This window comes from Aedes albopictus, chromosome 2 (assembly GCF_035046485.1).
Source record: "Aedes albopictus strain Foshan chromosome 2, AalbF5, whole genome shotgun sequence".
Classification (NCBI taxonomy): Eukaryota; Metazoa; Arthropoda; class Insecta; order Diptera; family Culicidae; genus Aedes; species Aedes albopictus.
In genome coordinates this window covers 286,357,599-286,601,951 of record NC_085137.1, presented here as the reverse complement: position 1 = coordinate 286,601,951, position 244,353 = coordinate 286,357,599, and the positions used below count along the sequence as shown (strand labels likewise).

The window sequence follows — 244,353 nt, the reverse complement described above, 5'->3', positions numbered from 1 at the left end:
ATATGTGTAATATTTTTTTGAAATTACAATATTAGTTTATAGGTTAAATTATTTGTGACGCTGAACTGTTTCCACTACATCACACTTTGACACAATCGGTAAATATGTATGTCCAAGCAAAGAAAAAAAAAAGAAATACAAATTTCGAACAACAAAAAGAAACAATAATTACTGATAGGTGAAACCGAATGCTAAGTAACTAGTTACGCAGAAACAACAAAAAGTAGCACGAAGACAGCAAATACAACGGGAAACATATATTTTTATACGAGTCAAAAAAGGTGAATTCTTGTGTTTTCGAATTAAGGACATAGCGTATATATACCGAATAAAAAAAACTATAACATTATGTAATGTTTAATTTAACTCTATACACCATAATAATGTCATCAACATATATCGCTGTAATCCGCAAAACTATGGAATAAAAATGAATAACCGTAAATGAGATTCTGTAGACTCAATGCATCCGAAAATCAGGCCATGACCAGTTTATTACTATTTTGAAAATCGCAGTAACAGGTGTGCCTGTTGAAGCGTAGTATCTAAGGGCTGAAGTAAGCGAGACGCATCTGGAACCATCGGAGAAACTGAAGCGGCTTGGATACGAACCATCCTAGGCAGATCCTTGTCTCTACATCCGGAACGTCGATGGAGTGATGTCGTTTATTTTGCTGTACGTCGACGATATGCTCATGACAAGTCCGGACCGGACAACGATGAGTATGAGCGGGTGTACCGCTACCGTAAAACGGGGTCAATAGAAACACCTTCCAGCATACTTAGGCAAGTATTTCTGGAACCGTGCGTAATAAAGCCAGTTGCAAGGGTCTCAACTTTGGGTCCCACCTCCCTCTTTAATTGCTGTAATTAGGATTCAAAACTAACTTTTAATTCGTTAACTTATTTGAAAAAAGGTTGCTTGTTTCTATTCGCCCCGCAATGGGGCGAATAGAAACAGCTTTAAACAATTTTCGATATTTTTTCAATTTCAAGACAGAAATAACTTTTAATTTAAATAAAACTCTAAGACTAGATTATAATAATTCACCTAATGAAGAAAAAATTGTCGAATGTCGAAAAATACTTTAGTCTGTGGATACATACCAAATCGATAAAACACAATTTTAATGGCGGAAGATTTTTTGCCTCTAAATCGATACTTTGCTTTTAGAAATTTTCACAAAAAAAATAACGGAATTATCATTTCAAAAAAGGTTTATTGAAGCACTGGTACCATCCGACTAGCTAATAAAATTAAGTTTTGATTAAATTTAAAACATAATTACCATATTTTTTAGAATAAGTTATTTGTTTCTATTCGCCCCATTGTTTCTATTCACCCCGTTTTACGGTACCTGTCGAAACACTTCAAGCTTACGAACCTGGGGGACATCTCCAATTACCTGGGCATTCAAGTGGAGAGGACTAATTTCGGCAGTTTCCTTCTGAATCTATCGGCATATATTCGGAAGCTTACCGAGAGGTTCGGCGTAGACAAGGCGAAGCCATCAAAAATTCCCATGGACCTTGGATATCCGAACGCACAGCAAAAGGAGGAGAAAGCAATGCCAAACGACGAGCGCTACCAAAGCCTGGTTGGCGCTTTACTGTACGTTGCGGTAAGCACCAGACCCGATATTGCGATGAGGGAACTGATGATGTCAACCGATGTCATGGAAGTTCGATATTGTCCAACGGATTCGATGATCGCGAACATCCTGACGAAACCATTGGCGCGAGTTAACCCTTTCCTTCCCACGACTTCGAATGACTATTTCTATGGCAAGGAAACGTTTCCGAAAAAAGTGCTTGAACAAAAGTTATTGCAAATTGGCCAAATTTTTCGAAATCAACGAAAAAAAAAAGTTGTAAATGAATAGTATTTTGATTGTTTATCAATAGTTCCACTATTGAAACAAGTAGTTGGGAGTTGGGTTTAACTAATGAGATTGAAATCATATTCCAAAAACTATTGCATCATATTTATTCATCATCTTCATCTTCTTGGCGTAACGTCCTCACTGGGACAAAGCCTGCTTCTCAGCTTAGTGTTCTATGAGCACTTCCACAGTTATTAACTGAGAGCTTCCTCTGCCAATGACCATTTTGCATGTGTATATCGTGTGGCAGGCACGAAGATACTCTATGCCCAAGGAAGTCAAGGAAATTTCCTTTACGAAAAGATCCTGGACCGACCGGGAATCGAACCCGTCACCCTCAGCATGGTCATGCTGAATACCCGTGCGTTTACCGCCTCGGCTATATGGGCCCTAACAGTATTTATTCATCTGATTCCGTTTGTCTCGAGTTCGTCGAAAATCGATGGTGCTCTAGAGCAACCATGGGAAGTAGAGGATTAAACTGGAACGACTCCGCGCCCAGATCGGTCTGAAGTTCTTCGACGTTGAGAAGTGAAGCGATGGCGATGCTTAGCAACATCAAGAACTGAAGCACCTTGAGATAACTTAGTTATTTATTTATTTATTTGTATAACGAATATTTGCTAAGTAAGGTACAACCTTTTAAATTTTAGCAATCGGAATTCAACATTATTCATAAATCATTATTTTTAACTTAACCCTTTATAAGGCAGTGGCAACTATATTGCCACCTACTGTTTTTATTTTTTTCTGTTTTATAACAATCTATTTCGAACTTTTTTTTTGGTTTACTCAAAATTAGGATTACTAACAACGCCTGGTATTTTTTTGGTACTAAACAAAGCTTAAAAAATAATTTGGGAGCCATTTGTAGTCTCAAAAATGGCAAAATTTGACCGCGTGAAGAAAATTAGCTCAAACTTATTGTAAAACTATAGATTTGTTAAATATTTTAAGATATAATCAAATTATGGGTTGATATGAGCTGAACTACACTGTTTAAATTATGCGTTAAGTCCTAATCCACTCTAAGATCTCTTTTCCGGCTTTTTGTCGAAGTCAAAAGAAGAAAGGTACCCTAAACGGGCAGTGGCAAGAATATTGCCACCAGCGCTGGTGGCCTAAACGGGCAGCGGCAACTATATTGCCACCTCAAAAGCTCGTTTTTGGGGTAAACGGGCAGTGGCAACTATATCGCCACCTAGATTTTTGAGAGTTTCTTTCAAACAAAAATTGTTTTGTACAGGTAATCATGAGTATAATCATGTCCATAATAGTGTGCGTTGATTACTCATCTAGTTTTCTCGGCCTTATAAAGGGTTAACTAAACAAACTAATTCCTTCTACTGAAATGGTGTGTGCACTGCCTGCGGAACTCTTTAATACTGGTACAAGATTTCACGTCAGGTGGAAGTTGTTTCCAACTTACAATACTCCGAACGAAGAATGACGCCCCATAATGCGATGTGCTGTATTGCGGAATAACAATAGAAATACACTAGAACTTCAATGGCGCTGTAGTCACTTTTCTTATTTTATTATTTTAATAACTTTAATTGCAATAATATACTATTTTGAAGTGTCCATCTTGTAGAGGGCCTTTTGTTATTGTAAACAAAATTAACTTGACACTTCTAGTACCGCTGCTGACGCTGTAAGGGCGCGGCAAACTAGATGTTAGTCACACGAACAGTCGCGACATTGGACTTCTGTGGCTAGTTATTCTACTGGAATAACGAAGTTTTGTACGCGAGAACTTTGGAATGCTTGTAGTTTGTCAAAAAGAAAACGAGGTGCCTTTGTGGTTATTTTTTTGTATAACCACAGACAAACAGACGTAACACTCTGATAATTCCCATTGTTGCGACGCGGTCGAATCATTCGGACAAGAAATCGTAGTAGAGGAAACCACTTAATTGTGAGTAGTATTAAGATAAGTTATGTAAGAAAAATATTTAATTATTGCGTTTAATAAATTACAGTTTAAGCATCGCTGTAAATAAAACGGCTGCTTTAAAAACCGGTTTCCCTCTCGGGAACACCCATCGTACACCGATTTAACGGTCTTTTTCAAAATTTGATAGTTGGCCAACTGCCCAACCGTGGCGCTCGCATAGTTTTTGTTCGGGTTTGACGTTTGCTCACTACCGCCACCTAGTGGGTGGTCGGCCAAACAGAGTCCTTTTAGCATTGGGCGAATGTGTTTCCGTGACTATGATTTGAATCGAAAAATGTTCGAAGTGTTACGTCTGTTTGTCTGTGGTATAACGTTGTACATGATCGCACATTAAGGATATCATAAAAACCGCATCCAAGCAGTTCAGATTGGAGGTGAGTAACGCTTGAAAATTATGTTAAATCATAGATCCAACGCACACAGCAATTTAAAACCACCCTAAGGGCCGATTACTTCACCTCGGTTTAACTGGTAAACCAGGCTTACCCATACAGTTCAACCAGGCTTAACGCTTAAGCCAGGGTGAAGAAATCGCCCCTAAGTATATCAAGAGATCGTGCAGAAGCATTTAGAAATAATTCTAAACCATAAGTAAAATGAGGTAATAATAAGGCTTTGAACAAACAAAATTTCACTTGAATAGTCAGCATGCTCCCAGTTTGGCCACCAAAAATTTTACCACATACAGCATCTATATAAGTATCCCACTCTAAATCACTCTGAAAGATGATACCAAGGTTCGAAACCCTATTTACGTATTCAATTTTTTGGTTATTTAAAATAATGTCAGGAAGAATACTAGACGTGTTACGGGATCGTAAAATAAACATTATTTTTGTTTTGGATGAATTAATTGGAAGAAGGTTGTTGTTTGACCATGATAAAACACGTGACAAGTCAGCATTAACAAGTTGAGCTAGCTGCGATTTAGAGTGATTTGTAGAGCAAATATAAATTTGCACATCATCAGCAAACATGTGTATACTACAGTGCCTCAGTATTGACGGCATATCATAGTTAGCCATGATTTTGTTGCACAATCAATGTTCATTAGTTGTTAATCGCTCAAACTGACTGGACGCGTTTTACCGTTTTACTCTGTTCCATACCTCCCAATACTTAGCGCTACTCGTAGCTCCCAAATGCCATTGGTATTTATGTTGTAAGGAGGATCCTGCAAAGGGTCCTAAAATCCTTGGCTTTTGCGCTAGACGACGAAGTCGTCTGCCAAGAACTCAGATTTACTGTGTCCAGCTAGCTTTGCGTTTTGCCCAACCACAGGATCCTTCTTCGCTCTCTTCCCAATCTACCAAAAAACTGACCAAAGTCCAATTCCATCAAATCCCAAAATTCGTTAAGTAACTATTCCTGATATTCTGCTATAGGGTATTGGTTCCCTTCTTAAGCATGTGGCTCCCATTTTTATCCTACGATAAACAATGGATTGAAGCGCTCTTTGTTTTGTTTCTTATTTTTGTATTTTTTGTTAGAAGTGAGCACCCATGAAAACAAAAAGAACGGAATCAATCGGTGCCGTAATCGCTTGTTTTCGAATAGGATGAATATGTGAACATGAGATTAATGATGGCACACATACCCTATCACTAATTCATCCAAGAAGGACAGAAAAAAATATTAAATAAGTAGAATTGAGAAAAACCTATTTATTGAGGAAAACAACCAAGAGAAAGAAAATCGTTCAATGTTTAAAATTCCGGTTTCGTAATATTTTGATAAAATGAAAACAGACTAACAATCCCCTCATCTATCTCCTAGAAGAGCCAGCTGCTCACTGATTGATCATCGCGAGTTCTCCCGGAGCAATCCGCTAGCCTACGGTACCGAAATTCACGATGGTCACTCAGTCCCTGCTCGTGACGTCACTCCCCTGCGTATGATCTTCGTGAGTCTTCCTATCCCCTAACACTTGTCTTTTCCCCTACTATTTATAAATGTCGTTCCCTACTGGTGTCTGGTGTAAAGGTGTGTGTCAGCGGTTCTCTACTTACGGTTGGATGACGAGTCGACTCCTAGCCACCCCCCCCCCCCCCCCTTCGAGATGGTTTCGTCACTGTGGTGGCGGCCGATGACGAACGGGTTTGTCGAGCGTAGTGGCGCCGGAGGGCGCCTGAAGGTACTTACAATCGTGACCTGGATGCGATCACCACGATGATCGTTTCGGGAGATGTGGAGCGAGCGAGTTGAGCGAAGGCGCCACCGAGAGACGCGAGTGGACGATCGCGTTACCGTCGCCGTGGGGCGAGTTGATGACGATCGTGATCGTTCCACGAAGGCAGCGTCTTGTAGAAGGGTTGCGGTATTGCACCAGAACGAGGCGAGTATCGGTGATGTCGTAGGACGCAATCGATCGGTTGCTGCTGGTCGATGATATTCTCGTCGTATGGCGTCGCTAGGTGGTATTTCGGAGGGCCTCCGATTTCCGGACGTGAGGCGGGCGGATCCCGCTGGCGTTGGGAAAACTTTCCCCCTATGGACTTCTCCACGATTTTGCAGTCAAGTGTAGCGTGTGACGCACGTGGGTCGAGCTCTCTTCACCGATGACCAACGCTCTCTAAGTGTGCCTATAGTGGCATGCGACCACGAGGCGATAGGCACACCTAGGGTGATTCCGCCAATACCACCAGCTTGTCAATCGTAGGTTCACGCTCTGGAATCGATCGCACTCGCACTTTTGCCTCGGACACTCGAGTTCGGGGCGCTGAACCCAACGTAGATTCGCCACTAGGGGGTGGCTAACCGGGCGGCTAAACACATGACTACACATTTACCTGTGGTTCACTGCTTCTTATTCTCAGGACTTGTTTTTTTTTCTCTAACGACTTACGATCTCTCAATCTCAAAGATTCTACAAAAATTTAATAATTAATTCACTATAGATTTTTTTTCTCAGTATGCTTACTTTCGGATACATTTTTATGTTTCGCGACTCACTATTTTGATTTAATTTCAACTTTCAATTGATTCTGTAAATATTTTAAAACATTAAAACTTTTTTCTCTTCTCATTTGGTTTAACACACTTTTAAAATTCAAGGATTTTGTCACTGCACTTATTTGGTTAAAAATTCAACTTTTCGGCTCGGTGGTCCAAAAGGGAAAGATCTTCTCAATCTCCCAGGTCCACCAAGTAACTTCTTCAATTCATTTCTTTATTTATTTTCTTATATTTCAGGGTTTCCTGTTCTGGCTTGAATCTGATTTCTACAGTAAAAATTTTCTGTCAATCATCATCAGCTGTTCTAGGTTTCCTGTTGATCGTAGTTTCTCCTCCCACATTTATTTCTGCCAATTACCCACACTACTATAGCAAATTGATTCGAGCACTTTTTACTTTTTGCCTATTCCACAGGCGAAACTGAAACTAACGCTTCTTTTGAAACGACGGATTCTACACCGATCCGTTCGTTTCAATGTGAGTTTTTTTTTGTCTATGGTCGAAGGATCATCAAGGCCACCGTAATTTTTCTTTTCAATCTGCCGTGCCGTTAAGTCACTGACTTCGCGTTTCTTTGCCATTTTTCACATTGAGATCACATAATTCGCCCATATCTTCTTTTTGGTGGCAGCGATAGCCTTCGTAATCCATACTCACCTTGGACGATTAGTGGGACACCTGCGGAAATAGTTGCCCTTGCTTGTTTCGGTCTAAGGCCGTTTACGATCCACCTGTTTTTCTCGGTCACCCTAGGTTATGATTTCTTCTATCCTTTCCAAAATGTTCTTTTAAGTTCTGAAGTAAAAAAATGCCTTTTTACTATCTTTATGATCAAGAAATTTACTACCGAATAAATAGTAAAAGCTTTGCCAAGAACAGCTAAGATTCTAAAACAAATATTAATTCAAAAAAGCTATAGCATTCAGTACACGATTGCAAATATTTGGCTACGCGTGAATCACCATACAGACAAATATTCACACAACTGGCAAATCGTGTTCTGAATACTTATGTTTCGTTAATTCTTTGTACAAATTTAAGAGGGATTCCCGTTTCCAGCAGATTACTCTTCGATCTATTAACAATGGCCGGGTTGTAGTGTAGCAAAGCCTCCCAGCAAATTTCACTGAGCTTCGGAATTGTCATCCACGACTTGAACACGGTGTTTGTCCGTACGTTGTTGTCGTAGGTGAACTTGATTCCCCCGAAGATGTACATGCACCCGGCGGAATTGGCCGCCGCATCGTGGAAAAATATCGGATAGGGAAGGTTCGTCTTCTGCATGAGGCGCCATTCGAACGTGGAAAGATTCAACTTCCAGGTGTCCTTGTAGAACAATCGTCCGTCGTTTCCGCCCGCTACGACAACTTCCACTCCATGGTCAGTCCGATATTGAACACAAGAATGGCATTTTCTTGCTGGCGGAACACCCGGACGTGGCAGGTTGGGATCCGGTTTCGTTTTCGTATAAGTCCATTCATTCTTTCGTATATGGTATGTGGGAATCGATGATAAACTAAAAGCTCTGTCATTCGTTCCTCCGCCAATAACGTAAATTCGTTCGCCGTCAAATGCTAGTTCATGCCGGTACCGTCCAGGGGGATCGTCGCGAATGTCCTGTCGACATGCATAGGCACATTCCCATGTCTTTGAGGCAACGTTTAACCTGCAAGGAAATAATTTAATCAGTATGAAGATAAATTTACAGTGTCAAGAACGTTAGGCATTCAAACTCATGTGAATAATTATTTTTATTTATAGGGTGCGGGCACCGGTTTTGGCCAGTCTAAGGGAAATCATTTTTATAAAAATAACCAATAATCCTATGAAAACAACCAATGCGTCAAAAGAAAGGTTTCAATCTATATTTTGAAGGAAAAATGTAGAAATCATGCCAATACTTGATTTTTGTATTAAAAGTGGCACTGGCCAAAATAGAAGCTCTGCCGCAGTTTTGGCCATATTCTTAAGTTTGGTTTCTATTTTGGCCAATCACGTGTATTTTTTATGGGAGTGGCCAAATTAGAAGCACCCTGGCCAAAATAGATATATGGGAGCAGATTTTTTAAAGAAATAATTTTTTTTTCTTCCATTTTTAATCAAAATGTGTGGTTTTCACAGCTGTAATCATCATATTGTATTAGGATCTACTAGTAAAAAATAAATTTACGCCGATTTAGATAGCAACAGGCTCAATACCGCACTATGGCCAAAACTCCGGACTGGCCAAAACTGAAGCTTCTACCCTATAGTGTGACAAAGGGTATTATCGGCAGGTTTGTTCTCTTCGTCATGTTTTTTTTTTTGTGGGCCGAATTGCCTGTAATTTGGGCATACAGGTCGGACTCGATTATCCGGGGGTTCAATTAACCGGGGGCCCGATTATCCGGGGCTCGATTATCCGGGGAAACGTTTGTTTATTCTTTGTTTACAAAATTTAAGATTATAATATGTCAAAAAATGTAATACACATCAAATACAACACCTGAAAATTGGATTTAACCTATTTGAAAATTGTTTTTATTTTTTCACATTTTTCAGCTAAAATTTTATTTTCAAAAACATGGTTATAATAATACCTGACGTTAAGTTTAGGCACTACAACGTCATGTATGTTAGCTTCTATGTTTAACGAACAGTTTTTGATTGAAGAATATCAAAAATAAAAGAAAAGAAGCATGGCTCGATTATCCGGGTGATTCGATTATCCGGGGTGAAATAATTTTGGAGTCATCCGGATAATCGAGTCCGACCTGTATAACTCAGCTTTGAAATCAACAGGTTTCAAAAAAACCCCCCATGACGAAGAGAACAAAGCTGCCGAAATTCCCCTAAGTAATATAGGAAATATTCCATAAATTATATAATATTTTGATTCATAAATGTTGGGAAATGATAGTTGGGAAATGTAGTAATGGATAATGACTTTCGGCAGTTTATGCTCTGGGCTGTCAAGAACAAGAGACCCATATTTGAATCATTTATATCAGACATATTATTGTACAGTTTCTTCTGTATAAGTATTTCAAGCCAGTGTTGCCACATTTAAATCTGTATTTTGCCTTCCAAAATCTTTATAATCTGTATCACCATGTTTTGCCAAAAATCTGTATGAAATCTGTAAGATTTCGTGGAAAATCTGTTTGAAATTCTGTAAGACTTGTAAGAGAATGAATAAAAGAACGTCTAGTTCGGTAAGAGCTTGAACAAGTAATGAAAATTTATTCTAACTGATTACTCCTGCTAAACAATCAGGTTGCTAGGGTTGCTTTGGGTAGTGAACTACATACAAAGGGTAACTACGTTTCTCAACACTCCTCCTTAGTTTACTATCCCTAAATATCTTCGAAATGCTTCATGCTTCTGCTTCGGTAGAACCTTGGTGAAGCCATCCGCGGGTTGCTGCTGCGTTGGGATGTAGTGCAACGCAACATCTGCTCTCTCCAGACTATCCTTCACGAAATGGTATCGTATCGAAACGTGCTTGGTCTTCGGGTTGAATCCTTCGTTTTGTGCTATACATATCGCGGATTGGTTGTCACAGAAAATGGGAATCGTTCGTTGACCTTCTATCTCCTGCAACAGCTGCTTCCACCATAGTGCCTCTTGCGTTGTCCGGGAAAGTGCCACAAATTCCGCCTCGCACGACGACAATGCTACGGACGGCTGCCGCTTGACATTCCAGGACACGGCTCCTCCCATCGTGCTGAAGATGTAGCCCGTTGTCGACTTCCTATTTGTCGGATCTCCTCCCCAATCCGCGTCTGTGTATCCGGTGAACTGAGGATCGCCGGCTCTGTTGTACTCCAAACGATTATCGATAGTGCCCTTCAAATACCGCATAATTCGTTTTGTTGCTTCCAAGGTTGCTTCCCAATGGCGACGACCGGGGTTTCCGCTAAACTGGCTGACTTGTTCACCGCCAAAAGTATGTCCGGTCGTGTTCCTTGAGCCAAGTAGGTCAGGCATCCAACTGCTTCCTTATAGGGAACGTTCCGCATCGCTTGAATCTCCTCTTCAGTACGTGCAGACATTGATTCATCCAGTTGTTCTCCGGGATCTGCAGGGGTTGCTACAGATCTACAATTCTCCATATTGAACCGTTTCAGAACTTCTTCGATGTATTGCTGCTGGTCGAGATGTAGTGTGCCTCCTTTCCGGTCCCGAGTGACTCGCAGTCCCAAGCATAACTTTGCCGCTCCAAGGTCCTTCATTTGAAAACGACTGTTCAGAAACTCTTTCAGCTTCTTCTTCAAGTCCGGGTTGTTGGTGAAGATCAACAGGTCATCAACATAGATTGTCACGAAGATCATTTCTTTCTTGCTAACCTTGAAGTACGAACACGAGTCCACTCTGGAACGAGTAAGTCCAAACTGCCGCATCGCTTCATCCAGTTGTCTATTCCACACCCTGCTTGACTGCTTTAATCCATACAGCGCCTTCCTTAGCTTGCAAACCTTGGTGGCATCGTTCACGTACCCTTCCGGCTGCTCCATGAAGATGGTTTCTTCCTTCAGGTCGGACTGGAGAAACGCCGTAACAGCGTCCATTTGCTCAACGTCTAGGTCATGCTGCACTGCGAGAGCCATCAGATAACGTATCGTCGAGTATCTTACCACCGGTGAGTACACCTCCGCATAATCAATACCCGGCCGCTGTGAACAGCCTTTTACCACCAGCCTGGCCTTGTACCGGGAAATTTCTCCATCCGCTCCACGTTTTGTCTTGAAGATCCATTTGTTTCGTATGGCCTTCCTTCCTTTGGGCAAGTCGGTCAATTCCCACGTGTTGTTGCTTTCCAGCGCCTTCAACTCCTCGTCCATTGCAGCAATCCAGCGCTCTCGGTCTGGCCGGTTGACTGCTTCGTCGTAGGTTAATGGATCACCCATCACGTTTGAAGACTGGGAATGGGGGGAATCATCTGGGACAGAAGAACTATAACAAACATAATCGCGGTACTTGCCTGGAAACCTGCGCTCCCGACCGCTGTGCGTCGACCCTTGCTGCTCATCAGCTGGTCTTGTGGATTGCGGCGGGAGCGCATCCTGAAGCTCAGCATCGACGAACTCATCATCACTGGAATCAGCTTCCGGACGCAACGAGAACATTTGAACGTCATCAGTTGAAGCGCTTGGATTTTCTCCACGTGGCCCGCTGGATACCCCTTCGGTTGGTTCAGCACACTCGATCCACGATTGAAGTTCCATGAAACTGACCTCTTCCGTATGCTGTTCGCCAATCGCCGAAGACTTCCCTTCATTGATGATTCGTACGTCTCGGCTTGTCACAATGCTGCTATCGCTTGGATTGAAAATTCGGTAACCTTTCGACTTCTCCGCATACCCGACAAAGATTCCTTCAACGGCTTTCGGGTCGAACTTCCGTCGCTTCTGCTTGGGCACGTGTATCATCGCCAAGGAACCGAAAATCTTGAGATACTGCAACGTTGGTTTTCTGCCACTCCACACCTCTTCTGGTGTTTTTGCTTCTAACGATCTTGTAGGACTCCTATTTACCAGATATGCTGCGGTTGAAACTGCTTCTGCCCAGAACTTCTTTGGTAGCTTGGAATCATTCAGCATGCACCTTGCCTTTTCTACGAGCGTCCGATTCATGCGCTCGGCCACACTGTTCTGCTGAGGAGTGTGCGGACAGGTCGTTTGATGGATTATTCCGTCTCTCCGCATGTATGCTTCCATCGCCGCATTAACGAACTCGGTGCCATTGTCAGACCTCAAAATCTTCAACTTTCTTCCGGTCTGCCGTTCTGCCATGGATTTGAAATTCTCGAACACATCTTTGACACCGCTCTTCGACATCAGGAAGTATGCGAAGACCTTCCAACTGGCATCGTCCACGAATGTTAAAATGTAACGGCTACCGCCAATCGAAGGTTCCTCTATCGGTCCACAGAGATCCGTGTGCACCAAATCCAACAGTCCGTCTGCTTTCGTTGTGCTGGATTGAAAAGGGTCACGAGCTTGCTTCCCTGTAGCACAGGTCACACAGTCGAATGCCGTTTCCTAACCAAGATCCAAATCGTCCACTATGGTTGCGAGTTTCGTCATGCCTTGCTGATTCAAGTGTCCTAGCCGCCTGTGCCAGATTTCCGCTTCTGCTGTCAACAAGGATGTTTCCGGTTTCTTGCAGTTGAGTCGATACAAACCATCCATCTCGGTTCCTGAGGCAATCACTTCTCCATCTTCATCGTAGACTTCACAGGAATCTGCCTTGAACGTCACCGTCAATCCTTTTCGGCAAATCTTGCTTACTGATAGGAGGTTGGCCGCCAAATCCGGGACATGCAGTACCTCCTGCACTTCGATGGGTCCTTCTTGCAATTCGAGCTTCACTAAACCTTTCGCTGTAGACATGATGCATTGGTTGTTCGCCGTGTCGATCGGATGGGCGAAAACTTCCTGCTTCGTGAAATTCTCCTCGCTTCTCGTCATGTGGGAGCTTGCCGCCGAGTCGAAATACCATTCGTCTGCGCTGCCCTTGCCAACGGCCAACATCGCGCACAAAGCCTTGTTCTTCGGTTTCGGATGAGCACTTGATTTCTGTTTCTGAGGGCACTCAGCTGCAAAGTGTCCGAGCTTGCTGCAGTTGTAGCACGTCTTGTCCTTCTTGTCCGCTACTGCTTTGGTTCTCCTGTGCTTGTGCTTCGTGTATAGTGCACCTTCACTTCCGGAGCTTGAAATCGGCCATTTGACGTCCTGCAGTATTTTCGCTTTGACCGTGTCTGCAGTCAACGCCAAGCCGGACGCCTGAAGTCCCATGACCATCGGATGATAATACTCTGGGAGCCCCTTCATTAACAACGACGCCAGCCACTGGTCATTCACCTCAAACCCTATCTCGCTGAGATCGTTGGCCGTGGTCACCAGGATGTCCACGTAATCCTCCACGGTACTGTGGTTCTCCAGCTTCACCGAAGTCAACCGGTCCAGCAATCCAAATCTTCGTATCAGCCCGTCGTCTTGAAATGCCTTCCGGAGTTTCTCCCATGCGTCTTGAGCACTGGTCGCAGTTTGGACGAGACTGAAGTTGTTCTTCTCAAACGTTAAACAAATCGTTGCCAGCGCACGATCACTGGCTTCCGGATCAACTTGCTGGCCCTCCGCGGGCTGGACAGCTCTCCACGTTCTTTCTCTGATGAGAATCATCTTCATTGAAAACGCCCACGAGGAGTAGTTTTGACGGCCCTTGAGTTTTTCGATCGCCGGAAGATTAACTGCATTCCCGTAGGCACGAACTACACCACCGGTTCGCACACCGTCTCCTGATCCAGCCGCCAAGTCGCCTCCGGATCCGGTTGCACCGCTTCTAGTCGTATTCGTCCTACTGCTGCCTGGACCGCTTCCGCTCGAACTCTGTCTTTCTACGTCCCTCGGAATCATGGCTTCTTTCTTCAACGAACAAACTTGTCTTGATGAACAGGAACAACGATTACTTCAAGCTATGGCCACGTCTCTGGGCCCATAACCACTTGTGAGACAATGAATAAAAGAACGTCTAGTTCGGTAAGAGCTTGAACAAGTAATGAAAATTTATTCTAACTGATTACTCCTGCTAAACAATCAGGTTGCTAGGGTTGCTTAGGGTAGTGAACTACATACAAAGGGTAACTACGTTTCTCAACAGTAAGTTTCAGAAAAATCTGTATAAGGGCTTGTTCACAAATGTCATAACGCTGGAGGGGGTGGGTGGGTGTCCTCCATGGTGTTACAGCCCGAACAAATAAAAATTTTCCCCATATAAATAGTGTTACGAAGGGGTGGGTGGGTGTCAGGAAAGGCCAATTTTGGCGTTATGAAATTTGTGAATGAACCCTAATCTGTATGATTTCCAAAAATCTGTAATTATTGGTATACAGAATTCTGTATGAAAAGCTGCGAGAAAATCTGCATGGTTACAGAAAAATCTGTATATGTGGCATCCCTGCTTCAAGCTAAACTCTTTATACAATACCAAAAGTGTGAACAAAATCGAGATTTCTATATTCAATTATGCATTTTGCTAAGGGCTACTTGTAAGCACCTACCAACCAAACCATGATTCGTAAAAAACATCATGATGTTAAATTGTGTTTTAAAAGCTCAATTCAAGAGATTTGCAAAATATCGATTGTATTCCGAAAATTAAGATTTTCTATGAATTTGAATTGCACTTACCTATAAACGTCACATGTATAGTCATATCCCTGCGTTCCGCCAATGGTGTAAAGGTACCCATCATGATACAAAATAGTTTGACCGTACTGCGGCGGAGGCAGATCTCCCTTTACAACAATCTCCGTCATTTCATTGGGTTTACTTCCGGGCTTGCACACATATAGTCGATTTGAACACTTCACTCCAAACGGAAAACCAGTTCCACCATAAAGCTGAAAAGAATTAAATATGATTACACTTCTGTCGGAATGTTATATCCAAGTGATTCTTACAATAAGCACATCTTCATGTAAAGTCATCGCATTAGAAGCCAGTTCCTGCGGCAGGTCGTTGCTGGGATCCATTAAAATCGTCCACTCGTTCCTAATGAAATCGTACTTCCACAACTCTTGGAACAGCGAAGAAGCATCGCCATCGTCATTATTCACCACTGCCATATTCGGATTAAATCCTCCGAAGCAGTACAGTGCCGAGTCATTGCACACAACCCGGTGACCGCTCCGTGCGTATGGCTTTGATTTATTCGGTCCTACCAGTCTCTTATGCTTGATTCGGCGCAGCTCAAATGGCCGGAAGCGGTATCCGTCACGAGCAGACGAATCTCCGTTTTCTCCGCTCATGATCTCTTCGGCACTCACGTCTATGACCTCGCGGAGGTGTCGCAGTCTGGGCACGTTGAAAAACTTGTTCAGGACGTCCAATGCACGAGCGAAAACTTTGTACACCAGTAAAATGAATATTTTCATTACTTCTCCACCGATAGCGCGTTAGGATGGCATTTCTTTAGAATAATTTTGATTAAAATGTGCCAAAAATGAAAAATTAATATTGCAATTTTTATCTAGGAAAAATAAATATACGTGTTTACAGAATTTGACGTCTTGATGCGAGTGCGATGTTGTTGCAAAGCTATAAAATTTATCAGGGCTGGGGCCCGTTAGGGTGATCCAGTGGTTGGAAATTTATTAAGGTGCTAGTGCGCTTGGTTGACATATTGCGAATCTTTTCTGAAATCCGCATACCGATCACCCGAATAAACCGGTATCATACAGTGCTGATTAAGGTTATCATTTTTTAATTATACATCTTATCGTACAACGGATTGTAAACCTATGATAGCATAAATCATATGGATTATAGCAGATATAATTTTCGGACTTTTTATGATAGACCGAATGGGTTGTTAAGGGAACGTTCAAAAATTACGTCCAATATTTGGGGGAGGGGGGGGGGTTCTAGAAAAGTGTGACAGTACGTGTATTGGGTATAGGGAAATTGCGTGACAGAGGGGGGAGGGGGGGTCTAGAAATCCCGAAAAACGATGGACGTAATTTTTGAATCTTCCCTAAGAATCGTTACCATTCAGAAACGCATTTTTTCACGAACAAAAATTTTGTGATATCGTTCATGCTATAATCACTCTATAATTTAATATATGATACAGGGAATAATTAAAGCAAAACTGAATTATTTCACCAAATCTACATTATCGACAAAAAAAAGTCCACCCCTGCGCATTTGACGCTGGCGGCTGCTTCTGTCACATTTGACTACCACCGAATCGCTTGTGTTTACCAAAGTGTTTTTTCGGTGGTTGGTTGGTGTTCGAACTGTGAATCCCGGGGTTGCTCCGTCGATCGTCGCGCGGTGTTTACTGATTACGCCAAATACAATAAGTGCTCGCGGGTTATTCAAAGACGATAACGTTCTGAAGTTTTTTCGGGGAAGCATTTTCAAAAAGAAATGCCAGGAGGAAGATTACCGGACGACCATCAGGACATGGCCACACTATGTGGCAAGCGAGGAAGTCCGATGTTGAAACTGTTGTTGTTGGAAGGGACCACGGCAGCTAATCTGCACCTGAAAATCCATTCTTTCCGGCAAAACAATTATCCCTGAACCTAGTGAGAGTCGATACCCAAGAACGGTGCGACGACGTTGCAATATACACACGCTAATGCACCGCCTGCAACCTGTGATGCCAACAAATTCCCGGCAAGAACGCACCAGCGATAAAATGTTGAAATTTGGAAGTCGATTTTCAGAGGTAATTTCCCGCATAGAAAAATACCGCTTGACATAAAGTCCAAACAGTTAATTTGCCCTAGCTGACACAGTTAGTTTTTCTCAAAAACTTACTTTATTGTTGAACAGTCTAAAAGCAGAAGCTGTTGCCTATAAACAACAGTTGGGTCAAACCATGCCTAACAGTTACACTATCTAGTAGTTTGCACATATTGTTGAACAATATGGCGATACAAACTTGTTTAATATTGTGGCAATGTGTGTTCACCTCATATGAAACTGTTGGCCTTTATAATTACACATCGCACTAACACCAGTGCAATATACTATAGTTCACTTATGTTCGACACTTTGGCAAACAGTTACATGCTTTTGTGTTTGTAAACGACAGGAATTGATGAAAAAATAAACGCTTCTCAAGGCACAAGCTGCAAAATCAACAACACCGTTTGGAGCTGGTCGGTTTCGCTCCCGGGGAGATTTTTTTTTCACTGCGGCCGCAGTGAAACCCGGGAATAAACAACAGTCGAGCCAGGCAGGAATAAACGGAATCATCAACTAGCTCGAAGGTAAGTTTTTCATGTCTGAATTACGGATTTTTAACAATGTGTCCTTAACCTATTTTACTCCCATGGATTTTTGTTTACAGGCCGGATGTGCATTATTTTATTGGCTGTTGGATGAGTATTGACTACTATTGGACCGTAGGCGGGACATCAGCATCGAATGGAAACGATTCGGAGGCAAAATGATGAAACGAGTGAAACGATGAACGCCGGGAATCAAGCAGCGATCGATCAGCCCAGCTCCAGAGCTCGGAAGCGTTTCATTAACGCTGCTCGGATGGCTGATATACGACGTGGTAGCGGCGGCAGAAAAAAATGGATTAGAAACGGATCCTTCAGCAAGATTCGGCGCAGTATGGATATGTAAATTAGAACAATTTCTGCGGCCGTCTCTAAAACCAAATATTGTGTTTATTTAGATTTTCAATATTTCTTTATCAAGAGTTATTAAAAATGAAGTTTCCCAATGGTTTTTAAAATTAATATTCCTAGTTATAAGAAAACAGTTAATTCTGGAAAAGAAAAGTTCTAATTGCGAAAATATATCTACACAGTATAGCATGCTGTTAATAATACCATATTACACAATAAACAAACAGTTTCATTGATGGTTACATATTTCCCTTTAATTTATTGTTAAACTATTATGTAACAGTTTGGTTCTCTGTTATCACTCTGAAAAATGGATTGTAAGTCCACAGTTTGGTATACTGTTTTACGAAAATTTTGTTCGAGAAAAATGCCAAATTTTTATTGTAACATAACTTAACCGCCTATTCCCCATATTGTAATTTGGTCGATAACCATCTACCACACTGTTGAAAACGTTCATGGTACTGTTGGTTTATTGTTACCTTGGATGTTATACCACACTATTGTGATACTGTAGTTAACAGTAGCGAACAGTATGGCAAACAGTAGTAGTATGGTTCATGATTATGCGGGTTCTGCTCAGCGGTGCCAAATCGGGCAACTAATGCAAGGTAGATATACACATGATACCATAATTACGTTATGATTACCTAAGATATTACCTGCTAACCATAATAAATTAATTATAGTCAGGGAATTAGCCAAAACTAAATTATTGAAAATTATTCATAAATCATAAAGTGAATCGTAATCATTCATACTATGGCATTTGAAAAGTCTTGTATGATCACATTTTAATTACTTTCATCATTCAATCATCAAATTATTATTACGTCTATCGTTATTATTCCACGAATAAAAATCTTATGATATGAATTATACCGTAAACCATAATTTTCTATGCGGGCAACAACTTGTGCACCGACAGCCTATGCGCCGGGTTGTGCGCCATACAAAATGTAAATAAACAAGTGTCAAAATGGTTCGCGCCAAGAGCTTTATCTCTCTTAGGGTCTGTGTCAATTGGCGAATTAAAATTAATTTTACTTAAATTTGACAGTTCAACACTTAAACTTGACAGTTTTCCTAAGGAAATAATTATCGAACTGTCAAGTTTAAGTGAAAATTAATTTTAATTCGCCAATTGACACAGACCCTTAGGGTTCGGTTCCATTGTTTTTCTATTGTTATTTTAACATTGAATTCTATTGTGAGAGCATGGTTTTCACAAGGAATTGGCATCCCTATCCCACCAATGCAATGTTTTCGTAGCCAGCATAACAGCGGCTCAAGCGTAGGGTTCAAGCTGACAACCAATCTTTCAACACAGCAGCATAATTTTAATGCGGGGTAAGAAAACAAGAAGACCATAACAGTCCCCTGGGTTTTCAATGGTACTGTTACATTAGAATCCTATGTTTTTCTATTGTATTTTTATTCGGGTACCCATATTATACGAGATTCTATTGTGACCAGTGCGTAACCTCGATATTATTTGCTGGTCTCGTAGTGATTTTAGATCATTAGTCGCGGTATTTGGTGTTGAGGAGCTCAAGAACAGCTTGGTGAAATTTGGCTGAGCTTTCTCCCGCTCTGAAATTGTCCTTGATCGAGTTTTCGATGTTGAGGTTTGGGGTTTGTCAACCTCTGTCTCCATACCAGTGGCCACTAGGGAGCTCCGCGTTGGCGGCACTATGGAAGACTCTTTTCCCCTTCTCGAGCAGAAAGAGCCTTGCGATTTCTAGTAGTTTTTTTTTCAGTGTGCGATTGCATCAAATCCAGTTGATGTCTTCGGCGTATATTTAATTTGTCGTTTTCGTTTTTGCGATGGTGCGACACCGGTGTAGCACCTTAGACCAATTTCAAGACCTCGATGTACCAGAGAAAACCACCAAATTTTGTGTGTCCAGTCAGGTACCCAAATAATATTCATAACCGTGTTTTTTTTTCGTGTTAATTGCCTTTTGTGTAAATGAGCCATTTTACGAGACGTTTCGGATCAGCTGATCGCTCATTTCATGAATGAAAATTTGACAGGCGGTTGCGCCCAAGCCCGTGAGTGTTAATATCAATATCAACACTGTTGTCGTTTCGTAAAATAGACTATAGTCTATAGACTATATATTAACACTCACGGGCTTGGGCGCAACCTTCTGTCAAATTTTCATTCATAAAATGAGCGATCAGCTGATCCGAAACGTCTCGTAAAATGGCTCATTATATTTAGCGTGTTACACCGATCTGACAGCTCTGACAGTAAAGGGCTAAACATAAATTACGTAAGTGGATACCGAGGATTGCCCGCATAAATCCAAACCACAATAAAACATCACGCAATATGGTGTACATTCCCATTCCAACCATATCTAAAATGGTACATTCGACCATAGTCGCACCATTCCTAGATAAAGTTTCGAAAGTAGTGGCTAATGTTTTCAGAGATCCGACCATACCAGGAACGGGTCGTTAAGAATGTTTACCGTTCCAAAACCGATTTTTCCCCATATAAAATTTGCAAGACAAACATAACGGAACCATATCCATTGCGGTTGAAAAAATCGTTGCTGAATAACACCGAATGGTACAGGTATAGTTGTACCTTACCATAGTACAGTAGAGGGTATGGTTTCAGTTCAAATTTTTCTTGGGTTTCCATAATTTTCAATTAAATAATAAAATATATTCCTTTTTACTTATTAGTTTTGTTTATTGATAGTATCCGGGATAGTACTTATATAAAATATCAAATATTTATCTCATTTGTTACAAAATGTTTCTGAAAATGGAAAAGACAGCCACTGCATATTCATTATTTTCACCAACGTCTTCGGAGCTCTCAAGAGCGTGCTTGGAGCGGATTCGCGGGAAGGTGGTGTTACATCTAAATGTCATGTACACCTCAACGAGCTGGCTCCAATCGGATGATTCTTTTCGGAGCAGTTCCGAAACCGGCTGCGGCTATCAGAATCTAAAAAGAAAAAACAAATTTAGCTGCAACTCTTGGTCAATAACAATATTTTCACCTACCATCCGTAACTGCGTGAGAGTACCGAAACGGTGTCTATCTGTTGGAGCATTTCGTTATCAGCCGGTTGAAGAATCCACATGCCCAATCTTCCGGTAGGCATTACAAACATTGATGTAAGAATATGGACATCCAGCTGGCCGCTGCGGATACTTTTCTGGGATGCTGCTTCGCACTGCTGAAAAGTACAAATTTCTCTGTTTATTTGAAAGCATTAAGTAAGAACAAGTGAAAAAACTTACCCTCGTCGAGTCCCTGGTCGACTCCATCTAACGAATTATACGAATATCAAGAAGTTTTGACCCGGAAAACACTTTTCATACAGGGAAACTTAGCCACACTTACTTCATCCGCCATGTTTACTTTTTCGCAGCCAGCCAAATTGAGGTACAACAACTTTTATGGTTGGGCAATGTTTGCTTGTGGTAACATAGACGGCGAATGGTAGAAACTGTTTGTAGACCATAATAATTATAGTCACCATATTAACTAATAACCCTGTTACTGTTTTACCGCTTGTATTGGAATGTAATGCGAACTTAGCGATAATAGGTAACAATAGTAGCTATAATAGTATAATGGTGTGTACAGCATCAAGTACGGTTAATATTTATGCGGGTGTTCACAATCTGCGAACTTGACTGCGGAAAAAAATCGCGACCATGACGCCGACATAGCACTTGTGCACCGAAAATGTTCGTTTTTGATTTTCGTGCTACAGCGGTGCAGCACTTTTTCTGCACCGCGCATGATAGCGTAGCACTCAAAAAATCGGGACTGTAGCGGGTTCACACCGTGTCCATCGTGGTGTCCACCAATCAGCGTTTGCAAAGTTGTCAATATTTTGGTGTATATTCAAGCACACCAATGCAACTGCACCGAAAATATTCGTTTATCCAGCGAAAAGTGTAGCATATGAAGCGGTGTAGCACCGCCGCAAAAACGAAAACGACATTTGATTATTAATGCTGAATAAGTGCTCTGAACACACCGAGTTGATTCGTTGCAATCACGCACTTTTATTTACGTTTTCGCACTCTGGAAAACTCGTGCGATAGTCCAGTAGTGAACTAAATGCGCTATAGCGATGTTTCGATGAATTTCGTCAGTTTTTCCGCTGAATAGCTGTGCTGTACTCAGTAAAATTTATTTAGATGCACCGCGAGGCAAACGAACTGAAAACGCCTGTTGTGGTCTTCCGTGAAGGTTCGTTCAAATATTACGTAACGCTAAGGGGGGAGGGAGGGGGTCCAGCGCTGCGTTACGCTTCATACATTTTTTCTGCATGGGTCTGGTTTTTGCTATATCTCAGTCAATTTTCAACCGATTCTTATCAAATTTTGTACACTGATAGTACTAATCGTGCCTACATGTGTACAAAATTTTATGAGAATCGGTTGTGAATTGACTGAGTTATAGCAAAAACCAGACCCGTGCAAAAAAAATCGGGTGTACAAAAGTTGTTATATTGTTCGTGCAGTTGAAAATCGGAATTTTTGACACGCGAAAATCGATGTTTCTCCTAAACCGTGTGTCGGACGTATGTCGGGCACAGTGCGCTGGATAGAAGGCCAGGTCCGCTGCCCAGCGCACTACGTCCGACGTTAGGTTTCACGTATGCATTTTCAGGAAATTCGATTGTCGGGTGTGGGGAAACTTCGGGTTTCAACCGCGACGACAATAACGTATACGTAAGTGGAAGGAGGGGGAAAATTGTCAAATTTTGCGTTACGTAATATTTGAATGAACCCTGATCGTGATCACCCCTGATGCCGAAACATCACGCCGTGCTATAAAAATTTCAAAACCGTCCTGTTTACGTCAAACGTCATCCTCCATTTTTCAAATTTGCATCGGAGACTGGGCGTGTGCCGTACAGAATGTTGTGTGACCGAGTATAATTTTTAAAGTTTTCCGTGATATTTTTCGACTTTTGAAACAGAATTAAGTTTCACATGATGCAGCGTGTGTTACTTGGTGTGCTGCTGTTATTATTTAATGGATTGTGTTACGGTAAGTTAGAGAATTTAGGCGCAATATTTTTGGCCATTGTAGGGGCTAATTACCGACGGAAGTTTTTGGTGCTCCCTTTTACGATTGAATTCCTTTGCCTGTAATCTTGCATTCATTGTTTTTATTTCTTAAATTGGTTCCGATTTGTTAATATTTCCTCAGTTTAAAGGATTTCTCCTAATATTATATTAGCGACACCTGTTTGAATCATTAATGTTTTTTAGAAGCCATGGAAATTAGTCAGACTGTTGCATACGCTTGTAGTAGTGTTGTTTTTGTTCAACACAACCGCAGCTTCATATTTGTTTGTAAACAAAAGCAATCCGGAGCGATTTGCGATAAGGGCTCAATTGACAAGAATATCCATATACATTGAATAGGGTAATTCTGGCGTTCGAATTGAATAGGTCGTAAGTTTACTGGGATTCCTATGCAGATACGACCTATACAAATCGAGCGCCAGAATTCATGTATTTTGGACAGGCTGAGGACAACGTTGCAAAATTCTCGCGTTACATTTGAAAAGGGCCTATCTCTAGAACGTAAACATTGAGAAAAAATGATGCAAACTCTTTCCATCACATTTCCTAATCGTATTTCACAGTTTGAGAATTTTTCAACATGCTTTCCGTTCTAATGACACAAGATTGAAATTTTCGGTTGTCGGCCCTTTAAACGAGAGGACCAACAAATGAAAACAAAATTTTACCGTTACGGGCCCATTTGGAGCACGGGCTTATGAATGATTGGGAAAAAAGCAATGATCGGCCGTTTTGAATGTGGGGTTTATTTTGATAAGATTAACGGTTAGGCGGGTTATGTTTGCACAGTATGTTACTGTTGGGGGGTGCTATGGAAAGGTATCAAAATCGATTTGTTTACATTTTAGGGATAGGCCCTTTTCAAATGTAACGCGAGAATTGCCCCTTAACCCTTTGGAGACGGCATTTTCATCTATCTGGATGCAACCTCGCTGGTCTAGAACACGTTTGTTATGGTCGATTTTCTCGACTGGGCACATATGACCCATCCGTCCCCAAAGGGTTAAGGTAAAGATATGATGAAGCCAACGAATTTTCAAGAGCACAAAGCTAAAGTACCGAATGTCAGTTTGCGCTGAAAAGTTGATCGACTGGTCATTTGGGGGGTGACCAAACGATCAACTTTTCAGCGCGGTTTGACATTTGATTCTTCAGATTTGTGCTCTTGAAAATTCGAGGTATCGTTATATTTCGCTAAGTTACTAATACGCTTATAATATGACTACTTTGCGTTCCAGGTGACAAAAACCTTAACGAAAGTATTTTAAGCTGAGAAAATCACAATTACCAATCGCCTGTTAGAATTATAGGTTGTTTAGTGAATAAAATATTGCTATTTTCTATAGCCTAATCGAAAGAGCTCATTTTTCTGAGTATAACGTGATTTTATTGGATTCCCATACCTTCGTTGTGATGGTTAAATTAACAAAACAGTTTTCATTTTTGTGGATAGAATGACAGTTCAATCGATAAAGTGACAGTTCGGCCCGAACAAAAAAATTTCCCCATACAAACTTTAAATGCATTTTAAAAATAGTTGCCGAACTCCGAAAATTATGAAATTTTGGATTTCGACTGATTAAAGGGCGGAGAATCCGATTTTGAAATAATCGGGATGCCCCTAAAGAACCCAATTGCATTTTTAACACTGAATACATGTTTTGGACACCCTGAGGTATATATAATTTGGACAGGGCCTATTATCTCAATGTTTAGCATGAATACCCGAGCAGGGAATGAGAACTAATTGAAAACAAATTGAGTTATTTAGATATCACGAATTTTGATAGCAAAGTGAGTTTTCATTTTGTATGACTTAAGTGTTAACGTAACAAAATATGAAAACAAAATAATGTACTGGAATATCTAATTGAAAACAGAATGAGTTCTCATTGATAACAAATTGATATCTCGATTTGTTATCCACATTTTACGACTTGATATCATACGCAGTTTTCAGGGAGTTATCATATCTATAGGGTAATAACTAAAAAATAACAAATTTAGTATTCATTTTGATATATTATTGGGCATTAATTTACATAAATAAGTAAAAATATAAATGAGATTTTATTTTAAATTCAGAAGAATTTCGTGATTAAAAACTTGTTTTGCTTGGCTACGATATCATCAGAATATGGCCCCTAATAATGGCATGTAATGCAATGTAATGTAATGTAAAGAAACTTTCTGAAACAGTCATTTCTAACTTGGAGCCTACACGAAGAAAAATTGTATGGAAATCGGATATGATATCCTCATAGATATGCAGCGTAGCTATACCATGATTCAACTGATCTGCCGTGAATCGCAAGTCAGTCCCATCTGCATTTTGGGCAAAAATGAGTTAATGGCCGTTTTCGGTCTTTCTTCGGATGATCTTTCAGCTGCAAGAATAAAAATGAAAAACAACATCAAGTCAGATTGTCCCTTGGATTGTCCCATAATGAAATGTAATCGCAAGTCAGTCCCATTACGATCTAGTGTACCCTCCAGTACAAAACCTAACAATGTTTTAGCCAGTTTTATATTCTTCACTGTTATGTTTTCGTGTTTGAAGCAATGTGTGAAAGTTTCATGATGATCGCAGAAGTTTTCAGTTCATGGCGATTTTTTAGAGTTTCACATAGAAATCGAATTTGAAAACTTCAGAGGCCATTTTCTCAATGCCTACTTTTTACATATGGGACTGACTTGCGATTCACGGCAGTGATGGACATTGAAGTGACAAAGAAAAGTAAATTTGGAGTCAAAGGACAACTGCACGTAATATTTTTGTATAATTATATTTCAGCTTTTCCTTCTGATTATATGTACTGCAGTAAAACAAATGTGGGAGATGTTCACGACATCTCAGAGCCACAGACATCGGGGCTCAAATTGAATGACATCGAGCAACGAATTGAGTCGCATTCGGCTTCTCAGCTCCTTCCCTCGTTACCCGCGAAAAAATGATGAGATTTAAAATTGCACCTGATTGGAAATAGTAGTTTACGCAACAAGGTGCAGAATGAAGATTTTTACAGCACGAGTCGTACACTTATCCAACGAGGCTTGCCGAGTTGGATAATTACGACGAGTGCTGTAAAAATCGAGTTCTGCACCGAGTTGCATACAACGTTTTTTGCAATTTCGTAAACTACCAATTGAAGATAGTTTTTAACTAAACTTCTTCATCAAACTGCACACTGATGTTTAAGCCATGTTTAAGAAAGTCTGATCATAGCAGGTTATACAGCGCAGTTGTCACAATTTTTCAAACCTGCGTCCAGAAAGCATCAAGAAGTTAATCAAATCTGAAAACAGTGCTGTAATGGTTCATTACGCAACGCAAATCAGTGCTGTAATGAACCATTACAGCACTGTTTATTTGGTGTGGGAAAGTAGGCCTTTTCCTGTCAGATTTGCGTGAAGTAAAACAGCCTTTTTCGATGAGAAAATGCAAAAAATATTTTACTACATTATTTCTAACGGGTTTGGCATAATGTCGTTTGGCATAGTCTTTTGGCATAATGGTCAAATGGCATAAGCTGGTATAATAGTCGTTTGGCATAACAGTAAGTGAAATGTCATTCATCATTTTCAGGTATGATAAATATCAGTGTAATTTTCAAAATTGTATCAAACTTCACGGGATTCATCATTTTGGTACGGAGGTACAACACTCAGCGAAAAAAAAACTTACGAAATTCATGTTTTTTGCTATAAGTAAAACTTATGGATGCCATAAGAATACCTTATGAAAATTGATCGTGCTTGCTATGACAAACTTCATAAGATAGACTTGAAAAGAACAAAAAAAGTCTTAAAATGATGCAGACTGGATTCGATCCATTAACGTCGGGATCACTGAGCCCGTTATTTATCCACACGGCTACCGACGCTTGAGAATACCATGTTGCTAAACATGAATAAAAGCCAAGCTTTGAGACGATTCTACGTCATAGAGCGACTTTATGAAATTCATCCGAATCATTATGAATTATTTAAAAGTCGTTTCATAAGCTGGGCCTTATGGAAATCTTTAGGTTATTTGGCTGAGTGAATGAATTCTCCCTTCGCGGGAAAACTTTATAAAGGTAAAATTTGTGAATTACTTCGGTTGGCCATATCCAATTTCATTTCTCTTTAATTTAGAATTATGCCAAATAAACATTATGCCAAACGACTGTTATGTCAAACGACTATTATGCCAAATGACTTTATACCAAATGACCTAAAATGAGAGAAAATTTATAGTACTGTGGAACTCTCGTTATTACCTTACGAAAGTGCGAATAGTTCCAATTTCAAAATATTTGGCAATATGTTTAAATTGAAACTGTTTTGATTAACTTATAGGGGAACTTTTGTATTCTGGGCAGTTTTGTTCTTTTCGTCATGGAAGGCTTTTTGAAAACTGTTGAATTCAACGTTGATCTCAAATCTTTCCCAACCAAGATGAGCTATACGACCAAGTTTCAGGTAATTTGGCCGATGAAAAACCACTCAACGAAGAGAACAACCCTGCCAATAATAACCAGTCACCCTAAAAAGACTTATTAAAGTTCAAGCCAATTTAAATCAATAGCTTATTGACCATTACCCAGAATCAGACATTATAAATTCTCTGTCAACATGTAAGTACAATACTCAGGTAGATTAAACAAGCATTTTGTGAATATAATTAATGTTAATAAAGCATATCATACCTATTTTGGATTTTTGAAATCAAATTATGTTATCATTGAGTTTTTGAAATGATAACAAAATGATATCTCAATTTGATATTAAATAAAAACAATTCGGAACGAAAACTTGTTTTGATTTCATTTTGTTATCAATAACAAAATGAGTTATCAATTTGTTATAGGTTTGTTCCCATTCCCTGCTCGGGACAAAAGACAATGATCGTTCTCATCTATTCCAACAGGTCAGCACAATTTCAACAATGTGGAGCTGGGAACGGAGCTGGTCTGGTGCGCCAGCAGCGAAGTGGAGATGTACAAGTGTCGCAACCTAACGGTGGCACTCGAGCGCGATCACGGCCTGTTCGATAACTACTTCCTGAATGTGTCCTGCTACTTTGGCTTCGATCAGGATGAGTGTATGCGGCTTATCGACGAAGGAAAAGCTCATGCTATGATGCTCGATGCGGGCGAGGTATATACCGCTGGCCGTCACCATTCGCTAGTTCCGATCATGCAGGAGGGATACGACGGCGGTTTTACGCAGTACCATGCTGTTGCGGTTATCAAAAAAGATAGTCTGAGAGATGTTACCAACTTGAGACATTTGAAGGGAAAGAAAGCATGTTTTGCGTGGGTTGGCAGCTACGCAGGGTGGATTGTGCCAATCTATACAGTAAGTAAACAGAATCGGAACTTTTTCATCAAGTGTACTACTTATACTTAAATTTCAGTTGCAACGCGAAGGTGGGATGGATATCACAGATTGCAACAACCATGTTAAGACTGCAACGGATTATTTTGGACCATCTTGCGCCGTTAACGCTCTAGTCGACAAATACAACCCTATAGGAGATAATTCGGACAAGTAAGTCAATTGCGCATTCTATAGTATGAACACGTAGTATTGGCAGTTGAGAGCTCGATTCCTGAAGGATTGTTTTTTATGGAATTTGATGTTGGGGATAGTAGATGTTTTTGGAAGCGATGAAATCAATGAGACATATGCCGTTTTCGTTCACCTTTACTGCTATAATTTAGACGTATTTTTGGCATATTTTTTGTACAGACCTATCTGGAACCTATTAATGTTTCTTTCTTTCTTTTCCAGATTGTGTTCACTCTGTACCGGCAAGGTACCGGGTGGAAAGTGTACACCGTCCGATCCCTATGCAGGATTTGAAGGTGCCTTCCGATGTCTATTGGAAGCAGGTGACGTGGCGTTCCTAAAGCATACGACGGTGAACGAAATGGTCGAGAGCGGTCTAGTACATGGCGTCACGATCGATCAATTCGAACTGCTGTGCAAGGATGGCACAAGGCAGCCCGTGTCGGAATACCGGCAATGCCACTGGGGTATGGCACAGTCTCATGCCTTGGTTGTATCCTCCGCCAGGAGTACGGCCGAGCGACGTCGGTACAAAAAGTTCTTCACCCAAGTAGTGAACCTTTATTCGTCGAAGTCTAAGCGGTCGAACAGCACGTTGAGTAACCTGGATGATCGGTACCGCAACCAAAACGATCGCTTCAACCCTAATAGCAGATTCGATGGCGGTCGCGCAGATGATCGGTTCAATCGCTTCACTACGAGCACTACGACTGAGCGTTACAACTACGGCGGGTACAACGACGATCGCGGTTTCAACGAACAGAATGAAACGCAGTTCTACGAAAAGTTTGAACTGTTCGAATCGAGGAGATACGGAAAACAGCTGAATCTCATGTTCCAAGATACGGCACGGTATCTGGCGCCGATTGAAGAGAATAACCAGAACTTCCAGAACTATTTGGGCAGTGGGTTGGATTACATCTACGGAGTGCGATCGTGTCCGGTGAGTCGGATGACGTTATGCGTAACTTCTGAACCAGAGATGGAAAAATGCATCAAGATGCGGGTAAGTAATTAATTTTAAAGTTGGCTTAAGTTTGTGAGTTCAACTCTGTATTGGTATATCTAACTCACATATTTTGCCATACACATTGAGGTATAGCACAAAAGTACCTATTACGTGCTGGGAAAGTCTGAGCCCAGATTCAGCGAGATAGACTAAAAGTTAATTTTTGTCTTTTTCTAATTCAACCACCAACTCTGTTTACGTACATTTCAGACGGCATTGAAAGCCCAACTCATCAAACCGGAAATGCAATGCTTCAAGGCCCATTCGCACGTGGATTGCATGCGCCATGTAAACTCGGGCCAAGCCGACGTCGTCGTGTTGGATGCCAGTGACGTCTACACGGGAGGACTAAAGTATGACCTGCTGCCCTTCATGTCGGAGGTGTACGACCTCGGTCAGCCGGAATATTACGTCGTGGCCGTAGCGAAGGAAGATGATCCGGACACCGAGCTGACGTATTTGAAGAACAAGTACACGTGTCACTCGGGAATCAACACTGCCGCCGGATGGATCTACCCCATGGCATACCTGATCTCAAACGGATGGATTCGTCCGTACGGTTGTGACAGCATTCGTGCGGCAGCTGAATACTTCACAAAATCATGCGTTCCCGGAGCGATCAGCAATGAGTACAATTCTGGAGTGCCTTATGATAATCTGTGTGATTTGTGCCATGGAAGTAGCTTCCGCTATTGTCGGCGGGATGCCTCCGAGGATTATTACGGTAACACCGGAGCGTTCCGGTGTTTAGTGGAAGGAGGAGGACACGTTGCATTCGTACGGCATACAACCGTTGTAGAGAATACCGGGGGAAAGAAACGAGAATGGTGGGCAAGAAATACACTTCCCGATGATTTTGAACTGCTGTGCCCGGATGGAACCCGAGCGGAGGTCAATGAGTACAAAAAGTGTAATTTGGGAAAAGTTAAGGCCAACGCCATCGTGACAAGAGGAGGACATAGTTATAATGCGACTCAGTTGAATGCCTTCATCAATCTTTTCACCTATGCCCAACAGTTCTATGGTCGAAGAGATGCTAATGAGTTTAGGTAAGTTGGAAAAAAAATATTACTTATTGAAACATGGCTGCCATTAACACACAATTTTTTGATTATGAATGTTTTATGATCAATCCACAACATAGCGGTCGATAATTTGTTTTATATAAATGCTTTAGGCTAAGAAATCATCAACATTTATTTTTTATTCAGTTTCAGCCTGTTCTACTCGAATCCACCGTATCACGATTTGATTTTCTCGGATGCCACGAGAGAACTGCGTCTCATTCCGGGCGATAGGCGTTGGTTCGATGCCTATCTCGGCGCGGATTTCATGAGAGCCAGGCGTATCACCGATTGTCATGCAGGTGCGAGCTCTTTGAAACTGAATACAATAAATGTGGCCTTGCTAATAATAGCACTAGTTTACAAAATAATAGTGTAGATAGTTTAATATATACACCAGATAAGTATTGAGTGACATTCCGTCCTTAGGATTAATACTGTACAAACGCGAATAACACCATCCGTCCTAGATTTTTGTCCATAACAACATTGACTTACTAAACTTTTTTTTTCTCCATTGCGCATGTTGCATTTTTAATAGTTAGCTGTGAAACAAACTGACGCATTTTATCTAAATTGTTATCTACAGCGAAAAACTGAATCTCCCGGAAGTTAGAGATCCAATGACAAACATACTCGAAGCCAGAGTAAGAAAAAAAAAATTTAAACATAGGTTCAACGAAATTTAAGAATTCTCGCTATTAATAAATTGAATGATATTTTTAATTCGAATGTTTTATCTTTTAAATGATGACAAGCTTTGGCAAAGAAACATATCCGAATCAAGTCTTGTACCTACGTGAGATGTACGTAAAAGATGTTTGGTATACAACATTGAATCGCTGGGCAATGCGTCTGCCTGGAGACTTGTATCGGCCCAATGCTAAACCAATTAGCGTAGCAAGTCCTTTCCACCGATGGATGAGAAGGCTCAAATATCCCGCCCGTTTCTATAGCTCATTAGCCTTATAATACAAAGGATCCTATAGGGTAGAAGCTTCAGTTTTGACCAGCCCGGAGTTTTGGCCATAGGGTGGTATTCAGCCTGTAACGATCTAAATTGGCATAAATTAATTTTTTACTAAGTAGATTCTAATATAATAATATGATTGCAGCTGTTAAAACCATACATTTTGATTAAAAACTGGAAGAAAAAAATAATTTTCCTTAAAAAATCAGCTCACATATATCTATTTTGGCAAGGGTGCTTCTAATTTGGTCACTCCCATAAGAAATACACGTGATTGGCCAAAATAGAAACCAAAGTTGAAAATATGGCCAATACTGCGGCAATGCTTCTATTTTGGCCAGTGCCAGTTTTAATAGGGTAGAAGCTTCAGTTTTGGCCAGCCCGGAGTTTTGGCCATAGTGCGATATTCAGCCTGTTACGATCTAAATCGGCATAAATTTATTTTTTACTAGTAGATTCTAATGTAATATGATGATTACAGCTGTGAAAACCATACATTTTGATTAAAGAATGGAAGAAAAAAATATGTTTTCTTAAAAAATCAGCTCCCATACATCTATTTTGGCCAGGGTGCTTCTAATTTGGCCACTCCCATAAGAAATACACGCGATTGGCCAAAATAGAAACCAAAGCTGAGAATATGGCCAAAACTGCGGCAATGCTTCTATTTTGGCCAGCGCCACTTTTAATACGAAAATCATGTATTAGCTTGATTTCTGCATTTTTCTAATAAAGTATAGATTGAAACCTTTCATTTAACACATTGGTAGTTTTCATTGGATTATTGGTTATTTTTATAAAAATGATTTCCCTTAGACTGGCCAAAACCAAAAATCAAGTATTAGCTTGATTTCTGCATTTTTCTTATAAAGTATAGATCGAAACCTTTCATTTAACACATTGGTAGTTTTCATTGGATTTTTGGTTATTTGTATAAAAATGATTTCCCTTACACAGTTCGACCGCTGCTGTCGTCAAGAACAGACGGAGATAAACGTGCGCTCTGCAGTGCGGGATCGCTTTGTTCGAAGCGCGTGCTTTATAGAATTTTTCTATTGTCGGTGGGTCACACTTGTCTCGGGCCGGTGGTGCTTTTTGTGCGTTGGAAGCCAATTATCATCGGTATGGGCGAAGTGATGATAGAAAATACCGTTCAATTTCGGTTCCCTGCGACAAGCCCACGGCCGTCGTGGGTTGAGATTGCTGGCTTTATTTCATTTTTCATTTTCATTTTGCAGCATTTGGTGGGGCAATGAGAGCGCAAGTCAGTCCAAAGCCGATGATAAGGAGGGGTAATGGCTGAATAGTCTTTGCTGACCACATAAACGCCATGGGATAGGAAAAGGGTATTTTGGTGTGGGATTAGGGTGTTGGTGCAGACTTGACGATATCAATGCTATTCAGATGCAAAATAATTTTAAGGCTCAATAGTGAATCGCATACCTTCCAAAACCAAAAAACAATAATCCACAAAATACCAAGCAAGTCATAGAAAGAAAAAGCGCCCGATTGTTTATTTTGTCAATTATAACAAACGGAAACTTCTACCCTCTCCGACTCGCCAGTCACCCCGGAAAAAATGTCCCTTCAGTTCTGGAAAATATATTATCCCCAATTAAGCCTTTAATCGAATTGTCCGCGTGGTCTTGTAGTACCCCTGCTAGGTAAGAATCAGTCATTGCCATGCATATTAAATGCTAGACATGACCCCATGGATAGCATTTGCATATGTAAAAGCTTTGTTGATGTGACTTTCCTATTAGGCAATTCTCTCATCTCATGTTTGTCTTCAAAACCTTATCAAGCTTAGAAAATTGAAGTTGATAAACAACACATTACAAGGTTCGAATTCCCATAGAATGAGATCATTCATTCGCACTACAACACCATAGGAGATAATACCACATTGGCTGATTACAGTACAAATGTGAAAAATCTCCCTTTTCCCCCTATCCGCAACCCGGGGATGCGCCCTGTTGGATTTCGAAAGCCTCGGAGAATATTACAAACCTTCAATGGCATTCCCATAAACTAACCCACATTGCCCATTCAGGGGTCTGACTGGGCCTATTACCCTCCCTCAGTTTGTAATATTCTCTCCAACGTGGAATTATATTTTCCCGGCACATAAATGACTTCGACAAATGTTCGATATACACAGCAAAAATTATTGTAATCTGCCTCGATGTAATGCGCCCGATGTATTAAAAAACCTATGTAATCGCTTTTTCCAGATACACAATTACACTGGTTTTGCGCAGAATCACATCTGTCTGAACTTTACACAAAAAACAAATAACTATTCTCATTTCCGTTGTATCTGTGTAATATTCTCATCGAGAAAATGTGAATATTACACAGAAACAGATGCAACCAACTGGTTACAACAAACGATGTATACGATTACACAAAATCGATGTCATATCGCATCCGCTGTGATACGATAATCAGTCTCGCAACACTGTACCGCTTTTGTTGTGATAGAAATCTCGTTCGCCATCAAGCTGCCATATTGTTTTTATCCATCGCATCGCAGCTGTTGTTTCGGTTGTTTCTCTACTTTTGGTAAGTTTTGAAGTAATTTGGTACTAGGATAACTAATATTTATATTGAATTATCTCTTTTAAAACATTTGCAGGCGAATTACGGTACCACCGAGTCTGGGTGCTGCGTCCCAGACCGAGCGGAGGAGTGGTTAAAAATTTGAGGCGGAATGGAGGGAAAGTTATTGATGAGGGCATCGGGTCCCGTTTCACCAGCAAATCCGTCGAGTCCGACGAACGATATCCCGGTGCGAGGGAGAAGTCACTTGTGGTTGATTCTACCAGCCGCAACAGTGTCGACCGCCGTAATTATTTGAGCAACCTGAACAAATGTAGGCAGCGCGACGCCAACATGTCCGGATCCTCCTTCACCGACACCGCAGCAACTGCAACAGAACCAGAAGTGCTGAGTCTCCAACGCCGTATATCCACTATAGAAGATGTTCGAATAATGTTGCAAATCGAGAAAGCCCTGGCTGCAGGGCCGGCCAGGCTACCCGTTCCGGGATGCACCGAACTCTGATCAGCATTACTTTTGACAAAACAGCAAAAAGGTAAGAAAATAGGTATAAGTACCCATAGTCTAGTAGTTTGTGATTCGATCCATAGTTCTCTAGATTAGTGGTTTTCAACCCATTCCCTTCCTAGAATGGCAGGCTTGCTACCTCCGTACACGGCCAGCGAGGTTGTATTTCCCCCGGTGAGGAGTTCCCCACTGGTTGAAAATCACTGCAACCATGGGAAGCAGGGTGATGGTGTCCAATAGATGATTCGTAATTGTGGAATCCAGGATCTCGGACCTTGTTTGAGGGCAATTTCTTTTCCGCCTCCCATATAGTTGTACCTGGATGTCGGTTCTGAGAGGTGCAATGAGTTCCGATTACTCTATTAATAAATTCAGGAAGTACGTTATAAAGTACTTCTGAAATTCCGCCAGGACCTGGGATTTATACAGGAATTTTTCGAAATTGCTTTAACCGAGGCCTTAGCCATTCTTCCGATTTTTTCCTGAAATTCTTTCTAAATGTACGTAATTCTTGCAGAAGATCCATGAGGGTTCCCTCCAGGCTTTCTTCCGCAATTCCTGAAGGAAATCCTTGCGGAATTCTTTTTCGAATTCCCTTCCGGATGGTTTTAAGCCATCCGGGAAGCCTCCAGGAAGTCCTTCCGAGATTTCACAAGAAATCACTTCCAAGATTCTTATAGCAATTCCATCCATGATTTCTCTAAGAATTTTCTCCGGTACGGAAATCCCTTTGGGCCCGTTTATACAGTATGTAGTCTCTGAGGGAAGGGGGGATTCTGGCCAAAGTCTACGCTCCATACAAATTTTCAAAATTAGTATGGACAGAAGTTGACGAGGGAAGAGGAGGCCGGGGCTGTCCTGAAATGTCCAAAAATTGCTTAATCAATTCTAGGAGTTCCTTCCGGATTGATACATGAATTTGCGGGTCCTTCTAGCTGTATGTCAAAAAACACGGCAGGCAGTATGTTCGCCGGGACAATTAGTAAATAAATTCCTCCAGGAGCTCCTTCGGGAATTTTCCTATAAATCCGAGAAGATCTTTCTAGAATTCCTAAGCAGATCCTTTGGTAATTCCTCGAGGAAATCCTTCGGAAATACTTCAAGGAATACCTTTATAATTGCTCAAGAAGTTCCTTCGGGAATTGATCGTGAAATTCATTAGGGAATTCCACCGATGATTGTTTTTAAATTTTTGTTTTTTATTTTTATTCTTTTGAAAATTCCCCCAAGCGTGCCATTTAGAAATCTAACAGAAGCTTCGAGAATTCCTCGAAGCTACTTCGGAACTTTCTCTAGGAGTTTCTTTGGAAACTCATCCGGAGTTTTTTCGTGAGTTCTTCCAGGAATTTCTTCATGAATTATCCCTGGAGTTCCTTCGGAAATTCTTGAATTCCTGCAGAAGTTCTTTTAGGAATTTTACAGGAGTTCCTTTGGGAACTCCGCCAAGAGTTATTTCGGAAACTTCTTGAGGAGTTCCTTTGGGAGTTTGTTCCAGGAGTTGTTTCGGAAAATTCAGCATGAGTTCCTTAGGGGATTCTTTCGGGAATTGTTCCTTGAGATGCTTACGGAATTGCTCCAAGAGTTCCTTACGGAATTTTTTCAGAAATTTCTTCAGCAGTTCCTTGAGGAATTCTTAACGAGTTCTTTCGGGAATTCTTCCAGGCGTTTCTTTGGAAATTCCTCCAGCAGCTCCTTCGGGGATTTGCCTAAGGATCGTGTGTAGATTCTTCGGGAAAGTTCCTTCGGAATTTGATCTGGAAATTCATTAAGAAATTCCACTGTTAGTTCCTTTGGAAATTTCCGCAGGTGTTATTTTGAGAATTTCAGCAGAAGCTTCGAGAATTCCCCGAAGTTGCTTCGGGACTTTCTCTAAAAGTTGCTTCGGAACATTCTCTAGGTGTTTCTTCGGAAACTTGTCCAGGAGTTTCTTTGCGAGTTCTTCCAGGTATTCCGTCATGAGTTCCCACGATAGTACCTTCGGAAATTCTTTGAAGTGTTCCTTCGAGAATTCCTTCAGGATTTCCTTCAAAAGTTCTTTCAGGAATTCCTCCAGGGATTCCATCGGGAATTCTTCCAGGAGTTCCTTCGGGAAGTACTCCAGGAGTTTGTTTGGAAATTCATCCAGGAGTTCCTTCACAATTCTTCCAGGATTTCCTTCGGGAATTCCTCCAGAAGTTGCTTCGGGGATTGCAGAATTTCTGCTGAACATTCCTTGGGAATTCCTTAGGTGTTCCTTCAGGAATTCCTGCAGGAGCTCGATCTTTCGGGAATTCCTCTAGGAATACCTTTATAATTTCTCAAGAAGTTCCTTCTGATATTGATCGTGAAATTCATTAGGAAATTTCACCAATAATTATTGTGTAAATTGCCCCAGGCGTTCCTTAGGGAATTTCAACAGAAACTTCGAGAATTCCCTGAAATTGCTTCGGAACATTCGCTAGAAGATTCTTCGCGAGTTCTTCGAGGAATTCTCTAATGAATTCCCTTGGAGTTCCTTCGGAAATTCTTTCAGAAGTTCCTTCGGGAATTTCTCCAGGAATCATAATTTATTTTTATTATCGAGATTTTCAGCCCTCGGCTGGTTCATCTCGTCCAAGAGTACCTTCGAAATCTCCTCCGAAAATTCTTCAAAAAGATCCTTCGGGCATTTTTGCAGAAGTTCCTTCGAGTATTCCTCGAGGAGTTTTTTCGGAAATTGCTCCATTTAGCTCCATGCGTGTTCAAAATAAACTTTTGAAAAATCTTCCAGCAGTTCCTTCGGAGATTTCAGAATTTCTCCTGAAAGTCCTTCGAAAATACCTTCACATGTTTCTTCGGAAATTCCTCCAGGAGTTCTTTCGGGAAATTCTGCATGAGTTCCTTCAGGAATTCTTTGAATTTCTCTTTGAGACCCTTACGAATCTGCCCAGAAGTTCTTTACGGAATTCTTTCGAAAATTCCCTTGAGAATTCTTTCGGGAATTTCTCCTGCAGTTCCTAGGGGGATTCTTCCAAAGTTCTTTCGAGAATTCCTCTCGGAGTTCCTTCGGCAATTCCTCCAGTAGCTCCTTCAGGAATTCCTCCAGGAGCTTCTTCGGGAATTCTCCCAAGTATCCAACAAGTCCTTCGAGAATTCCTGTGCAGATTCTTCGGGAATTCCTCAAGGAAATCATTCGATAATTCCTCCAAGGGTTCTTTCGGGAATTCCTCTAGAAATACCTCAAGAAGTTCCTGCAGGATTTGATCGGGGAATTCATTAAAAATTCCTCCGATAATTCTTTTGGAAATTCCCCCAGGAGTTCATTTGAGGAAACAGAAGTTTCGAGAATTTCGCGAAGTTGCTCCGGAACTTTCCTTAGGAGTTTCTTCGCGTGTTCATTCAGGAATTCCCTCCGGAGTTCCTTGGTTGATTAATTGATTTGTCTTTATTAAAGAGACTTTCAGCCCTAGGCTGGTTCGTCTCTGTAACGGAGTTCCTTGGGAAATTATTCCAAAGGTTCCAAAGGGAATTCCTCCAAGATTATCTTCAGGAATTCCTCCAGGAGTTCTTTCGGGATTTTCTCCAGGAATTGTTTCGGAAATTCCTCCTGGAGTTCCTTCGGGAATTTTCCAGGAGCTCCTTCGGGAATTCCTCCAAGAGTTCATTTGAAAACTCCTAGAGGAGTTTCTTCGAGAATCCCTCCAGAAGTTCCTTCGGGAATTCAAAGAGTTCTTTTGGGAATTGATCTATCCGTATTTTCGGAAATTTCTCCAAAAGTTCCTTCGGAGATTCCAGAGTTTCTCCTGAAAAATCCTCGGGAATTCCTCCAGGGGTTCCTTTGGGAATTGCTCAAAGAGTTCCTTGCAAAATTGCTTCAGGAGCTCCCTATTCAATTCTCTCGGAAACACCTTCGAAAATGCTTTCAGGAATTCCTCCTTCAGCTCATTCGGGTATTTCTCGAGGAGTTTTTTCGGGAATTCCTCCAGGTGGTCATTCAGGAATTTTTGCAAGAGTTGCTTCGGGAATTCCTCGAAATGTTCAGTGTTCCTTCGGAACTCCATCTAGGTTATTCTGGAGGAATTCCTCAAGGAGTTCATTCGGGAATTCCTCCAGGAGTTCATTCGGGAATTTCTCCTAGAGTTCATTTGGAGATGCCTTCAGGTGTGCATTGAATTTTGCAAGGTGACGTCACGAATGAACGTTTGGTTCATTCTCGTTCGTCCCTTCCTTTTCCATATCACGTGAATTTTGACGTTTTCCGGTGGTTTATTTTATGCAAAATTCTATTGCGGATTTTTTTCAGGAGTTCTTACAAGAATTCCTAAATCCTAATTTGGAAATTCATCCAGAAGCTACTTTGGGATTTTTTTAAGAAGTTCATTCGGGAATTTTTCTAGGAGTTCTGTTAGGATTTTCACCAGGAGCTCTAACGAAATCCCTCCAGGAGTTGCTTCGAGAATTTCTCCGGAAATTTCTCCAGTAGTTCCTTCGAGGATTCCTGAAGCAATCCCTCCAGGAGATCCTTCTTCCGATACTTTAGAATATCCTTCAAAACTTCTCCAAGAGTTTCAACGGAAATTTCTTGACGAATTTCTTCAGGAATTCCTGACAAAATTTCTTTTGAGAATTCCTCTCAGAATTCTTTTGAAAATTGAATTCCTTCAGGAGGTCCTTGAGAAATTCCTTCAGAAGATCCTTTGAGAATTCCTAAGCAGATCCTTTCGGAATTCAGATAGTTCATCTTTTTTTAAGTAGTTTAAGTTTCGTGAAACACCTGGAGTTCCCGCGATTTTTTCTCCAGGAGTTCTGAAATTCCTCCAGGTGTTCCTCGGAAATTCCTCTAGGAGTTCATCGGGAATTCTTCCATGAGTTCCTCGAGAATCCCTCCAAGAGTTCCTCGAGAATTCCTCCAGGAGTTCCCCAGAAATATCTGCAGCAGTTTTGTGGTTATATCTCCAGAAGTTCCTCGGTTACTCCAGGTAATCCTTGGAAATTTCTCCGAAAGTTCATCAAGAATTTCCTCGAGGATTCATCCAGGAGTTTCTCGGAAATTCTTCCAAGAGTTTCCAGAAGATCCTCGGGAATTTCTCCATGAGTTCCTTGAACATTTTTCCGGGAGTTCCTCAAGAATTTTTCAAGAATTTCCTCGAGAATTTCTCCTGAAGTTCCTCGACAATTGCTGCAGGAGTTCCCCGAGAATTTCTTCAGGAGTGTCCCAGAAATATCTGCAGGAGTTCAGGAGTTTTTCGGGAATATCTCCAGAAGTTCCTCGGGAATTCCACCAGGAGTTCCTTGGAAATTTCCCCGGAAGTTCATCAAAAATTTCCTCGAGGATTCATCCAGGAGTTCCACGAGAAATCCTACTGGTGTTCTTCTGAATTTCTACTGGTGTTCCTCTGAATTCCTCTAAAAGTTCCTCGGAAATTCCTCCAAGAGTTCCTCGGCAGTTACTCCAGGAGTTCCTCTGGAATTGCTCCTGAAGTTCCTTGGAAATATCTCCAGGAGTTCCTCGGATATTCCTGTACTAGTTCCAAGGGAATTCCTCCCAGGAGTTCCTCGCGAATTCTTCCAGGAATTCCTTTGGAACTCCTCTTAGACTTCCCCAGGTATTCATCCACGTGTTCCTTCCTTTGTGAATATCTTGTGAATATCTTAAGAAATTCCTATAAAATTCCTCCGGAAATACCTGTAGGAGTTCTTCGGAAATATTAGCTGAAGTTCCTAGGGAATTTCTTCTGGAGTGCCTTGGGAATTCCTCCAGGAGTTCCTTGGACATTTCTCCGGGAATTGTTCTTCAGGGGTTCCTCGTAAATTCCTTCAGGAGTTCCTAGAGAATTCCTCTACGAGTCCATCGTGAATTATTCCTGGAGTTCCTCGGAAATTGCAGCAAGATTTCCCCGAGAATTTCTTTAGGAGTTCCCCAGAAATATCTGCAGGAGTTTTTCGATTATATCTTCAGAAGTTCCTCGAGAACTCCTCCAGGAGTTCCTTGGAAATTTCTCCGGAAGATCCTCAAAAATTTCCTCTAGAGTTTATCCACGAGTTTCTCGGAAATTTCTTCAAGAAATTTCTATGAAATTCCTCCAGAAGATCCTCGAGAATTTCTCCAGGAGTTCTCCAGAAATATCTGCAGGATCTTTCGGGAATATCTCCAGAAGTTCCTCGGGAATTTCTTGGAAATTTCTCGGTGAATTTCTCCGAGGATTCTTCCAAGAGTTCCTCGGTTATATTATCGTCGCACCACCAAATCGAAGTCGTCGCTAGAAGCACATGCAAAGTTGCAGCTGCGAAGTAAATTTGAATCTATTTTTTTCTGTTGCGCATCATTAAGCTGATTAAGAGCAACAATATTCACTAATCCAAATTGAGTTGCGATATTTCTAAGTAGGTTAAAAATCAATTTTCGCACGTTCGGTCACTTTGTATTTCGACCAAAAGCATAATATCTTCAGGAGTTCCTCGAGAATTCCTCCAGGAGTTCCTCAGGATTTCTTCCAGGAGTTCCTCGGGAATTGCTGTAGGAGTTCAGGAGTTCCTCGGGAATTTCTTCAGAAGTTCCTCTGAAATTTCTGTAGGAGTTGCTCTCAAATTCTCCTCGGGAATTCCTCAAAGAGTTCGTAGGGAATTCTTCCTGGAGTTCCTCGGAAATTCCTCCATCAGTTCCTCGAGAATTGCTCCAGGAGGTCCCCAAAAATATTTGCAACAGTTCTTTGGGAATATCTCCAGAAGTTCCTCGAGAATTCCTCCAGGAGTTCCAGGAGTTTCTTCGAAAGCTCCTCAGGAATTTCTCAAGAATTTACTCGAGGATTCATTTAGGAGTTCCTAGGAATTTTTCACCAAGAGTTCTTCGGGAATTCTTCTTGGAGTTCCGCGGGAATTCCTTCTTAAGATCCTCGGGAATTCCTTCAGGAGTTCCTCGGAAATTCCTCCAGCAGTTCCCCGAAAATTCGACCAGGAGTTCCTCAGAAATTCCTCCAGCAGTTCCTCAGGAATATCTCCAGAGGTTCCCCGGGAATTGCTTCAGAAGTCCCTCGGAAATTTCTCCTGGAGTTCCTTGGGAATTGCTGCAGGAGTTTCTCGTAAATTGCTCCAGCAGCGCCTCAGGAATTCCTCCAGGAATTTCTTGATAATTCCTTCTGGAGTTCTTCGGGTATTTCTTCAGAAGTTCCTCGTGCCTCCAGGAGTTCCTTGAAAATTTTTTCGGGAGCTTCTCAGGAATTTCCCACAAATTTCCTCGAAGATTCATCCAGGAGTTCCTAGGAATTTTTTTTCAAAAGTTTCTCTGAAATTACTCCTCGAGGATTCAACCAGGGGTTTCTCTTTTTTGTGAATTTCAACTGCAGGAGTTGCAAATTCCTCCAGTAGTTCCGTCTGGAGTTCCTAGGGAATTGCAGCAGGAGTTCCTCGGAAATTGCTCCGTTAGCTCCTTGGGGATTCCTCCAAGAATTCCAAGGACATTCCTCCAAGATTTTTTTTGAGAATTTCTTTATTTCTTCAGAAGTTCCTCGAAAATTCTTCTAGGAGCTCTCATCATCAGGAGTTCCTTGGGAATTTTTCCAAGTGTTCCTCGAAATCCATACAGGGTTTCCTCGAAAATTCCTCTAGAAATTCCTCGGTAATTGCTCCAGGAGTTCCTCTGATATTACTTCAGGATATCCTCAAGGATTGCCCCAGGAGTTCCTCTGGTATTACTCTAAGAAATCCTCGAGAATTGTTCCAGGATTTCTTCGGGAATTGCTTCAGGAGTTCCTATTCCTAGGTAATTGCTCCAGAAGTTTCTTGGGAATCTCCTGGACGAATTTCTGTGGAACTCCTGGAGGAATTCCAGAAGAACTCTTGGAGCAACTCCCAAAAAATCCCTAATCAATTCTGGACGAATTCCCGAGGGACTTTTGGAAAAGCAACTCCTGGAGAAATTCCTGAGGAATTCCCGAGGAACTATTTGAAGATTTCCCGAAGAACACCTGGAGGAATTTCCGAGCAACTTCTGGACTTCTGGAGCAGTTGAAGGAATTGTGGTAGACCTGCGGGAGGAAATCCCGAGGAACTCCTGGAGAAATTCCTGGGGAACTCCTGAAGGAAAATCCTTGAAACTTCTGGATGAATTACCGGGGAAATCCTGGGAATACTGCCGTGGAATTCTGGAAAACTGGACGCATTTCCGAGGAGCACATAGAGGAATTTTCGAGGAACTCAAAAGCAACTTGTGGAGGAACTCCTGGAGATATTCTCGAGGAATTCTTGAAAGAATTGGCTAAAAGTAACTCCCGAGAAATTTTTGAGCAACTTCTGAAGGAATTCCTTAAAAACTCCTTCAGGAATTTCCGAAGAACTGCTGGAGGAATTCTCGAGGAGCTCCTGAAGAAATTCCCGAGGTATTCCTGGAGGAATTCCCGAGAAACTGTTGGAAGAACTCCCGAGGCACTCCTGGAAAAAATCTTGAGGAAATCCTGCTATAATTTACACACAGACTGTGATTCACAAGAAACTTCTGTAGGAATCCCCGAGGAACTTCTGCAGTAATTGCCAAGGAAGTATTGCAGGAATTCCCGAAGAACTCCTGGAGGATTGGGGAAGTCGTCCTGCAGGAATTCCTTGATAAACTCCTGCAGATATTCCCGGGAAGGGAATAACTTAAGAACTCCAGAATTAATCCCCGAGTAACTCCTGGACGTATTCCAGAGAAGATTTTGGAGGAATTCCCGGGAACATCAATCAGATTTGAACTATATTGAGAATTAAAAAAAACAATATGTATTCAAAAGTGTCAGAAGTAGCCCCGCACGATGGTATTATGATTCCTTGCCTAATTTAATGCTGAAGCATATTGAGTAACTGATTGATTTCCAGGCAAAACAGGCACCGAGATTACACTAGGAAAACATCTTAAGGTACACCGGGGCAAGTTGAAACGGGTGGGGCAAGATGAAACAGCGGGTTAACATTATGTTATCCAATGATGGAAAACAGCTTGAATGCCATAACACAATGTTTTTGATACAAGCAATCTTTTGACGAAAGAAAAATTTCCAAAATGTATTAAAATCTTTTTTTTTTTTTTTTTTTTTTTTTTTTTTTTGAAGAGTGACCAGGTGGAGCTGCAGGACAGCTGATAGCAAAGCCTGGACCCTTTCCCAACTTTCCCCCTACTAGGACCAATACTCACGATGGACTAGACGATGTCGTCAACTTGAGCAAAGTGTGTAGTAATTAGTATTGGGTCGTAGTAGTTTTTAAAAAAAGCTCTGTTTTAACTATTCCCATCGCACTAGTGTTTTGCCCGAATGGAAGCTCCAAAGATGAATTGATAATTGAACAATAATTCAATAATCGAAAATCTCCGTGGTCACTGGACAACATTCAGAGAGAAAAAAGGCTGTCTATGTTAACGCTTCAAAGTACTATTTCTAGGAAATATTACAAAGAAGAGCAAAAAAATATATGTCATAGCTAATTTTTAAAGATTTGATATTTCTGAAAATTATTCGGAGACAGCTACCAGAGCTAGCGTTTTTGCCGATATGGGCAACTAGTTTTTCTGACAGCTTCTCCAAACAACAATCAAATAATATCCTAAGTTATTTTATAATATATTCTGAAAATTATTTCAAGCTGATTACCAATAGTGTCAATAACCGATGTTGGTCATTGACAGCATCAGCATAATCCCCAAATAACTTTCATATTAGTGTTAGATAACACTTTTTGAGCTTCCATTCGATGTTGCAAATCAGTCAAATTGTGTTCTTGATTTCGCTAGTCGTCTTCTGCATATCTGTGATCATCTCAGTCCGAAGTATTCTTATATCCACCATAACCCTTTACATTGTCAACCGTCCTAAGTCCTAAAGAAACATGTAACTAAATTCCTGCTTTCTTTTTGGTCAGTGTTATAATACCGTCTAGGATATAAAAACAAAAAGGTTCAGTCAGCTGATCTTTGTGTCAAAAATTAAAATGATAAAGATTGTTTGTCTACTTTTATATATTCATCCCTACAAAACCTATAAAAATAAGAAATACAAATATAAACTCATTTCTAAAATCAACAGTTTAGTCTATACCTAATCAGTCCATAATTTTCTAATGGTAATGTATTTAATTGTTCACATAACCTAATCTGTAAGGCTGTAAGTCAACTTATCCTAGCGTCCCCTGTCCTCGGTACTTTCGAATTCAAGTGATGAATGAAGAGTGTAACGCAGAGACCTCCCCTACCCACTCTTGCGTTACATAAAATTTAATTGTTAAATTTCAAGAATTCAAAGAATGCAAAGAGTAGGTCTATGCAAGCTGAATTATAACTTGTGATAAATGCACAACGGATACTCCTTTGGTTCCCATTAGCACTTACGGCCGATTCCTTCACTTGCGCTAACTCGTAAACCAGATATATCTAGCTCAAAGTCCAAGTGAATAAACTGGCGCTAAAGTGCTAATGGGTTAAGCCCTCCCATCGCGTCAAGATCGAATATCCAGGGGGAGGGTAAAAATTTCCAAAATGTATTAAAATCTATTTCAAAACTTCGTGTTTCATCTTGCCCCACCCGTTTCAACTTGCCCCGGTGTACCTTACTCTTGCTTTGACTAATTTCTACAAAATTAGCTATTTAATCCGAATTTTGCTATTTATTAATGCTAATGATTATTAATGAATATTTGTATATTTCAGAATGACGGTGCCGCTGTCTTCAAGCGGTACTTTATTCACCGCTGCCGTCAGAATGGTCGCCCAGCAACTTTGTGCCCGCAGAACCAACTTTAATTATTATATAATAATCATTCTTATAAGTAAATTAAATTTTATAAAAAAAATCTACAATACAAATAAAATTTCCCTTTAGAATATACTTTTTCTGATTTTCCTCCTGAATAGCTGATTAATTTGTATTTCATCTTATTTCGACTTAAATTTTGTGTATCTTCAAAACCCTAGTGGTTTTCAGCTACACATTTTTTTTTTCGTCGAAAAAAGATGAAATTCAATTTAATCATCCATTCAGGAGAATTGGCAAGCGTTTACATCGTTTCCTTAGGTACATTGCAAGGATTACATCGTACCGTGTACGTCGAATAAATTACATCGCAATAATTACATCGGATCTGTTTATTACATCAACAGCCGTCGAGTACATCGGGCTGTGTAATATTCATCAATCGATGTAACGACCTGGTTGCAGCGATTTCGATGTAATATTCAACAACTTTTTTTGCTGTGTACTATGCAGCGTCATGATCAGTATAACAATATCAGATGACTTGGAGATCTGATTCTTACAGACTTGTTTGCCATTGATTATACATTCAGCTATTCTAATCATTACTGCAAAGGTCATCGACCACATGCCTGAAATCAAAGCTTCCTGGAAGATATAATCCAAGCCCAGGGTTGAGATTGCTGGCTTTATTAAGCAATTAAACACGGATGTGGCGCATATGGAGACAGTCTACATAACAGCAAACGAACGATCGCTGTTCATCAAGTTTTCATCCCATGATGCCATGATGGACTCGCTCAGCAAAAATGCGGAACCGCGATCTTTTGTCTACAACAGTGGAAGATCAGTTGAGGTGTGCATGACTGTGGCGGGCACGAATATGCAGTACGTTCGCATATTCGACTTGCCGCCGGAACTGTCGGACGGCGTTCTGTTATCAGTGCTCGGAGAATACGGGAAGATAGACAGAATAGCACGGGAGAAATTTCCAGTGAATTTGGGCCTCGACCATGTGTGTACTGGAGTGCGTGGAGTGTTTATGGATGTGGAACATGATATCCCCCCATCAATCGATGTGGCGGGTCGAAAAGCCAATGTGTTTTATGATGGCTTGAAAGACACTTGTTTTTCATGTCACAAAACAGGTAATCGAAGAGACAGCTGCCAACAGCGGAAACCGCAGAATAGGAAACAAAACGAGGAATCGCATGTGTCATCGGTAGTATCGTACCCAGTCAACCAGTGATCGTATAAGATGTTGAAAAAGATGTTAAAGTGGAGGCGATATGCGTACATTTTACATGCGCCTAAATGGAGGCATGTACGCATATAGCCTCCACTTTATCATTTTATGCAACATCCTATGCTACAGTGGTCTCCGGAATCCAAAGAGCATCGGAAGAAGAGTGTTCAGATTAACGGTCGATTTGAAAACCAACGATTTGAATTGCTAAGTTGGTAACCCTATCTTTTTTTTTGTTCGCATTGTTTTTACTGTGGGTAGTTAGTTAGTGGACCGTCGCGAGAATAATAAAACACGTTTTTTTCTAACCGTTTAATTACAGTCCATTTTATTTGCGGAAAACAGACGGAAAATCCGAACATTTTGGTCCATTCGACCGCGGATGTGCTGGTCTGGTTCTCGCGCGCGGTTAAATGCCGGTGACCACAAGGAAAGGGTCGAAAACTCCTGCTTTTCTATCGATCGCACAACAGAGGGCTGCAAAGGCTGAACGTGAACACAAAAAGAAGATGGCGGAGGCGCTAGCAGCTCTTCAGCGGCAACGGGAGTTCATAACCTCAAAAGTTACCCGCATCAAATCGAGTCTCCAGAAGGCAGACGACGAACAGGTTCCACTTGACGAATTCGTCTTGGAAACATACATACGGACGATTGATGCGGCTTATCAAGAAATGAACGAGTGTCAAACAAAGATGTGCGCAACCAATCCAACGAAGCAGGAAGAGGAGGAAGAAATCTACGTCGAATTCGAGAACCTGTTCACGGAGGTGAGAGCAGTAGTGAGCAGACTGTTGAATCAGAAGAGGGATGCACAGACTTCTAACGCACTGCAACGGCAAGTTGCGGTCGGTGTTCCTCAACCGATCCGAGTGCAACAATCGATCCTTCCACACACACCCCTTCCGTCGTTTGACGGGAAGCCTGAGCATTGGTTCAGGTTCAAATCAATGTTCACGGACATTATGAACAAGTGTGCCAACGAGGATGCTGCAACAAAACTGTATCATTTGGATAAGTGCCTTGTTGGAGAAGCGGCCGGTGTCATCAATCAACAATTCATCAATGAAAACAACTACGATGCAGCATGGAATTTCCTAGTCCAGCGGTATGAAGACAAGCGCAAGATTGTGGACATTCACGCGAATAAGTTGCTGCATTTGAAACCAATGACGCAGGAGAGCGGAAGGCAACTGAGGGATTTGATCGAGGAGTGCAAACGGCACGTCGATTCGCTCAGATACCACGGGTACGATGTACTAGGCCTCTCAGACATCGTGCTGGTGAATGTTCTCGCATCAAAGCTAGACTTCGAGACCAAGAAGCTGTGGGAAGCCAACAATGAACACGGTGTCATTCCTACCTACGACGACACAATCGAGTTTCTGGAAAAACACGCATTGGTGCTCGAACGAGTGGAAGCCTCTTCAAGTATTCAACAGAAGACTAAGTCGAAGGCCAATGTACCTGCTACGTCGCAGAAGGCGTCACAGTTGAAATCTTCTTCTTTCACTGTGACGGCGGCGGAAACAAAATGCGTGTTTTGCGATAAAGAACATTTCAACCACCAGTGCGACGAGTTTCTCAAGCTTTCACCTTGTGAAAGGAATGCCAGGGCCAAGAAAGCTGGCGTTTGTTATAACTGAGAAAAGGGCACCTCACGGTCAAATGTACTTCGAAACATTCATGTCGAGAATGTAACAAGCGGCACCATACGGTTCTCCATCTGGATTCGCCAAAACCGAATGACGATGCCAGCAAGACCGACTCTGTGAAACCTGTCGATAGTGACAACAGTTCGTCATTGATGAGCAACGTGGTAACCCTCAGTTGCGCCACTGGTTCGAGTGGATATAAGGATGTGCTGCTTTCTACTGCGGTTGCGAATATTCTGGACGTGCACGGTAACGTGAGGCTGTGTCGTATTCTCCTGGACTCAGGGTCGCAACTTCACCTAATCACGGAAGCAATGACAACACTCCTTGGCATCCAGCGTGAAAAGTGTGCAACGAGTGTCGTTGGAATCAACGGGAAGGAAACCCACATCAAACACCAAGTAATGGTTATGTTACAATCCAGAACGACAAGCTACAGTGAGAACATCGAATGCCTGGTGGTGCCGAGAATCACTGGCATACTACCAGCTCAAGAGCTCAACATTGCAGAGATAGCTATCCCGAACGACGTTCGTCTTGCCGATCCAGAATTCAACAGGCCTCAACGAATCGACCTTCTGATCGGAGCCGAACTGTTCTACAGTATCCTGAAAAGTAATCGCATCGATCTCGGGCCTGGACGACCGATTATACAGGAAACGTTTTTGGGATGGGTCGTCGCAGGGCCAACCCACAATCGTTCGTCGAATATACAACCACAACAATGCAACACTGTTTCTTCTGAAACCAATCATTTGGATGAGTTGGTTCAACGGTTTTATATGGTCGAGGATGTTCCGATGGCATCGAGGCTTTCAGAGGAGGAGGCATTGTGCGAGCAGCATTACGTTCAAACAACGACAAGGGACTCGTCCGGAAGGTACGTGGTCAGGCTCCCGTTTCGTGACAACGTGGATAAGCTTGGTGAAACGAAGCAGCATGCACTACAGCGATTCCAGCAGCTAGAAAGGCGTTTGAATAGCAACGAGCAGTTGAAGCGTGAATATGATTGTTTCATCGAGGAATACATTCGTCTGAACCATTGCCGAGAAGTTTTTGAACCAGAAGCAAGTAGCAAGCCCAACTGTTTCCTGCCTCATCACGCAGTACTAAAACCATCATCATCTTCAACCAAGCTACGAACAGTGTTTGATGCTTCAGCGAAATCGACTTTGGGCCTATCGCTAAACGATGTGTTGATGACTGGGCCTAGCGTACAGGATTCTCTTCTAGACATCACGATGCGATTCCGCGTACACCAGTACGTTTTTACTTGCGATGTGCCTAAGATGTACAGGCAAGTCGCAATGGCAGCGGAAGACACAAAATTTCTACGGGTGTTTTATCGGAAGCAATCATCCGATCCGATTCGCACATTCGAGCTGACTACCGTTACATACGGCACGGCGTCGGCACCCTTTTCGGCAACACGCACCTTAGTGCAACTGGTACATGACGAGGGTGCACAGTTTCCCATAGCTGCGGAAATTGTACTGCACGATGTCTACATCGATGATGCATTGACTGGCGGAGATTCTATCGAGTTCATCAAGGAGGCAGCAGAACAGCTCGTGCATCTTCTAGAGCGAGGAGGCTTCCAGCTGCATAAATGGTGCTCCAATTCCACAGAGTTTTTGGAGACCATTCCGGAAGAACTGAAAGAGAAGCGAACGGCATTAGAATTTAGCGGAGCAAACGATGTGATTAAAACGTTGGGTTTATTATGGAATCCCTCAACGGACGAGCTGTGTTTCCGGATGAATCCTGTTCAAGACCAGGCTGTGATCACGAAGCGTCATATCCTTTCCGAGGTTTCGAAAACCTTTGACCCGCTGGGACTATTTGCGCCATCGGTCGTGCTGTGCAAATTATTGATACGAGATCTGTGGAAGCTGGAGGTTGGTTGGGACGAAGAAGTGCCACCGGATCAGATGAACTCCTGGATGCGGTACATAGCCAGCTTGAAACAGGCTGAAGGAATGAAGATTAATCGATGTGTGCTGTCACCCAATCGGATTGGTCTTGAACTTCATGCCTTTTCGGATGCATCATTCTCGGCGTATGGAACATGTGTATACATACGGTCTGTTCTTCCCGACGGCACTGCGGAGCTTCACCTTCTGACAAGCAAATCCAGAGTTGCCCCCAACCAAACTATTCCACGACTGGAGCTATGCGGATTTGTTCTAATGGCTAGATTGGTTGGCGTTGTTATGGCGGCAATTAAACAACGATTCAACAAGGTGGTGTTATGGACGGATTCAACTATCGTGTTATGCTGGTTGAATAAGCCACCTCATCAGCTCAACACCTTTGTGTCAAATCGTGTTACGGAGATCAATAGAACCACTAAGGAATACGAACGTAAATACGTGGAGTCCAAATCAAACCCAGCCGATATGCTGTCGCGTGGTGTCTACCCTGCGGATTTGAAAATCAATGACGTTTGGTGGCACGGGCCTACTTTTCTACGAACGGCATCATTTGCAGATTTCAAAGAAGAAGAAGTTGTCGACATTCCGGACGTGAAGAAAGTTACTTGTACAGCACAGGAATGTGAAGGTCCCTACGAACTTCTGTAGGAAGGATAATGGCCAGCGAAGGGATTTTCTCCCGCAGTGGAATAAAAACTAGCGTGGGAAACGTGGAAAAATACTTTCAACAAAAACACGTCTTTATTCGAGATATGAAAAACAACTTGTGAATGACAGTACAGAAAAATCAATGTTTTTTATTCTTCCGGTTTCTCCCCGGTGACTGAAGTTATTAGGCACAGTGTATCAGCGCCCTTCGACTGAACACACCGACAACTTCCAGTTCTCACCAGGTTCAGTTCGTTTAGGCGTCTGCAACGAGTCATGGCTTATGTGGCTCGATTTATCAGAAAGGCAAGAAAGATTCGTACGGATAACGATCATCAACTGTACCCAACCGTGGATGAGTACCCAAGTAACCACGAAGCCGTATATAAGTGCATCAATTTTGCTATATATTGATAATTAAAATTATGTATATAATGCTGCATTACTTTATACACCTCATTGAAGCAATAATAAAGTCGAAAAGGGCCCCACTAAAATCAAATTAGTGCCACATATTGCAGCACGCTGACAGCCATTGCTAAAGTAATATAAATGCATGTGCTGTACATTAGCATTCCGCATGCTTGATACGTGCAACACGAAAAACCAAAACAAAAATCTATTTTTAGCACCGTTTCGTTATCGACGGTACTGATGCCCCCACACATGATTGTTTTAACCATTATTTTTTTGACGTCGGGTCGGGAGTCGAACCAGAAGTGTTGAAGACCGCTAGATGAGTTCCATACGCGCTGGCGCCTTGGACCGTTTCTGCTGCAATGATAACAACAGATATTTGATTCACTAAAAGGAACCTGTTCTTCTGTCCAAATCATTGTAGTAGAAGGTAAAACGACTATGTCATATGTAATAGAATACAGTAAATTATCTCATTCCGATAAATTACTGATAAATACATAATACATTTTAGAAGATATTTAGTCAACATAAGAAAATTAAAACCTCGATTAAAACACCCTTCGCACACTGCTCATGCTTATTGTGATTTCCATCGTTATTGGCATGTGATAGCAGCCTACAGAAAAGAGAAAAGTTCATCTCTAAATAGGTTTTGCTGTCGTCGATCGGTGGCTCAAACGGGGAATCAGTTGGTCGGTAGTCGAACCAGACATGTTGAAGACCGCTAGAGTTGACCGTAAAGTTGTTCAATCTTCTTGATTTCATTTGTTTACCATTAGAGTCAAGCTTTTATAATTGTATTGTTAGAGCAAACTTTGCTAGTTTGTACATTGCATTTATTCAGTTTTTGCAGTGTTGAATTATTGAATTATCTTATATCACCTTTTAATAAACCCGAATGTAAAGAAAAATGCAATGCATCGTCACACTGATAATGCCAATCTAAAGGATTATTGCATGACAAGTGTGGAATTACTGCATTTCGCATTGCAAAGGTTGATATTCAGTCTAATTCGTGCAATGTTATAATGCTTGTGGTTACTTGGGTACAAGGCTATCCATATGGAAATGGCAGTTGATCTCTCTAGTCAAGCATTCATCAACGTTCTGAAACGGTTCGTGTCACGGAGAGGAGTACCTACTCTAATACTGTCCGATAATGCAACAAATTTTATCGGAGCAAATTCGGAACTACATCAGCTATACCAACTGTTCCAGACAGAATCTACAACGATGGCCATCAACGAGTATTGTTTGCCGTTGGAGATCAAATGGCAATTCATTCCGGCTCGTTCCCCTGAATTTGGAGGTGTATGGGAAGCTGGAGTTAAGTCGGCAAAACGTCACATCAAGCGAGTAGTTGGCGAGTCGAAATACACATATGACCAGTGGAGCACGCTCATCACCCAGATCGAGGCTATTTTAAATTCAAGGCCACTCGTACCGATGTCATCTGATCCCAGTGATCTCAAGGCTATCAGTCCAGCACATTTGATAGTCGGCAGAGAGCTGACTGCGATTCCAGAACCATCGTTGGAAAACCTGAAATTGAGTACACTGTCTAAGTATCAAGAAATGCAGAAAATGAGGGACGCTTTTTGGATTCGGTGGTCTTCCGACTACCTGCAAGAGCTCCAGCGCCGTCCGAGACATAATCGTCAGCATAAGGAGTTGAAGATTGGCGATATGGTGTATTGCGAGAGGACAACGTACCCCCCCTTCAGTGGAGATTGGGTAGGGTAGTGCAGACACACACTGGATCCGATGGAGTTACCAGAGTGGTATCCGTGCGGACGTCCGGGGGCATCTTCAAGAGAACAACAGCTAAGCTGTCACTGCTACCTAACGAGGATTGAGTTTCTGCTGAAACTGCAAGGCCGGGGAGAATGTTCAGATTAACGGTCGATTTGAAAACCAACGATTTGAATTGCTAAGTTGGTAACCCTATCTTTTTTTTTGTTCGCATTGTTTTTACTGTGGGTAGTTAGTTAGTGGACCGTCGCGAGAATAATAAAACACGTTTTTTTCTAACCGTTTAATTACAGTCCATTTTATTTGCGGAAAACAGACGGAAAATCCGAACAAAGAGCATTTGGCGGAGGTATCGGCTGACGAAGTAATCGAAGTCCTAGACGAAGAATTGCTGGAAACCCGGTTTTCACTTGCAGAGAAAGGGGAGGATGTACCGGAAGAAATCACCATGCAATGCATAATCATGTTCTTGGGGATGGTGAAAGACCACTATAGAGAAACAAAAGACAGTGGATCCTAAAGATGGCTTCCGATAGGCATCCAGGGACTTGTCATCGCGAAATTCAAAAACAAGTTTCTAGCAGTTCAGTGTTTATGGATCCATGATATCAAACGCAAATATAGTACTTGTTCTGAGAAAAAGGTTCAATATTTTAATATAAAATACATTCAAAACAGAGTTGATGGTTGCTCCTACTTGCTTTTGTTTTTGTTTTCCAGAATAAAGCGTATGTTTTCCGTGATTGAAAAATCGAGATAATTTAGCCAATTTTTTTGAAATTTTGTTTCAATTCTTTTTAATTGTTGATTTTTTTTTTTACAAAGGACTTAAAATATTTGAAGACAGTATATTTAGATGTTAAAAGTACATTTGATGAAAATGAAATCTAAAAACTTTACATTTATCTGGACTAGTATAACAATACACGATGATTTGATTGCAAAAATACAGTTGTTTGTTGGCTAAATTATACTCTTCATCTATTCTGCTTAAAGCTTGTTTATTCCCTGCTGCTAACACTTTTTAGTGAATGTATATTTAAGTAACTTTCTTAAGTAAACAGATTTCATCGCTTGTTTCCTTTATTTAAGTATTGTTACGCATGATCAGACGGTAGAGCCATGCTCAATGCCTGGTCTATTGCAATTTTCCATGCAGATTATTAAAAATGGACATTGCTGTTAAGTATGTTGTTGTTTTGCCTGTTACAAAACTGCAAAAAATGTTTATACACCATGTTATTTAACACGTTCCTCTGCGGGGCAATACGTTTTGAGCAAATAGAGAAAATACAAAAAAGTTTCCAAATTGAAGTTTTTTTTTAACAAAGATATAAAATGTTTAAAACCACTTGTTACGAAAAAACAAAATTATGAAAATATCGCTCGTTTAAAAGAGGCATTCATAGAGATGCAAATAGAACTAAAATTCAGATAATCATGTTACAAAATGTGACTCGAACCAGAGAATACTATTTAAATACACGATTAAAAAACTTTAATTTAGGTTAGAAAATAATAATACACCGAATGATTAATTAAGCTTTGCCATTAATCATTTTTTGCGAGTGTCCATTTGCTCTAAACTCACCTTCATCTTGATCTAGAATGTCGAAAATAAAAAAAGAAAAGAAACAGAATTTTATGCTAATATAAATGGGCCAATTGGGTAAATTATTCGATTGAACGCAAGCAATTTTGGAACTACTGAACTAAAACAAGCAAGAATATCAAACTACGATAACGCCAATGAAAATGAAAGTATGATTAGGCAAGGACTATGGTTTGGACATCGATCTTGCAATACGCTTCAAACTGAACCGGACTGTTCGAAACGATTTCTGAGTACGCAGACATTAGTTTGGTAAAAGTGCAATATGCAGTCAAACAAGATACAACTAAAGTATTAATGACTGCTCATAACTTGCAGTTTTTAGTTGGAAATCAGTATCAAGCTGTTATAAATACAAATATCATTCAGAGAGGGAAAATGGAGCTGTTCTCAAATCACGTAAACTCAGCGGTGGGCATTGATTGATAGTAACAAAATTAGTCTTTTAAGAAAACAGAGTTTAATAATTTGCAGAAATAGAATGAGAATAGGCAAGTGTACGTGGTTTACGAACTACTCCATTGACTGTTGAGTGAAAGCCTTTAGGAAGAAAAATGCAAACTGTTGGTTGAATATATGTATATGATTAATGCTTAGTAGAACAAAACGTCACAACATCATAAGTAAAATATGCAGAAGTGCAAAAATGTATCTTCATATTTTTATGAAGAAACTATTTTTCGGCATTCTGTTCTTTTGACCGTTTGTTATTGCGACTTTTTGTTCCTAAGCTATGTCAGTTGATTAATGTTTTAAACGTATTAAATAAGTAGTACGATGCATCCTAAACACTGGGTACACACAATAGTTGTTTGGGGAGATAATAGAAGTTACAATGCAGAGTGAGCATGAAACAATGTCTACATTCATAAAAAAACACATCGCATTATTTGTCACTGTCGCTGGGGCCAGTGTTGGTGGCACTGTGACAGCAAACAGTTTTCTTACCATGAAGCGAGTAGCAGAATTTTTTCGTATTACTCCAATCCTCCTTCAGCGACAGATTGAACATCGAGTAATCGGGCTGGCCGGTAACCTCCTTCACAATGTTGAGGAATTTTGGTAAAATACCTTTCAGCTTGTCGCCGCTCAGCGAGGTGTACGTCTCTAGCAGAATTAACCCCTTGCACCTGTTAATATAAATGAAACGATTGCATGTAGAGCCGGGTCAACAGTCATTGTTACAATTAGCTTTTTGGGTTTCATCGCCATTTCCTAAATGTTTTCATGACAATCTTAAGTAGGTATCTTCTGGAACTAACACTTCCAATAGATATTTCGTATTCAAATAGGAATATCGGAGTATAATATGGCTGACCCTACCTACTAAGTTTTAGTGAACAGTATTTCCCCTAACAACTCACCTTGGATGTCCAGGTTCTTTGTAAATATCCATTTGGAAATATTGGTTATTCACAAGGAAGCAACGACGCTTCTTGTAGATGGTAAAATGTGCATCGTCACGCTGCGTCAGCATGTTCAAGTAGTCTCGGTGTGTAAGTTGGGTCTTGACTTCGATCGATTGACCGTGGAGATGTGGACGACGAATCGTATGGATGTAGCTAAAGTGGCCATTTTGACCCCGTTTCCGCAGTCTGGCTTGCACCCTTGGTCCCGCTGATTGTAGATAGTGATGGACGACGTCAAAGTCCTGGAACGCCGGGAAGGCGGAGTTCGCTGGTAGTTCTGACACTGGAAACGATAATGGTAAAACTGTATTATGTATTTGTCAAACCAATGAATGACTCGAAGCTTACCCAGAAATTTGACTTTCTTCGAAGTGGTCAACAGACGATCGCCAGTGTCGATACCAAGCTTCTGGCAAACACACTCGATCATCCTATTGACCTTACTTTCGAAATCACTCGAATTATCAATCACATCAAAGTACGGGTGCCCAATCCAGGCAGCGGCCGATTTGTAGTCCAACTCTCGTGCCAAATCGACTCCCTCCGATCGGCAAGCATGATCTTCGGTGGAATAGAAAGCTTCTGCACCGTTGGCCGCCGACACCATGTGGACAATATGATTGTACCGGTTATCACGCAGCTCTACCGAGTTCCAGTTGTTGGTTCTCATCATACGGTCCCATTTCTCCTTGGAAACAACTGTAACGTAATTGTGATAAATGTTAGAGAAGCTAGTGGAAGTTTATCGACAGTCATTGGAAGCTTACATGCGCTGGCATCCATAACCCCTCGATCGCAGATAATCAGGCAGTTTCGCGTACATGACTTTCCAAGCTCAAAGAAGGTGTTTTCCATCTGAATCATAGTACGGAGCAAGTTCTCCTGGAATTTGTAGGCTGTTCGAAAAAAAAAGAATACATTTATTGATCTTGCTCATCTGCATAGAAGAGGAAACCAGAAACCATTTAAAGTATTTACATAAACATAGCATGGCATGGCAATAACAAAAAAAAATGAACAAAACGATAGTTAGTAAAACTGAAGATGAAGAACGTTTAATCATTAATGAATGCAAGCAATAGAAATCCGTAACCATATTATTACTAACATAATAAATATTCAATGCAAATGCAAAGCAAAAACTTATAGAACAACTTTTTGTGTATATGTCTAGGAAAGAGTACAATTTTTGCTTTGAAAATGGTAATGGAATTTGATTGCCCTGTATTTTCTTTTGATTTTTCCAGATAACCACAGCTTTAAATGCGCGAGTATTCAGCACGAACATTTTGAGATTGACGGGTTAGATTCCCGGTAGGCCAGAGTAGGTATCTTGGAGACTGCTACATGATATACACACATAGGGGCCGTTCATAAACCACGTAGACTTTTTGGGGGGAGGGGGGGGTCTGGCCAAAGTCTACGATCCATACAAATTTTAAAATTTTTGTATGGACAAAAGTCTACGAGGGGGGAGGGGGGGTCTGAGATGGCCAAATTTTGGTCTACGTGGTTTATGAACAGCCCCATACCAGTGGCGTCTCGTAACCTCACTTTTTACCTGTTCAAGGACCCTAAAACATGCATTTGCGGAGAATTTATGAACAGAATCAAATTGAAAATGGACGAAAACGACTATGTCCATCATTTTCTACAAATTACAAGCTAATTTGATGAGAAAATTCAAGAATTTAAGTTCGTTGAGCAGGTAGATTTGAGGTTAGGGAATCGCCACTGACACATACACAAAGGTCATTGGTAGATGGACCTCTCAGTTTATAACTGTGCAAGAGCTCATAGAGAACTTAACTGATAAAGCAGAATTTATTTTAGTAAAGACGTTATATTAAATAAGACAGTTCGAAAAAGTTAGACTAACAATCAACCACACGACGGTAATTCTATGCTTTTATATTGCACAAACAAACAATTGTCTTTACGGTAATCATCAACCTTATCATGAAATCATGAGTTCATTATCATGTTGTCATGAGATCAAATTGATAGAAATTTTTGCAGCTAAGAAAAAAAAACCTTTTTTTAGATTTACGATGTACTACTACGATCTTTCAACAAAAAATACGATAAAAACAATGATCTTGTTTTCCCACTAACCGGTACATTGTTTTGTATAAAACACCAAAGGTGTTAGATTTTGGCGACTTTTCTGACACAACTTAAGTTTTTTTCTTCTTCCCAAAACTTGTATGTTTCTTTCAGCCGCAAGATGAACGAATGCAAAAACGGTAGCTTTGGCGAATAGAAGTCTTTCATTAACACTAAGATGAGAAACATACACAGTTGAGAAGTTATGCCACGAAGATTCTGACATAGAGATGTCAGATGTCACTCTACTCTGTTCACATCATTCACCCTTTTATCGGTTAGTTCAAATACTTTGTATCGCAAATCGCTTGCTTCCGCCGCTGGCAATAACCAATCCAAATGCATCCAAATCGACGTATGATACAATCGATCGAGAACAGCTATGGTAGATTATGCACGGCGACGATTCTTACCCGAAGGTGGAAAAATCTGATGAATAGCATATTCAGTTATGATTGATTGAATTACTGAAGAGCAAAAACTGATATTGGTTTGATTGATATAAGAAGTAAAAGAACAGAAATAATAGCAAAATTTAATATGGTGAACTACTCAATAATGGCTCGTTAAGATATTACAAGATCAAAACAATAGCAGACAAGATTTGCCACTTTTTTCGAGAAAAAAAATAAATAAAAAAATGTCAATATCCAAGCATCAAACCTACGACCTTAGGATTTACAGGCGGTGATGCTTACCACTCAACTGTGGCTCGCTGTTGTAAATAACATGGGAATAAGAGCATGCGGTTCTTCGTTTCCACAGCTCAAAAAGGTGCACATGGCATTTCACTAACATTGAGCCATCTCTATGGGTATATGTGTTCCATTTCGCGCAGAAGAGCTAAACTTGTTCTTATGTAGAAATTGTCAGCTATTTCAAAAATAACAAAAACTGATATCATATCACTTTGAGCTATTCGTGCGATATTCATTAGATTTTTGAATAACTTATCAAAATCACATCGAGCTATGACAACAAAAAATGTTCGATTTGAGATATTATTTAGATATTCTCGTCTACCCGGGTTCTTTGGACTCCGCAGAACTCTACGATCGAATAAAGTTCGCCATAACAGGAAGTTAACTATCTACAAAACGCTGATTAGACCGGTAGTCCTCTATGGGCACGAAACATGGACCCTACGTGCAGAGGACCAACGCGCCCTTGGAATTTTCGAACGGAAGGTGTTGCTTACCATCTACGGCGGAGTGCAGATGGAAGACGGGACTTGGAGAAGGCGAATGAACCACGAACTGTATCAACTGCTGAGAGAACCAAGCTTCGTCCATACCGCGAAAATCGGGAGGCTACGGTGGGCGGGTCACGTCATCAGGAAGTCGGATAGCAACCCGACTAAAACGGTTCTCGTGAGTCATACGACTGGTACAAGAAGACGTGGTGCGCAGCGAGCTAGGTGGGTCGACCAAGTGGAGACAAACAGCCATAGGCCGAGTGTATAATGGAGATGGCTACTATGTACAGCAGAGGCCACCCAGGCCTTAGCCTGATCGGTAAGGTAAGTAAGCATGCGTGGTAGTGATTTGTTTTCCAATTCTCTTTGTTGGCGGGAATTTGTGAGAAATGTCAACATCTGTTGTTCTAACGAATATGGATGGATACGTTCTGTACGGCTTTGACGGAAGAACCCAAAAGATGTTTACAAAGTTATTACACATTCTCAACACGGGAAACCTCACATGCATTTGGATTGATCAATAATTTTTGGTCCTATTCGACCTTTGCTCACTATCGCCAACTACTTAGCGTTAGCCGGTTTGCGAAACACTGTTTGATTAGGATTGGGAATGATTATTTATATTTCATGACGATGTTTTAATCGTATTATATTCCAATTCCAGGTGGTACGTCTTGTTGTTTGTGCTTACGCTGTTTTTTTTTAACAAGGATAAACGAAACACACAGCGCTTAGCAGCGTTAGTAAATCCCATTTCTAAGCTTGGCTCCCTATGCTCCCATACGAGCAAAACGTTATTAGGTAGGTCAGATTGTAATAATAGACCCAATGCCATAGCCAACGCTATGTGGGAGGCTGCGTTAATCAGTGGGAAGCAAAATTCATACAATACATGATGCAGTAGCTTCATACACAAACGAATACTTTCAATCAATTATTGCTAGTAAGAACCTTAACACATTTAATCTTAGAATAAGTTCTAAGATCTCAGCAAACGGTTTCTAGATTAAAGAACAAGTCTTATGTTTCAGTCTTGCAATACACAGTAAAGAACTACCTAATAATAAGACGATCAGGTGCAGTGCCTAATCAATTTCACTAAACAGTTACATCATTGATATTTGCTCTACTTTTTCAATAGCTACTTAAATACAATCGGTATTTACATGAAGTAGGAAATGGGAATTCCTATTTTAATACGTTGGTAAACATGTTACATTGTTGATGACAAACATGCTTACTTTTACGTCTATTTCGGTAACATTACATCAAAGTAGCTTTTTTATAGAAGTACATATGTGTAAAATCACAATGTCATCTAGGGTACCAAACCGAATCACTTGGGCAGTGGCTGGTATTTTGGGCAGTTTTTCGCTGTAACTCAGTCAATTTAAAACCAATACACTTGAAATTTTGTACACGGCTAGGTACTATACTGCCTATGATCGCGTAATTATCCCATATGCAATGGAAACCCTGCAAAGATGGGATTGATATGCGATCATGGGCAGTATATTAGATCCTATACTATGCGTTTAAAAAAATGTCAATTGATCAAATTTGACTGAGTTGTAGCAGAAACATGCTCAAAACAGAAGCCTTGGTTCCATTTCCCTAGTACGAAGAGAACTACACAAGAATTATCAAAACTTTTCTTTTTTATGACATTCCCCGAGGCTGTGTCGTCTTTTTTACTTGGACTATAAATGTTGAAAAAAGCTATCCTTAATTTTGCTGTATACATATAAACTTTGAGATAATTTATTACATTTCGAAAATTTATACTTAATTCATATGTCATTTTTAAAAGTCGATTTCTCAACCAACTGATCGAACAGAAATTATGAGTAACCTTGGGATTCCACAGGCAAATATCTGTGGCAGTCAAATTCGAAGAAACCGAGAGAATACGTCACCAGGGGGATAAAGCACAACATTGCGCTCGGTCACATGTGGCGAAAACCGCATTTGAGGAAATGTAAATAACTCTCGAGTGTCCGAGATAACCACTATCATTATCGGGTGACGTTCTATTTGTTTGCTATTTCGTTTCGTTGAAGATGTGCACACCTTTTCGCGCTGCCAGTCAGTCCATTCTAAATCACAGCTGGTGATAGAGAGTCAGTTGATTCGCAATCGCGCCAATAACAACCATCATCCCCAAAACAAATTCTATCAAGTGAAATTTTATAAATAAAACTGATACTGGCCACTGTCTACCAGCCAGGCAACCCGGTGCCATAGTATACAGATGGCAATCCAACTGCAGAGATAAACATTGCAATTCACTTTTCAAACAGATTTTCATCGTCTCTCTAGGTGGGAAAGCGACACTGCTATAGAGGCAAAGGCAAATGTCGTGACGCACGTTGTTATTTTACGAAATCGTCTAATCACGGCGACAGTGTGAGACTACATATACGAAATCCGTCACAAGATCACGTTTATCTATCTGACGGAGATAATGCGTATATCGTCGTAAAATCTGTCAGGAGCGAGTGGTATCGTAGTATTGAGTCGCGGAAGATTCGCGACTTTTTCAACGCCAATAGCCGATCGAAAGTCAAACAAACCACATTAGCAGAATTCGACTAAATTCAGCTAAAAGTATGAATGAATTTTGTTTCTATTTATAACATATAGAGTGCTTTCCGCGCACATTCGGTTTGTGAAAATCGTGGTATGATCTTGCTCATAGAGGTAGACAAGCACGAGATTACAGATTCCGAAGGCTTGGCTTTACTATTTTTTTCCATTCGATTACTTTCTTAGTAGTGACTTCGCTTCAAAACTGTATCAAATGAGGTCGTGAGTAACCTAGGTTCTGAAGATTAGGGATCTGAGAAATGGATTCGTTGATGAAAGCTAGGGAACCTAGACACCTAGATAATGAATTATTTATTGACAATTTGGAGGAGGTTTACCACTGGAAGGAAATGTTAAACCACGTTAAACTGTTGTGGCTTTCTCAGTCTAACCGAATTGAAACGGCTAGTTTGGCATAGCCCGACGTTTCGATCCCGTGTATTGGACCTTTTTCAAGGGATAAACGATTGACAATTTGTAATAAAGCCTGTTTGAAATTTGTTTGCTGTTTTCTATTTCTTTTGCTGGTTCAAACATTAGTGACAGCGTTTATCGCCACTTGCGGGTGCATAGAGCATATTTAACAGTATTCAGTTATCATAATGAACGAATACGATTTACAAATATGTAGAAGACATAAGCATTTTTGTCCTGCTAAATAAAGCTCTGAGTTCATTGAACAAAAACTATAGTTTTCGTCACACCCCACCGCATCCCGTAGAAGATGTTAGCGAGACACAATAAAAAAATCACCATATTTGAAGCATACAGTACTGGACACTTTCCACCTGAACACTACTTCATTTTTACCGACAGTCTAAGCTCTCTGTTCGGTCAATGAAACCGATGAAGCACTCAGCGTACTTCCTGAAAGGAATACCGTGCACCAAACTTTGCGCAGTTAAGAAAAATCAAATTTCTATTCGTTATAAAACATACAAACAAACAAAATATATAATGAACAACATGCCCATACGATAGACTTATGATCCTCCTTTGAGTCTGCAATAGAGAAAAAATCATAATATTAACCAAAAAATACTTAAAATAGAAAAACTATTTCATAGCCTTGTTCCTAACTTTGCGCACAAAATCTTCGATTGTTCCTAACTTTGCGCATGGTGTGCCTAACTTTGCGCATGCTATGAATTGTTTAAAAAAGTCATCAAACATACTGTTATTTAATGTTTTTCCGTTAAACTAAAGTTATTCAGGTAGTGTGCCCTTAAATGATCTTTGTTGAAATACTTTGTCCTAGGAGAGGGGAACGGAGGCCTCCGGAGTTCTTGAATTCGTCTGCGATTCGTACTAGACATTGACCGTGTGAACAATCCTAACTTCATAAGGGGTTTCCCAATGGCTAAAGATCAAAGATAAAAGCTTCCTGATAAATTAAATAACCGTTACGGATAGGAACAATAAGGGGTCATTAAAATATGACGTCCATCTTTGAGGGGAGGGAGTTGGGGTTGCCTGAAAAAAGTGTGATATGCCATGTATTAGGTATACTATCAAGCGTGACGGAGGGGCCAGGGGAGGAGGAGTCCATCTTTGAGGGGAGCAAGTTCTAAAATCCTAAAAAAAATGTGGATGTCATATTTGAATAGTCCCTAACATTGACCGCTGGAAAAGCCAAATAAAGGACTGTTTACAAATTACGTCACCTTGTTGAAAGATTGAGAGTGCCTGCCATAGTGCAACGGTTCATACATTTTTCTACTAATTTCTATACAAAATCTGCTGCATGGTGGAGACGGAGGCCTGAAATTGTCAGTACTAGTGTTACATAATATTTTAATGGTTCATAACGCATGTATTCACGTTGCACATGCATTTACTGAAAGTGCGCAAACATTAGGAACACAGTGCAAATAATGGTTCCAAACATTACGCACCACTATTTACTAATTAAATTGAAAAAAAATATCATGGACTGTGATTGATATTACTAGAATATCACCTTTTCTGTCTATTAACGGCAAAATTAATCATCGTTGCACAGTTTTATCGAGGAAAATGTTGATTTTTAGTAGAGTTACTTCTTGGCAACCGTGTTAAGGCGAGGCAAATTTGGACATTTTTGTGTATTTCTTGTTTATTTTTCAACATAAACAAAGATTTCATGGCAATTAAATATTCGTCAAATAATGTTTATATTTACACAATGCTAGTGCAATTATTAAACTGGTGAAAATGTTGTCATGTAGTTATTTTTTTCGTTATTTTACAAGAATGCGCAAAGTTTGGACCTGCGCAAAGTTAGGTGCGCACACGGTACGCCAAGTCTTGAGTGCTTTGTCCAAACGCTCATACATCATCACCATAGCTTGGGTCCCTTCACATTGCTCAATCCCGGGCAATGAGAAAGCGGACTCTCTGGCTAAGGTGGGCGCTAGCGAAGGCGATATTTACGAGCGTCAAATCGCCTTCGACGATTTTTTTGCATTGGCCCGTCAGGAGACCTTGATCAGCTGGCAACACAAATGGAGAGATGGGTAGATGGTTGCACTCCATCATTCCACAGGTGTCGAAGAAGCCATGGTTCAAAGGGTTGGATTTGAGCCGCGATTTCATTCGTGTGATGTGTCGGTTGATGTCCAACCACTATTTGTTGAACGCACATACCTTCCGTGTTGGGCTCTCAGAAAGCAATCTCTGTGTCTGTGGCGTGGCTTACCAGGATATCGAACATGTCGTGTGGGGATGGAATGAGTATCGTGAGGTCAGATCTGAGCTGCATGAAATTCTCCGGGTCCGAGGAAAACAACAGAAACCCGTTAGAGAAGTGTTGGTAGGACTTGATTTGGAATACATGAACCTGATTTACCAGTTTTTGAAACGTGTTGATGTCAGAGTTTGATGTAGTACGTTCCTTGTTTTCGTTGTCCGCCTTTTGGTTTTGTTGTTCGCTCCTGTCTGTCGTCACCCCCTTCCGTTTGTCCTCTTCTTGTCGTTTTCTACCGATAAAGTCCTTTCTTTTTGGTTCCGTTACAGATATGGACAATTTGCCCCATCAAAGTTTTAGTATAAGTTAGCAAATAATTTAGTTTTAAACCCATAAATCCGTCCTTCCCAATTTTTTTTCCTTCAATCCTTAACCTCGAAACAGCCGCGAGTACTTCGGCTTCCCAAACTAACATAGTTTTAAGGGAGTAATAAATTGTAAAATGTAAAATCATTGTAAAAACAAAAGATTTCGGCTCAGTTATGCCCATGTGGCGCCTGAGCCTTCCAAATAAACGAATAAGTAAAAAAAAGTACTGGACCGAATACAATATTAAGTTTTATCTGAGCAGATTTAATTAATAAACTTCATATTAACCTTAAGAAGAAACTAGACTATTCTATGAAAATTGTATTAAGTTTTCGAATACAGGTACTCTTCGATATATGCAAGGTACAAATAAATTTTCTCTTTGCACTTTATTTCGAAGTGTAGTGGGCCGTTATATCAGCCCTTGTCTTAGTCATGTGAATCCTCTAACATGAAGATATTTTTAAAAGCATTTTTACACACAGATCACCAAGATTTTTACAGCTTGTTGAAATTTTTTGTAAGAGAAAAAAAAAGTTGCCTATCCCAAACATTTTGGCCACCCCCTGTAGTTCCTGGAAATACAATATGTATATGATAACATGCTGTCTATGTTGACATCTGTACTTAAACTTCACAGAAATAAGATGTTAAATGTTTTATCGAATTAACACCGGTTAAATATCAAATGGAAAACTATGTTCTACAACAGTAGTAATGCTTGTTGAATGTCGCAGATTCTGTTCTTGCATCTTCAAAGTTTTAACCGTCAGAAGGTGGTTGAATCATCGTTTGAAAACACCTCCCTCGCATTATAACCGAAAATACGTCCAAAGTTTAACATCCAGGAGACGTTTCGGGTGACGAACTGACGAATGTCGTAAACTTGAAATGGCGTTTGTACGTTTAAAAAATAGCAAGCGTATGGCAGAGTAATGCTATTTAAAGGCTGCACCATTGACAGCTCTGCGTCTTATGAATGTACGCCGTTGATGAGTTGACCGGAAAATCAAATATAGATCCTGTTGCTCGATATAGGCCAGGGATCTGTCGAAATTGGATGCATTACAACAGGCAAACAAACGTTGCATTTTGAGAACACCCAAAGAGAAATGTTAGAAATATCTAACATCCTAAACATCCAATGTAAGAATCGATATGAATTTTGATTTTTTATTTATTTTTTATTCCTATTCGGGTTTGTCACTGCCACCAGTTTTTAGATCTAATTCAGTTTCAGTAAATTAAGTTTTATTCAAAAACTGGAAGTCACCAAAACACCAGTATTAAGGACTAAATACTATGATTCCTTGAATTACCAGAACACATATTCCAAAATTGAAAAATAGGACGACACTAAATTTCGGTTTGGTAGATCTATCACCGCAACGCAACCCAAAAAGGCGATCTACCCACGCTACGGGCTCCGTTAAAGATCGAGCATCTTTTAAAACCCCTCAACCATTCTGAATTTTGATAGTACAGTTTCTTACCGATTTTGGCAACACGAGGTGAATTTTATGTTGTCAAATTGGGGTGTTGCCAAATTTGGCTTATATTTTAAATATGGTCTATTCACAAGTTATAAAACGATCCCTGTAGGTGACGTTCATAAATTACGTCATGATTTGTAAAATTGTTGATTTTGGAAAATTTAATGAATTTTGATTTTTTGAATAATATTAATACATTTACAAAAACAAACGATTTTTCGGTAAAAATTTTTGGTCAAAATTTTCTGTTGCCAAAATCGATACAAAATTCGGTAAAAAAATGTTAAATAAAAAGAAAATCGCGTTAAGTACTGTTCCTTTGAATTCCACTAAGAATTTGCATCCTTTGACAGATACGTATTTCGACCTCAACTGTAAGGTCGTCTTCAGTGTCTTGTACTTGACTCGACTCGACTCGAGTCAAGTACAAGACACTGAAGACGACCTTACAGTTGAGGTCGAAATACGTATCTGTCAAAGGATGCAAATTCTTAGTGGAATTCAAAGGAACAGTACTTAACGCGATTTTCTTTTTATTTACAGATATTCCCCTAACAAGCCCAGGTTAATCATCATCAAAAAAAATGTTGCCAAAATCGGGAAATGTTGCCAAAAGCGGGTGTTGCCAAAATCGGGAGTAGGTAAAAACGGGTGTTGCCAAAATCGGTAAGAAACTGTATATTGGACGTTTCAAGACTGTTGCAAAAAAAAATGAATGTAGTTAAACATATTAGGTAAGCTTGATGGAATAATATTACATAAACTAATCAAATTGATCGATCGATTACACAGTGATATTTGTAATTGTCGTTGACCAGTAATCAATTGGTATCTATCTGTGTCAACCTTGCGAATGTATATAGTCACAGTCACGTGTTAGCTCACGCGCTCTCAGTGCAACCGACTCACAACTGTAAAGGGTCTTTCCCTGAAATGTTATCGTTTCCTCTCCCAGATACTGGTAAATGCAGTGCAATGCGATAAAAAGCGTATGTCATTGCTGGGAGGTTGAGTTATTCAACCAAGTTCACGATGCGAAATCTGACTGGCGTTGATGCCGGTGACCACATGCCCGTTGTTAACAGCTTTGCAGTTTTAACAAAAATTGTCTCTGAAATCTTTCTTGTGAAATTTGTGGATTGTCAACCACTTAGATTTATACATCTTTTTAGGTATAGTATTGCGGCATAAAAACATTTCTTATTTAACTGAACAATTTAACATCCAAAATATAGGCTGAAGCGTTAATTGCACAATACATGACGATTGGTATTAATTCCGACTAGATCACATCTCGGAAATGATAATGAACTTCTGTTCTGACAGCATTGGACAAAGTAACAAATCTTCATAAAAGTCTCACACACATGACACTGCGCGTGCGAATTCTTGCGAAGGATGAAGGTCAGTTAAAATGAGAACTGTGAGGCGACGCAGCTATGATACGCAGGCAAAGACTTGTTAATTAATAATAAAAGCACGATAGGAATTAGCTGAAACATCACACCATCGGCAACAACATCACAACTGGACATCTCTGAGTGCCCCGTTCCTATAGTATTAAATGCGCCATTTGAAGACTCACCCTCACTACCATTGGGCTTATCGGCAGCAGCGGCCAAACACCGGGGACAGGACGCTGTTTTATCGACACTGTGCTCCGGAATACCGTCTTTGAAAACCGTTCGGTGGTCACTGGCTTTTTGGGGTACTTGAGGTATATTGATTACATTGTTATTGGATATAGTTTCAATATTTTAAAACGGGTTTTTATCACATTTTTGAGCACATACAGGTGTGATTGTCCAAATGATTAGGGTGTGACTTATTTGTTGTATGTTTATGGTTTTTTTGTTCTGTTTGTATGTTTACAACTAGTTTTTGATATGATAATTATATGTATGATAACGCAAAAAATTACATCAACACTCTCCCATATAAATCATACCCTAATTCAAATGGAATGGAGCATTATGAAGCGTTTTAGTTTGACCATAAGCACTGATTATTTCTTTTCAATTATGAAAAACTTTGTTTAGTCATGTTTCGTGATTTTGCACAGCAAAGCTATTTAAAGCAGGTCGCGATAACACTATGACAACTATACTCTCAATTTACAAACAGATTTGAAATATTTTCGATCTCACTTATAAATTTGTTTCGGGTAAACTTTCAAATTTGATCAAACTTTTGAACTCAATCATGTTAAATGTTGTTCGCATACATTACTACGTTTGATCATATTAAGATCACTATTAACTTTACAAAATAGCTTTTAACGTGACCTTTTGAGCTTATTTTGATTATCAATGAACAAAAAATAATCGCGCCACTTGGGCGGTGGTTACTATATTCGTCTGTTTTCCACTATAACTCAGTCAAATTTGAATCAATTGACACAACTTTTGGAATGTGGTGAGATAGGTATAGTATCTACCCGTGTACAACATTTCAAGTCAATTGGTTCAAAATTGACTGAGTTATAGTGGAAAACAGATGAATATAGAAGCCACCGCCCAAGTGGCGCGATACCCTATTAGGGGAACTTACGTATTTTCTGCCGTTTTGTTCTCTTCGCCATGGGCGGTTTATACTACCAATTTTCAGTTAATTTGTTCGACAAAAACCCTCCATGACGAAGAGAACAAACCCGCTCATAATACCCTTTGTCATCCTATCTTCTGATTGCTATGAGTTTGAAAATTCTGTAATTAGATACGTAATCAAAGCCAATATACTCATTGTGTAATTGAGGGGTGTAAGTGACCATTTTGTCAATTTTGTGCTGAGAATATCATAAAATTATTCAAATTCCAAGCTATTAGGAACTTTTTTAAGATTATCTTTACGTCGATTAGAAAAAAATACAATAAATCGGAAAAAAATGGGTCGATTTTGAAACTTCATATGTTCTGTATGGGGTGAAAAATTGTTGGAAAACTTTAAACCTCATTTACTCGAAATTGGGTTTTTGGCACTAACAGTCCTTTGCTTCTAACCACCTCAATTTAATAAGAGAAAAATATTAAAAAGAATAACTAAATGGTCTACGGTTGCACTTTGCGATTAAAGCAAGTAAATACGTCCATCAACGCTATCTTCTCCCCGGGTTCAAAGCTTTCCAAACTTAAACAGATAGGGAATCGCGCTACTTGGGCGGTGGCTTCTATATTCGTCTGTTTTCCACTGTAACTCAGCCAAATTTGAACCAATTGACACAACTTTTGGAATGTGGTGAGATAGGTATAGTATCTATCCGTGCACAACATTTCAAGTCAATTGGTTCAAAATTGACTGAGTTATAGTGGAAAACAGACGAATATAGAAGCCACCGCCCAAGTAGCGCGATACCCTACTCTTTGATATAACGTACACACAAATATTCTGCTTGTACTAGAAATAAATTAAATATTTTTTATGCTACTTTTGAAGTCGACGTGAAATTAATTAAAAAGAATGATTTCGGTGAAATTCACAAAACCAATATGAGATATAATATATAGTTCAGTTTTCACTTCTATGAACATCCTACCTACATGCTCATCCTACTTGAATAACCGAGAGCACAACTTTGGACATAAGGTGCCCGATTAAAATTGATGGCATTGAATTTTTAATAATTGCTGTCTTGCTTAATTTGTTTGTCATGTTGATGACCCATCTTGCCTGCACAGAACTGTTCCTTTCACGAAGACAATACAATATCACGTGCGTGCCAAAGCGCAATTAACGTTTTGTCGTGTCGTCTTCGCTCATCAGTCGCAGTTTTTATTTGCTTGCCTCAGAGCTATCCCTATAACAGCACGATAACTTGAATGTTTATGGTAAACATTTGAATCGTATGGTATGTATCGATCGTATTTCCAAAATGTTTTAGATAAAGATAACAACCGTGTCTGGACAAGTCCGACGCCTGCTGTGTAGCCTGTTTATATGAGCTCGTCAAAATAGGGAAGCTGGTAGTTATCCCATCCCACTCTTAGGTACTGGATGCAGATAAATGAAGTTCCGTTCAGTAATCGAAAAAGGACAAATTCACGACAACAATTACATATTTCCATTTCATTTAATAAGTTGTTTCATACTTTTATGGAGTTTCAGGCAAGCCCACCGAACTTTTGAAACTAGCATTTATAAACCTACCGTGATTTCGGGTGAAATTGATCAGTAGGGTAAAATTGATCGACACGAGGGCAATTTTTATTTGTCAAAAATAAAACTTTGAACTTAAAATAATTTGTAGAAAATTACCATCATCTGGCTGAGGGGTTATTGAATGATGGGTTTACATGTTTTACTGCTAGTTAGTCACATATTTCTGAATTAAATTTAATATTTTCCGAAACTGGGTTTTTGGCGAATTTCAAAGACACTTTAAAACTTTTGCTACCATAGCTGTATCGCATATGGAATAAATATTCGAATGAATGTTTATAGCTGCCAAGTGTTCGCTAAACCCGATTTCATCATCAGAAGTTCTATAAATATTGATATGTATGCATAAAAATGTACTTTTGCTAAAGTAATGGCTTTTTTAGTATGAAAATTGCATACTTTTAGGCGTTTTCTGTAGATTGATTAAACTTTAAACTTAAATAATTTAGAATTTTCTTAACATGTATAAGTTTTACAAAGCTTTTCGCATTGAAGGGTGGTTGATTCAGATGGAAAATTTATTTTCAGCACTTAAAAAAACATTTCACTGACTAATCATTTCCACCCGAAAGTATAATTTCTGATTATTTTATTTTAAATGGTATTTATTGCAATAAAATGATTTGCAGTTAAAGTTTCAACCTCGTTGACTGATGAAACCCGTGGTCGTACTTGTTTTAAAGCATTGAGTTTGACCATATCGATAACTATTCAAAAATTAGAAGCCAAAAACTGTGAAAAGTGATCAATTTCACCCGAAATCACGGTACTTTACTAGGTACTGCAACCTCATAATTCCACCCAACCAGGAATCAGTATGCATGTGTAGCGAAAAGACTTCTATGCTTGACGAATTCTTATCAGCGTGGATTAAATCTTGCAATACAACAAATATTGGATTAAATCACAGTGTTTTACGTTGTCGCTTTATAAATTACTTTTGGACCGTCGATATCGTAATAACAATATAGTTTTATCCAAAAAGTGTAGATAAGTTAAATTTATGTCAAAGTCCATTATGATATAAATAGAAATAATAAGAAGATCAATGTGCTTAAAAGTTCAACGAAAAAGACATTTGTAGTCTGTTTTGTACCATATGTGTATGCCTGTTTGTCTCTGATCGTTAATTAAGCATTTGTAGCGCTTCGACAACACGGACAGAAATGTTGTCTGGCTGATATAACTTATTCTATAGTTCTCCCAAACTTCGGAATATTGGTATAACTGCTTCAAATGGTTGTTTCACTATAATTTGATGTTTACTCCGAGCATATGTTACGTTTGAAGCAACGTCATTGAAAATCAAACATCAAATTCTTAAACCTAGCATGCTTGTCATTACTTGAATCCTCAGAATGTTGTCTCCTCAGTCACAAAGAAATTGTTCATTACGGCGGTGACAGTTTCAGGATTTTGTTGAATTCTTATAGTTTCCTTGGATTTACGAGCATCGAATAGTTTGTGAGTTAAGTTTTTCTTTTCTTTTATTAGTATATTGTCATAAATTTCGTTTCCAGCCAACGGGTATGAAATTTCCATCGCAATTTGCAGCAAACGCGAAGAAGTAAAATCTTCCATATGTCATGCGGACCGAACAAAGTACATCGCAGGTTTGAACGAACGGCGTCGGACTTGTGATAATGAAGTCGTAATATCCAAGGAAAAAGTTCTCTCTATTACAGTACCTAAACGTTTTTATAATGGTGGTATTTTAGTGAAATATGTTCCATTTAGGATACATTGCACTAGAATACTACTAATATATTAAAGTTTATCCTTAATTTGAAGCTTTTAATGATTTAAGAAATAAAACAATTATAAAATGTGTTCAAATTTCTGTGTATGCTTAAACCAATCATCCGATATAGTTATTTCTACTCTTAAGTTGATGGTCAACCATATTAACCATAAGCTTCCAACATTCTTCGACCTATAGGTGAATCCGAATGGTCCCCCATTGTAGAGGCGCTGAGTGAGATAAGGAGAAAATCGTTTGTTTACATAAAAAGGTCAATTTTTTGTCGTCAAATTTTACTCATTTTTTGCTCTAGAAGTTGCTATTTTCCATTTGCAATGGCTTCCATTATCATCATTCTTGATGCCCACGCCGACAGACACCGGATTGGCCAGCTAACAAAAAATCCGGAAGATCGCCCGCCGGAGGCATAGCAAGAGCTCCTCAAATTAATCACACAAATTGTTCGTAAGTACCTACCGGATCAAAGCGCACCTGAAAGAGAATTTAATTTTCTTTCCAAAAAGTGCTCGTTTATTTCTCTACGACAGTGGTGCGAAATGTCAGTATCAACCGACATTTAAAGCTGAAATTGAGAATGGTAACCACTCATTTTTCCATTTACTATCGGAATATCAATTGAATAGCCTCTGATCATTCAATTGACATCAGCTCCAGCCTCAGTCAAGGCACATATCATGCAATTGAGCCCCAGCTAGAAGCATAAATGTGTGGTGTTGTAGGTTCAAAGCTTTTACCATCGTTGATGACGTCAAACCCGACATCAACCTATCATTCACCTATTTTTATTTTGGCCACCAAACCCAACTTAGACCCAATAGTTGATCGATGTTGGTCCAACAGTGGCCCAACATTCGATAAAAATTGACCCGACTTTGACCCGACATTCGACATTTTTTCAGTCTGGCGGATTTTTTCGGGGTTTTTCGTGTTTCGAGTTAAGCTACTCATTCGAGTGACAATTTATTCAATTGACAAGGATTCGCTTCTCATTTGATAGGTGCTCTTATTGAATGAAATCGTTTTGAACATAACTAGAAGGAACAATGATCGAACAGATTGGTTGGTTAGTGGTCAAATGAATGAATTGATTTTTTGCAACACTGCTCTACGATGCGGAATTCGATATGAAAAAGTGAAAAAAGTGCACTTTGCCTATGCTGCGTCATGTGAAATTTTGGTGGAGCCGCGTTTTTTCATAGGGTTCTCATTCCTGCCACCAGATGCGGAGGGATCATTAGCTTCCGTTGGATTTACCTATTATCAGTCGCGGAGCCAGCACTTTCTTTTTTCTTACCCACTCTCCTAAATATACACGAGAGAGAGAAAGATAGAAGAGGAGGCAGCTTGCCCCCTCTTTCATCCCGCTCTTTCTCGTGTATGTTTAGGAGAGTGAGTAAGAAAAGAGAAAAAGCTGGCTCCGCTAATGCCTATTATATTATGCGTGATACAATCTCAAGAAGGGATCATATAAAAGTCAGTGCATAAATATGCTTGATTGGGACCGAGATATGATTGACTTGACTTTATTTTTTTCTCCGTGAATTTCAAGCTTCGATAAACTACAAGACATGTAGGGTAATTGTTCCCTTCGTTGTGGTAGTACCTAATGTTGCGGTAGTGCCAATTGAGCACTTTTTCGACTGAAATGTTACCAAAAGGCATTTTTAATAGATGTATTATGCTTAAATTATGAGATTGCACCATTTGTCTGCTTAAGATTTGCCCAAAAACCTATTTTAAAAAAATATTTTCCTTAAATTTTTTAATGCTGTGTTCCTATTGTTGCGGTAGTGTTCCTATTATTGCGGTATCCCATATGATTTCAACGGGATACCGCAACAATAGGAACCAAAATTAAATTTTACCTCCATGATAGGAACAGTGTGCCTATTGTTGTGGTAAGCGATTTATGATCGAAAACAGAGAGAAACGATAGTTTTTATATTTTTCCAAGCAAATTTGGATAGAAAACTACCAACTAACGTTTTGCAACCCTTCATTAGATGGTACGATCATTGTTTTTAAAATGAATTTACCTTAATACCACAACGATGGGCACACTTACCCTAACCGTTGTATAGAATGATATATCTGATCACAAAGCTAACATAGAGGCGAGCATAGAGGTTAAAAATATTTTTTCAAATATTTATTGCACGACCGATTAAATATGTGCCTTTATTACATTTCTTATAACAATGAAAAGGATAATCGAATTCATTTGAATTTAATAAACATTAGTTTCTGCTTCTGTTGAATACTTCCTTTTGATACGAAACGCTAGCCTCTTGTTAACTTCAACCTTTCGTGGTGGTTTTCGCATGTACAAAAATCGTTGCGTCAGTGAAGGATGCACCCGTTGTTTACGTACAGTAGCGACATCTGCGATTTGCAAGTAGGTACGCGAAACTGAGTTCATCTGTCAAGTTTCGGGGGGGTTGGTTACATCATAAGCACCAAACTGAGAAGAAACCTCCCATTGACAATTTTGCATTCCTATATGGTGTGGTATTGTGTAACTCCGCTAACAATGATTGATGAATCTCTAAATTTGTATGTCCGAAAGATCTTGAAACTATTGAGTCCTTGAGCGACAGGTCTTAGGCCCAGATGAAGAGAGAATATTGCGATGGCTGCTAGTTTATGATCATCGCGTAAAGCAAAAATGGATAGATTCCAATGCCAAGGTGTTATGTACCCGTGATGACCCACATCGGCCCAGCGTCATATATTTATAAAACAGATGCCCCGAACGCCCAGCTTCCTATAAATAAGACAGCTTTTTTATGTGAATATCTCCAGAATCAGGCAAAATTTTAGAATACTTTTTTCAGGGAAGATGTTTTCCACATCCATACCCTGTTCATAGTGGACAATATAGTTTGCGAATGGTTCACTAGGTGACGTAAATAATGCTGCAAAGATTACATATTGTCACGATCTACAAGCTTCATTTCCAATGCGAAAGAAATTTATTTCCGTGGAATTTTGACAATGGTAATAATTTAGTTCTTGTTCATGTCTTCGGCAGAGTTGTTAATCAATACATACAAAAGTCAATGTATGTATGTTTGATTGTTTATATGCTTGTATATTTATATGTGTATGTGTCTATTTGTATGTTTATATGTATGTATGTTTCGGTATAACTCTGGAATGCGTCAAACAATTTCAATCAAATTTGTGTATTGATCGGGCTTAATGGGTAGAACTAAATATCCGAAGCCATTTTGAAACCCAAGATGGCAACTATAAAATGATTGTTTGAGCTATAATACCATGTAATATAGGCAAAAATGTTTAACCTTCCGTAACTCACGCGGTTGGCCAGCACCACGCTAATGCTGAGGACAAAAAGCGAGATTTTTTCAACGTGTAACATGTAAAACATAATCATCACTCGAGGGTTAAGTATGTTATTTTATAATATTTGATAAAGGTATCGATCGATCGGGCTTAATGAGTAGAAGTCAAAAATCGATATTTGACACCATCCTCCTCTCTCCTCTTCTTGGCGTAACGTCCTCACAGGGACAAAGCCTGCTTCTCAGCACTTCTACAGTTATTAACTGAGAGCTTCCTCTGCCAATGACCATTTTGCATGTGTATATCGTGTGGCAGGCACGAAGATACTCTATGCCCAAGGAAGTCAAGGAAATTTCCTTTACGAAAAGATCCTGGACCGACCGGGAATCGAACCCGTCACCCTCAGCATGGTCATGCTGAATACCCGTGCGTTTACCGCCTCGGCTATATGGGCCTTTGACACCATTTTGAAATCCAATATGATGGACCATAATTCAGGATGGTGGACCATAATCCAAAACGGCGGCCAACGGAATGGTGGTTTGAGCTATGATACCATGCAATATGGGTATCTATTGATCGGGCTTGATGAGTAGAACATGTAATTCTTTCAGGTATTCGTGCCGCGATTCCTGCTGGTAGGGTAAGTGTACCAATTATGGCTATAGTACCAATTATTCGCCATAGTTGATATTCACCCTTTAACGATGTAAATCAATAAGAAAAAAATTGTGAACAACAGATGACGTTCACAAAAGATGGTTGCACTCATTTAAACTCTACATTTTGCTCAAATTATGGTAGAAATAAATCATTTTCCTTAAAATTTCGGCTTCCTTGCACCTAATATCGCCATAGTGTACCAGTTATGGCTAATCCCATAAGGAATGCATGCAAATAGTGCGAAAAGGAACCGAAGTAAAAAAATGTAGCCATAACTGGTACAGGGTTCCTATCATTGGCACAGGCTGTAATAAATACTAAAAGAAGTTTTGGCTCCGTTTCTATATTTTTCCTGTAAAGTATGGAAACTAAACTATCTTTTAACATATTGTTGACATTCTTTGGTCTTCTCGTTATTATTGTATAAATAGTTTTCCTTAGGTAGTGCCATAATTGGTACAGGCTATGATACCATGCAATATGGGTATCTATTGATCGGGCTTGATGAGTAGAACATGTAATTCTTTCAGGTATTCGTGCCGCGATTCCTGCTGGTATTCCTAGAAAGTTTCTTCTCGGATTTTTTTTTCATGGATTTCTCTCGGGATTTCTCCAGTAATTCCTCCCGGGAATTTTTCTGTGATTCTTCCAGGCAAGCTTCCAGCTGAGATTCCTCTCAGGATTCTACTAGATATGACTCCCAGAATTCCTTTAGGAAATCCTCCCGGAATCCCTTCAGGAATTTCTGCCGGGATTGCTTTAGAAAATCTTGAACTGACAAATGTTCTAGTAAGCATTTCTTCAGGGCTAACTGCTAAAATACCTTCAAAGATCCCTTCCGGGATTTTGTAAAGGAATCCTCCTGCTAGGATTGCTTCAGGGATTCTTCCTTCTATTCCTTTAAAGATTCCTTCATGGAATCTTGCGGGAGTTTTTCAATTATTCATGTCAGGATTTTTGCTGTGGTCCCTTTAAAGATTCTTCTCGTTTTTTTTGCATTCCTCGAGGGATTTTAACGATAACGATAAAATAAGATAACGAGGATGGTGGAATAAAGATCGTCATCAATCCCTAAGCATCTCTAGCAAGCAGTTTCCCCACTCGCATAAATGACCCACATGAATAAGAAACTCTGCAAAGATGGCTCTTTTATGCGAGTGGGGGCAGTGAAGGATCACATAACAATAGTCAAGGGTGGATTAATTATAACTATTAAAGTGTTCTTCACTTGGTTGTAAATAGTAAACTAGAAATTCTAGTTTACACTAATTATTGCAGTGGCGTATTAACAATAAAAACCTGATTTGAATTTAACTTCGTGTCTTAGTGAAGAAATAAACCTAATTCCAAACATTTTTGGATACTAATTCCGTTCACACCATGCAAAACAAATGGGATAAACGGTACAAGGAACCGAAATAGTTATTGGAGTTACGTAAGATTACGGTGGCTAATATAATAAATAATAAAGTTTATAAAATAAATAAAAGTTTTATAAAATAGTATAATCTAAATCATTTAACAAGTAAGAATAATGTGTATGAAAAGTTGTGGTATAAATAAATTAATGAAGCAAAAGCATGCGTTTAATGATCTGTGCGTGAGAAAAACAAACAACAAATGAATGGATTAAATGCAATGAAAATGTCTAATTAGTCCCACATAAAACAACAAAACTATCACTCTCACCTTCATCTGCTGTCAGGTCTGAAAACTTGATTCCACCACTGCAAATGGAAACGACAGTCGGTACCTTATCATTAATTTAATGGGCAAGTTTCATTTGAAATACGATTATATAAACAAATGTGAACATTAGAATTATGAATATGCAGAATTGAGTAACAACAAACTATCGAAACCGAGCTTACAAATTTCAGAATTTGAGCAATACACTGGAAATCATGCGTCTGTTTTGGACAAAAGAATCACACAACACTGTTGTATGTAAATAATCTAATCATTTTGACAAACATATAAATTGTGGAAGCTGATTGCTATGTATTGCTCTGAATAGTGACGAAATGACAGCTATGAAAGATATTATTTATAGCGAAGTGTCTCCTTAAATTTATATGCAAAACAAATGTTTGTCAGAAATATTATATTTTATGTGCATTTTGATAATTTACTAAAGCGAAAGTACATATTCTACTATATGAAATTATTGTGAAACGAACATTTAGTAGTAGTGACTGATTCATTCTTTACATAACGAACAAAAAAATACATATTTGCTGCAATGGAATAATACGAGACGAAGACATTTTAGGAAACACTTTATGGATTTAGTATACAAGTCCAGCCAAAGATTATGCCGATAGTTCACCGTCAGCACATGTTACAATCGATTTGTTATAGTTAAACCAAATCTGAATTCATTGATTACGTCACAATTGCAGTATGGAGGGAAAATTTCGATTTCAAGTAAATAAATTGGCATTACCAAGCTGAATAACGTCGAGAAACTCATGTGAATGTTCTTATAAACAGACGAATTCAACAAAACAATACAAATTGATGCGTTAAAGAGGAGAATCCAAAAATAAAGTATTCACATACATGTAAAGAAATAGTTCGGTGTAATCAATGAATGTTTCATAGCTGTCATCTGTTCAATCATAACAAATATTCAAACTTCTATTCTAGACTTAACTGTACAAAATCTTGATGTATGGAATAAACGTTATGATTAAATGTGTTCGTCACGAGAAAAACTGAAAAAATGATACTATTTGCGACAAAAAAATCCAAATTGATTCACAATTCTACTATGTACTAATCATGTTCACAGGTATTATGAAATCGTACCTGAGGAGTACAGTGGCCGTTTCAGGCACTCGAAACACCTGTAAAAATTAACAAATCGAACAAAATATTCTATAGAACTCTCTATTGTTGCTGTTGTATCTACTCTACTTTCGGAAAGCTGGATAACAAAATTTCACCGGATTTCTAATTAGACTGTGTTCGTTCGTATTTCATTCTGCATAGAAGGACACTTCACTGTTTCAAAGGATTTGGTGGGCTGTTTAGGTCAGTACGAAGGTCATCAATATTACTTTCTTTTCTCGTGGGTGGGATTATGAATAAAACAACTTAATATTAGTTTATTATCACCTATCTGTTCTTGCCTTATGCGTTTTGCACTTGACGTTCATAATTCGATATCGATTTTGTTATATCGCCGCTAATGTTATATGCAGTGTTTAAAATGTCTTTTCGGCATATCTAAATTCAACCACCTACAGCAGCTTATTTAAGAAGCTGAACCTGAGAATATGGTATATGAACAACTTGTGCCGCTAGACCAGTTGCACAAGAAATGTAATTTTCACTCTTTTTCGAATATTTAAGGTAAATCTCACGGACTACCTTCGAAAAGTGCCAATTGATATTCATGGTGAATTGTATTTTGGTAACCTAGTGAACCCGGTGTTTGCTACTTTCAGTAAACATGAAATGGCAAACTCGCGTGTCATGCCTCAAGCATGTATGCTTGTCAACAACGCAATCGTTGCTACACTTGTCTCTGAATTAACTGCCCGTGACGTATGTGCTACCACAATTGATCGATCTGTATGGAAATTCAACCAAAAATACGTCTATTGTTCGGCTTATTTGCCGCATTACGAACAATCCCCTACATGTAGGGGAGTCTCCAGCACTGTACTACTGCACACGACAGCACAGATATTCGATTATACTTAACATAAGCAATCGCCCAACCTTCGTGGTATTTTGAACGTTTGAATGATACTTCGCCAATTTTGCCGATCTACAAACTGAGATCTGTTTACTCATTTAAGCTGTAAAATTTCATGGTTTCTCACCATGCAATGGCATTCCAAAAGATTTAGATGATGGCATTAATGATACAACATCCGTCACCAGGGAAGCTTTTGAAAAAACATGCCTTGTACGGTCTGTGAAGACTACAAGGGAAAATACATGTATGCACTCTGGTTCGGTTAAGGCCGGACGGGACGATGGTTGAATCGTCCGCCATTGCTCTGTTGTTAGTAAGATGCAAATCTAAACTTCTACTTCATATTATTGACTAGAAATTTGATCGTTCATTTGCTCACTTGTGGTGCACAATCGACTAAAGTTTCAGCTACGTCAGTGCAGTGGAAATTGATATTTGCTTCTTCAAAATCGCGAGGCAAATTGTTAGAAAGAGAGGGAAGATAGGAAAAATTACACGTCGTCCCGTGCGGCCTTAAATTTACTAAGCAATGTAGAAGACGTTGCAACAAACGTCGTTCGCTTGGATCCGAGACCATTATGGAAGTTCGCAAGGTTCATATGAAAGTGATCCAGTCTGCTGCACCATACAGCTACATACGTGGAAGTGGAGAACACTTTTAAAACTGCGTCTGTTCTTGGAAGCCAAAGGATGTGGCGGATGTGCTTAGCGAAGTTTGAAGTAACGGACCGGATCTCCAAGACATTGCTGTCGTATGCTTGTATGCGAGTTTCTCGGACATTGTCCGGAACAAGATAACTGCGAAGTTAATTCATAGCCAAAGGCCACAGTCAGCTGCATAATCGTCCGGAGGCTAGTATGCGATTGAAAGAAGACGAAGAGAGGCGGACGTATTTATTGGAGTTACACTATTGTTACAAGTTTTATTTGTGTATTACGTGTCCTATTTAAACCTGTTAATATTTCCCTAACGAAACTTCACATTTGTAGGGCTTTGGAGTAATAGAGAATCATAAGATTTCATCAGTATTATTTTGATGGCCTAAGGCCTACCTTTTGGTAATTTCGGACAATGATTGACTAAAAGATGTGTGAATCGTTCCCTAAGAGGGACATCAAACTGTAAACGTCGATGTAAACCCGAATTAAGAGGCCCCCTTAGGATTAGAAATTCCTAGACCAAATTCAAGCTATGAAAGCAACTAACGCTGCGAACAAAAGGCAACTGCCAGAAAAATACGATTACAGGATTGACTGATGGACAGTGAATCAAAACTCAACCATCGCGCAACAATAACGACAATGTCACAACCTGAATTTGTTGCGACATTCTACCCAATGCGACATACGTTTGTCCCAACTTGAACAGAATAGGACAAAGATCGTGCACCACGAGTTTAGAGATTTTTAAGGCTTGTGTTGTGATTTTCGAGCGGTAACTTCGAATCGGTAAACACTGCAATGCTGCTGAAGATATATCATCAAAAAGTTTCAATTTTGGGTTGGTAATGATTGATTATTCACAAGTTGAAAGGTACGCAACAAATTCAGGCTCCGTTTTGTCTGCGACAAAAATTTTCGAGATCATGTCATTATCTGCCACCAGTTGGGATAAAGAGTAATCGCTGCGCCTTCTTTGTTGCTTGTTTTATGCCTCTTTTGTCTGACCATTTTCTTCACTGCTGATGGATCAACAACAATTATGCAACCTCGTCATCGTGGCATCGGAAATTGTTATCCACTAGGGTAAAAGAACAAAATTTATGTTCTGTGTTGTATATGTCCAGTCCATTTGTAATGTCCTTATTTATTACGCATTTGTAGTGTTTCAATACAAAATGTTCTATTTCAATATGCATTTGTAGTGCTTCATTATTCCTTCATTATACGGCGCCCAAAGTGGGGCCCGAACCTAAGACCCTGAGATTCTGAAATTCTCATGCTTTACCGACTGAGGTAGCCGGGCTTTTATCTGGTGAGAAAATTGAAGACGGCCGGTGCAACTTTGCCATCATCAATGAGCTGGTGTCGCAGTTGTTCTTGATCCTACTAAACTCTTTTAACTGCCTTATCACGCATCTGGAAAACATCGCGATAGAATATTTGAATCTGGACCTTACAGTAGCGTCTGTTGTTCGAAGAAAACAAGCGTTGCGATCGAGAGGGAAATTCAGTGGAAGACAAACTACTAACGTTTTCTGGTGATTTTTAGAGACTCCAGAAGTTCTACGAGAAGTGTCAGAACTGTAAATGTCACAGACACATGAAGAAGAATCGCAGTCAGTGGGAAGCCGGCTCTGGGTTACATGAAACATTTCCCAAGTAACATTATGATGGTCAATTAGTTTTGTAAAGGTTTTCACAACCGTCATAATAGCTATTACCTTTTATTTTGGTTTTATGGTAGTTCTAAGAACCTCTTCTTGTCTCTTACTTGTCATGTTACTTGGGTTAGGGCCCATATAGCCGAGGCGGTAAACGCACGGGTATTCAGCATGACCATGCTGAGGGTGACGGGTTCGATTCCCGGTCGGTCCAGGATCTTTTCGTAAAGGAAATTTCCTTGACTTCCTTGGGCATAGAGTATCTTCGTGCCTGCCACACGATATACATATGCAAAATGGTCATTGGCAGAGGAAACTCTCAGTTAATAACTGTGGAAGTGCTCATAGAACACTAAGCTGAGAAGCAGGCTTTGTCCCAGTGAGGACGTTACGCCAAGAAGAGGAGAGGAGGATGTTAAAGCCTGCGCACTTTAGAATCGGTACACTTTCAATCGGCTGCAGATCAGAAACGGTTTATCCTAGAAAAAAATGTTGTAAGAAGCAAATGAAGCTTATTTATTGTGCTTTGTAGGAAAAATATGGAAAAATCAGTTTTTATTTCTTCAAGATAGAATTTTGACCTGATTGTGAAATTCATGCCATTTTATTCTGCACAAACCAATGATCGTCAACATTTGCAAATTTCACAGCTTACGAGCTGATATTTCCACAAGAAACAAAATTATATTCATCAAAGATATGCTCAAAACAAGTTACGACAATAAACGCTTGACAAATATGGTTCACAAGACCATAATAAACTTAAAGCCTTATTGTCCATTCACGCTATATTCAAAACATAATTTTACTCAAAGTATTTTTTTATGAAAAAATATTTCCTGGGATCGTTTTTTGGATCTACAATTCCCCAATTCAAGTGGCCCAACTTAATTCATATCGAAACCAGGATTATTTTTGGATTTATTAGCAGTTTTCCCTCACAGTAGTCGGAAATTAACAGTCATAAGGCTAACTCCTCATAATAAGCCTAAAATAAGATAGTTTTCATGGATAAAACACTGAAAACTATATAGATTATGGAACTATAGATGTGATTCTATGATCACAAATCAAAAACTTTTGAGTAGATTCAGTTTTATTAAAAAAAAAGTTAGATATTTCACGCCATCAAAACTCATCCAATTAATTTCGTCAGCAATAGTCCATACAGCTTTCGTGCCTCGATTATTTATATTGTTCTGCATCAAATCATTGGTTTCTTGTATACCAATACTATTCGTATAGTATCCTTCCCGTATGCGTATTTGCCGAACTAAAGTTTATGCGAAAACAACTTTTTTGACCTTAAATGTCTATGCAAGCCTTTGATTTTTCATAAAACCCTTCAAATGCTTACCATAGCTATATTGGGAATTTTAAAACACTCATGGAATATTTTACGTCCCTTAATCAACAATCATAATACCAACAACGATTCTATACTGCGTAATTGGTGGGTTTGGTAATTATATATTCCTACACAAAACGTGAATCTGACAATGATTGGTTTTTGCTCAATGTGTGCAGAAAAAACTGGCACTATTTACGAATTCAGATCAACAGTTCATCCATATATATAAAAACAACAAATTTTATATTTTTCCTACAAACTAGAATACATAAGCTTCAATTTCTTCTAACAACACTTTTTTCCAAGTGACACCGTTTTTGAGCGGCAGCCGGTTGAAAGTGTACCGATTCTAAAGTGCGCAGGCTTTACTTGGGTTACCAGCTATGGTGGGTCGCGGGCTGATTTTTGGTGGATCGCGAAAATTCAGTCGTTATGGTTACAAATGCTATACTTAACATACTACCAAATTATTTTGGTGGTTATTCTGAAAATTCGCAAATACCCTCTAAAAGTTAATGGAATAATTTCTACAAATAAGATTTCTTCTTATTTCTAACCTCTAACAAATCTTTTGGAATGAGTGTAATCAGTTTCGTACCTTTTAATTCCGCCCTATGGAATTAAAAGGTACGAAACCGATTACACTCATTCGAAGAGGGTATTCTGCTTAGAGGGTTCGAAAAGTCGGTACAAAATCTTTTGGATTGGTAACCGTAGTCTATATTTTTCCTTATTTCTAACAAATCTTTTGGATTGGTAACCGTGTTTATGTTGCGGCTTGATTTAGGGTAACGGAATTCAACAATAGCATCAAATTTTGTAAAACGACTTAGGAAAGTGAAACCATCTCAGCTGGGGTTCTATTTTGGGCACTTTTCCACTGTAATTAGTAAATTTTGAACCATTTGACATATTTTTTGTACGTCGTGAGATGCGTTAGTATCTACTAATCGAGTATCTAAACGAACTGTTAAAATCTGTACCCAAACGAGCATGACGCCACTATTAAAACAACATTAACTGGGCGCATAACGTCACCCCATGTTATCACAATACGTGCTGGTGAATCGTCGAATTATATTAGAATCAAAAGTGGGTCGCGAGCTGGAAAAAATTGTAAACCCCTGACATATACCAATTCCCGTTCCAACCAACCAACATTCTGATATCTAGTAGAACGTCGGTTGGAAGCTAACCTTATCAGATTTCATCATTATTATTATCGTTCCCATTTCCCCAAAATTTTGCCGGCATCATCGCTAATAAATATCTAAATAATTGCGTAGCGGAGTGTGTAGAACAGATAATGAACTGAGTTTTGAGAATTACTGCACTCCCTAACTTTTCATCCCATTTGGCATTCACATTGAAGTAAACGAATTGCAATTACTTTGAGACATTTGGTGGATTTGTCTAAAACTTATTTTGATGAATTTCCCACTTTTTAGAATAAGTGATAGTATTAGGCTCAAAAAAAAAAAAAAAAAGAATTACATATCTAAGCCGAATATTTCATATAACATTCTTTTACTTTCCTTTTTGTTAGCAAATCATTTCCGGTACATCTCCTTGAAAATGTCACCAAACACGTTACAGTGAATTCCCACGTATCTACATATTGCTCCCTGTAGTAGTCAACATGCACTATGGACTGTCTGGTTGTTACTCTCGAAGTGCTTGCCAAAAAAAAAATCATACAAACGAACACAGCCTTTTATCACTCTTCAAGACTTTTTGTCGGATAAGCGATCGCGCGACTACGGTAAGCTAGTGGATCTTCAAATGAGCCTGTTTTGTGGTGGTGTACGAACACGAAAATAGAATGATTTACACTACGGACAACAACGGACCGAAACGAACCGACCGATCTTGTCTTGTTTTGCTGATTTGCTATTATGAGAAAGAAAAGATATCGCGCGCAGCTCTTGGTCGGGATATCCCGCCACTACCACTATACTGTAGTATATGTTACAGTCAAGGAACGAAACAAAATGCTCGAAATAACGGCAGTAGAGAAGATATTGGCACAACTCACGAGTTGGTCATGATGTCAGCGGCAACTTACCTTCCATCCGAGGTTTTCAAAGAAAGTGCACAACCGCGCCTGACCGGTCGTCTTACCGCCACAAGGTCCTGGAAAAGGGTATTGCAAAATAAAAACGTATTGGTTAGAATGTTTGCTTATGCAATATTTGCATTATGATATCTTAAAAATACAGCCCGATAGCTGAATATAAATAAGTTTAGGTTAACATGAAAATCCCATCGAATGAAAATTTTAAAACGGAATTTTGATAGGTATATACTCCAGAAGAACTCCCGTTTAATAGGAATATTGTGCCGATCAGTTCGGTTCTCCTTTTAACTCTAGCACGCACGCAGGTGAACATTCCATATGTATAAGGGAAAGAGATAAAATGTGCAATAATTGCAGGGTAATTTAAGGTCAATGGCGTCTTTAAAGCACATGATGCATTTGAGGGCATTTCAATCGACTCATTGGTATTTAGTTCAATTACAATGAATACTACAGCAGGAGTTGACAAAATGACAAAACATGTTCAACTAACTATAAATAACTTTTCGTACGTGCACCAAAAACTGACAAATTTTCACTGTTAGTTGATATGTTAGCGGAACTTGTATGGCCCAAATTTGGGCAAGTTTGGGCTATTAAACTATGAAGCTAGAGCGATTGTAGTTAAATAAGTAAAATGCATAAATTATTTAATATATGTAGCCAAAATGTATAAACATATTTTTAAATAGTGGGTATACTTTTCAATTTTTCAAGAGTTTTTTTCTTCTGTCTGTTTTTATTTTTTTTGTCAACCCCTAGAAAAACTACGAAACTTGTTACGAGAAGGGTGGAAAAAAATCCGCGCCAAATCCGCGCGAGCTAAATTTGAATCCGCGCCAAATCCGCGCGATACTGGAAATGAATTCGCGCCAAATCCGCGAGAGCGTGAAGATATTTTTTTTTTCTTTCTTCGCGTTATTGAAGAAATCCTTTAAACTGGAATGGACTAGTTCAGTGCTGGATGAAGAATAAACTTTTGATTCGTAAATCAACGCAACTCATGCTTTCTGAAAGTGAGTTTGAAGACATTTCGGCAAAACCCTCGTTATTTTTTTTCAGAAACATTTCTTAAAAATCCATTGACCGATTTTTAAAAATGATTTTCTAGACAAAATCTCAGAAGAAACATCCCAAAAACTAGTTAGTGTATTCGTGAGAAAAATATAAAAAAAATGAAGAAATTTTATAAGAAACTAAAAAAAATCTTTGAAATAAACAGACTGGAACTTTCTTGGCTTTCTTTAAGTATTGCTGAATATTTTTGGAGACAGTAACCCGAACATTTTTTTAAAGAATTTTTGAAACCAGTATGAATTTGAGAAGGATACTCATGAAAAATTCTCATAAGATCACTTCGAACATTTTTTGAGTAATGTCTTAGTAGTTCTTGAATGAATCTTCAGTGAGGAATTTCCCAAGGAGAATATCTGGCAAAACCGGAGAAAACGTCCCTTAAAATGATTAATCTTATTTTATTTTATTTCAATTTATTGATGCAAAAGGGGGTCATGGGGCAAAGTCTCCAATGCAAGTCCAAGAACTCACATCGTCCATAATACACAGTGGAATTTGGGAGTAGGTATTGCAACCTCTTTAGCCATGTGGCTTTAAAGTTTTGCGTGGCCTTAAGGATGAGGAAAGGTGGGAGATTGATTTTGCGAATTGAGCTTTAAAAGAATGTGTTGTTAATTGAATTGTCAACGTTATTTACCTTTGCATATTTTCACACAAAATGAACAAATTTGACGATATGGTGCTTGATGTTCAGTGAACTAGCATAATAAAAATTTCAAAAAATTGAAAGCTAAATTGTGTAACAACTTCCTTCCTTCTTGCAAATAAAAATCAAATATATCAAAAACAACAAAAAAGAACCGTGACGCATCTTCGTTTGATCACGAATAGTATCGGTTCTTTTTGGCACCACGAGTACGCATCCATAGACTAATTTCAAGACATCGATGTACCAAAGAAAACCATTAAATTTTCTGTGTCCAGTCCGGTACCCAAAAAATATTCATTACCGCGTAAATTGCCTTTTGTGTAAATTATATTTAGCGTGTTACACCGATCTGACAGTAAAGGACTAAACATAAATTACGTAAGTGGGTACCGAGGATTGTTCACAATCTACGAACTTGACTCCGGAAAAAATCGTGACCATGACGCCGCTGGTGCATCTTTCTCTGTAGAGTAAAGATACATTTAAGCACCGAGACCTGACAGCAATCAAGCTGATCACAAGGTTGTGCCTTTGCCCAGGGGAAACACCCTTTAAAATGAGTAATCACTGGAAAATTCTAGAAGGACAATGTTGACAATCTTCAAGATTTACTTGCTGGAGTCCTTTGAAATTCCTACAGAGTTTTCCTGGATTTTTTAGGAGTTTCTCCAAGAATTCTTGCAGTAATATATCCAGGAATGCCTGCAGAGATCTCCCAGAGTTTTTCGCCAAAGTTTTTACTAGCAGTTTCCTGTAGGATTCCCTTCAAAAGTTTTTTTCCCGAAATAATCTAGGGATTTATCTAGAAATCTCTTTTCAAAATATATAGCTGGTGCCTTTCAAAATTGTACCAGTAATTCAGGCAGATTACTATCACCCTTTCGGCTTCCGATGAACGGATATCTTTCGGATATTACATTCAAAGGAACACCGCCGCCGGCGGCGAACGATAAGTTACGTCTCGGACGAATGTGGACTAGGCAGTGGGCTCATTCATTTATTTAGTATTACATCAAATTCAAGATAAAACTGAATCAACAATATTTCTCCATAATACACGGTTCGTGGCTGCCGCTCTCCATCCTCGGTCGCGCCCGATGCTCGCCAAGTCACGCTCCACCTGGTCCGCTCTCTGCGCTCCACGCCTTCTTGTACCAACCGGATCACTTGCAAACACCAGCTTTGCAAGGTTGTTGTCCGGCATTCTTGCAACATGCCCTGCCCACCGTATCCTTCCGGCTTTGGCCACCTTCGGGATGCTGGGTTCGACGTAAAGTGCAGCGAGCTCGTGGTTCATCCTTCTCCGCCACACACCGTTCTCCTGCACACCGCCGAAGATCGTCCTTAGCACGCGTCGCTCGAAAACTCGGAGTGCTTGCAGGTCCTCCTCGAGCATGGTCCATGTCTTGTGCCCGTAGAGGATTACCGGTCTTATTAGCGTTTTGTACATGGTGCATTTGGGCTCATACAGTGGCAGTGGCAGGCAGTGGGCTCATACTTACGATAAAACGGAGCATAGTTAACTCCCAGAAGAAGGCGCAATATAGCGACCGAAACGTCGGATGAAAGCTTAAAAAATCATTTTTGAGTTATTCCTCCAAAGACTGAACGCCATACCTCCCAACATAGCCAACACTCGAAATTCGAAGGAATTGCTAGAAACAAATTTGATTATTTTTGAGAAACGAGAACTCGAAAGTTGAATAAAGATGCATATCATACCCGCAATGGAATTGGAAGAATCGTTGCACAATTTCTTCAGAGAAATATTTTGAAGAGCTGATGAAATTCGTAAACGATTGCCGTAAACCAAAACGAACACTTGCACCAAATTCTTCACTAGTAGGATGATGGGGTCAATATGACCCAGTCAGGCACGCTGAACGTAAACTACGCTATCGTGGTGCGAATATTCTAACATCTTAGGAGGGTTAAACAAATATTTACTTTTCATAATTTTTAATTCTAGTGTCGATAATCATTCAAGTGATTCTATAACATTCCCCAGAAAACCATTCCCCAGAAAACCAATCCCCAGAATTCCATTCCCCAGAATGTACCATTCCCCAGAAAACCATTTCCCAGAAACCCATTCCCCAGAATGTACCATTCCCCAGAAATCCATTCCCCAGAATGTACCATTCCCCAGAATTCCATTCCCCAGAATGTACCATTCCCCAGAAAAAAATAAAACTATTGCTTTAAGGACAAACGTCTTGAAATCCCGCTTCAACAGTGCATCAGAACTTCAGACGCACAAATCTCAAGAAGCAAGCTTCAAACAACAGTGTATTTTATTATTCTGTTCTTTCTCACTCGTAATAAGCTTAAAATAAGAAGATCAGATGCGCTGGTTTTGTTTACGAAGAGATTTGTGCGCTTGAAATCGTGAGTAGGTGCCAAAGTCGGCCATTGTGGCGGCCATTTTGGGATTCTAACAAGTCTGTCCTTAATTCTGAATGGTTTATATTAATAGCTAAAAATCAAATATTTATTCGTAAAAAATCACCGGAAGAAACATCCTGCCAAAAATTCTTATTTGACAAGAAAAACTTCGGAAATAAGCATGATTTGCCTTTACAATTTAGGCTATTGGTATAATTATTGGCATCGCAACTGCTTACTTTTTCAACATACACTTTTCCTTCTTTTCTGCATAGGCTGTTCTTTCGAATTGTACTTTTCAGTAAATTATCGGCATCAAAACTTCTTACATTTTCTACGTAGTTTTTTCCTTCTTTTCTGCATAGGCTATTCTTTCAAGTTACACTATTCAGGTAATTATCGGCACCACAAGCACAGGTGTTTAGAAATTTAGAAAAAAAATATGAAATAAATATAACAGCAATTTTAACACCGGTGGAGGCTGTAATGTCCATAATTTCCCGAAAAGTGCAATTCAAAAGAACAGCCTATGCAAAAGAAGGGAAAATTTTTGATAAACATATAAGCAGTTGTAATGCCAACAATTCTTATAACGACTCAAACATTTTTTTTTACGAAGAAGGAAACGTAACACTCTGATAATTGCCATCGTACATCGATTTAACGATTTATTTGAAAATTTGAGAGTTGACCAACTGCCAATTCGCGGCGCTCGTTCCTTTTTTTTAAACAAGCTTTTTTTTAGAATTTAGGCAATTGGTACAATTATTGGAATTATAACTGCTTTCATTTTCAACATAGACTTTTCCTTCTTTGCTGCATAGGCTGTTCTTTCGAATTGCACTTTTCAGGAAATTATCGGCATCACAACTACTTACTTTTTCATCATAGATTTTTCCTTCTTTTCTACATAGGTTGTTTTTTCGAGTTACAATGTTTAGGCTAGTTACAATCGGCACCACAAGCACAGGTGTTTAGAAATTAAAAAAAAATATATAATAAATATAACAGCAATTTAACACCGGTGGTTGTAATAATGCCCATAATTTCCTCAAAAGTGCAATTCGAAAGAACAGCCTATGTAGAAAAGAAGGGAGAATCTATGTTGAAAATGTAAGCAGTTATAATTTAAAAAAATTACTAATTGCCTTAATTTTAAGAAGAATATTGTTTAAAAAGAAGGAACATTGTTGGGTTTTTGAATGCCAAAAGGAAAACAATGATACTTTTTCCCTTCTTCATTAAAAATATTTAGAGTTGTTGACATTAAAACTGCTTATATATTCACTTTTTCTATTCCATTCCATAGTATTGGAATAATGATGAAAGCCCTTCTCATACCGCATGAATGAAGAGCCTTTGAAGCGAATAATTAGGATTTAGGAACAGCCATTGGGATGGATCCCTCCAACCGTTTGCAAAGAAAAGCGTGGTCAGTTGAGTCTTTAGTATCTTGTACACTGAACCACATCAGAAGAATATGCGTTTTCTCTGTAAATTTTGCACGTCACTTTTAAAACGTTATTCATCGTAAAACAAGTGCTGCACAATTTTCACAAATCTGTCAAAAACAAAACATTTTATAGCAACGCAACTGAAATGATAACAGTTTGTGAACTTTCAAGATAGGTTTAAAAATCAACATGCAACTGTGTACAATGGTAATTAAACGTTTGAACCATTTTAGAATATTTTTATGGATATGTATGTATGTATACATTTTTACCTTAATTTGTTACATATACCGTATAAGAAATAGATATTTGCTCGTAATAACACTATAATGTTAAAATCCTTGCCTATAATACTTATGACACACATGTGATACAAGAATCACTGTACAATTGCGCTTGAAATGAGTGCCATACTGAAAATTCTCTCAGTTCAAGTCAGTCTTGTTAGAATTTTCTTGACACTGCGTACCGTTGTACAGGAATCATACTCGTATCACATGTCTGTCCGGGGTATAACATATCATTATGATCAACATTTTACTGTTTGTGTATCGAATTAAACTTTTTAGCAGAGTATATTAAGCTTTTCTGGGGAATGGTACATTCTGGGGAATGAATTTCTGGGGAATGGTGCATTCTGGGGAATGGGTTTCTGGGGAATGGATTTCTGGGAAATGGTACATTCTGGGGAATGGTACATTCTGGGAAATGGTTTTCTGGGGAATGGAATTCTGGGGATTGGTATTCTGGGGAATGGTTTTCTGGGGAATGTTATAGAATCATTCAAGTATTTCGCTTTACACACTACAAAAATCATTTCCGCGCCAAATCCGCGCGAGGGCCAAATTCCATGGGTAAATCCGCGCCAAATCCGCGAAAATCGCGAAATCCGCGGAATTCGCGAAATCCGCGCTGTTGTAACAACCCTGAAACTACTCAAATCAATGTTTTGTTGCAGCAATAGCCAGTGTTGGTAAAATCACACTCAAAGCACACTCATGAACCGCTCCTGCGTGAGCAAACTCGCGCGCGATTCGGAATCATTTTCTCACGCGCGAGATTTTCATGCAAAATCTCGCTCTCACGAGTCAAGCGCCGAAATCTCGTTCGCTTGTAAAACGAATCCAAATCAATTTGAACGGCATCCAATGTTGTTGTACGATAGGTTTGCTTTTGTTCTATTATATAATCCTAAAAACTTCGATGTAAATAATAAGAACACCAAGAAATAACGCAATGAGTGAAATCGCGAGTTAACTCATGCATGATTTTTTCGGCGGTGAGTTTGGCGAGTCAAGAATCGCGCGTGAAACAACTCAAGCATGAGATTTGAGAATTTGAGTTTTTACCAACACTGGCAATAGCCTTGTTACCTAGAATTAGCGCAAATTTGAAAAAAAATAGTGTACGTTATATCGAAGCACAAAAAACGAAATTACTTTGGCGTGAAAACTCACGTTTTTCATTATAAGTTTTGTGAATTTAACCGAAAATTCATCAACACTAGCGGAAAAAAATTATGCTTCGATATAACGTACAAAGAGAAAAATTATTTGTAGGTTTTATCGAGGAGTACCTGTATTTGCGTTTCCCGTGATCTTCGGAATACGACCATACATTACGAGCACCAGTGGATAAGAGGAAGAAACATTTCTTGTGAAAAGTTTCATCACTCGGAGCGGCAATCGAACCCACATCCCATGACATGGTACGGATATACGCTAGGTGACGCTAACCGCACGGCCACAAGGCTCCACTTTCAACTGAATCGACTAATTGAGCGTTAGTTGAAAAGAGTTATTGACGAAAAACAAAACAAAACAAAAACAAAAACGTTTGTATGTTTTATCGAAGAGTAAAAGAAGAAGGTACCTGTACTTGCGTTTCCCGTGATCTTCAGAACACGACCATACATTACGAGCACCAGTGGATACGAGGAAGAAACATTTCTTGTGAAAAGTTTCATCACTCGGAGCGGCAATCGAACCCTCACCCCATGACATGGTACGGGTATATGCTTGGTGACGCTAAGTATCTCAATTCCAAGCACACTTTTGGCCCTTTAGGTATCTCAAATGCAGGGATGGCAAAAATACTTTTTTCTCTTTTCCGTTCATCGGTACTGGCAGTAAAATAAAAACAAAACAACGGCAGCACCAATACCATCAGACGCCGCGCCGACGGCAGTCAAGCAGTCGCTTGATGGTTTTCGCTTCCCCACGAAAACATTTATGAGCAGTCATGCTGAGGCGGGTGATTGCAAAAAATGTCAAATATTTTCAACTGCTAATAACTCACTTGTTTTAATAAATAATTTAAATCAATTCGCACAAATAGCTAGAGCACTTTCCTAGCTTTGTGATGCATGTAAAGAAGTTTGTCTAGAAGCGGTTTGAAACGCAGAAAAATGCGAAAACGGGAGAGACAGAAATTTTTGTCGTCGTTGTGCTCGAGTACTGGCGCTCTCGCGCTTGGAAACCGTTTCGAGGAAGAAGGCTGCGGGAAAAAAAATGTTATGACATTTATTTTTCGAACAGTTTAAGTTTGGCTGGGCCTGTGATGTTCTTGTGGAAAAATGTCAAATGTACAGCCGGTAACCATTTTTTCCAGTACATTTCTCATCCCTGCTCAAATGTTTGAAAACTTTAGGCCGCAGGGATGACTGCTTAGCATTTTAAGATTCTTCTTGGCGTAACGTCTGCACTGGGGTAAAGTCTGCCTCTGAGTTTAAGAGTTCTATGAGCACTTCCACCGTTATTAACTTAGAGCTTCCTCTACCAATGACAATTTTGCATTTGTATACGGTAAGTCAGGCATTAAGATACTCTAGGTCCAAGAAAGTCAAGGCAATGTTCTTTACGAAAAGGTTCTGGACCGACCAGGAATCGAACTCGTCACCCTCAGCATGATCGGTCATACTTCTTACAGCTTTAGGGCTATAGATGCGGCCTTGATATACGGACTTCAAATTTTGACATGATTGAAACAATCATTTTGTAATATTGAATTTTAAACACTTCTTCAAAGCGAAATGTCAACGTCGGTATGTAACATTCTGAAGTTTCCAGTTGCATTTTAAATTTCTCAAAGGCATTTTAGATGATAGTCTCAGATGTTTCTATTGAAATTGTAGTAGAGGCAGAGCAATTGTTTGGGCCAGAGGAACGACACAAGTCTTCAAAACCCATGACCGACCGAATTGAGAAACGGCAGGTGTTGCAAATTTTACCTTGGAAAGTGCATGCAAGGACGTAGCCATTACAGCCCTCAGTCGTTGGAGGGTAGCTTCAACCATGTCATAGTCAGTGATTAGCCCCAAATGTCTGTGCTTTGGTAACGGAAGGGAAGGACGCAATTCTTTTAACAGCGGTTTTGGGACTGTAACACCTACGAATAAGTGCGACTTGCTTTAGGTTAGGCGAAACTGGACGCATTTCCTATTTTTTTTATTTTTGATTTTTTATTAAATAACGAAGCAATATTTTTAAAATCGATTTTCATACACAGTTAGAGGAAGGATCGAGCTATCTACTGGATTTTTTTTTCAGGTGTAAAACTTTTACCAAATTTAAAAAAAAAAACATTTTTTAAAATTTCATTCAAAAATGATTTCCCTAAAACTGAAAAATATGTTCCTCATGAAAAAAAAAATCAGGAAATACCTTGATCCTTCCTCTAACTGTGTACAAAGATCGATTTTGAAAATATTGCTTCGTTATTTAATTAAAAATCAAAAACCAAAAAGTGAGGAAATGCTTCCAGTTTCGCCTTAAGGCGAATACTATTGCAGGCACTTTGTCGAATATATAGCAATGTAGAGCGATATTTGTATATATTTCGTTTATTGGTTTAGAGCTATCCTTGATTGAAATTCCACCTTCTTCATTACTGGATGGCATTTCCAAATCAATTGCTAAAATCAAAAACGTCTGGGAATACTTTAATCTTTTCCAAAACGCAGGCTCATGAATCGTATGATATATGTATAACGGTGTAAAGCATTGCATTGTATTTATGGTTTTAAAATTTCCCTTTACGTACGTAATATGAAATAATCCCGAATATTTGTTTGAAATTTTGCAATTGAAGAAGTAATTGATTCTGTCACTGTGCTATTGCACTATTGTTTAAAATTCGATTTGTGATGTTTTTTTCTGTATTTGAACAATTAAAACTAATTTATTTCTGAGGAAAAGTCCCCAGTTTCATATATTGTTTTATTACAGCAGAAATGAGACCTATTAATAAAATTACATTTTTTTTAATACTGATACTATTCACAAGAATCTATTATGATACTGTCATGTGCTACATGTTTTAACTTGTTATACTTAGCAGAAACTGTTTGAACGCTCAGTTAGGCCAGGAGGAGGAATTCAGACCGACGATTGGTAAGTTCAGCGCCCACCAGCTGACGAACGAAAACGGCCTACGACTCATTGATTTCGCCGCCTCCAAAAATATGGCCATACGTAGCACCTTTTTCCAACACAGCCTCCCTTATCGTTACACCTGGAGATCATCACAATAGACGGAATCTCAAATCGACCACGTTATGATTGACGGACGGCACTTCTCCGACATTATCGACGTCAGGACCTATCGTGGCGCCAACATCGACTCCGACCACTATCTGGTAATGGTCAAACTGCGCCCAAAACTCTCCGTCATCAACAATGTACGGTACCGGCGACCGCCACGGTACAACCTAGAGCAACTGAAGCAATCGGATGTCGCCTCAGCATACGCGCAGAATCTCGAAGCCACGTTACCAGACGAGGGCGAGCTCGATGAGGCCCCTCTAGAGGACTGCTGGAGTACAGTGAAAGCAGCCATCAACGACGCAGAAGAGAGCACCATCGGGTACGTGGAACGGAATCGACGGAACGAATGGTTCGACGAAGAGTGCAGAACGGTTTTGGAGGAGAAGAACGCAGCGAGGGCGGTAATGCTGCAGCAAGGGACTTGACATAACGTAGAACGTTACAAACAGAAGATGAAACAGCAGACCCGCCTCTTTCGGGAGAAAAGGCGCCGCCTGGAAGATGCGGTGTGCGAAGAAATGGAATTGCTGTGCCGTTCCCAAGAAACACGGAAGTTCTATCAGAAGCTCAACGCATCCCGCAACGGCTTCGTGCCGCGAGCCGAAATATGCAGGGATAAAGACGGAGGCCTCTTGACGGACGGACGTGAGGTGATCGAAAGGTGGAAGCAGCACCTGAACGGCGTGGAGAACGTAGGCACGGGAGCCCACGACAACGGAAGAAACGACGACGCCAGTGCAGCGGAGGACGGAAATGAACCAACTCCCACGCTGAGCGAAGTTAAGGATGCCATTCACCAGCTCAAAACCAACAAAGCAGCTGGTAAGGATGGTATCGCAGTTGAACTCATCAAGATGGGCCCAGAAAAGTTGGCCACCTGTCTGCATTGGCTGATAGTCAGGATCTGGGAAACCGAACAGCTACCGGAGGAGTGGAAGAAAGGGGTAATCTGCCCTATTCACAAGAAAGGCGACTATTTGGAATGTGAGAACTTCAGGGCGATCACTATTTTGAATGCTGCCTACAAAGTGCTATCCCAGATCGTCTTCCGTCGACTGTCACCTAAAACGAATGAGTTCGTGGGAAGTTATCAGGCTGGCTTCATCGACGGCCGGTCGGCAACGGACCAGATCTTTACTGTACGGCAAATCCTCCACAAATGCCGTGAATACCAGGTCCCAACGCATCACCTGTTCATCGACTTCAAAGCGGCATACGACAGTATCGACCGCGCAGAGCTATGGAGAATCATGGAAGAAAACGGCTTTCCTGGAAGCTGACTAGATTGATTAAAGCAACGATGGACGGTGTGCAAAGCTGCGTAAGGGTTTCGGGTGAACTATCCAGTTCATTCGAATCTCGCCGGGGACTGCGACAAGGTGACGGACTCTCATGCCTACTCTTCAACATCGCTCTGGAAGGTGTGATGCGACGAGCCGGGCTCAACAGCCGGGGAACGATTTTCTCAAAATCCGGTCAATTTGTGTGCTTTTCGGACGACATGGACATTATTGCAAGAACATTTGGAACGGTGGCAGAGCTGTACACCCGCCTGAAACGCGAAGCAGCGAAGGTCAGACTGGTGATGAATGCCTCAAAAACAAAGTACATGCTGGTAGGCGGAACCGAACACGACCGGATCCGTCTGGGTAGTAATGTTACGATAGACGGGGATACTTTCGAGGTGGTGGAGGAATTCGTCTACCTAGGATCCTTACTGACGGCTGACAACAACGTGAGCCGTGAAATTCGGTGGCGCCTCATCAGCGGAAGCCGGGCCTACTACGGACTCCAGAAGAAACTGCGGTCGAAAAAGATTGACCCACGCACCAAATGTACCATGTACAAAACGCTAATAAGACCGGTGATCCTCTACGGGCACGAGACATGGACCATGCTCGAGGAGGACTTGCATTTGCAAGCACTCGGAGTTTTCGAGCGACGCGTGCTAAGGACGATCTTCGGCGGTGTGCAGGAGAACGGTGTGTGGCAGAGAAGGATGAACCACGAGCTCGCTGCACTTTACGGCGAACTTAGCATCCAGAAAGTGGCCAAAGCCGGAAGGATACGGTGGGCAGGGTATGTTGCAAGAATGCCGGACAACAACCCTGCAAAGCTGGTGTTTGCAACGGATCCTGTTGGCACAAGGAGGCGTGGAGCGCAGAGAGCACGATGGGCGGACCAGGTGGAGCGTGACTTGGCGAGCATCGGGCGCGACCGAGGATGGAGAGCGGCAGCCATAAACCGAGTATTGCGAATCTTTTCTGATATCCGCATACTGGCCAACAACTTGTGCGCCGACAGCCCATGCACCGGGTTGTGCGCCATACAAAATGTAAATAAACAAGTGTCAAAATGGTTCGCGCCAAAAAGCTCAATCTCTCTTAGGGTTCGAATCCATTTTTTGTCTAAAACATTGAACTTCCTTATGTCTGGATATAATGTACAACAAAGATACTATTAAGAATTCTCGAGAAGCTCAATATTGTGGCGTACTATTGTTGATTATGTCTTGTCTTAATGATGTTGAACAAATAAATGTATGTATGTATTGCCCGATTATGTTACAGGGCCCTGGTCTTCAAAGAAAATCATGTACCAATAATTTGTAACATTTTGTGAACATCTTCATGTAAATTTTTGTTTTGCTTCCATCATCATTTCAAATAATTTTCTTGCTGAATCAAAAAATTCTTGCATTTTGGAATATTCGCTATAATTTCCTGTGTTACTAACTCACTCTTTAGATTTTTATTTACTTTTTTCTAAACCTCCTCCAAAACTCTGTACAAAAATTTATGGTAGGGGGCAGATAAAAACATATTTATCAAAATATCGGGACTTGCTAAACATTCTTTAACAAATCCGATGAGTTTTTATTTTTTTTTAGATTTAATGCTTTATAATTTTTACCCTCCCCTCGACAAGCCAAAGAGTGGTGGGGCAAAAAGTAAAAAAAAATGTGTAACGACCTTACAATAATTGTATTAATTATTAATCAATTATTATTTTTTTTTTTTGCTAGGTTTCTAGCTGCACTCTGAATAGAGTTGAAACCTCTACACTAGACCCGAAGATAGGAAAGAGTACGTAATCTTTCAGAAGCAGTTTGCCAGCCGTACGCGGAAAATGATATCCATTAAGACACTGTTGCAACTGACTCAGAAAGCTACGGTAGAAGATTGGAATGTTTTCAATTGGTCAGTCAGTCAAGATTTGCCTATGTAGTGTTATGGTCACACGGTTTGTGTTTGTCTTCTTGTTTGATTTTGTGGTATGGTTCAATATGTTTTACTTCTCGTTAAATCAGTTGTCGTATGCTTGTTTTTTTCATCGAATCAATCGAACCCTGTATGTTAAAGTATAGTCGATCCTGTGTCAAATTGTTTCCTTGATTTCGCTAATCGTTTTCTACTTCTCTGTGTTCATCTCTTGTGTCCTTAAATTGTCATCGGTCCAAAACCCACAGAAACATGTAACTGAACTTCTGTTGGTGTCATAATACCATCTAAGAGATAAACAAAAATACGCCAAGTTGGTCAGTTGATTGCAATGAAATTTTAAAATAATAGAGATTTCATGTCAACATTCATCCCGCTACAAATACTATGAAAAATATTCAAATTCGTTCAATTGTCCTATCGGTCCTACCTAGACAAACCATGTCATTTTCTCAAGCGTAGCCTAGAAATGTCAACCTGGTCATACACAAGTTACGTTGTTCAGTTAATTAAAGGCAGTCAGTTTTTGTCCAAAATGTCACGTCGAACGCATTGACGTCAACAATGCGTTTAAGTGTTCGCACGTTAGCTTTGAATCTATCAGCACAATTAAGTGCTGAAAATCTCCTTCCCACTATTGATTCTTCGGTCGATTTTAATTGCTTTATTTAAAGAAAATATGACCAACTAACATTGTAAAAATTCAAAAAAGCGACTATGACATTAATAAATTACTGATCAAAATCAACCGAGAAACGTGGGAAACAGAGCCCAAACAACATTTTGAAGTCAGCTGGCTGTAAAAGATTCCAAAACCTGTCACAAATCCTATAATACTTTTATTAGGATTTGTAACGATCATCAAAACCTTCTCAAATCCAACCGACTTGGAACTACTGCTTGGGAATAGACTCTACTGAGCCCCGGCGGTTCCTCCGTGTTTATCGAGCATGTCTGATACATATGATCAGCCATACTCCATCTGCAGCAGCCGGTTCGTGATGAACCGTTGGAGGCGCATTAAAGTGTTAAAAGGGTGATATGTTTCACTTAAGAACACTACATTACAATAATCAAAATGCAACTCCTTCACTTTAATACCGTCAACTCCTGCGAACTTGGCCAGGGAATTATTAATCAATTATTAATTATTAATCAATCACGCGAACTTGTTACATTGCATGCCTAGGGGAGGTCGAGAAAACTTTTTTAACACTATTCAGGGTGGCCACTCAGTCGGGAATTTCGGGAAAACCGGGAAAAGCTCGGGAATTCGAAACCACCGGGAAAAAGTCGGGAAAACCTCGGGAACTGTTGCTAGTAATCGGGAATTTCCAAAATTCTAAAATTTGTACAGTCTTCAGAAGCATAAGTACGAGAATCTGTGGAAAATGCAGTCAACAACTGTTGAACTATATAACATAGTGAGTGAACAGGCGTAAAAGGCATTCTTGAAAATTAATATCTTGTCGTCGAGTCATGACAATTTAAGTTAATCATAGTGATGTTACCTAACATCACAATTTGAACAATTTCAAAGATATTCTAAAGAACATTCTGGTGGAAACACTGGTTGAGACACATTCAAATATTTAAAGATTCATGTGTCACTTATGCATTTAAAGATGTACATGTTTCTGATAACATCAAGCGTCCAATAAAAGTTTTATAAAACATAACAAAAATCATAACTTCTTTCTAAAAAATATCCTTGTACAATCTCTAGGAGAATATTTGATATAGCTTATGTCCTTTGAGCGAAAAGTCTTTGAGAAATTAGGATAGGATACTGATAAAATTTTGAATGAATGAACGAATTGCCCCAAGAATAAATTAAAATTAAAAAATATGAAATTTTGGATGAGTAATTCTGGTGAAAACATTTTTACAATTTAAAAATAGGTAGGTAGTGAAAAACAATTTAAAGAATATTTGAAGGGATTTTTAGTATCTGATGGAATTTCTCAAAGCACGCCTATTGTAGCTCATAAAAGTATTTCTAATATTTTGTTTGAAAGATTTCTGTTGTTTTTCATGAATTTCTTGAATATACTTATTTATTAAACTTGTGAATAAAAATGTTCGAAGAAAACTGGAGTAAGGTATTGGGAAAATCCATTTTTGGTGAAGCTTTAGCAGAAGTCCCTGGTAAAACTCCTGGTTCAGCAAATTCTCGAGAATCTTGAGTATTTGTAGTTTCTAGTTAAACTACCAATTGAAATTCTCGCGGGAGTTCCAGTGAGTATTCAAAAGCATCTGGAGCAGTATAGTTGTTTGATTTATGGAAATAAATAATTCCCAAATAATGAATCTGCCTCTACGTTTTGGGGGAAATACTTTCTCAAAAACTAATCTTTCGGGAATTCCTGGAGAAATTCTTGACATATCTGAAAATGTCATCAGAAATTAAATCTCTGAGAGCTTCATATTGCAATCGCTGATGAAATAACTGAATGCTAGACGAGTATCAGACAAAATCTAAGATTTCTTTGATCTCTCAAATTTCTCCTAGATTTTACGATTCCAGCCTAAGTAACCTGCCTGACTGGTTTTCTATTAAAATATCTTGAAAATGACCGTCAAAAATACTACACTGAAGATTTCTCAATAAATCGTTTTCAAAATTCTTTTACGAGTAATCTATCCATTTATTCCACCAGAAGTTCATCCAGAATGTTTTTTTTTTTTCTGGGCATTCTGTTATTGCCTATTAGTTTCCCAAACAAACTTACCAAGAAGACTAACTTCAGAAGAAATCCACTAATAACAAGTTCGTAAATCCTATAAATCATACTGAGAATTTCTACCCCCTCAGGATTATTTTTGTTATTTTTATTTACTTAAACTACTGTATAATTTGTAGTAGTTAGTCATCTATGAATTTAAGGAATGTTCAATGAAGATGTCGTAATTTCAATGCCCATCATTGGATACGAGACAAACAACACATAACTTTTTTTCAAGTTCATATGAATACTATGTTAAATCCAAGGATTTTAAAATATTCAATATTAATTCTCATAATTTTTTCTTGGTAAGTTACGTTTAATTTTCACTGTAAACCATTCTATTTTAGAATCGGGAAAAATATCAAAAACCTATCGGAAAAACCGGGAAAAACTCGGGAATTTTATTTTCCGCTCTGAGCGGCCACCCTGACTATTGGAACCATAATAGATTTAAACCTATTCGCTTCATCAATCCAGCGCAAAATACGGGGACCGTGAATCAACGCTTGAAACCATCTGCCGAACTTGCTTGTAGTTCGTCACCCGGCTTAAAAATTAACATTGAACGGTACACATATCCATAAATATCACCGAGACCAATCGGCATGAAAGGAACAAGGCACTCCAGAAATAAAACAAAATAGTCACTCAACGCTGATTGTGCCTCTACCTTGCATGGCAAAAGAAAATAGCAGAAAAAATTGCGCCCATAAGCTACTTACCTCCAGTTAGAACCAATTTGTAGACCTTCTTCCCCTCCGCTGATCCTTCCATGGTGGTTTTCATGATCTTTAGTGGATTAGACGAGAACCGAAAGTGATAAACACGAAATTAAAACCGAATAATTTAGAGGATATTCCCCGGAAACTGCACTTCTAGTTCACCAAAAATAACGGAACGATGCGTACGAAGCACTGTGTTGAAATCGATGGTTGTAATTTTCGGACTGCTTCCAGGTGATGATGTTGATCTCCCGTTCGTTTCCCGGAGATTCTCGGTGGTTTTGCAGAGGAAGCGCAACAGCAGTTTTCCGCACTTTCCTACCTCGCTTGCACAATCGAAAAACTTCTCACACAATTCGCGAACACTACTTTTGCACACTGTTGGGGATTGCTGTTGATTTAATTATCAAATAACTTGGTATATATACATTTTTGCAGATTTATTTTTAGGTATATTTTTCATGGGAAAAACGTGTCCAATCCATGCGACTTTTCACTGCCAAATGAGACCGAGTTGTCAAACACCGACCCAAAGTGGGCTGCAGCTGGCTGGGCGGGCGGGCGATCGGCATCGATTTTTTATTTTGGTTTTGCGCGTCAATGTTGCCGCTCCTGCGATGGGGGACATGACACGATTGGTATATAGTTGATTTGATATAATTCTATTTATATACTGAATTTTATTGTGGAATCACTGCGAACCCTGCATTACTCTTTAAATAGTAAAAAGTACCCTTTTTTCACAAATATATGAAGCTGTCAAAATAAAGGGTACTTTAAAAAATGAATAAAGAGTAAATTTTGCTCTTTTCGATGTATCTGGCACATTCCCATTAATGGGTGAAAATTGTGTTGGCAAAGTTCTGTTATAAAAATGACCAGTTCCCCAGCACGCCGGCCGGAAAGATGACGAGGAACAAAATCTCCAAAGTATTTATATTATCAGTTTTTGAACCAGTATATATAGTTTATTGCATTGCAAACTGGACTGCGACAAAGTGCGGAATCTTAAATAAAAGTGCGATATTGCATCAAATCGTTCCGGTGTCTTCACCGCACTTGTTCATCATGAGCTAATGAATAAGTGCGGTGAAGACACCGGAACGATCTGACGCAAAATCGCACTTTTATTTGAGATTCCGCACTTCATCGTCGCACTTAAAACCGCGCAATGCGCAATATTAACTAATGATATTCTTTTTGCAGGGATCGCATCGGATGAATAGAGGATCAACTGCACTGCAGAAAACTATGTTGCGCGAAAATTCATCTAGTTTGCATCCATGTCATCTTGGACGGAAAAAGGCAACAACCGTAAACGTACAAGCAGCGGCGTCATGGTCGCAATTTTTTCCGCAGTCAAGTTCGCAGATTGTGAACAATCCTCGGTACTCACTTTACGTAATTTATGTTTAGTCCCTTACTGTCAGAGCTGTCAGATCAGTGTAACACGCTAAATAAAATTTACACAAAAGGCAATTTACACGGAAAAAAATACACGGTTATGAATATTTATTGGGTACCGGACTGGTCACCGAAAATTTGATCGTTTTCTTTGGTACATCGAGGTCTTGAAATTAGTCTATGGTACAAGTGTATCAAAATGTTCTAAGACATAACAATGTTAAATTACTATTTTATAGTTTGTTAAATAAAGTTGGTAACATTTAAATTTAATCACATTAGTGCTATCATTTTATTTAATATTATTTTGAATTTCTAGTTGCTGAAAATCCGCCATAGAAATAAAAAAAATGGGTAAAATTCACCCTTCCTACCAGACGGCTCCATTTGGAAAAAGAGTAAAATTTACTCGTCGATCTGACGTACAACCCTTTTACTCTTTAGGGTCTGTGTCAATTGGCGAATTAAAATTAATTTTTACTTAAATTTGACAGTTCAACACTTAAACTTGACAGTTCTCCTAAGGAAATAATTATCGAACTGTAAAGTTTAAGTGAAAATTAATTTTAATTCGCCAATTGACACAGACCCTTAATGGGTAAAGGCTCTTTACTCTTTTTATGAGTTCACCTAGTTACTCTCAAAGAGGGTACTTTTTTACCCTTTTAAGAGTACTTTGGTCTTACAGTGTGAAGGAAAATCTAATTTTCTTTGATAAATATCATATTTTTGCTTGAAATCCGAAGTGACCGGCGGTGCCAAAAATTGATTTTAAACCTACTTAGAAATGTCGCAACTCAATTTGGATCTTAATTAACTTCTAGATTGAGTTTAAATAAGGGCGGAAGTAACATGTGAGAGTTCCAGGGGGTGAGAAACTCGGCACACTTCATTTTGTGCCAATGTGCCGGCAATGTGCCGGCGATGTGCCGAAGTGTGCCGCCGTACTGGCAGTCATGCTGTCAGTTGACTTGAAACTTTTTTATATAACTGGCAACTACGCCACAGACAAACAGACGTAACACTCTGATAATTCCCATCGTATATCGATTTAACGGTCTTTTTCAAAATTGGATAGGTGGCCAACTGCCCACCCGTGGCGCTCGCATCGTTTTTGTTCGAGTTTGACGTTTGCTCACTACTGCCACATAGTTGATGGTCGGCCAAACTTAGTCCTTTTAGCATTGGGCGAATATGTTTCCGTGACTATGATTTGAATCGAAAATTGTTCGAAGTGTTACGTCTGTTTGTCTGTGACTACGCGTTTGTTTTGGTTTTCGTTTTGTGTTCCATAAATGTTTTGTGATGCGGCCTGTATCCATTTTGTGGCTGAGAAAGTGATGGTGGATTCCAGTGGATTCCGTACGTGATTCCGTACCAGAGTCCTTCTTAATTGCCCATAACTCGCGGCTAGAATCTATACGGAAAACTTACGATGCGGAAAGTTGGCCTTCGTCGTGAACCGGAAAGCTTTTCTGGGAAACCAGTTTCATAACTTTTATATCCTTCAAAAGAAGAATATTAAAGATGTTGACAAGTTCAGGGCTTGTGCAGTCTCTCTGTGTGGTCCAATGACCATCCGTATTTATACTACCTTAGGTAGACATAATGGATCATACCTAGATATTTAGGTACTGTAATGAATAGTATTTCATGTAGGTAGATATACTATGCGCACAACCATTAGGTAGACCAGGGGGTGAGAAACTCGGCACAATGTGCCGGGCACATTTTCGGCACACTTGTTGGCACAAGCTGGCACTTTTTTAGATTGGCTGTCATAAAACTGGCATCACTTCTCCCATGTTTTCCTTTTCAACAAAAAATAAAAAAAACGACAAAACAACACTTTGATTCACAAAACACGACTGTGATGGAAGTTGCTCTTGTATTTTCATGTAATGTTAAACCTTGTTAAACGGTTAAACTTAAACAAAGGGGCTTCTAGGGCTTTCAGAGAGGTTTCGAACTTGGATTGGATGCGCCCGGAAGATGCCATCGAATTTATATATTTTAATATTATGGCGCCAGCACCAAACCGAATAGCGACGTTTTGACTAGCGACACTTTTCGACTAGCGACACTTTTTTTCAGTACCGGGTGGGGTGCGCTGTGTGCGTTTAATGATGCACTATCATATACGTCACTTCCGATGTATGTTGTAAACAACTCAAAATTAGCAAAAATATTTTTCTCAAATAAAGTTTTTTGATTTCCAATCAAATTCATAATAATAAACAGCGTATAGTATACTGTCCTCTAATGATGATAACATAATAGATTTATTGAATAACGAATTGAATAATGAACAATGAAGCAAGTAAATACTACACAAAATCACTTCAAATAAAACACGTACAAACTCGACGTAAGTTTAATCGAAATATACGAGCATGAAATTTCTTTTTCGTAGTAATTTGTATGCAATATTCACATGCTTTATTGCTTATTATATAATAAAAGTAATACTTTTTGATTGACAAATATTAACACATTAAATTGTATTTATTATATCTCGACAATTTAGTCATTATATCCCGCATAGAGATTTACAGTTTGTCTTAATCTCCAAACTGTACTTCTCTTTTATCTGTTATTGTTAATGAATAACAAACAGTTGCTTTGTTGTCGAAGAATATGAGATTCAACGCATTCCACTATAAACCACGGTATATGCATTCGATACCTAATGATGACATCATATGATACTGTGCAGATATTGTTGAATGATATAGAGATGGAAGTTCGCAAGTAATGGTGGAAATACTCAATCACCATATGTGAAACTGTTTGTGGATATTCTGTGCAACACACCTATACACACATGCGTTTCACCATATGTTACTGATATTGAACAATATGACCAACAGTTGCACGCATCGGTATTTGTGAATCAATTGGATCGGCTAATGGCTGTGAAGACAATATTAAAAAAAAAAGCAAAACAAAAATTGAAAGCATCGAACCCAGATGGCAATCTGGTCCGATCCCAGTTTTGGAAAAGTATCTGCCGTAGCTAATCGGAACGTTGTACCAGAAATAGCAGCTAACGTGCTGTAAGAGGTAAGTCTTTTATCTTACGGAAAATAGTGTCCATCCAACCAAAATTTACAGTAAATCTTTTCTCGTGGCCCAGACTGATTTTCACCCGGAGGCGCTCATCGGCGGCATACATATCGGAGACCTCGTTCGGCTCCTTAATTTGCGCAACATCCGGACGCTCCAGCATGAGTTCACCGACGGAAAACAAACGACGAAGGATCAGGACTCAATTTAGACATACATTATTCGTTTTTCATCCAAATTTATGGTTAAAATGTTCTCTAACCATTTGCTATGCAGTGCATTTTCTTAAAATCTGGATAATATATTGACAATATCCTTTACTGTATTGCGAAAATTTTGTTCGAGAAAACGAGCGATTTTATATGGTAACCAATCTTAACCGCCTATTCCACATACTGTAAATTGGCGGCTTACCATATGACAAACTGGCAAATATGTACATGGAATGGTAAACTTACTGTTACCCACGATAGTCTGAGAAATGGTTAAATGACAATTACTAATGGTCATCAACTGAATGAGAAACGTTTCATTTACAGTTTGCGATTATGCGGGATGTCCAACATCCATATAAAATGGAGAGAAATGTTCAAGAAATGACACTCGAAGCTTTCCATAATGCATGAGTGAATCCCTTCCCCGGAAGGTCACATTGATCCGTTTATCGGCAGCGAATCCATAAATCCAGGTCAGGTAGTAGTTTAGCTGGTACTTCAGGTGGGCCAGTTGGTTGTGCGAGCCATATAGGTACTACTGGGATGGTTGGTCGTTGGTCTCTCTTCGAAACAATAGCTGCAGCCGGAGCGTTTCAGGAACATCAGTTATTGCTTCAGGATGCGGTCGGTGACTGCGTGCGGTGCAAATTTATGTAGTTCTTTGGTTTGGGGGATAGTTGACTGCGATGTCGCTGTTCTTGGTATGGTATTTGAATCTAAAAAATTAAAGAATCGGTAAACGCAATCATGCAATATTGACGAATGCTCAGATCTTACCTTCCTGAAAGCCGGTAGCACCCAAGACAGCAGCGGTGGTTATGAAACTGGTTTCCCAGAAAAGCTTTCCGGTTCACGACGAAGGCCAACTTTCCGCATCGTAAGTTTTCCGTATAGATTCTAGCCGCGAGTTATGGGCAATTAAGAAGGACTCTGGTACGGAATCACGTACGGAATCCACTGGAATCCACCATCACTTTCTCAGCCACAAAATGGATACAGGCCGCATCACAAAACATTTATGGAACACAAAACGAAAACCAAAACAAACGCGTAGTTGCCAGTTAGGGAAGATTCAAATATTACGTCCATCGTTTTTCGGGATTTCTAGACCCCCCTCCCCCCTCTGTCACGCAATTTTCCTATATCCAATACACGTACTGTCACACTTTTCTAGACCCCCCCCCTCCCCCAAATGTTGGACGTAATTTTTGAACGTTCCCTTATATAAAAAAGTTTCAAATCAACTGACAGCATGACTGCCAGTACGGCGGCACACTTCGGCACATCGCCGGCACATTGGCACAAAATGAAGTGTGCCGAGTTTCTCACCCCCTGGATGAAAACATATTTCATGAAATATTTCCGTCTTGTTTTAATTATTCACTGTATCATAAAAAATATGATAAAGCGATTATAATATGAATAATATGGCTAAAATTTTGTTCGAGAAAAATGGCATTTTTGAATGGTAACGATACTTAACAACCCATTCGGTCTATCATTAAAACTCCATAAATGATAACAGGTAGCATTGATATGATTGATTGTATTATGTTTCCAGTTCAAAACCGAATTAGCGACATTTTTTCTTTGACTTCCGCTGCTTTTGCCTTGCGTTAAACACAATGTCGGAAGTGGGGCGCTGTATAGAGCACCAGGTGTACAATACAGCGCCCCACTTCCGACATTGTGTTTAACGAAAGGCAAAAGCAGCGGAAGTCAAAGAAAAAATGTCGCTAATTCGGTTTTGAACTGGAAACATAATATCATCGATTTATAATCCAGTTTATGATAACACGAATGATATGAAAATGATATCCCGTATGACTTATGTATGATAAATACCGTTTTATTCGGGATGTTTTATGCAAATCCCTTATGGCAAAAATCCCTAAAAACTTCCCGTGAAAAGGTGGATAGGACTATGACATGCAGTTTACAGGCAGTGTGCGGCTGCAAACGACCGGACTTGCAAAGTTTCACTGTAGCCTTTTTCTGTCATTAAAAAAAATGTACACAATGCGAATTTAGAGTGTAGCTTTGACATTTCGCCAAATTTTCATTATTTTTTGCACTTTTGCAGCAGCTTCGTTGCGTTGCTCGTTAAATTGCGTGCGTGATTATTGATAATATTGATTGATTTTATCAGGAAAAAAATCTTCTACAACAAAACAACGATTGCAAATAAATGCCTAACAAGCGGCAGTGGGCAGAACCATGAATACCACCGAGGAGATCTCCGTAGTGGATGTGTACGATTTGGCTTCCGACGTTGGCAAGGAGTTTGAGAAAATCATCGACAAAAATGGGCCTAACTCCGTGACCGAACTAATTCCCAAAGTCATCAACATATTGGAACTGCTGGAAACGCTGGCGGTCCGCCGTGAGGGGGAGTGTGCGTTAATTCAGGAATTAAATGATAAAATCTCGCAGCTGGAAAATGATAAACAGGAAAAGGCCGAATTCAAGAAGAAAATCGATAAGGTGAGTTCTTACGCACCCACAATGAGTCAGTTTTTTTTATTGCAGCCTCTGTCGTAGAAATGCTGAGATTGGTATTAGGAATTTCATATTATCGTATTCGTATAAACTGCCCCAATAGGTATTTATTACAGATCTGTTAAGCCAAAGGATAAATCGATTACAGTTGATTATGGGTATTTCCATGGCAAATCGACAGCTCAGTTGGCACATGATATCTTTAGAATTGCTTTTAGGCTATAAAATGCACATATAAATGTTATAATTATTGTGTTTCCAGTTCAAAACCGAATTAGCGACATTTTTTCTTTTACTTCCGCTGCTTTTGCCTTGCTTTATACACTATGTCGGAAGTGGGGCGCTGTATAGAATACCAGGTGAAGAATACAGCGCCCCACTTCCGACATTGTGTTTAACGGCAGGCAAAAGCAGCGGAAGTAGAAGAAAAAATGTCGCTAATTCGGTTTTGAACTGGAAACTTCTTCTTCTTCTTCTTCTTGGCGTAACGTCCTCATTGGGACAAAGCCTGCTTCTCAGCTTAGTGTTCGATGAGCACTTCCACAGCTATTAACTGAGAGCTTCCTGAACTGGAAACATAATATTTATTATCAACATCGGATACAACTCCCTGATCAAGTTCGCAGGGGTTGATGGTATTAACATAAAGATGTTTCATTTTGTTTTTTTTTTAATTTAATTTTATAAATTATAAATTAAAATTAAATTAATTTGTAATTTGTAATTTACTTGCTTAAATTAAATGTTCTTTAGTAAAACATATTACCTTCCGGCTGCTAGCAAATAGTGAACCGATTTGGTTGCAATTTTACAGCTCCTTAAGTAAAATCAATTTTGTATGTGCCTCTCCTTGACCTGAAATAAGGTATCACTGCCAACAGGGTATCGTAGTGTTAATAAATAAATTACAAATTACAAAAAAAAAAAAAAAATTGACATAGACCGGAATGTATCATTTCCCGAAAAAATACCCTAAATTTAAGTCAATGTTAGCTGTTTATTCGTAAGTATAAAAATTGGAAAGAATAGACAAGGAATATCTCTTACTATAGAGACGTACTAGGCTGGGCATGGGTCGAGACCTTCAGGCTAATTATCAATATCGCATCTGCGGTCTTCTTTGGAACGGGCTAAACCATCAGCTTCCCAGCTACCTGATGCAGCATCTGAGGAGAGACCAAATGGATCGGACGCGATCTTTCGTCATACCCAATCACACAACGAGCAGCGGAAAAAGCCTATCGGTATACGGTACACAATGCTGGAACCAGCTACCTTTGGTCACAAGAAACGCACCAACAGTATCAGCTTTCAGATCAGCTTTGAACGCTCAATAGATTTATGATTTAAGATTAAGGTTTTGATACTGATGTAATTCACTTGCTTAACTGTCCTTTTAATTTTTTTTTCTTTTTGTTGTAAAATTTCCTTGACCCTAAGAATGGCTATGCTAACCGGTTCACGTTACGTTAACAAAAAATTACAAATTACAAATCAAGATAATAGTCCCGTTCAATGAAGTAGGTTGAACATTGTTGAAGTTGCTGCATCCTGTTCTTACCTATTCGTCAACAAATGGGTAAGAGCAGGATGCAGAAACTTACTTCATTGAACAGAACTAATGTGTCGACTTATGTCACACCACAACTCTCTTGGCTGGCATTTCTTTCAAATAGGGCTCACAGATAAAGCGATCGCTATAGCTGTGGTGTAGGCTGTCAAGATATCAACCATGTTGTGTGGGAATGCCCCGAATACGGTACATATTGCCAGATCCGACTTATGTGCATCCCTTAGGGCCCGAGAGAAACCAGAAAAAGAAAGACATTAGAGATGTGTTGAGTGAGCTTAACTGCCGTGAATCGCAACGTTAACCGTTAACATCAAAATGAAATAATTGGAGGAAAAAATCACCGATACTCATCTATAAATTTAAATTACAGATTTACAGTGGAGTCTACTATGTCTATTAAAACACACTACACCACATTTTGAACTTGCAGGATGCTTTGTTACGAGTATAGATCTGAAGGCCTTAACCACATAATACTGAAAGGTGACCTCAGATATCCCTGATGATCTGAAAACTTCTCTCCTATGGCTTGCACTATGTGTATAAATCAAATGGGCAAATCCCTATGTTTGTTCACTTCTGTTGGTACACCATTTCAAATTCAAACCATATTTCTCAACTTCAGAATAGTTCGGATGATCCAGGATGCCTCTATGATGTGTATACAAGTATCATATGATTCAACTGATCTTCTATGACTACCAAAACGCACTATACTAAGTTTGAAATGCAACCGATGCGTTATTACCGGTGTAGATATAAAGGCCTTAACTCCAGAATGATTTGGATGGCCTAAGGTATCGCCATTGATGTGCAGTTAGTCTTTCATACTCTGATTTACATGTATGGATCTAATGAAATCAGTTCTGACATGCATACATTAGTTTGCTATACTATTACAGGTAAAGGCCTCACAATCACAACTTCAGAGCTTTTTTAAGTTGCCTAGAACATCACCAGGTCATGACTACCATCATTTTATGTATTAAAATGTATATTTGAATGTAATTCTTCAAGTTCAAGTGATTTAAAAAGTAAACATAACTATTTGTATTCAGTAGACAGAGTTCAAAACTTCTGGACGTTTTGGATAACCTGGAGATCTATGTAACAGCTGTATAAGGACATAACTTATTTCTATCTAACAGCTACAACCCAAACAAGGAGTTTTGGGCAATTTTTACTAACATATATAACATTTGCATAGAAATATTACCCGAAATCGAGCGAATAACAAGTGGTGTAAACTACATTTGCAGTTATATCTCCAAAGCGTTCTAGCACAGACATAATCTTCATATATGCATATGATAGCACATCTAATCCCCTTGATAAAAACATTTTGGTTTTGAAAATCCACCCACTGGGTCAAAAGCTATAAGTATAACTATGCGAAAAAGTTATCCACATCTTTTAAGGAAATGTGCCCACCTCTGGTTACAGGTTGGTCCATTGGTCCACTAGGGGTAGGCGGGGCAATATGGACACTCTAAAGTTTTTGCCAACTTTACCTGGCAAGATGTCAAAAAAGTTTAGTTTTTTGATACATGTATTCTTTTAAAGTCTATTTAGCATCTATTGCATAAGAATGCTCACGAAGAAAAATGATTTATCCACTTCAAAAAATGTTTTGAAAAATGTTAGTTTTTCATGACCGTCTTCAAGCATACGGGGCAGAATGGACACCCCATGGGGCAATATGGACACCATGAGACTTTTACGAATTTCTTACATTATTTTACACCTATAAAGTCATTTCATTACAAAACAACTATTATGGATGAATAATACGCCGAAGTAGTTCATTTTTGTTGAGTTAATTTAAATTCAGGCTGTTTTGGATAAAGCTTCGTTTTTGTCGGCATGTCGGCGTGTCGGCGCCAGCACCAAACCGAATAGCGACACTTTTCGACTAGCGACACTTTTTTTTAAGTACCGGGTGTAGTGCGCTGTGTGCGTTCAATGATTCACTATCATATACGTCACTTCCGACGTATGTTATAAACAACCCAAAAGTAGCAAACACATTTTTCTTAAAAAAAGTTTTTTGATTTCCAATCGAAATCTTCGCATATTTCAAAATATTGAGGGTGTCCATTCTGCCCCGGGTGTCCATATTGCCTCGCCTACCCCTATTCGTTTGACCATCAGCCATGCGCCACACCATGCTGTCACGTGTCAACGAAAAGCACCCATCATCCTATCGTTTCCTCAAATATTTTTATTAAGTGTAACAATTATATAATATGTATATTAGCCTGGTACACGGTTTATATGGGAATATATAAAAAATGAGAGAAAACTCCAACTCCTGTATGCTTTTTGAGTTTCATTTTGGTCCCATATCAACTGTGCAAAATTTCAGATCGATCGAAGAAACTATATTTTAGCACCCGTCATTCTTAGTTTTTCATACGATTTACTATGGGGAAAATTTACTTCTTCAAAGAAAAATCGCTTGAGGTCACCCATTAATCCCTAAAAATAAATCGTTGAATGATTTCTGTAGACAACTTCATGAGAAATCACCTCCGAAGACTACAAAGCGATGTGACATTCGTGGAAAAAGTTATTAAGCCTTACCTGATCGATAAAATGACGAGATTTTATTATTTAGTGCAACCTGTGGCGATTTTTCTTTGAAAAAGTGCTTTTCCCCATAGTAAATCGTATGAAAACATAAAACGGCTGGCGCTAAAATATAGTTTCTCCGATCGAGTTGAAATTTTGCACAGTTGATATGGGGCCAAAATGGAACTCAAAAAGTGAACAGGAGTGAAATGTCTTTTCGTGTCCCACGCTAATGTATATCTAATGAGTCTTCCTAAATATGTGAATAAAAAGGATTTCAATACATTCACAGAGACACCAATTATATTTCTGTTTTTTTTTCTTGTAGGAAATGGAGTCGATTGAAGAACAATGGCGCATCGAGACACGAGATTTGTTGCAACTAATAAGTCGGCTACAGAACGAAAATCGGCGGCTGACCAAAGCTCAAAATAATGAAACAATATCTTCAAAAAGTTACCAAACAGACACACCTAGTGTCGAAAGTCAGCCCAGTAACATGTTCTGCACTAATTGTGATTCGTCTACTATTTCCAAACTAAGATCGAAGATCAATGAACAATGTGACGATCTAAAATTTAAGGAACGCGAACTTCATGAAAAAGTTTCGGAGATCACAAACATGACTTCACAAATCGAAAGACTGAAAAGTTCGTTGGGCGAATGCCGCAGAAGACAGAAATTATCGCAGAATCAGATGATAACACTATTCGAAGAACGAGCCGATTTTCTCGCTCAGCTGCAGGATCAGCAACATGAAATAACCATGCTACGTAAGCGACTTGGCATAGCCGAGAAGGAGAACGAAGATTTATCAGACATAGTCAAGGAGGACGAGAAGCCTCGATTTTCAACGGTAGAGCTGAAGGAAGTTTTAACGGAACGGAACGAACTGAAGCTGAGGGTGAACGATTTGGAGCAGGAACTCCTGGCATGCAAACAACCAAATGCCGTTGATATCGACAATGATACATCTTGTACTTCCACCCATGATTTGCCCGTGCAGGGCCCATTGCCATATGAGCCGGATGACGCTCCCTGGAAGAAACACTCGGAAAGCGGTATCCGCAAGTTGTAAGTATTGTAAATTCATATTATTGCAATCTCTTATGATTTTTATGTTGCTTCACTCCTAACACTCCTAACGGAAACTGCTCCACAGAGAACGATTGTCGCGTTTGTTTGAAAAAAAAAACTATTGACCTAAACAAATTAGGCAACTTTGTAATGATTTTTGTTTGAGCACTTTTTTCGACTTTTTGACATGCTTGGTAAAGCAGAATAGTTCCATATCATTTTATGCATACTAAACGGAAATCTACGTACCTACACGTACTGTCATGAACCACCACTAAAAATAATTTCCCAAACATCAGCATGTCTGTCGTGGGCGAGCTATTGCATAATCACTTTTTTCCCCTCTCCATTAAAATGCATAAAAAAAAGTTATTGTTATAATCCGTTTCCCAACTATTCTCAGCCGTTCATTTCAATTTCCCAAAACCGTTCAATAAAATACCATCACCATCCTTCGCATATGACGTAATATGCATTATATCTTCTCATGCGTATCAATCTGACAATCCGCTATCTAACGCGAACCAGTGATTCGCAGAGACTTCTTCACACACCAATATCTACGTAAATTTAAGCAGATATGTATGGTCTGTGTCAGTGGGCGACCGATTGCATCAACATTTCTCCTCACTTTTCATTGACATTTTACCGTGGCGTCATTATTGCCTGAAAAAAATATAGAAGATCATCATCAATTATACCTGAAGATGCGTGTTAGTCCCAAGCAATCATCTTATTGATCCAATCCCTCATTGATACTGGAGTAGAAACTAAACTAGCCGTAAAACAGTAAACCCAATTTTAACGTTCAAATTCATTTGCAGCTTCCGAAAGCTGTTCTCCGATGTGAACACCGATACCGCAGCAAGCTTCCCGCGTCGCTCAGTATCTACTTTAACCAAAATGGCTCTATCATCTGGACCTCACAGTGACATTCCAATATAAGTGACGTTTTATCATTATCATCAGTATTAGTAACTTGTTGTGATGTTCTTAGTTTCTTTTAACAAGTAGCATATAAGGTTATAACATATAGTTGAAGTAGAAAAAAATATTAATGTCAAAAAAGTGGTAGGTAAACAAAATCCGCGGAACGAAGCATTCGTGTGGCGTACTGTTTCTTTAACTGTTTATGTTTTGCTTATGAAGAGTCATTAGGTATGAATGATTTTTATTCCATGCAAAGTCCTAGAGAATCAGCAATCACACACTTATATTAATTCTATCAGGGATCCTCATAATTGAAAGTCGTCCAAACACGAAATAAACAGTACGCTGCTCGAAAAATTTTGGTGTACTTATTTATAGAGAAATCCAATCCTAAGACGGGCTTGATAGTCTAGTGGCTACCGCTTCTGATTCGTATGCACAAGGCCCTGAGTTCAATCCCTGGCCCGTTCCTTTCCTCCTATTTTGTATCTTTCTATATACTTTCTCTCTCTACTCTACATATACAACTAATGTATATTCACATGTTCACAGCCATCGCTAGAACAGAAATGGGTTGAAAAAGCCGTTTCCTTTCCTAGCACAGTGTCAATCTATCACATAACGCCTACGAATGATGCAATCAAGCGAACTGTGCCGCAACATCTTCAGAGTAATAAATATTGATCTATCACCTTATCCACGCACCAATGTGTGAACACATTGCCAACCGTGTCCCACCGACACTCCGACATCCGCATGAATTTGTGCAAACGCAGAGGTATACATATTCGTTCTGTTGTGGATACAAACGATTATTGCAATCATCATTTTCTTCTCCCTCCTCACATTGACCTGCACCTTGATGTGGCAGGCGCCATTGTCGCTTAAAATAGATGACCTGATCATTAACACCCACACACTGAAGATGCCTGGACCGCGCCTGCGCCTGGACTAACCCCGGCAGATATTTCATTGGTTTTTTGTGTGTGAGTGTAGCTGGTCTGGCGATGCTGGAGTAGCATCCACGGGCGGCCAATCAAGCTCAAGCGTAATTTATAGAGAAATCCAATCCAAAGACATATCGAAACGTCTTGTACCTTGTAGTACAAAATGTTTCGATATGTGTTTGGTGTTTGACCCATCAAGACGGATGCTACAATCCAGTCCCGAAAGAAAGGCTAAGTAAGTGTCAAAATCAATCTTATAGCAGTCTTTGGGCAATTGATCGACTACAGCTTCTTCTGCGTAGCGAAACGTTCCAACTTTAGCAAAGCCTGCTTCTCAGCCTAGTGTTCTATGAGCACTTCTACAGTTATTAGCTGAGAGCTGTAAATGACTATTTTGCATGTGTATATCGTATGGCTGGAACGAATACTTTATACCCAAAGAAATCAAGCAATAATTGATACGTAAAAGTGGAATATCAGAAAGTCGAGTATTTGTGTCAAGTGGGGAAGTGGAACCATCTCGCAAGGCTTCTATTTTGGTCACTTTTTTGCTATAACCCAGTCAATTTTGAACGAACAGTCATCTTGTGCATGGCGTACCCGTTGTGAACAAATCGTTTGGTTCGGTAGTCTGTCTCTAGGCGCCGCTAGTGAATCTGTAGTCATTATATCGCTTGTATCGCAGGATTCCGATAACTTTGAAAGTTGGTGTCTTCGGCAAAGTTGCTTGATGTGTCAAGAACATTTAAAAGGGTTGTCTGATTTAGAAGTCTTGCCACTAGGCGGCGCCAGTTAGCGGTAAAGATTTCATTTCATTAGTTGCACTCAACTCTGAGATACACTCCCGTTCAAAAGTTTGGGGTCACCCCCTCAAAAACATGTAATTTTTTTAGGCCCATATCTCCGCCAATTTGCGTCCGATTTCAAAACCCTAGGTTTCATTCAAAAGATAATAAGTCAAAGAAACTTTGAACATGATTTAAAAGAAACTTCTTCAAAAAATTGTGTATTTAAACTTAACCCAAAGTTGACAAATTTTCTAAAAAATGAATGTAAACTTACGGCAGTGTCGCTGGAAGTTGGGTCGACCAAATTTTAAGATGAGAGCGGTAATATGACCCATTTTCTATTAGCTTTCAATTGCTTTTTACAGAACTTAGCTAAAAAATCTAGAAAAAAAAATTATTAAGTAAATTAATCCTTGATGTCATCGACCAAAAGTTTGGGGTCACCCCTCAATATGATGTATCGGCCAAAAGTTTGGGGTTACTATCGTAAAACATGGAAAAGTGATTTGTTGATATCTTTGTCATCTTTCATTCAATTTTAATTCTTCTTGGCTTATTTGAAACAAAATGAATGATACTTACTGCATAGACATTGAACCACACATATTTGTTGAAATTTACATACTAAAACTTAACGTAAAGTTGCGTCATTTTTTGAAGCGTGGTGAAATGTGCTAACTTTACATACCATTTTTATATACAAAAATCGTTAAATACGTTAAGTTAAAGACATCAAACGTAAATTTAGTAAATTATCTTTGAAATGAACCAAAAATAATTAAAATTCAACTATAGATGACGAAGATATCACCAAATCACTTTTCCATGTTTTACGAAAGTGACCCCAAACTTTTGGCCGATACATCATATTGAGGGGTGACCCCAAACTTTTGGTCGATAACACAAGGATTAATTTACTTAATAATTTTTTTTTCTAGATTTTTTAGCTAAGTTCTGTAAAAAGCAGTTGAAAGCTTATAGAAAATGGGTCATATTACCGCTCTCATCTTATAATTTGGTCGACCCAACTTCCAGCGACACTGCCGTAAGTTTATATTCATTTTTTAGAAAATTTGTCAACTTTAGGTTAAGTTTACATACACAATTTCTCGAAAAAGTTTCTTTTAAATCATGTTCAAAGTTTCTTTGACTTATTATCTTTTGAAGGAAACCTAGGGTTTTGAAATCGGACGCAAATTGGCGGAGATATGGGCCTAAAAAAAATGACATGTTTTTGAGGGGGTGACCCCAAACTTTTGAACGGGAGTGTACATATAGTAATTTAATGAACTATAACATTCTACTTTATGCTTTCAGCCAGGTTCAGCAAAGTGTGACGACTCATACAACAATTTCAAGGGTCTTCTACAATCAGTGTAAAAGGAAAGAGGGAAAGAGGGTTGAAAATGGACATTTTTTTATTAACGTAATTTATAGACGCTTTCTAATGAGGTTGAACAAAATCATGGATGGTGATATCTATCGATAAATTGTAATTTTTAAGTAATTTGGTTGTATATATATTTTATAGCTTAAATATATATAGAAAATTTGGCATCGAAACTATTAAGTCTCTCTTGAATGTCAGTAATTTTAAATTAATGAAATAAACTATAGCGATACATCCAGCACTAATGTACATAGATCTTAACACACTATTCCTAGGCTTTCTTCCCTACCATTAAACAATAAAGCATAACAGTAACAACAAGGTAGTTATAGATTTTCCAGATAAGTTCCATTTTTAGAGATTCCTGCGTTTTGTCGCATGCGGTTCGATGTAAACGAAGTAGTCGTAATGTCATTGATCGTCCGAAATCGTTTGGTTTTCGCGTACATATTCCTTGGGGAAAAATCCAACCTGTAATGGAACGATAATGCAGGTTCAAGAAGAGGCACACGGAGTACATATATGTATAGTTACAAACCTTTTCTAACGTTTTTCCCCGCCACCATCCTTTACTGTCGCCTTCCTTTCCTATAACAATTACTTGGCAGCCCTGCCGCAGCGGCAATTGGTTGGGTTCATTCGGGGAAAAGTCGTACAAGGCCGTCGCTATAACTTCTTTGAAAGGCCATTGTAGCGATTGGTTTAGGCTGTTTAAAGAATAAAAAATTAGGGAAGGGCAACAAAAAACCATTGTTTTACTTTTTTTCGAATGTCATTAACCTGAACGTCGGTTCCTCGGTTACCACGAATTATCTGTAATGCATTCAACGTCACATACATAATCAATCAAGTTACGTGATGTTACACAAGAATGCTTAATTTGCGGCTGCCTTGCTCCATGGACACCCAACCGGATCTGTGGCGAAGATCAATTTTAATGGGTCGGCGCTCGAATATTCCAATTAGCCTTCCATTAATTACTGGATAGTTCACACGAAAGCCTTAGGTAATGTTGTCCACCGTCCTTTCAGCCAAGGGCTGAAAGTCTCTCAAATAAAGATAAATCAATCAATCAATTGTCCACCGTCCATCGTTGATTTAATTAGTCTGATCAGCTCCCCAGGAAAGATTATCTCGTCCATGATTCACCATAACTCCGAGCTGCATCACAATCTAAGAACACACGATGCGTTAGGATATGGTATTCACGGTAGTTCTGGAGGATTTGCCGTACGATGATCCGTTGTCTATTGGCCTTCGATGAAGCCGGCTTGATGACTTTCCATGAACTCATTCGTTTTAGGTGACAGGTGACGGAAGATGATCTGGGATAGCACTATGTAGCCTGCATTCAAAATGTTGATCGCTAGGAAGTTTTAACATTAGAATTGGTCGCCTTTCTTGTGAATGAATTAGGTAAATTACTCCTCTGATAGCTGTTAAGTTTTCCGGTTAGATTGATTATCAATATGTGTGTTGGAGCCAATGAACATCCCTAGCAGCTGGACTCATCAACGACAATTATCTGTGTCGCAACAATGACGTCATCATCAGCATCCATCTATATACTTATTTGTCTATTGTCAGTAGTCATTCGTCTCGTCATGTTAGTCTTGTAGTCAGTACAATGTAGCTTTAATAAATGTTACTTTTATATTCGTTTTATTGTTTGTATAACTCGCGTTTAAATGTTCTCGACCACCCGAAAACGCGGAATACAACAGTGGCGACGAGGATTTTGGAAATCTCGGTGAATTTATGAAGCATTTACCGAGATGCGTGCAGTGCTCTAAAGGAGAAAAATAATCCATACCATGATCAATCGCCCCGGGTCGAACCATATGCATGCAGTGCCAGATGGTCCCCACTCAGCAAGACTAACTCAGCTTTCACAGGGGCAGCATTCGCAACATGCAGATCATGCATCGCAAGCAAATCAATTTTTCTCCTATCAGTCATTCCAAAATCAATGTTCATCGTATGAGCATCAAGCACTTCAGTACGGTGCCCCTGTGGTGCATGTCTACCATCAGACGGAACAACTACCCGTCAAGGTGTCACAAGATCTCGCAAGGGATGGGCCAAGCACTATTGAGTTATTACAAGCACAATGCGTACCGTCATGCACCACACAGTCGATATCTTCAGTAGACGCAAACATGCCGCTCGATCCAAAAATTCAACAACACAACGAGACAATGAACAGTATATTGTTGTCTCTACAGCAGCGGCAGTGTCTTATCGATCAACTGATGGCGAAATATTTGGCGTCTCGCGATATTCAGTTACTCCCAGTTGGTAGCTACTACACACCGTTCAGCCAAACGGACCCGCCCGTAATACCAGTGACACCATCATCCACGGAAGATTCCTCCCATGAGCCAGTACATACGAGCAGCATTTCCAACTACAGCAGGGAGGGAGAAGCTTCAACCAAACCAGAGCAGATCGATTCGAGCGATCCGGCGGAGATCAAGCGTGATTTCTTATTTGATGTGAAACGGCAATCTTCTTCTGCATACAGATTAGACTGTTTCATCAAACCGCAACAAAAGCAGCTGCAACTGAAACAATCGCAAAATCCGTTGAAAATAAAGTGTTTGATTCATCTAATAGACCGAAACGGATTTCCAATGCAACGAAAAAGGCATAGTATAATCAATGTTACTTTAACTCGTGCACATGTGACCACGTACATAATCTGTAAAGGCCATCACAAATTTCACCGTCAAGGATATGCAATCATTTGGCCTAGAACAACCGCTACTCGTCGCAAGCTCTTCGTCTGGATTTTACTATGCTTTCTGTTACAGAGCATCTGTGTTCTTCGTAGGCACGAAAAACACCAGGATAGTTCTGACACAACTCAACAAATTAGAGGGGGAGATGTTGGAGCCAATGAACATCCCTAGCAGCTGGACTCATCAACGACAATTATCTGTGTCGCAACAATGACGTCATCATCAGCATCCATCTATATACTTATTTGTCTATTGTCAGTAGTCATTCGTCTCGTCATGTTAGTCTTGTAGTCAGTACAATGTAGCTTTAATAAATGTTACTTTTATATTCGTTTTATTGTTTGTATAACTCGCGTTTAAATGTTCTCGACCACCCGAAAACGCGGAATACAACAATGTGCAAACAGATGGCCAACTTTTCTGGGTATATATATATATATATTAGGCCTGTCCATCTTTTCAAAAATGTTCTCTGATTCTCAAGTCCACCCCCATATTTTGATTGGCTTCCTAAAAGAAGTAACTGTAAATTTCCAAAAATCCATTGAAATTAAGAGGTGCATCAAATCAATTTTGTGTTTTTCGACTATTTTTGAACTTCGAGAATTCATAACTACACTAAAACTAGTCAAAACTTAATTCTTTTGACGGAAATTGAAAGCTATACTTGTTTGCTACAAGTTCTCCGAACAACGTATGCCAATAAAATTGAAGGAAACATGTGTAATTATCACATTTGTAATCAGAAAAACCTTAAAAAGTTGATTTATTGATAGGTTTTGTTCTGGAACACCCTAATATACGTAATAAGTTTGATATTTTAAAACGGCATCATATTCTCTCATGTTTTTTGGTTATTTGCTTCTTTGACACCAATGCTGTAGGAGTTGAGCAAAAAATATTAAAATTCGGGAAAACCAAATGTGGCCTAAAACCTAACTTTTTCGAGGCAATCACGCTGTGGCGCGAAATTGTACTGAACGTAGTAGCTTTGCTTCCTTGTAGTTTGCCTTGGCTACCCCCAACTACGGGTGATAACAAACAAACGTGATGATGACAGGTGTTGGCTATCATATCAGTGCTGACGTGATGCCACTTTTTGCGCGCCAAAGCGTGATTGCACCCGAAAAGCTAGTTTTTAGGCCACATTTGGCTTTCGCGAATTTTAGTAATTTTTGCTCAACTCCTACAACATTGGTGTCAAAGAAGCAAATCCGTAACAAATTTTGAAAACGACGTATAATCAATGCTACACCATTGATTATACGTCGTTTTCAAAATTTTTTGCTGAAATAACCAAACAACATTGGAGAACATGATGCCGTTTTGAAAAATCCAACTTATTACATATATTAGAGTGTTCCAGAACGAAATCTATCAAAAAATCAACTTTTTAAGGTTTTTCTGATTACAAATGTGATAAGTACACATTTTTCCTTCAATTGTATTGGCATACGTTGTTCGGAGAACTTGAAGAAAACAAGGGGTCATGCACAAATTACGTCACGCTTTTAGGGGGGAGGGTGGGTTTTGCTAAACGTGACAACCCATACAAAAACATTGAGGTCCCATACAAAAAGTGTGACATAGGGGGGAGGGGGGTCGAAAAAGGTCGATTTTTGCGTGACATAATTTGTGCATCACCCCCAAGTATAGCTTTCAATTTCTGCCGAAAGAATTAAGTTTTGACCAGTTTTAGTGTAGTTATGATTTTTTGAAGTTCAAAAATAGTCGAAAAACACAAAATTGATTTGATGCACCTCTTAATTTCAATGGATTTTGCTGAAATTTTAACCAGTTTTAACATTTTTGAAAAGGTGGACAGGCCTAATATATATTGATGAGTTCAGATGCTTTGCTGGTTTTGAGTTGGTGTATGATATTCTTAACTTTTTTCAGAATTCATTTCGTCCTCTGCTGTACTGGCATAGTCGTTTCCTCCATTGCCTTGATTACCATGCTTATTGAAGTGCTGCTTCCACCTTTCAACCACCTTGATCTTACGTTGGTCCATCAAGAGGCTCACATCCTTATCCCTGGTCATTTCGGAAGTCCTGTTGGAGTTCCTCGTCCGGCAGCTCTGCCATGAGATTCTGCAGGTATGCTGAAGCGACATTCGGTTGCTTCCAGTCGATCTCGCGTCGTACCGTGGCGATCGTCGGTAGCGTACATTGTTGATGACGGAGAGTTTTGGGAGTTTTGTCTGCGCCACGATAGGTCATGACGTCTATAATGTCGGACAAGTGCCGTTCATCAATCAGAACGTGATCAATTTGCAATTACCGAATCGATGCTCAACCTACACATTTCTTCGTCGATCTTCCACCAACCGGTCACTTGAGGAAAGCCGTTTCTCTAGCTCGCGTGTGTTTGCCGCAGCTCTGGTAGATGGAACGGTAACTTTCGCACTAAAGATCTCGTCTACAACACCTGCTGCAGCTCTACGATGACGAATCTGCGGTGGGTCAGCGAGTATGCAGGTGGTTCCGATGAAGTTGATAGATCGGTAGTTTTACGGATCGACGTTCTTTCAATCACCATAATGACTATGCCATTTAACCCTTCAGTGCGCATAATATAAAATATACTCTCTTCAGTGAAACGGTTTATTCGGGGAACTGACTTTCGGGGTAATGGGTTGGGTAATCGGGTGAACTGGCATTTAGGTAAATGACATTCGGGCAAAAGTAACACCACACGATTGGTCCAGAAAGAAAGTTTAAGCTGCCATTACACATTTCGGATAATTATTCATTTACCCATACAAGTAGAACATTCGTGTGTATCATAAACCGAAATCTTTGTTTAACGATTTCAACGCGTTTTGGCATAAAATTGCTTTCAGGACCATTGTCAGTGGAAAGTACTCACCCAGCAAAATTTTCACCCAAATCGTTTCGTTCATAGAAAGATACTAGCTCCACAATAGTTTTAAAATGCCTTCGAGTCGACAGGTAATACAACACGCTAAAATTTTCTTGCTTTTGATAAATTTTCATGTGTTTTATAATTTTGTTATCGGTTCTGGAATAATAGAAAAAAATAATGAATTCAACTATCTTAATTAAAAAAAGTTTAGTATACTTTAAACTTAACGCGTAAATTGTCTCATAAGAATTCGATGCTCCTTGAGGACGGACACGTAATAAATAGGTGCCAACTTTTTTCTTCTCTAACTTATTGGTAGCCGTGTCTCGATCCATCGCCCCAACGAACCAGTTGAACTCCGACAGTAATCGATCGCACACCGGCGGCGGAGACTGGTTCTGTTTGCACCGGCCCGTTGACGATATGCAGCCTTTGTGCACTACTATTTCGCAACTTTTGCAGCGGTAACCTTGGTGAATTTTTCCTTTCAGAAATTTCGAGCAATGCCTGCAGATAATGGGTGCGTCGAAGGTGCATACGTTGAATCTATGATCCGTATTTCGACACCCTATTGGATCTATGACTTCCCTGAAATTTTGTGAAATAATAGCTTTTAGAGTCACATCAACATTCTTTTTGGATCACCCTAATTTCGTCGAACATTTTCCGGGTGTCACAAAGATGTTTAGTCTACATACTCACATGGCTATATCGAAGGCCCTTTTCCATTTATCCCGCTCTTCTTCGGTTTTCATGTATAAAGTAAATGCTGTCGATTGGGTCTTTCTCGCTAATAGTAAGGAATACTTCAGTCTACCGTCCCGACCCAAAGTCCGTCGGGAGTGGCAGATCTCGACACGGTAGTCTTGTAGATTATGTGCCTCCCGAAACACATATTGCCCTTCCTGTGGAATGAGAAACGGAACGGATGAGTTGAATGCAATCGATGCACAGTGTACAAATTTGAACTTTGAACAAAGAAATATAACCAAAATATGTTCCGGTCAATGTTATAGGGTCTCCACCTCCAGTTGGCCTAGTGATTAAGGCTATGGATTGCCATTCTGGAGACAACGGTTTTGATTCCCGTTCTGACTTCCTGGGCATAGTGTATCATTGTGCTTGCCTCACAATATACTAATTCATGCAATGGCAGGCAAAGACAGCCCCACGCTATGTCAGAACCTGCAGATTATAAAAATGAATGTACATCGGGTTTCTTTCCATCAAACATCAGTATTCAAGCTATATTTTCATGTGCAGAAGGTTTTAAAATATTTCATCGGGGAAATTTTGATTTTTTCATCTTTTTAGCTGTTTTTCATACAAATTTACATGAAATTCTTATTTTCGGCCATTTTTTCTCCCATACAAAATGTATGGAAAAATTTTCACCGATAGAATATTTTAAAACATTCCGCAAATGAAAATATAGCTTGAATGCTGATATTTGGTGGAAAGAATTTTTATAATTTTTATAATCTGCTGGTTCAGACATAGCGTGAGCCCTTCAATTAAAAACTGTGTAGTTGAAAAGTTTCAGTGGGAACGTAGAGCTATAAAGAAGGAGACGTTCCGGTCAACAAACTTACGAGGAATACCTATTCGAAACTTTTTAATATCATTTTTCATTGCTGTTTACTTTTGAAAGTAATATGGAACGAGCTCAACAATTTAATATTAATACTTGTGTCCAGTAACTTTTTGTAATGGAAATTTCTTTGAAGTCCTTGTGTTCGCGCCAACGCGAAGGAATAGCACAGTGAAAGTCACAAGGTGTTACAGTCCACCTTCCAAGCGAGCTACCGATCCCGAATACGTTCACCCCGAAAATCCCCGTTCCACGACGGAACACCTTGTGCATAGAGTATCTTCGTGCCTGTCACACGATATACAAATACAAAATGGTCATTGGCAGATGGAGCACTTAGTCAAACTGTTGAAGTGCTCGCCAAGAAGAAAAAGATCAGGAAAATGGGCACAATGAGCCACTTACCAACGTTTTTCAGAGATAGATCCCATTCGATTCCCCTAGGTTTTTTCAATACTAGAGGTATTCTTCGTTACTTTATTTATAGTGGCTGATAAAGACTTACCCCGATTTTTGTATTCGAATTTTTCACTAATATCATCACCTTTTCAAACACAAAGGCATATCGATGTTTAGTTTTCTGATCCTCGTGGGCTTTTATATTTAAATCACCATCTAACAATAGCCTACCATACTGTTCGAGATTGTTTCCATTCGGAAGGTTCAAATCTAAAATACTTTCCTGGAAGTAAAACATTTCATTCATCATTACGCTGTACTCAGAACGGTCGAGGATATTATCAACTTACTTTAACCTTTTGTATAACAACCAGGTGTTCCGAATCTCGTTTAACTTCGTTGGAATACTGTGCTACATCTACCATTGCCTCTTTGGCTCGTTCAAGGCCACGGAAATCTTCGTGTGACTAAAAAAATGCAAACAATTATTGATAAGTATGCGACAAATTGTGCTTCTAACACATACCGGACTTGTTTCTTGTACTAATTTATCTAATAGAAGGTGATATTTCAAGATTCTCTGCATAGGAACAGATAATATGTCACGTAGTTGCAATCGACCATCACTGTGCTCTTTTTGACTTTGCTGTAATTGAATTGAATAAATACTTAAAACCAGTTTTTCATTACTAATTATTGTAACACATTCTTACGTTAACAATTTGCTCAACATTCGACGACTTCTTGCACACTTCTCGAAGCATATCGGTAGCGTTGGTCATACTGGAACAATAATCTCCGTAGATGAGAAACGGTTCTCGAAATTCTAAAAACACTACACTAAGTTTCAACTTGGAATCCACGGCCACCGCTTCCTTCAGTTTGGCCAGGAATTTTTCGTGGATGTCCACTAGCTCTTTTATACAGGGGAATATTATACGTAGCACCTCTTTCGTTAGCGCCCTTTCCAGCGGTTGCATAAATTTGTATTTTAGGGCCATTAATGCATCTAGATAGTTGGTTTCCGTGTCGACTAGTTCTTTAATGACGAAATCTCTCTGCTCGAAACTAGCTGTCGATGCAAACTAAACGGATGAAATATACCATTGGGTGGTGTGAAAACGGTGAAAATTGCACAGTTACAACATTAAAGATATAAAGGAAACGATCAAAAAAGCAAAGCTCAACTTACCTGGTTCCTTGAAATATTCTGTATTGAACATAAATCTTGATAAACTTCTTCTACTTTGGTATCATGTTCATCATGACCACTGCAAACTATGTGATTGACGGTTCTAAGAACATGCAAAAAGGGAAAATAATAAAATAAATAAGATAAAACAAATTGCCATAGCAGATGCTGTAATGATAATGACAAGCAATAGGGGAAAAAATCTTCAACATTTTTGCAACATGCTAAAAGTTTGGGAACTGCCGTTTATCAAAGATAAGTATATCAAACCTAATGATTATGTTAACCATTGTGAATGTTAACATAAATTAAGAGTAATCCTAACTTAAGTAGCATTTCAAATTTCTATTCACTGCCTCTATCTGAAGGAAAAAAAGATTGCATTCACTTTAAAAATCTGCAATTTTTTTTCTTAGAGACTAGAAGCTTTCATTCGTTACCAAGCTTTCAGCCGGCTTTTTTGACGAGAATTATGGGTTCAGTTCAGTGGGGTTATCTTTAGATTTAAGAATATTTATGGAGGAAGCTCAATCGCTAGTGGGCAGGTCACTGGCGTACTGGTGGATTCAGAATATTGCGAACCTGAGAAACTGGTTTGCGGCTGCCAAAATCGAACTCAAGACCGATATTATAAAAGCAGGCAAAAGGGCCTGTTTCGAAGGCCTATGTCAGAGGGCCGTTATGAACCCGTGGGATGACGCCGACAAGGACGTGACCCGAACCATTGGCCCTTTTTCGTAGGATCGCGGGGATTGGGAAGGGCCTTGTAATGATTGCAATGGAATTCCTAACATGACCAGAAAAGCAGCCAATACACAGACTCCCGAGATGTTTAGATCTGCTATGCAGAGATATCTGGACTAGGGAGTCTTGCAAGAGATTTAGAAAAGGCAAAGCCGACAACAGCGAGACCATGCGAACGAAGCGAGACGAGGACGTGAAGAACACGCTGCGACATGTACACATATCAGCGTCGATCAGGGCACCGACCAATGCGAGCTAGGCTCACGCTGATTGGTGGATGGTGTGTTTTGGGAATGCTGGGGTGGGATATATACACTGAGGATACTGTTCGTATGTTTTTCATAGTTCACATCTTATGAATCAGTTATTTTCATTGTTTTCATCATTTCATAGTTCTCGTATGCTTTTCATACATTGAAAAGCGAAATCCATAAGACTTGTCGTATGAAAAATCTCATAAGAAGCATCGTATGAAAATCATAAGATGTGTTATGAAACACCATTGCTTAAAAACAACAAAACCTTTTATTGACTTCTAACCACTACAACTTCCGAAGTATCGAAGGGCGAATGAGTAAAGCACACACTCGCCAACCTTGACGTTCTTGGTTCGATTCCAGGTTGCGATTTTTTTTAATTTGTGCAAAATATTTCATTAAAATATGTATGATAGTCATAAGACATAGTTTCAGTTTTTATACGTTATCGGTATGATTTTCATACGTGAGTGTTATGAAATTTATACAGTAACAGTATGACAATAATAGTTGGCGCTTTGAATCCAAAATCATAGTTCGTGACTATGATTTTCCCAAGAAATTCTTGTGGCAAAAAATCATAGTTGATTCGTATGATTTTCGGAGTTGTATTACCCGTTGCAAGAAAATAGAGAGCGAAAATGGAGCAAAATCGTTAATAGTCCTCCGCTGGTATGTCTAATCGTTATGGTGTCTTCTACAATAAGTGCGCGAATTGGCCAAGGAATACTGCGCCGAAAACACCAAAATGATTTTTCTTACAGGCGGAGATGTATGGGCGCTTGCGCGTACAAATTTTCGCGCAACGCATAATAGTATCCTCAGTGTAAGTGATCGCATTTGCTCGAAGAGCAATCAGTCTTTTGAATAAACGCGTTGGAAATTAAATCCAAAGCCTTTTTCCTTGGACAGCCAAATAAATCAGCCTTTTACAAGGCTTCCATTTGTTATGTGAAGTCGTCGAGCTATCCTCTGCAGCAGTTGTTCATGTGAGCCCTCTTCAGTGGGAAGAGCCGGCCATTCCTCAGTCCAGTGTCCGTGATCGGACATATAGTGTCTATAATCAGTAAGCTCATGGTTTGTCATTAAAGTATGCCGAATGTATCATCTGCATCTGTCTAGGTAATCGGGATCCGAATGTTATACATGTTAAAATGTACATACTCGCTAGTACCGCGTAGTGGAGATATATCCTTTCAAACGACCCATCAACTATAAGCACTTAACCACATAACATAAGTGGAACTCCATGGTCAGAGCGAAGGAAAAAGTTGTTTCCAGCACGCGAAACTGTTATATATTTCATAAAAGGCGTCGAACTGTCACTTATTTTGGTAAACAAAAAACATCTGATCCAACCAGTATTCCAGTTTTGGCAAAGAATACAGGAACGAAGATTGGCATCTGAGATATGCGCAAAAGTAGCTGCTGGAAATAATTATTATTCTGGAATTATTCACTTCTTCATGTTGTCATAAATTCATTGAAATCTTCGAAATAACACATCCACGTTTCACATATCGATCTCCCTATACATTTAAAGTCATAAAACGTACTTTCGACTTGAGTTTACAGAGTTTATTACAATTTATGCCCTATTTTAGATCTCCACGTGCTGCCAGTCTGGATCTATGAGGTCTTCGTTTTACTTCACAGCAATGAAAAATGGTATACATGCTGAAAAAGAGTATGGCAATGTTATAATGCATTTGACGTTTCGATACCCTGTATACCAGCGTACGAACTCGGAAAGGCATAAACTTTTTGAGCCAGAGTTCCACTTATGTTATGTGACTTAACCTTTAAACTAACATTTCCGAATTCCCCATCTTTCTAATATCAAATTGATATGCTCACTAGCACCGGCTAATGGTGGAATTCAGAATTCACCCCGGCCCATCATTTGTGAGTCCTAGATCTACCAAACAATTTTTCCGAAGACATCAACTTTCTAAGTATTCAGAATCCTGAGATATGAAATGAAAAATTGTTAATTTATTTTTCTGTTTGTTGAGAGCACCGAGCAAGTTCACAGTGATAAGCACAGCCAAAAGCCATACAACTCAAGTGAAACATCTTCCTAACATTTTGTGATGAACGTGGGTCGTGACTACCCCGTTGGGAAACACTGAATATTGTAGATTATGCAAGACATATGTACTTCGAAAAGTAATGTTTCCACCTCCATGTGAAAAATATAATAGCAAAAAAAGCGATCCGATTTGACATAATCACGGTGCGTTGACAACAAAAAGATATCAAAAAATGCAAATAATATGTTGTAACAAAATAAACGTTAAGAAAAATGCTACGAATGATCAACACGATCAAAATTAATTTGAACAATGATCTTCTAACTCTCTAACAAGCAACAAAATACGATTCAAACTACGAAGATCTACAATACAAGAACCACGATAATTAGCTATTAACCTGCGGTGTAGTGGTTGAAGAGAAAGTGACATAGCATAGGTCTTCATAAATTTTCTCGCCATCATTGGCGATGTTATCGTAGATATCCCTGGCTTCGTAATCTATCATAACACAAAACGAACAATCTTATTAGTGAAAGTGTAACGCCTATCATAGCTGTTGTTTCATTACCAAAGCAGGAATGATGATCTGTAGTCCAAGTCACTCCGTAAAATTGGTTAACGTTATTCGATTCGACTACATCCCTAACTTCCGTTTTAGTAGTAGTATAAATGTTAGATCTGTAATTCGAGGAGTCAATTTTTGAATGAAGCAGATTGAATTATTTGAACATGAACATGCAGTTCATGTTCAGCATGAAAGAAGCATATTTGTAGACATAGTCTATATCTTCTCAAACTGTATTTTACAATGAAAAGATAAAATTTAGCTAAACTTTCGAAAATCTTACTATCTCTTAATACGCTTGGAAAATGATGAAAAATATAATTACAGTATTTTAAACATTCTACTTACGATCCGTGTAAATCTTTATAGATGTCTTCATCAGAGTGACTCTTATCCGACTGTGATATTTGATAGTTGAAGCCGCTGCAAGAATTAATACAGTTTCAATCAATATAACAAACAACCTATGAAGTTATCAAAAACTTACACTATATTATGCGCCAACTGGGCTTTACGGGACTGGGAAAGCTTTGACAAGGTTATTAGCACACGATGGAAGTTAGTGAGATCATACAGCATGGTGGGATCGAACAGATCCGAATCCTTAAGGCCGAAATTGGTTTTGCATATTTCCAAAAACAGCTTGATGTTTTGAATGCATAAAAACTGAAAAGAAAAATGTGTATTAGGAACTTGTGAGATAAATAGTTTTATAGAGTAAAGGTACTAAATTTCGCCACCCCAAAATATTAGGGGGATTCACCGTATCTCAATCAATACTATACTGATTCTTCAAAAGTCTTTAAAAGGTAGGCACTTTTTGGACGTTAAAAAAAGTGATACATTAACATTTTTTGGTTCTTTCTCGAAAAAAAAAATGCTATTTTTTTACATAAATTTCATTGCATTTTAGTAGAGATTTCCAAAGATTTTCCACTGCTGTTCTCAAGATATCTTCTGTAAGATATATTAGAACCTATCAAATCTAATCTAATCAACCAGCACAAGAAAGCATCCTGGAAATTAATCAGGTTAGATTACGCCCGATTATTTTTCTTTTCAATCTTAATGATTGCAGCATATCGAAGATATGATACAAGCATCAAAGCGGCCACGCCTACTGCGCAGCGTTTACTGCAAAGATGACTCTTTGAAATGATTCGATTTCAATGAACATTCATTTTAAATCAGATCACTTCTTCGAATCTACAGGGGAGGAAGGATGCGTGGACATTAGCACATTGAGAGTGCACAAGCCCTTCAAAGTTTGTATGGGAATTAGTATGGGAAAACGACGTTTTTTATTCAATAGGCTCCTAAAATGAAAAATATTTTCCCGATTTTGTTGTACCTATACCGCAAAGAAGCATGCTATTCTGATCTCAATAGATTTGATAGGAATACACGAAAAATGAGTAAATATGTCATATTAACCAATGCTTGACTAATTTATGCAAAAATTGAGATAGGCCTTTAGGAGCCTATTGACCGTAGCTTTCCCCCAAGTATTCTAGAGTGTTAGTTGGTACTACAGTAGACGTTCGCTCGGTGCAAACGGTTTAACTGCAATGCTTTTTATCTGCAAGTCCGCTAAGTGCAACAATTTTGCAGTTATCGCACCGCTATCTGTCAAAAACAAAACGTCCACAGAGTTGCGATGTTTTTCGGATGTACTACAGCTGCATTGCGATGATTTTGAGTGCATTTTGGCTGCATCCAACAACAATTGACAACCGTTTGACGTCTGTCAGTCGTTGCAGTTAGCGAATTTCATTCGGTAACTGAAACGTAAACATGTTGCAATTATCGAACGTCTACTGTACTAGGCTACTCTATCAGCTATAACTTTGCCGAAGACCACATTCAAATCGGACGTCCCATTAATATGTTATAGATTTTTATCCAGGATGAAAATCTTTGATCATGATTGTTACACCATTCGATGGGCATCACTGCAATTTGCCTTGAAACATAGTAGCCATGATTTGTGTGGGCTATCTTTGGCGCCAAGTGCAGCAATGTTGCCTGGTGGGAAGCTGAACGATCACTGTTAAAGATTCACCACTTGGATAAAAATCGATAACTAATTAATGAGGCGTCCGATTTGAATGTGGTCTTCGGCAAAGTTGTAGCTGATAAAGTAGCCAAAGAGTATCAAAGGTCAACTAACGCTTTTGAGCCCTTGGGGAAATACTACGATCAATTGTATAAAAAACGTCGTTTTCCCATAGTAATTCCCATACAAAATTTGGAAGAGCTTGTACACTCTCAATTTTCAACCAAATCAGCTCAATTGTTAGGAGCAGGCTTGACAGAAACTCCCTCGCGAGAAAATGAGGAAGCAATTTCGGCGATTTTCTGAGGAGTTAAAATAAAACTCAGAAATCACAACGCAAATCCTCAACAGCAGCGAGCACGAGCTTGCCGCGCAGCGAGGAGTTCGTTCAACACTCATAATTGCTTGTTGTGTGTCTCACGTCCACTCACACTCCAAAAACTCTCGCGAGTTCCACTCCCATACAAAGAAAGACTCTCGAGGCGAATTCATTTTTCATTTTTCGCGCCGGTGATTAGTGCACGAACAAAATTATGTTTACATAAAAATGAGATACAGTAGACGTTCGATAAGTGCAACATGTTTACGTTTCACTTACCGAATGAAATTCGATAACTGCAACAACTGCCATACTCACATAACTGTCAGTAGCCGCAGAATGCAACCAATGTGCATACGGAAAACATCGCATTGCAACAAAAGTGTATGCGAAAAACATCGCATCGTTGTTGACATATCATTTTGACGGATAGCGGTGCGATAACTGCAAAATTGTTGCACTTAGCGGACTTGCAGTTAAAAAGCATTGCGATTTGCACCGAGCGAACGTCTACTGTTAAAAAAATCTCACGATCTTATCCGCGAGCGGTAATGGCGGCGGCGGGCATATCCAACCGGTTCGGATTTTGACGTTTCTTGGGGGAAAGTCAAAACAGTTTCATTCTCCTCCTCACCCCTTCACCCACCGTTTGGTGGCACCAATCGATTGCGATCCCCAAGAAACGTCATAATTCGAATCGGTTATTTGTGCCCGCCGCCGCCATTACCGCTCGCGGATAAGTGGAAAGTCCATTTTACGAGCCGATTTTATGAATGAATTTTGACAGGAGGTAGCGTCCAATAACCCGTGAAAATCAATATCATCATCAACATTGTTGTCACTTCGTAAAATGGCTCATCACAAGAATTTGATTACAATAACTGATTTTTCAACTAAGGGATGCCAGATGATTTTTTTTGAAAAATCTGTATCAAAATTTTCAAAAATCTGTATCAAAATTTTCAAAAATCTGTATCCCATACAACATTTGGGAGAAAAATCTGTATCCCATAAAAAATGAAATAGCCCCTCCAGCTCTAAAATCTGTATTTCATATAAAACGAAATCTGTACGAATGCTCAAAAATCTGTATAATACAGATAAATCTGTATAAATGGCATCTCTGCTTAGAACACACATTCACATCTCACCAGAAGTTTCTTCTTCCAGAAGGATTCAGTGATGCCTCCAGGATATTTTTTTTTCAGAAGATCTCTCAGGAAGAAGATCCTTCGCGGATTCTCATAGGAGATCCTACAGAGATTAGTCTGAGAGTTCCTTCATGGATTCCTTCAAAAGTTCCTACAGGAGTTTTTTGGGAACTAGTCCAGGAGTTTCCTCAGAGATCCTCCAGGAGATCCTTCAGAAATTCCTGCAATTTGTTCAAGAATCCCTCCTGAATTCTTTTAGAGATTCTTCTTGGAATTACTTCAGGATGCCTCAAGAAATTTTTTCAGAGATTCTTTCAGGAGTTCTCTCAGGGATTGCTCTACAAGTTCCTTCGGTGATCTCTCAGGGATCTCCCTAATAGCTCCAGGAGGAACCAGAGATGCCTCCAAGTGTTTATTAGAAATTACTTCAGAAGTTCCCTAAGCTACTTCAACGGGGGTTCGTTCATGTATGCTTCCAGAAGTTCCTTTAACGATTCTTTTAGGAGGATTCATAATGCCACCTGGAGATCCATCAAGAACCCCGTGGGAAGTTTCTTCAGAAATTTCTGCAGGAGGTCTTTAGAAATTAGTCTAGGAGTTCCTGCAGGGATTCCTTCTGAAGTACCTTAAGAAATTCCAACAGGGGTTCTTTCCAGCAATTCTATCAGAGATTCCTCCAGGAGTTTCAGGGATTCTTACAGATGTTTCTTCAGAGATTCCTCCTGAATTTCTTCTGGGATTCCTACAGAAGTTCCATCAGAGAATCTTATAAGACGATCCAAGGATACAGGGGAATTCAGGGATTACCCCAGAAGTTTATTCAGGGTTTCCTATATAAGAGTTCCTTCAGGATATCCTTAGGGGATTGCTCGAGAAGTTTCTTTAGGATTTCTTCCAGGGGTCGCTCCTGGGGTTCTTTCAGATTGTAGGTTGAGGTTGAGATTTTTCCAGGAAGATTCACGGATGCCTCCAGGAGTTACATCAGAGATTTCTCTATAAGCTTTTTCAGGAATTCCTACAGGAGTTGCTTCAGGGAATCTTGTAGGAGTTCCTTCCCTTAGGATGATAACAAGGCATATCTCCATGATATTCTTGAGGGATCTTTCATGGAGTTTCCACAAAAATTCCTCAAGAATTTCTTTCTGGAATTCTTGATAATACCTCCTGTAAATCTTTTCCCCCTACCCGGAAAGATCCGCTGAAAATCCTTCGAGGATTCCGCCTGGAAATACTTTGGATATTCCTACCGGAATTCATTCGACCATTCCCATGGAATCCCTGCAAGGATTTCTCCTGCATTTTTTTTTCAGGGATTCCTCCTAGACTTCCATCAGTGGTTTCCCTGGACTTCTTTCGAGGATTCCACCAAGCTTTTTCCTGGAATTCTTTCGGAGATTCCTCTTGGAATTCCTTCGGAGATTCTTCCTAGATTTTCTTTCGGGGTTTCCTCCTAGACGTCCTTCGTAGATTACTCCTGAAATTCTTTCGGGGATTCCTTCTAATATTCAGTGTGTAACCCTATTTAATATTCAATGTTGTATTTTATTACACTCGGGAATGAAAGGCGTTTCATGCCATATGTCTAGAAACATTCAAGCCACCTATGTTTGGATAGAAGAAACCCTCTAAAATAACTTGGTATGAGATTATATCATTATAGCAATCGTGTCGAGCAATGCACATAAGAATGCATAACCGTAGGCGAATAAACCAAATTAATATTCAAAAACGGTAAGTCGTGGAAATTTCCACCTAGGTAAGCCAATGCAGATAATGTGCCACCAATGAAAATTCAACTTCTATATGAGGTTTCTCTCTCCAAAACTGACCTCTAAAAAAAGACAATAGTACGCACTTGTACACTATGAGGTAGTTATTGCGTTTTATTTTTTTAGCTCGACCCAAATCGTCTCGCGCTCGTCTAATCATTACTGGTGGAGTGCTCAGATCGTTAAGATCGATAAAAGTGTGATACTTATCTGAAGTTGAAAAGTTTAATCTTGATTCTTTTTGAACTAAAGTCGAAGTAAGTGCGCGATTAAAGTTTCAATTTAAATTAAATTAACAATTTGTATCCCTTTTATAGTAAATTTAGTGAGTTGTATAAAAAAGTAAGGAAAAGCTTGAGAATCGTAATTGTGAATAATTTGAAGAAACCGATCAGGTAAGCTGGTGAGCAATTGGACTTGAGTGAACACTAAATTTTGAACACGTTGAACAGGCCTAGCCCGAAAACGTGGGCGGTTTATCTGGGGTTATCCCGGGTGGATTTTCCCAACCGAAGCCAAGACGTGAACCAGTGGCCGATCATCCAACCGTTCGTCCGTCGATCGAACGCCACGTGCTCGATTGTGATGAAAACCAAGCCGAGGAACTCGAAACGTATCAAGGCTTGGAAGCGAGCTACACATCAACTGCTCGAAAGCTCCACTAGGACCGGGGACGCATTCACCCCGTATTGGCCCACGCACGAGTTGGCTTTTACGGGACGTTGTTGGAGGCAACCACGTGTTTCGCCAAGCTGGTTCGTCGCATCGGTGTCTCGTCGACCGTCTACGAGGACTTGCTCGAATCGTCCGACGTGGGAGCAGCCTTTCGCCGAAGAATAAGGTCAGACCATATAATTTGAATACGATTGCGCAACGTATAAACTAGTGTACTCGAATATTTAAATCAGCCCGAACCGCCTATTTGACGAGCTCGATTGTGACGTCACGGTCCGTAGCCAGTTTGTTCTGATTAAGAATATAACTGAAAAATTAGGAACAATTAGAAACGGATGGATTGTAAAGCTCATTAAATTTGCTTTTATTATTTTTTTTTTGAATTTCGTTGATTTTAAGAATAAAGTTTACCTACTTCGAGTTTAGTAATCACCTCACCAGACCGTGGTCGTAATTTGAAGAAACAAACGAGTTTGTTTGAGCTTAAAGTCACTCGAATCACTACCGATCAGTCCTGGAGAGTCCTCCAATATAATAGTTTTTTCTTTTTTTAATTTTTCTTTAGTTTTTTTTTGAATTGGTTTGGTTTATTTGCGTCGCGTCGTTTGGGTCAAAGTTGGGATAAGAAGTTCTGCTAAACTGTTTGGCCTGCCCTGAGCAGGAGATCTCATACCGGGTTTTTGAAAAGAGGTAACGGTCCTTCTAGATGAGGGTGGCGCTTAAGCCGTTATCTTCGTGAACAGAGCGGATTGTTACAAGTGGTTATTCCTCTTAGAATTCCTTCGGAGATTCCACCTGGATTCCTCATGCAATTCCTCCAGGGATTTCTCCTGCACTTCATTTAGGGATTCCTCTTGGACTTCTTTCGGAGATTCCTCCTAGAATTCATTCTGGAATGTCTCCTGGAACTCCTTCGGGCATTCCTCTTGGATATCCATAATGGATTCCTCCTGAAATTTCTTCTGGGTTTCCTCCTGGAACTTCAGTAATTTCTTCGGAGATTTATCCTGCATTGGTTCAGGGATTCCTCATTGAATTCCTTCAGGAATCCTTCTGGAATTCCTTTGGGGTTTTCTTCTGGAATTGCTTCATTGATTACTCCTAGAATTCCGTCGGAAATTTGTCCTGGCATTCCTTCGGATAATTTTTCTGGACTTCCTGTGGGGATTCCTCCTGAAAATCCTTCGAGAATTCCGCTTGGAAATCCTTCGGAGATTCCTCACAGATTTCCTGCAGGAGATCCTCCTGGGATTCCAGCAAGGATTTCTTCTATAATTTCTACGGGGATTTCTACTGGAACTGCTTCAGGAATTCTTCAAGGGATTCCGTCGGGTATTCCTGCTGGACTTCCTTCAGGGATTTCTCCTGGGCTTCCCTCGGGGATTCTTCCTGTAATTTATTCGAAGATTCCTCCTTAAAACCCTTCGAGGATTCCTCCTAGAGTTCCTTCGAGAATTTCTCCTGGAATTCTTTCGGGAATTTCTCCGGAACTTTTTTCGAGGATTCCTCCTGAAATTTCTTCGGGGATTCCTCCTAATATTCCGTCGCGGATTCCTCCTGAAATTTCTACGGGAATTTCTCTTCAAATTTCTTCGGAAATTCTTCGTGGAATTCTTTCGGGTTTTCCCCTTGGAATTCCTGTGGGAACTCCTCCTAGAATTATATCAGGGAACTCTTATGGAATTCGTATGAGGGATTCCACCTGGATATTTTTCGTTGATTCCTTACAGAAATACTTATAGAAATACTTCTACCATTCCATTCTTCTCGAATTCCATTAAAAAAAAATCTGGAATTTTTTTAAGGATTCCTCCTGGACTCATCAAATCCTACTGGGATTTTTCGGGAATTCCTCATGATATTCCGTCGTGGATTCCTCCCGGAATTCCTTTGGGGAATTCCTCCCGGAATTACTTTGGGGAATTCCTCCCGGAATTCCTTTGGTGATTCCTTTTAGATTTCCTTCGGAGATTCTTCCTGAAATTCCTTCAAAAATTCCTCATGGCATTGCTCCAGGATTCTTCCTGGAATTCTTTCGGGATTTCCTTCTTTAATTTCTTCGGTGATTTCTCCTTCGGAATTTTTTCTGGTATTCGACGATTCTTCTTAGAGTTCCTTCGAGGATTCCTTCTTGAATTTCTTTGGAGATTCCTCCTGGACTTCCTATGGAGATTCTTCTTAGAACTCCTCCGGGGCTCTGCTTTGTAGAATCCGCTTGTAATTCCTTCGAAGATTCCTCCCGGAATTCCTTCGGAGGTGCCCCCTCGGATACCTAAAGGATTTCTCCTGTAATTTCTCTGTGGGATTCTTTCTAGACTTCCTTCGAGGGTTCCTCCTAAAATTCATTCGGGGATCCCTCCTGATATTTTGTCGGGGATTACTCCTGGAATTCCTTCGGGATTTCCCCATGGAATTCCTTTGGTGATTTCTATTCACATTTCTTCGGAGTCCTCCTAGAATTCTTGCAAGATATTCTCTTAAAATTCCTTCAGTGATTCTTCCTAGAATTCCTTCGAAAAGTTCTCCTGAAATTCTATCGGGGATTTCTCTTGGAATTTCTTCGGAGATTCCTCCTAGAGTAATTTCGAGGATACCACTTACAATTCCTTCAGGGGTTTCTTCCATCGAGGATTCTTCCAAAAATTCCTTAGGGATTCTCTCTTGGTATTCCTTTGGTGATTCCTCTTCGAATTTCTTCGGAGATTCCTCCTGGAATACCTTATGGGATTCCTCCTTGAGTTGCTTTGAGGATTCTTCATAGAAAAAGTCATTTTTGGAGTGAACATATAGCCTTTCGGTACACCTTGATGCACGAGAAAGGCAAAAAAGTATTCATTTTAACGTAATAGTTTATGTCATCAATTGTCACGTAAAAGCTCAGACTACAAATTCTAGAGCGTAAAGACAACTTCTTTGCTTTGCCTATGTTGAAATATGGTCAAATTTAGGTCACGCCGATTCAAGCCGCCGCCGTACAAAATATAGTCGGCGCATAGGTCTAGTTAGGAGAAGGCTTTGAATCTGGTTACGAATCGAATAAGCGGTGTGGAGCAAAAACGATTTTTTGAATCACGCTACTTCTACATGAATCGAACACTCTTGGGCATTCGATGAATTTATGCTAAATCGTTTCGAGAGCCACATTGTAATCAATACACTGTTCTCCGTCCGTTATATTCTTTGTGTACAGCAGCCGACGATAAAAAATCGCAGCTTCACATTTATCTAAAAACGTAGGGTGACAAAATCGCGCTATCACTGTATCAGTAAAGACATTATACGAAACGACATCAGTGCTGATATTGATATTATTCGCCACGTGATATGACACCGCCTTCTTTCATTTTTTTGTTTATCCATGATATGATTACCATTTGATCCGAATCGGCTCGTAGGGTATTTAACCAATAATGGACCCGCTACAATTATTCTTAAAATTCCTACTCAAATCTGTTTTCACTGATAAGCTTCCACCGGGAACCAAAAGCCAATGTTCCTAGATATTTCGATAGGATTATTAAACAATTTGTAAATGTTTTAACATACCTGCGGACCGTGAAATAATATAATTAGACCCTGAACCCGGTAGTGGATTTTAAATGATTTTTTTTAAATGAAAAAATATGGTGTTATTGTTCAGTTCTTATTTGCAATGTGTAGGAAGGTATAGAACTTATTTCGCAATCATTGGTGAAGACAATTCAATCAGGATATATTGTTTTGCGTTCAGGACAAATTTCAGCTACTAAGTGGTACGCTATTGGTTAAAATACCCGAAATATATTGTATATGTAACTAGGAAAAAAACTGCTGATTCAGTAGACGAGTACCAAAAAAGTATTAGGAGGAATCAGTGCAGGTTCATAAAACAATGTCCCTTTGATTGATAATATTAGAATAAGTAATTTCACCTTACATAGATTTATACAAAATTTATAAGAACAAATTAAAATTAATTTAGGGACAATATATCTCGATGAGATCTTTTCACAAGTTTTGCTTGAAATATGGAACAACACTGGAGCAGGATGAGAAAATTCCTATGCTGGATCTGTGCTGCCCCAGTTACGTCCGAAAATCGAAACCCAACACCTACTCACATGGGCCATTTGTGGCTTCCGGTTGAAATCTCGGGCCTCGAATGCACTGGAGTCCAAAAAGTTCAGCAGATTGCACAGCAGAACGCCATCCCGCAGGATTGCAGCCAGGGTTTTGATCTCCGAGTCCGATTGGTTCGCTTTGTGATCCGCTGGGATGATTTTGCACCGAGTGAGCCAGGCGGCGCACTCCCGCCAGAGATCGTCTGCCATGGCCATTCCGCAAGGGCTTGGTTGTTGTATTCACGGGAAAATGTTTACGGGAATCAATTTTTTCAATAAATATAGCACAAAATAAAAGCACAAACACAGAATTTTACAGAAGTGACTGACTGGCGAAGAAGATGAGTGAGACTGCCTGTCCACTCTCTGCAAAACGAACGTCGGCTGAGAGCGAAATTATCGTTGCACTTCTTACTCCTATGTGGATTTTCGATGCCAAATTGTCAATATTTGCTTAAATTTGTTTTGCTTCACTATCTATCTCGCTCATTCTGTTGCTGTCAAAATCGTCGATATAACACAGTATCGAAAATGTACGGAGATTAGACTTTATTTTCACCCTTCATTTTTACGGGCGATTTTCAGAATGAACAATAATTGTTTTACGAAAATTATTTCTAGATTGAGTTTAAATAAGGGCGAAAGTAACATGAGAGATTTCTCTTCATTGACCCTCTCTTCTTCAAATCAAAGTGACAAGATGCAAGTATGGTTAAACTTTTTGGTCATAAATCGCTAGGTTGCGATGCAATCTAGCGTCTAAGTGTAAAAAAGTTCGATTGAATTTGCATCTTGTCACTTTAAATTGCAGAAGAGAGTGTCGATGAAGAGAACTCTCTCATGTTACTTTCGCCCTTTTTTAAACTCAATCTAGATTTTAATTATTTTACGAAACGACGTCGTTATTGTACAACACAGTATTGGTACAACATTGGTGATATTTATTGATTGAAATTCACGTATTTAGGAATTCAAATGCCGGTCAAAAATTCATTCATAGAACTACTAGGGGGATTCACTAAACATATTAATTTGCTGCGTAAAGCGCTGTTTGCAGATCAGAAGGAATTTCTCAGCCTATCTTGATGCATGGGAAATTCCTTGCCTGAATTGCTCAAGAAACCAGTTTTTCTTCCATCGCAGTACGCAGTTGCGAAGAAATGACAATTCAAATGGCAGTCACCGTAGAAAGTTTCTGCCAGGAATCGCTCAAGAAGTTTCTTGAGTAATTCCTTTTGAACTCGAAACTGCGCTTAAGCTATGATTTTCTGCTTATTTGAAATGTTTCATGATTTTGCGAATAAAATATTGTCGTCGCGGTTGAAACCCAAAGTTTCCTCACACCCGACAATCGAATTTCCTCAAAATCTATACGTGAAACCTAACGTCGGACGTAGTGCGCTGGACAGCGGAACTGGCCCTCTATCCAGCGCACTGTGCCCGACGTACGTCCGACACATGGTTTAGGAGAAACATCGATTTTCGCGTGTCAAAAATTCCGATTTTCAACTGCACGAACAATAATCAAAGATTGCCTTGGTGATCGCGACGTTTAATCAGTTTAATCAGGTTACACTGTTTAGTGAATTCCCTTACTATAATTTTAAAAGACTACCGAACCAACGTATTTTGGATACAGGGTTACGCCAATTCATTATGAACACTTTACACTTCCATTAAATTTTGTTTTTATAAATCAGGCCAAACATGTCAAAAGGTCCTATCTGCAGAGGAGAGGCTCTCTTTGGTTTCCCTCTCTTTCGTTCATATCTCGGCTGTTTGTGTTATGATTGTCTCCTTGCATTGAACGATGGTCAAAACAATCGTCTTTTGATTTGTATTGCAAAAATAGTTGAAAAGTGTATCATTACATTGCAATAATTGGGTTGTTTAGTGAATAAAATATTGCTAGTTTCTATAGCCTAATCGAAAGACCTAATTTTTCTGAGTATAACGTGATTTTATTGGATTCCAATACCTTTGAATTGATGGTTAAATTAACAAAACAGTTTTCATTTTTGTGGATAGAATGACAGTTCAATCGATAAAGTGACAGTTCGACCCGAACAAAAAAATTTCTCCATACAAACTTCAAATGCATTTTAAAAATAGTTCCCTAACTCCGAAAATTATGAAATTTTGGATTTCGACTAATTGTTGGGCGGAGAATCCGATTATGAAATAATCCGGATACCCCTAAAGAACCCAATTGAAAGAGAAATAAAATTGAATAAAGGGAGCCTCTCAAATGGAGATAGGACCTATTGAAATGTTTGGCCTGAAATACCGCGAATGGAGATCTGGACAACCATTTTTTAGAAATTTGTTTCAGTGTTCGATTATCGAAAAGTATCGAAATTCTGCTGTTTACAATTGTGCATCCCTATTTGATGCTGCTTTCTGATTGTTCTGGCAGCACTGATGATCTGGGCAGAGAAAATAAAGCAGAGCGTCGACAGTCTTTAGATTTTACGTAGGAAATTTTAAGTTTTATTTTGAAAATGTTTCATGAATATTATTACGCGGATAGTGCCTAAATTCTGTGGAATACAGTGAACAATCCGGGAATATACGGATTGTGTGTTATTAGTGCTTATATTCTAGATTGAAATTTTGCTCATTTCGAACGGCGAGGGTCCGCCTTCTGCTGGTAGGTGCTGTTTCCAGGAATTCGATAAAATTTGAAGAATGTTTTATCCGATTTTCGTCGTAAAAATAAGATGTTTTCTGTTCAATTCTAGGAAACATCGCTTCTGAGGAATCTGAAAACACGGCTAATTGCTTAAATTTGCCAAAATGATCTCAACAATTATTTTCTAATTCCTGGAATTTCACACGGTAAGTGCTTATCGCATGTGTTAGTGAGTGTTTATATGTGTGCGTTGTGTACCGACAGGTTTGTTTACCAAAATTGTATGCTATCTTCGTGCCAGGATCTGGGTATCGTTTAGTTTAGTTCATTGCCACGGTTTATTGACCATCGATTTAAAATATTGATACGGAATGTACGTGCCATATTTTCAAAACTCAGGGAAGTGGGAATATTTGATTCAATCGATGCAGTCATAAAAATTCACCGACTATGTATAAAACTTTCTATTCCAGCTGAATCTTGATATGTAGGTATCGTCTATAAATAGTTACACGATGTTCACCTTAAAAGCCTAGATTCTAGGAAATGATCTGCCTACTGCGTGTGTCTTGTTTCTATGGTGTATGCACCTAACTCGGTGCAACTCCAAATGCTTGTATCCAACTCTTATGTTACCATCAACGGAAGAATAGAAACTCCTTCCAGCATACTTAGGCTTGCTTAAGCCGTGCGCACTTTAGTCACTTCAAGGATCTGCATTATTGATCATTGACCTGATTTAATGTTACGTGTTACGCTACCGTTTTCAACAAAAAATACTATTACTATTACTTTTAATTTGCATTAAAATTATCATTCACAACCAATTTCAATTGCTCTACTTATTTGATAAAATATGGTTGGTTTCTATTTACCCCTGAATGGGCCAAATGGAAACAGCATACGAAATCTTTTGATTTTTCATACAGGTTCAAGAGTAAAACAACTAGGTAATACAAATTAAACACTAAGACCTGATTATGAGAACTCCCTAATAGAGCACCATGGTGGCACTGTGCACTACACCGCTAGGTGCTAGGTGACCAATAAATAATAAGAACTGTTCAATTTATAAAACGGATAAGATGGTAATGCTATGAAAAAAACTTGCGCGTAAAGGGTGAGTCGATAATTATTGTGCCATTTTCAAACTAACGTAACTTTTTTCCTACTTCACCAAAATCAACCAAATTTTGTACAGTTATTGTTTGCATAAAATGAATTGAGCAGTTATCAGTGAGATTCCGCTCGATATAGAATAAATTTAGTTCACAGTTCTAAAAAAAGATGTTGTACAATCACATGCTAAAATCTAAAATCATGGTATAGCGCCTTGGAACAATTGATGATTTTACATTATCGGATCATCTTAATGTTCGTCAATAGGTTTCAGGAACGGTTGTCAGTGAAACATAAGCTTGGAGCTGGGTGAAAACCAGGCACGATGCGAATAAACAAACCAGAGAGCTTTAATTGGCTTCTTTAGCGGTGTTGAGATAATTCCATATTCTGAATCTGCATGCAAAACTGAGCCGAAATCCAAATTTTCATGAATTTTGATGACCGGGAACCTATTTAATAATCAATTTGAAGTTTGTATGGGAGCGATTTGTCGAATCACCCCTCGTCGCATTTTGTACTGGGTGGAGCTGTCAAACAGTTGCCTAGCTGTCAAAAGGTGATTTCAAAAAATTTCTTTGAAATCGATTTTACGTATCAAAATAAAGTTCTTAAAATCTGAAAAAAATCAAAGTGGCTCAGAAAAAGGCGCTCTTTCGCATAAAATCAGAAAATTGATACATTTTTCTTCATTTAAAAACCCAATTATTTGTTGCAAGTGGAGCCTGAACATGTCCACATCCTCTCCTCTTCTTGGCGTAACGTCCTCACTGGGACAAAGCCTGCTTCTCAGCTTAGTGTTGTATGAGCACTTCCACAGTTATTAACTGAGAGCTTCCTCTGCCAATGACCATTTTTGCATGTGTATATCGTGTGGCAGGCACGAAGATACTCTATGCCCAAGGAAGTCAAGGAAATTTCCTTTACGAAAAGATCTTGGACCGACCGGGAATCGAACCCGTCACCCTCAGCATGGTCATGCTGAATACCCGTGCGTTTACCGCCTCGGCTATATGGGCCGTGGGGGGGAACATGTCCACATGGAGGGCGTTAATTGAAAATGTGAATTTTCACTAAAACGCATCCTGAATTTGAACCTATACCAAAAAGTTGAAATACATACATATACGAAACTACAGTAAAAATTTGGTTTCATTTCGTTAACTGTAGACAATTTGCAAATCACTTGAAGGTAGGGTGGCACAATAATTAACGACTCACCCTTTAGCTCATGTTTAACAAGTGTCGCTTTGTTATTAGGTAGAGGTATACTTATGTTACAGATTATAAACTAAATAATAGTTTAGAGTAGGTATGTACTTGAACATCATAAGAAATGAGACAAAGTTATAAGAAAGGTCAATAGTTGTTTGATTACCGAAAATTCAAAATGCAGAAAATGATACCAACTTCAACTATGATCGATTCAGCTGATATTAAAAAAAAAATACAAATAGGTATGGAATTCTTTCGGCCCCGACACTAATTCTAAGAGCAAACCAAAGACTTGTTGTTTTGTAATAATCAGCTTAACCCTTTATAGGCAGTGGCAACTATATTGCCCCCTACTGTTTGTTTTTTTTTTCTTTGGTTTACGCAAAATTGGGATTACTTACAACGCCTGTTTTTTTTTGGTACTAAACAAAGCTTAAACAACAATTTGGGACCCATTTGTAGTCTAAAAAATGGATAAATTTGACCGTGTGAAGAAAGTTAGCTCAAACTTGTTGTAAAATTATAGATTTGATAAATATTTAAAAAAAATTAATCAAATTATGGGTCGACATGAGCTAAACTACACAGTTTATATTATGGGTGAAGCCCTAATCCACTCTAAAATCTCTTTTCCGGCTTTTTGTCGAAGTCAAAAGAAAAAAAGCACCCTAAACGGGCAGTGGCAAGAATATTGCCACCAGCGCTGGTGGCCTATAAACGTGGCGTTTATAAACGGGCAATGGCAACTACCAGTGAAGCGAATTGTCAGACAAAGAGGCACAAAACAAGCAACAAAGAAGGCGCGACGATTACTTTATCCCTACTGGTAACAGATAATGACATGATCTCGAAAATTTTTGTTGCAGACAAAACGGAAGCTGAATTTGTTGCGTACTTTTCAACTCGTGAATAATCAATTATTACTAACGCAAAGTCGAAACTGTTTGATGATAGATTTTCAGCACAGTTGTTGTGTTTACAGACTCGAAGTTACCATTCGAAAATCGCAATGCAAGGCTTAAAAATCTCTAAAGTCGTGGTGTACGATGTTAAGAGGAAACAAACCATCATCCGTATTGAAAAACTCAAATGCAGTTTTTCGCTCAAATTTCAACCAATAGTAATAAAAAAATATTACTGCACTCTCATTACCATCTAGATAACAGTGAAATAACTTGTAATAGTCGCTTTGTCAATTTGAGCGATAAAACTTGTTTTCAATAGTTGATGATTGCTGATGATTGAATGATGGTTATTTGAGCCTTAATCCTATTATTTTCAAGTTGGGACAAACTTATGTCGCATTGGGTGGATTGTCGCAACAAATACAAGTTGCAACATTGTCATTATTGTTGCGCGATGGTTGAATTTTGATTCACTGGCAACTACCTATACTGCCCCCACTCGCATAACAGTCCCATTCTTAAAAAGTAGAATTGAGAAAACGGCATTTGAAGTTTAAAAACTTGTTTCCATATAAAACTTTGGAAAAATCAGCAAAATCTAAAAAAATATTTCGATCATCTCGAAACTTTTACAGATTGCTAGAAATTCTAGCCTAGAATATATAACTGTGAAAAATATTACAATCACTTCAAAGTTGCTAAGTTTTGTATTACGTGACACAAAAATCCATGATGGGACTGTTATGCGAGTACTTTTGATATGGGACGCTCTTTCAAACAAAAATTGTTTTGTACATGTAATCATGTATATTATCATTTCCATAATAGTATGCGTTGACAATTCTTCTAGTCTAGTTTTGTCAACCTTATAAAGGGTTAAACTAGTTAAGCTTATACTTTATTTAACATGATTCATAATTTAACACTATAAATCTTCAGTGATTCATCAGCACTACACGATTGGTTTCCTACCTCTCATGATAGTTAACTTCGAAACCTAATATCACCGATCTAATATTGACGCTTCAAGCACTTTTAACAGGATACATCGCAATCTACTGATTCTCCTATCGTTTCAATGAAGCTATCCTTATTAATTAGTGTATGACAGCTACATTTGCAGCGCTAACAAGCATAGTTTGAATATTTTCGATACACGTGAAAAAAGATTAAAAATATGAATATTATGTGAAATTGTGCAGCCCTCCCTTCTAAAGAGAACCAAAGGAGTGTCCGTAGTGCATTTGTCACAAATTAAAGCTGAGTTGTAGTTCAGCTAGCTTAAACCCAATCTTAGCTTTTTTTAATTTTATCAAATTGAACAATAATTGTTTAATTTAACGTAACGCAAGAGTGGGTGGGGAAGGACTCTGCGTTACACACATCATTCAACCATTTACAGTGTATCAAACAATCCGTACATCAATTTTTTGGTCAACATAATTTTTCATTTAAATGTTTATAACTTTTTTATGCGAAAATCAAAAACGCTGAAATTTTGACCAATTATAACCCATATATTAAAGCTCCATTAGTCAAATTTTGAGCAAGATCGAATAAGTTTTCTGAAAGTTATACAATTTTTTAGTGAAACTTATAAGATTTTTGAACATATTTTTAAAGCATTATATCTCAATATGTACTTGATGAAACTTTTTCATTTTTTTGTGTTACAGCTCATACCTAAGGCTTTCATATGCAGCAAATCGTTTTAGGTTTTATATTCATTACAAAAAATATGAAAAATCGGTGTATGTTCAGAGTGTCATTTGGAAATTTATCATATTTTGATCAATAAAAGTGCCAAGTGTTTTCAACTTTTTTTTTAACTTTCTTAATGTAATATTTTTATACAGGACCTACTAATCTACATATGAAGAGTAGGTCCTATGGATTTTTCGTTCAATTAATGCACTTTTATTGATGGAAAACGTTTGGCAGATTATATGTGCAAAATATGGTAAATTCTTAAACATCGTCAACTATATTAGCACATTTTTCATATTTTTTTGTATTAAATAAAAAAAACCCAAACATGGCTGCATATAAGATGTAACACAAAACAAATTGAAAGAATTCCACCAAGTACATATTGAGATATAATGTTTTAAAAATGTGTTCATAAATCTTATAAGTTTTACTAAAAGTTCTACTTTCAGAAAACTTATTCGATCTCGCTCAAAATTTTACCAATGGAGCTCTAATATATGATTCATGATTTGTCAAATTTTCAGCGTTTTTGATTGACGCATAAAAAAGTTATAAACTTTTGAATGAAAAAATATTTTGACAAAAAAAAAAATGCTGTACGGACAATTGTTTGATACACTGTAGATTCGAAAGTATGAGTAGGGTAACCAATATAATTTGGACCCCCATATATTTTGGACCCCCTGTGTCCTATTATCACAACTTACACAGGTTTAATGATGAGATGAAGGAAATTTTTAGAATCATTCGCTAAATAAGATCGCTCTGCACGAGCAGCAATCATTTCCTCACTGGAAATATCCTTATTTGCCTTGAAATTATTTTTTGCCAATCTCGTCATCCGTGCGAGTGTCGCATCATGTTTACAAAAAGAGATTGCGGTGCTGAGGAAACTTGCAGATGTAAACAAAAACGTTTATCATTCTAGCGCATTAAATTCGCAAAGTTCGTCTAATCAGCCTTTGTCAATCAAGTAATTAGAATGTGATTCAGCATATTCAAGCGGCAATTTCTTCCAAAATAGTTTCAAATGAGTTTAAACACCGGGTGTCCAAAATTTATACTGAAGAGGGTCCAAAATATATTGGGGTGTCCAAAACAGTGAAAACTGATGCTTCAAAAATCAGTTATTTTCATCAAATTTTCAGCCAGAAATGACCTTGTGGGTATTTTTGACGGACAGTGGAGGCTTTTACGAACATACTAACATCATCATTATGTGTAAATACCATCTGGATATGTTTGATTTTGAATCAAATTCAAACCAATGTCCTCTAGGGGTCCAAAATTCAACCGTTACCCTATACAGTACTTTGGACGCTGGGATAAGTTGGCTTACAGCCGTACATATTAGGTTATTATGTTAACAATCAAATTCATTACCATTGGACAATTATGGACTGATTAGGTAAAGATAAAACTTATACCAATTAGATTTATATAATTCATCTCTATCATTTTTATTATTTGTAGTATTTCTTTGTAATATTTTTAACGAATAGTGCTTTGAAGGCGTTAACATAGACTGCTTTTTTTTCTCTCTGAATGTTGTCCAGTAACTTCGGAGATTTGCGATTGTTGAAATATTGTTCAATTATCAAATCATCTTTAGAGCTTCCATTCGGTCAGAACACTAGTGCGATGGAAATAGTCAAAACACAGTAGTTTTAAAAACTACTACGATCAAATACTAATGACTACACACTCTGCTCAAGTTGACGACATCGTCTAGTGCCCTAGTATCACAATATTAAATAATAGTGGTTTGCCAGAAGTTTACGGTACTTACGGTATTGAATACCTATTCGTAACAAACAGGATAGAGTAAAGTGGGGCAAAAGTTCGAGTGGGGCAAGAGTTTCTTTTGAAGTTTTTGAGCTCAATTCAAATTATTTCTTTCGCGAGTCAAGGTTGTTCGAAGCCTTTTCGAAAAAAAATCTTTCACTCCAAAAATTATGAAAATTGATCAATATTTCGAAAAGTTATAACAAAATGTTGGTTTTTGATCAAAAAATTGTAATATGCGATGGTCTTCCATCGCATGGAATGGAATTGTAATGAAATCGAATTCGATATTTTATTTTGGGGCATAACTAGGTATCTTTTGAAGATGCTTCAGCAAGTATAACTTTTTGCAAAACAGATTTGAAAATCATATTTTACACATAGCGGGGCAAAAGTTCGAATTGTGAGGCAAGAGCTCGAGTCATATGGCAACTAGGTAAAAACTTCAAATTCTGCAAAATGTCCATATTATCTCTGAAAATGATGGAATTAGTGAGAATATTCGATCAAAGTTGAAAAAAAGTTGTTTTTTTCTGAATTTGGCGGAAAAGTACTAATTTTTGGTGTAATAAATTTAACCCTAATTTGGGTAAAATCCAGATCGAACTTTAAAGTGTATTCCAGTTCCAACATCAAATATTAATTGGTTTTGGGTATTCCTATTATCAACGTGTCAAAATAGTGGGCTACGGGTAGCGAAATTCCACAAACACTAGATTCGAACTTTTGCCCCAGTGGTGGGGCAAGAGTTCGAATAAAACACACACATAGAAAAAGTGTTGTAACTACAGAGCCTCCTGGTAGTGGACGCAACTAACCAAGCATACCAACTGGACAGCACAATTCAATAACAAAAAAAAAAACTACAAAGAGTATGCTTGGAATTACTTTAAACTAGAAGAAACAGGATAGATATAACAAAAATTACACAGATGTAACATCCCAGTGGAATATATATTCCTTTTAAGGGATTTACAAGTGATATTAATAATAATAAATTAACTTAAGTTGATTTAACAGATGATATCATGATCATAGTTGGTTTTCGGTAAGTTGAGATTTCATATAAACTTTCAATTTTAGCCTAAATGTATTACGGTTTGTTAACTGTTTCAAGTCAACAGGAAGCTGATTGAAATTCATTGGACCGATAAATCTTATTCTTTTTTGTGCAAAACTAGTAGTAGCTCTTACTCTTTGCAAATTGTTGGCTTGCCTGGTTCCATATATATTTGCTACTAGAGGAAATTGTATGTTGTGGTGCATAAACGTTCTGTGCAGAACATCGAAGACTAGTTGATGGGTTTGTAAATCGCATAAGGCTACCAAAGGTAAGATATTGTGAGAACGATCTGAATACAGCATGAGAGTAGGATAAAGAAAGGGACGTTTAAACATTATTTTTAGACATCTATTTTGCAGAACCTGAAGTTTTTTTAAGTTTGAAATACATGCTCTTCCCCAAATGGAAACCAAATAGTTCAACTGCGAATGAATATAAGCATAGTAAAACGACAAAAGGGCTCTTCTAGTTACGAAAGTAGAAATACGACGCATAATGCCACACAAAGACGCTACCTTTTTTTCTACATGGTTAATATGGTTCTTCCACGATAATGTTGTGTCTAAGAAAATTCCAAGATATTTGAAGTAATCTACTCGTTCGATAATATTTGTTCCTATCCTTACATTGCTATTGTAAACTATTTTCTTCCTAGGTGAATGAAAGAACAGAAGTTTGGTTTTAGATAGATTTAGCGAGAGAAGATTAGTATTGAAGTAAGCTAACAAGATTTGTAAATCTTCTTCCATCTGACGCATGATTGTTTCGCTATTACTACCCGGGTAAAACAGTGCAGAATCATCTGCAAACAATCTAGGGATTCCGTGAAGCCGCAAATTTCCTAGGTCATTTATATAAGCAAGAAATAATATCGGGCCAATATTACTCCCCTGCGGGACACCTATGTTAATAGGTTTTTGTGAACTTTGAACGCCATTTATGGAAACAAACTGTTTACGGTTCTCCAAATAACTACGAATGATATTGTTTGCAACCCCTCGTATACCATACATTTCCAGTTTCTTCAAAAGAATTTCGTGATTAAGCGTATCAAATGCTTTTTTAAGGTCCAAGAACAGAGCACCAACTATTTTTCTGTTATCAAGTTCATTTAAAATGCTATCGACAAGCTCAGTAATAGCAATCAACGTACTGCAGCCCTGCCTAAATCCATATTGCAGTTTGTAGAGGACATCATGCTTATGAAAGAAATCTAGAATTCTTGTTACCAATAGTTTTTCAAAAACTTTATTAAACACTGATAAAGTTGATATTGGGCGATAATTCCCGACATCGTTGGAATCGCCTGATTTAAATATAGGGATTACTTTGGCGACCTTGAGACAATTAGGGTAGGTTCCGGTTTCAATGATGCTGTTAAACATGTTCTGTAGAAGTACAGCAAATGTATCTGCATTATTTTTAACTATTTTTACAGGTATATTATCTGGACCACAAGCTTTGTTATTCTCTAAATCAATTATAACCAACAGAATTTCATTTACTGATGCAGGGTGCAAATATATTGAATCAGAAACCCGACGTCCAATCGAAGAAGGAAAGTTTGAGCTACTAGTTATGTTAGCTGCCAAATTATTACCAATGGATGAAACATAATTATTGAAAATATTAGAAATATCGAGATTATCAGAAACTTTTCTACCCTGATAGGAAAGTTCTATTTTGTTTTGACTATGTTCGTTTCCTAAAATTTGCTTCAGATTTTTCCAAAACCTACTGTGGGGCGTGTTATTCAAAAGAGATTCATAATACTGCTGTTTACAACGCTTTTTTGTTGCTTCTACTTTCCTTGAGACGTGTTGCAACATTTCCTTCAAGTGGTTGTCGGATGGGTTCCTTTTCACACGCTTGAGGTAATTGTTTTTCAATTTTATCAGAGTCCACAAATCAAAGGACATCCAGGGACAGAAAATACTTTTAACATTTGCTTTTTTGGAAACCGTTCTAGTGCAATTATTAAGTAATGAGTTGTATTTATCGATAATATTTTCTAAACAGTTATCTACATCATCTAAATCGCCAATGTTGGTGAGGAAATTTTGAAATTCGGATTCAAGAAGACGATGGTTAATTATTCTTTTTTTAAGCAAAATATTTTGTTTTTTGGACGGCAAATTCAAGGAGGTAATGATGATAGAGTGGTCACTAATATCATTTTCAATTGTATCGTTCCTCATCCTACCAATGTCGTCTAATTTGCAAATCACGTGATCTAGGATATTACCGCTGGCCGGTCTAGTGACAAAGGTGTTCGAACATACAAAACCATAAGATTCCAGCAATGTTTTATATCTTACCACAGCATTGTTGCTAGCATTATTTACGGGCACGTTAACATCACCAACAATTAGACAACAGCCATTACAATTAGAAGATTCAATTACATTCTCTAGTTTAACATTGAAATTGACAAAATCATAAGAGGGAGGGCGGTACAACCCATGAATATCATAACATATTCCTCTAACCTCTACCTCAACGTGTATGTGATGGAACCCATCCTGACAATCATTTTTTATTACCTTCTGGGACAAACTATTTTTGACGAACACAGCTAGGCCACCATTTGACTGATTTCGACAAGAAAAACAACTAACATATCCAGGAACTTTATATAATGAACTATTACTGCTACTTATCCACGTTTCACCAAAAACAATCACATCAATAGAAAACTTACACATTTCTAAAATTTGCAAAACAGAATCAAATTTATGCATATCGTTAAGACCCCTAACATTCCACTGTAAAATACGTAATTTGTTGTCGTTGATTTCAGCATAACAATTATTGAAATCATCGATATCGTGGTGAAAATAATTTAGTGAATTAGCCATTGAAAAATAACAATTGAAAAGACCTTTGGCGTAACTTTGTTCAGCAAATTTTTATCTGCTTCGATTTTTTGAAAATTATTGAATTTTCAACTAAGGTCGAACTTTTGCCCCACCTTACTCTACTGTTTATTGTTTATTCGTATCAACTCGTCTTTTTTTTCAGAGTAACTATGACACGGAGACAAGTATTATTCTATCTAACGTTGCAGTGCTGTGTCTGTTCGATACTAGGATTGGGATGTAAGTATGAAATATAGAAATATATGCAATTTTATACCTATATAATCATGTAGCTATCAAATTACCAATTTATAATTTTAAAGAATTTTTAGAATCTCATTTATTTACTTTGCATTTTTATTGGTTTCACATACATTTTGCAATCAATAATTTATACCTTTTTCACAGGGGTTCTGCCAGAGAAACCCATCGTTCGATTGGTGAACCAGTCGTACGACATTAGCTGCACATTGAATCGTTCGGATCCAGATACCGAAAAATTCAACAGCCATGATCTAATGTTCTATATTATGAACGACACAACAACACAACACAAACCGGTGCAACATGAACACATGCAACGGGAACATGTGAAGGTAGCTTTCCTGAAATATAGATTTCATTAATGCAAATAGATAATGCTTGCTAACTCCTTTTTGTAGATTGTAAATGATACTACAATTCAACTAAGTGTCCATAATGCATCGGCAGGAAAATTCCAATGCATTTGTAAGCTCAATCACACCAAGGGTGTAGGTATGCGAAGTGTCTACGTTGGATATAAACCATATAATGTGACTAACTTCAAATGTCGGTCGGAGAACTGGCAGAATATGAACTGCACGTTTATGCAAAAACAAAATCCAATACCCACTGATTACAAGCTCAACTTCAAATTCGATAAGGAAACATCATTCGTGGACTACAATTGCCCTCTGGAGGGCAAATCGGACACGTGGTCGTGCTTGATCGATTTAGATTCGTCATATCGGCAGTCCCACGAGTTTTACTACTTCGTACTGGTATCGAACAACTCATTAGGACGTAACGTGGAGTATTTCACCATCAACAATTACGATAACGTCATACCGGAAGCGCCCACGGTATGCCAAGCCACTAATATCACATCCAGGAGCGCGACCCTGCATTGGGCCATTTCGTACAAGCTGCAAACCTTCAAACGTGACTTCATTTTCCAAATCAAAATCCTGTCCAGCTTCGATAATTCCATTTGGAAACCGATCAGCATCGTCAACCTTGCCAAATCTTTAACCAACTACACGCTCCCCATTGAGAATCTGGAATTCGCCGACACAACGTACGATGTCCGGATCAGGATGAAAACGGCGACGGCGGAAAACAACGAGGAAATGTGGTCAAACTATTCGAGCTGTTTGTTCAAAACGTTACCTCGCCGGCCGGATAATCCGCCGGAGGTGGTCATCGGAGGGTTCGAAATCAACGCGTACAATGACATTTTCGTGTACTGGAGGGAAATTCCCAGAAGCAAACACAACTCGGCTACGGGCTTCCGATATAAAATATCGGAGATTACCAGAAATGGAATCCCAATCAGGTAGGTAATTGCTAAATAGTTTTATTTGAAATTAGATGATGTTTCTCAGTTTCATACTATGATGCCTGGAGTAAAACGCTTCTGTTTATTGTATCCTTTATAGTGAGATTATCTTAACCATTCCGAAAATGGGTCTCGTACGGTATCTGATGCTTATTATTTTTATCTTTTCAGTAACATAACCGAAGGTCGCAATGGAAGCTCTATGATTCAATTCAGGAATATGACTGATGGTAATTACACATTTGTCATTCGAAGTTCAAACAGCGAGGGAGATTCGTTTGGGGCGAGTCATCTCTTCATACCAGCTAGGCGATACCGAGCTCCCAAACCGGAAATAACCAAACTGTTGTCGGATTCCGGCAAATATCTTCTCTCATGGAAACTGGTTCCGGAATACGCAACTAAAATCACATCGTACACAGTATTTTGGTGTAATTCTAGTAGTAATTCACCGAACGATTGCAATGGTTCCATAAACTTCGATCAGATCGACGGTACAAGAGACAGTTATGAACTGAACAACGTCAGCTCGACGTTAAATTTTGCTGTCGCTGCCAATTCCGGTAACTTCTCGTCTGGCATGGTGTGGGCGTCTTGTACGGCCACCCAGAAGAACGACATCGGCAAACTGAAAACCATTTGGATCCCAGCTATGCAGTCCACCTATATCGATCTGGAGTGGAAGCTGGAATGTGGGGATAGTGCAATAGTCGAAGGGTACAGTATCATCTACTGTCCCATCAGTTCACCGCGGGATCAAAGCTGCAAAGTTCCGGAAGAATCTCTCAACATTACGGGAACCACCTCGCATCGCATAACTGGACTGAAGCCGTACGTCACGTACAAAATTCAGATAGCGATGTATTCGAAGACTCGAATAGGCCCCCGAAGCGATCCACTGTTCAATACGACGCTGGAAGATGGTAAGTAATAGTAGAGAGAGACCCATCGTTTACTAGTTGCGACTGGTACCATATTCTGATGAATTGTTCGTTATTACATAACGAACAGAGCTAATAGAGAAAGAAAGTCGCTGCCGTAACATCTTTTGTCAGTGACAAAAAAAACACCATGCGGCATTCGTCCTCTATAGGCTTTCAGCTTTATTTCTATAACATTTTCTTCTTTTCCCACAGCTCCATCTCCACCTCGAAACCTTATGTTGAAAGACGTACGCAACGACTCAGTCATATTACACTGGGATCCCCCGCTGCAAATAAACGGTGGCAAAATGAACTACGAGGTTTGGTACAATCATCAGCACAAGAAAATTGATCCAGAGAACTATACCGACCATGTCACGTATAACCTGACCGGTCTGGAGCCGTTCACCAACTACAAGATCATCGTTCGAGCCTACACCATAGCTTATTCGAACAACTCCAACTCGGTGGACGTTACAACGGAGATTGGAACTCCGGGAATCATGACACAACCCGGATCAGTGGGCTCGAACAGCACCAGGCTGTCGATAATATGGCAACCACCGGAGAAGAAAGCCGGATGTATGGAGTACTATGAACTCAAGATTAAAACAAATACCCAAACGGAAGAATCGGCCATAATCATGCGTGTGTCCGGCACACGTTGCACCTTGAAGCGATCCATCTGCTTGGGGTCCGCTGACTCCAATCGCACCGATAAGTACGAATTCTCCGTTCGTGCCGTGAACGTTATCTTGAGCCCCCATGCCCCAAACTACACCGAATGGAACAAGCTGGCTTGTGATCAGAAGTATTCTTATTACCTAAATCATGGAGTGCCTAACCCGTATAACTATCACTCACACCCCAGTGGGTTGGAATGTGAGCTTAACGGCCACAGCGTACCTTTTATTGACTGGATGAAAATAGATCAGTATGCCACTATTCTGCACGGCGAGTGGTCCTGGCCACTGACGCATTGGTGCAACTATGGCCCGAGCAACACCGCAGCAATCATCTTTCTATCAATTGTCACGTGTTTGGGAATCATCAGTTTGCTTATCTGCACTTACATGAGCTTGAAAAAAATGAAGCAAATCAAAAACATTAAGGTTGTGCTTCCGGATGCTCTGAACGATATCGTTACGTCCGATAAGCCGGATTTGTTTAAAGAAAGCCACGACGGCTACGTCAACGGGTACTCGGAAAAGAACGCCGGCGATACGTTGCTCTCCTACTCGCCCAGCCATCGGTATATAAAGAACAATTTGGACGATTCTACTAGTATTGGTTCAAATGACGAAAACATCGACAACGATGACGGTGTGGTGGATGGCGAAGTGGATTTGCTGTCACTATCCGATGACGGGAAATCGGTAAGTGTGAATAATAGTAGCATGTTTTCATAACACGGACTAATTATAAAATCTTCTTTCATCTAACTAGGAGCAACAATACTTACCTATGGAACAGGATTTGTGTCAACCGACTGAACAAATGAACACTGACATATTGAATATTAAGACTAATGTAAATAAGGATAATGTTTTAAGTTTGCCATCAACAGGATACGTTTTAGCCCCTGTAGCAAAACCGAGCACAAACGGATATGTCCAAGCACCTTTAGCTAAGGTAATATATATGGTATTGTATCTGTATTGAAGCACCTTACCTACCTTACCATTTTTTTTTTCATTCAGCCTACTGTCACGTCCAACTACATTCAGCCAAGTGCATTCTCTGGAATCAACAATCCGAGCCTCTCGAAAACATCGATTATTGTGTCTACTACGGATGCTGATGGAATCTCTGGTAATTATAAATTAAATAGTTTCCTTCCGTTCAATGCATTTTATTATATTTTTTTGTTTTTATTCCAGGATACGTTACACATAAGCAGCTATCTGATTATGGTCTAAAAATGCAGTAATGATTATCAATGTTTGGTAAAATTGTATTAAACAATATATATTGTTGTACTGTACACTAGTTCGTTGGCCGAATAATTTAATTGTATCACATATTCCACAAGCCTAGTAGGGTAAATCGGGGTAATTTGGCCACCTTAAGCAAAAGTCGATTGAAGATGCAGAAAACAACGTTGAATCTCTCGTACATCGTATGGTCAGAATGATTCTGATAATACTATTACTAGTTGCATAAAAATATCATAGTCTAATCGTGTTTAAATGCCAAAAAATGATTTAAAAAAAAAGTGTTGTTTTTGGGTCGATTTTGAACCGTCGGAATAATATGAGCACCCTATTTTCAATAAAGAATGTATATCGCCTAGTGCAGTACAAACTTAATATGCTTCGCTTGATGTTGAATCATATAGGGTGCGGGCACCGGTTTTGGCCAGTCTAAGGGAAATCATTTTTATAAAAATAACCAATAATCCTATGAAAACAACCAATGTGTCAAATGAAAGGTTTCAATCTATATTTTGAAGGAAAAATGCAGAAACCAAGCCTATACTTGATTTTTGTATTAAAAGTGGCACTGGCCAAAATAGAAGCACTGCCGCAGTTTTGGCCATATTCTTAAGTTTGGTTTCTATTTTGGCCAATCACGTGTATTTCTTATGTGAGTGGCCAAATTAGAAACACCCTGGCCAAAATAGATATATGGGAGCTGATTTTTTAAGGAAATATATTTTTTTCTTCCAGTTTTTAATCGAAATGTGTGGTTTTCACAGCTGTAATCATCATATTGTATTAGGATCTACTAGTAAAAAATAAATTTACGCCAATTTAGATCGCAACAGGCCAAAACTCCGGACTGGCCAAAACTGAAGCTTCTACCCTAGTATCAACTTGAAGTGTACAGAAAACAAACTAATTTGAAAGATATTTAAGGTATTTAAACAAGAGAAGTCTTATGAGATGTTTTTGTACAGCCCTCGTCGGGGTAATTTGGCCAACAATTTTAAATTTTATTTTTCTAATTTACTATTTCATTTTCATTTTCATTTTCATTTTGCAGCATTTGGTGGGGCAATGAGAGCGCAAGTCAGTCCAAAGCCGATGATAAGGAGGGGTAATGGCTGAATAGTCTTTGCTGACCACATAAACGCCATGGGATAGGAAAAGGGTATTTTGGTGTGGGATTAGGGTTGGTGCAGACTTGACGATATCAATGCTATTCAGATGCAAAATAATGTTAAGGCTCAATAGTGAATCGCATACCTTCCAAAACCAAAAAACAATAATCCACAAAATACCAAGCAAGTCATAGAAAGAAAAAGCGCCCGATTGTTTATTTTGTCAATTATAACAAACGGAAACTTTTACCCTCTCCGACCAGTCACCCCGGAAAAATGTCCCTTCAGTTCTGGAAAATATATTATCCTCAATTGGGGTTTTAAATTTTAAAAAATGTATTGTTTTTTTGATTTTATATGAAAGAGCACCTTTTTCTGAGCCACTGTGTTTTTTTTTCAGATTTTTAGCACTTTATTTTGATACCAAAAATCCATTTCAAAGAGACTTTTTTGAAATCACCTTTTGACAGCTGGACAACTGCTTGACAGCTCCGCCCAGTACAAAATACAACGAGGGGTGATTCGACAAATCGCTCCCATACAAACTTCAAATTGATTTTAAAATAGGTTCCCGGGCACCAAAATTCTTGAAAATTTGGATTTCGACTTAGTTTCGCATGTAGATTCAGAATATGGAATTATCTCAACAGCGCTAAAAAAGCCAATTAAGCCTTTAATCGAATTGTCCGCGTGGTCTTGTAGTACCCCTGCTAGGTAAGAATCAGTCATTGCCATACATATTAAATGCTAGACATGACCCCATGGATAGCATTTGCATATGTAAAAGCTTTGCTGATGTGACTTTCCTATTAGGCAATTCTCTCATCTCATGTTTGTCTTCAAAACCTTATCAAGCTTAGAAAATTGAAGTTGATAAACAATACATTACAAGGTTCGAATTCCCATAGAATGAGATCATTCATTCGCACTACAACACCATAGGAGATAATACCACATTGGCTGATTACAGTACAAATGTGAAAAATCTCCCTTTTCCCCCTATCCGCAACCCGGGGACGCGCCCTGTTGGATTTCGAAAGCCTCGGAGAATATTACAAACCTTCAATGGCATTCCCATAAACTAACCCACATTGCCCATTCAGGGGTCTGACTGGGCCTATTACCCTCCCTCAGTTTGTAATATTCTCTCCAACTTGGAATTATATTTTCCCGGCACATAAATGACTTCGACAAATGTTCGATATATGTACTATGCAGCGTCATGATCAGTATAACTATATCAGATGACTTGGAGATCTGATTCTTACAGAATTGTTTGCCATTGATTATACATTCAGCTATTCTAATCATTACTGCAAAGGCCATCGACCACATGCCTGAAATCAAAGCTTCCTGGAAGATATAATTCAAGCCCAGGGATTTTATTTTTCTAATTTACTATGAGATTAAATTACTTCGTTCTAATGTTTCAATCGCTTCAATATCAGGCCAGTATTGGAGGTCCTAGGTGGATTTTCAAAAATTACTAGATTTTAGGTGATTTTCCAGTGGTGCTCAAATTGCCTCATTAGCCAAATTACCCCGACTACCCCTATTCATTTTTTTTTGTTAGGATGGAAACATTCTAGCTTTAATAGGTGGCAGCTGTTAATCTGGTTTTTGTAGACAAACACGTTTCTATTTCTTTAAGGCCCCGAGTACACGAGGTCAAATGTTTGACAAGAAATGAACTGAGACTGTGACACTAATGAAAATTCGATCGTAACAAACCAGATGTTTTAGCTAGCACTGACTTATTTCTGGTCAAATATTAGATCCTGTGTAGGTACTAGGATTGCGCCGTCTTTTGCGTGTGTTGGAGAAACACATATAATCAGAGCTCCAGTCGAAAATTCTATCTGACACGTCCGGATCTCGTCGCACAACCGTGAGTGTTTCTTTTTCTTTTCCGGCTTGCATGACCAGACGGTAGACGACAACAAAACTTAGCTCTCTTCCGGTCAGCAATGGAGCAATGGATGGATGCACATGGGTTTAGTGAGCTCGTTCCATGCAGTGACGGTGCTTTCAAAAATGGGTCCTCCTCTCCTCTTCTTGGCGTAACGTCCTCTCTGGGACAAAGCCTGCTTCTCAGCTTAGTGTTCTATGAGCACTTCCACAGTTATTAACTGAGAGCTTCCTCTGCCAATGAACATTTTGCATGTGTATATCGGGGTGCGCCATATTAAATACGGTCGCCATATATAGGCCCATATAGCCGAGGCGGTAAACGCACGGGTATTCAGCATGACCATGCTGAGGGTGACGGGTTCGATTCCCGGTCGGTCCAGGATCTTTTCGTTAAGGAAATTTCTTTGACTTCCTTGGGCATAGAGTATCTTCGTGCCTGCCACACGATATACACATGCAAAAATGGTCATTGGCAGAGGAAGTTCTCAGTTAATAACTGTGGAAGTGCTCATAGAACACTAAGCTGAGAAGCAGGCTTTGTCCCAGAGAGGATGTTACGCCAAGAAGAAGAAGAAGATGTAGAATTCTGCTTGTATTATCAACGCATCCCTTGGCATTTGCCCATCTGCGTTTATGGGCCAAACGCTAAACGCCCCAGCTACAACTGATGGGTAGGCACAATTGTCCCGCCCACTGGTATTTTACAGATAGTTGTAGACAGTGTTGCAAAAATTTTTCTTATTCATTTGAACACTAACCAACAAATCTTTTCAGTTATTTTTCCTTCCATTTATGTTCAAAACAATTTTATTCAATCAGCGCACCTATACAATGAGAAGCGAATCTTTGTCAATTGAATAAATTGTTACTCGAACGAGTAGCTGGGCACGACACACGAAAAACCCTGCAAAATTCCGCCAGGCTGAAAAAAATAGCGAATGTGGGGTCAAAGTCGGGTCAATTTTTATCGAATGTTGGGCCACTGTCGGACAACTATTGGGTCCATGTTGGGTTTGGTGGTCAAAATAAAAATAGGTGAATGATGGTAAAAGCTTTAAACAAGTTTTGCTTCCTAGCTGGAGCTCAATTGAATGATAGGGTCTGGGACCATTTGGGCAGGAGCACCTATTTTGGGCACTTGCTGCTATAACTCAGTCAATTTCAAACCGATTGACTTGAATTTTTGTTCATGGCTAGATACTGTGCGTATCTGATAGTGTCTCAAAAATCAAGTCAATCGGTTCAAATATGACTGAGTTATAGCAGCAAGTGCTCCTGCCCAAATGGTCCCAGACCCTACGTGCCTTGACCGATGCTGGAGCTGATATCAGTTGAATGATCAGAGGCTATTCAATTGATATTCCGATAATAAATGAAAAAATGAGTGGTTACCATTCTCAATTTCAGCTCTAAATGTCGGTTGGTACTGACACTTCGCAGCACTGTGTAGGTTGCATGTGTAGATGTGAGTATTGGTGCATGTGTTGGTGTATTATACGAACCAGCTCTTTCTATTGCATTTGAGATGCTAGTTCTTTTTTTTTTTTATCTTTCTTTCTTTATTAGGAGCAGGGAAAAGCCCACTTGAGTAGAGCAACATTTAGCCCATCCTCAAATGGGCGCAAAACCTCCTCATCTTTTGTATCAACAGATATTACATAGTTTCCAAATGATACAATTTTTCTTACTTCTAATATTAATATAAAACATTACTTAAACTAGTGACTAAAATACAATGGATTGCTTAAGAGGCTAACAGAATTTGGACATATTTTTTCCGGAGAACACAACGGGATAAATTAAAATCGAACTCGGAGGAACATCGGTTGAACAGGCGGACCATACTATTGAGAGGTTCATTGTGAGCATAATTAGTGCGGGCATTCCTTAGAAATAAGAAGGATCTGGTTCGAAGGTTGCGGTAAGGAATGCTGAAGTTCAGCTGTGATAACAAACGAGGGCAATCAATTTTAGATTGTAGAAGATCAGAGATAAAGAGAGTTTTTGAAACATCACGACGTACACTTAAAGACTCTAGCCCAATAAGTTTGCAACGGTCAACGTAGCTCGGTAAATCATGAGGGTTGCTCCATGGAAGATGACGCAAAGAGAAACGCAGAAACTTACGCTGAATTGACTCAATGCGGTTGATGCTATTTTGATAATACGGCGCCCAGACAACCGAAGAGTATTCTAGAATTGACCTAACTAGCGCACAGTATAGAGCTTTTAGGCACTGAATGTTTTTGAAATGTTTAGCTATACGGAACATAAAACCTAGTGTTCTGGATGCCTTAGAGGTTACATAAGAGATGTGTTCTTTAAAGGTCAACTTGGAATCTAGTAGCACACCTAAGTCCTTGATCACACTATCTCTCTTAAGAATTACAGATCCAATTTTGTAATCAAAAACAACCGGAGCAAGTTTGCGGGAAAAGGAAATCACGGAACACTTGGAGGCGTTTAAGTCCATGCGGTTTGTATCACACCAAGCGGAAAACACGTCCAGTTGAGATTGAAGGAAAGTAGCATCTTGATTGTCGTTGACAACCCAATACAATTTAAAATCGTCCGCGAAAGAAAGTTTAAAAGACTGGAGTTGCAGATTGATGTCGTTCAAATAGACTAAAAATATTAGGGGTCCTAAATGGCTGCCTTGTGGTACCCCGGAAGAAACTGGAAAATAATTCGAGATAGTATCACCAATTTTGATAGCCATTTCGCGGTCACATAAATACGATTGTAGCCAACTGAGAAAAGATCCTGAGAAACCAAGACGCGCAAACTTAGCAATCGCAATCCGGTGGTTGATTTTATCGAATGCAGCTGAAAAGTCTGTGTAAATGGCATCTATTTGATGGCCCTTCTGCAAAGACTTAGCGATGAATGACGTGTAGAGAACCAGGTTGGTGTTTGTGGACCGTTTCGGCATGAAACCATGTTGATGCTCGGAAATGAAGTGATGGCAATTGTGAAGGAGAAAGGCATACACTACCTTCTCAAACAATTTTGCTGTGGCGCAGAGAGCAGCTATACCTCGATAATTACTAACTTCCTGCTTGTTACCTTTCTTAAAAACTGGAAATACATACGACTTTTTCCAATGGTCAGGGAATATTCCAAATTTAAGCGACATGTTGAAGAGCAAAGCTAGAGGAAGGGATAAACTACTGGAGCACTTTTTCAAAATATATGCAGGAATCCCATCTGGACCGGAACTGGTTGAAAATTTCAAGGATGAGCATCAAACTAATATTTTATAAATCGGATCATCTATGCAATAGAAATAATTAAATATTCGAAAAATATCGGTTTTTCCGTGACTTTCTAGCAGAACTGGTCTGGCCGCACAAGTTTTTCATATACCATATTCTCAGGTTCAGCTTCTAAAATTAGCTGTAGGCGATAGAATTTAGATATGACTAAATGAATTTTTCAACACTGCATATGCTGAATTTTACGTATACGCAGTACAAAAAGTTTTCGTTCACAGGTTTGGGCGTGGCAAGGCGTTTAAAATGTGCAAAAGTGATCGGACAGCGGTACTCCTTGGATTTACACGCGTGCCGCTGTCCGATCACTTTTGCACATTTTGAAAGGCTTGCCACGCCCAAACCTGTGAACGATAACATTAAGTACAAAATATTATACGTAAAATTCAGCATATTAGTAGTTCCGTGTCAAAAATTGAACTCAATCCATCGACTAAAACCAAAGTTATAGCATCCCAAACCTGGCCGCGTGGTTATTCGTCTATACAAAAAATTTTATGAGGGTGCTGCCAGCCCCATAGAAGAGTTGGCACGAAATTCGTCAATATTCTATTTTATTGTCGGGCCGCCACCAAACCGGACTTCGCACAATCAAGTCGCGACGCGACCCAACTCGCGCCATTTTTTAATCATGTCAAATGTAATGCGCATCCTTCCCGTTGTTGTCAGCAACACAGCGCACTAGATGCGAAACAGTTGCGACACTTGTTGACCAAGAAAATTGCAATTTTTGATTGAATGTCGGTCTTGATTCCAACCGGATAGACAATATAGTGCTTTATTATTTATTCGTAATAGATTCTTCAGTACTCCTATTAGAATTGCTTCAGAAATTTCTGCTTGAATTCCTCTAGAAAATCTACCGGAGATCCATCTAGAGATATCTTCAAAAAATCTATGGATGCCTCAGTAATATCTCAAGAAATTAATCAAATAATTAATCTAAGAATTCTTCAGGAGATCTCTCTAGGATTTCTCTATGGTTACCCTACAGAGTTTCTTCTATGTTTTTTTCGGGAGCTCTTCTTGGGATTCATCCAATGTTTCCTCTTGGTATTTTGCAGCATTTGGTGGGGCAATGAGGCAATGAGTGCGCAAGTCAGTCCAAAGCTGATGATAAGGGTAATGGCTGAATAGTCATTGTTGACCACACAAACGCCATGGGAAAGGAAAAGGGTATTTTGGTGTGGGGTCAGGGAGTTGGTACAGACTTGACAATGACAACATCAGTTTTAGCCAGCTGCAAAATGTTCAAAATTATTACAAAATTCGGCTGACAAGTACCATGAGATTACAATATATGTATGTACTACACTGAAGTTTTTTTTTTACGACGGTAACCGGTACCGCGTAAAAAACCGCGTTATTTAAAAAAACCGTCGTAAAAAAACCGCGTTATTTTAAAAAAACGTCGTAAATGTTGGGGGATGCGGTTCGTGGGTTGAGTTTACCTTTTCCGTTGTATCCAGGGTCCTACGCTGTGTTCCACTTGAAGAAATCACTTTTCTTTCTCACCAAAATCCAATCCTTCTTCACACAGTCCTTTCAAGCCCTTCTTAACCACTTTCACTAATCCTTGGTCCTTTTCTATAGTCCTTTCCTTCCAATAATAACTTACACTTGTTTCTTCTAATCAAAACCACTTTATTACGTCCAATTAAACTATGACTTTTTATTCTTCATCAAAACTACGCGCGCGTATGCTTTGCCGTCTTTATTAGTTGGCTATCGGTTGGCTACTAAATCTACTGTCCAGTTCATGTAGATACTGACCGTTTTCGTCTCACTTCGTGTGTTTTGTGTGTATTGTTCGTGTAATGGTTACAATAGTACACTCAGCGAAGTAAACTACCGAAATTCATCAAAATACCTTATGAAATTTAGCCATAACTGTAAAGTATGGATGCTATAAGAATACCTTATGAAAATTGAACATGCTCATTATGACCTAATTACATAAGATAAACTTATGAAAAGAGCAGAAAAATCACAAAATGATGCAGACTGGAATCGATCCATAAACGTCGAGATCACTGAGCTCGTGCCCAACCCACGCGGCTATCGGCGCTTAAGAATATCGTGTTGCTAAATGTGTATAAAAGCCAAACTGTGAGTCGATTCTGCGTCACAGACCGACCTTATGAAAATCGTTCTAGCCGTTATGAATTGTTTAAAGGCCATTTCATAAGTTAGACCTTATGATAATCTTAGGTTTATTTGCCTGAGTGTATGTGAAGTTCATGTAATAGGGCACTGCACTGTTTTGATTTTGTATGGGATTTTGACGTTTCATGGCCTTGTTGTTTACAAAATTTCTGTAAGAGTGAAAGAGAAGGGGAGAATTTCATGCAGTTCCCTATTTAGTGTACTTGTGGTTATTAGCGTGGGACACCAAAAGACATTTTACTCCTGTACACTTTTTGAGTTCCATTTTGGTCCCATAGCAACTGTGCAAAATTTCAGCTCGATCGGAGAGACTATATTTTAGCGCCAGCTATTTTAAGTTTTCATACGATTTACTATGGGGAAAATTACTTTTTCAAAGAAAAATCGCCACAGGTTGCCCCTTAACCCCTAAAAATAAATCGATGAATGATTTCTGTTGGAAATTTTACGAGGAACCAACCCTCCGAAGACCGCAAAGCGATATAAGGCCTGTGGAAAAAGTTATTGACTGAAAACCGAATGGCATGCCAACGCTGTTTAACATGTAAGGAATAACAATAAATAATAAAATCTCGTCATTTTATCGATCGGGGGAGGTTGAATAACTTTTTCCACAAACGTCGCATCGGTTTGCAGTCTTCAGAGGTCTGATTCCTCGTGAAGTTTTCTACAGAAATCATTCATCGACTTATTTTTAGCGATCTAGGGGTGACTCCTAGCGATTTTTCTTTGTAGAAGTGAAATTTCTCCATAGTAAATCGTATGAAAAACTAAGAATGGCGGGCGCTAAAATATAGTTTTTCCGATCGATCTGAAATTTTGCACAGTTGATATGGGACCAAAGTGGAACTCAAAAAGTATACAGGAGTTGGAGTTTTTCCATTTTTTGTATTTTCCCATATAAACCGTGTACCAGGCTAGTGGTTATGTGTATTACAGTAACGTTAGGGTAGTACAATTTCTAACTTTTTGTATGTTCAGTTTAAGTAGGATTTCAAATTAGAATATTAACAAATTACTAACAACTAACAGTAAAAAAAGTCAAAAAAATCAAGTTATGTTGGATGTCATCGTCACTATTTTGCGCGTGTTTTTGAAATAACTTGTTTTTTTTTTACGACGGGTTTTGAAATAACGCGGTTTTTTTACGCGGTACCGCGTAAAAAAAACCGCGTAAAAAACTTCAGTGTACTAGTAATAGACAAACAAGAAGTTGAGCTTATTTTCAAGACCGTCCCGAGGAAAATATTCGTCATTGCTCTGTTGCTACTAAGATGGTAATCTCAGATTATACTTCATATTATGAGCATGGGCATGAGCATAGATGATCACACAATTCGTACAGTTGACTCTCTACATCTCGATATTGAAGGGACCATCGAGATTGGGAAAGATCGAACTCAAGAACCAATTTGTAATGCACACTAGATTGAAAAACCGTCCGTAACTAGGAAAAACCGTCAACAAACAGATGTCACTTCGCCTTCCCAGAATGTTTTGCGAGTAAAAAAGAGATCTAGCAACCTGTTAAAATGGGTATATTGACATATGGAAAGAAAATCTAGAACAAAAACAAACGAGATCGCATCGAGATAGAGAGATATCGAGATAAAGAGATATCGACATGTAGAAAAGTAAAATATATGCAGATTGAAGGGACCGTGAAAACCATCGAGATAGGGAGAGATATCGAGATGTAGAACATCGACATGTGGAGAGTCGACTGTAGTTGCTACTCCGTGATTGACCAGAGCAATCGAAATTGCACAAGCTTGCACAAGGAACCAATGAATAGGGCTTGGGACTAGCTTACTATTCTCAATGTACACAATTCGAGAGCTCTTGACTTTAGTAAGGCCAATAACGGCACCGGCCACGTCCTTGCGGTCATCGAGGATGGAAGGGAATGTTAGTGAGACAAACGTTGTTAGAAAGACCGCGAATCGCTGCACCACGTTTGTCCCAGAAAGGAAGTTTTGCTAGTAGGGTAGGGTACATTGTCAATGTGGGAGTCACCTATGGTTGGTGATTTGATTTGACAATGGATCAATAAACCCTAACTTTCGCGCACAATCGTCTACTTTCTATACCAAAACATATAAACATATTATGGAACAAAAACTTATCATTGTGTGTGCTCACTTGCAGTGCATATGTTGATTGTTTTACAGCCTCTTATGTGCGATAGAAATCAAAATTCTCTTCTTCTCTTCTTTATGGCTCTACGTCCCAACTGGGACTTGGCCTGCCACGCTTCAAGTTAGTGTTCTTTGAGCATTTCCACAGTTATTAATTGAAGTGCTTTCTTTGCCTGCCATTGCATGAATATTGTATATTGTGAGGCAAGGACAATGATACACTATGCCCAGGGAGTCGAGAAAATTTTCCCGACTGGAACGGGAATCGAACCCGCCGTCTCCGGATTGGCGATGCATAGCTTTAACCACTAGGCTAACTGGAGACTCCCAGAAATCAAAATTACCATCTTCAAAATCGTGAGACAAATCGCTAGAAAGAGAGGGCACCTTACTGAAAGTTTTTTCAAGTGTGCCATGAAGCCACGCTATTGGATGTGATATTACATGCATAAAACCGAATGTTTTTTTTTGGAAACATTTATCGTTCGCTTAATGACTCATTACACATCGGTACATGTAATTACTTATCCAGTATAACATTTTTTCTTTGACCTAAATGGTGCTAGCCTTTTCAACATTTTAGTGCTCAAAAATAATTGTATATTTGACTGAAGGTGAAACGATCTTTGATTATAATTACTTCTGGGTAAAAGATTGTTACCAGGTAGTGTTGGTCCATACGCATTGCATCGTTCTCCAAAAACGGGCATTTTTACGCGTGAATATAATGGTTTCGTCGTTTTTGGCACTTCTCATAAGCAAGATAGATCAGTGCCAGTGTGATTAGAATGCCTAAAATGAGATGGGAATAATCATGTTTTAAACTTGCGTCGAAAACTAGAATGTATAGAATGTTTATTTACAAATATATCATACAACATAACATATAATTTCATAGAATTGATTGGAAAAACTATTTTTAGGATGCTTATTATTCCACATTATCTTGGGAGGGGAAATTTGATCGCTATCTACTAACCTATAGTAATAGCCATTCCAATACTGATCCATATTATTTCTTCATTTATTCCTCCATGGTAGGATCTACCTGCAATATGCATGTATAAGAAAAAAATCTATAAACAAGTAAACTTTAAGGTTTAAGTATAACTTTTAATCCAGCTAAAGATAAAACTTTTCGGAGATAATCTGGCGCAGCATGCTGACTAATAGACAGTACCTAGCTTTTAATGTTGACGCGTACCTGTACGATTACGCATTAGTATGGGACAAACATCAAATTCTCGCTCCAGTCGACTTTTTCGATCCCATTTAGGTCCCGTATGAACTGTACAAAATTTCAGCGCAATCGGTGAAACTATATTTTAGCGCAAGCGGTTCAAAGTTTACATAGGATTTACTATGGGAAAAGTTACACTTTCAATCAAAAAATCCCAGAGGTCGCCCCTTGTCTCCTTAATTCAAATCGATCAACGCTTCTTGTAAAAAAATCATTCATGAAACTTTCCTTCGAAGACCGCAAAACAATTGGATGCTTGTGGAAAAAGTTATTGATTTATTACTGATTAGTGATCCAACGAACGGCTTTTTGTTTTGATTTATCAGCAGCACTGCTGCTGCCGTTGTTGCATGGGGTGGCGGGAGGCATCACCACCCCCAGAAACAGCCAGCAGCCAAGGCAGCAGCTACAGTGCTGCTGGTAAAACAAAACAAAAAGCCGTTCGTTGGATCACTAATCGGTAATAAATCAATAACTTTTTCCACAAGCATCCACTTGTTTTGCGGTCTTCGAAGAAAAGTTTCATGAATGATTTTTCTACAAAAAGCGTTGATCGATTTGAATTAAGGAGACAAGGGGCGACCTCTGGGATTTTTTGATTGAAAGTGTAACTTTTCCCATAGTAAATCCTATGTAAACTTTGAACCGCTTGCGCTAAATTATAGTTTTACCGATTGCGCTGAAATTTTGTACAGTTCATATGTGTAATGTCGCGCGGAAAGAATTACACCGAACTTCTTCTATTCACTAGCTATTTATTAACACTTGGTTCACTACTTACTTACAGCGTGGTCGATCGGCAAAAGAGACCGACCAAAGGGGACGCATGGTCTTTTATAGTAGACATAACAAAAGGCATTGTGTGACAATACAATAATTGTGTGAGGGAGAGTGTGTGGTGAAAGTTGTCAAGGGCATTAGTTGCTGTGTATGTGTACAACTATTTACAAGCTCACTACTACCTAACTATTAGATGTAGCTATAATAGGGTTCACAACACTTCTCCCAGCTTTAAATGAGACTTTAGAGCTAATGCCTACTACTAACACAAGAACAGTTATCCAGCGATATCGAAACGCGATATAATACAAGCACATCAACTCTAGTCCACTAACCATCAAATGCCTTCCATACACGAAGAGACAAAACATCCGTTTTCCCAAAGGGTTCATTCACAAATTTCATAACGCCAAAATTGGCCTTTCCTGACACCCACCCACCCCTTCGTAACACTATTTATATGGGGAAAATTTTTATTTGTTCGGGCTGTAACACCATTAAGGACACCCACCCACCCCCTCCAGCGTTATGACATTTGTGAACAAGCCCAAAACCCACACTAGCGTTTCAAGGTTCTATTACGAATTTGCTTGGAGCGGCAGAGCTTTGGTGATGTAGACTCGCTACGTTTTCTTTTATTCTCCGATTTCTTCTTTTTTGGAGATTTCTTCTTGTTCGACGTTGATGGTCGAACCACGGATGAAGGACCAGGTACCTCCACCCCACTCGTTGGCTGTTCTGACTCGGGAATAGGACTCATTACTGGTAGGGAAGGATGGTATTTGTCTGACAGGTCAGACACACGGATTTGGTTAGTATGGACCATACGCACATTCCCGTTGAGATTGATCAAGTAAGTGTGAGGACTAATTTTCTCTAGAACAATCACTGGAATCCAACGGACACTATCATCCATGTGATTCCGATAGAAAACTTTATCACCACGAGAGTACGTTTTGGGGAATACTGGAGGACTATAGGATTTTGCGGGGGGCAACGACGGTTTAACCACATTCTTTTGTTGATTTTGAATGTCCAACTTAACAGGGTTACTAACATTTAATAATGTGCGTGGCACGTAACTGAACATCATGGAAGAGGGTGTTCTACCGGTAGTGGTAGATGGAGTATTTCTGTAGTTGAACAGAATGTGGTTAAGCTTTCGTTGTATTGGTATCGGTTTGAATTTCTCGTCCAACAAATACTTCTTCAGTACAGTCTTGATAGTCTGCACACCTCTCTCTGCTAAACCATTTGACTGTGGATGGTATGGTGGGGATTTCAACACATTGATATTGTTTGCTTTACAAGCTTCCACAAACAACGACGAATTAAATGGTGGACCATTGTCCGAGCACACTTCTGTGGGCAGACCGAAGTATGTGTAAATCTCATCCAATTTTTCTAATACACTATTAGCATCCGTTCGGCGTAGTAGTTTCACATAAACTTTGAATACGCATCAACGACAATCAAGAACGTTTGACCTTCGAAATGAAAAAGATCCAAATGAAGTCGTTCAAAAGCATGGTTAGCTGGAGGCCAGTTAGACTCGACTACTTCCCTCGGCACCTTTTGAGTTTTCTGACACGTGACACACGACTTGACGAAATCCGCGACATCTTTATCGAATCCCTTCCACCAAAAATATGATCGACCTATCATCTTCATACGCACGACGCCATCATGGTTTTCATGAAGCTTCTCGAGCACGCGGCGCTGAAGGGACTTTGGAATTACAACGCGATCCTCAAAGTACAGGCAATCATCTTCTATTTCAAAATTTGTACAAATCTGCGCGAACGGTTTCAACTCTGGTTCTACGACATGTGGCCATCCCTTTCTCACGAAACGAATAACCTTGCTCAGAATAGAATCACGCTGCTGTTGAGCTTTAATATCTGCAATACCGACGTAGGTTTTCAGGTTATGTTCAGCTACCGACATGTGTTCTATACGATTCTCGACGGGTAGGGGAAGACGCGACAACGCATCGGCATTACCAATACTTTTACCGGGACGGTGCACAACGCGATACGAATAATTTGACAATGCTACTGCCCATCGATGCAATCGAGAAATCGCGACCGCGGACGAACCTTTGTGCGGATTGAAAATCTGCTTCAACGCGGAACTATCGGTCACGAGGGTGAATTCCGTACCATATAGATACTTATGGAATTTCGACACTCCAAACATAACTGCTAAGGCTTCTTTGTGAATCTGACCGTAATTAACCTGCGCGGGGGTCAACGTAGACGACGCAAAGCACACGGGCTTTTCTATTTGACCGACTTGGTGAGACAACACTGCACCAATACCATACGGACTCGCATCGGTAGTAAGAATTAACGGTTTCGATGGATCATATGGCTCCAACACATCGTTGGCCACCAACAGCTTTTTACAGTTCTCGAAAGCTTTTTGACACGCGGACGACCACACGAATTCGTGATCTTTTCTCAACAAATCGTATAACGGACGTAGCTCGGACGACAAATTCGGTAGAAAACGATGATAATAGTTCAGAAGACCTAGGAACGACTGTAACTGACTAACATCTTTCGGTGCGGGTGCGAGACAAATGGCTTCCACTTTTGACAGACTTGGACGAATTCCGTCGGAGGTCAACCTGAAACCGAGATGCTCGACTTCGGTTTCGAAAAAAACTGACTTTGACCAATTGATTTGCACTCTGTGCTGATTCAGCTTGTCAAGAACCTGGAAGAGGTTTCTTTTACACTCTTCTAGAGTTCTACCACCTGTGGTACCTTGCATGATCACACCTTGATAGATTGAGTAATTACCGGTCATCTAGGCAAGTCATGTTTAGAGTGTTGTTATTCTGTGCAGAGCGGGAAAGTGCGAGACATTCAGAGTAACCGGAGTAGCCGAGCTGAGTGGTGGAGTCGGTAAGAGTAAGTAATTCGAGTGTGTGTTAGAAGTCCGCTCGGGAGAAGGGAATTATGGAACCATCAGAAGGGTCCTGAAATGGACAGCATAAAAGGGGATCCCACAGTGGCGACGAGGATGGGATCGGAATCATGAACGTGTAAGGAAGAGGAGCCAGGTGGATTTGTGTAAAGTGAAAATTCTTGTGGATACAAATTTGACCAAGAGCGTCGGCTAAGTGAGACCAAGCGGTTAGGGTGAAACGGGTGGAAGTAGTCCGTTGAGATGCCGGCAAGCAAAATCGAAAATTAGTTTGAACAGGGAACGGAGGTGAATTTGTTGACACTTGGAATCTTTACTAAATAAAAATAGGGAAGTTTAAGTGTACATATTTGGATCGAGAGGGTTCGAAGTGTGACCGGTCTCGGAGACCGGAATTGCGAAGCTGTAGCAAAACATTATGTACATTGCTCCCGGAGAGCGCTGGCAAGGTTGATTACCCGAAAAATAGACAGGCTGGTGCAAGCGCAGCACAGCAATGCTCCCGGAGAGCGTGATGAACACGACAAATGCTGGTCTCGGAGACCGTTTCAAAGTGGCTTGTGGCACAGCACTGCTCCCGGAGAGCGTAGAAAGTGGTTGGTCCTGAAGACCGTGTTGTAGTAGTTGCAGGAAAGCACTACTCACGGCTCTCGAAGAGCGTGACGAATGAAAATGCCATCATTATGAAACTGGGTTGGAAGGAACTCTCAATGCTGCTCATGGAGAGCATTGAAGCAAACCTCAGTAGTGTACGTGTAACCTGTAATGACCGAGAATTTGCTTTGCTTTTAAAAGTTGCACATCCAACCGTAGAAAAAATGCATTGAACGAGAGGAGGGATTTCAGGAATTAGAGATATGTTAGATTTTGGAACATGTTTCCAGAATGGTTTGAGACTGCGATTAGAATAAAGTCCTTGAGTTGGATCAACCTGGATTCGGGTGTATCGGGATCCTTCGGAAAAAGTTCAACAGATAGTAACAGAAATTTTAGTCAAAAGCTCTGAAGGAGTCAGAAAGATGGATTGCTTGGGTTAAGAGTCCATATAGCCAAAGCGATAAATTCGCAGGTATCTGGCCGTTCCGTGCTAGGGACGACGCTGGCTGCTGACATCAAATCAGCTGCATTGAGCGATAGTCTTGACAATGAAGAGTTAGCCTATGTAAACATCCACAAGTAGAGGGAAATTAAAAGGAACAGTCTTGGCCCAATCGTATGATAAGCACCATTGGAGCCGTTTTGGCAAAATGGATATCGTTAGCAATGAATGTCAGTAGCCTGGCTTCGACGGTTGGATTTATGGTTGGTGCAGTATCTCTCTGTAATGGAAACATTCTTGAACATAGAGTGGGATTATGTACCAGCCCTTGTACTAGCCACATGAGATACGAATTGTGGTCATTGGCAAGGGAAGGTTTTCTAAATAACTGGAAGTGCGCATGGAGCACAGAAAGGGGAGTTGAGACATGATCCAGGCAAGATTGTTCTTGGAGAGTGTCTGTGATGTTGACATTGTATTTGGGAAAAACGTATATTGAGGTACATAATTGGAGACAACATAGACTGAACTCTGAGTAAAAAAAAGGTTCATTGAGACTAGCCTGGAAACAGACAAAGAAGAGAAAGGTCAGAATTTGAACAGCTGATGTGCTGTCATCACTGTAGTCAAATCAAAGTCTTCTGCAAATTCGATACGGTTTTGTCACTGGTATAGTCGAGACGTTGTAGTTGTGGTACTTCAGAAATTCAGAGTTGAATAAAAAGCAATCTGTTTCTAGAGCGAATATTGACCGTGGTACCAGAGGAGGAAGCTTCTTACAGTCCGGTAGTCATTAACATAGCCGCCCACTAGTTTTGCAAATGTGAAGTGTCCTTACACGAAAGTTTTCTGAAAGCAGAGAGGCGTGATGTGCGGCTGACGATGGCAATGATTTATATCCATAGAACGCACATAGCGGAACAGTAGAATGGATTGTAAGTACATATTCACTGTTATTTTCGAATAAGGAGTTGTGCAAATATTGGCTGAAATACTGGGCGGTATATTATGTGGAGTGTTATGTTAACCCAGAGTCACACGAGTCAGTGAAGGTATGATTAAAACAAGAGAGATGGAACTTAGTAAGAAAGACTGTATTAATCTGAATATTGCGACTCTACGTCAAAGCGGATACGATGAAGAGTGATAAATGGATTCTACAGTGGGTACATTAATCTATATGAATTTGCGATCTTCAGTTGTGATTTACATACCTTGTGAAGTGATCTGTAAATTAGGAAACCAACAATAACTTTGATGATATTAAAACAAATAATAAACAAACCAATTGTTGAAAAAAATATAGAAAAAGGGAGATGTGGTACCTTGCATGATCACACCTTGATAGATTGAGTAATTACCGGTCATCTAGGCAAGTCATGTTTAGAGTGTTGTTATTCTGTGCAGAGCGGGAAAGTGCGAGACATTCAGAGTAACCGGAGTAGCCGAGCTGAGTGGTGGAGTCGGTAAGAGTAAGTAATTCGAGTGTGTGTTAGAAGTCCGCTCGGGAGAAGGGAATTATGGAACCATCAGAAGGGTCCTGAAATGGACAGCATAAAAGGGGATCCCACACCACCAATTAAAATATCGTCCAAATATGGAACTGCGACTGTATCTAGCAAAATTTGATCGATGATCGACTGAAACAAAGATGGTGCTGAACTAATACCAAAAGGCATTCGAGTATACTTAAACAATCCGCGATGGGTGTTTATAGTACACAAATCTTGTGCGGCATCTGACAACTTCACTTGAAGATACGCACCAGTTAAATCAATTTTGCAAAACACCTTGAAATTAGCCAGACTGGCGAGAACATCATCAATCGACGGTAACTGATAGTGTTCAGTTGAAATAAAACGATTCAAAGTAGCTTTGCCATCTAGACAAATTCTGATGGACCCGTCCTTTTTCGGCGTAACAACAATGGGACTTGCCCACGTGGAGGTACGGACCGGAACAAGAATTCCGCTCTGCACCATGCGGTCCAACTCTAGATCCACATTTTCGCCAAATTTGAACGGAATAGTGTACGGTTTATGAAAAATTGGAACTGCGTCCTGCTTTAGGACAATATCGGCAGTAAAACCTTCAATTAAAGACCGGTCCAGAAACTATGGACGCAGTAAGAAAATACTGGCATTTCATAACTATTGATGACTAGTTCTTTTTGAAAACTACATCCTGTTGGTCAATCTATTTTCTCAGCATTTGTATGACGGTTTTTGCGGTTCCAACAGTGTATTTAAAAATACACGAACTATCAACGGAATATCATTGAAAAAATGTGCACAAACGATGTACAGAGTTTGAAAGGTCACTTAGGAAAAGAACAAAATATGGTGGGAGTAAGTTAGAAAATTGTGCAACCAGCAATTAGCAACCACGATGGGAATAACACGTTAAAGCATAGGCAAAAATTGGGTAAAAAATAAAGATCCTGCTATCTCTCGTTTGGATAAACAAATAATGAAGGTGTTTGAGCACAACAAAAAACCTTCTAACTAACACAGAGCGGGGTATGACCAAAAAAGTTATCATTTCAAATTCCAATGTTCATCGTGGCAAAGAACGTTTGAATTGTCGATCCTATAGTAAGCAGAAACAGACAAAATGGAGCCCGAAACAAGAACCATCGATCAGGCCCAGACAACTGAAGACTAGGTGCGTCCATACTTTCTGGGGCAGTCTTTACTTGGTTGAAACCACCACCAAACAAATATGGAAATTTTGCTTGAATTTCAGACTTAAGACTGGACTGAATAGTACTGATAAAAGACAAATTGAAACTCACCATGTTTCTCCATTCAGGAACCAGGACATCGAGACTCGAACGACCAAGTAGAGGGGTGATGCACTTGTTCCTCTCCGCTTGAAGAACAAAGAGCTGCAGCGAGACTAAATCACCACTCCTGTTTCTTACCTTGACCGCTAGTTCTCCCTCTGGACGGATGTCTTGACCCGACACTGATTGAAAGCACTTGACAGTCCGTCGCAACGTGACGTGGGAAAGCTTCTCTTGATACGTTTTCTTCGATATCACTGAATCACATGCTCCTGTATCCACTTCAAATTTCACTGGTACTCCTTCAATCTCCAGCTCCATGGTTGCTGGCACGTCTATCCGCTCCCGACGGGACTCCGTTTCTCCGAGAACGCAAATTGTACTGCTGGAACTCTTCTCCTCAACAGCATTTTCCGAAGGCTCACTCGATGACGACAACCGATTCAGCTTCCAGTTTTCGACGACTTCCGACATTTCTGCTACTCGATTCTGGTGGCTTGATTTCTGCTTCGACGAACGACACAGCGTGGACACGTGGCCGACTCTGCCACATGCAAAGCACGTCCACTGCTTGGCTGGACACGACTCTGGGTTGTGAGACCTTCCACAACGGAAACAAGATTTCTGGGGCTCCGACGACTTCTTTGCTGGATTACTGACATGATTTTTCTTCTCCTGGACGGTGTACGTTGGTTTTCCGGGCTTGAAAGACTTCTGCACCGGCCGCCGATTGAGGGCAGCAATTTTGGATGCTCCCTGCATGGCTTTCGACTCCTGCTCCGCGGCTTCCCAACTGCGTGCGATTTCACATGCTCTCTCGAAAGTGAGGTTGGCTTCCGTTAGCAGCTTCGTCCGGAGATTGGAATTGCTTACCCCGGCCACGAACTCATCACGCAGGGCTTCTTGCAGGAACGCATTATATGCGCACGATTGCGACTGGGCCTTCAGCTCGATTATAAAATCCGAGATAGTTTGACTCGACGACTGCTCGCACTTCCGGAACTTATAGCGTTCAGCCACCACATTGACGGTTGGGGCTAAATGCTTTTTCAACAACGCGATCAATGGATCATTGAAGCCGACTTTTCCGCTACTCACCGCATCAAAACAAAAGCGCCACCGTATATGGACGGTAACACAGTGACAGCAGTCGAGTTACGTCAAACACACAAAGCTACGGTGGCGCTATCTGTTCATTTCATAGCGGTCGTTTTAGTTATTTTAGTGATCCATTGTGCGTACGTTTTCGTACACGGATCATCCGGCGAACAAATTCTCGACGCGATCGAATACAGACTCGGACCCGCCATTGTTACTAGCATCGGCACTTTCGTATTGTTCGGCACTTCGTTCACTAGGAAAAACTGTTCTAAACGGCTGACGTATTCGTCGAACTTTTCACCGACTACGAAGGGCTCCATGTGTCCGAACATGGGCATCGACACTTTGATCACTCCCGGCGTTCCCGACGATCCCGGTGCTTCCGGTTTTTGCTCTTAGCCTTCCGCCATCACTTTGTTCGTATTTTCTTCTTCCACGCAAACACTATACTTTTCACTAATCTCAGACGCGAGATCGTACTGTGACTACAGTCCACACGTGTTTCGAACTGACGTTGTTCAGAAAAGTGAGGTTAGACTTCCTCCACTCACGTGTTCACTCGACCGACCGACTTCGACGCTTATCGAACTGCACAAGACGCGTTTTCCGTTCTTCTCGTCGCCAAAAACTTGTAATGTCGCGCGGAAAGAATTACACCGAACTTCTTCTATTCACTAGCTATTTATTAACACTTGGTTCACTACTTACTTACAGCGTGGTCGATCGGCAAAAGAGACCGACCAAAGGGGACGCATGGTCTTTTATAGTAGACATAACAAAAGGCATTGTGTGACAATACAATAATTGTGTGAGGGAGAGTGTGTGGTGAAAGTTGTCAAGGGCATTAGTTGCTGTGTATGTGTACAACTATTTACAAGCTCACTACTACCTAACTATTAGATGTAGCTATAATAGGGTTCACAACAATATGGGTCCTAAATGGGATCTAAAAAGTCGACTGGAGCGAGGATTATTTTATTCCATACAAGCGTGTCCCATACTATTACGCATACAGTTTAATGAATAACCCATATTCAATATTCAATTCCTATGATCCATTGTTTGGGAAATCCAGAAGTTGAAACTGTAGAAAAAAATATTTCTTACCTCCTCCGCGATAGTTTGAAGAATATCCGATATTCCCCGTCCCTGCTACACGACCAACCGCCATTGCTGTTTATGATCGAATTACAATCTAAAAAAAATATATATAGTGAAAGTTACATAATTAAAGATTTAAATATTGTTATGTAAATATATGTGACCATAAGAACGAAAATATGTTCTAGGTACATTGAACATAATCCTACGAAACATTGGGCAGTTATGCATTGATCGGCATATATTGTATCCAGTGAAGAGAATTGTCAGACAAAAAAGGCACAAAACAAGCAACAAAGAAGGCATGACGATTACTCTTTATCCCTACTGGTAACAGATAATGACATGATCTCGAAAAATTTTGTTGCAGACAAAACGGAAGCTGAAGTTGTTGCGTATTTTTCAACTCGTGAATAATCAATTATTACTAACCCAAAGTCGAAACTGTTTAATGGTAGATCTTCAGCAGAGTTGCAATGTTTACTGATTCGAAGTTACCGTTGGAAAGTCGCAATACAAGGCTTAAAAATCGCTAAACTCGTGGTGTACAATGTTTATCCTATTATTTTCAAGTTGGGACAAACATATGTCGCATTGGGTGGATTGTCGCAACAAATACAGGTTGCGACATTGTCATTATTGTTGCGCGATGGTTAAATTTTGATTCACTGTATACTGCCTATGATCGCATATTATTCCCATATTTGCTGGATTACCTATTCATATAGGACAATTATGCGGTCGTAGGCAGTATAGGTACTAGCTGTGAGCATTAACAAAAGCACACCGAGCAACACCTAAGCGTCGGTAGTTGCTCCCAGATAGATTACGTGCTGGTCGACGAACGATACTTTCCGGAACTCATCTGGCTGATTGGCTGGCCATCTGGTGAGGTTTTTCGGGCCCGTATGAAGTTGATCACCAATATTAACTTCTTTTCCTGATCAGCCTAGATAGCTGTGTAGTGTCGGTAGCGGTTGGTTCAACTGGCTAAGAATAGCACTACGGACCGCCTGTTCCAGTGGTAGGAGTCCACTAATCAGATGACCCCTAATTCCAGGTGTTATACGGCTTTACGCTTACCGTGCCTAGGAATGAATGGTTAGGGGGGTCTTATAAAAACCTAATCGCAAACGAAGCCTGTGGAGTACCAGGGCACCCTCCACAGTATTTGCCCTCACTGTGCTAACCGGGGCAATAGCGTGGTGGACTTTGTGTTTCTCCGAGACAATCAGCTGCCCTTCTTCAATCTCATACTTGAGGCTGAATAAAGGCGGGATTATGTGGATGTTATTAATTAGTTCAAATTTTGTGCATCCTCGCCTTTGGCGCACTCAAATCGATACCGATCTGGCTTTATTGTTGCTGTTATTTTTTGTGCTGTGATTGTTAAGAGTTTAATCTTGTCTAGTTTGGGTAGTGACTACGGTTAGGATAGCTCAGATCAATCTTCAGCACAAAAGAACAGCAACGATCAATCTTTTCAGACTTATGCAAAAAGGTACAGCTCAAGTGACGTTAGTCCAAGAACCTTACTTTCGTAAGGGGAATTTCTATCTAAGAAAGCTTGTGAATCCGGTGTTTGCTACTTTCATTAAAAATGAAATGGCAAACTCACGTGTCATGCCTCGAGCATGTGTGCTTGTCATTTGCTACACTCATCTCTGAACTAACTACTAGAGATGTTCTACGCATACTTGTCCCATGTTATATGGGATTCCCATATAACATGGGACAATTGGGCATAGAACGGCAGTGTATGTGTTATCACAATCAATTGGCATGTGTAAGATGAAGAATTTTTATCTGACCATCGCTACATCTTTTTTGAACACGTGAATGTTACTTCGTAAACTTTGCGTTTCAGGAACCCTCGGTCAACCAACTGGGATCTCTTTACCGATTTGGTTGCAGCCAAATTTCATGGATACTCACCATCCATTGACACTCCAAGTGATTTACATGATGCCGTTGATACTACAACGGCCTTCCCAACTAACATTTTCAGTTATTTGCTTTCTGTTGTGTAACAATCGAATTGAAGCAGTCAACGCTGAATAAAAGGGAAGCCAGTCAAATATAAACCATAAGCTAATACACGGCTGTACAACCCGAGCGTCTGTTCAGTGTTCACCAAGGAGGATCGGCTCAAACAGTGTACTCTGGCATCCAGCAGCTGAGTAATAAATGATCCATTACGCCCAGCTAGATCCAAGGTGATAGCCCCATCAACGTGGTTGTCCCAGTGTTGGTTGAGACGCTAAACAGAACTGGCACGATGGCCCTCCGGCGAGACAAGAATGTTGACGTAGGACCAATAAGCCACCCGTAAAAATCCTTATTACGAATAACATAGAAGAAAAATGGCCACGCAACGAAAAAAGGACTACGATTGGAAACTAACTTGGAACATGGAATTGCAAGTCACTTAGTTTCACAGGATGTGACAGGGTAATGTACGACGAATTACATCCCCACAACTTCGACATCCTGGCGTTGCAGAAACTTTGTTGGACTGGACAGAAAGTGTGGAAACGCGGGCATCGGGCGGCTACCTTCTACCAAAGCTGTGTCACCACCAATGAACTTGGAACAGGAGCTATAGTGTTTGGCAAGCTGCAACAACGTATGATCGGGTAGCAGCCGATCAACGCAAGGATGTACATGTTGAAAGTTAAGGGCCGTTTCTTCAACTACAGCATCAACAACGTCCACTGCCCACATGAAGGGAGACCTGATGACGAGAAAGAAGCGTTCTATGCGCAGTTGAAGCAAAAATACGATGGTTGCTCGCCGAGTGACGTGGAATTCGTTGTCGGCGACATGAACGCGCAGGTAGAAAAGAAGGAAATGTACAGACCGGTAATCGGGCGAGACAGCCTGCACGCCGTATCGAAAGATAACGGCCAGCGATGCGTAAACTTCGCAGCCTCCCGTGATATAGTAGTCCGAAACACTTTCTTTCCCCGCAAAGATATCCAGAAAGCCACTGGGAGATGGCTCTACCCCATTTGGCATAATGCCATTTGGCATAACGCCGTTTGGCATAATGCCATTTGGCATAAAAGCCATTTGGCATAATGGCCTTTTGGCATAATGGCCATTTGGCATAACAAATATTATGCACATTCTTACCAAGAAGGCTGTTCTTTGTGTTATGCCAAACGGCATTATGCCAAATAGCCATTATGCCAAATGACCATTATGCCAAATGGCATTATGCCAAACGGCGTTATGCCAAATGGCATTATGCCAAATGGGGTGGAGCCCTGGGAGATCACCCGACCATCAAACAGACAACCAAATCGAGCACGTTTTAATCGACGGTAAATTCTTCTCGGATATAACTAATGTCCGAACATACCGCAGTAAGAATATTGACAAATCTTTCGACGTTATTATCACGCATCGAAGTCACCTACCGCGGCTCAACATCGGGAAGATGCGTAATTAGAAGTGGCTCAAGTAAAAACACGACGCGGGATCACAGAAACGGCTGATGCGACGGCGAATGTGAACAGTTGAAAAACGAGAACAAATGAGGCACCTCAATGGCGACGTTGCAAGCACCGAAGGTGGCGTGGTAACAGATCTAGGAGTACGTGTGCAGTACGGAATATTTCCAGCCCCTAACCTCCAAGAGATTGAGAAGGAGGTTGGCCGGATGAAAAACCAGGAAGCCGCTGGAGCAGATCAACTACCAAGCGAGCTTCTAGAATATGGTTGAGAAGCACTGGTGAGAGCACTACACTGGGTCATTACCAAGATTTGGAAGGAGGAAGTATTACCGAAGGAATGGATGGAAGGTATCGTGTGTCCCATGTCCCATATACAAAAAGGGCGACAAGCCCGATTGCGGGAACTATCGCGCGGTCATACTTCTGAGCGCTGCTTACAAGATACCCTCTCAAGTTTTGTGCTACCGTCTATCACCGATTGCTGGAGAGTTCGTGGGCAATATCAGGCTGGATTCATGGGTGAACGCGCTACAACGGACCAGATGTTTTCCATCCGACAAGTGTTGCAGAAATGCCGCGAATACAACGTGCCCAAACATCACTTGTTCATCGGTTTTTAATCGGCGTATGATACAATCGATCGAGACCCGGCTAAACTGATACGATTGAACAAGGCGACGATGGATCGAGTGATGTGCGTAGTTCGAGTATCAGGGACACTCTTGAGTCCCTTCGAATCTCGCAGAGGGTTACGGCAAGGTGATAGTCTTTCGTGCTCGCTGTTTAACATCGTCTTAGAATGTGTAATAAGGAGAGTGGGGATAAACACGAGAGGAACCATTTTCAAGAAGTCCGTTCAGCTGCTTGGTTTTGCTGATGATATTGATATTATAGCTCGCAAATTTGAGACGATGGTGGCTCCAGGGAGGAATCGGCAAGGTGATATTACGAGTTTCTATCGACGGTGATGAAATCGAGGCGGTTGAAGAATTCATGGGCTTGGGCTCACTGCTGACCGCCGACAACAATATCAGCAGTCATCAGGATGTCAGATAGCAACACGGCAAAAATGGTTCTCGAGATTCATCCGACCGGTACAAGAAGTCGTGTTGCGCCGCAAGTTAGTTGGGTCGATCAAGTGGAGGACGATTGGCGAACTTTTCGCAGTGTGCGGAACTGGAGACACAAATCCATGAACCAAGTATCGTGTCGTCAACGCCATTAAATCCATTAAATCAAACGCGATTGGATTAGATGGCCTGCCTATTGCATTTTTGAAAATTATCCTACCTTGGACGGTACAACACATTACGTACATGTTCAACAAATTCATTGAGACGTCATCTTTTCCCTCCGGTTGGAAGCATGCAAAAATTTTACCAGCGAAAGAAACCTCACGTGAATACTTTGACCAACCTTAGGCCGATCAGTATTCTTTGTGCCCTATCGAAAGCATTCGAAAAAGTTCTTCAATGGCAAATGTCTGCTCACATTGATCAAAACCGTTTACTATCCGAGTATCAGGCTGGCTTTCGCAAAGGTCACAGTTGTAAAACTGCTGTTTTGCGAGTTCAGGATGACATAGGATCCGTGTTGGATAGAAAAGGTGTTGGCATTCTGTTATTACTGGACTTTACCAAAGCTTTTGACACGGTGTCTCACCTAAAATTATGCAGCAAATTGGTGTCACTGTTCAAGTTCTCTGTTGAAGCTGCAAACCTAGTGAGGTCTTACCTTCACGGACGAAGGCAAACAGTTTTTTGTGACAATAAATCATCGAAAAGCGCTGCTGTAATGTCTGGTATACCACAAGGGTCAGTGCTTGGACCACTGCTTTTTTGTTGCTTCATAAATGACCTTCCGGCCGTTCTTAAGTACTGCTCCATTCAGCTATACGCAGACGATGCCCAACTTTACATTGCCAGGATCAGCCAACGATCTAGTGAACTGATTAGAATGATGAACGATGATCTAAAACGAGTTGCTGAATGGTGTCGGCGGAATGGGTTACTGATAAACCACAATAAGAGCAAAGCCTTGTTTTTATCTAATCGAGGACGCAGTACAGCAGAATTGTTACAGGGTATGCCAATGTTTCTGCTATCTTACTTTCTAGATGAAATGGTTATTTTACTCTTTAACCTGGTTAGCGATATATTAAACTTAACCATAATTTTTTTGAAACAGTATCAAATGCCGATGAATGATCCTACTTTATTGGATGGATAGTCAACGTACTTATTTAAACAGACACTGTATGACTTCAATAGTGTGGACATCAGTATAAATTAGAACCCTCTTAAAGCTCCTGAGCCCCATGGAACACCCGGAAACTGGCATAATGTTCCTGAAACAAGCTGAAGTGAACCATTGAATCGAATGAAAATTTGACATGACTCTAGTTCGCCATCAAGGATTGTAATGAAAATATGGGAGCTTGGAATTTTGAGCATGTTCAAAATCTGAACTGCCCTAATAAATATCTTCTGCTTCGTCGATTCCTACAGCAAACATTTGCGACAGCTGCGATAAAATTGAACACACCTAACTATACCCCCCAATCCCCTTGGAAACCCCTGGAATGATTGTATAACATTTCGCCGAAAACCATTTCACGGAATTCCTTTTCGCGGTGTAACATTTCGCGGAATGACATTTAGCGGAATGAACCATTGGCGGAATGCACCGTTTCGCCGAAAACCATTTGGCGGAATGTACCGTTTCGCGGAAAATCGTTGATAAAAGCAAACAATTTAACTTATCGAGAGACAACATCATGGTGAGATTCACAATTCAAATCAGCACATGAAAAATGGAACACTTCATATCAAAAATTCATTTGTGTAGCAGTACACTTTGAAAGAACAGCCTATGTATGAAAGAAGGGAAATTCTCTGATAATATTTAGCAGTTATGCCAATATAAGTATAATGCATACAATTTATGAAAGAACAGTTTTGACCAGAAGAAGGAAAAGTTTCGTATTGAACATAACAACATGTCTGTTAAGAACAGCGTTTGTTTGAAAGATGGAAAAACCTGTGATACAAAAATGAGATTTTTTCTAATATCTATTATAACAGTTTGAGTTAGTTAGAACATACAAACAATAAATAAAAGAGAAATTTGGTAAAGTTATCACTAAGGAGTGTTACTTGGCTTAAGGGTTACGCGGTCACACTGTTTACAAATAGCATCATTTTGGCATAATTACAATGCTTTCAATCGATAAAGGTGAAAGTGTGGAAGCTGATAAGCAGATTCAGTTCCTGAATTATGATTCTGGGTCATTCGGCCGAAGGAGATTACACTGAATGGACGTTGGGCCGAACAATCATTGATAACTCCAGTGCAGCTTGAATGAACAGCCCTTGTTTTAAAGAAAGATAAATCTCTTACGTCAGCAGCCTGGCCACCAAAAACTCACCAGCAGTGTTACCACAGACAAACAGGCGTCTCACTCTACCCACTTCCCATCGTTTCCGTTTTTAACGGATTATTCAAATATTCTGTAGTTCGCAAATCGCTTGCTCATGGCACTTGCATCGTTTTTACTCCTGTTTGACGTTTTCTAACTACCACCATCTACTCAGTGGGTTTGCGAACCACAGCGTAGTTAGCATTGGGCGATTATGTTTTCGTGACGATGATTTTTATTGCATTTTGTTCCAAGTGATACGTCTGTTTGTCTGTGGTGTTACTCTAAAGATCAGCCCATTTTTGACAGAATGAAAAATCTCAGATAAGTTAGCAGTTTGGCCACTAGCCAACATTTTTAACAGTAAACTTGAAAGAACAGCCTATTATATCAAATGAAGGTCAAATCTCCTATAGAGATATCAATTCATCAAGATCATTAAAAACTACACACCACATGAACAGCCTTTGGGGAGAAGAAGGTAAATGATGGAAAATTTAACAATTCAGTCGCCAAACAACAACGTTACTGGAGAGAACAGACTTATTTTAAGGAAATCAAAAACTCTGAAAGAGTTAGCAATATAAGCGTTTGAAAATACAACTATGTGACAACGATGGCTTGTTGGTCGTTGCGCCTAATGTCTATTTGGCCTCATTTCCATTCGACCTAAAGACATTCGGCCGAATGGCTTTTGGCCTGACGTTCAGAACTCTCAAGAACAGCCTACGAATCAAAGAAGGTAAATTTTTGTTCAGAAAAGTAACAGATTTAACATCAATTAGTACAACCGTAGAGCTGAGGTGATTATGATTGCGCATGAATCGGTGATGGAGCTAGTAAAGTTTAGCAGAGAAAGTAATGTGTTATTCCACTATTATTTGCAAAGTATTAAATTCCGCGAAATGGTATTCCGCGAAACAGTACATTCCGCGAAAAGTCATTCCGCGAAATGTTATACCGCGAAAAAAAAAATCCGCGAAATGGTTTTCGGTGAAATGGTATACAACCCCCTGGAATGCCTAGAGCTTGCGTAGCTTTCCATATTCTCAGAATAATTAAAAATTTCGATAATTAGTTTTTATTTACGGATTTTTTAATTACCGCGGTTTTGATTTACGCGTACTTTTGAATTATCGCGGTTTTCCAGTTACGCGGTGCGTATCATCCGCGTAAAAAAACTTGACTGTAATTTCCAAAATGAGCTCCGTGAGGTAACAGGTTTGAAAACCTCTGGTACTGATTGATAGAATAATAGTTAAAATATAACATACACAATGTCTTCCGCATTATCCAAGACACTCCGTTTCAATGTTATTGGAAATATTTCCATTCTTTGTATTAAATAATGCTATTCGATTCAATATTACATAATTGATAGACAGTCAATAATTCATCAATGTTTATTGACAATGTGCAAGTGGCGATAATCCAAAACAAACAATTTATTTTCCTCCTGCAGCACCACATATATTTATAATTTTAATTAGATGATGATTTTGCTGCTTTATTCGCAGTGCAACCACATTGTAAACTCTGGAATCAACCAGCGATCTGTTTGTTTAGGATATCGTTTATTTACACATGTTTGTGTAAAAAGCGCTATCACACAATTTTGTATTGCAGACTACATCCCAAATTGGACTATCACACTTTTTTTGGTACGCCTAAAAAGTGTGATAAAAGTGCACATTTGCCTCGGATCGTCTCGACGTCTTCGGCGCACTTATTCCTCCATTTACAAGGAATAAGTGCACCGAAGACCTCAACTTGATCCGACGTGACCCTGCACTGCAATCACACTTTGAAGGTGTGTGCACACTATTGTGTCAGTCCAATTTGGGGTGCAGTCAGCAATAAATTACTTTTTCATACATATAAGAGCTTGACTTTTTATGCTTGCGATTTAATTTGATTTATAGACATTTGGCATTCGATCAAAAATTTCGACTTGTATACCCGAAAGTGCCCTTAAAATGAAAACAATGAATCATCATTAAAGACCTACATATATTTCAGCTGTGAAGTCAACCATACGTTTGCATTTTCTCAAATGTTTACATATAGATATACAAGTTTCATCAGAATCTATACCTTTATAACAACTATTCCGAGAGTTTAACACTATCCGAAAAACTATGCCAGTTCTTCACATTTCACATTGTTGTACACGGCACTCAGAAAACTAAGCCCATTCTCCACTTTATCGGAAAAGTCGCAGATTATTAGCCACTTGTTAATTACGTGAAATGGGTCTCCCAAGGAGTCACACTATCTTTACCACACCTATGCGAGACGTCAAGCACGTTGTAGGAAGGAATACCACGGCAACGAGATGAAGGATGCTGGCGATAGAAAGGATGTAATTTTGGTTACTGCGCAGTATCGCATCCCATCCATGATTACGTTATACGCTCTGTTTATTCGCCCATGTTTACTCCCAGTTATGTCTGAGGAGAAAGATGATAAAAAAGATTTTTGGAACATCTTAGGAAAAAAAATATCATAGAGTAATCGCATCAAATCTACTTTTATTGGTTCAGCAATATGGTGTTAATGCAGAGCGGTCTTGAGATATGGTTTGGTACTGGTTCTGACTTAAACGTTTCACAATTAGTGTAATTCGGGGAAACTTTGATCAAAATTTTCTATCTCTTGTTAAGGCAAACATTACATTACATTCAATTCTCTTGTTAAGGCAAACATTACATGTTTTATGTTTTTAAAACAAGTACTGACCTTCTGAGTATATGTTAAGCTACTTAACCCTTTGAAGCCGGAGTTTTTTCAAACGTTATTATGGATGGCAAAGGCTCGGTAAAGGCTGGGTATGCTGCGCAATTCAGATCCCATTGTGATCCACTAGCCTCTGCCCAGCAACTCCTATCCCTACCTCCACGCGGTACCGGCCGGAAACTATGAGCAACCTTAGTGAAGATCGGGTAACCAACCCCGGTGGGAACTTTGGTAGTAGGCTGACAGGGAAGGGGGGGGTTTGCTTCGGCAAACCTGAGCGTCTGTTCTCCAGGAGGAGCGGCTCACAACAGCGTCTGATCCCCATGTTAGGGGCGGCTGATCTACGTCCGAGTGCCAGGGAAGGACTCTAAGCTCAACTGTGCACTATGGTCTTCCGGAAAGTAGGGGGTTGGTCTCAGGCCCTACGAGCCAGCCGTAAAAAACCATTGTAACGAAAAATCTGCAACAGAATAATGAACCGAGACCAACGGCAACGACCCCAGCGAACAAAAAGGACTTGCGATTGGAAACTCGGTACGTGGAACTGCCGATCTCTCAACTTCATTGGGAGCACCCGCATACTCGCCGATCTACTGAAGGACCGCGGGTTCGGCATCGTAGCGCTGCAGGAGGTATGTTGGACAGGATCCATGGTGCGAACGTTTAGAGGTAATCATACCATCTACCAGAGTTGCGGCAACACACGCGAGCTGGGAACAGCTTTCATCGTGATGGGTGATATGCAGAGGCGCGTGATCGGTTGGTGACCGATCGACGAAAGAATGTGCAGGTTGAGGATCAAAGGCCGATTCTTCAACTTCAGCATAATAAACGTGCACAGCCCACACTCCGGAAGTACTGATGATGACAAGGACGCATTCTACGCGCAGCTCGAACGCGAGTACGATCGCTGCCCAAGCCACGACGTCAAGATCATCATAGGTGATTTGAACGCTCAGGTAGGCCAGGAGGAGGAATTCAGACCGACGATTGGTAAGTTCAGCGCCCACCAGCAGACGAACGAAAACGGCCTACGACTCATTGATTTCGCCGCCTCCAAAAATATGGCCATACGTAGCACCTTTTTTCAACACAGCCTCCCTTATCGTTACACCTGGAGATCACCACAGCAGACGGAATCTCAAATCGACCACGTTCTGATTGACGGACGGCACTTCTCCGACATTATCGACGTCAGGACCTATCGTGGCGCCAACATCGACTCCGACCACTATCTGGTGATGGTCAAACTGCGCCCAAAACTCTCCGTCATCAACAATGTACGGTATCGGCGACCGCCACGGTACAACCTAGAGCGATTGAAGCAAACGGATGTCGCCTCAGCATACGCGCAGAATCTCGAGGCCGCGTTGCCAGACGAGGGCGAGCTCGAAGAGGCCCCTCTAGAGGACTGCTGGAGTACAGTGAAAGCAGCCATCAACGACGCAGCCGAGAGCACCATCGGCTACGTGGAACGGAATCGACGGAACGAATGGTTCGACGAAGAGTGCAGAACGGTTTTGGCGAAGAAGAATGCAGCGAGGGCGGTAATGCTGCAGCAAGGGACTCGACAGAACGTGGAACGTTATAAACAGAAGCGGAAACAGCAGACCCGCCTCTTTCGGGAGAAAAAGCGCCGCCTGGAAGAAGCGGAGTGTGAAGAAATGGAACTGCTGTGCCGTTCCCAAGAAACACGGAAGTTCTATCAGAAGCTCAACGCATCCCGCAACGGCTTCGTGCCGCGAGCCGAAATATGCAGGGATAAAGACGGAGGCCTCTTGACGGACGGACGTGAGGTGATCGAAAGGTGGAAGCAGCACTTCGATCAGCACCTGAACGGCGTGGAGAACGTAGGCACGGGAGCCCACGGCAACGGAGGAAACGACGACGCCAGTGCAGCGGAGGACGGAAATGAACCAACTCCCACGCTGAGGGAAGTTAAGGATGCCATTCACCAGCTCAAAACCAACAAAGCAGCTGGTAAGGATGGTATCGCAGCTGAACTCATCAAGATGGGCCCAGAAAAGTTGGCCACCTGTCTGCATCGGCTGATAGTCAGGATCTGGGAAACCGAACAGCTACCGGAGGAGTGGAAGGAAGGGGTAATCTGCCCCATTCAAGAAAGGCGACCATTTGGAATGTGAGAACTTCAGGGCGATCACTATTTTGAATGCTGCCTACAAAGTGCTATCCAAGATCATCTTCCGTCGTCTGTCACCAAAAACAAATGAGTTCGTGGGAAGTTACCAAGCCGGCTTCATCGACGGCCGGTCGACAACGGACCAGATCTTTACCGTACGGCAAATCCTCCAGAAATGCCGTGAGTACCAGGTCCCAACGCATCACCTGTTCATCGACTTCAAAGCGGCATACGACAGTATCGACCGCGCAGAGCTATAGAGAATCATGGACGAAAACGGCTTTCCTGGGAAGCTGACTAGACTGACTAAAGCAACGATGGACGGTGTGCAAAACTGCGTAAGGGTTTCGGGTGAACTATCTAGTTCATTCGAATCTCGCCGGAGACTGCGACAAGGTGATAGACTCTCATGCCTACTCTTCAACATCGCTCTGGAAGGTGTGATGCGACGAGCCGGGCTCAACAGCCGGGGAACGATTTTCACAAAATCCGGTCAATTTGTGTGCTTTGCGGACGACATGGACATTATTGCCAGAACATTTGGAACGGTGGCAGAACTGTACACCCGCCTGAAACGCGAAGCAGCAAAGGTCGGACTGGTGGTGAATGCCTCAAAAACAAAGTACATGCTGGTAGGCGGAACCGAAAACGACCGGATCCGTCTGGGTAGTAATGTTACGATAGACGGGGATACTTTCGAGGTGGTGGAGGCATTCGTCTACCTCGGATCCTTACTGACGGCTGACAACAACGTGAGCCGAGAAATTCGGAGGCGCATCATCAGCGGAAGTCGGGCCTACTACGGGCTCCAGAAGAAACTGCGGTCGAAAAAGATTCACCCACGCACCAAATGCACCATGTACAAAACGCTAATAAGACCGGTGATCCTCTACGGGCACGAGACATGGACCATGCTCGAGGAGGACCTACAAGCACTCGGAGTTTTCGAGCGACGCGTGCTAAGAACGATCTTCGGCGGTGTGCAGGAGAACGGTGTGTGGCGGAGAAGAATGAACCACGAGCTCGCTGCACTTTACGGCGAACCCAGCATCCAGAAGGTGGCCAAAGCCGGAAGGATACGGTGGGCAGGGCATGTTGCAAGAATGCCGGACAACAATCCTGCAAAGCTGGTGTTTGCAACAGATCCGGTTGGCACAAGAAGGCGTGGAGCGCAGAGAGCACGATGGGCGGACCAGGTGGAGCGTGACTTGGCGAGCATCGGGCGCGACCGAGGATGGAGAGCGGCAGCCACGAACCGTGTATTATGGAGAAATATTGTTGATTCAGTTTTATCTTGAATTTGATGTAATACTAAATAAATGAAATAATATGGATGGCAAAACGGTAGAATATTATGCAGAATATTTTTTCTGGATATCCTAGGTCATCCAAACTATTATTGAGTTTACATCCTTAAGTCTATGGGTGTAACCGTAACTTCTTTCATTATACAAAGCTACGATTTGTAATCTATCATGGCCATGAAGTCTTCTGAATGGTTAATAGACAATATCAGATCAGTCGGGTTACTCTAGGTCATCCAAACTGTTATTGAGTTTAGATCCTAAAGTCTGCGGGTGTAACGGTAACTTCTTTAATTATGCAAAGCTATGATTTGTAATCTATCATCCAGTAAGTCTTCTGAAATTTCAATAGACAATATCAGATCAGTCGAGATATCCTAGGTTATCCAAACTGTTCTTGAGTTTAAATCCTAAACTCTATGGGTGTAACGAAACTTCTTTCATTAAAAGGTCCGATTTGTAATCAATCATGTCCAGTTAGTAAGTCTTCTGAAAGTTACAGTGGTTCTTTTTATCAACTAAGCTTCATAACAGTGAGGAAGTCCATAATATCCCAAAAATACAACGCTTATTGTTCCTCTAACTGCTTTGGTAAGTACAGTAGATTATGTAACACTGCTTAACGTAGTGGCAAAATCTATTATCACAAGTGTAGACCTGAATCTATGGTATCCGGAGTAGTGTTGTTGATCTCGAATATCTCAAAACTATCTTGAAATGACTTATGATATCCCAAAGGGATTACAGATTACAGCTCAAAGTTTATTTTGAGAATCACTACTGTTACTATCAAGAGCTAAACTTCAGGATAGTTTGGACGACCTCCATGTCCCAAAGGTTCATAATTATATATGGTCGGGGTTCTGCTAAACCGAACCAAAGACCATTTTTTGAAAAATTGAGTTTTCTTTACCATTGGATGAAGAAATTGATGATCCTTCTTCCATGTAAAAATGCAGTAATTCTGACAGCTCTTCGTGGAGTAAATTCAAAATTTCTGTTTGGCAGAACACACAAAAAATAAAATTGCATCCAACCAGAGTGAACTGTAAACCATTCCATAGAATCAGCGAAATGTTTTAGTGTTGGTCCAGATGAAGAACATTTCAAGCTATGCTCATCCTCGTCAAATTTCTAACTTCCAACCGACTCATAGTAACAATCTGTGGAAGAATTGAACACGTTATTAGAAATACGGATGTTGGAGGATACAATTATGTTTCGATGGTGCTGATCGCCATTTTTCCAAATCACATTCAGCCAGACCGAACCAAATCCACTGCATTTTAGAATCTATTCATTCTCAACAATACAAAAATCAACTGGTTGTAAATACCTGCGTTATGTCGACACACCTCATCAGGGCCGGATCTGAGGGGGGGCCACATTTTAGGGGCCCCCACAAAAACCATTTTTGGTTGCTAACATTAGCTTTATTTTTCATATTGCTCAAGTACTGTTCAAAAATAAGGAAAAACATTTTTGGTCATCTCTGCGAGGGGCCTCCACATCCGCTTGGGCCCCGGGCCCCCACAATCCTTAATCCGGGCCTGCACCTCATACTGATAATTTAACACAGAAGCCGTCATTGAACAACAAGGCTAATAAGAATAATAAAGCTTGAAAAAATCAAACACTTGGTTCACTTTGGCTGATCGAAAAATGGCGTTTTCGCGAAAACCATGCTAGAGAAAAATGTTTAGAACTTGATTCAGACTTAACGACTGACCTTTAGCTAAGTAAAATGACCTAGAGGTAACGTGCTTGGTTATCACTTAAAGGACCCAAGTTCGAATCTCCTTAATATTTTCGACTTTTTTTGTCTTAGTTCACTTTGGCAGATCATTTTCATGGTTTTCTTCGACCAGTATAAATTTGAAGTACACAAATTGCTCCATTTTCACATCTCAGGACCTCCGGACATGCAAAGACATCATTTTACATAATCACTCTTGCCCTGTGCCTGCGCATGCACCGCCTATAAAAAAACATAGTGGGAAGGGCTGAGCTGGGAGGGCTTCCGCCGTTCATATTTCAAACTATTTTGAGACCTCCATGGTACCATAATATACGCGTCCTCTCTGATTCATGTAAAGAATTGTGAGTGATATCGATTTCAACTTCATGGACGATGAAAAATCGAGTTTTTTCACAATCCGAATGGTTTCCTATGAAACTAAGAAACACAGTCAGCCACACTGAACTATAAACCATATTCCAATGTTTTTGTTCAGCCAGAGTGAACTGAGTGCGAAGTACTGAAAAATTAAATGTAATTATATCACTGATTTCAAATAATTTACATATATTCTTCGTCTCTGATAATAATAAAGGCTTGTAAATTACATATGTATGGAAAAGTTTAAATAATCTTAGCTGTTGTTTATTTGTGAGTGGTTGAACTTTAAGCTTAGTTATCTCAAAATAAAGTTTTTGGCGCTTAGTTCGGTTTAGCAGAACCCCGGCCATATAGTAGACTTCAGGTTGAGGTTCAGGTTCACCGCGATTGATTAAGAAACGTTACTCAGTATGTCAGATATAGCTAATGTTACGAGTGTAGACCTGAAGTTCTGAACTCAAAGATAGTTCGGCTGACCTGGAACATTCCCATAGTGTCTTTAAATGACATTTGAGATTTCAAGAGCTTCCCGGATCTCAGCAGATTATGCTATGCTATTATTTACGGTGAAAACACATAGTTTTTCATGTATATTTGAAGGACTTCATTACACAGTTTGGACGGACCTGAATGTCCCAAAGGTTTATAATAAAAAAGTAGACATCAGATTGGTCCGGCAACCACGGACAAATATGCAGCGTTACTCAGTATAGCAGATATAGCTGTTGTTACGAGTATGTGCACTGCAGTGTCTTTAAATGAGATTTCAAAGGCTTCACGGATCCCAGCAGATTACGCAATACTATTATTTATGGCGAAAACACATTAAGTTTTTCTTATAGATTTGAAGGACTTCATTATAGAACAGTTTGAACGACTCTAAATTCCTTAAAGCTATATAGAGTAAGGTGGGGCAAAAGTTCGACCCTAGTTGAAAATTCAATTTTTTTAAGAAATCGAAGCAGATAAAAATAAATGAATACCGTCTGGTGATTCTACCATCCATGAGCTAAAATTTTGCTGAACAAAGTTACGCCAAATGTTTTTCAATTTTGGGTTACAACACTTTTTGTATGTGTGTGTCTAATTCGAACTCTTGCCCCACCACTGGGTCAAAAGTTCGAATCTAGTGTTTCTGGTATTTCGAAAACCGTAGCACACTATTTCGACACTTTGGTAATTGGAATACCTAAAACCAATTAATATTTGATGTTGGAACTGGAATACACTTTAAAGTTCGATCTGGATTTTACCCAAATCAGGGTTAAATTTAATTCACCAAAAATTAGTAGTTTTCCGCCAAATTCAGATAAAACAACTTTTTTTTTCAACTTTGATCGAATTTTCTCACTAATTCCATCTTTTTTAAAGATAATATGTACATTTTGCAGGATTTTAGGGTTTTACCTAAAGTTGCCACATGGCTCGAACTTTTGCCCCACAATTCGAACTTTTGCCCCACTATGTGTAAAATATGATATCCAAATCTTTTTTGCAAAAAGTTATACATGCTAAAGCATCTTCAAAATATACCGTAAACCGGGGTCAAATTGATCTTCGGGTCGAAATTGATCAGACGTTTTTCCGTTAGATAAAGTATGTTTTAAATAGTTTTCTCACATGTATCGTTTAGTATAGGATTCCTACATCACGATACTTGGAAGGAAACTATGTAAAGTATGCTTCGTCTAACTGAAAAACGTCTGATCAATTTCGACCCGGAGATCAATTTGACCCCGGTTTACGGTACCTAGTTACGCCCCAAAATAAAATATCAAATTCGATTTTATTACAATTCCATTCCATGCGTTGGAAGGACCATCACATATTACAATTTTTTGAACAAAAACCAGCATTTTGTCATAACTTTTCGAAATATTGATCAATTTTCATAATTTTTGGAGTGAAAGACTCTTTTTCAAAAAGGCTTCGAACAACCTTGACACCCGAAAGATAAAATTAGAATTAGGCTCAAAAACTTCAAAAGAAACTCTTGCCCCACTCGAACTTTTGCCTCACTTTACTCTAATAAGCTAGTAGACTTCAGATTGGTTTAGTAACTGCGATTGATTATGCAGTGTTACTCAGTATAACAGATATGGATACTGTTACGAGTGTAGACTTAAAGTTCTGATTTTCAAGGTAGTTTGGCTGACCTGGAATATCCCTGTATTGTCTCTAAATGACATTTGAGTTTTCAAGAGCTTCGCGGGTCCCAAATGATTATCCCGGGGGTGGTCGCGTCGTGTACTGAGTACACGCACCATGAAAAATACACGCTTGTGGTAAACAGCGTGAGCGTGACGCCGTTGCAGGTAGTCGAAGACGCGACTGCTCGAGGGTTATGCAATATTATTATTTATGGTGACAACACATAAAGTTTTTCTTGTAGATTTGAAGGACTTTATTTTAGAACAGTTTGGAAAAACCTGAATGTCCCAAAGGTTTAGATTATAAAAGGGTAGACTTCAGATTGGTCCAGTAACCACGGATAAATATGCAACGTTACTCAGTATATCAGATATGGCTGTTGTTACGAGTGTAGATCTAAAGTCCTGAACTTCAAGGTAGTTTGGCTGACTTGGAATATTCCTGTAGTGTCTCTAAATGACATTTGAGATTTAAAGAGCTTTGCGGATCCCAGCAGATTATGCAATACTATTATTTATGGTGAAAATACATAAAGTTATTCTTATAGATTTGAAGAACTTCATTATAGAACAGTTTAGGATGTTCTAGGTTATCAATGAAGTCCCAAATACAAATATTTCCATTTTTCCCTAGTAGAGGACTCAATCTACAACAACTTTGCCGAAGACAGTATTCTGTTTCATCGAATGTGTGAATTTGTACAGCCGTTTCTATGTTGGAGTCATATTGAGTCATATTTGACCCCTCCGGCTCCAAAGGGTTGAAAAGTTTTTATGAAACTTGAAAAAATAGGCTTTTTAATTTAATTTTTGATTTGGTTGATTTGGAGTAGCATTGATCATGTCAGTGATAAGTGTTCGATTGTGTTGAAAATACCCTTACTTACTAAATTCGGGGACTCTGATTTCGAAAATGTTGTCCATTTTTTTTTCTCCAAATTATGTACTTCTTGAGTTATTTTAGGATTAACATCCTTACTTACCTTACCGGTCAGGCTAAGGCCGGGGTGGCCTCTGCTGTACATAGTAGCCACCTCCATTCCACTCGGTCCATGGCTGTTTGTCTCCAGTTCCGCACTCTGCGTAGGGTCCGCAGATCGTCCTCCACTTGGTCGACCCACCTAGCTCGCTGCGCTCCACGTCTTCTTGTACCGGTCGGATGACTCTCGAGAACCATTTTAGTCGGGTTGCTATCCGACATCCTGATGACGTGACCCGTCCACCATAGCCTCCCGATTTTCGCGGTATGGACGATGGTTGGTTCTCCCAGCAGCTGATGCAGCTCGTGGTTCATTCGCCTTCTCCAGGTCCCGTCTTCCATCTGCACTCCGCCGTAGATGGTACGCAACACCTTCCGTTCGAAAACTCCAAGGGCGCGTTGGTCCTCTGCACGTAGGGTCCATGTTTCGTGCCCATAGAGGACGACCGGTCTAATCAACGTTTTGTAGATGGTTAACTTCGTGTTACGGCGAACTTTATTCGATCGTAGAGTTCTGCGGAGTCCAAAGTAGGCACGATTTCCTGCCACAATGCGCCTCTGAATTTCTCTGCTGGTGTCGTTGTCGTCGGTCACGAAGTACACGAATTCTTCAACCGCCTCGATTTCATCACCGTCGATATGAATTCGGGGTGACGGGCGCGGTGATTCCTCCCTGGAGCCCTTTGCCATCATGTACTTTGTCTTCGACACATTAATGACTAATCCGATTCGCCTGGCTTCACTCTTTAGTCGGATGTACGTTTCCGCCATCGTCTCAAATTTACGAGCAATAATATCAATATCATCGGCGAAATCAAGCAGCTGAACGGACTTCGTGAAAATCGTCCCACTCGTGTTTATCCCCGCTCTTCTTATTACACCCTCCAAAGCAATGTTGAACAGCAAGCACGAAAGACCATCACATTGCCGTAATGCTCTGCGAGATTCGAAGGGACTCGAGAGTGTCCCTGATACTCGAACTACGCACATCACTCGATCCATCGTCGCCTTGATCAACCGTATCAGTTTATCCGGGAATCCGTATTCGTGCATAATCTGCCATAGCTGTTCTTTCCCACAAAAACCCCCCCATGACTAAAAGAACAAACCTGCCGATAATACCCTTCGTCACCCTTTTTTCATTTTTCAGATATCGAAAAATTCACCTCATTTAACACCTGGCCGATTTTCTATAAAATAAAACTGTTTTTATTCGATTCAAAAATGATAACTAGGGTAGAAGCTTCAGTTTTGGCCATAGTGCGGTATTCAGCCTGTTACGATCTAAATCGGTATAAATTTATTTTTTACTAGTAGATTCTAATATAATTCGATGATTACAGCTGTTATTATTATTATTATTATTATTATTATTATTATTATTATCTGTATTAACGAGATTTTTAGCCCTAGGCTAGTTCATCTCGGGACCCACGCTTTACTTCCCTTCCGAAGGAAGAACTCACATTTTGTGAGTTTGTCGGGAGTGGGATTCGATCCCAGGTCCTCGGCGTGATAGTCAAGTGTTCTAACCATCACACCAGATCCGCTCCACGATTACAGCTGTGAAAACCATACATTTTGATTGAAAACTGGAAGAAAAAAATAATTTTCCTTAAAAAATCAGCTCCCATATATCTATTTTGGCCAGGGTGCTTCTAATTTGGCCACTCCCATAAGAAATACACGTGATTGGCCAAAATATAAACCAAAGCTGAGAATATGGCCAAAACTGCGGCAATGCTTCTATTTTGGCCAGCGCCACTTTTAATACAAAAATCAAGTATTAGTTTTATTTCTGCATTTTTTCTAATTTTTCTAAAATTTTTCTAATTTTTTCTAATTTTTTCTAAAATTTTTCTAATCGAAACCTTTCATTTAACACATTGGTAGGTTTCATTGGATTATTGGTTATTTTTATAAAAATAATTTCCCTTATACTGGCCAAAACCGGTGCCCGCACCCTATAATCACAGACAAACAGACGTGCCACTTGGAAGAAAATGCGATAAAAATCATCGTCACGCAAACGTAATCACCCAATGCTAATTATGCTGTGGTACGCAAATCTACGGAGTAGATGGCGGTAGTGAGCAAACGTCAAACAGGAGCAAAAACGATGCGAGCGCCATGAGCGAACGATTTGCGAACTACGGAATATTTGAATAATCCGTTAAAAAGTGAAACGATGGGAAATGCGTAGAGTGAGACGTCTGTTTGTCTGTGCTATAATGAAAAATGATATACTGAACAACGAAGCAAGGGTGGTTAAGTTTGAACTACGCGTCTTTTTTTTATAGCCTTGTAAAGTTGTCCGTTTTATAAATTGATGAGTCCTTGAGGAAGATTACAAGTGGTAGTCGAAATACGCGTATCTGTCAAAAGATAAGCAAAATAGGGTGGAGTTAAAAGGTACAAAACTGATTACACTCATTCGAAGAGGGTATTAGGGTGCTTAGAGGGTTCGAAAAGTCGGTACAAGCTAGGATGTGTTTATGCAAGGTAGCATACATCAGGAAATCAAATGTTTTTGAACGATACCCAGAACATCACAACCTGATGTTTTCAGACATTTCTTGATTTGCAAAAAATACATTTAAATGTTTACAGAAGTTTTTTGATGTGCAAAAACATAAGACTAAAACGTTTTCTGAAGTTGTTCTTGCAAATAAAATAGTTTGGTTCCCAATTTTTTTGAAAATATGGACCACCCTAATTTTCATGTATATTGAAAAGAGGGCCATATTCTTAGGAACAACTTTGTAAAGACCATATTAATCTAGAAAATCATTTGAAGGCGCTGAATGCATCTTTCCTCGTGGACCATTGCGCAATGGTTCTAAAAGACATCCTTGGCATATTTCTTCATATTAACGGGCATTAAAACTGTTTCAAAATTTTAACATTCTAGCATATAATGAAAAATGTAGCAGACTCCGTTTCACGGGGCAAGTGTGAATTATTGTACAAATGGCTTATTATAGTTGCTGCATATAAGATAGCATAACTTATAAATATCTTTTACGAATAGCTATGTTTGGAGATTTATATTGGAGGTGTTGTAGTATCGTCTATAAATTACGCAACACATAAAATAACGAATCACTGGGAAAAAAAAGTTGATTCAACTATAGCAGATCGTTCAAAATAAATTGATTTTTTTATACTAAAAGCGTCGTAAAGTTAAATGACGGAAGAATTCAAAACTTGCTTTTCATATTACTTAGTTGATGAATCTCGTCAAAAGGAAAACTTGGCTTTCAAGATTTACAGTAACATATTTTTCCTTATATAATTTAACGATCAATAAATAAAGATTTTTTAAATCGTGAACTTTGAATAGGTCGTTTTCCTAATTTTTCATACTTCATTGGCCCTAACATTGAGAAAACTCATTATGCAGCAAAACGAAAAAATTGTAGTATTCATATCAAATTTAAGTAAATTTTAAGCAGTTTCAAGTAAATTCTGATCAAAAATAAAATACTTCATTCACTGCCAAACATGAGTAAATATGCAGATAATGCATTACTATTTTTATGGTGAAGACACTCAAACGATCGCAATGCCTTATTTGTCGTTACTAAAATTCCACCATATGAAACATAAATTGAATTTTTAATGATATTTCGGTTATTTTGAAGGGACATAAATGTCACCAATGAAAAAATAGAACAATGATTTGTTCCTTCACACTTCTGCATTAAAATTTTAACGTAAAATTCAACGGTTCGACAAAAACAGGAGTGCCTCATCCCGGGTGTCCATTATACCCTGAATCCCCCTATACATGTTTGAGAAGTTTAGGTACAATTTGAGGGATTATTTGAGATACGGGAGATGACGTGTTAAACATTTTTGGGTAAACGTTTTCCAATGAAGAACTGAGAACGTTTCCAATTTCTGCAAAATAAGGGAAGACCTATCGGGAGGGTAAGCGGCACGCCACCAGGATGTCGGATAACAACCGGATAAAAATGGTTCTCGAGAGCAATCAGACCGGTCCAACACGACGTAGTGGGCAGCAAGCGAGATAGGTCAATCAAGTGGAGGACGATCTTCGTACTTTTCGCAAAGTGCGTGACTGGGGATATACAGCAATGGACCGAGTCGAATAGAGACGAATAATACGTACTATGTACAGCACAGGACACTCAGGCCTTAGTCTAACCGGTAAATAAAGGTTTCTACAAATGAAAATGACAATCTATTTGCACAATACTTACAAATTTGATTGATCTTTGTGAGGAAGACATTACTTAAACGAATAAGTATTAAATATTAATAATGACATAATTCGTTTATTTGAAATTCACATTAATTCCAAATTGAATTGAAAGTATTACACGCATTTTTGAGCATGACCAAAACGATTATGTAAAATACGAAAAATACAGCAAAACTTTTGATGAGTGTAAGAAGGGTACTATTCACAATTGTTGGATTAATTCGATTTTTCCTGTTTGGTATTGATCATTTCTTAAATTCTCATTAGTCTTAAACATATATTTTAAAGCACGTGAGACTTGAGATCAAACACAATACATAGTAAATGACTCTTTGGACATCTCTATGTTAACCCTACACTGAGGATACTGCAACTCCGAAAATCATACGAATCAACTATGATTTTTTGCCACAAGAATTTCTTGCGAAAATCATAGTTACGAACTATGATTTTGGATTCAAAGCAACAACTATTATTGTCATACTGTTACTGTATAAATTTCATAACATTCACGTATGAAAACCATACCGATAACGTATAAAATCCGAAATTATGTCGTATGACTGTCATACATACTTTTATGAAATAGTTTTGCACAAATTAAAAAAAATCGCAACCTGGAATCGAACCAGGAACGTCAAGGTTGGCGAATGCGTGCTTTACTCATGCGCCCATCGACGCTTAGGAAGTAAAAGTGGTTAGAAGTCAATAAAAGGTTTTGTTGTTTTTTAGCAATGGTGTTTCATAACACATCTTATGATTTTCATACGATGCTTCTTATGAGATTTTTCATACGACAAGTCTTATGGATTTCGCTATTGAATGTATGAAAAACATACGAGAACTATGAAATGGTGAAAAAAATAAAAATAACTGATTCATAAGATGCAAACTATGAAAAGCATACGAACAGTATCCTCAGTGTATACGTACCAGTAACTTGCATTTCGTCATTTCCCCTCAAATAAAACAAACTTACTCAAGAAGTTGTGAGCACAATTCTACCAAAAAATGCAGTTGACCATATGTAGCAGTAACAACCTAGGACAATTTAAACCCAATCGGTCTTGCTTGCTATTCCATCTGGACCTAGAAGACTGAATCGGTTTCTAAAGATGCACCGCGCACCGAAAAACCGGACAGAGGATCGCATGACTCGCTCAGTGTGTGCTCTCACATGGAGAAAGTTGCCAGACAGACGCCGCTCACAGTATCTTCCACGCGAGCAGGTTTTCTCCCCATTGGTGGATCCCGAGGGATCTGCATTCGGTTAGTAGTCAAATAGTGCTGAACCACGTTAAATGTTTAATTGATGAAGAGTAGTGACACACACGATAAAAGGTAAATTCGAAAATCATGTGACGCGTCAACTTGGGTGCTACATATCTTGTATAGAGAGCAGACGGACACAAATCAAGTTATTGGTGCAACCTTAAGGAAACAGTGAAGATCGGGTTCATATGGTGTTCTCCGGGTGCATGATTGATGCCGTTAACGTGTTATAATTAGTATTGAATATTGAATCAGTTAGATGAATAAACGGCATTGAATCAGCTGGTGAAGTGTGAGACTGTGCCACTAGTTAAAACAGTTTAATTAAATCGATCAACGCATTCGAATTGACCTGGCGATAGAGCATTTTCGAAGCAGGTATTTGATAACGGTAAATCGTGCTTTTTATTTATGGGTACATCTCCCTATGCGATAGATTCGTGACCGGTGACGCAAAACAATGCGATACATATGTTGGAAATTATAGATACCGTATTGTTTTGAGGAAAAACTGCTTTGGGTCTACAAGATTGTTGTTCGACTTGATTAAATGGATCAGTAGAACATCAAAAAACCTTTTAACCACAATGTGTTGATATATGTATCTTGCGGTTTGATATGTTTTCAAAGACAAGTGTTGTGCATACCTTTTTCTAGCGAATAAATATACAAATATATGTTAATCAGCAGAGAGCTTCTCTAACATGATCGCAATAGAAGCGATCAATGATCTTCCTTCGAAAGTCATCAAACAGAGTAATTGAACCAGGTTGAACCCATCTGGTAATATCGCTGCGTCGTCGGACGGAAACTGAAAGTTAAAAGAATGGCATGAGTGTGGATATTTGTTTGTCTTTCTTTTCGACAAAGGAGGTCAAAATCGGATGCCAATCATTTTCCAATGATGAGTAGTTTTTTTTTTCTGTTCGAGGGGTCAGTAGACTAGGGTTAAGTGGGGCAACTTGGCTGCTTAAAAAGGAAGCGTTACAGATGGGACAAGAATATGGAACACGCTAGTTTGAACATAATTAATTTTTGCGTTGTGTGGAGACAACGTGGACTATCAATCCAACGATGGTGGATTTGATTCCAATGGTCCTATAAATTTATAATTTCTTTATAGATACAGTATACAATACTTAACTCAAATCATCTACAAATGATTCAAGAAGAACTCAGAGGCACGAAATTTAAGAATCGATTAATGAACAAAGCAGTTTTGCTTATTTGTAGATAGCACAGTGGAAAGAAGTCAGGTGTATTAACTTAAAAAATTAAGATACAATTAATTCTGGGATTGCCTATCATCATCCGAGAATGGGTGTTATCAGTTGGTCAAGGTTCTGCTACACCGCAAACGTCATTTTTTTTTAGAAAATTGTGCGTTATTCATTATTGGATTTAGAAAATAATAGTCCTCGTATCATGTAACAATCTAGTAAATCCAGCCGGTTGCGATTCGTCCATGTTTTTGAAGTCAGCATCAGTTTCAGGGCAAACATTTGATTTGAGCTTGATTTACGAGTAACATTTTTTATCTCTTCTTCAGGTCCCTAATTACGAGCTATTTCACACACGTTTTATTAAGGGTAACATATGTAAACTAACAAAATAACTTTTTGTTACGATTGTTCTAGTACTTTGGAAAATTATATAATTTGTTAGGAAAAATATTTTGCCTTTTTCAATTGTTGGTCCTGAAACGATTATTTGTTTGTAGTTCAGCATGCAGTGGGGTTCAGAGATGTTGGCTCACTTTTTTCCTGTAGGGTAGTATTCAGGTGACAACAGGCTGAGTAACTCGGACTAGGGTAATTCATGTATTTTGGACAGGCTGAGGATAACGATAGAAAAATCGTCCTCTAGCTTCCTTAGAAAGGAATAGATTATTTTGCACAGTTATTATTACGCTTATAATATGATCGTACTTTGCGTTCCTGGTGATAAAAAGCTTAACAAACGCATTTCAAACTGAGAAAATCACAATTTCCAATCGACTGTTAGAATTGCATTTTGGACACCGAATATATGTTTTGGACACCCTCAGATATATATAATTTGGACAGGGCAATTATCTCCATGTTAAGCCATGAATACTGCTTTATCATGCAAGTAGCATAAATTAACAAATATTTTCTTGTAAATAATCAAATTTCTCCGCTTAACAGGCATCTATTTTGATAACTATTACAGTTTTTGTTGAAATCGAGGAAATATCGCCAGAACCACATAATACGCCTCCAAGTATGCAATCGCACAGCATCCCCATGTAGTCCGTCAGATGACTAAAATATATTTAGAAAACTTGTGATGTATTTTGGACACCACCTATTTTTGGCGTTCTAGATGAATGTTAAGAGATTGGCTGCCCAATGCTTCTCTATTGAACAGTTTTCATTGCAATAAGGCTTTTAAATGTATGTCGTCTTGCATACCTGTGCATTTGAGGGGTTTAGTGAAACATTTAAGGACAGACTTGTTAGAATCCCAAAATGGCCGCCACAATGGCCGACTTTGGCACCTACTCACGAATTCGAGCGCACAAATCTCCTCGTAAACAAAACCAGCGCATTTGATCTTCTTATTTTAAGCTTTTTACTAGTGAGCAAGAACAGAATAATAAAATGCACTGTTGTTTGATGCATGCTTTTTGAGATTTGTGCGTTTTAAGTTCTCATGCACTCTTGAATCGGGATTTCAAGACGTTTGTCCTTAACATTTTCGATAATTTTGAAGTAAATTATTAATTGTTAATTGTTATTAATTGCGTATTTTCAACGTAAGTCATCAGAATAGGATCTGTTTGATCCAATAATCGATATTCAGAAGTATCTACTTTTATTAGCTCTCCGGAACAAGACATACATCGCAGTACATGTCCAAATTATATTTTTTACCCCACTTTTCGTGGAGTTAATTTAAAATTTATGTTTGGCAAAATATACAAAAAGTGAAATTGCATCCAACCACAGAGAACTATGTATAAACCATTGCATGGAATTGCCGAAATAGGGTGGGCGGGGCAAGATGGGTCGCGGGGAAAGATGGGTCAGTGCCATTTTCGGGCGCATTATTCATATATTGATTATGTTAATAATTTTGTTGGATGACCAGCATGAATATACAAAAGTTTGGGGCATTGATTGAAAAATTCACTCTCATTGGAAATAAAAAAATACATGATTTTTAGCCAATTTTCTTACGCGATACATTCCATATAATCTCCATATAAACGGCCGCGGGGCAAGAATTTTGAACGTATTTTTGGAGCATTGAAAAGTTATTTATTTTTTTATTACAAAACTATCTCATAAATAACTTTAATCAAGCGGAATGAACGCTCAAAATTATAACATAAAATTATGATATTTTTTTAGTGAAAACATCGATTTTCAAGTCGCCTTAGGATCCCTCAAATCGTGAAGTTTTTTATATTCTAAATAAATTTATAAAATGTTTACTAGTAGCTCTTGTTTACTCAGTATGGATATGGAGCATATATGAATGCGGAACAAATCTTATATTTTGACGTTTTTCGTTGAGAAAATGTGAATTACTTAAAAAGTTACCCATCTTTCCCGCAATTTTTTCACGGCGCAAAATCGATCACATTTTAAAACTGCTCGTTTAATATCATATTTTGTATTTAACGAACTTTTTATCGACTTTTAGCATAGCTAACTAGTGTATTAAAGAGTAGCGGACGAATACAAACCAATAGGGTAATTTTCCAATTGTTGCACGGCTAAAAACTCGCCTATTGTTGCACACTCTATGTTATTCTTATGAGGTGTGCAGCAATTGGCGAATTTTTAGCTGTGCAACAATTGGAAAATTACCCTACGATTTGTATTTACAAAGTTATGGTGATCCATCCTTAGGTGACTCATCTTGCCCCACCCCGCCCTATTATTATTTTGGTCCAAAGGATGAATATTTCGAGTTCTTCTTATTCCCGTTCGATTCTCATTTCTTATTCATGGTAATAATCTGCGAGAGAATTATGCGTGTTATTAAAAAAATGGTGTTTTGAGGATCTTATTATCATCAGTGTACCAGCGGAGTACCGCTCATCTCAAGCCAGTTTTGCAAAAAAACGTTCAAAGTATGGTTCCTTACCCTAAACAGGGAAGATTTTATTAGGCTATAGCAAAAAATGACTGGAAATAAATAAAATGCAAAAACGTTTAACTTTCACAAGAGTAATTATTTGCTCTTTTGTTAAGAACATTCAGGAGTGAGTATATATAACAACAGAAAGAACGGATACAATTGGTGCTGCGATCGTCTGTTTCTTGCAGTAGGATGAATATAGGGGCATAGGATGAAGAACTCTATTTTGGAAAAAGAATTTAGAAAAGTTTAGAAATGTATTCTCTGAAAATGGATCAACCAATTTCTCAGATCAACAATTTCCAACGACACTACCCTAAATTGAAATTAATATTGAATAGAGAATGTTGTAATTTCAGACTTATTTTTTATACCCAAATTTTTAAAAACCGTCTAAATAAGTTTAAAGTTTCTTCTGAATGAGACATAGGCTTTTGAAATCAATGCAGAGTTTCTCAAACTATTAGTCGTGACCCACTGGTGGCGGGCTTAATTTTGGTGGGTCGCGAAAGTTTCAGCGATATTGTAAAAAAAGTCTAATGAAATCGTTGAAACATTTTAAAATTTACTGATCCAGCTCCGGATGACATAGATGGATGGATAATTAAATGCAATAAGCGATCAAAACGAACTGATAAATTCATTAGAAAGTATTGTAATTAGTTTTTTTGTATTACCTGACACGAATGCACTGCCGTAGTGTAAAGTGTCATAAATAAATATTAATAATAATAATAATTTTAAAATTTACAAGTACCGTCAAGGCGCCATTCACCGTGGGGGCTCCATTCACCGTGTGCCTTCGAATATTTTTTCATTATTTCCATATTATGATTGAATGATATGACAATTTCCCTTCAAATTCACCAATACAACACTAATTTATTGTTACCATGTCAAAACGCTCATTAGAAACATTTAAAAGTATCATTTTGACACTAAAGTGTGTTTACATGAAGCGGGTTTCTGCTCGTTCACTGCATTATTCATAGTGAAAAAACGAAAACTGCGCTAAGGTGATTTAAGCGATAAACTAAATGTAGTAACGTTTTTATTCCACCAAGAAGCAATTAAATTCACACATTAGGTATGTATTTTGCATTACCGAAGTAAGTTTAACAAGAAAGTACGAGTACTCGTACTTTTTAATTGAAACAAAAAGGCACGGTAAATGGGTACCCTAAAAATCAATGGTCTCCATTCACCGTGCCCCATATTGTCCCATAATCTAGAAAAAAATTGAAAATTTGAACATTCATTTTTCTAATAAAATCTTGAAAGTTATTGCTTGAAATGAATTTAAACGAAGAAAATTCCCTTGGCTGGGTTGTTTTGATCATTTTTAACCCTAAAAGGGATACCTGGGGTCCATTGGACCCCAGGCGCCTTTCAGAGCTCGTCTTTGATGGACACTCAGCGAGGTGACGAAACTGAGGCCATGAAGGTATCCCTTTTAGGGTTAAACAAAGTAATTTCTCATACACGGTGAATGGGTCCCTACTACCACGATGAATGGTGACCTACCACGGAATTAGGCGACCTTACTACCCTTTACTAATTGTACTATATGTATCACCAAATTTTGTGAAAATTTTTCTACTTCTGTGAATCTTGCTTTAATTTTACTTTCTTGAAAACAAAAAGAGGTATTTGAAGAAATCATATTTCTTCTTGATTCTTTATCGTGTTTATTATCAGCATTAGTCCGGAGTATATCGAACATAGCAAATACTATCTGCGTTCTGGAAACGATTCTGAAACAAATATTTTCCAATCGACAAATGAGATTAAGGTGAACAAATGAGATTAAGGCGAACCTATAAGCATTTTCTCATTTCTTTCGGTTTTTGATTTTTTTTTAAATAACGAAGCAATGTTTTAAAATCGGTTTTCGTGCACATGTACATAGAGTATGGATCAAGGTATCTTCTGAATTTTTTTGAGGTGGAAAATGTTTTCCATTTTTGCAAAAACCATTTTTTCGTGAAATTTTGTTCAAAAATGGTTTCTGCAAAAACGAAAAACATTTTCCACTAAAAAAAAATCAGAAGATACCTTGATCCATACTCTACATGTGCACGAAAACCGATTTTGAAAACATTGCTTCGTTATTTAATAAAAAATCAAAAACCAAAAAGTGAGGAAATGCTTCCAGTTTCGCCTTAAGTTGTTATTTACTTGAAGTTTCAGTTTTTTCAGTTAGATTCCCACACAACGTTCTGTAGTTTTGAATTAAAATAAAATGAATACTAAATATTAGCAACAAATTATCAAATTTCGACAATAAACCACCGAAAGTTTGGCATAATCTCCACCGAATTATCTATTTATTTCTATCAAAATTCGGTACAAACACGCTGAAAAATTGGTTGAATTTCAGTAACCTGAACTTTCACAGAAATCAGAACAACTAAATAAGCGATTGCAACAAAATATAATTTAAATAAGTGAATGTAGGATGCGATTACATTTTCAAGAGGACTTGCCCAATCATGCCGCAGTAGGGGATTTTTTTTATTACCGTACGGGTTTATGCCGAAGGGTCTCAGATTTTCATGAAACTTTTTCTACAGGCAGGGCTCATGGATATTTGAACAAAAAAAAAATTGAAAAAAATTCAGGGTCGCCTATTTTCCCGGAAAACTCAGGTGGAATTTTTTTGTTTTCCCCTGACACTACTTACTTTGAAAAATCATAACTCAAGAACGAAGCATCGTAGAAACAAAGTTTTTTTTTAGAAAATGAAAGCAAATTGACCATATAGGGTAACGGTTGAATTTTGGACCCCTAGAGGACATTAATTTGAATTTTAGTCAAAATCAAACAGATTCAGAGGGTATTTACACATAATCATGATGTTCGTACCCAGGTAACCAGTAAGCAATTGAAATGCGCCTTTACAGCAGGTCAAAAAATGGAAATAAGTCGTATATGCGCCATAAGTGCTGCTTAAATGCAGGTTTTGGCCCAATATACGGCTGATTTAATGCTTATCTCTCAGACTATCGAAAATGAAAACGAAAATATGTGTATAATTCCACATTTCTCATCTCGCCGTCTTTTCTATCTCTCTCCCATTTCTCTTTTCTTCACTTTGCGCTTCCAAAAGAGGTAATTCATGCAATTTCGAATGTGCTGGGCAGTATTTTCATGCTAGAAGACCCCAAAAGATCGTGCATTTGAAATGCTACGCAACAGCTGTCACATTTTCAGTAGCAGTTCAGTTGCTAATTTAGTACAGTTTAGCAGTTGAACTGCTATGATAGAGCAGAAAGCAGGTGGAATGAAGATATAATGCTGAAATACGGCTTGTTTAAATGCTTAGTGGTTACCTGGGTATGTTCATAAAAGCCGCCACTGTCCATTAAAAATACCCACAAGGTCATTTTTGGCTGAAAATTTGATGCAAATAACTGATTTTTGAAGCATCAGTTTTCACTGTTTTGGACACCCCAATATATTTTGGACCCTCTTCAGTATATATTTTGGACACCCGGTATTTAAACGAGTTTGAAACTATTTTGGAAGAATTTGCCGCTTGAATATGCTAGATTACATCCTACACGGAAACAAATCCGATCCTGTTTTTATGATTCACAAATCATAAAACATAAAGGTTTCTCATTTTATGAAATCATGATCACGAATCATAATTCCATAAACTGAGCAGCTAATATCATGATTCGTTGCAACCATTTTTCTGAGCTCGAACTCATGATCATTATCCGAGCAACCAATATCATGATTCGTTACAACCATTTTTATGAGCTTGAACTCATGAAAATAATCAAGCGTTACGCGCACTCCGCACTCCTTATAAAACGTTGTCATTCAGTGTGTGGCATTGCTGGTGAATGGTGAAAAAATGTAATTATTTTAATGGGAATACAGTTTTCAGTGATTATTGTATTATTAGTTTTTGTGTTCTTAGCGATCTAATGTGTTCCTAGTGAAAACATTCTGCCAAAGAAACTGGTAAGTAAAAAATGTGCCGAAAATGTTTTCTTATGTTTTTTCTTCACTCATTCTTAAAGTCGATTGCACGCCATCGTTCTTGTTTCAGCTCCGTCCAATTCCGTTCCAGCTTCGTTTGTTCGAGTTCCGCCGCCGTCAAATGACACCAGCCCCATCCCGACTACATGTTTCCGGTCTTGTCGGCTGCATAAAACGGCACAGGCACCGTCCCGACAGTATCCGTTTCAATTATTGTTCCGGCTCCGTTTAGCGACGCGTGAGTAAAAAATAAGTTTTTAAAATGACTTCCAAATGAGAGTGAAAAAAAAAACATTTCTTATTGACATCGGATTGCGCACCATCCTTCTCATTCTAGCTCAAACGGCTGCGGTTGTCAATCCTCACCCGGATCCGTCCAATCCCGTTATGGCTTCATTCCTGTTCCAACACCAGCACCGTCCCGACCGCATCCTTCTGTTCTTTTTTCGGCATCATCAAACGACGCAGGCACCGTTTTGACAGTGTGTTCGATTCTCCGTAGTAATAGACGAGTGCACCGATGAACTGAATTCATCGCGGTCCGAGAATTTTGACACTAGAGCGGGGTCGCTTCCAATCAGAAGTGGAAGATTTCCAATCAGAATTGAACAATTCTGATTGGGAACGACCCCGCTGTAGTGTCAAAATTCTCGGACCGCGATGAATTCAGTTCATCGGTGCACTCGTCTATTGTGTCACAACTAAATCACTTCCAAAATGGCTGCTAATTTGACAGGAATCTAGTTTTGCATCAAGTATTGTAAAGAAAGTATGCACAGTAACACCACTCACTCATGTTTGAGCTGAAGTGAAACAACACAATAAAATAGTAAATTGCAGTTCCAATGATTTAGCTTCATGATCGTAGAAAATTCCCCAGACTCATAAGTGATGCGCACCCGAAACCATGATTGGAAATCACAATAACATGATTTAGTTTCATGGTCCTCGAAAATCCACCAGATTAATAAGCGATACGCACCCGGAACCATGATTCGAAATCTCAATAACATGATTTAGCTTCATGGTCCTATGAAATCCACCAGACTCATAAGCGATGCGCACCCGAAACCATGATTCGAAACCTCAATACCATGATTTAGCTTCATGGTCCTAGAAAATCCACCAGATTCATAAGCGATGCGCACCCGGAACCATGATTCGAAATCTCAATAACATGATTTAGATTCATGGCCCTATGAAATCCACCAGACTCATAAGCGATGCGCTCCCAAAACCGTGATTCGAAATCTCAAAGATATGATTTAACTTTATGATTTTAGAAAAAAGTAACGCATTGGTAGCGTTACGAGACAATGGATCATACTATCATGATTACAAATCATGGTGTATTTTTATAAAACGAAAATGCACTAGGCTCATGAAATCATGAGTCGTTTTTGTGATTTTTGGGAGCAGAATTTTACCCGTGTAATTAGTTGATTGACAAAGGCTGATTAGACGAACTTTGCTAATTTAATGCGCTAGAATGATAAAAGTTTTTGTTTACATCTGCAAGTTTCTTCATCACCGCAATCTCTTTTTGTAAACATGATGCGACACTCGCACGGATGACAAGATTTTCAAAAATTAATTTCAAGGCAAATAAGGATATTTCCAGTGAGGAAATGATTGCTGCCCGTGCAGAGCAATCTTATTTAGCGAATGATTCTAAAATTTTTCACCATCTCATCATTAAACCTGTGTAAGTTGTGATAATACGACCCAGGGGGTCCAAAATATATGGGGGTCCAAATTATATTGGTTACCCTAATATAGGCTTACATGGTCATTTTCACATGATTGACCATAACTCAGTAACGAGAGAAAAAGTACATTCCAAAAATTTCAGCGTCTCAAGAGCATACTTATGTGTCTCTAACAGATTTTGCGCCACTGAATCCGAATCTGGGCTCAGATTTGCTCTAGCACGTCACAATTTTGAGCTATACCTCAATTTGCAGGGTAAAATATGCGGTTTTGGGCATTTTTGATTGCATGCCATTGAACATGGAATCATTTTTTAAGCAATAATAGGGTTAATTGGTCAATTAACATCGAAATTAATTACTCATACAAAATAATTCGTTTTACCCAATCAAATTTGATAAATATTAGCATTTTATGTTAGTAAGTAAACTGACATGCAACTTTATGAGGGTGACTTGTATGGGAAATATATTACCTAACATAAATCGCTACAACTATCAAATTCGATTTCGTAAAACGATATATTTTGCATGAGTCGTTAATGTACAGTCCCGATCAAAAGTTTGGGGTCACCCCCTCAAAAACATGTCTCCGCCAATTTGCATTCGAATTCAAAACCCCAGGTCTCATTCAAAAGATAATAAGTCAAAGTTACTTTGAAGATGATTTGAATGATTTTTTTTCAAAAATGTTTGTATGTAAACTTAAACTAAAGTTGTCAAATTTTCTGAAAAGTGAAGATAAACTTACGGCAGTGTCGCTGGAAATTGGGTCGACCAAATTTTAAGATGAGAGCGGTAATATAACCTATTTTTGTTACGTTTGTAAATTGTTGTGAACATTTTGTCTGTTTATTTTGTATGTTTTACTAAGGTTTGTACATTTGTCCCTGAAATTTAATGTGCATTTGTAGCGCTCCAAAAATTTCAGGAGCGATCCAGTACAAAACGCACAAGCCGTCCCCTAACACGGACATCAAATTGTAGACGGTCTTGTGTTGTTGCCCGAATCTAGATGCCCCCTTAGGATTAGAAATTCCTAGACCAAAACAAGCTATGTAAGCAAGTAACGCTGCAAACAAAAGGCAATCCGCCAGAAGAAATACGATTACAGGATTGACTGATGGACCAAGAACAAAAATGAAACCTCGTCATCCTGGGTTCGGACTTAGTTATCTATTTGGATAACTGGGCACAATTTATGTTATGTGTTGCATGTTTGTGTTTTGTGCATTTGTAATGTTCCATTTTATTTTGCGTATCTAAGTTCCCAGACGTGGGGCCCGATACGGAAAATAAAATGTGCATTTGTAAGGTTCCAATGTATTCGTTATATTTTACTTTTCGTATCCCACTAGCTTCAAAATGTGAAGCTCGATGCGGAAAATTAAATGCGCATTTGTAGGGTTCTTTTAGCAGTTGTCTACATTGTGGTACCCATCGGGAGTACAATGCATTTTTAGTGTTTCGCAAAACTTTTTTTTGTTACATTTTCTATTAGCTTTCAGCTGCTTTTTACCGAACAGCTAAAAAATCTAAAAAAAGTTATTAAGTAAATTAACTCTTGATATCATCGACCAAAAGTTTGGGGTCACCCCTCAAAATGGTGTATGGGCCGAAAGTTTGGGATCACTATCGTAAAACATGGAAAAGTGTTTTCTTGATCATCTTAAAACTTGGTCGACCCAATTTCCAGCGACACTGCCGTATATAAACTTCATTCTTTACCTTTTAATTCCGCCCTATGTTACGAAACTGATTACACTCATTCGAAGAGGGTATTCTGCTTAGAGGGTTCGAAAAGTCGGTACAAGTTCATTCTTTAGAAAATTTGGCAACTTCGGGTTAAGTTTACATACAAATATTTCTAAAAAACTTCCACCCAAAGCATAGGGTCTTGTACCATTTGGGCAGGTGAACCTATTTTGGGCACTTGCCGCTATAACTAAGTCAATTTAAAACCGATTGATTTGAATTTTTGTACAGAGTTAGATCCTGTGCGTGCCCAACTCTGTACAACAATTCAAATCAATCGGTTGTAAATTGACTTAGTTATAGCGGCAAGTGCCCAACATAGGTACACCTGCCCAAATGATACAAGACCCTATTCAAAGTTACTTTGACTTATTATCTTTTGAACGAGACCTGGGGTTTTGAATTCGGACGCAAATTGGCGGAGAAATGGGCTTAAAAAAATGGCATGTTTTTGAAGGGGGTAACCCCAAACTTTTGATCGGGTGTGTACATGTTAATTGATCAATTTAACTTTTGATTGCTTGGAAAACATATTTCCACTTGCAGTAAAAAAGTCCAACATTGTATATTCTACCCAATATATAGAGACATAGCCCAAAATTGTTTCAATCTGAGCCCGGATTCAGATTCAGTGGCCTAAAATCCGTTGGGGACACATAAGTTTGCTCTTGAGACAGATCAATAGTTAATTTTTGTTTCGCTGTGTAATCGGGCCATCTATGCAGTGTCTCGAGCCCCTTGACTAATCTATTCAAATTTCCACAGAAAAATGTCCAAATATTATTCTTATTGCTAAATTAGGGGCAATCCAGTGAATTGAGACAACGCAACATTTGAGCTTTTTTCGTTGATAAACACGACCCATTTGTGAAGATGCCACAAAAAATCTCCGGTTAACGTGCCAGCCCACCCCAAGTAACAATGAATGCTGAGCAGTGAGAATATTAGTTAAACAATAGCTGGTTAATGGTGTCAATGGCTGAACACAATGACAGCTGAATATTGGTCTGAAGTATGGTTTGTTCAACCTCTTTAATCAGCAATACATAGATGGCTGAATATCAAGTTGAATATAATAGTATTCATCTGGGTACCAGCTTAAGAAACATACACCAACATGCAGAATGAATCAACTGTTGTTCAACCTTTAATCAAATATTTTTTGACAGCTGACCCAAGCATGGTTTTCGTGAAGTCCACATCGCTTTTTCAGCCTCAATACAGACTTAGTTCAACTTACGTTCTTGACTATTCAGACACAACAAGTAATGCTCTTGTTTTCGAGGATATGTATACAATTGTGTATGGTGTAGGTGCTAAGTTGAGTGCTTATAAATCAGGAGGTCCGAGTTCAATTCCCAGTTTTCCAACAGATTAATTTATACATTCCTAAACATCTCTTCTGGGAATAGACGCTAATGGTAAAAATAGGTGCACGAAATTGTTTTTTTTTTATTTCTACACATTTAATATATTTAATTGATTGCTGATTAAGCGCATATTAAGCCTTAAATCAGCCTTCCAATGAACCCCAAATCAGCTAAAAACTCAACGGTTTAAATTGTATGCTTGGTTGTTTATTTCTACACCACATTATTGTTTTTATCAAGATTTTTTTATTTGCCAAGCATCATCCTATGACAAAACATACCTACTATTTTTTTTATTCTTTATTAAAGTGATTTTCCTCCGTAGGAAGGTTCATCACTAAATACCTACTATGGTACATCTTAATAGCATATTCCATGTATAAACCCGCACCCAAGTTGACATGTTTTTTTTGTACAAATTGAATGCATTTGTTCTTAGATTAAGTACATTTTTCATCTACTTTTTTGTTGTTATAGATATGTTGCAGTATATGTTATTTATTGCCTTGCTATTGCAATGGTCACCGGTGAATAGATGTGAAAATGCAAGGAGCCGACTCGATATAAAACACAGGTAAGTGTATCACAGTAAATTTTGCCTTATTTTAAATATATTCTACTATTCATTGATATGCTCATTGATATGTTGACTCAATGAAATGCGCGGACTTGTCTGAAACATAATTGCAACCTTCTAAGAGTGGACACTTTCCTTAGTGATCTTCTTTGATTTGCTACAATTTCCAGTACTTGAAAACCATGTTAAAAAAAAAGGAAGACAATAATAAAATTAAAGTATTTTGTTTAAACAAATGATAAAATAATGCATTGCGATGCATTGTAATAAGTAATTAGAAACATTTGCAGCTTTTGAGCCTACCAGATTATTATCTCAACCGAGTATTTATCGAAAAAATATATAATTTTCATACTTATATGATTAAAATGCATTGCGCCAGTAACAGGATAATTTGTACATTCTTATATTTTGAAATTTTTCCAGATGAAATTTGAAATAGGGTACTGGTTCCCTTATTAAGCATGTGGCACTTATTTTCATTCTACGAAAAATAAAGGATCAAAGCGCTGTTATTTTTGTTTCTTATTGCTTTTTTTGCACCGTATTCGACCCCCTGCAGAAATTTTTTGTCACACCACAATATGTTCCCACCAGTTTCAGCATACATTGGTTCGTTTCACTGCTAGAAATTTTAAGCGTAGGTTACACTTTTTGGGTGGTGCATGGAATAATCGGTTTGTTTACTTGCTACTTTCCTTGGTGTTTGACGTGTGAACAAATATTTTAGACGATTGAACATTTGCACGGTAATCTATAAAGCAAAGCAAGATGCAATACATTTGTTTTTTTTTTTGTCAGAAGTGAGCACGCATGAAAGCCGTATAGTGCCGTATAGGTCGAATAGGATGAATTTGGGAGCTTGGGAATACTTATGGTACTCGGACGCTATTTGCCTATTAGTTGTAGCTTCACTAAGCCTAGTGCACTGTTTTGTTTAACAGATATTTGTGTAAAAACAGAGGACTAAGAAAAATCATCTTACAATCACAATTTATTGAGACAGCAAAGACGAACATGATTACGGAATTTACAAATCTCTTAATTATATTTCAGATATTCTCCAAGCCACATAAAACTACATTCCCCGCATCAACATTTGGTGAGTCCGATAAACTTGCTTAATCCGGACAAATACGAATATTTCACCATCAACAACCAAGGAAACATTATTAAGCGATTGATGACATCGAAGGAAATCCAAAGCATTGTCGCCGGCAATAATATTAAACAAAATGTGTTTGACAGGCTTGAATCTCCACATGGAATCATAACGAACATCGTGAGTAGCATTAAGAATGTGCTGAATACAGAGTTGCTTTCAAAGCACCAGGAAAATCAGAACTCCGAACACAACGTGAATAACAACATGGCGGATGTGACGACATATGAATCCGCAGATAAAGAACCTGAATATGTTCCAGCAGTTTTGAGCTTTGAGATATCTAGTCCGGATGAGGATGAAGACAATACTACAGATTCTAAGGATTCTGCAGTGAATTGTCCAGATTGTAATGTTAAACAGAGTGTTACGCCGGAAACTACGACACAGCTGAAGTCAACAGAGTTGACAACGAAACAGACGACGCATCACCAAGATGAACGTGTAACAGAAAAAATATCCACATCTTTTGAGAAAACAACAGAAAGCAGACCTCAGTTATTAGATGTCACAAGTACTGAGAAAGTTACCTTGTCGTCCATGTTATCTAAGAAACCTACGAAGCCTTTCGTAGAAGTTACTGAAATCACACCATCTCCGTTGGATGATAGTTCAACAGTTGCAATAATCATGTTAATCAAAAATATTACAAAAACTACTGAGGAAATCCCAGAGAGTACGCCTCAATTATTGAGTGAAATTGTAACGGAAAATGTTGAAAATATTCCGATATTGTTAGAAGAAAATACGAAAGAAGTAAATCATATTACAGCCTCTACTGAAAGTGTACCGGAAAATACACCAATATTGTTAACACAAGGAATAGAATTTTCTACTGAAAAGGTAACGGATAACACTCCGATGCTTTTAGAAGAGTATACAAAACAAGTAAATCATCTAACGCTTGTTACAGAGAAAGAGACGGACATAACACCACAGTTGTTAGAAGAAAATGTTACGGAAGCAGTGATCAGATTAACTGAACCAACTGAAAAGGTAACAGAAACCACAACTCATCAACCGGAAGAAACTACAACAGAGTTTGGTACCACGTATCAAGCAAATGAAAACCTACTATTGTCATTCTTGTTAAATAATAACCTGAACGATCAGAAAGAAAATCCAATGGAGACTACAGAATCTGCACAGACCAGCACAGTGCAACACACAGCCAATGAGCTGCTCATGTCGTTTATGTTAACAAACAACCTGACGGAGTCATCAGAACTACCCCTGACAGATGAACAATTTCCAGAGAAGATCATCACCTTTACGTTGCCAAGTACACTCTCGGGCATAGATACATTTGGAAAAACCACAACGCAAAGTGAAGAATCAGTTACTCAGACTGTTCCAGCTAGTATTTTTACCACAGTGGATGACGTCCCGGAAACCCAGTTTACTACAAAGAATGACTATCAAACTAAACAAGGCACTTACACAAATAGTTTCGATAGAACCACTGTACAGGAAAGAACTACTGAACTAAATACTCATGAATATACTTTGGAAACTGACTTCACCAAGACTACAGTAGATGTTCAATCTCACATTGATGCGTTCAGTACTTTAGCTGAAACTACAAATAAACTGGAAACAACTACCCCCTCAGTATCCCAAACAACAGATGGAAGGATTCAACATACCACTTTAACAGCGGATACTCAGAACGCTTTCTACATGATCCTGGAACTTCTTAAGGATGACGAATCAAGTGCACAGCAATATCCACAGGAAACCGATTCAAATGAGGCACCAGCAGAAGAATACGAAGATGAAGAGAATGAACAGTATTCAACTGAATTATTCGACACAACAACGGCGCAAGCGGTTACTGATCCTATGATCACTACCAACGAACTAACAACAGAAGCACCGTACTCAATTCTGTCCGAACTCTTCGACACCACTGCTATGACGGAAAAGTACCCCACCACAAATCTGGTGAACATCATGAATAAAGTCAAGCCGACAAACAAAGTCACTATTTCGTGGGAGCCCTCAACATTGGAAACAAACCCACCAAAAACTACATACACTACACGTTTAACTTCTACGGTTAAACCATTCACTACTTCCACCAGTGCCCCTAGTACCACAAAGTTGAAATTATCGCCAGCAAAACTGAAGCCACCACAATCCCACATTGTACCCCAGCCATCCTCGAACGAGTACGTCTCACTTGCGGAAATGATTCTACGCCAGTCCAATCCGGCCCCTCACGCCAACAGCGCAGAACACGTGGACGTGGAGAATCTTCTAGGTCTACTGTCGGTTAGCAACAAGAATATGACCAACTATGTGGGCGAAACAGCAACAGTTGCATCTGTGTTGAAACCGTTGAGAAAACCTCAACCGATTCAAAATTCTGGCGCTGCGGAAAATGACGTTTTCCAGTCTTTCTTGACGATCACCAATGAACTTAAACAAGGGGTACAGCCGGCATCAACAGAGGATGCTGGAAACCGTATCACCAACGATCTCTTCCAAAAACTTGGTGAATCAGAAGCACGTCGTAACACATCATTCAGTGATCAACTAAATTCTTCTGACATGTTGCTAACAGCGGACACACAGGAAGAGTTTCCCGAAGAATCCGATGGGATTAGTGATGAGGACGAGAGCGGCGAAATGAACAACTTTTTCAAACTTTGCAATAGAATTGGCATAGACATGTACCAATCCATAACATCCCAAAGAGAATTCGATCAAACCAAAAGCTTTTCGTTCTCTCCTTTCTCCGCAATATCTATGATGTCAATGCTTCATCTTGGAGCACGTGGAAAAACGGCCGACCAGATCAATAAGCTAATCGGTCTGGATGAAATGACCTCGTTCAACCCGCACGTTACCTTCCGAACCATTTCGCAGTCGATAGAGGAAGAGAACTCAAACTCCTACTTCGTGCGGATGCTGTTCAGCGATGAAAACCTTGGAAAGCTGCAAAACTTTTTCAAAACTAAAGTAACACAGTTGTACTCTGGATATGCGGAAGAAATATCGTTTGATGACAAAAACATGATTACCAACCGAGTGAACTTGTTGGTCAACAACTCGACCCAAGGAGCACAGCCTCAGTTCCTGGAGGATTTCCAAATACGAGCCGCGCCACCGTTATGTTTGATCTCGGCCAACTCCTTCGAGGTGAGCATTGCTAAAGTTTCAAATGTTTTGAATTCACGCTTTTTCGAGTCTAGACATGTTTCATACCACTTCCGCGTATCATTATGTGACCGTGAAAGATACGAAATTCCACTTGGCCGCCCCCATAATACTTGCATACTCGAACTTGGCTCCACGAATTGCGGTAATTTGAAAAGCATGTGTTCCACTATCTCGTCGCAGTTTGTCGGGACATGCTGGATAACCTGCATGCCCGAATCTGTGCAACTATCATGGGGCCCGCTCGTCCATCTGGAAACACTCTGAACCCCACTCTGTTTACCATCTCAACATTGACGTCGTTCTGACGATCTGGTCAAATACCATGTAGCTTCATCTTCTGCTACGCCTAGCGCTATGGGCATCATGCGCGCTAGCACGCATACTGCGTCTTTTTAAGCTGTGCGGTTAATCACTAGCCCGTTCAAACACACAGCGCGCTGCAGCGGTGCCGTATAGTATTATGAACACCGCAATCGTCGCAGGCAGTCTACGCATGCTCCAGCCTATACTGCCACCATTCGTATAACAGTCTCATGTGAATAGGAAACCCAACAAAGATGGGACTGTTATGCGAATAGGGGCAGTATAGTCCTATGGTAGATTGAGTCTTGGTATGCCGTCAAACGTCGAGTTTCATAGTAGCAGGCCCAGCATGGACCCCTAAGGTACTCCCGCGGTGAAGTTTTAGCACTTGTTTCCTTCATCGGTGTTGCATAGACATATGCTGTCCGGGACTCATAGGTCCGGGACTCGTAGGCTCAGCTGACATTATTGAACGCGTCAGCTGACATTATTGAACGCGTCAGCTGACATTAATGAACGCGTCTCTCGTAACAACCCCACAGTAGCGAATTCCCCTAAGCTTCTTTAGGAGTGCTATCACGGCCATTTTGGATACTGACCTGATAGCGTCAACCATCGATAATCTTTTTCGGAAGGCAAACTAGTTATCCGAGAACCCAGAATCATCTGACCTTCCTGACCGTTTGCCTCGACAGAATAATCCGCTTCAACAGTTCTAGATTGAGTTTAAATAAGGGCGAAAGTAACATGAGAGAGTTCTCTTCATCGACTCTCTCTTCTACAAATTAAAGTGACAAGATGCAAATTCAATCAAACTTTTTTACACTTAGGCGCTAGATTGCATCGCAGTCTAGCGATTTATGACCAAAAAGTGCAACCATACTTGCATCTTGTCACTTTAATTTGAGGAAGAGAGAGTCGATGAAGAGAACTCTCTCATATTACTTTCGCCCTTATTTAAACTCAATCTAGAGTTTTCCGGCGGTTTTCAGTAGACAAATCAAGGTCTGACAGCATTCAGGTGTGAATTCGAATGTCTTTGCATGCAAAACAGATGCCACTGATGGCCATCTTCATAGCTGCAGCGAATGTCGGTTACAGGTCGTTATCACTGATAGTGAAGTGTGAGCTGTATTTCCAATGATTAGACATAACATCCATTCTTCTGCCCTGAGAGTCATACCGATAACAGTTTTTACGATGCTTAAGATTCTCTCCGTACCCTAGATTTTCTCGAGCTATTCATAAAAAGTACCCTTCAATCCATAAGGTTTATCGTTTGTCAGCGCATAAATGTCGATCAAGCTGTAGTAGAAGAAATTACCCCGTATCCTCAACACACAGATTTGTTCGTTAACCACCTTATAAAACGTTTCACCTGCTTCCCTATCACTATGAAAGTGATTCCATTTTCTGACTATTAATCGCTGAAACTATGATAGTTTTTATATTTGAATCATGTGCTGATAATGATATCCGCCACCAGTAATGAATAAAATTTCCTTCTTGTATTCCACAGCTTGGATGCCCGATGAACGACGAGAGTCCAGACATTTTCTTCCACGTGATCGACGCAAAGGGAAAACGAAGGCTCGTTGACCTTACCGCTCATGTCTACACTGGAAGCTTCCTATTCGGCTATAACGCCGAAATGGACGTTACTGTGGCGTCGATATTCGCAGAGGCTCGCGAAATATCAACCGTTTTCCTGATGCCTGGCCAACAGAGTGGATCCATCGAGAGGAATAGTCTGCTTGATTTGGAAAACCGAGTGTTTACTAAAACTTTCCCTGCAAAACTGAAACTACTGGAAGCTAAACTGAGGCCTCAGATCAGCAGTGTTCTGCACATACCGCACCTTAATCAGCAGTCGTTTGTAAACGTTTCGAGACAGCTCCAGCAATTAGGGCTAGGTGAACTTTTCCGTAGCGATTCGTCAAACCTGAGAGGAATCCAAGAGACGACAGCTGCACCAATTCACATGTCGGAATTTTTGCAGATCAATCGAGTTAGTTTGTGCGACACCTCAGTCAAACAAAAGTCAAGTGAAATTACTTCATCGTTTTTGAATGTGAAGAGCAATTTGAAGAAATACTATCAAAATACTCAGAGAGAACATGCGGAGAATGTTATTAAACTAGATAAACCTTTTCTCTATATTATTAGGCACAACCCATCTCAGCTCATTCTATATGTAGGTCGGTTTAATCCAGTGGAATAATTTATTTGTGAGTTATTTATTGCATTAGATAGAATAAATTATTTATGACCCTCATACTGCATTAATAATTTCTCCGAAAAACATTCAGAATTTGTAAATACGATCAAATGTAAGGACTGACCTTCTCTTATCACAATTCGTTGCGTTTAACCTTTCCTAAGCGGTTTCCTGGGTTCGGGCTGTCCAAGTTCCTTTGAAACTATATCCTCCATCTTCGTGGTCTGCGAACTCTCGCCAATGAAGGCGTAAGATTGTTTCGTAGAATACACCCGATTCTTTTTTCATGGGGGATGCGTACCGTGCAAAAAAAGGTTTTGGTTCAAAATTCGAAAACCCGGGCAAAAAAGTAATTTGATTTCTCAACGAATCGCGCAAAAATAAGAGTTTGAAAATTTTTATTATATGGAAATTATTTTTGCACGGCCGTGCAAATTAAGAATCGGGTGTATAACAAATTGTATGCGAAAGAGCGGAAACAAATCCTTTGCGGATGTGTTTCCGGATCCAATTCGGAAATTCACAGAACTATCTTTAGAATGTTGCGCGGGAGAAAGCTTGGGAGAAAGTTGTCCAAACTCCTTTCAGCAGACGCAGCAGGGTTTTTTACCTATCTACAAACAGTAACTGTTTTTGGTGACCTTTGGGTGGGTCATATCACGTTTATTCGGAATGGTTAATTCATTTTATCTGTACTGTAGAAGTAGGGCCCAAATAGCCATATAGCTGTAAAGGCGTGGGTATCCAGCATGACCATGCTGGTACGACGGGTTCGATTCCCGGTCGGTGCAGGAACTTTTCGTAATAACAGGGCTGTTACAAAAGTGTCGAATGGAAACCGCAAATTCTGCGCTAAGCCATATGAAATCCGCGCCAATGCCAATACTCAGCCAAATAAACATAAAATTTCAATAAGGCCTAACTTATGAAACGGCCCACAGTGGAAAAAAATATGTATAAAACGCGAATAAATTCAATATCTCTGCTCGAAGTGGATGGATTCGAATGAATTTTTGACACAAACTGCAAAAATCTCTACAGTTTCAGATAAAAAGGGTGTCATTCGCCGCACGATGCTGGAAATCAGTGTATTGAGCTCGTTTTACCCCGCACTCTCTTTTTCACAACTTTTTGAGAAAATCCTCATCTATTGCCGACTAGCGTTTAAAATAATTGACCTATTTAACTCGTATTTGTGTAGAAACTTCCATTGTATCGGAAATTTGACATAAGGTTGCTCCTTCTCTTGTCGATTGCTTTCCACTCCAGGCGGAGATGCATATGAAAATTTAAAGAAATAGGGGATAGGGAATAGAGGGTATCGGAATTATTTGAAGATATTTCAATTTTAAAAGCCGTGCGGTGAGCCAAACCAGCTCCATTCGATACTACAGAAGTTTTAACACAAACAGGAATCAAATAAATCATTAGGGGTACTCATTAAACAGATTAAATTCCTGCGTAAGCCATGATTTTCTGCTTATTTGAAATGTTTCATGATTTTGCAAATGAAATAATCAGAGATTGCCTTGGTGATCTCGACGTTTAATCAGCTTACGCTGTTAAGTGAATCCCCCTATTTATTTTGCACTTCAGAATTTTTCCAAAGAGGTGAAAAAAAGAGAGAGTGGGGTAAAATGGGCACGATGCACTGATTTCCAGCACCGTGCGGCGAATGACCCCCTCCTTATCCGAAACTGCAGAGTTTTTTGCAGTTTGTGTCAAAATTTCATTCAAATCCATCCACTCCGAGCAGAGATATTGAATTTATTCGTGTTTTATACCTATTTTTTCCCATTGTGCGGCTTTTAAAAAATTCATAATGATACGAATGAATTTCATAAGGTCACTTTATGACGAAGAATCGTCTCATAGCTCACAGTCCCGATTCCTTCGTTGGTGGCTCGATGGATTCCGAGGGGGGGGGGGGGGGGGTGACATAAAAATTTCCGAGACGGGGGGGGGGGGGGAGTGACAAAAGAGAATCGAAATTTGTGTCAGCCTTATTATGAACTTTTTGTCAGTTTATTTTGTATGTAATACTGTGGTTTGTACATCTTTCCCTAAACTTAAGCGCATTTGTAGCGCTCCAGCCATTTTCGGCAGCGATCCAGTAAAAAATACGCAAGCTATCCCCTAACACGCACATCAAACGATAGACGGTCTTGTGTTGTTGCCCTAATCAGTATGCCCCCTTAGAATTAGAAACTCGTAGACCAAATGCAAGCTATATATTGTGCGTTTAGCACTAAATTGATTTCCGAAAAAACTTCATTGACTTCCGCTGCCTTTCCTATGCGTTAAACATAACGTCGGAAGTAGTGCGCTGTATAGAAAAACAGATTTACTGTACAGCGCACTACTTCCGACGTTATGTTTAACACATAGGAAAGGCAGCGGAAGTCAATGAAGTTTTTTCGGAAATCAATTTAGTGCTAAACGCACAATAAGCAACCAACGCGTTGCTACGCTGCGAACAAAAAGGCAATCCGCGAGAAGAAATATGATTACAGGACTGACTGATGGACCAAGGACAATAATAAAACCTCGTCATCCTGGGATTAGACTACGTTATCTATTTAGATATATGGGCACAATTAATGTTATGTGTTGCATGTTTGTGTTTTGTGCATTTGTAATGTTCCATTTCGTATCCTATTAATTCTCAAATGTGGGGCTCGATGCGAAAAATAAAATGAACATTTGTAGGGTTCTGTTAACAGTTTTCCGTATTGTGTCCAATGTGGGTCATGATGCATTTGTAGTGTTCATTTTTCCGTTACATATTTTATGAAATTTGTCATAATAAGCACGATCAAATTTAATAAGATATTCTTACGGCATCCATAATTTTTAGTTATATCAAAAATTCATAAGGTATTTTGATGAATTTCGTTAGTTTTTTTTCGCTGAGTGAACAAATCCACACTAGTACAAAAACCATAAGGTTTAACCCTAATATGAACGTGAATTAGATGAATATGAGTTCGACTCAACTCTTATGAAGTCATATATTTTCAAAGAAAATCAACTATGCTTTTGTTGCTCATCTTCAGATAAAGAGAATTTCTATTGATACATTATTTTTTGACTTTATAAAACTACTTTTACATCACAATAGTTATTTAAGTGATGAGTTGCAAAAAGTTGATTTTTTCAGCACGAGTCGTACATAAATACAAAGAGTGCTTAAAAATCGAGTTTTGCAACGAGTCCAATACAAAATTTTATGCAATGTTTTTTTCATAATGCAACTCATTTGAGTTGCATAATGTTCGTAATGCAACTCGGGTTACGTACAAAAGGCTGAAACACGAAAGGCTGAAATAACAAAAGGCTGAATTACGAAAGGCTGAATCACAAAAGGCTGAAATAACATAAGGCTGAAATAATTATTGGACTAGTTTTCAAACGGCGAGCCTAAAGGCAGTCATACGAGCCTAAAGGCAACACTAACATCACAGACAAACAGACATAACACTCTAATTATCCATATCGTACACTGATATAATGATCTTTATAAAAATTTGCTAGTTGGCCGACCCCTCAGCCCTGACACTTACATTGGTTTTGCTTGAGTTTTACATTTGACGCACACTACCTCTCATTGGTTGATGGTTCATTGGACGAACATGCTTCCGTTACTATGTTCGAAATCGGAAAGCGTTAGGACTGTTTTTCCGCGCTAAAGTATGCATTATTGATCGCCTACATAACTATGACAGTATTTCTCCAAAGAATAGCATATATTTAAAAGAAGGAAAAATCTCTGATCACATTGTTGGCAGCTGTAATGGCAACCAATCTCCATAACAGCATGACTCGAAAGAATAGCTCATGCTCAAAGAAGGAAAAATCTCCAATAGGAGGCAATCAGTGAAGTACTAGATTGAAAGTAGTGAGCTGGATTTTTGTATGGTGAGATGATCAATTCTCCGTTTCTGCAAAGAAATGCTGCAAACAGCGTGGGTTATATGATTTCTTGCCTAATTTGATGCTGTTTGAGCAAAACTTTGGGTAACTGTGTTGTTGAAGTTGCAAGAAATAAATAATACAACAACACAGTTACCCAAACTTTTGCTCAAACAGCATCAAATAAGACAAGAAATCAAATAACCCAAGCTGTTTGCACCATTTCATTGCAGAAACGGAGAATTGATCATCTCACCATACAAAAATCCAGCTCACTACTTTCAATCTAGTACTTCACTGATTGCTTCCTATTGAAATACCATCAGTCATTTTTTGTGTTAGTTGGTATGCACTCTTCACTATGGTATGCACATTCTATGACGACGACTCATATATGTAGCCGATCTGGTTAGCGAACGAGTAGTCATGCTGAGGGTGATGGGTTCGATTCTCCCTCAGGCCAGACACTTTTTGTAATGGAAAATTCCTTGACAACCGCGGGCATAAAGTATCTTCCTGTCTGTCACACGATATATGTACCAATGCAAAGTGGTCATTGGCAGAGAAGGCTCTCAATTAATAACTGTTGAAATGCGTATATAAGCTGAAAGCAGGCTTTGTCTCAGTTGGGACGTTACGCCAGAAAAAAAAAAGAAGAAGTACTATAACTCATTTCCTGCATTTTTGCAATTTCAGCCTTTTGTGCATTCAGCCTTTTGAAATTCAGGCTTATGTTACTTTCAGCCTTTCGTGTTCAGCCTTTTGTGCATTCAGCCTTTTGAAATTCAGCCTTTTGTTTGTATCCCTGCAACTCAAATGAGTTGCATTATAAACATTATGCAACTACTTTCCATTATGCAACTCATTTCAGTTGCATTATGAACTGGTAAGAAAAAGTTGGTCATTATGATACTGAAATGAGTAGTATAAAATAGAAATTATGACACTGAATTGCATAAAGCCTTTCAAAAATGCTGCAAACATCATATTCTTTGATTTCCTATCAATCAGGGTCTACTATTTTACAATAATGATTATGTTCCCTGCAACACTTAAAAAAAATCTTGGCGAAAGTTTTGAAATAATTTATAGCAATCCTGAAAAAAGTCTGGAGTAATTTCCTAAAGATCATTCGACAGAATTTCATGATGTTTTTTCTGAAGATTTTTAAGAAATTCGTGGATTAATTTCTGCAGGAACTTTTTCGTGAAGATCCAAGAAATACTAGTGCAATCATGAAATCAAAAAATCGCTAATAAATTTTATCCTTCCGTGACATATTAATTTAAAAAAAAAAAGACTGGCAAAATATATGTGGAAAAGTATTAATTCATTAGAACTTTATGATAAGAGTTTCTGGCCACACATTTGGAATTTCAGTAAAAAATACAGAAAAAAATGTCCTCGAAAGCTTCAACGATTTCTTTTAGCATTCTGCAAAAAATACAACAAAAAATACCATGACTCTGCAGAAGTTTACATATTTTTATCATAATTTTACCAGAGTTTTTAGCGATGATTCGACAAATAAGAATTCCGTCATTCTAGAAACTTCTTATGATTCCATCCAGAGTTTTTCCATCGAATTCTCTAAGAATGCCACTATAAAAATGTCCTGTATGTTTTACTTGTATTTTTTTTCGGGAATTTCAGAAATTTCACGACAGTACTGTGTCAGAAATCAATCAAATTAGTTATTCAAGGCGCACACAGTTAAAAAACAGTGATTTTCTCAAAGAGATTTTGTTAAATTTACAACCATAATCTAAAAATTATTGCATCTTATTCATCGAATTCCGTTTCTCCCGAGTTCGTCGAAAGTCGATAGTGCTCTAGAGACTGGGAAGTAGATGGTTAAACCTTTACAATAACTTATCGTCATACAGTGAGCACTTTGTTGCTTTGAATAAGGAGTTTGATGATTGTTTATCCTTATCGCGAGAAGGTGTTTCCGTAGTAAAAGAATAATGGTGAATGTGGTTGCATATCTGCAGAGTTCATTTTATATAAACATTTTCCTGACAAAAATATGATCAATAGAAATTACAAAAACAAACTGAAGACAAAAGAGTGTTAAGTATTGGCTACCTACTTAACTCTCTTTTAGTTTTGTAGTTTTTTTTTTTGTGATTTCAATTGATCAGGCTTTCTTTCCATTCTAATTCATGAAATGTGTGATGCAAAGATTATTTCTTGTATTTATTAACAGTCTTTTTCCATTCTCTGCACTTTGTAAAAAAAGAAGCAACAATCGATATGTAAAGTTTTCCCGTTTCAACAGGATTCAATGTTTAGCATTAGCATTAGCATTAGCATTAAGCAAGTCGCACAAATTCGTAGGTGGTACAGCCCTGGATCGCTGTTATGAGGATTTCATCCTTCCTGTCCGTTACCAAAGCACAAAGATTTGGGACTAATCTCTGACTCTTAGACAAGATTGACGCAATCCTCCAACGGTCGAGTGCTGTCCTGGCCACGTCCTTGCGACAGCTGAGGGATGGGAAAGGAAGATTAGTTGGACACCTATGAAAGTACATAGAGACCTCTACATTCTTTCAGGCCTAGGCGTCACGGGAATTTGGGTGTTAGTGGAAGGGTTAAGTTCAAAAGAAACGTTTGGTCAACGTGCACACAATATTTTTGATGTATGCCTGGTTCCTTTTCCAATTTGATCCTTGTTGGGCGTTCGATTTTAAATCTGAAATAGAAAAGGGAAATTATAGATTTGTCTGAATCTTCCTATATGAAAAGGTAGATTTACCTGAATCCTGCTGAAATAAAAAGTTTATAAGTAGTAAATAATAAGACAGAACGAAAAAATAGAGCAAATTATATCCAAAAATTGATCCTGCTGTGATTAAATATTTCTTTCTGAAAACAGCCAGATCAAAATTTAAATTTGAATGCTATGATTTCCATAAATTACATAGAACATTCTGAAGGTTTTAAATTGATAGATAAATAAACTTATTCTTGAAATTGCTTTTCAAGTACAATAAACCTGTAATATACCCATTTTATTTGTTATGAAGTTTGTTTCTATCATTTTTTGCGTATTATAGTGTATGAGTTAAATTATAAGAGTGAATTAATCGGATATATTTAGAAGCTACTTGAATGTAAAACTATTTGCTTGAAAACGGAAAACATATGTAAGCTATTGTTTTTTGTTTGCTTGTTATGTGTACATGTTGAAAAAATAGTATGTATAACTAAACTATTAATTGAATGCTATTTTTGTTTTGTGGTTGTTTCGGATTGCATCTGTGTATGAATTGATAATTGTTGAATTATTTGCATGGTTTTGGTAAAATTCTTTAGATTAAATAGCCACAGGAATGCTCCATTGATTAATATTTTTCTGAAAAAAACTTAAACACCGTGGATACAAAAGTTTCATTTGTAGCGACCCATTTAATGCAATAATAATATGCGGAAATGATAATTTGGTGATGTGGAGCGGACCTGGTGTGATGGTTAGAGCACTTGACTATCACGCCGAGGACCTGGGATCGAATCCCACTCCCGACAAACTCACAAAATGTGAGTTCTTCCTTCGGAAGAGAAGTAAAGCGTGGGTCCCGAGATGAACTAGCCTAGGGCTAAAAATCTCGTTAATACAGCATTTATCAAACATTAAATGTAATTATCAATTCAAAATGATTTGCATATACCTATGTAGATTACATAATAAACATGTCACATCGAGGAGCAACTTTCTTTAGAGGTATTATCCAAGTAGTTGAAAATCGGAACCCTCGACACGCCGATATTGATGCTTCTCTCAAACTGTGCGCCTGCGGACGTGTCACATATTATACGGAACCGCCAAACTACCCAAAACTGAGTTCTTTTGACGCAATTCGCTCCTCCTTGCAAGGTTCATGCAAAAAAAAAACTCTAATATTCCCGCATGACCCACCAGGCTTCTCCACTTCTCCAGATACCGACCTAATCCACCACAAACCCTTTACTAAAGACACTATATGCAAAGACACGAAATGTTCCAATTGGAATTCCAAATTTGCTGTCAATGTCATTCCAATCGAGCAGGAGACCTGTCAAACGCGCTTTAAAAGCATTGCTCGACAGCATCATCGTCATGACGCGACAATCATCAGATTTCGTGTCTTTAGCATACAGTGTCTTTACCCTTTACCTGCAGAGAGCACATAAAGTACACGTATGAGCCTCTGCACGAATCTGGCCCACTGCTCACTCCCACAGAAAGCTTGAAAACAGCGCGCACAGTAAAAGTCAAATTTGACTTTTACTGTGCGCGCTGTTTTCAAACTTTCTGTGGGAGTGAGCAGGACAGGGCAAATTCGTGCAGAGGCTCATGAGCCTCTGTACGAATCTGCCCTGTCCTGCTCACTCCCAGAGAACGTTTGAAAACAGCACAGTAAACGTCAAATTTGACTTTTACTGTGCGCGCTGTTTTCGGATTTTCAGTGAGAGTGAGCAGTAGGCCAGATTCGTGCAAAGGCTCATAGGGCACTGCATGAAAATCTCTCCTTCTCTTTCACTCTTACAGAAAATTTGTAAACAACAAGGCCAAGAAATTGATCAGGCTTTCTTTCCATTCTAATTCATGAAATGTGTGATGCAAAGATTATTTCTTGTATTTATTAACAGTCTTTTTCCATTCTCTGCACTTTGTAAAAAAAGAAGCAACAATCGATATGTAAAGTTTTCCCGTTTCAACACGATTCAATGTTTGGACAATAACTGATGGGCTTCTCGTGCCGTGGTGTTTCTGGTATCAGGGATGAGCAAAAGTCCCAGTAAGCACTTCAAAAGAATCACACCGCCAAACACAATTACCTTGATGTACACGCTTTGAAGGGTACTTGGCACATTGAAGTATATGATATAAACCACCATGTGACCCACATATTCGCAGATCAATATCGATGCCACGGAAAGGACCTTCTTCTTGGGCGGGAAAGCTTCGGCGAGTAGAATTTCCGAAACTGGAAGCATACCGAATGTGACGAATACTTCAGCGGTAATATACAAGAACGGAGCTATCCAGGGCTCTAGGTAGTCATGTGTTGCCAAAACAATACCAAACGCAAGGAGGAATGTTCCAGTAAATGTGGAAGATATACCATATTGGAACCGGCGTGGAAGGATATCGATTATAAATATTGCTATCAGTGCACCTCCCAATTTACTAAGCATGAGAATCGGAGGCGCCCAGTTAGGGCCGGTTAATGTTAAAGTGAACATTAGGGACATGAAAGTCATTTTCGCAATGTTCATCGAGAAGTTAAAAAATAGCAAATTTGCCAATTTCAGCGTCAATATCAGCTGGAATGGTTTGAAGTTACCTTCGGTGACGAATATTTTGGAAAGCATATGGCTTGCCTCCACTAGCTTCTTCATGTCGTTGAACTCCAGATCGGTTTCTGTGGTTTTCAACGCTCGACCTCTTAGCTTCAAGAAGTCCTTCTGTGCAGTAGATTCATCTTTTTTGACGAGTAGCGTGTGGATCGGTGACTCAATTGTAAGGAAAAATGCCAGAACGAATGCCGCCAAGCTGAGTGGCATAATGATTATTCCCAATGCTCTGTTTGCATGCATCGCTGGTTCGATTATGAATATAATATTCGTGGTCACCATAGATATAACGGAAAATACTAAAAAGATTGTGCTATCGGTAAATCTACTCAATCAGACAAATGTTCTTCACTTACCTGCTACACCGGCAATGATGGACGCCACCATTAGTGTTATCAGCTTTCCCCTGTACTGTTTGGAAGCGATTTCGCCAATATACATTGACATCACTAGATGGGCGATTCCGTGACCAAAACCTGTAAATTAAGTATAAAATGACCTATTGATTTTAGGTTTGTTCGTGTAAAAGACAATAGGAATGGCTGTTTATATAGTCTCCTAAGAATTGATCAAAACTTGAACAAAATTTGAAGTTGTACTTGTGAAATACCATGTATTTTTGGAAAGTTTAAAATCAGAATGTACTTAAAACAAGCCAAATTACAGAGCTAGAACCGATAATTGCTATTATAACGAAACATCAATTGGAATTGAAATTACAGCACCGACGAACCGACGTGACAGCTAGAACAAATAAATTCAAATTAGTTGTCCGCGACGCCATGATGAAAAATAGCCGAACACTATCGCCACCTCTATAACGGCTCGCGATGATTTGATAGCTCGACACCAAACCCCCGTGTGTTCATATAGGAAACGGTTCGCGTCTGCGCTGATTTGACAGAAGCGATCGCTCGCTTCGCTGGTCGACCGTTAAATTAGGGGGGACAGTTTTGGATCGCCACTGTCACGTCGGTTCGTCGGTGATTACAGGTCATAATGTTTCTGGACCCCAAGGTTGCCCCAAATCTCGATTAGCACGTACCTGCAATGATGCGAGTTGCAACAGTGGCTGGATAATCCGTCGGCATAGCTGTGAAAAATATTCCGTTCAGCATAAAGAAAAATGAAGATAACATCTGCAAAGAAAAGGATACGTTATCCATTAACTTCAGATATGTTTATTCAAAAACTTATTTAGCTCAATAATCAATCGGATAAATTAGTAAGATAGCATATTGATAAGATAACAACTTCCATAACTGCAGGTGGTGCTTATTATTTTGAACATATGGACATGCTTTCCCTCTAAATTTATACATTCCTCTTATCTGAAGCTTTTTTTTTCATTTTTAATGAGATATTTAAAACCTCTTTTAAACGGAAAATTTGTTTTTCAGATGCCGGCAAGATTTTGCAAAACCATCATGTTGTTTTTGTGAAGAATTTTATATTGTACGATTTATGGCGGATTCGGATAATCATACATTATTGAACTTTATGCCCGTACACAAGTGACTCTGTTCAGGCAGAATTAGGAGTCATACCAAGTTGCAACGATCATTTCGTTATTGTCTATCCGGTTGGAATCAAGACCGACATTCAATCAAAAATTGCCATTTTCTTAGTCTACAAGTGTCGCAACTGTTTCGCATCTAGTGCGCTGTGTTGCTGACAACAACGGGAAGGATGCGCACTACTTTTGACATGATTAAAAAACGTCGCGAGTTGGGTCGCGTCGCGACTTGATTGTGCGACGTCCGGTTTGGTGGCGGCCCGACAATAGTTAAGACCGCACTTGTACCCGCGCTATCGCACGTCATCGGGGGTCCAGCAATAAATACAATTTATACCATTTCTTACCAGCTTATCAGTGTTTTTTTTTCTTCTTCACTTACCAGCCATATTCGCGTAGAAAGCCATTCCTTCGAAAAGGTCATTATGATAAGAATAAATCCCACTCCGGTGAAGAACGATAATATGGCGAATCTGTACTCATCGATGGTGATGCCGACTGCCCACTTGTTTCCTCCCATGTACAAATGGAAAATACTCCATCCTATGTGTATTCCGCCACAAAAGACTAGAATTATTCCTGGTAGAAATGATACAAGAGAATTGTCGTAAGTAATGACACAAAATACTCATAAATATTGGGATATGACAGATTCCAATTCCTAATATATAAAAAAAATTGACATTTACTGATTTGTTAAATGCAATTGATGAAAATAGGTACCAAGCTGATTATAGCCGAATGACAATGAGAAATCCTAGCATAACATATTTTTATGCAATTCAGTATGGTAATTTATATTTTATATAACCCATTTTGGCCATTTTTTTCGAACTGGTTCATTACGCAACTGAAATGAGTTGCATAATGAAAAAAAAAAAAAAAAAACAGTTGCATAAAATTTTGTATGGAACTCGTTGCAAACTCGGCAAGCCTCAATGAATAAATGTACAACTCGTGCTGAAAAAAAAAACAATCATCTTTTTGCAACTCGTTACATAATTATCTATTCTTGCAGCTAGGTAATGGGATGAAAATTTATAGTTATGATGCAAGATGTAATAATGCCTAGCGGAGCCTTTTCTTTTTGGGCATAAAAAAGAACGATGACGAAGACATACCAGTAAACCAGGAAAATACATTAACGGTTTAATGTATTCAACAAGATGTTTTATGTAGAAAAGTATGTTTCTGGAGCAACATTTGAAAAGGGCATACAAGCATTGGTAAACAATGACTTCACATGTCGCTCCTGAGCCCCCCTCAGCTTATTCACAAAAACTTAGACCGTTTTCAGATAGAGCAAACATCGATCTTTCGGATAACGGTGTTCATTTGCGTGGGCGGGCTGCTGTTATGCCCTACGGAGCGTTTTAGAAAAAAGACACAAGACCTCTTGGGCCCTTTTCAAATGTTGCTCCAGGTTTGGTCAAACCTATTGATTATATCACAATTATATAAAATGTTATAATTTTTACAAATGTGTGTATTGAGCTAAATTGTTCCCAGTTATAACAACATTTTATACGGCCTTATTGCATCTAAATTTGTATACCTTCATTTGTTCGATATAATAGTATCAGAATCCGTTAACTGTATTATTATTATTATTGTTTTACTTTTTTTTTCTAGCGCCAAACTGATTATGTATATCATTTCCTATTTTGAAATAATGCGACCGCTAATATGAATTTAGTTACTTATATGATCGATGATGGCTCAAACTTATATAGTGTAATTCATATATTGTACTGATGTGTACTAAGTAAGGTAAGTTTTAAACAACTTAGCTTCAAATTCAAAACCAATTGCTCAAATGCCAATTTATGGAATACGTGGTAACTAAATATTTCAAATTGCAACTAATAGTAAGAAGTTATTTAGATTAAAAACATATCACATCAACTAAGTAGTTGATTAGAGTGGGGTATCCTTCATATGCGAAAATGAAAAGAAAAATATTGCATTCGATCAGATCAAAGTTTTTCAGGATTTATTGGAGGTTTCAAATAATTATGTAAAATTTGTGTGGAGCGGACCTGGTGTGATGGTTAGAACACTTGACTATTACGCCGAGGACCTGGGATCGAATCCCACTCCCGACAAACTCGCAAAATGTGAGTTCTTCCTTCGGAAGGGAAGTAAAGCGTGGGTCCCGAGATGAACTAGCCTAGGGCTAAAAATCTCGTTAATACAGAAAAAAAATGTAAAATTTGTAAAAAATCGGTTACATACTTTTTTTACATTCTCCTCATGAGGCCAACATTTTTCTTGAATCATGTAATCGACTCTGTAAAAGTAGGTATATAGCCTAGGATATGCCGACGACTATGAAGAAATCCGATTCTAGCGAACAAAATATACGGTAGATTTTGGTTGCCGAAACAGTGATTTTTTTATTTCTTATTAGGAGTACTCACTAAACAGATTTAATTGCTGCGTAAGTCATGATTTTCTGCTTATTTGAAATTTTTCATGATTTTGCGAATGAAATAATCAAAGATTGCCTTGGTGATCGCGACGTTTAATCAGTTTAATCAGTTTACGCTGTTAAATGAATCCTCCTATTGTTATTTCTCGACAAGTTAAAACAAAAACACATATTCTAGGCTATACACTCAACTTTAGTACGTTGCACTAAGCTTTTAGCCCAGTTAGTGAAATACTTTCACTAGGTGGGCTGAGTTTTGAGCTGCCAAATAATTTCTAACAATACTACCTAACTTGATAAATGGTGCTTCACGTCAAATAGTGAAGTTTGACTTCGTTTTAACTGGGCTAACTGAGATTAACGAACATCTAACGGACGCCCAGTTAAAACAAAACCCACCTAAACATAGCCCAACGAACGAAGGTCGGCTGTACTTGTACATCATTGGTTACATAAATATAGGTACCCAAGTAACCATTGCATTGGCACGATATTTCGCCTCCTTCGACTTAGGACTATTGTAATATAGCGGCACGCAAAGCGAAATAAGTATTTTGATTGTTACTTGAGAAGTTTCAGGCAAATTTTAGCCACATACATGCGACAAAAATGTTAAAGTATGTTTACCTATGCAAAATCACATACAGATTTCAATTGCAACTTGCAACGCGTAGACGCAACCGATTACGTCAAAATTTTGCATAGTTTCTGAAGAGCCAAAATGGAATCAAAAAGCTTTGATATGAATAAATCAGTAACAAATTTTGAAAACGACGTATAATCAATGCTACACCATTGATTATACGTCGTTTTCAAAATTTGTTACTGAAATGATCACGACGACCCACTCCCACTCGAATGCTGATATTTTCTATAAGGCAATCTTTTTTCGTTGTTGAACTTTGGAATGCTCAGATTAACATCTTTTATTTAAAATAAAGCGAAAGAAAATTGGATGAAGAAATGTGACTTTGTAGGAGATGCAAACCATGTATGAAAATGGAGAAATATGTTAAACACCATTACTTTAGTGACGTAATAAACTATCTCTGACGTCATATAACACTTAAAACCGGAGAAAAAAACACAGGCTTTTCTCTAAATCTCTGCCGCACCGCCGTCCACACCACAAAGCCTCACCACTAAACACCGCTCCCAGTTGCCGCCCCAAACCAGACATTTTGAACGTCTATGCCACGAAACAGCCAGCAACGAACTAAATCAATGCAAAATTTTATCTTTTCTACATTTCGGGGTTGGAATCCATTTATCTACTGCAAATCCGCAGTTTATAGATTAGGCCGCGTTGTTGATTTGCTATCAGGGGAGTAACGTTCCTACGTCCTTACACGTAGGTGATTCAGAAGCCAAAAGTTGAATTGACCACGCAAATGGTTGATAAAACTGAAAGTAAATTACCCCAGGGTGATTCAAAAGAATTAGGTACAGTTAGCGAAAAAAAAAACAAAGAAAGACAGAAGAAAGTAACCAACACTGATAAGAAGTATATCATTGAAGTTGCTTTTACAATCAGGTTTACAATTACCCTAGAATTGGTATAAGCATAGCGGGCCTCGATAATGAGATGATGGAGGTAAAGTAATATATTCTAGTGAGCACATGGAGTTGAGAAATAGTACATCGGGTCAGCTTAGAAATTGTACATCGAGGGTTGGATACGAAGATACTTAATACCTAAGGAAATTCAAAGAAATTTCCATTACGAAAAGACTTCTTTTAAACATCACGTTAGAAGAATCATATTTTCGGGTACGATTTTCATGAAATCCGGTCAGTTTGTTTGCTCTGCAGACGATTTGGACGATATCACCATGGAACATCAGGCAGTGAAGATCGAATTGGTAGTTAATGCGTTAAAAACAAAATATGTGTTGGTGGGCGTTGCTGAGCACTGCATGGTTAGTCTGGGAAGTAGTGTAACGGCAGACCAGAATGTCTTCGGGGTAGTGGAGGAATTAATCTACTTTGGACTCTTACTAACTGGTTTCCAGTTACCATAGTGATAAGGCTTGAGATCGCCAACCCGAAGACGGAGGGATTCGATTCCCGTTCCGATCGGGGAAATTTTCTCGACTTTCTGGGCATAGTGTATCATTGTGCTAGCATTGTGCAAAGAAAGCCTTACTTTAAGCCAAAGAAAGCCTTACGTAGCCGTGCGGTTAGGGTCACCAAGCTTCTAATCGCACCATGCTATGGGGTGAGGGTTCGATTCCCGCTCCGGGCGATGAAACTTTTCGTGAGAATAGTTTCTTCTCCGTATCCACTGGTGCATGCTCCGTGTGTCCCCTGTCTAGTGTTTAAGTTTCATTCAGTCTGTGCAGCCTCTGACTGAAGACGGTGTCCGCGTCTTTTTTTTTTACTTACCGATCAGACTAAGGCCTGAGTGGCCTCTGCTGTACATAGTAGCCGTCTCCATTCCACTCGGTCCATGGCTTTGTGTCTCTGGTTCCGCACTCTACGAAGGGTCCGCAGTCCGTCCTCCACTTGATCGACCCACCTAGCTCGCCGCACACCACGTCTTCTTGTACCGGTCGGATGACTCTCGAGAACCATTTTAGTCGTGTTGCTATCCGACATCCTGATGACGGGACCCGCCCACCGTAGCCTCCCGATTTTCGCGGTGTGGACGATGGTTGGCTCTCTCAGCAGCTGATGCAGCTCGTGGTTCATTCGCATTCTCCAAATCCCGTCTTCCATCTGCACTCCGCCGTAGATGGTACGCAGTACCTTCCGTTCGAAAACTCTGAGTGCGGACAGGTCGAGTTGGAGAAATTGAAATTACCAAAAGGCCATTGTCAAACAACACAATCACTACGACGATCTTCTTGCCTAAGATGAACAACAATGAAAGTCGTGAAATACGAAGGTTTTTTCATCAGTTGGACTCGTGTTTTCAAAGAGCTCCAGAACAAACAGCAGTTAAAAAATATTCATTTAGCGGTGTGCAAGAGAACGGTATATGGCGGAGATCTACATTTTTTTACAAAAATTGTAATCTCGACTGTAATGATGTTTCATTAGCATAGCACATAACATGATGGGTTTCTGTTGGTCAATCACTCTATCATATTATAGAAAGTGTATTAGGTTTTCCAACGTTTAAGGGACGGCTACATCTCTAAAAACACGAAGCACAATGATTTGACTTGATTTAGTTTCGACTGAGAAAAATCGATCGAATCAGTTAGGACTGAAAGAAATTTATTGTTGACTAGCTGAACCCGGCAAACTTTGTCTTGCCTACTGCGTTTTTTGACGTTTCATGTTTCTAGCCAAGACCAAGTCTCCGGTTAAAATGTATGGAAAATCGATTTACAAAAACTCTCAATTTTTCCATGATTTTGCCTCATAAACCTTCCTTGGGTGAAAACTAACCGAACAAAACTAAGACGACCAAAATCGGACCTTCCGTTCGCAAGTTATGCGCGGTCCCACGTATGCCACTGCATTTTTATATATATAGAAGATTATTCTTGGTTTCGAAATCGCAGTAGTAAATTTAAGACTATTTATAATGTTGTTTGATATAGAAGGATTGTCCCAAGAGGATCCTTAAAGATGCTAATGTAAAATTTAACTAGATGAACCATTACCAATAATATATCACTTTTTAAATACCGTCAAATGGGGTAACTTGCAACACTTTTCGACTTTGAAGCAATATCATTGAAAATCTAAACATTTGAAACATCCTGTAAAGCATCATGTACGCTAATTACCCCGAGTAGAATACTATGCGGCACTTGGTTTACCAAAATACGTTGCCACCTAATCAGGAGGTGCGAAATACATGCTTGTTGCAAGTTTCCCCATCTGTGGGGTAACTTGCAACATAGGACATGAAGCTAAGTTAGCTATCATTAAACATCACTAACATTCTAGTATTTAGTCGTATTGTAAATTTTTGATGTCATGCATGAAACATACCATGAAAAGATGTACACTAACCAATTGGCATATAATGTTTCATGAAAGGATTGATAGTAATTGCAAGCGAGAGTATATCGTTTAGCAACAGGTCTCACGTCCCTCAAACACAAAATATATATATGATTCTCGTGACATAGCACTAATTACAAAATGTCAACAATGACTATTGTCATTTCTTGAAAAGGTAGAGTGAGTCATCTTCAAGTAGTTTTCAGTTTGAAGTGGTGTTTGGCAATTTCAGCCAAATTTACATGATTAAAACACACCTATTCTACTTTGTAAATATCAAACTCTCTAATTTGGGCAATAAACTGAAATAATTTACTCCATCCATTCAGAATTGATGTTGGTTGGTGATTGCTTTACAGCGTTCATAAACAAAAATTGAACTTTTAGCATGATGAAACATGAATGCAATGATGCAAATTATCACTTCACTAGTGCTCATCACAACTCATCAACTGTATATTTATCGCTTGCGATTTAACTGTGCATTGATCAGCGATGACCAGCAGCAAAGAGGTGGCAAAACAAACATGATGTAAATCACAAACGATTTTGCACACATCTGACTGTGCCGCCACACGCTCGCCCGAACAGCCGAACCATACCGAAATGGGTTGGTTTGCGAAGCTACGGCATGAACGCTCGACACGCACACAGAAGCAACATTCGCATGTACCGATACCATACTAATAAAGCTTCCAGCCAACGATGCTTCGCGATAAGCTGTCGAAAAGCATCGAAAGCGATGAAAAGAGATGCTTGGCTAGAACGCAACGGCTCAACGGTGAAAAGGAAGAGTCAACTATGCTGATCAGTGTTGAGCCCGTTCGTGTGCTACTCGTATGGGAGATTGATTGAATAAAGCGAGGATGGGTGAAAACGTATTCGTTGTCGAAAGCAAATCGCATCATTTCGCGAATGTTTTCATCAAATAGCAAGCTTGCATGAATGATACTTCAAAATGTGGTATTTCCTAACAATGTTTGAAGGTCACGTGCAAAAAAATGTAAAAAATGAATTGTCATTTGAAAATAACCGCGTTACGTCATCAATAAATGGTCCATTTCGGTTATTTCTGTCGAATATATCGTGAAATGAAGATAAATAATAGAAGGTTTCGTCAAATTCAACTGTTGCAAGTTACCCCATAGTGGTTGTCAAATATAATAATGATTTTTTGCATTACTTAGTCGATAAGTTTATCAAACTTTTATCGTTTAGCTAAGCTTACTATTAGGTACCCTAACTGCAAGCAAAGTCATCAGACTTATCGCACTTACCATAAGGGAGAGGTCAAGCACGATTTTCCAGGCCCCTGACACGGCCTATATCAATGCATTGGAATCATGGTAGACAGGATGTCCTGGGCGCTAATAAATAGCGCCCACTGTCAAATGCGAAAACATCAACAATTTTTTTTGTTTAACGTTTATTTTGGTTTGTTGATCTGTTTTTGGAATCATTTTTCCCACCGCTTATGATCACCAAACACTTCAAACTCGCTTTAATATTAATGTACGGTAAGAGGAGCATGCGATTAGTTGAATAAAGCAACCCAACAAACACGCATTGTGAATGTGATTTCGTGTGTGGCTCACAACATCAAACAAAAGCTGCATTTGTTGATTACACGCTCATTACAATTTGCACGAATATGAGTATAAGGCAGTTAGATGTTGGCTACGATAAATTTCATTCATGCCAGGGGCCTGCGATTTTCATACTAGTTTTTATGGCATAAAATGAGCAATCCGTTTTAACAGTGTAGCTAAACCATAAACAAAGAAACAAAAGCTATTTTTTATACTAAATCGATCTTTGATACATATAATCTCTATAACCGAAATAGTAGGGCATACTAGTTTTCATTATAATTAGAAAATGCTTCACATTTAGTGTATGTCATCGTGTTGCAAGTTACACCGCTGTTGCAAGTAACCCCGTTTGACGGTAATAAAAAAAAGATGACTGCGTTCACATCATCGAGTAGCTTATTAGATCAATGCGTATTAATGTATTTGCAGGTTTCTGCTCGGGATTTAAAAGCGACTATTTTGACGGCCATCTTTGTATTCTGGTGATCTTAAGTGAAGACTTCATGTTCTAGTTAAAAAAAGGGCAAATTTTTATCCTAATTTGAATTTAGATGTCGGGTGACAAAGGATATTAACGGCGGGTTTGTTTTCTTCGTCATGGGGGGTTTTTGACGACCAAATAACCTGAAACTTGGTAG

The 244,353-nt window shown here is 39.3% G+C and overlaps 9 protein-coding genes and 3 long non-coding RNA genes across 18 annotated transcripts; 6 read left to right on the top strand and 6 right to left on the bottom strand.

Annotated features, from left to right (window-relative positions):
• Positions 1-20,614: 20,614 nt before the first annotated feature.
• Positions 20,615-21,617, bottom strand: LOC134287120 (uncharacterized). Its single transcript, XR_009997040.1, has 2 exons — positions 21,200-21,617; positions 20,615-21,135 (listed from the first exon to the last, which is right to left on the bottom strand). It is a non-coding gene; the product is annotated as an uncharacterized LOC134287120 (long non-coding RNA).
• Positions 21,618-22,791: 1,174 nt separating this feature from the next.
• Positions 22,792-31,366, top strand: LOC109411146 (transferrin 2). Of its 2 annotated transcripts, XM_029872921.2 has the most exons (7): positions 22,792-22,970; positions 27,924-28,354; positions 28,413-28,546; positions 28,790-29,573; positions 29,787-30,625; positions 30,788-30,942; positions 31,230-31,366. In XM_029872921.2, exons 1-7 carry the CDS (start codon positions 22,913-22,915, stop codon positions 31,238-31,240), a joined length of 2,412 nt encoding a protein of 803 aa, XP_029728781.2. In that variant the 5' UTR covers positions 22,792-22,912; the 3' UTR covers positions 31,241-31,366. The 2 variants fall into 2 exon arrangements, with proteins under 2 accessions (XP_029728781.2, XP_029728780.2); XM_029872920.2 differs by having other exon boundaries at positions 30,788-31,366.
• Positions 31,367-33,767: 2,401 nt separating this feature from the next.
• On the top strand, positions 33,768-45,864 carry LOC115264764 (uncharacterized). Its single transcript, XR_009997778.1, has 3 exons — positions 33,768-34,175; positions 34,249-34,707; positions 45,310-45,864. It is a non-coding gene; the product is annotated as an uncharacterized LOC115264764 (long non-coding RNA).
• Positions 45,865-46,073: 209 nt separating this feature from the next.
• LOC115254876 (uncharacterized) lies at positions 46,074-50,832 on the top strand. Its single transcript, XM_062848254.1, has 3 exons — positions 46,074-46,367; positions 47,072-48,226; positions 48,301-50,832. The coding sequence occupies exons 1-3, from the start codon at positions 46,074-46,076 to the stop codon at positions 50,830-50,832; spliced, it is 3,981 nt and encodes a 1,326-aa protein (XP_062704238.1).
• A 2,746-nt stretch (positions 50,833-53,578) lies between these two features.
• On the bottom strand, positions 53,579-103,097 carry LOC109408212 (TRPL translocation defect protein 14). 2 transcript variants are annotated; one of them, XM_019681459.4, is made up of 11 exons: positions 102,757-103,097; positions 102,571-102,637; positions 85,778-85,845; positions 79,140-79,177; positions 78,018-78,055; positions 68,028-68,153; positions 56,793-56,921; positions 56,374-56,724; positions 55,981-56,308; positions 55,565-55,746; positions 53,579-54,607 (listed from the first exon to the last, which is right to left on the bottom strand). In XM_019681459.4, the coding sequence occupies exons 2-11, from the start codon at positions 102,632-102,634 to the stop codon at positions 54,543-54,545; spliced, it is 1,389 nt and encodes a 462-aa protein (XP_019537004.1). In that variant the 5' UTR covers positions 102,635-102,637; positions 102,757-103,097; the 3' UTR covers positions 53,579-54,542. The 2 variants fall into 2 exon arrangements, with proteins under 2 accessions (XP_019537004.1, XP_019537006.1); XM_019681461.3 differs by lacking the exon at positions 68,028-68,153.
• A 4,590-nt stretch (positions 103,098-107,687) lies between these two features.
• Positions 107,688-108,310, bottom strand: LOC109411172 (uncharacterized). Its single transcript, XR_003897373.2, has 2 exons — positions 108,033-108,310; positions 107,688-107,971 (listed from the first exon to the last, which is right to left on the bottom strand). It is a non-coding gene; the product is annotated as an uncharacterized LOC109411172 (long non-coding RNA).
• Positions 108,311-109,296: 986 nt separating this feature from the next.
• Positions 109,297-116,264, top strand: LOC109408213 (RILP-like protein homolog). Its single transcript, XM_029872926.2, has 3 exons — positions 109,297-109,739; positions 114,227-114,972; positions 115,800-116,264. Exons 1-3 carry the CDS (start codon positions 109,473-109,475, stop codon positions 115,918-115,920), a joined length of 1,134 nt encoding a protein of 377 aa, XP_029728786.1. The 5' UTR covers positions 109,297-109,472; the 3' UTR covers positions 115,921-116,264.
• A 2,776-nt stretch (positions 116,265-119,040) lies between these two features.
• Positions 119,041-141,858, bottom strand: LOC109408214 (protein vav). 3 transcript variants are annotated; one of them, XM_019681463.3, is made up of 14 exons: positions 141,494-141,858; positions 131,911-132,089; positions 131,772-131,846; positions 131,427-131,536; positions 131,256-131,356; positions 127,343-127,714; positions 127,156-127,275; positions 126,980-127,096; positions 126,736-126,912; positions 125,342-125,544; positions 124,856-125,227; positions 124,643-124,795; positions 119,569-119,737; positions 119,041-119,501 (listed from the first exon to the last, which is right to left on the bottom strand). In XM_019681463.3, exons 1-14 carry the CDS (start codon positions 141,707-141,709, stop codon positions 119,442-119,444), a joined length of 2,424 nt encoding a protein of 807 aa, XP_019537008.1. In that variant the 5' UTR covers positions 141,710-141,858; the 3' UTR covers positions 119,041-119,441. The 3 variants fall into 3 exon arrangements, with proteins under 3 accessions (XP_019537008.1, XP_019537009.1, XP_029728789.2); XM_019681464.3 differs by lacking the exons at positions 131,256-131,356; positions 131,427-131,536 and adding an exon at positions 127,822-127,924; XM_029872929.2 differs by lacking the exons at positions 131,772-131,846; positions 131,911-132,089; positions 141,494-141,858 and adding an exon at positions 127,822-127,924.
• A 2,041-nt stretch (positions 141,859-143,899) lies between these two features.
• LOC109411151 (cytokine receptor) lies at positions 143,900-159,271 on the top strand. The gene is made up of 10 exons (XM_029872930.2): positions 143,900-144,143; positions 144,235-144,331; positions 154,944-155,020; positions 155,189-155,376; positions 155,443-156,356; positions 156,531-157,282; positions 157,496-158,658; positions 158,729-158,914; positions 158,983-159,094; positions 159,163-159,271. The coding sequence occupies exons 3-10, from the start codon at positions 154,951-154,953 to the stop codon at positions 159,210-159,212; spliced, it is 3,435 nt and encodes a 1,144-aa protein (XP_029728790.2). The 5' UTR covers positions 143,900-144,143; positions 144,235-144,331; positions 154,944-154,950; the 3' UTR covers positions 159,213-159,271.
• Positions 159,272-170,262: 10,991 nt separating this feature from the next.
• Positions 170,263-190,043, bottom strand: LOC109411152 (uncharacterized). Its single transcript, XM_062848802.1, has 4 exons — positions 189,763-190,043; positions 180,799-180,886; positions 170,792-170,860; positions 170,263-170,604 (listed from the first exon to the last, which is right to left on the bottom strand). Exons 2-4 carry the CDS (start codon positions 180,860-180,862, stop codon positions 170,525-170,527), a joined length of 213 nt encoding a protein of 70 aa, XP_062704786.1. The 5' UTR covers positions 180,863-180,886; positions 189,763-190,043; the 3' UTR covers positions 170,263-170,524.
• A 14,433-nt stretch (positions 190,044-204,476) lies between these two features.
• LOC109408251 (uncharacterized) lies at positions 204,477-225,135 on the top strand. 3 transcript variants are annotated; one of them, XM_062852009.1, is made up of 4 exons: positions 204,477-204,665; positions 218,014-218,110; positions 219,170-222,419; positions 224,263-225,134. In XM_062852009.1, exons 2-4 carry the CDS (start codon positions 218,016-218,018, stop codon positions 224,962-224,964), a joined length of 4,047 nt encoding a protein of 1,348 aa, XP_062707993.1. In that variant the 5' UTR covers positions 204,477-204,665; positions 218,014-218,015; the 3' UTR covers positions 224,965-225,134. The 3 variants fall into 3 exon arrangements, with proteins under 3 accessions (XP_062707993.1, XP_062707995.1, XP_062707994.1); XM_062852011.1 differs by lacking the exon at positions 204,477-204,665 and adding an exon at positions 204,676-204,974 and having other exon boundaries at positions 224,263-225,135; XM_062852010.1 differs by lacking the exon at positions 204,477-204,665 and adding an exon at positions 204,676-204,987 and having other exon boundaries at positions 224,263-225,135.
• Positions 225,136-233,485: 8,350 nt separating this feature from the next.
• LOC109411155 (uncharacterized) lies at positions 233,486-239,492 on the bottom strand. The gene is made up of 5 exons (XM_029873012.2): positions 239,304-239,492; positions 236,115-236,311; positions 235,262-235,355; positions 234,573-234,692; positions 233,486-234,515 (listed from the first exon to the last, which is right to left on the bottom strand). Exons 1-5 carry the CDS (start codon positions 239,341-239,343, stop codon positions 233,584-233,586), a joined length of 1,383 nt encoding a protein of 460 aa, XP_029728872.2. The 5' UTR covers positions 239,344-239,492; the 3' UTR covers positions 233,486-233,583.
• Between the last annotated feature and the right edge of the window lie 4,861 nt (positions 239,493-244,353).

What these genes read in the sequence shown, in the direction of transcription:
- LOC109411146 (XM_029872920.2), top strand. Translation starts at nt 22,913, where the DNA reads ATGATGCAGCGTGTGTTACTTGGTGTGCTGCTGTTATTATTTAATGGA. An exon ending in ATTTAATGGATTGTGTTACG is followed by an intron (nt 22,971 to 27,923) that starts GTAAGTTAGAGA and finishes CTATTCCAACAG; the next exon opens with GTCAGCACAATTTCAACAAT. An exon ending in GGATTGTGCCAATCTATACA is followed by an intron (nt 28,355 to 28,412) that starts GTAAGTAAACAG and finishes CTTAAATTTCAG; the next exon opens with TTGCAACGCGAAGGTGGGAT.
- LOC115254876 (XM_062848254.1), top strand. Translation starts at nt 46,074, where the DNA reads ATGGAGACAGTCTACATAACAGCAAACGAACGATCGCTGTTCATCAAG. An exon ending in TGAATTTGGGCCTCGACCAT is followed by an intron (nt 46,368 to 47,071) that starts GTGTGTACTGGA and finishes ATCGCACAACAG; the next exon opens with AGGGCTGCAAAGGCTGAACG. An exon ending in CCAGGGCCAAGAAAGCTGGC is followed by an intron (nt 48,227 to 48,300) that starts GTTTGTTATAAC and finishes GAATGTAACAAG; the next exon opens with CGGCACCATACGGTTCTCCA.
- LOC109408212 (XM_019681459.4), bottom strand. Translation starts at nt 102,634, where the DNA reads ATGAAAACCACCATGGAAGGATCAGCGGAGGGGAAGAAGGTCTACAAA. An exon ending in CAAATTGGTTCTAACTGGAG is followed by an intron (nt 85,846 to 102,570) that starts GTAAGTAGCTTA and finishes ACCCTTTTCCAG; the next exon opens with GACCTTGTGGCGGTAAGACG. An exon ending in ACGGCCACTGTACTCCTCAG is followed by an intron (nt 78,056 to 79,139) that starts GTACGATTTCAT and finishes TTCCATTTGCAG; the next exon opens with TGGTGGAATCAAGTTTTCAG.
- LOC109408213 (XM_029872926.2), top strand. Translation starts at nt 109,473, where the DNA reads ATGAATACCACCGAGGAGATCTCCGTAGTGGATGTGTACGATTTGGCT. An exon ending in TCAAGAAGAAAATCGATAAG is followed by an intron (nt 109,740 to 114,226) that starts GTGAGTTCTTAC and finishes TTTTTCTTGTAG; the next exon opens with GAAATGGAGTCGATTGAAGA. An exon ending in GAAAGCGGTATCCGCAAGTT is followed by an intron (nt 114,973 to 115,799) that starts GTAAGTATTGTA and finishes ATTCATTTGCAG; the next exon opens with CTTCCGAAAGCTGTTCTCCG.
- LOC109408214 (XM_019681463.3), bottom strand. Translation starts at nt 141,709, where the DNA reads ATGGCCATGGCAGACGATCTCTGGCGGGAGTGCGCCGCCTGGCTCACT. An exon ending in ATTCGAATACAAAAATCGGG is followed by an intron (nt 125,545 to 126,735) that starts GTAAGTCTTTAT and finishes CTCATTCCACAG; the next exon opens with GAAGGGCAATATGTGTTTCG. An exon ending in TTGGGTGAAAATTTTGCTGG is followed by an intron (nt 119,738 to 124,642) that starts GTGAGTACTTTC and finishes TTCTTTAAACAG; the next exon opens with CCTAAACCAATCGCTACAAT.
- LOC109411151 (XM_029872930.2), top strand. Translation starts at nt 154,951, where the DNA reads ATGACACGGAGACAAGTATTATTCTATCTAACGTTGCAGTGCTGTGTC. An exon ending in CAATACGACGCTGGAAGATG is followed by an intron (nt 157,283 to 157,495) that starts GTAAGTAATAGT and finishes CTTTTCCCACAG; the next exon opens with CTCCATCTCCACCTCGAAAC. An exon ending in TCCAAGCACCTTTAGCTAAG is followed by an intron (nt 158,915 to 158,982) that starts GTAATATATATG and finishes TTTTTCATTCAG; the next exon opens with CCTACTGTCACGTCCAACTA.
- LOC109411152 (XM_062848802.1), bottom strand. Translation starts at nt 180,862, where the DNA reads ATGGCGGTTGGTCGTGTAGCAGGGACGGGGAATATCGGATATTCTTCA. An exon ending in TTCAAACTATCGCGGAGGAG is followed by an intron (nt 170,861 to 180,798) that starts GTAAGAAATATT and finishes TGCATATTGCAG; the next exon opens with GTAGATCCTACCATGGAGGA. An exon ending in TGGAATGGCTATTACTATAG is followed by an intron (nt 170,605 to 170,791) that starts GTTAGTAGATAG and finishes ATCTCATTTTAG; the next exon opens with GCATTCTAATCACACTGGCA.
- LOC109408251 (XM_062852011.1), top strand. Translation starts at nt 218,016, where the DNA reads ATGTTGCAGTATATGTTATTTATTGCCTTGCTATTGCAATGGTCACCG. An exon ending in CGACTCGATATAAAACACAG is followed by an intron (nt 218,111 to 219,169) that starts GTAAGTGTATCA and finishes ATTATATTTCAG; the next exon opens with ATATTCTCCAAGCCACATAA. An exon ending in TCTCGGCCAACTCCTTCGAG is followed by an intron (nt 222,420 to 224,262) that starts GTGAGCATTGCT and finishes TGTATTCCACAG; the next exon opens with CTTGGATGCCCGATGAACGA.
- LOC109411155 (XM_029873012.2), bottom strand. Translation starts at nt 239,343, where the DNA reads ATGTCTGGTTTGGGGCGGCAACTGGGAGCGGTGTTTAGTG. An exon ending in ACTGGGAGCGGTGTTTAGTG is followed by an intron (nt 236,312 to 239,303) that starts GTGAGGCTTTGT and finishes CATTTCTACCAG; the next exon opens with GAATAATTCTAGTCTTTTGT. An exon ending in TGCAACTCGCATCATTGCAG is followed by an intron (nt 234,693 to 235,261) that starts GTACGTGCTAAT and finishes CTTAATTTACAG; the next exon opens with GTTTTGGTCACGGAATCGCC.